The 273,736-nt window shown below is 40.4% G+C and overlaps 2 protein-coding genes across 4 annotated transcripts; one reads left to right on the forward strand and one right to left on the reverse strand.

Annotated features, from left to right (window-relative positions):
* Nucleotides 1-20,280: 20,280 nt before the first annotated feature.
* LOC127367824 (MAM domain-containing glycosylphosphatidylinositol anchor protein 2-like) lies at nt 20,281-185,506 on the reverse strand. 3 transcript variants are annotated; one of them, XM_051407964.1, is made up of 18 exons: nt 184,380-185,506; nt 131,586-131,725; nt 123,160-123,334; nt 106,625-106,821; nt 103,032-103,167; nt 102,549-102,818; nt 90,246-90,337; nt 89,921-90,158; nt 78,724-79,044; nt 68,657-68,929; nt 58,467-58,615; nt 51,594-51,771; nt 43,657-43,677; nt 41,163-41,318; nt 38,026-38,187; nt 29,356-29,486; nt 28,682-28,778; nt 20,281-27,513 (listed from the first exon to the last, which is right to left on the reverse strand). In XM_051407964.1, exons 1-18 carry the CDS (start codon nt 184,450-184,452, stop codon nt 27,428-27,430), a joined length of 2,895 nt encoding a protein of 964 aa, XP_051263924.1. In that variant the 5' UTR covers nt 184,453-185,506; the 3' UTR covers nt 20,281-27,427. The 3 variants fall into 3 exon arrangements, with proteins under 3 accessions (XP_051263924.1, XP_051263926.1, XP_051263925.1); XM_051407966.1 differs by having other exon boundaries at nt 78,724-79,017; nt 103,032-103,164; nt 184,380-185,505; XM_051407965.1 differs by having other exon boundaries at nt 78,724-79,017; nt 184,380-185,505.
* Nucleotides 147,761-150,905, forward strand: LOC127367846 (low choriolytic enzyme). Its single transcript, XM_051408022.1, has 8 exons — nt 147,761-147,891; nt 148,048-148,069; nt 148,187-148,249; nt 148,435-148,581; nt 148,690-148,807; nt 150,243-150,421; nt 150,500-150,581; nt 150,680-150,905. The coding sequence occupies exons 1-8, from the start codon at nt 147,823-147,825 to the stop codon at nt 150,819-150,821; spliced, it is 822 nt and encodes a 273-aa protein (XP_051263982.1). The 5' UTR covers nt 147,761-147,822; the 3' UTR covers nt 150,822-150,905.
* Nucleotides 185,507-273,736: the final 88,230 nt, after the last annotated feature.

A 273,736-nucleotide genomic window follows, 5' to 3' on the forward strand; every position in this document is an offset into this window, starting at 1 on the left:
CAATAGTCTATTTCTATACCACTTATTCTTCCTTAAAATGTATCTGCATGCCACCATAAAAAGAGAATCATTATAAATAATTTATAATTTTTTTTCTTTTAAATATAAAATTCTCGAACAGCAACACACTGATGCACACATGCGACTTCTAAGGGCAAGTGCCTTTAAAAGATTATTTTCATAACATTCCATCTTTAATTAATAGTCCACGATGCAAAATTGTTTTTAAGAAATCATTTCTTTCTGCATCTTTCATCTTTCAGTCTTTTAGTGTATCAGTAGAGAGGTATTTTTAAATCAGAAAAATTGCATTCACATGCAGGACTTAAACTAACTGAGCAAATAAACAAACAAAAAAATCATGTGATATTATGTTCTATGACAACTACTGGAAATGACAGATATAAATAAAATCTGAAATAAAAATGGATGGCAGGATATGACTCTTATGAGAAGGTTTGCTACAACTCATGAGGCACTTCTGCTTTAATTTCAACATTACAGGCCACGGCTGCACTCTGTCTTCAAATAACAGACGCACTCGACCGAATAGACTCAAAGCTACAGACAAGAAAAGCCTTCACCACTTAACAGCATGCATGCACACTTACCCTCTCTCTCTCTCTCTTTCCCTCTCTCTCTCTCTCTCTCACACACACACACACACACACACACACACACACACACACACACATACACACGTACACACACTCACGTACACACACACACACACACACACACACACACACTCACGTACACACACACACACACACACACACACACACACACCACGTACACACACACACACACACACACACACACACACACACACATACATACACACACATCCCAGCAGCCAGTTGTTCCCTGCTTTGCATAAACCAATAATGTAATGGAGAGAAAGCCATTCTCTGATGAACACTGTTATGAATAATTTAAAATAATGCAGCTGAAAACCATCTCAAACTTCTAAACTCGCTCCAATCACACATTCAAAAAGTCCATAAAGAAATGTAATGGCAGTCAATAGATGTAATGTTGCAGAATCATTGTACAAATAAGATGAGTTGCTTGCATTTACATCCAACTGAATTCAATAAGAGCTAAGTATGAGCTGGTTTGATTTTTGCTGTGATGGATTGTAGTCGAGCCCGCTAAGCAGCAGCAGTAGGCTCATGGCTCTGCTCTGCATTATGGGTAGTAACAGGAGAGCTAGCTTTGTTTGGCTGTATAACTTCCCTCCACGCCTCAGGTATGAGGTGACCGCTTCAACCAGACAGAGGGAAGGAGATAAAAGAAACGCATTTCTGTACAGTGGACATATATGTGCTGCAAGCACATGTAGATAAAGATGTAGATAAATAACTCAGTGTGGTGCTGCCAACCAGAGCTAAAAACAGCTCCTAAGGTTGGCTCCACGGATGCCTCAGGGAGCTCACAGTCAGCACTAGCAAGTCGTGGGTATGGTCTATTTGTGACACACTGGCACTTTTAAATGATGATGGTCTCACAAGGGGTATTATTTAAAGAGAAACTACAAACAGAGACACAGTGATGTACAGACGGTGTTTAACACATCAAGCCTGTTTTAATGTAGTTTAAATTTCAGAACATATTTACAAATTTCATTATGCTCTGAAATGTGAAGTATTTTCATCATCCAGTTTTTGTGAGTGCTACCTCTTCTATTGCTGATAAAGACAAACCTAATTACACTATGTATATTATTAAAGTGACTTCCAGTTACCTTTTAATGAACCAGGGTCTGCCAGAATTAGCTGGATGCTGCTGTTTTGTTCCTTTATCTCAGAGCTTTTTAAAAATAAATGACACGACAACACAACCTGTCACACCTTCTGCCTATAGGGAGGAATGGGGGGCGACCTGAAGAAGTGGCCTTGGAGGGCAGTAAAAAACTATTTGCTAAAATGTTACAAAGTTCAGGGACAAGTGGCCCGGTTCATGGTTGAACCAACAGTCGAGCTAAACTACATTTGTGGCTTAAACAAGAATGTGTTGAAACCGAAAACAAAAAGGGTTGTTCTTGTCAGCAGCGGCACAGATTCAATCGCCTACCAAGCTGAGAGACCTAAACTTAAAAACACCACCCAAAAAGCTTTAAGTTTGCTCCTCACTTTCTTTTCAAGACATCAACAGAGGAAAACTCTCATCCGCCACCAGAGAGGACACATCCTCAGGAGGGCTGAAAACACCACCAACAGGACTTCAGGTATGCTTCCAGGTATAGGGAGAAGATCACAGCGTCTTAATATTTATCTGTTATGATAGAGTTGGCAAGTTTTACAGTTTCCTGCACAGTTAATAAAGTAGAGGTAAATAATAAGGGGTAACACTTAATTATAAAGCTACAAAACACATGCTTAAGTAACACTTAACTAATGCACGACTCATGGTGATTTAATACCACATGCATTAATTCAGGAAGTATTATGAATGCCTGTTGTGTACCATTAATAAATAATTGAGTCACTATCAGTTTATGTGCTTGGGCAATGCTTAATGGATCATCAATTCATGAATGTTAGCTCAGAGTTAGTTCATACATGAATTTAAATACCACCAAATGAGCAGGAACCCAGTTAAATTGTCATGCATTTGATCTGACTGAAAGCAGAACAGTACCTTGTCTCAAAGAAATGTGAAGCTGTTTTTATCAGGCAGCCACATGTAGATGACTGCACCTATAATCTTCATCTGATATTAATAAAAACAGCTTCATTTTGATCAAATGCATGAGTCTGACACGTACTTTTCCTTGTAACTGAATTTAAGCTCATTTGGTGGCATAGAAGTTATTGTGCCAGTTACCATTCATTCATTGATCATGCCAGCATTCACACACAAGGGATGCCAGCTGACCAGTGAGGAGGTCACTAACACGGTCATATCTCAAGCTCCCACATTTATGTTGAGCAGTAAGACGCCTGAAAGTGTACAAGATTATTGCACTTTAAAACACATTTCTCTCACAGTTCTTACCGTTCAGCACATTAATATAGTCAAAACCTGGAATGAGATACAGCTAATAACATTCAACAAGTAAAGAGATGTGAAAAAGCCTCTGAAGTAATAATCAAGATCAAGATCCCAGATATTTGGGACAGAGCCGTATCCTTGCGACAAAACATCCACTAATTTAGGAAGTATGTGTGAAAAATGTAATTGGAGATGTTCCATGTGTGAAGCTATAGTCAAATGAAGCGTCCAATTATTTAGTTGCAGTGTTGCCAGTGAAGGTGGGGTGCAAATGTTCATACAGGAATTTTTATGGGTTAGTAGTGCTCCAGTCGGGGATCCTCTTTGGTGTGCTGGCAGTTAGTCAGAGTTTCAGAGCATCGTGCCACAGCTGCACCTCAGCAGTCAACCTCTCCACCTGGACAGGGCTTAGTTTAATATAGGTCTCATACACTTGAACACACTGAAATAGTTGTGCCATTCCAGAGGACATTACTTTTAAATTCTGCATGACCCATGAAAAGTTTTGGGGAGCTTATGGGACATTACAATTGTGGTCTGGTTTATGAGGTTTGAAATTTATGTACTTCATCTTTTTTAAGCTCTACATTCTTCCTTGTGCCTGCATTCCACTTCCCTTCCACTTCAGTACATAACAGTCATGTAATTTCACCGCCTGATTGCATTCTCAACCTACATTTAATACAGTTATTACAACTACACTTAGCAATTGCATGTAATATGCAATAAGGACCACTGGAATCTGAAATAAACAAGTTATCAGAGGAGACACCGTTTTTACCTTCCACAGTATTACAGCTGCATATTGCTGCTCCTGCAATACACAAGCTCCTGCTGTTTTTGTTCTGTCTGTTCTGCCCTAAAAGGTGCAACAAAGCTAACAGAGTGTGAGGGAAATACCAATCAAGCACAGTGTACACGCCCCGACAGTCCAGAGAAGAGGTCTAATCAGGCACAATAAGTGAAAACACCTGTGTGGGTACGTGCACCATGACTGTTAAGGGACATCACATTTTCAGGTGATGATGATTCAATTCTTCTTGTAAGAGTAGCTGTCTGTAGTTTGATATTAAAGCGTCACTATGTAAGATTTGGTATTTGTGCAATTTAGCACCCCCCCAGTTGCAAAACCACTGTCGTAAATATGGACAGATGTACACATGCATTTGTTATGATTACATTCCTTATGATCAACAACGTTGCTAACACAGCCAAACATCAAGCAAGTGGAACAACGTAAGACATAGCAAGCCAGCTAATATTACTTATTGGTCCAACAGCAGAAAGGCAAGCTCGCCAGTGTCTGTCTGCAGCCTTTTATTTCACAAAGCTCTCGCCAACGAGTAAAAGCCAGAGTGATAGAGACTAACTTACGACTTCTATCAGAGAGAGAACCGGAAAACATTTTCTCTGTAAAATATGGTCTAGTTTAATCAAAATTGTGACATAGTTGGTGGTGTGTACTACTATCGTAAAGTGTTAAGTATTATGCACTTGTTGCAAACTGGAGCACAAAGTTACATTGTGGAAGAACAGGAGTACGGGGCGCAGAGTGAGAATGACAGAGGCACCATCCAACCTATTTCAACATTACAGCATCCAAATGACTTTGAAGATGTAATTTTAGGGTAAAAAAGTGATATAACGTTGCTTTAATTAATAGTGGATTCCAAATAAAACTTAGGAACTGCTTAGGCTATATGTTGATTTTACTCGAGGAGATGCAAAAAGGTAAATAATAGTAAGGAAATCACAAAGGATTACAAGTAAATACTTTGATGTACCACTTTACACTACTTGAAGGGGCACAAAACAGTAACATGTAATGTTACCGTTGAATGAAATTTAATTAGAAATTTAATTAGAAATGTAGCAGTTGTTAGTTTTGTTCCACTCAGCAGCTGACTCGGTTCATTAAGAATGTGGGCAATATGTAGATTCACTGATATTTGAAAACTAATCATTGGATAAACTTTAATTAACATAGTCTCAAAATCTATTATTGAACTTATTTAATTATCTGTTATTTCATTATTTCTTATGTACTCTTGGTAACTATTCCAAGTTTCTCTGTACTGTATTGTTTCTACTGTACTGTATTAAATCAGAAAGAAAACAAACCGCATTGGCTTTTGTATCCAGGGAAAAGATTGGTGGTCAATAATTTATATTTATGTTTGTATTTCTGAGCCAGTGAAACATTGTTATCATCATTAAAAGATCTCTGCACAGAAAAATCTCTCCTTCACAATGTGTCTTTGAAAGAGAGCTTATATTTGATTCTTTCTTCAAAGTGAGGGCGATCTGGTTGTTGAAGGTTTAAAATCATGTGCCATCAGTACAGTCTGCTCCACAACCATCTGTCATCCGCCTCTTTCCAAACCATCATCCAGCCTCACTTTGACTGGCTGCCCTGCTGTACGGTGGGCTGGTCCAGTGGGACACAATGGAGGTCGTATCTGGAAGGGACAGTACATCAGCTGGACGCTAATCGGCTGACTCACCTTCACAATGCTCCCCTCTGGGATGGGCCAGAGGACTAGCGAAGGGGAAAGGCGGAGGAAAATCAGGCTGTGAGCGATTAGGTTAATGAAAGAGGGAAATGGAGTGAAAGGACAGAAAAAGGTGGCCCTAAGGCAAATAAGTTTAGAGGAGAGCCGAACCAATTGCTCTGACAGCTTCAGAGCACAGCATTGAGACACTGATTGGCAGAGAAGAAATAAGAGCCAAGATACACTGTCACCAGGTGAAAGAATTACTTTAAATGTCCTATTTTAGAACCTCCCATTTCTATCAAGTGCTGGAAGGTCAATAAAAGGAGTACTATCACACAGAAGTCCCCTTTTTGCAGCTGTCTGGTTTTACTGACTAACTGTAAGTTAACTGAAAATCCTCAATAAAGTCTCCTTTTAAAGTGCCGCTTGGCAGATTTTAATGTAGAAAGACAACTGTCTTAGCCAAAACCCTGATGTGGGGCTGCAGTACAGATGTGCATCCAACCAAATGACAGTGAGAGAAAACAGGAGATGATGATTTATTTTTATCATTATGTTTTTTAATATGCTTATTCCGATATTGTCTGTGACCACCAGGTGTAAACGTTGGACATGCTCAGTACTTTCATAACCAGTCCTTGTATTTTATTTAAGTAAAGTACTTACTAAATATACCCTGACCACAGTATGCAGAGGAAGTAGTCAAAAGCTATATGAAAATATAATAATATGAATATATATTCTTATATTGTGCAGTTTACTAATGATCTCACGATCATCGGGTGCTTTGGATATGTGTCAGTTAATAGCATGTAAAATATCATGCACTGTAGATTGCATGATGCTGAATTTTAAGTAAATAAAGCTTTGCATTTGTTTTCAACAGCTTTTAAATCAAATCTTTCAGTAATGAGAAGTGACAGTGATGATTATTGAGATTTGCACTTTGCATGAATGTGTGAGTTTGGCCCCGGGACATGCTCCTGGTTGTATCTCTGAAATGTGCTTTACATGTTAACAAGTTTGTTTCCAGGAAATGCCTCTCTCAGGCAGTAAAGAACAAAGTGCAGGAATTGGAATTAGAGATTCTGAGTGCTGGGGTGTTTTGTCAAAAGCTAAATAATGCTGAAATCAACAGCAGTCTGGTGCACTGAATTTGAAGTATTCCTAATAGAAACCCTCCTGTTGTTCTACTACCAAAGAAGAAGACAGTGGAGAAGAAGGAGAATGGGAAATGATGACAGTAATAACTTCAACAGCTTCTTCACAAGCTTTTTAGGCTTTGCAGCTCCAGTTGTTCGCAAAGCCCTTCCTCCATTATTTACTGTTGCTACATCTGTCAAGCTTTCTGTTCTCACAGGGCTCATAAACAGTTTACAGTGACAATGGTGGCAGATTTACTGCTCGAAATTCTTAGTCATATTTTTAACAATGGATCCTTGGTTTCAGACAGCGGCCGACCAAAGCATGCTTGTCATTTCTACCCAGCAACTGTCGATTCTCCCGTCTGAAATGAAAACTTTGCACATTTTATCGCATGTAACTAGCTAGCTAATTCAAGTAAACGTTACCCTCATGAGTTGGTTGAAAACATAATGTCCAGGTGACTTTTAAATGTTCCCAGCCGACGGGAAAATGAAAAAAATTTGAAAAAGGGATCTTATGGCTACAAACATGTTACTGTGCTAAAAAGACTGCAGCAGCTACATTTCTAAGGCAAAAAGTCTGTATCCTCACCAGTTGATCATGATCGATGTAGAAGATATGAAAATTAAGAAACATTGTTTTTGCAGTGTAAAAATAGGAAATATGTAAGATTAAACTGTTATTTTATTCTTACATAACCCTGTTTGGCTGCTTAGCTCACATAGCCTACTTTTTCAATTTGCAAACCCTAACAATAGATTCAACATTACGAGAGAAAATGCTTTGAGGATGAGGACTAACCAGTGTGTCTGGCAAATGTAACACTCTCTCAGATAATGTTTGCTGAGGGTGCAAATACAATAATGAGTAGGATAAAGCTGCTGATGTCCCCCTAAACTATGATACCATCAAGGACCAGCTAAACCATTTGCTAAGCCAGGGGTCAACTAGGACAGAACAACTGCATTTCTCTATTAAAGGTGGGGTAGGCTTTTCTCGAGAAATCAAATATGACAAATACAGGGATATAGATTAAACGACAACACAGCAAGTAATTTAAATAATGTTACTGTCACTACATGTTACACTAACATACAGAGAGGATGAGATGGTGGTTGCCCAGAGCAGCACACCAGTTCCAGACAGGGATACTCACACATCTCATGGTACTATAGCTAACATCACAACAACAGCATATCTTGGCAAACTATGTGGCTTTTTTTCTGCTCCAAATAATATAAAAATCCCCTGTTTCTTGCACAGCTTGTTTTTTGTTTTTTTTTCATGCTGGATAAAGGCTTCACTCTAGGCATCCAGAAAAGGACAATCTTGTTTGAATTCAGTGTGATGGGGTCTATTTGATTGCCAGTCCTGTCACCTTTGCTGAAGCCTTAGAGCATTGTTGGGATTGAGCTTGTCACTGTGCTGGAAAAGCATTTATTTTGGTGATATAGTCCTAGCAACGCTCCATATGTATCTATCTCACAAGGACTGGCCCCCTTTAGATTATACTGGGCTCCTCGGGACATCCCAGAATTCAGCTGTGAGAACAAACAAAACAAAACTAAGTCTTCATTTTCCTCTCTGTGCTAATGTGTTCTGCAGAGAAACAAACAAAAACATATCTCAGAAACCAGAGGAGCCATACTCTAGAAGATGTGCGTATTGATTTTAAGAAAACTCTTCCTCCAGAATGTGGAGCACATTTAAGCACCTACAGGAACAAAACCCCTGAAATCCTCTCTCCACCTACCAGTATCTTCCTTCTTAGCAAGACAAAAAAAAAGACAAGCACTACTGAAATAAAAGCCAAAAAATCCCAAACTATATGGACTGGAAAACGTGTACAACATGTAAACAAATAGCTAAGGAACAAACTTCTGAGTCTCTGCAAGCTCTCATCAAATGCTAAAAAATTCACCTCACACTGCAAAGTTGACCTGGCCCTCACCCGATATTCCCAGCCCCTCATAACCCAACACTGCAGCACTCACAAATACTTCCTGTGTTGTCCAGGAGACAGCAAAGTGTCTCAGCAATGGCCTCTTGATCTGTAAGAAAAGCTCAGGTGTTCACAATCCAAACAAAGTGTGTCGAGGTTGGCCTGAGAGGTTAAAGGTTCTGGCTGATGGAGAGGAGCTGGCTGCTTAATGTCAGATATGTTGAGTTTATAGCTGTGGGTCCTGTGGCATTTGTGCAAGAAGGTGAAGAAGAAATAATCTTTTTCTTTGACTGAGGGACATAGTGAAACTGAAACTGAAACTGAAACAGTAAGATGAAATGAAGCCATGATACAATTTGCCTTTCCTGACTATTTCTTATTTTTCTTCCCCAGCTCCACTGAGGGGCAGTAGGTAGTAAGTAAGCTAGGGCCACTCTACCCCCAGCAGCCTCTCAGTGCACCTTCACAAGAGTGTGAAATATAATTGGACACCTGCACCCAAGGAGCACCAAAAATAGCACTCCATGTTTACACCAGAGCTCGGAGGAGGGAGAGCAGTGCAGCGAGAGTATCACAGTTACCCTTTGTTAGACTCAGGCTTTTTCATTGCTGCCGTCTGATTGCCCAGCCCTCCGTAGCACTGAAATACAAATCCATCCTAAGTTCCTGAAAGGAAAATGGAATTTCAAGTGCTTTTTGGTGTCTTTGTAAATTCTCGAGCGTGCGCTAATGTCGACACAAATCTCTCAGACCAGACTACTTGCCCTGAATTTGGTTTAGTGCAGCTCATTCAGTAGGAATTTCCAGTACAATACAAGGATTAATTCCTTTAGAGGAAGACTAGTTTGCTCTTAAGTGAGAGAGCCAGCTATGGTACACTGCTTTCCGCCCACTCGTTTTTTTTTTTTCACCCCTTGTCCTCCTTCCTCCATTCTTGGTTTTAAATGATCCCTGGTTTCCCCCTTAGTGAACCGTGATTTTCAATAATCTAACTTTATCTGAGCACTGTCAGTGGAAGAAGAAAAAGAAAAAGACTTTATCTCTTAAGAACTGAGGCAGTGTGTGGTGAAAGCAGCAGAGTAAGGCCACGTCTGTCCACATGACCCTCTATTTACTGTTGTCTACTGATCAATAGGCGCTCCAGGCAGTGAAAACCTCACTGAACCAGATCTACATCACCACCTCTTACCCCAGAGACATGGAGAAGGATCTTAGCACACAATTAAAATTTCACACTTGATTGCATTCCACAGACTGCCAATATTAGGAAAATGAATAACAGCAAAGTTTGCAGTAAACATAAAGTTAAAGGGGACTAATAACTTGCAAAAGGAACTGACATGGGAACAAGAATAACATAGAGAGGTGATTAGTCAAGACTAAAAGGCCGTCCACACCGAGAACAATAACTATAACAATAACTTGGCAGCCTGTCTCAAGTAAAATAAAACATTTTTTATGTGTAATTTGTAGCCTGATATTATGTTATATAAGCATTTAATAAGTTGTATGCCACAATATTACTCATCAAATAGCTTTGAAAGTGATCACAACGATATTTATCTGCCACTGTTGTTGTATTCGTGATAGATGAACTATTCATAGTTATCATTATCATTATCGTTCATGGTTTGGAGAGTGAACAGCCATGCTAGTGGTTCTGTGAGGCTGTACTAAGTAAGCTAAATGCCAATGTCATGCTAACATGCTCACAATGCTGACATGCTGATGTTTTGCAGGTATGTTTACCATTTTAGAGTTTACCACAATACACAGTAAATATTTTGTAACAAATGTAGTAATATGAAAATATGTGATATGTATGATAACATTTGTCAACTGGCACTGAACAAAAAGTACAACATAAACTTTAAATGCCATTAGTTTTGTAGGTATTTAATCATAAATCAATCTATCCAGAAGTGATGGGAATTACGGTTCTTTAAAGGTTGGGAATGATCTGCAGGATAATCACTAGGATAATGATAGGGTAAGATCTGGATCTGATTGAAACTTAAATATCCCACCAATATAATTGTATATCATTTCATATTATCATTCTGCATGTGTGGACAAGGTTTAATAGCACTTAATTACTTGCATTGCCAGACCTAATGTCAATGATGTGAATTGTAAACAATAAACAAGGTCACACCATATCCCTCTGCTTTCTGAGTGAATTTACTCCTCATATCCTCTGTATGAAATGAGTTATGAAAATAAAGGTGCCTTTATTTATAACACTTAAAGGACCAGTCTGAAGGATTTAGTGGCATCTAGCAGTTAAGTTTCAGATTGTAACTGCACTCTGCTTGGGTCTGTGTCTGATGACCTGGGAATGAGAAAAGGAGAAACTCACAAAAAACACAAAAGGCCCTATCTAGAGCAAGTGTTTAGTTTGTTCATTCTAGGGTACCATAGAAACATGCCAGTTCAATGTGGTGGACTCCGTGGACCACCTGCGGCATTTGTAGATAAAAGCTAACTTATTAATGAATAATATGTTCCATTTCTGCCATCAGATCCTCCTCAAAGTTCACACTGGACCTTTAACTGAAGCCATTTCTTGATGGAAAAGATGTTTTTGCTCTTCTCCTAACTGGCTTCGGCAAAAGTTTGATTTACCAACTGGCTCTGCTCTCGTACTACATTATATGGTTAGTTGATCTGATTGGTCTATATTAACACGTGATAGTCAATGATATACAGATGGTTCATCCAAACACCAACCCGGTACTTTTTGAAAGTGCCTGCCCTTTTCCAAGTATGACTTCTCAGATGATGTCTTACAGGAAAAAACTGTCTGGCGCGTCAGGTTAGTGAAATTCAAGCACGACAAGCACAACACTAAGTGTCTACTACAGTACTGATATTGTAAAAACACATCTATTGTCAAGTTCTGTGCATTGACTGGTCTACAGCTTTGAATTCTGGGTTACTTTATTCCTAGTTGTTTTTCTTCACACAGCAGAGGGTTCAGTCCACTGGGAGAAAAGCTGGCACAGGATGGTTGCTTTGTTCTCCACAAGACATGACAAAATGAAACCGCTGCAGCTGCACTGAACTAAGTCGTGCCTTTATGGCCAAAACAAAACAAACTCCATGTCATGCGGCATGACACAATCCCTGTTTTGAAGGCATGTTTCAAATCTATTTGACCAGCTTGATAAATATCATTTCACATAAAACACACGCCACAGAGTTAGCGTTCCAGCACACTTTCACAGCAACCATGACAGAAACCAACAAAATAAAACCAATTGAATTTCCTGAGTTGTCAGCCTTTTGTTGGAGTAAAAACTAGTTCACAATGCTGTGGGGTGGATTTTGTCGAGGAATCGAAGAACCACAACCTGTTAAGCGGAACCAGGGATCAGCAGAACTTGTCAAAGACTTGGCAACGGTACATTTTTCAAATGATTTCCAGTCAGCTCACATAGAGACGAAGGCTCAGCCACCCAGTAAAATATGTGAATACTAGAAAGGTATCTTGTTCCTGATAGATGGAGGATTTCCCATCTATCTATCTGTCTGTCTGTCTGTCTGTCTGTCTGTCTGTCTATCTATCTATCTATCTATCTATCTATCTATCTATCTATCTATCTATCTATCTATCTATCTATCTATCTATCTATCTATCTATCTGTCTGTTTTGGCAGATGCAAAAACAGAAGGAGATAATTGCTTGGTCTAACTTGTCTTCTTCATGCTGAGAGGTACTCTATGTCTGTGTCCTGTCCTTCAAAGGACACTTGTGTGGCATCAAAACCACAAGTGCTGAGAGCAGATGAAAAGAGGAGATGGAAATTATGGATTGGAGTTTCAGATACTTGCCCAATTTAAGCACTTATATATATTTAGACATCTTAACAGCCATTTTTTTTGACAGGAGTGGAATTACTTCAAAAACAAAATCCTTTGGGTATACTTCTCTTGAACTTTTTCGCTCTCAGTTGAAATTAGAATACATTTTAGGTCCTTGTTGTTTTCTTTTTAGATGGTAAAATTGCTTTTTGAAAGCTGCTCTAATCAATAGTTTTATATTAACAATGAATCAAATCCCTATGTGCAATGTGAAAGGACTTGCTTGTAGTGATGAACATCTTTCAGCCCATTGTTTGGTTGTCTGGCCTGCAACTTCCCCGTTTTGGTTCAGTCTCGCTATGCTCATCCATATTGTTTCCAGATGCCACAGGCAGCTGCTCAAGCGAAAAAGATAATTCCACTGTGCACCCTGCTAAGCACCAAACGGAGACAGACAGAGATAGCAACTAGCTAGTGAACATAGTGGAGCATTTTGCAGCTATTTCCATCAGGGGTTGGTGGACCAAAACTGAGCTACAAGAAGGTGAAAGTTTTACTTACATTCATCAGGTAGACCCATGCACACCTCTACATGAAAACATATGCTTTGTGTTTTCTAACAAAGTTGCTAACTCTATAAGGTGATAATATGTTGTATTTACAGCTTGTTGCACTGCCCCCAAGTGGCCTTTAAAAATCAATCTTTACAGGTTTAAAGGACCAGTATGTAAGACCTTCCTCGCTTCACTCTCCCCTTCCAAGCATGAAGGAGAAACTATGGTGGCTGCAAAACATGAGAAAAACGCAGCGGTTCAACATGGTGGACTGTAGATATAAAAGGCTTATTCTAAGTAACAAAGGCATAATGATTTTGATTTTCAAGTGATTATACACTAATGAAAACATAGTTATGAATATTATATTCAATTTCTGCCTAAATGTTACACACTGGACCTTTGAATATAATGTTTTGTAAGAGGAAACCTAACATAGACACATTAGTGATTATACTTAACGACTAGCACTGTTGCATTCATTAATTTATAATTACACAATATACTGTATAAAAACAACAACAGATAGGTATGTCCATTGTTTCATTCTTTCTTGAGATACAGAAAAGAAACTCTAATCCATTCAGAGAATATGATGATGATTATTATTAGTAGTAGCAGTAGTATTTCACAAAGTTTTAATTGAACTTACAGTACAAATAATGTCGGGATTTAGTTGTCTTTAGGTCACCAGTCAATTGAAGTAACATTCCAGGAGCCAAAACTGAAACGTTTTACACAGTCTGGGTGATCTGATGTACAGAATATTATCACTTCCATTTCCAGTGCAGTTGGCATAGTTTTCATGCTGACTCAAGGAGTGTAAATGAAAAATTATTTCCAGGCTCTGTTTCATGTAATTTGACCTACTTTGGTTTAAAGGGCATGTGACTTCATTGTACTGCCAAATGAGTCATCCCTTCAGTGTACAATCAGTCTCTATCAAAGACAGAGTTAATCTAAAGGAAAAGAATCCCCCTTTTTTTGCCATATCAAATTTGAGACCACTTGATGCAGTGCTCCAAAACAGGGCATTTGAAGCTGCTCTAAATTACAATTCTTGGGCTCATATTTAGTGGTGTGACCGCTCATAAGAGCAGTGAGATAAGGGAGCAGTGGGGGTGGATCCTTGTGGCATTGTGCAATCAGGACGTGGTGATGAGAAAAGGTCATTTGTGCTAATGCAACATTTTTTATTCTATGAGGAAGACGTCAGCGCTGATAGATGATCCAAAGGTCACCCGTGTCATCACGCCCATTCTGTCCTGCAGGGTGATGCAAAACAGATCTGATGACTGCCCTCCACACTCCATCAGAGAACAAGCGAGCGAACAGCTCATCTGGTGGGCGGATAAGGGTCTGGGTGGGGCTCGCTTACTCACATGATGAACAACCTTGCTCGCAACCTTACTCATAATGTTAACTCACTGACTAGAGGGAATCCGGCGAGTTTCAGGCTCAGTTATTTCCTTGCTGACATGGAAGACATACGGGAGCAGATTTATGCTCTTTTGATCTGTATCAGCAACTTTAACTGTAATGAAAAGCCTGTGTCCTCACACCCCGACACGCTGCTTGGATAAACACAATTCATACTGAGCAAATGAATCACCTATTTGATATGCGCAGGAGCAGTAATCATTATCTTGCTGGCTCATAAGCATTATACTCATAGCCTACCAGTAAACAAAGCTTATGAAATCACTTTTTGTCAATTAGCTCTTTGAGAAATGATCCAGAAAAAAATATTGCGAACGTGATAGACGTGATGTGTGAAAATAAAAGTGTAGCATTGTCTTTACCCTTATGCCTTACCCATACAGTGCTAAATCACTTAGCAAGGAATCTATACATTGAGAGCATGAGACATGACAAAGGGAACGCTCTGCTAACAAATGCTGAAGGGAATATTTACTCTTAGAATTAGACGTCTCATTTAAATTGACTCGCTAGAATCAACAACATTGAAATGAATATGAGATAGCAGAAAGAAAGGAAAGTGCTCACCAACTTTGAAAAACTTTCTGTTCTGCATAAGCGGGTCATGTTGTACCCATGAGGGAACTACACGTTAAACTACACCAGGAGGTAATCCATCTTATATATGAGACAGTATTACAATACAGAAATATAATATAAGTTGTGATGCAAGGTGACACTCATTGTAACATTAATTGAATTAGGCAGAAAATCCGCTTCGACTCACCAGAAGTTCAGAATGTCTTCATCTATTGTTTAATTACCTGGAAGGATGAAACTGAAACAATGAGGCAGTACGCTTTGTGACAGTGCTCTGGATCTATCCTACATTAGCAATGCAGAACTCAATACTGCAGTACAGCAGAAGTAATCCCCTTAGAGATGAAGCAAAAGTTCAGCAACAGCACAGTGCATGTGTGGAAAAGGTGACCACCATACTGTTAAGGCAGTGTTTGGCTCCCCTTTGTACATCTATCTAGTGGCCACAATTCAAACAAGATCTGATGTCTTCCTCCCATGATGTGCGCTCTTATCACACGACACAGATGTCTGAGTGAATGCCAGCGGGCTCAGGTCTGTGATGAGAACTCCTAGTTATGCGTGGTGGCACCCGGTGTGAGCGCTGGCTTCCGAAGGGCAGACAGATAAATTATTCAGGCTGAAGTTTTGCATCAACACGGCTCAGATGGCAGCACATGAGAGGGATTAATTTATGCAACATCCATGAGAGGACAAGGAGTGAGAGGTGCTCACATGTAGGTGGAGAGGCAAATTACTGCTCATAATGGAAGAACTAGCTAATTGCTAAGTTACTGTATACTGTGACATCTTTGTATTGGAGATGCAGGTGATGAAGAAAACAATAAAGCAATGCGTCCCGGAATGTTTGCTCTGCTTCGACTATTGTTGACTTGATTTATTCTTTTCAGATTATTTTGTGAAAACGTTTGAGTCTTATTTAAAAACAATAACTTGGGCTTATTAAGTTGGAAAAAGATGCACTGAGGGAACAAAGAGTGTCCCAGATGATAAATTAGATAAAATCTCAGCGGTGTGACTTTTTTAGTTCTGTTATTGAAAACATTTTTTTTCAAGTGCTTCAAAAGCAGTCATCTTTAATCATCTCAGCTGGACACTAATTAGTTTAAATGCAACACGTGTTAATGGTGAATAAATTTGTGTTCCTTATTGATAATGTGTCAACGCTGCACCGGCCACGGTCCTGGCCATCTCATGTTTGCCTAAACGACTTTGACAAAGCTGGTGTAAGTGAATAGATATTGTTTGACTGACATGGGGAGGCCTGTCAGAGGAGCATTAGCAGACCATTAGCATTCCATGACATTTTCCCATCCGTCCAGAAAGCAGAGGTGGCCCTGTAAACAAAGTGCTGTTGCGGTGCATGGCAAGGAGAAAAGGGAATAGAATGTAATGTAAAATGGCATTGTTCGGTGGTTGAGATACCAGGTACGCATTCTAATGCAGATCTACAGGCCAACCTCAGGCTGGCTGAAACAGAGGAGAGAGACGATAAGGGAGTGGACGAATGGGACATGCAGCAGGGTAATTGAAAGTGCTGGGGATTTTAAAGGCCAAATGCTACCAGAGGTTATCAGCTGCAGTAACAATCTGAATTTTATATGGGAGTAACTTATTATCCGGACAAAAAGGAGGTTTGTCACACTTCACAGAGGGCACGCAGGATACAACAAGATCATAAAGGCCACAAGCAAACTTTAGAGAGCCTTTAAAGCACTGTAAAATTACTTTTAGCACCTTGTGTGCAGAAACAATGTTTGGATTGTGTACGTAACAGCCTTTTGAATAAATGTGCTCCAGTTACCACCAGCCGTTCCCTTTACAGTAATTGTCTCAGTAATGGAACAAACTCCATAATGTGGCATTGATGTTATAATTTTTTTTCCATGAATCTGCACACACTGAAAGAGATCACCGCTTGGACTGGCATCAGTAAAGTGGCTTACATCATTGTTTATGTTACCATGCAGGGCAAAACAAACCTGAAAATAATAAGTGAGAGCAGCAGAATCATGTGTTTATGATTGCCCTTTACTGAGCTACAAATTCCCCCAACAGCACCATGGGGGAAAGACACAACAATACAAAGAATAGGGTTGAGACAATGACAGTGTTTTGTCATGTGAGGATGCTGCACACACGCACATGTGTGTGCCCACACAATCTACACAAACACATAGCCATAGCATTCTCTAAATCAGTGGGCAGCCTTAGGAAAGCCCCAAGGCTAAAGGGAGACTGATGACAAAATCTGCATCTCATAAAACACCAACACTCTCCCACTGTTTCCTTAGGGTACAGGGCCAATTCCTCCGCTCCTGGTAAGAAAGAACAAAATACCTAACAGTATGGACACAGCTTGGCCTTGGGGAAAGCTGACTATATGGTGGAGATTGCCTATTAGCACCCACAGCAAGTCGTCGTTTTGTGTAAGAAGCCATAAAGGTGTAAAAACATCATCCTGACATGAATTTCTATATTTGTCAGCATGGTGTGAACATCAAATTACAGCCTGTTCTTTCAATAACCTTTTAAAATGAGTTCAGTATCTTTACAGTTAAAGGTCCAATGTGTAATACTTAGGAGGAGCTATGGGCAGAAATGGAATATATTGTTTCTATTGGTATATAATCACCTCAGTATAGGAATTGTTTTTATTACCTTCGAACGAGCCGTTTTTTATCTATAGACGCAGCAGGTCGCCTTCGATGGAGGCCGCCATGTTGAACCGCCATGTTTCTACAGTAGCCTAGAATGGACCAACCAAACACTGGCTCTAGATAGGGCCTTTTGTGTTTTTTGTGAGTTTCATGGCCACCATAGTTTCTCCTACACACTACACAGCCCGTTCTCATTCCCAGGTTGTCAGATACAGATGCAAGCGGCGTTCAGTTAGTTTCAACCTGACACTTCAGAGCTAGATGCCATTAAATCCTACACACTGGCCCTTTAAAGCTTAACTTCTCAACATGGACTTTTGTTTCCCATGTTTTTGTGTCAAAGTGAACTCAATAAAACAGCTGTGAAACGGGCTATGAAAAAATCCAGATGGGCAATTACACACAGTCAAAATACGTCTAGTAAACGGTGCTGCAGGGCTGAAAAGCTTGGGAGACTGGTGGTGTTCCTGTGGGTGCTGTGACCCTATGCCCACAGAGAAGATTTAACAGACCAGTTTAAGTGAAAGGTAACAAGAACGTTTTATGTTTCTGTAAGGTCCTCTCTATAATGTTGACAGACACACGCTAACAGTCTGAGCCAGTCAGTAGCAAGAACAAGCACTTTTAATGGACGTATTTTGAAGGTGCCCATAAGGATTACGTACAGGCTGCAGCACTCTCCCTCAGTGCTGGAAAATTTGTTGTTCCCCTTGGTCACTTTGACCCAAAAACATGGGAAACAAAGGCCCATGTTAAAAAATACCCTTTAAGTAACAGTTCAAAATCTTGGGAAATATTATTTGCTTTCTTATCCTACATCATAAAATTGGTATCAGTCTCATGAGCCAGAAGATGATTAGCTTAAGTAAGCATTAAGACCATTGACAGTATATATAATGGACAGAGCTTCCGGTCTGAAAAGTGAAGCCAATGCAGAAGTGTCTTAAAACCTGCATTCTATGTAAATTCCAGCAGGGGGAGCTCCATTGGCTGCAATCACCCAGCAATCCCATTCACTTTAATAGAAAATGAGCCTGAACTTGTCACTTCAATTATGAGCTCAGTTAAGAGTTTCCTGGTGAGTTTAGGGTCTCAGTCGCTAGTTTCACATCTTCTTCAATACATTATGATGTTCATTTAATAAATTATGATCCAATTTAGAGCAAAATAGACAATAAAGTGCTGTATGCTTTTGGGTGGCGCTACCATTTGTTTGACAGGTTGTTCTCAGTGAGTCCAGCCAGCGCAGTGCACAAAACTCAGATCAAACTGTCAAACTAGGCAGTGCTGATCAAATGAAAAGCAAGATTCTGTTACTGTGTTGCCTATTTCTTGCTTAAAATTGTTTCACAAACAAAAGTTTAGGTGTTATATGAGATCATGTGTGACCAGGCGAGCCGCCATTGTTTCCTGCTATGGAAAAACTGTGCAGCCAATGAACGCAAATCAGCTCGTACATCACGTCCACTGGCTCCGTCTAACTGTCATGGTGACGGCCAAAACTGTGAACTTGAGGCTTCAAACTGGTACTCCACAAACCAATGAGTGACGTCATGATAGATTCACACTTGATTAAGATTGGATGCAGGGGAAACAGCTAGCCTGGCTCTCGAAGTTGAGAAACCAGCATTATTTACATCCATGATAACTTGTTTACAATCTACTTCACTGACTTTGTCTTGACGCATTATCACCACCTGTTGATTAGTGGAATAGTGTGAAACTATTGACGAATGGTATAGCTTGCCACCCACATGCACATGCATATGCACCTCATAACAAGGATCTGACAACTAAAAATACACCATAAAGTTACCTGATCAGTTAAACTACGCTTATATCAGTGTCAAACATTATTTCCCAAGTCGCTTGCCAGCTAGCTGTTGCTGGATGACATTTACCTTCCCTTCACATGTACTTCCTCGTGCGTGTGCATGAAAGCAACAAAAATTGGGAATTCACAGCTAAAACCATTGCTTCATAGCATTATTAGTGGTAAAAAAAAAAAAGGAACCTTTAAATTCCACTGTTTTGTCAATTTAAGTCCACATCATACCATTTTTCTGACCTTGTGGTTATTTAGAAAAGAAAAAAAGTTCCTGTATGTTTAGCATATCAAAGAGGTGGACTGCTCAGGAAAAAAGAACAAAAGTCATTTCAGGCTGTGTACAGTAGCCTCTGCTCAGGTTGCCACTCTATAAGCTTTCCTCAGTCAGCAGCCCCTGCTGGCTAACCTTTGGATGACTTTCAAGTCCCTCCGCACACCATTGTTATTCCTCTGTCTTTCCCTCAGATGTCCTTTTCTCGAGCACAATCACTCAAATGCTCTCAACTCTGAGAGGAAAGCAAGCATGCTAGCTCCTCAGAAGAACCACAAACTGGGGAGTACTGTCAAAAGAACAATTTGCACAACACAAAAGCTTTTGTTTCCAGCCCTTTGAGTGGGAGACAGGTGGTCACTGTGGGAATAACTTGGCTTTCCCTTTGAAAAACTATGGGGACAAAGGTGTCAAGTACAGGCAAGCTACAGAAACAAGAGGATTTGTGTTTAAGCACTAAGCATATAATATGGAACGTATTCTATTCTATCCTGTTTTGTTCTACTTTATTATGTTTTAGTCTCATACATACTGCATAATTGAAAATGTATTTCACACAGCGCGTAAAATATTCCTTTTCTTTATTTTTTCATTAGTTGCAGGTATGGCACAAAAAATGGGTGATAAATCCAAAGAAATACAGTGAAAAAGAAGCCTGATCATATATAAATATAGAGCACATAACAGAGAAGAGTGACAGGTCATCATTACAGGGTGTCGGCACGGAACAAGATAAATAACATCACTGAAACACAGCTTTCTCAACAACCTTGATATTACAGCATCACATCTCATTATTTCCAGGGGTCTTTTCTTGTCATTCTGCACGCTGTCAGCCACACTGATGGTAAATAACTGGTAAAAATGGAGTCTGTGTGGGAATTTGTGTTGCTCCTGCGGGCCTGCGATTCATGATCAGAAAGAGAGGACAGAGAAAAGAGGAAAGCTATCGAGACGTAGAGTAGCGAGATTCACTCCAACACCAGAGACAGTAAGGTACCAAGAGGTGGCAGTTTTCCCACCGGTAAAGTTGTCACACTGAGCAGCCATGCCATCAAATAACGACATCCTGCTTCTTCCCTGACAGAGTAAAATGAGATCTCTGAAATGTGTCTACCTCTTCCAGTTATTTAGTGAGACTGCAGTCAGCCTCCTGTCGAGAAGTCACTCAGTACTGCCTAGCCACTGTGTGAAAGTAAAAGAAACTTACCGCATTAAGATGGCAATTTTACTCTTGAAAAACATTCAACACACAGGTAATGTTTCAGCTTCAATTTGACAGACATTTTGTTCCTGCTTGACTGCTTCATACGAACATTTTTCTGAGTGCCAAATTCACAGTGAATGCCAATTCTGTCGGTGCTGGTCGTACCTAACCACAATGCCTCCCCCACTTTTGGCACCAATTCTCTTTGCTGAATCAATACCAAGAAAGCAGGGTGTGTATAGTGATAATAGGGCAACCAGCTGCATTTATATCATGCTAGTGGAAATGAATGGTTATTCGGGGAGCTAAAATAGCGCAATGAATGGCACAATGTGACAAAGCCCTTCTTAGGTTGAACAGAAAATGAGAACATTTCCACTCAGAAAGAATTGTTGTGACTGTTCCTTTTAGAGACCCTCGAAGCACTAGGTATTAAGCATTTAAATACATAGCGAGAATACTAAATTATAGCTGTAACTAAGTTGGTAAAAATGTGAAAATTACAGCTGAATTTCTTTAAAAACACCTCCAAGAAACATTACAGTTGGGAATTGTTAAGCAGGATCTCTTCTACCTGTTTATAATATTATGAGGTATGCACTTTCTAGAAATTAAGGCTATACTTTGTTTTAAATTACATTTTCCACATAGCAACTGGTCATGGTTCTGCTCACATGGATAGGTTTAATCAAATTTAGCAAAGAACTTGGGAAATTGTTTCAACATAATGCACTGTACAGCAATTATGTTCAATCTGCAGCCTGCACAAACTCTGACAGACCACGTCCTTTAATGCTACAGTACCTCCATTTTAATGGTATTAATCTGAGCACTGGGTACATTCATGCACAACTGCATTATGTATTTGTGTATTCATCAATGCACAAAAAAAATAACAGATTTTAATAAATAATACAGGATGAAACAGCACTGAAAACAAGTCCTTGTTTGTTTCCATGGTACTCCAACCTTACCATATTTGACAATAGGTTATTTCCTTTGCGGTTCAATTAAGACCAACACGTAGCATTTATGGTACACAAAGGCAGCAAGTCAAATGTGTAATTTTATCAGTAAAGGAGGTGAAACTGCATTCTAAAAGGAAAACACTATCACTGCAGCCTGCTTTCCTCCTCCCACCTACCAAATGGCTATTGCCTTTTCTATGCAATAAAGATCGACTAGTGTTGTTTGTTTTCTGCAGTGTAACAAAGGAAAAAGGTAATTTCTAGGGTGTCCAGTACGATGTAATGCAATGCAATACAACTGGCCCAAACACCTTAAATATAATATTTGTTGAAACTGCAAGCTTTATTTCTTTAACTTTTTTTTGTTGTAGTTGTATGGACTGAATTCTATGGTGCATTTTCAGGCTGTACTTTATAGTCATTTTATTTGACTGCATCGCATTGAAAGGTGCCCTAAAACCTTTTCCATCTAATTTACATTTACTGCATGGAGAGGCAATAACAACATAACACAACCCAGTACAACACCATCACAAAGTACAGCTTCAAAAATGACTACCATCAACTTCAAATAATCGCGTGTGTCAACAACAAATAACTGCATGTCAGTCAGAGACACTTTAGTCAAGGAACTGAAGATATATAGCAAATGGTTATACAGATATTTTTGGTGGAAAAGGCTCTACTGTTTGAAGAACTCTCAAACAATACGAGCAGCAACATACATGAATGTTAAGACTGTTATATAAAAGAAAATATGGCACATAAGGAGGAGCTTTAGGTGGTGGAGGGAGCTGTTGTAGCAAACAATGGCAAATGAGTAATAGTGAGAAGTATCAGGCTATACAGTAACGGCCAAGCTGTAGGACACCTGCATGAATATAATTGGACGTTGCTAGTCAGCTGACAGCCACACGGCCGTAGATTCAGCTAGTGATTGTGAATTATGAACGAAAACAGCTGATGCCCATCAAGTGATGCAAGTGTGACTTCAGTGCTCTCCCTAGCGCTTTGCTCTATATGAGAGTGTAGTATTCATTACTGGACAGTTGCAGTAGATTGCAGTACAATTCTTGCAGACAAAATAATAAATAAAATAGAGACCTTTAAATTTTATGTTATCATGACAGTCTTTTCAAGGACTGAACTTAATAGATTCCAAGAAAGGTCTACCACAAAGAAAAGAGAAGAAAAAAAAAAGCTACTGTCATTTTATTTTTGTAACCCTCTATTAAAATTGATGGCACTATCACCACACACACGGCAAAGTCTTGCATGAGTGTCAAAATAAAGTGGCTGCTGTGAGAAACATCTGACACTGTGTGTGCTGGTGGGAAAAAAACAACACACACAAAATGTCTTGGGCCCAGGCACACATGGACACATTCAGCTCCAGCACCACAAACTAATCAGCAGAGACAAATACCTCAAACCCATTTCCCCTTGTTAGTTTATGAACACTTCACACCCTCCACGACTACAGAAGCCTCTCATCATCAAAATAAAGCCAGTAAACACCGTAAGAAAGAAAACTGTCACACAACACTGTTTACATATTCAAAAACTGTTAATCCCCTCCAATTGTACTTTGAAGTAGCTTAGAGTACTTTTATCAATAAATAGAGCAGAGCTGAGTGTGTAAGATAGTCACCAGGCTCACATCCCCTGCGTACACAAAGGGCAGAGGCTGACACAGGGTGTGTGAATTGCACAGAAATTGAAATCAAGGATATGGTGAGAGCTGTCATACCATGGAAACAAACAATGATTCATTTTTATGTCCAATTTCAGCCGTGACTATTGGAAAATCAGACAATATTTGCTTCACATGGATAAAAAATGTGCAGATATGTATGAATGTACCCAGAATTATTAAAATACACCACAAAAGCAGGTCTGCATAGTTTTTGAAAGGCTGATACCGATATAATTTCAGCATGCACAAAACACATTTCACAGTATGGCGACTTTAGAGGAGAGTTAGATGAGAAGATTGATACCATTAATGTCTGTATGGTAAATATAAGCCGACAGCTGGGAGCCAGTTAGCTTAGCTTAGCTAACAAAATCGTATTAGAACCTCTAAACCTCACCAATGAACACATTATGTGTTGTTTGTTTAATCCGCACGTAAAACGAAGAGCGAAAATGACTAATTGCGGTTTTATTATGTGCCAGAATATTTCTTGGCTGAAAGCAGTGACCTCCTTAAGTCTCTGCTAGGTGCCTGGCAAGCTCATGGAGACAACCCCCCATTAAACCATAACAAGTTGTTTTTTATACTTCGAGTTTTGCATGAATTAAACAAGCAAAACACAAGATGTTAAGTAGTGAGCTTTAGAGGTGCTGCTAGATGGATTTTGTTACCTTCAGCTCGAGCCAAGCTAGCTGTTTCTCCCTCTTTTCAGTCTTTATGCTAAGCTAAGCTAAGGAGCGTCGAGAAATAAAGCAAATAAACTTTAAATGTATTGACCTCAACACCAAAGTGATACCAAAGGCATTCTTTCCTTTAAATCCAGCTGTAACTTTTAATCATTCATGTACTTCCAGGTCTCTATTACATAAGGATTTTGTATTCTTGTTATGAACTGACCAGGTGCTCAGGGTGTAAAAGGAACAATTACCAAAATATCTTAAGGAACTCATATCCATACTTAGTAACAGTGACGACTGCACGGGCACTTTGGCACTTTTCATTACCTACTATACCACAGGAGGATATAGCAACTAGCTAATGGATATTTTATCTGAGCTTATTTTTTTGGAAATTGTGTCAAAGTCTGTGTCAAAGTCAGGCGAACGTCGTGTTCTTGATGTGTCCAAAACAACCTATGAAAGTCTGAAAAGTTCTCATCATCAAAAGCACACAAAAAACACATGTTTTAGTAAAACATTACATCTAGTAAGACTGTAAGAAAAGAACTCCTCCCAGAACTCCATTTACATTCATTGTGATCTGGGCCTTATGGAAATAAAAACACAAATGAAAGGAGAGAAAACAAAATCAACAGAAATGGATAGCAGATAATAGCTGTGATCTCTATAACATCATACAGACCATAATGATATTGTAAGGATGCCCTGAAATGCTCATCATTCTGCTCTGTTTTGTTTAGCATATTTATCATCTTTAAATGTATCAGTTTTTTATCACACCTATTGTACACAGCTTCATGTTCACACATGTACATAACCCACTCAGACCACCCAGGCTTCCACTGAAGAGGCTACATATGCTGAACAACCACAACACCAAACTGAACCTTTACCCAGTCTGCATTCATTAAGGTTTTATTTATACTCCTGAATGGGTTTCCTTTGCTTTCTCTCGTGTTCTGGTTGCACTATAAATATGAATGTCACAAGTAAAAAATGATCAATTTGCTGTTAAACGTGGACTTGTTTCAGAGTGTTGAAAAGCCTGTGGGAGTAGGTCACGTATGTGCAGAGAAATATAAAATGGATTTTATATGTTGAGACCTTAAACTGTATGTTGTGCTTCCTGTACTCCAACATAAAACATTTATCATAAACCTTTGAATAGAGCTTCTTTAACATTTACAAGTTATACAGTTACCAAATTGGTTTACTTCTTATGCTTCCATCAGCTTTGATACTTAAGCAATGCAAAGGGAGACAACAAGAAGAGAAAGGAAGTTAAGTCATCTTCAACAGAAAATATAAGAAACAAGACACAAGTCCTCAAAACATTTGTCATAACCAACAATGAACGGAATTTTTCATTTTCTTATTTTCTCTTTTTTACAATACATTTTTTAAAAACCCCGCTGGTTAAGGTTATGGTCTCAGGTAGATCTTCCACAGTCAATCTTCACAGTTTGTGTAAAAGCAGAGAAACATTCTCGCTAGAGTAATAAAATATCATGACTATTATTATGGTCATTATTATCTTTTATTCTCATTGTTCCATATAAATGTTGGAGGACAGGGGCGAGGCGTATCACCCTAATGAAGAGCCTGCAGTCCCAAAGTTCCTGCTCTCCTCCCTGTACAACGCAATGTTTTATTCAGCAGTTGTTCTTTTCTTTTGTTAAAAAATGCTCACCCGCAGGGAAGGAGAATCATGGGAAGAGAGAGTGGGGTATTCATTAGACGAAATGTCTTTATCCTTCCGTATGATCTTAAACTGTCTTTCTGCACACACAAAAAAAAAAGATCCAGAGCCTCACTTTCACGGTTGCCGCTGTTTTTATCCAAATTGTTTGCCAACCTGGTCTGCCAGCACTGCCTGGTCTGCTGCCCTCACATTGAACTACGCGTAGGCATAGGCTTAGGCGCATGCACACACACAAACACGCACTTGCACACACACACACATAACACACACACACACACACACACACACACACACACACACACACACACACACACACACACACACAGACAGACAACTGTCCCATCAGGAGTTGAATCCGGGCACAATCCCATACTCCCTCTGAACACACATGCCCTCCCATCAGCACTTGTGGGGCAAAAGAAACATGTAGAAAATAGCCCATCAGAGGAAACATGAACAGAGATGTGTCCGATGTTGATTAACACCCAGGCTCACGATTCGGTTTGTAATCTGAAGGCACTTTGTTTCATGGCAGAAAGTAAAGTGGCTTCTGTTCCACAGGTGGACCGCTGACTGAATATTCGAGTCAGGCCTCACTTATCGGACCTTTCTCTACTCTCTGCCTGTTCCTCCTCTCCCTCCACTCTTCCTCTCCTCAACATACCTCCTCTCTGTTCTCTTTCCACCCGTCCCTCTCATTTCAGCTCCCAAGCTCCAACTTCTTTCTGCCCTCCAGTCCAGCTGTCTACACCTCCGCTGATTCTTCTGCATTTTTTTTTCTGCCACCATACCGTCGGTTGGCCACTTGGACTCGTGAGCACAGTGTTAAAAAGATACATAGGCAGCTACAGGGGAGTAAGCAGACAGAACTAAATGTTGCCAAAGTCCTTGTTTTTCTACAGTACAGCACCAAGCAGATAAAGAAATGCCAAGATGTGACGTGAAGCTGGGCTATCTGGTGCAAGAAGATGAAGATAAAGATACACAGAGAAAGGTCTGGTTCCATGTATTTGTAAGCAGGGAAATGTTATTTCTTCTTCAAAAAGTCAGCAGTGTCTATATTCTGCCACCTTCCAAAGATATTTTCATAACTTCATAAAATTGTTCTTGTGCTTTACAAACTGTCCTCCCTCGACGCTTGTGAACTCTTTCGCCAAAGTCCAGGCTTATTCATCGCCCACCTGTCTTTGTGCTCGTAAAGATGTCCCAAGTCCTGCACCGAGGGGTGTTTTCTGTAAAAGAGGTCTCTTTAAAAAATTAGCGCATCTTCTTTATTACTTTTTGTGTAACTTTTTTATCACTATTTTTTCTCTCTTTCATGAATTTCAGTCCCTCCGTGGTCTGTCAGGGGTCCCCTGCTGCTTTCAGGATGCATGAATCTTTGGTGATTGGATGCCGAGGGTATAGTTCACAGACGGTGGGTCTGAATATTCGCCTCTGAGATGACAGCGAGAAGGGTCACCTCTGACCTTCCAGGAGGGTCATCACCAAGGTGACGCATAGCAGCCATATATGGGAGGAGGTGGAAGGAGCCTTGCTGAGATCTACATAGGAAGAAGTAAAATAAACAGAAAATAATGGTAGCTATGAATTTTATATACTCCAATGAGCAAAACACAGATCCCCAGACAGAAGAAATAGCCATTTTAGGAAACATACTTTCCTGAGAAGATCGATAACACTCTCATGTATGTATCTAGCCTGGCTCTGTCTTCAGAAACAAAAACTCAAGTGTTTTGTTTAAGTTGTGAACTGTTGTTTAAGTTGTGATTTTACACCTCGGTTTTGTGTTGGATTATTTCCTTGCTGGACAAAGTGACTTCCTGGACTCCAGAAAGTCACTGCTCCAAGCCAAGACATAGCAAATAACCCCTGTAAAACCACAAATAGCCTTTTTTTTACGCTAGCTGTTTCCCTGTACTTTCAGTCTTTAAGCTAAGCTAAGCTAAGTATGTCTTGGCTCCAGTTTCATACTTTACAGAGACACAAGAGTGGTATTGATCTTCTCATCTAACTCTCGGCAAGAAAGTGAATAAATATATTCCCAAAAATGTATTTCCAGAAACTATTTGATGATTAATTTTCTCTTACATGAACATAAAGTCATGTAAGATTTATCATGTTGGATTGAATTGCATAATTCTTAACATCACTCTGGGCGACCACTCCTATAACATAAAAATGCATTAATGATGTTGCTTTGAATCATGATTAATCTAAATGAATACAAATATTGCAGCAATAAATACCACACATTTTAGATGACATGGAAATGAAAATGATTCATCTGATTTATCTATGGAATCTTAAATGGAGGTCTAAGATTGAGAAGCTGGTGGAAACAATATTCCTCCAACCATAAATAGCAGGATTTAAATCAAAGGAACAGCGTTTGTCTGCCTACCAATGTCACCTTGTCAATTGGAGGCCATTTTCTGTGTCCTGGTTTCTGCTTTTACCTTCTGTTTGTTCCTGCAGCGCAATTACAGTGTTCCACTCAGCCAGTGTGGCTATCATTCATGTGATTACAACACTGTTGCTACGGCAACCGTGTTCTCCCCATGAGATGGTAGCTCAATGCTGGCAAGTGTCTCAGATTAGATCCCCTCTCGTAAATCTCAACCCTGTCCGGCGAGGTAGAGCGAGACCCCAGAACTCAGATAAGAGGGAAACGAGAGGGGATGGAGGAGGTGGAAATGTGTCGCTACTCACTGGGTGGTGGGTCTCGACACTCCCCTTCCTCTAGCATGACATCATCAATGGCGATGTCTCCCTCAATGCCTGGTCCCCGGATACCTTCGAGCACCACCTACAGAGAAATAAACAACTTTGTCTTATTAAATGTTCAGCCTTGATAGAGCACAAAAACAAGAAAATTAGCAAAAATGTAAGATAAAATATAAAAGGGTGCACACAGTGTAATTTTACCACATTGCCCCTAAAAAAAAACCCAGCAGGTGGCAAGCATTTGTTTCAGTTTTTAATGTCACAAAATTTAAAGAACGGAGAATGCTTGTGGTGTTAGAACTGTTAGAAGTGAGAGTGGGAACAAAAAAAAGCCCACAGAAGTGCAGCTGAAACTATAATTACTTTCCGCAACTGCTGCAGTAAAAATGATGGAGAATATTGCAGTTCTATATTCGCTACTCACAAAGATTAGGCTTCCTGATGGCAAAGCGTGAGTGATATTGCTTTCTCAACAACAAACACTGTCTATGGATCCCGTCCACTTCTCTGCTTAATATCGAGGCTTGTGAAGTGCTACATCAATATGCAGCCCCCAAGGAAACTAATACTTCGCCATACAAACACAGTCGGAGAAGAAAATAGAGGGCAACAAGGGGAATGCTGCTGTGTATTGGATTGATTAAGTTTTTTGGTCTCACCTGGAAGGACGCCGTTGGATGGATGCTTACTTTGGCCTGCTTCCAGCGGTCACCTTGGTTACCACTTAGCGACCACACGGGGCCCTCAGAGGTTGTTTGGCCCTTCTGCTTGAGGAAGGCGTTTAGTGTTCCTGTATGAGGGACAGTGAGACAGTAACACATAGAGGTCAGCATGCACACACACAAACATGATTACAATAAATGTATGGCCGTGTGAAAACAATATAAAATGGCAAAATAGCTTACTTGGTTTGTCTGACAGTATTTAACTTAAAGTAGGTCATCAGTACACATGGTAACCAGTTTGTCATCACAACCTTTTAGCATTCAGCAGTGCACTGGTCTATCTTCATTATAATCATTTAGTATGTTACCACAATGAAATACAGACAGAATAAGGTTTCTGTTTACTTTCAATGCACGCCCACGGCCTCTTCTTTTCTCTCTGTCATTATCTAACTCATATCAAGTTTCATAACAATATGGGGCCTCAATGAAGACTTTCAGGAGGTAGAGAGTGGGTCGATCCCCTGCTGCAGGTTAAAGTGACCTTGAGCAAGGGGGAATGTGGCATGTAGTGTTAAAGTGCTTAGAGTGGCTGGAACTACACAGGCGTTACACAAGTACAGATTATTTTATATCCATTAAAGATCTTATATCTAGAGTGCTACTGTAAAAGCTTGAAACTGCAACAATGAATCTTTTTTGTAGAAAATCCACTCCTATATTTGATATACTACAACCATACTAGGGGACTCCATTGTGAATTCCAGTGTAAAACTGCAAGTGAAACTGGATGTAGACTTTTAAGCTTATTATTCATCTCTGTCTCCTGCATTTCAAATTTATGTATTCCTCTGCATTCGAAGTAGAGCCAAGCAGTAGCAAAGGTTAAGCTCGGGTCATATGAATTGATACATTTATTAAGCTGGGGTTCTGCAAGCAATGATAAATTATTCTCTAGCCCATATTAATCCAAATTAATTATCACTAATGGGCAATGTGTGATGAGAATTTTTGGTGAGTGTAAATACTTTTCCTGTGGAGAACAGTTCCTCCTAATTTATCATTAATTTCAAACTATTTCTGCTCAGTCCGGCTTCCTTTTTCTCTTCTTTTTCTTTGGGCTTTTTGCCTTTATTTGACAGGGCAGGTTAAGATAGACAGGAAAGGGAGGATAGTGAGGGAAGACACACAGGAAAGGGCAACAGGTCAGACTCAAATCCATGGCCGCTGCAGCAAGGACTCAGCCTTGGTACACAGGGTGCCAGCGCAACCAGGTGAGCTACCAGGGTGCCACAGTCTGGCTTCTTTCTTGATCTGGATTTCTGCACACGAGAAACTACTAGATGTGACCGCTGAAACCAGCTCTACATTTGAAAATGCCAATTCATATATAACCCTTACAATAACATAGAAATACTAGCTGTTATTGAGACAGAATAGACTATATACCAGGTCTGAATTGAAGACTCCCCTCAGAGGGACCTCTTGTCTGTCCCTGGGCTTTGATATAAAACTGTCAGATGATGACACCGAGTGCAACCACTTTACCCTCCTCTCCAAACACACCGATTGTGTTAGTTTCTTTCTTTGCCATGCAGTAAGACAGAGAGAGAGAGAGAGCGAGAGAGAGACAGAGAGAGAGCTGTATCCTTCAGCAGTGGGCCAGCATCCAAAGACCCAAATCAGGTTAGTACTGACACCGTAGTGAAGCCCAGCAGGACCACTGTTCTGAAGTCAAGTGAATTTCACACGTATGGAAAGCAGCACCTTTCCGTTGACACAACAGGCAAGCAACAACAGCAGCGACTACGACTGCAAACTTGTTTTTGGAAGCGTCTTTGCCTCAGCGAGGTGCCTCATTACAGTACAGCTCCCTTCAAAAAAGAGAAGATAAAAAAATAAACATGTCTGTGAGGAAACGAGAGAGAAGCTATACTGTACGTCCCAGTTCATATTCTCTCATCAGCGCGGTATACACTTTCCCCAACGACAGCACAATCTCCAGTGAGAGATGAGCTCTTGTACGGAACATGACCTGCAGGTTTCATCTCCCGTTGAAGTGTTTAGGATGTAGGAGGATTCTTGCTGAGCTGGCTGGCTTACATTTTCTTTGAACTCATTGTGATGTAGGTGGTTATGTCAGTGTCATCACATCCTGAGCAAAGGAATATGCTGTATATTCTTTGGAGTACCATTTTTTTTTTTAAGAAATACCTGTGGCAGACACTTGTGAAATTTAAAAAGATCTGAGAAGAGAAGGATGTGAGTCTGGTGAAAAGTGAGAAATAGCTCCCGGAAATATTTCAATTATGTAGTGAGGACAAGAGAGAGCGGGATTGAGGTGCAGTACCACCCTTCTTGCTAATGAAAGGATGACTCCATTGCTTCTCAGAAGGTCAGGCTTAAAACAGACTCGCTTGGTGTGCTTTGCTAGAGACTTAATCCTATAAACAAATGCGACACGGGCTCCAAAGGCAAACTTTGATGTGCGCTTCAGTAATTAAGTGTGACCTTGTCTCAGGTATCCCCCCGCTAGCTAACTACGGAGGAGTTTCTTTGAGCCTGTGCCACTGTTCTCATCAGTGTGTAGGCGAAACTCCTTATCGACTGATTCTGGCCTTCAGCGCTGCCACAACTCAACTGTGACTCACCTCAGCAGCACAGTCTCAAAGAGCATCAAACTCCCAGGATTTTAAGATGGTGCTATGCCATGTCTGATGGCTTTGTGACTCACAGCTCTAAACATGAAAAAGCCTTCAACTATTTAAAACAACAAAGTTATCTGCAATAAGGGAAAATATACAGTATACATGAACATACATTATTTGGACCATTTCTCATAAGCGGACACAAACCAACATTCCTGGGCTCAGGGGCGAATTTCTCTCACGGCCAGAGAGGCAGAATACTAAATGGAGCGTGGCTATGGAGGATCTGAGCTGGGTTTCAAGTCCTTGACATTTAGCCCATTCATCATAACACGCCACAGTCTGGGCACTGGCTTCACCACAGACGGGGAGGGCAGGGAAGAGAGGGTCTGGCTGGCGATCAATTTGAGCAAATTGGAAATGTCACGGCCTACTCAACCTCGGCAGGGAGCCGGAGGAGCTCTCATCTCCCTGCTGAGTTGCCCTCCAACACCTCTATCCCTATATTCTCTCCACCTCCCTCGCCTCCACCTCTCCAGATGTTTGGTCCAGCCCCCCCACCTGGACACTACCACTTGGCCTTTCCACTGAGGACAGCTGAAAAGTAGCCTGGCTATATTCTGGACTCTATGGAGCCCTGTGGTCAACTCAGTGTTAAGCTTGAAGGATCAGTAAAATACAATACTTAAAGCAGTGAAAATTTACATTTTACAGTTCTCTGCTGAGTTTCAGTGACATTTGTGGATTACACTGAATAACCAGGAGAGCTCACTAGGTGGAGTTCAATGGTCAGATTTGTACAAAAACAAATGTGATGCTGCATAAATTCCAAAACATAGCAGCAGTTTACCTCCAACTGAGAAAAACTGCCTTTTACTCAGTAGAACAATCTGTAAGCCTAAATACAAAATTCAAAAAATTTATTGAGCAATCTTCAAAGGAAATTAAAAATGAGTGGCAGTGACATAAGAGAATTTAGCTCATAAAAATATATAGCGCAGTCCAAAAATATGAAAGGAAGAAGAAGAGAGCGAGGTTGGTAAGCGTGTTGGAGCAGCAGGTCCAGCAGAAGCTCAGAGCGGAGCAGGTGGAGGGTGGAGATGGCGCCGATACCGCCGATGTCTCACTAGAATACTGAGGTAAATGCAGCCAAATGCTCGCTGTAAACATGTAATCAAAACAGAGACGAGTGGAGTTGCCAGCCTGTAGTGATTTCACAGTTTATTGAACGTCAAGTTCAAGTTTAATGAGCACAAAACTGCAACTTCCCGTCCACTCTTTGAGCTTATTCACTATCATTACTCTTCTTCTTTCTTTCTCTTCTTTTATTTATTTATTGTTGACTAAAATATATTTTTATTGAAGTAGTATTTTTAGGTAACTGGATATTTTTGTGTTGCATTCTCTTTTTGTCATATGTCATTGTGATTTCTCTTTTTAAAGGCCCTGAAAACATATTTTTGCAATCAGATTTTTACTAAGATAAAGTCCCACATGGACACAAAGAATCAAGAACAGCATGAGTTATTTCACAAGAGAGACTTCAGTTTTGTCTTTGTTTATCGATGATGGATTTTTTTTTTTGTATTATCTGTGCTTTTCTCACAAGTTTGAGGTGAGTGGGCCATGGTTGGGAGAAGATCATGTACGTCCATGCACCAATATTGTGAACAGAACCGTATGACAGCACAGGGCCGGCCCAAGGCATAAGCGAACTAAGCAGCTGCTTAGGGCCCCGTGACCATGTGTGAGTGATGATGATTCATATATTATCAAATGTACATTCTTGTACAAAAAAACCAAAAAAAACCCATCAACAATATGATGTTAACAGAGTGTAGTTTCCTACTGACTCTCTGCTCGAACTGTCAGAGCTCTGTTAGTAACGTGTGCAGAGCTCCCAACCGTGCCGTGTACACTGAGCATCCAGGAGCTAGGAGCAGGTGAATGATGTCACAATAAAGGACCTAACGTTACCTTCAGGGGCAGAAAAAAGAAAAAGGAAGAAAGAGGAAGAGAAGAAAAAAAGACAAGATAAAGGTATGTCTTGGTAATGTTACATTTGGTGTCAAGGAGATTTTGAAAAGTTCCCTGAAATTAGGAAAGTCCTTAATTATTGTTGATACTTTGTTCCAAATACATTAGCCTATAATAGCAAATTTGCTAGCTAACTTTAGTTCAAAACGTCTTACTACTTATGGGTCGGTTAGATAGCTTACTATTCAAGCCAACGTTTTTGTGTTTGTATAATACTTTGAATAAGTTGATTCTCAGTGTATATATATTATTCTGGGTCGCTTTTTGGCATCAAAACAATGTTTTTGATAAGAACGTTTGATAGCAAATGTTTAATAACTAACGTTAATAACAAACGCGGTGACGTTTGCTGGTAATATGGTTTTGCATAAATGAATTAATTTAGTTAACTTATAGTTTGAGGTATGTTGTTTGCAATTGTTTGCTGCAGAGCACAGTAATTTATGTGAGTAAATAAACATATTTTTTACATCAACTCCCTATTATGCTCATACGTTATATGAAACTTCCCCAGGAGCCCTGTTAAAATATTTTGGAGGAGGCACTGACTCAGCCCAGGGGCAATCCACCACCTCAGGAGCAGCCAAGGTTGATGAATCAGGTGATCAAAAACTGTCACCATATATATTTAATTTCTAGTCAAATTATCTCATTAAGATATAATCATATGACAAGGGACATGTTTTTCATCTCAGGTCCATCTCTATCCTCTGCTCCATCCACTCTGCCAACTGTCCTCTCTGCAACCTCAGCTGTACCTGGTAAGTTAACAACAAAACAGCCTTTAATTGCTCAGTGCACTGCAGTACATACTGAGATGAATATTTTTTCAATATAAGATATAAGATATAATCATATGACAAGGGACATGATTTTAGATAAATCCATATTATTAAAAAACTTCTCAAGCAATTTGCAGTTGTTCCACTGGCAGTTTGTTTTCTTATTACAAGCTATAGCTGTACTTTTTATTTAGAAAATAAGCTGCATCATTTTCAAGTGTAATATGACTATAACATGGCTAGCTTTTGTTTTTGTTGTTTTTCATCTTAGGTCCATCTCTATCCTCTGCTCCATCCACTGTGCCCACTGTCCCTACTGTGTCTTCTGCAACCTCAGCTGTACCTGGTAAGTTAACAACAAAACAGCCTTTATAATTGCTCAGTGTACTGCAGAATATTCTGAGATTAATAATTTTGTCCAAAAATATTATTTTAATTTCCCTATAGGTCCTTCATCTTTGGTCATCGAGATTGATGTGTCTTCTTCAGCATCCAGTTTGGAGCAGGGATCAGCAGCTCCGCCAGTTGAGAAAGGGACTGAACAGGTATTAAGAGGGCCACTGCCTATAAAGGACACATTCACATTCCCAAAAAGACACATGGCAGTAATAGAGGGCCCCAAAATCAAATTTTGCTTAGGGCCCCATGGAGTCTTGGGCCGGCCCTGTGACAGCATGTTGTTTGTTTATAAACTCTGATCAAACCACACCAACCAAGCAGATTAGCTTTTTAGTTAGTTTTTGAGTGTTAAAGGCACACTATGCAAGATTTTTACCTTAATATAACAGTTTCAAAGTCATTTCGATGGTAAACGAACTCGAAGTATAGGGAATCATCCCAATAGCAAAGCAGGAGAGGGATGCAGTTGGCAGAACCAGCAATGCAAGTCTGAAAGGTGGCGTCCCGCCAAATCTCGCGAGAATCTCGAATTGCTTTTACGGCGCGACGTCACATACATCAGCGACATAAGAAGCAGCCTCAATGGAAGACACTAGCAGGCATTCACTCAGACGTTACCTGGTCAGTAGACATCTTCAGAGTCTATCTTTGCCTGTTCAATGTCCGACGCTTCCATCCTACTGAACATGTATACAGGGGGGAGGGGATCAGCCCGTGAGTGCAGAGACACAGAGCTGTATAGAGACGGCTCTGGTGAGTGGTATTTACGACAGTTAACATTAAATACAAGTACTCTGCAGCGACTCTAGGGGTAGCTGTTTGACAAAACCGGAAAACTGCATAGTATGCCTTTAATCACATAATCATATTTTGTTATAGATTTCAAGAGCTTTGTAGATGCTTTTGTGTAAGATTTGAAAATTTCAGCCTAGTCCTAGCGGTAAGACGAAAAAAACCAACACTGGCAGGGAGCAATGTATGTTCGTCACTGTGCGTGTCAGCCTCAAATGCCACACTAAGTACTTTCAAGGCTGCTGTGCTTATAATCTATGTCCACACTCACTTTGCATATGAATGGATGACTGAGAATGGGCTTCAAGTGTGATCTAACAGACTTTGAACAAGTCATGATCATGGCTGCCAGACGACCACTGCCAAAACTGTGAAGTCACTGGGCTTTTTAAAAGCGCAAATGTCAAAGCTGATGGTCCATAACACAGGCCACCTATGTTTGGTAAGAGAGCAGCCCATGGTAGATATAAATGGCAGACATTTGGTGGCTTGGGGCTTAACAAGTTATAACCAGTCCAGAATATGATTCAGCAACACACAAGGGTGCAGTGACCGAACACACATTGGTGGACAGTTGACGACTGGTCAGCTGGTTCCAAATGCACCAACACAGGAACCATCTTACATGATTACAACTTAAGAGGCCAGCGTCGGAGCTGCATACAAGTAGCTTATTTTAGGTCCATTAATATCTGGAGATCGAAGATACGGAGTTCCTAAACCTTTGAATTGCCTGAAATGCTGACATGGTTGTGCAAGATTTATGAGACATATTGACATATTTTAACAAGAAACTGATTAAACAGGTTTGAATTATTGCAGAATTCATATATTCTCAATTTGGTGGTACATGGTACAAATTTGAGAAACCTTGTTATAGATATTTTAATAAAATATAGAATGACTTTTTTGCCATTATTGTAAATGCTTTCTACAGTGCTTTGAATGCACAACATCAGCTAACCGTCTAACAAACTGCTCTCATGCTTGAACAGCATCCAGCCCCCATGATACCTAGCTGAGGCTGCAACCCCACCCAGCAGCACCCCTCACCTGCCTTATGTGCAGTAGCTAATGATACGGGGTGAAGCTAGGACAGAGAAGTCGCCACTAGAGGCCTTCAGCAATGTATAAGTCTGTTTTTGTGCTAGAGATCCAATCTTGCTCAACACTCCCAAATGCACAAACACACAAACAGCATGCACTCAGAGAAGGAGTGCTTGTGGTTGGCTGATTGGGTCCCTGGTGAAGAAAACCTAAGAGTCAGACGTCAGCCACAGAGTGCTCCTTCAGTCGCTCTCCCATCTTCAAATGGGCCATACAAGGTTGTTTTCTACATTCAGACAGGAATGTAAGAGCTAATGCCCAGGATTTGTGTACACACCTTTGAAGGGGTTTGTTGCAAAAATGAGATTTCTTTTGCTTGAAACATCTGACAGCTGCACTTACAAAATTTTAGCATGAAAGCACAAAACTCCCTGTTGCACCCACCATGGGGGCAAACTCTCTGGAAATGACTGAAATTTAGTTGCTTACAGAAAAAAGTGCTGCCATTCTTGCTCTTTTGTCTCAGCATGACTACTGTGTTTCCTGTCTCACATGTAGGTGGCGGACTGCAATTTCCAGAATCTCATCTCGCAGTTTATGTTTTAAAGACTGTGTGCTGTCCTTCAGATGCTTGATGATGGACTTTTTTTGGTGAATGAAATTTGTCATGGTGTTTCCTCATTGACTGTTATTTAGTTCCGCACAGATAAAAATGCATCCCCTTCATTTAGAAGTGAATTGCCAAATCAATTTAAGTTGCTTTTGCTGCTTAAACAACCAAAACCACAGAACAGTGACAGATTATCTAATGAATGAGTGTAATTATTCTATTTTATTTCCATGAAATATTGAGCAATGAATATAAATAAAGATGATCTTGGATAAGTGGATTAAATCCAAGAACGACACGTTTGTTATATATACTAAGGACAGTGAAGCATATGAGGAATGTATCTTACCTATGTGTTTTCCATACATGTGGTAGAAGAAGCCGAAGCAGTAGGCAGGTGGGTTGGTGATACCGTAAGGGTTTTTAGGCGCTACGTTGAAAAACGGACTTACAAGCCGTGCTTGGTCTCCTTCCTTTCGTGGTCTTGATGTCTCAATGTACATGTAGAAACCTTAAAACACAGGGACACAGAAAAACACACATAAAACATATGTATACAGTACATACAGGAGGCTACTACTAGCAGGCAAAATCATCCTAATATACAAAATCTAAAAAATAACAAACAATTCAGATTCTGGAAGTTACAACTTTTTTATATCAGTTTTGTTAACACTGTACTCACCAAGTCAAGGAAAACAAACTGTCAGATCATTATACATGTTGCAAACGAGCTAACACTTTTGCCAGATTATCTTAAACATTTGGAGGCGATCCTAAATTGGAAATAATCCATCACTGCATGTTAGTGTGGATACACTTTAAAGGTAGGTTAAAAAGATAGTTTGTAATGTAGTTGTTTTTACATTTTTTTCTCTTCCAAGTAAGTCTGGCTAAAATGGTGGTTTGTTTAAAACGGTCTGACTGCTCATGTTTCTTGCCCCATTACCACATTCCCAGATCTCTACATTAACCTGGCGAGTACAATGTTATTACTTATGGGACAAACAGTGATGAGACCCACGTTGCAATAAACAAGAATCGTTTTTCATGCAAATGACCCAACAATGTCTACTGTTATACTTGTATGTATGTAGTGGAGTCCAGTATCTTATCTGAATATGCCCTGTGGATATCCTCAGGACACAAGACAAAGTCATTGTGCCTCCCTGGGAAACTGCACAAACAGTGAATGTACCCTTTGATAAATATGAGTGCTTTAGTCGGGCAGTGTCCACAATCCCACGACTACTTTCTGACTGCCTACTGAAACACCAACAAATCTTTTGTCACTGTAAACACTGGGAAAAGCTTGGCTTCTTTGGTCATGCTGAGTTGCTTTTTCAGCAGTCTATGATAGCGTGGTGGAAATGAAACCGTCCATATCAGAGATAAGAAGCAGGCCTTTCTACGAAGGACAGTTCTCCTTTTACTAATAGCTATGACCAGGGGCAAATGGGTACGATAACAATGGGGTTACATTCATGCTCCCTCAGTCATGGACAGCAGCGGTGATGGCAGTGAGTCAAACAGCCCTCTGATTGTGTCTGAGCTGCATAATCTGAAGCCAATCTCTGCCCTGCCACAGGCACAGGGAAGGTACAGTAGCTGGTGAGCAGCTCCACGCCCCTGCAGCCAAAATCAAATGGAATATCTCCCTCAGTTGAATCTCATATCAGATAATTATACGTAAAAAGGAATGGGGCTGGTAATGAAATGCTGGACGTTTTGAAACCATTAGGTGATTAAAGCCAATGCATTATTTACTGCTTCAGCTGCTGCTGGAGCCATAGTACCATAATGGGCACTTTTATTCCACCACAGATACCTTCCTCTGATGGATCCTACAATCTAATTTAGGTAATTCTTTATTTATTAAGTTCTTCAATATGGAATACCTACACATGAAACTAACATACTGAATACTAAACATTATGCAAATGTCTCTGGCTTAGGTACCCTTGGAAACAGCAACAGAGAGTCAGTTACAAGATTATCTTGAAAATAAATGATGAAGGCTGCTCATCGTTAGATTGTGCTGCATCAAGCTATTGGTGACACAATGAGTACAGCTGAAATCATCTATTATGCTGTTGGGAACACTTTCCAACGTATTTCAACATGTCAAAGAAAGGGAACTTTCAGTGTTGCAGTATTGGAAAAAAGGTACAACACATTCATGTTGCAGTGTTTTATAACATGATGATCACACTGTTTGCCTGTGCACTGGGGGGGATTCATGTATTCATGCATGGATTACATATGAAATAACAGAGTGGTGTCCATTTAAATGTGTGCAATCAACCGACTTTTTCTAATCCAATGAGCAGGTGCAGTGTTTTCAGAGCCACACTGACAGCTGGCAAAAATAATCACTTGCACCAACTGTGTTTTTTTTCCCCCTATTGGTGCATAGTTTTGCAATATGATTGCTCAGCTATATAGATAAATCCCCAACTGAGAAATTCAACTGAATAACTTGTCCACCGGTTAGTGAATGTTGAGGTTGTACTGTTACATTACATGTATCTGTCTATATATCTACTCTCTATACGTACATGTTCTTTCTCAGTATCATGAGAGCTGAAGCCATTTCAACATGTGTCATTCAAAAGCACACAGAAACACTGTGAACAGGTCTAACACATAGACACACACTTGCGGTCACTCTCTCTAATGCTGTTGGTGGATCTGACACGTTCATCGTGACAGCTGTAACAAAGCAATCATCTTACTTTTGTAAGAAGATTTGAATGAATGGACATACTGAAGGAGAAACGTTTCTCTGTGCTCACCTTAAATCTCTGCAGTTAACAGTGTATTGTAGAAACTTGAAACATGCAGTGCACATACATACAGTATGTGTACAGTATATTCCTAGATTCCTTTATTTTTGAATGAGGGAAAACAATGTGGAAAACTCATCTCAGACAGGAAATATTATTCAGAGCAGATTATTTTTATGTTTTACTACAACTACTACTACAGTATAATACAGTATAACAAAGAAAATGTAAGATTGGATTATTTCTTTCTAACATAAGACTGACTGGATGCTTACAATAAAAAAAAAAACTTCGATAAACAATAAAAAGGTTCAATTTATGCTTCATTTTTTGTATTTTTAAAAAATGTACAAGGGAAAAGGCTTTGAGGATAAGGACTAACCATGAGTTAGTTTGATAAACCAAATTGAGTTTAACAAAATTAATGTTATCTCGGATAACAAGTGTGGCTGAGTTTGCTGGAGTGTAAACTTCCTCGAACCGCTAACGTTACCCTAAACTCTTGATACAGCAGCATCCAGGAGTGCATTCCACACAGTGTGAAAATACTACACAGTGGATGAACCAATCCTGAATGTAACCTGTTACCCTATAAATAATTACAGTAGTAAGCTTCAAATAAGCTGCTTGGCCTTGGAGGTGATGCTAGGTTACTGCTGTAGGTAGAAATGGGTTAGGGTTAGTTTCTCAAACTACTTACCCTGCTTGGATCCACTGCGGTCACCACTGGGCCCAGTGTTGGGTGTATACTTTGTATCGCGGGTAGCAGCACTGTGCCGTGTCCAATCGAAATCATCATTCTTATCCTGGGTGAACATGCAAATAGGCTCCTCCTCAAAGCTGCAGTGGAACTCTCCTGGTGAGCGACAGAGCAGAACCAGGCTTTTACATTCACTTCATTATAAAAGAGTGAGAAGTTATACACTGCCTGGAAGAGAGAAGAGAGTATGTGTGCGGTGTGACACCTACTGTATATTTATGAGATTTCCTGGAGTGTGTGTATGTGTGTGTGTCTCAGGAGGATATACAACAGCAAAGTCCTAATTACACCGTACGATCCGGTGAAGAGAATTTCTAAATTAAGATGTGACCTCTCACTGACTGTTGTGTAGACGTCACTGAGTGTGTTTGGTTTTTCCCTGACAACGACACACAGTTTAGTTCAGTTCCGTAAGGAAGTCTCTGAAGAGAGAGTACTGCACCCCAAAAACACCCAATGGCAGTGTGTCTGTGTGTATCTGAGAGTGTGTGTCTGTGTGTGTCGGAACTGGTTATTAGAAGCTATACCATGAAAGCCCAGTACTGTGGCATGGTGGATTGCATTTAATAAACACACACCCACACACACTGCCTTAGCAAATGATATTAAAATATAAATCTCCTGTGAAAGAGGATGGAAACACTAAATTGTGATTTTTCTTTAAAGGTATTAATGGTTTTCTAGGAGCTGTTTGACACTGTGGAAGTAGTTTTACATGCATAAAAATCTGTTGAACTGCTAATGATTTTGAAAAACTCTCTTTTTTTCATGATTGAAAGTTAAAATGAGTTGATTGTCCTTGGATGTTTTGTAGTTGAACTCTTTGTAATCAGTTTTTCAAATCAAATGGACACCGCCTCCCTCCTTCTCTATCGCTCTCCATCTTCTCTGGAGTGGGTGTGCAGGTAGAGACATTACCCCCCATCGCCCCTTCTCCTCCATTCCTCTCCACGCCCCTTTGGCTGCAATTTTTAAACTAGTGGAGTGTGTAGGGAGGGAATGAAACTGTAGGTTTCGTCACGCTTCAAGAAAAACATACAAGTAATTGTAAGTCAAGCGTGGGGTTTTGATGGGTCACATGTAGGGGAATGTCTAACACTGAATATACTAATGAATAGTCGGAAATCATATGTGTGGGGAACGAACCCACTCTGTTTAATGAAGGGGTAGCGGCTGGATCAGCAGTGTCAAAACCTCCATTTAATCCATGTAACAAACAAAGCAAAACACCTAACCAGAGGACATAGTGCTGCTGAAAGTGTCCTCAAAGAGATAGTAAAAAGGAGCATTTAGATTCAGGGATGCAGGCATGTGTTCTGATAAATATTCATTGATTTATTAAAACGTAGCTGGGAGCAGTTTGGAGTGGTGACCTTGAGAGGAGCCGAATCCGCAGCTTTAACTCAGGTAATGGAGGTAACATAGACTGAGGTGGAGTGTGGGTGGATGGACTGAGGGAAGGAAGAGGGCAGTGATGCTGCGAGGGAGAGAAAGAGATAGAAAGTGAGAGCAGGAGAGAAAGAAGTGGTGGAGCGGGAGAGCGGAGGAAAGGGCCAGGTTGCAGGCACTCTTGACTGTTCTCCTCATAGGCATGCAGATTTAAATGGAGGTCTAGCTCCCGGCGCTAGACACTAACGCCCCCATCCACTGTGAGCTAAACTAAATGTTTTCGCCTTCTGCGCCCGCGAGAGATAGGAGGATTTGGAGGAGAGGCAGAGGAAGGAGGGAGGAAGAGGAGGCGTGCAGGTAAGACAGTTTCCTTCAGGGATTTGGATAATGATGTTGGTGATTAGGATGTTTGTTATTATGTTGGCAATGTTTGTGTGAACACCCACCAAAATATATATCTATATAAATAAATAAACCTCAATACACAACAGCACACTGCAGCACAGCAAACAATGATTAAGTGTGGATTCTCAAGGCGTGAATAATGTGAATTTGTAAAGTTTCAACAATGAAATGCGTCATAAATGGGACTAAACATTAAAGAATATAAACACATACTGCACAAATACATGCATAAGTAATGCTCACAAAGCACAGAGCGTGCAAATGTACTCATGCACACACACACACACACACACACACACACACACACACACACACACACACACACACACACACACACAGAAAACACATTTCTCATGCAACCACACTCCATCCCTCAAGTCCTCAGAAATTTAAAGCATGTCAAATATCCAGATGCAGGTTTACTCAGAATTCCTAAAGGAAAGTTTTATTTATCATACTTCATTGATTACTACTTAAGAACACTTAGAGAACTCTTCCAGTGCAGTGTGACATGTTGAGAGCCAGATCTCTACGGGATGTACGGTTACTTTGAGTCTCCCCACTGTTCTCACAGACTGTGTTACAACAGAAGGAGCTCGCTCTCTGACAAGACATGCTAAGTGAGGTGCACATTACTTACTCAGGTGAGGGTTGATGGGAGCTGTGAAAGAGAAAAGCCAGGGACAGTCATTAGTACAGAATATCTTGGATGTCTGTCAATATATGAAACACATATTAAACGGAAATGCGCGCAAAGGCACACACAGCTGTACAAGCACTCAAACTATAGCACTTTAAAACAAAAGATTTGGCTGATATGTTTTGTGTGCTCCACTACAGCATACAACACAAGCATGCACACAGTAGCTGTTGCTATTAACCTTTTGTCCTGCTGTCATCTACTGTTTAGGCACAGAGCTAATAAAAGTCTACATGTATAAAACTTGCACACTTTGCTCAGTGTCCTACTGTCATAAAATAAAATGAAAGAGGCCCATGGGAAGGCTGGAAATATTGTCCTGTGATATTAAAACACTGGAAGCATATTAGAGTGTGCACACTCCATCTTTGTCAAGCTGTACCGCTCGCACAGTGTGCAAACAAAAAGAAAAACATGTAACTAAAGAGGAGGCAATCCACCGGCACACACAATGCAATGATTATTGAGCAGACAGAAAAAAGAGATGTCTGGGATTTAAAGTGGAAAAGGTGACAGCAGTCGTTCCCTGCCTGTTATCAAATGTAAAAGACAGAGGGATTAGGAAGACCGGCCTGACCACATTAATAAGCTTATAGCGAAACTGCTTATCATTATTGCCATTTACCGCCATTGCTGATGTTCTTGTTCAAGGTGACTTCCATTTAGAGCACTAAGCCTATTTTATACTTCCATTTAGAAGCCAATAAATCAGAAAAATGAGTAATAATCACAAGCAGTTGTCTGGTAATCACTTTTCTGTAACATCCTTGATTCTTTCTTTGTTTTCAGCACCACCATTATGGGAACTTTTAGATCAAACACTGATGACTTGAGTCCAGTCAAACACATGCAAGACTTCTTTTGCATTCTGTCCACCTAACTGCGGTTCAATGCTTCCCTCATTGATAATTTAAGAGGCTACAGCCGCAGCAAACACAGAAAGGTCAAGGGTATCACACGGAGTTGCAACGAGCCAGTTAGTCGGCACTTCACTTTTTGCAGAGTAAATACCATTTAACCTGTCAAGAAGATTCATGAGCATTTTCATGATCGATTGCTGACCAGCTGAATAGATGCGATACATCAGCTTTACCACAAAACTATGTTGCTGCGTGATTCATGAAACCTTGCTGTTCATGGGGGAAATTGATTTTAATCCAACCAATTAAAGTGAGTAATAACAAATCATTCCTACAAAGGAAAACATGTACTGAAGAGTAGGGAAGTACAACTGGGCCAGAATTGGTCTTTTTAAAAACAGAAACACAAGTAGTGATTTCTGTTTATTGCTGTGTGGTTTGTGGAAATGTATGTCCACTTGTTTACTTGCAGTTTGGAAAAAAGAGGAATAAGCACAGACACACAAACACACACAGAGACCAAACCATTGGATTTCCAATTAAATCATATAAAACATTCAGTGAACTGCAACGCTGCAGCTGAAGCCCCACCATGAGGGGAGCACGAGAGTGGAAAGAAAAGGCATCATACCCTCATTGTATAAAAGCTTTAATTATATTTATGCTGCTCGTTTGTGAAGATACCTCCATTCCAACTGTCGATTTTTTCGGCTGAACCTACTCTGGACTGCACAGAGCGACACTGCTGCAATGAAAGACTCTGCAGAGAGGAAGGAAATCATCCGGGCTGTTGCAGAAAAACATTTTTTAAATGACAACTTACAGTCTCAGGACTGTGAAACGGATGCTGAGTTTTCTGACAAAACTCTGTTCTTTCAGCCCCCCTCCCGCTTGCCAGCCCTTTCCCTCTCAACCTGCTATTTCCTGCACCTCTCCTTACCCCCTCCCAATCCTTCCTGCCGCCCACCTCCTCCCCTCCTTCTTTCTTCCAAGACTGTGTTTATGAAAATATGTTTCGTTGTCAGTTTTTTTTTATTTTTTATTTTTTTTTACCTGCAACCTCCCCAGGCTAGCTCACGGTGCCTTAGTCCAGATGAATGTGTCTGCTCAAGCAATGTCTCTACCCCCGCTGTGGAAATCAAGCTGAGCACAGAGCAGGCCCACAGGCTACTTTACTACTGCTGTGCGTTCACACACTTTCTCTACAACACACACACTGAACAGATAATTTAACTTTCAATTTAGATGACTGTACTGGATATGGGTAAACAATCAAAAAGACATAAAATAAACAAAGTCTGAGATCTATTGTTCACTCAACCATTTAAAATAAACCATTCTTTTCAGAAAGTTTGAATATTTTTGTTGCTCATGAAAACATGAGTGGACCTCAGTCTTCTCAAAATGCACGTTGTTAACGCATAGGTGTGAAAAGCCCTGAAGCAAGCCACAAAGGCTTTCAAAAACATCTTATTTCTTTCTTAATACTGCAGCACTCTGCTTTCCCCTCCAGCTAAAAAAGCCTTTAATAATGATCGAGGATGAAATGTAATTTTGATAGTTCTCAAGATAAACAGTCTCAGTGATCACAGTGTGAAGTAAAGCTCTTTGAAAACTTCTGTTATGACAGGTCATGTCCTCAACATACGCATTAGGTGCATGTCTGACTTTTTTTACTTTTCCAACTGAGAGGACAAAACAAACTGCTGGTTGATGCATGAGTGCCTTCCATCCAAATTGCCTAATTTTGATTGAAACACATAGTGAGCTCACTGACCGCCAAAGGACAGCAGTCCGTAGAGGCCATTCCAGATACAAACACTGACTTCATCTTGGCAGGATTCCCTGCTCACTGGCTTGCGGCTGTATTACAAAGCAGCAGACGATTCGATGGCTGCAGCCAAGTGTCCTCACAGACAACAGCAGCCCAGCTTCTTTTTTTTTTACTGACCTCATATAATCCACGCTCTCCAAGATTCCCATCCATCATGTTTAGGGGGTCTGGGTGGGTGCCATAACGTTCTGAGAAAGTCTTGTCAGAGCTTCACAGCTCCAACCATCAGTTGGAATAATAACAGTGTGGACAAATGTAATTCGGCAATCTTCCCCTCATGTCCTCCTGACAAAGATAACACGAATGACATCACGCTATTGTGTGCTTCAATCAGAGGATGGAACTGCTCTGTACTGGTCCTGCAATAACACATACAGACCCATGGACACAGCCAACCCATGTCAAGTAATTTCCTATGAGTTATCCTGCTCTTGCATCAGTGTGCGTGTGACACATTGATGCAAGTGATTCCTTAATGGACTTCCACATGGATTAGCTTTGCTGTCGTTTAAATAGTAAGTAGTGGATTGTTTGGGGGTAAAAAAAGTGCTTTCTTTCTTAATGAGAGTTAGATGACAAGTTTGATACCACTGTCATGTCTATTCATTAAACATGAAGCTGGAGCCAACAGCTGGTTAGCTCAGCTTAGCACAAAGACTTGTATAAAGAGGAAACAGCTAGTCTGACTCTGTCCTCAGGAACCCTACGCTGCAAGCTTAAGGCCCAAGTATGAAAAATAAAATAAAATACTTTTAAAAACTGTGTTTCTCTGAGTTCTCAGGTAAATAAAAAGTTGAGACCAAGACTAAAAAAGAGCTCAGACAAGGATTACACTGAACCACCACTGGCGGCAGGCGATAGAAATCACCAGAAGCAGAAGACTGTATTTAATGTAAGATTTAGTGGGTTTTGACTTTAGGACAGGCATCTTACTGTTTATGTCACTATAAGCTGCATAAAAATGGGAAATTAAGAAATAGCAGCAGTGTTTTACCGTGCCACTGTGAGGGCTGACAGGAGGTTTAAACATTAAATCCTTCGTCTTGGAGGAAACCAGAGAGAGAGAGAAGTGTTACGAGGAACATCAAACAGATGCCGAGTTTGTCACTGCAGCAAAATTCAAAAGTGTGTCTTTGGAGCTTGGTGACACAACCATCCTTCATCCTACAGCTGGGGACACTATAACCGCTATTGTGTTTTCTTGCCAACTCACAGAAAAGCTGCTACCATCGGCTTTATGTACATCAGAATGATCACTTGGCCAATGATGAGCAAACTCGCTCATACTTAGATTTCAGAAGCCTTATGTTAAAATGTCAAAGTAGGACAGTAATGTTTATATTACCAGCTGACAAACAGGCTAATAGTCATATTTCTTTGGTTAGTTGTTTGTTTCTGCACCACACACACATTTTCAGGGTCACGAGGAGCTCTAGTAAAAGGCAGGAAGCACAGTGTTCGGCATTGCACGGTAAGCATACAGACGTAAATACAAGGGCAAACACAGAGACAGATACTCCTGTTCACTGAGGGTTATTTGGAGACTCCTAACCTGTATGTGTTTTTGATTGTTGGCGGAAACCAAAGCAAGTAGGGGGTAAATGTGCAAACTCCACACTATAAGAAGCAGGGCTAAAGGTGAATTCAAGCTCACAAGATCTTGCTGTGAGCACCAGCTCTAACCACTGTAGAAAACCATCACAAACTGTCACAAACTTTCTTTCATACTCAAAACAAACTTGTTTTTTGAGTATGAAAGAAAGTAAAGATAAAAAAAGACAAACAACATATATATATATATACCTATTGCAAAAGTACAGTATATACTGGACTGGTGGGGTGGGTTGTGTACTTTTTCAGCATATAAAAAAAACAAAACTACACAATATTTGAGTGCCAGCCTTTTTTTTTTTTTTTTGAGCACAGAATCATACAAAACCTCAAACAAGACCATGTCCTTGTGTGGAAATCTTAAAAACGCCAGCTGGGTTACTGTGGCATGTTAACAGCTTGTCCAGGTTTCTGACCACTGTCTGCTATCTGTACAAGTGTGCCTTCGGCTCAAGTGACAACGAATCAAGTCAAAAAGACTCAAAGAAGCAGCAGAAGGTTTTGGCTTTTGGAGAAACAAGCAGTGTGTCCCAATTCCAAACTACATATTAATTGTATATTTAGAATATACTAAATATGAATAGTTTTAGTATACTGTTTCTACTGTTAGTATGCAACAAACACTTTAATTCTAAAAGGAAATGATACAATTGCATTGCAGTTACAATCTTGATTCATATTTGATCAGCACTGCCTAGTTTGACAGTTTGATCTCAGTTTTGTGCATTGAGCTTTATTTATTGTGCTTTATTATCTATTTTACTCTACATGGGACCATAATTTACTAAATAAAAATCCTGCCGTATTGAAGAAGACTTGAAACTAGAGATTGTGACCATGAGCTTAGTAGGAAACTGTTTTGTAAGATAATAACTTAGGGTCATTTCTCCATAAGACTCGATACTATCAGAAGACTTTTTTTTGTTACCAATGGAGCTGCCACCTGCTGGCCATTAGAAAAAAATACAGGTTTAAGACACTTCCCTACTGGCTTCCCTTTTACAGACCCAAAAGCTCTGTCCAGTAATATAGTGTCAATGGTAAACATGCTACATACTCAAAACCTGCTGAGTAGTATGTATCTGGGACACAAGTAAAGAAACTGAGTTTGCATTAATTCAGAGAGCACATTTAAGAAGGGTTTGCATTAGCTGCATCAGCTGCTTTAGTTATACTTCACATTCACTGCCTCATTCAGCAGATGCATGCCTACCAGCTGACTAGTAACATCCAGTCATATCCATTCAGGTGTACAGCGCAGTCATTATAACATGTCGCTTCTCACTATTACTCTTTTTAATCCTTGGCACTCATTCCAACATTGTTTTACTGCTGCAGGTCCTCTACCTCAACCTTCTAATAATGTTCACGTATTTGTTTATAAAGGGTGGTTTCGTTCTCCCAGCAGTCCTTGTTGCCGCTCAGATTGTTTGAGAGCTCCCTCAAACAGCAGTACTTCCTGCCAAATTCAGCTGCAAAACCATTTGCAATAAATTGTCAGTTCTTTGACGCAAGTGTCTCTGACTCAAACAGAAGTTTGCCTGTTAGCAATGAAAGTGCTAAATATAGGTGTCTCAGTAAATAATCAAAACAAGATAAGTGTCTCAGCTCCACAGCCAAAGACAAGAATAACTGGATTACTCTTTCTGCCAAGAAATATTACATTATATTTATATAACCAGAGATAATATAGGAGCGCATATAACACACACATTAATTTCAGTTAACCATAAACTGGTAAAACTATAAAATCCTTGTGCTACAACTTGTATATACACACACACCCAACTGGTACTTGTTCCCCAGTGAGAGTGAAAGAGAAGCGATAACGGAGATGATCACGAACTGTATTCCACATGTCAGTCAGGACGTCTTACGGGACACGTTCTCTGAGCAGAGTGGATTCTGCTCAGACCTACATTAGGCTGCTACAGTGACGCTATGCTGTGCGTGGGAGAACAGAGCAGCCCTAGAGTGATAATTAGTCCAGTCTCTTGTTGGGCAGCCGATTCACACATCAGCATTGGCTCTCTTCTTTCCTTTTTCTTTTCTTTTTTTTTTTGTTTAACTTTGTTCCTCTGTATCTTCTTTTTTTTCCTCAGCCCCAACTTGGCTGCCTCCATCTCTCCTTCTGTGCATCTCTCTCTGTCTTAATTAGCCTCAATTCTCTTCACTTCACTTTGATTGGATTCAATTTGATTCAATTCAGTAGAATTCAACTCAAGGTTTAGCAGAACCAAACAATATCGCATACTACAAAACTTACAGCAGAGAAAGTTGATCTGTTTCTTTTTCTTGCTCCCTTTCCCAATTCGCTTTTTTACCAGCTATGATGAGCTGCAGTGAAACTGAATAATTCACAACTGCAGCAGCAACATTCAAGAAGACCTCAGCAGTCAGTGATAGACAGAAAACAGTCAGCCAGTTTGTTTCTGAAAATGCTCATCTCAAGTACCTGTGCATCTGTTCACTGACACTGCTGGGCCTACTGTGGATACTAATGTAGCTTTTGTATATCAGCCAGTACGTCGTCCCACAGGCTGAAGAATGTACCTACCTTTGCAAGCTGCTATTTCATATTGCAGAGAAATACACTGTGTTTTGATGTATTCTTACTTCATGATGTCCTTCTGGCTGCTATTCTATTACTATAGTCTTGTTTCAAAGCCTACAACCAAATTTAACAACATGACAGCAGTAAACAGTGTCTGGTTCTGGGTAAATCACAGTATGCTTATATTTTGTAAGAGGAGCCATCTGGGGCTTGGCAAGACCTTTCAAAAGATTTGTAATATAAAATCAAAACATTTGTTATATTAAAAAAATCCCAGGAGACAGATCACATCTTCTGGCACAAAGATGAGAAGAAATCCCACACAAAAAATACATTGTTTTGGGGGAAACTGAGTAAAGCAAAGCATGACTCATCCATGACCAGCTCTGTTTGGCCTTGTGACCCAAACTAAATGTTTGAGTCATCTGATGCATCGTGTCATGGTGATCTCTCATGCACAGAAACAACAACCTGACAGACTCGACTCAAGCAATAAAAGTCACGAGGAAGTGATGATTAGTCAGTTGATCAGCATTCATTCAAACTGGCAAAGAAGCCAAGCAAGCTGATTTCAAGCTGTCTCCTAATGACTGAATGTGTTAGATGCAATTCAAATTATTTTAATGACTTCACTTTTTCCTCATACATATCATAAATAATACATCATCATCATCATCACCGTGATTGTAACGACTGGTGATACCAGAATGAACCTTTGATATCCATCAGTGCTGATGAACATGTATCATGATACAGCAGCATTTACTCTAGCTGGAGTTAATTTAAGAGTTTTTCTGAGTTAGCTGAAGGATAACATTACCAGCTGTAACTGAAATTCTTCCACCTGTGTAACCACATCTGTAAGCAGAAGATTAAAGTGAATCTGGCTCTCCTGTGTCTCTCCTACTCGGTTTTTCTACATATTTTCCAAACATGGAAACATTAAAATACTGCAGGATGAGTAGATTTATCTCTGTTCTCCAAAAAGACATCCCTAGAGTTAATATTTAGCACTCACCGCTGTATGTGACAATCCGGATGGTGGAGTCACCCTCTCCAAAACGTGTGATTGGGGTAAGGCGCACCTCATAGGATTCAGGCTTTATGAGCTGTGTTAGGTTGTGTGTCATGAGCTCTCCTTTGTTGATTGTTCCATCCACAGGGATCTCCTGCTCCCACCAGCGCTCTAACCCCATCTGGATGGAAAAAGGACCCACAAAAGGTTCAGATTATTAGAAACAAATTCAGTTTCTTCCCCTACATACAGAAACACACATTTCTGACATTTTATTCATAATCTAAAGCAATTGGCCCAGCTTCCTGCTTAAGAAGCTGTCAGCACTAGGTTTTCATCCATCAGAATTTAAATATGAATTCATACTCATTACCATAGTTTTCACAAATTTTAGGTTCAAGGTTATCCTATAAGCCATAAGTCAACCTATGGCATGTGGAGCCCCACAGGGAGCTGTTTTGGCCCCCCTACTGTTTTTATTATATGTGAATGTTTTTTTTGGTTTCACACAAGAATGAAAACACACTAAAGACAATCTTAATTGAGGTATTCAGTAGGATCGAGAAATAAAATGTGTCATTTATGTGGATTTAATCCTAGCTAAGCAAGTTTGACCACTATTGTCCCAGAGATGGTTTCCTGCCAAACCCTCTGTTGAGACAACCTAACTAGGTTTTTGGCTAGAACAGCTAAATGATAAAAGAAGTGTAACACTGTTGGCTTATTCTCTTGTTTTGAGTTGCTTTGATCAATCACTCTGTTCAGGAAATAAAAAAGAAAAACACCTCAAGTTAAGTACAGATCTTTCAGTACAGGTTAGTCAGGGCACATGGTGGCAAACAGCACTACCAACAGCTTGGGTGGTCACCCTTGAAGGAGAAAGTCGTACACCTGAGGTGACATGAGGTACATAATGACAACAGAGCCTGTGAGCATCTTAAAGTCCACCTTTGTAGAGTTGGAAGAACTTAAGCCCACCAGACTAGAGCTTGCAGAGGTTTAATACCAACATGGTATTAAAGCTCCTTTAGGTTCTGTGTTGGTAGGAATTTGAATTAAGTCTGCACACAAGTAATTTTTATAAAGCAGCTATTGTATATTGTTTATCAACTGTATCACCTGACTACTTGTATGTGAAAGGGATCATTTATATCACCCAGTTTCCTCAGCTCTACAAAGATTTATAGCAACTTTCAACTTAGTGTTTTGGTTTTACAGCCCACAACTTTACTGTTTTGGTTCAGGCTCAGCGCTTTATTCAGTGGCATTTTTGGCTGTACCAGGCAGCTTTTTCAACACGAAAGCTCTAAAAAACAATGGCACACTACCAGCCCAGCACCAAAAGGCAGACAGGCGCATTTATCATCAAGCCGGTGAACACAGTGAAGCATTTAGCTGCTACAGAGCCAGATATTTCACTCAGGAATTGGTTGAGACCAAAAACAGAGCTAAAAGTAGAGTGACTATAGGACTTACGTTTGCCAGGTGGCCCGAAACCTGAAGGATGTCCAAGAACTAGAACTACTGTGTCTTTGCTATCATTATATCAAGAACTATACTGAGAATAAGTCTTGGTCTTAATAATAATTAACAGAACAGCATTCATGGAAAGTATTAAGTGAGAACATGGAGAACACTGATTGTTGCAAGTATATGAAAACTACGGAGCCCCCCTGAAGCACATGCACAGTACTAATTTTTTTTCTACATTACAGTAGTAATGGACATTCTTAGAGGGGTTTGCTCCAAGGAAAATATTGTGTACATGACCACAACAAATATGTTTTCCCTTCACCATCAGTGTAAGATGTTCCATCTCATCTGCCAATTAACCCTGCCTATAGGCATTTGTATGATCTACCAACATAAAATGTTACACAACAAAAGCATTTTTTTCTTTGTAAGCTTTTGACAGCTAGCTGCTCATTAGCCACATTTACTTTCAAAGTAGCTTCCAGCCTCTGAATTCAAAGACTGCCATTAGCAAGCAGCAGAGATATTCTTATATCTGCTGAGGGAAAAAAACCCTGATTCATTTTCCCATTAAGGATATGCTTCAGTCTGCATTACTCTACTTGGAATACAGGCATTTTGCGAGTACAGTTAAACACATTTGTGCTCTAATCATGCTCTACAATGTTTTGCTATACCTTTCCATGGAGACCTTGAACTGACAGGAATCTAATATCTCGTCCTTGCGCAATGTTGAGCAGACAAGTGTACCTGTCTTTAGGTTTCTAAGCTTGGGTATCACACAAAAATTAGCTCATGCTTTTCATGTCTTCTGATACAATACAGCCCCTCGGAAATTCAAAGAAACAAAACGAGGGCTTGTTGCTGCATTTGCTGGGGGCAAAGAGAAGAGAAGTAGGGTACATTTTATCCTTGAGAATCAGTTTAAGGGGAAGAGCTGCACAAAGACAAGTTACAGCTTCTGCATCACAATTAGTGACTTTACATGCCCTTCTCACTCAAAGGAAAAGAGGAAGTGTGTTACCAGCAGGAGAGACAGAGAGAGTGAATGAAGGTGTGATAGCAGTGAAGCAGAGTCAGTGTGTGTATGTCTGTGAGAACAATACCAATTAAGTAATTACTTAGAGCCTGGATGATCCACAATTATGGGGTGCAAGTTTTCATCACCATTAGTTTGCAGGTAAATAGAGTGTTGTGTCTGCCACTGGTAATTGTAGATGGAGCACTTGTCCCTACCTATCCTTTGAAAATTTAAGCTATCCTCTAAGTACAAAAGGCATGGCAGTTAATTGCCATAAATTACACAGTGCTGGCCTGTAAGTATATGTGTGTTTGTGTGTGTGTGTGTGTGTGTGTGTGTGTGTGTGTGTGTGTGTGTGTGGACAATCTAAAAAAAAGGATGTAGCATTTGAGAACATTCAAAGAGTGAAAACAACCTTTCTATGAAAATGGTGACAAAAAAGTACATGCGTCATTTCCAGCTGGAGATAAACAGATGTATTAAAAAAATGACACATCCTGTTCATAATTGGCAGTCTGGGTAATGTCTGTAGATTGGCGGTGAGGGCTTTGCAGATGCAGCAATAGGCAGTTGCAAGGGTCAGAAGTTACACACATGACAAACTACAGTGGAGCTAATGTACATGTGCATTAAAACAACTAATACTGATCTATCAATCTGTGTCGACCATTTAATCCACCTGTCCAAATTAATATGTTTTAAGGAGTGGTATTGTCAAGGACAAAAGTCTTGGCAGTGTATGTGGGTCATACCTACATTATTTCTGACCATGGTAATCTGCTTTAAAAATCCGCCACAAAACAGATGAAATCTCAACCTATTTTAATTTCTTCCTATAATTTAACCCATTTGACATCATAACATCTGGTTAGGTCCTCATTATGTGCTGTATTTTTGGCACTGTTGATTTGACTGAGATTTATGTTTATGTATTTGTTCAGTAAGAAGGAATCTCTCAACAGATTGCAGCAGATTCTCCCTCAAACAGCAGCAGCCTCTTGTCCACCAAATCGAACTGTATAACCCTTTGTGTAAAAAAGGTCAATGCTTTGGCGCATCTGTAACTGAAATTTGGCTAGGTTAGTTTATACTAAAAAAATTGCAGATGTTTGAATGAAGCTAAAATATGAATGCAATACCTGTATGAAATGTGGATTGAATATTTGTCAGTGGCAAAGTTAAGCTCTGATGAGAAAACCACTCTGTGAAATTGTATATGTAAAATTCATAAAATATTTTATTACTTTAGTGTCATAGAAAGCCCTGTATAGGTCTCAGAGAAAAGGAAAATCATTTTGAATGTATTTGATGCCAGATCGTCAAAGACCCTGTTGAGTTACATTGAGGATAAGAATGTCGTGGGGTTTGTATCTTACCTCATTACTATTCCCAAGTTCCCAAACCATATTGCTTTCTTTACTGTATGTTTAGGTGGTTGTATAATGCCATGAGCATAAATAAAAGTAATAATACGTGTGTGTGTGTGTGTGTGTGTGTGTGTGTGTGTGTGTGTGTGTGCCCAAAGCTCGAGGCAGATGGAGGTCTTGGCAAATGCTGCCTCAATCTCCAAACAACAATCGGAAGCAAATAGTTAAATTTTTTCCATATCAAAAAGGAATTGTGCTTAAATGTGCAAATCAAATCAAACTTGAGACTGTGATTGAGAAAAACATTTAACTTTTCAAACGCTGAATCATACACATACTTATTGGCTTATGGATTTTGCACCTTTGTTTTGATTCCCATTAATGTTCACTGAATCACCGCATCCGTGCTCAATTAAGATTTCTGTTTACATCCCATTGCCTTTCATTCTCCACATTTTCCCCACAGAGGCAAAGTGCCATATCGATTTAATTTAATTTGATTGCAGCAGTAGTTCATGCAGTTTTTATGGCAACTTAAAAAAAAAAAAACTGCGGGATTGATCAAAGCAATAGCAGGAGCCAAAAGAAACATGGGAATAATCAAAGTGACGGTGTAATGTTAGACTAGTGCTGATCTACTGTAGATTGCCTGCGTGTAATTAGTATGGCTCCTATTGATCTGCTCGCACACTCTGACTTGACAGATCAATTGAAAAAGACGAAAGAGGAGGAGGGGAAGAAGGAAGAGATGGAAGAAGCAGTTCCAAGATGACAAGATGTAGATTGAAAAAGTTATCTTACAGGGGTTGGAGATGGGCAATCAAGCTTGTGGACAGCAGAGAAGGTTCTGAAGTAGCCGGCTACAGTATCAAAACAAGGGCAGATGTCACACCTTCCCATTGCATCCTTGACAGGTGCAGTGATTTGTGTTTTGTGATTCTCGTCCATGCATGCCTTTCAACTAGAGCTTCATTCCCATTGCCCCATAAGCCAGACTGTCTCTCACGAGCGTACTGGACAATAAAAAAATGAAATCCATTATAGAGGCATAAGGTCTACTAGCTCCAAGTATTAATTCAAACGTACGGAGAGAAAATGATAATAATTCCGAGGGAATGGCAGGGGAGCTGCTGCTGGATCTATAAATAGATCGAAGTGGTTTAGTGCACGTGCCGAAGCTGCACCACTCTTTCACAGTCAGTCCGTGGATAACTCTGCATTTATTTATTTACTGAAAGGAGCCTCTCCTCCTACTCATTTCTCTCTTCTTCTCTCTCATTTCTTTCTCATTGCCTTCACTTTTTTTTTTTTTTTTTTAACTCTTTCTGGTTCTCTTCCCCACCAAAAGATGTTTGCATTATCAGTCTAAATAAACCTGAAACTCAATCAATCAGAGGGTGTACTGTATTGTTAATCCTAAGAAAAAGTCTGTGAATTTCCCCTACAGCAAATAATCTCTTTCATCTGCGACAATGGAAGATTGGTTGCTATGCCTCGCAGGAAGGAAATAATGGTCACAAAATGTACCCTCTTGAGATATCAAGGCAAGAAGGTGGAAATAAATTAATTTGCTCAAACAGTGATTGTCTGCTAAAATAGACTGGGATAGTGATGTTCCTTTTAATAAACAAATGCAGAAAAGGTTGGAAATGCTAATGTGATTTCTGAATTACTGTGGCTTCGTTCTAGCACAGATGCTGACATTATAATCTTTTAAAAAACTGTGCGCGGGACCAGCTGAAAATAGGAAAAGCAAATGTATATTCCTGGCAAGTTTTCTGACAAACGCCTGGCAAGCGCAAACATGGGCGCTGTAAGCACAACATTATTTATTACCAAACAGACCAACTGAGATAGTTGACAGAAAAATCATTGCGCTACACAAACATAACTGGTTTAGAATGTGTTTTCAAGCTTCAATTCCTTGAGGGTGTAGTGTGAAACAAACATGAAATTATATTATTTATTGCAAACACAACTGTCAGGGTATGCTCGCTAATTCTGAGCAGAGCTGAGATGGATTTAGCATTGCAGCATGTGCTATTTTTTTTTATATATATATGCTGTTTTTTTTCTCCTCCCGAATGGCGGCTCCGTGCTGCAACGCAAAGGCAATGTTAATCTCACAATCTGTGGTGTTAATGGAGCTAGTTCGCTATTTCTGACACTTCATGTGAACTGAAGGTGGTGCCAAACCTGCTGATGTAAATGAAAAAGTATAAAGACCAAATGTGCTTCACACTGCCATGACAGGGGGGAGAGAGAGAGAGAGAGAGAGAGAGAGAGAGAGAGAGAGAGAGAGAGAGAGAGAGGAAGGTGCACATTGATTGCCAGAGAAAGAAAATGTAACCATGCCATCCATCAATGCTGCAAGCCTGTCATCTGTGGAGTTTACTTGAGAAGCAGGGAAAAGGGGAGCTATGCTTGCTCTTTCTCTCTGTGGGGTTCCCCTCCTCTCCTCTGACTGAGCTTCTGATGGAGAGCGAAAACAGAAGCAATTCGTGGAAACCACAGAACTCATTGAAGCGACTGCCCCTGACAGGTTCTTAGTCATCCTGCCCGGCCCACAGAGGCTCATTCACTTCCTCAAAAACTGCAGAATAAGACAGACAATGAATCGAAGGCGTAAGATTTGGCGCTGTCAAATGGAATACAACAAGCAAGAGCAAGCTGTGCAAACACTTCCATCACATTCTTCAATTGGCAACAAAAAAAGGTTTTTACTGCCCTGTGGCACAAAACGACTCTAATTCATTTAGGAAAGGCCGACAAGAGGCTGACCAATACCAATGACTTAACTATAATTGTACCAGAAGCCAACATTTCTGGTTTTAAAACCTCATGTTCTGGCTGTAACAAAAGCTTCCTGAGAACAGAGTTCTATGGGACTGAATAACACTTTTCATTACAACAAGCATTTAAATGACGCACACATAGGTTACACAGAGAAAAAGAGAAAATCAGCAGGCAGGGGAGTGAGTGCTCAGATAGACAACTCTTAGGAAGTCATTCTACCTGTCTGATGCCTAGTCTGTAGGCGACAATGCGGTCCACAGCGTTAGGGTTCATCTGGGTCCATTGGAGCTTGAAGCTGTAGAGTCTGGGCCTGTTCTGCCACAGAGGGCTGTAGGTATCATAGTAGAACTCTGGTGGGTAGGCCTTGCCTGGAGAGAAAGCAGATCATAATGCTTAATGCTTTAATGATTACTTAAATTGAAAAAAACAAAAGTCTACAAACCAAGGGTGTCTGTAACTCACGCTATCCTACAAAATTCCCAGAACTGTATTAAAGGGCCATTACAGCAATTTAGTATTGCTCCTGTGACAGAAATAATAAAAAACGACATCATCAGGGTTACTTTTCCAAACTTTCCAAAGCTTCCTGCAGAGCCACAGCTCCAGGCTATATAGGCAGTAACAGAGTCCTGCAGATGTGCCTTCAGACATAACATTATCCAGTTTGTTCATTCAGTGTCTGCTCATAATAACTGTTTATTGATTCACTCTTATTTTAAACACAGAGTGCATGGATGGAATATTTTGTTTAAAGGTGAATGGAGCATTATGTGATGCTTTTTCATATAATGAATGAATGATATTCAGGACCACTTGTGCACAGTGATTACACCTGTAAAGTTGCTGTTACTGTACAGAAACACTTTATAACCTGAGACTTGACTTTTCCTCGTTATTTTGTCAGCATGCGACAGCAAGTGCTACATTACCACTTTTACTTTAGAGCTAGATTATCTTGAACACATTCAGATAAACGCCAAACTGTCAGGCATACCATGACATGATGGAGAGATGCTAAACGTGGAAAGGCCTGCCAATGACTGGAATAATTTTTTATTGGTGGCCTTAAAACAAAAACAAATATATAATAGATAGAAAGATATTGTGCTGCTGTGAAGACTTACAGTCCCATGACAGCAGTGCCAGTGTCTCACAGTACCTATAGAACTCATTCGTGTATGTTTTTGCCTAATGAACACACTGACACATTTAGAGAGTGAATCTTATGGCACTTTTGGAAAAAATGCTGAAAGTATTTGCATGAAAAAAGTACTTGCTTTTAGTTTGAAGAGTCAGTGTAATAAGGGCTGTGTTATTATTAAATGAAATAGATGCATCATTTTTGAAACTTGTTATTATTCTGAGGCACTGTGCAGGCATTCTTTTACACTATACTCGAGTGTAAATGTAAACTTGTAAATGTTTCATTTGTTAACATAGAGACTTCTTTAAGGCAAAAAAGAGTGCTGAATTAGCATGACAAAGATGTGCACTGTCTTTTATCTTCACTGTGTTCCATTTGTTCTATTTTTATCCACCCTATATGATATTCCTTGTTGTCGCCATGACCGCATTTTTCCTGAAGGATCATTAAAGTTTCATCATATGTTTCGTGACATATAGCACTTTCATGGCAATTAATCAAAGCTTGTACCAGATTGTAGTATGTCTCATGACTGTAGCTACATGCTGAAGTATAGATCCTATGTGCTAGATGACTGCACACTTCCCTCCACAGTGACCTTTTTTTCATACAACTGGATCCAGACTACCACAGAGATCCTCTCAAACCTTTTCTTTCAATAACACAGTTGGTTGGAACCTCTGAGGATTTATTTTTCTACAGCAATTGTGGCATTAACTGAATGAATCTTTTAAGTTTTCAGCTTCCCAGTCACAGTCTGTGAGCTGATTTCTGACAGCTGTAGTAGGAGCTGGCAGAACACTATTTTAATTAAGATCTAGAAACACGCTTACAGGATGACCTTCCAGGCAAAGAATAGTAATTCACCCCCTGTCCCTGTGCTATTTGGGCTTGTTTATTGAAGGATGACAATACCCAAGGCAGATAATTTTTAATAACCCTGGAAAAGACAGTAGAGCAGCCATTGTTAGCTCAAACAAAAGCAGCACTGGGATTTGATGCACCCGTGTGGAGATGCAGTGAGTAGTTGATGTATGTCAGGCAATTGGATAAACCTGTCAAGTTAGTTTATGTTATTGATTAATTATAATGGCGTTATTTTCCTAAGTAATTTTAGTGGTCTCCTGGGTCTCTCCCTGTGGGCTCCTTTGTGTGAGCGGATCCTTGAACCATTTTGTTTCCCTTGATTTGATTTTACTCTGGAGGAAATAAACTGTGACTTGGGAGTTTGTGAAGGCCATAAGTTCAAAAGGTTACAGGTGTAGCTTCAATGCCCTTCTTACAGTAACACAGTAGGGTAGTGGTTCTTAAAGCTTGATCTGAATATTGTAAAAACATATGTTGTCTTGAGACATTATGCAAATGACAAGAAACAAGGATAGGACTTGTTAAACCAGCATTTAAAATGTTAAAATTCTGAAGGGGAATCAATTTATTCGGAAAATGGAATTGCACCAATTAGTAGACCTGCCTTGCATGGGACTGTTTCCTTATAGCATGGACACAGCACAGCATGCCTGCGTGTGTGATGGATGCCTCGCTAAACTGCTGCAGCTCGCACACCTGTGGTTTCTGTGCACAGAAACACTGGAAAGCTTAATCTAAAATAGATAAACGAAGTGTTGATTTAAAAAAATATTTTAAATATTTTTTTTCATGTCTATGACATATTCTACAGACAGACATGGAAACTGTAGTGAAATGTGTTGCTGGTATAATGTCAATACGATTATGAACATATCATTTTCACTGTCAGTTTTTGCTGGGAACCATGTGTGGCTCTTGGAGAAAATAGGCGAGATCTCTACTATCTAGTGTGGCTAAGTGTGGCTGCAGATGTGTCTGAGACTTGCGTTATTTTACTGTGTCATTTCCCCAAATTTCAGACCTGTCTTTCTTTGCTTCTGTTTTGTAAAAACCCACTTTAATCTTCTACTCAACCTGATTTCTCCATCTTCATCTTTCTGTTTGGCGCTAGCTAAATCCTGGGACCTGCAGTTTATTTTTTGATCATCTGCTCCCGCCCAGAGCAAAGTCAAAACTGCCCTCTCCTGTGAGACTTGCATTGGGTCAAATCCAATTTGTGCTAATTTGTGCCGTTGACCAATAGCAAACCATCTTGCCAGCACTGGTATTTGAGGGAACTGAGAGCTCGAGGGTAAAAAATGGATGAAGAAAATCTTATCATGGCCTATTAGCTGTGCTGCAACATCCACTTTTATTCAACCTCCTCTATCAGAGGATAAACTGCTCCACAAAAAAAGCATGGCTTGCAGACAGTTATGAGACAGGAATCAATGGTACAAATGTGTCTTTTGAATAAATAAAATAAAGACCAAGACCAACAGTAAATTCTACTTTCATGCTTTGGCTGCTTAGCCAAAGTGAGACACTGCTTCTGTAGTTTGTTTTGAGCTGATCCCACACACCAAAAAGTGTTTTAATCCTCAGCTGAATATATTTCCCAAAAAACACACAATTTATTCCCGTTTGAGTAACATTTGCAAGATGCTGCAGTGTCCAGCTGTTTTAGAAATATACCAATCCGTATCTTTCGTTCTCTGACTGGTTTGATCAAGCCTCATAATCATCCGTGAAAATATCTCAAAATCAACAGTGAGGGCATTTTGTTCTTCATTTTAGAAAATAAATCAGGTTAATGATGCTTTGGCCAGCCTACTGCAGATCACTTGGCCTTTACATGGATAAAGCTATTTAAAATACAATATTATAATCTGAGGCAAAGGAAAACTCATTCATCAGCCAGATAAAATCATTTAGAGAGAGAAAAACAAGCAAAAGCTAGAGAAATACTGTTAATAATTAAACAATGTAATTTATTTTTTTATGTTTTGCCTTTTCGTGTAGGAACTACATCTCACAAGGTTAAGATATTTAAGGCATCGTCAGTCTACTGCAAGTTTTTCTTTCTGTTTTATAACTCAAGATGCAATCACGCAACCTCTATGGCTCACCAAGATGCTAATGCAACAAAAAAAAATGCAGAGACAAAAACTTTATGCACTTCACTTGGCAGTGTTTCTCTGTATAGAGCCAGCTGTGTTTACAGCATACTGTAGAGTAAATGTTACATAAGGCAGCCTGGCAGATACTGTCAGTTTTGTTCATGCAGTTTATATTTTACAGTAAGAATGGTGGAATGGATAATGAAACTGGCTCATATCAGTTTATGTTTTTCTAAGTTGTTTTTTTAAAGATTCCCACACAGTCTCTTTTTTAAGAACACATGACTCAAAGGACTGTATTCATACAAGTGCACATTGTGCCTTTAGAATTCATAAGAACACTACATTCATTTAGCTGAAGTCTAATCTATTACATCGTCTGTCTCATTTTGAGAAAATCTTTTAAAAGTAAATTTCTGAGAGGACAGAAACTCACCAGTGAATTGTTGTCTTTTATTCAACTATACAATGTAATGTAATGAAGTGAAATGGCCCTCACTCTTAATAATACGTTATGTGTGGTGAAGCACATTACCTAACCCACTTACACTGCTTGAAACAGATAACCCTGGGTGGGAGACATCAAACATAAAGTACAGAAGGCTTAATTGATTTTTTAAAATCCTGTTTATAACAGCAGAACCAATGCAATGAGTCATAACAGCTCAGTGAAACCCTTCAGGCAAGAAGTTGACCTTGTTTGCAGACTTCCTTTCATTTTTTAAGGGTTTATGAACATGTTTTCTTCTTCAGGAAAACACTTTGTCCCGCCATATGGTAAGCGGTTCTATATGGTGCTGGGCGAATGTGTGATGTAGGCTTTTGTGGCAGAAGTGACGCTTACATATGGATGCACAGCTGGCCGAGACAAACCCAACATCACCGCAAGAATAGCTAACTAACTGTAGGGAAAAGACATTAGAGACATTAGAAGACCCTGTGGTAATTGCCTAGTTGTGTCCTTCTGGAATAGAGAATGAAATATCTCTGTGGCTTTATTCCTTTAAGGGAAATGGCATTGAACTTGTAATGAGTCACTTCCACCCGAACTATTCAGTTAATTCTTCCTCAACGGCCTCCCTTATTGCCTAATCGACACAAAAAACAAACAAAAAACCCCAGAAAGATTTCTAATAATTGATCATATTAACTGGGATTGAATTTTGTTTGTCTTGACCTACTGTGACGTCCAATTTTATCATTCTTGGCCAGTGTAAATTGGAGGCTGCTCCTGAGTGACTAATCTTGTGACATCGTATTGGTATAAAAGAAGCAGAACCACAAACAATCAAAAAGAAAAAAGAAATACAGCAGAATAGATTGCGTCTGTCCTTCAAACCTGACAGAATTTCATTCTGATCACAGATAACATTATTCATATGCTGCCTTTATACTTTGACCACGTAGTGTCAGTCATTACTACCTACAGGATGCATCACTGTCAGTATGTCTCTATGAGCTGTGGAAAGTATTCAACATCAATCACCACATACTGCGGAGGTGAAGTTCAAACCAGGTGAACTGGGCACAGGCTATAAAGGCAGATAGTTGAGTTACTAAAAACCATGTCTGGAACTCAAAGCTAAGGCACAAATGTTCACTGGAGACCAACACTGATTTATAAACCCCTGAGATTGAGGAATGTGCAGGTTTGAAGGTAAAATCAATGTAGGTTTTCTTTTCCTTTCACTTGAAGATATGAAAAATGATAAAGACAAAAATAATACACACACACACACACACACACACACACACACACACACACACACACACACACACACAAAATAAAACATCATAATGTACTAGTGTAGTTCAAAAAAGACCCAAGAGGCCTATTTGAAACACACCTCAAAAGAGCCAAACAAACGTAGAAAAAAATAAATCAAGACGTCAAAAACATTGCTCAAAACAGATGATGGATTAAATAATAATATATTAAAATAGAGTGCAGATAAGGTACAACAGGAATAAGGTAGTGGCGGTGTGTGTGTCACACTAAAATAAATATATTTTCCTCCTGAAACATATGCAGATATCTCATTGCAGCCAGCTTTGGCTGGGCACCACGTTCCACAGTGACATTTTTGCATCATTATGAACAATGACTACAATAAAAGGGACACTGGGACCATACAAACACATCATTATGGAGAATCTGAATTAACTGTGTGAGCAAACCCCCCAAAATGCAGAGAATGAATATCTCAACATTGTTCCTGAGAATTCAGTTGTTCTTCTATTCTAATTCATGACAGACTGCCAAAAAGAGGACTTAAACGTGGGAAAAATGAGAAACAATGAGAACATTGCCCTTTCTGAGCAGATTGCGGAATTCCAGCAAACTGCAGTATTGCACTGATTGGGAGACTTGTCACTGAAGAGAAAGAGTGAGAAGCATGGACTAACTGAAGAATTAGTTATTTTATTATAAATTTCGGTTTTTGCAGTGATTAGACAAATGCAGTGCCTTACAGGCTTTATGCAGCTTTGCGGGGGGGCGGTTCTCAGCTTGGGGTTGAAAGTTTAAATAGAAAGCCTGCACTACAAATGGGAAGTTAGAAAGAAATGGGCATTTAGGCAATTGAGCGCGTCTAGTGAAAGATGCTATTGAGTTGCAATATGGGATATGAAATATGACAACTTTATGAAGTGCAATACTAAATTGATGGAATACATGGTTAAATGTCACGTCTATTCTGTGACTTGCGTTTCACTGCTTCATCAACACACATTTGCAGCCTAAGGAGACGATGCACAGGACATGTAGACTTGTGCATAAATGACTGACTGCATCAGACCGGATCAGAGGGGGAAAAAGCAGCATGACTCAATACTCAGACAGTGAATTTTTTTTACTCCCAACCTTCAGAGGAGCATGATTTCAGCATTTGCTAAAAACTCAAGGTTCCCATGACAGAGAGCCTGAGCCAAAGCTCAGTGGTACACATTACATCCCTCTGAGGGGTCTCTCCCTTGGCACAATTTAATGGCCAACTTGGCCATTACAGTCAACTCACTGTTTCCACAGATGTCCCAATGGCTTGGCACATGGGCATCCATGCACATGCACACACACTCTCCCCTGGCACAATACACTTTTTGAGGCGACAGCATTTATATAAGCCAAAGAATGGCCTGATGCCAGACTTTGGTGGATTTGCATGTGTCTGCCAGCATGGTAACATGTATGTTTTGCATGGTATGTTGACTTGATCTGTGAGTTTAATTGAACCACTGTAGCTTCAGGCCAAAACTGAAATGATATCTTTATTACACATCAACACAGCCAAAGAGGAAGTCAAGGAGAGAGCGGTGAGTGAATATCAAGTGTCTACCTGTCTTTATTCTGTAAAGTGAGCAAACCAAGATATTACCTTACTGCAGGAGCTATAACACATATTTCATGAGCTTCATCTTGAAGTGGGCTCACAAGTCATAGAGAGAAGCTGATATCCACTTTCTCTCCAGTAGATATGTATTTCAACCACCCTACAGAAAAGTGTTGATCTCATATTGTAGCATAGTATTGTAGTATTGAATTTCAGGATAAAAAAGAGTAAGAGATGCAGTTAAGGGAATGGGGCACACCAGATTTCATGGATGATGGGAGGAACCAAAGTGGATTTTCTGCACCATGCTCCTGCACTCAGGGGGGTTACTAAAAGAGCCTCCATACCTTTGGCAACCACTGAGTCCAGATGGTGGGAATCTGGAGCATTGGGCGGGAGGAATGGAGCGATGGCAGGAGAGAGAGAAGGAGGATGAAAGGGAAGGAAGGGGAGTGGAGGTGGGAAGAGGGAGCAATAGCAGACAAACCCCAGCCCTGTTGAGAAAAACAAATGGCTGGAGGGGGCTATCTGCTCCTGCCTCTCTGCTCTACCTGCTTCACCAGGGAGGACCGATTTATGGCACACAGAGGGGGGTGTCCATCTCTCTCTCCAGTCTGCTTGGAGGACGATAGAGACACGTTTAAAATGAGAAAGATGAAGAACGAGGGAAAGAAAATATGGACAAAGAGAAAAAGGAAGCGCAAAAGAGGAGATAGAAAAATCGAGTGAAGAAAGGTACGATTAGAAGAAGCAATAGATGGAGAGAAATAGACAGTATCAAAGAGGAGAGCAACCTAAGTGGCAGAGGATCACAGTGACAAATACTCCTCCTGTGACCCTGCAGCTCCTGTCTCTAATGGGAGGTCTGGGAGATTGAAACCTTGGCCAGAGTTCCTGCGGTCACTCAGCCCGGCCAAACTAATTTGGTCCTGTCATAACAACCAACTAGGAGATGGACACTTGCAGCTCTTGATATATAAAAAAAGAGGCAATCTAAAAAAAATAGCAAGAAGAGGGTAAGTGTGTATTATCTGAAAGAACAGGTTTACTACGTGAGACAGAGAAAAAGCTAAAATGATTGACATGTCCCATTCAGATTTACAATGTACGGATTTTTTCTTTCACTCTTCTTTTAAATGAATGTCGATCAAAAAGAGACATCAATGTGTCTCAAATGCAGTGTGACAAGGACTGTTATATATTTGAGGAGCCAATTTCAGCTGTCCAAAAATTTCTCAGTGAAGACTCTAATTACAAACTGGAGTGCATATTGAAGTTGTTGTAGATATCCAGATGTATGGCAGCAAAATGTCATCGCGTCCAGCTTCAAGGTGAATGAAGCACACCTACGGTCCATTTTATACCACTAAATGTGTGTATGAGAGTGAGAGTGAAATATGGTATGGTATGTAACTTTAAATAATTAACTGCCCAGCAACAATTTTGCTCTTATTATTAAGAGCAAAAGTGTGAGTAATGGATTACACTGTGTTGGTCTGATCCACTTAGTGTTTGCATATCCGGCTAACTACTCTAGTTTAATACCTACAATATAATGACTTCCAAGGCCAAGAAGTACTTACTAGGCTATTTTGTGGGGTAACAGATAAAGTGTGAATGTATTGTGATGTCAACCATTGGTTTGTAAAATAAAGTCTCAAGTTTGGCATAATGGCCATCACCATGTTGGTTTTTTCCTGCTAACAGTGGTGAAGTACATGAGTTGAGCTGCTCTGCAGCAGGAAGCAATGCTTTCACTAGTATAGACAATGCAGTAACAGAATCTTGATTCATATTTGAATAGCACTGCCTAGTTTAACAGATTGATCTGAGATGGAATCACTGAGAATGTCTTGCCAGCCACGCCCTATGTGACCATAATTTACAAAATGAACAGCATGCTGTATGGAAGAAGACTTGAAACTAGCGATTGAAACCATAAACTCAAATGAATAAATTAAGAGAGAAGTATGGTCATTTTTAACACAGCTGAATACAGCGCAGGTCTTTTTGCTAACACTGGAGCTAACCCCTGCTGGCCATAAGAAAGAATGGAGTTTTAAGTACTTCCATGGTGGCCTCATTTCTCAGACCCAGACCCTAATTATTTACTGCCAACATTACAGGTTTAAACAAGCATAGTTAGCGATGGCACAGCTACTGTGTGGAAGCTACTATGAGAGTTTAGGCTGACGTTAACAGCTCTGTCCCTCTCTTTATTAGATTTGAGGAAGTTTACACTCCAGCAACTTCTTCCAGGCAGCGTTAGTTTCATCAAACACATCAGTTAGTTCTCATCCTAAAAGCTTTTTCTTTGTAACATTAAAAATGAAACAGACTTTGAAAATCCAAACAATAAAGCATCAACCTAACCTCTGTCGTGTATGTGCTAAGAAGCCAAACAGGGTTATGTTAGAATAAGATATGAATTTATAGTTTTTCTTGTCATCCTGTTGTACAGTCATACACTGCAATACAACAGTAATGTTGCTTCTTTATTTCCATGTCTTCCACTTTGATCATCATCTGGTGAGGACTTCTTGCTTGGGATATGTAGCATTAGCATTAGCTTTTAATACGATACCTTTTCAACAGGGTTATTGTTTGTTTAAAAGTAGTTTAAAATATTAAACAGTCAGCCAGAGACAGCGTTTTAAACTGACTTCATGAGGCTAATATTAGCCAAATTAGCTTGCTACAGCTGATAAACAGTTATCATTTCAGCTGGCATAATCATTATTTGCACAATTTTGTCTAATTTTGTCTGGAATCAAGGAAATATTGTTTGAAAAAATTATCAAGAATTTCAAGTAACAAAGGTGCCCCCATTATTAACAGCATGTGTCACATGAGGAAAAAGAAGCCTAACAGGCATAGCAACCGTAACTAAGCTAGGGCTCAGTGAACAGTCAGTTCCTAACAGTATAAAAACATAAAAAATACTTTTTTTTAATGACAGGCACTACTTACCTGTGACCTGGAAGGTGCATTTGCCTGCTCCAGCCTCATTGATGACATTACAAGTGTACTCCCCCCATCCGTCTCGATTCAAGCTGCGGATGGTGTACTCCGTCTCATCTCTTTGTGCGTCAAAGGCTCCGGCGTGGAGCAGCCGGTTTGATAGAAGCCACTCGAATCGCAGAACACGGGAGGGGTGGGCTCGCAGCACCCTGCAGGTCATCACCACAGGCCTTCCCAGGCCCTGACGCATCTCCATGTAAACCGGCTCCACTGTTGGAGGATCTGAGGGAGGAGACAGATGGGCTCAGATGAGTTCAGATGACATTTGTTAGGGACAGGAAAGTGTGTCAAGGATGTTAGCGCGGTGGGAATATGAAAAAAAGTCATAAAGAGGGCAAAGAAGAGAAAAAGAGGATGAGTGGGAGGATGGTGCATCGACATCTATACAAGACAGACGCTATTCAGGTGAGGGCCGTCGCGGTCAGACGATGTTGTCTCTGACCTCCAGAGATATTTACAGAGAAAAAATATCTGGAAGACAGAAAAGACAGTCAGAATACTAAGTCTAGAAGAGTATGAGATAAATAAATAAATGTACAGACAAAGACATGTTATGAAAGTGTCAAAATAGAAGGAAAATGGTTCTGAGCAATGTATAACCAAAGCTCACTGAAAACCTAAGAAAGACATAACTGAAAAGAAACAGCTTTTTGAATGACAACCATATTTATTTAAATCATATTTAAATCATGCACAGACACAGAGAGGAAGAAAAACATTTTAGATGACAATCTTATATTGTAACAGGAATGGAAACGGCGAGCAGGGAGAAACAGGTGAAATTTAGGCATATTGTAAGTAAACTTTGAACAATCAACACTGCAAAGTCAATACACCTCAGCAATAAAAGAAAAATGACGAGTGAAAACAATTGTGGGGAGAGTGGCAATGGATGTAGGGAGATCAATTTTGCAGAAAAACTAGAACAATGTTCTGAACGAAATCAGTCACGCTTCACGGAAAATAGGTAACAGGATGATGAAGCGCACCTCAAGCTTTCAAAATGGAAAATTAATAACTTATTTGAGCATCTGACAGGCTTCACCTCTTACCACACAGACAACCTGGTAGTGAATTATTTAGCCAAGACGTCTCAGAGCGAAGCGAGGGGCTGAACATGACCTTGGTGCAACACAGACCCCTCCCTCTGCAACGTATGTGTAACTTTATATTTCAGCCTATGTTAAATGTGTGATAGATTATGTGCATGGTGACAAAATGTCTGTGTAGGTTTAAGCGAGGACAGAATATGTGTAAGTGCTTGTGAGAACAAGCACTGAAATGGATATGAATAATTTCCCCATCTTAAGCATCTTTGCTCTTGACATTCTCATACAGATGCTTGACAAAAGTCACTGGCGAGGCTTTAAAAACAACAGTGAATGTTGAGGAGAAGAGACAGAATGACACAGAGCCCCTTAATTGCTTGAAATTTGCATAATTCCTGACAGAGTAAAGGAGAGGCGGGTAGCTATAGCTAGGGCTGGGGATGTTACTTTTAAAAATGTAATATGTTACAGATCACTGATTACCTGATTGAAACTGTAATCTGCAACATAATCTTCTACATTATTCACACACGGTAATATAATCTAATTACTGAGCCTTCCAAACTTGATAGGATATGCAATTAAATGAACAGTTTATTAAAATTTACAGCATATAATTTGATAACACTATTAATGACATTATCTACAACCTTAATCAGCCATTTTTTTAAAAAGATGTGGAAGATGCTAAAATCTCAAGCTAAATCTCTTCAAGGAATCTCATAAATGCTTGCCCGTTTCCGAAATATTTTTGCTGTGTTTTTAAAGGAGCTCATTTTTGTTTTTCTGTTGCACATAATTGATTTAACCTCAGCGCAGCCTGTTAGAGCTGGGCAGGTCCTCCAGGCCACAGAGGCACACTGGGAAATGTGGACTGTAAGCATCATACTGTATGCAAAATAATACACAGACATATAACAACCCAAAGTGGGATTTTACTTTCTAGCCCTCGACACTAATTATCACACAACACACACAAAAACCTGGGATTCACACGGCAGCTACTATGATTAATGGCACACCATTAGACTGGATAATGACTGGCTGAAATGTGAAAAATAATAAATCATAACACATGGGATAACAGAAAGAGGAAACACAAATCTTCCCAGAAGTTTGGACTGAAAGTAAAAATAAAACTTTGCCTCCTTTACCTGATGCTGTTCACAAGGTGGAGAGTAAAGTGGCTTTCATCTACGCTAAATGAAACAGCAATCAGTTCCTCCTTTAAATGAGCCTTGTCTGAGCTTTTACCCAAACGCAATGGCTTATCTCTGACTCCAAAAGAAGGGTCTGAATCTCTACTTATCACATTAGAATTGTAGGTTTGTGTGCGGCACTGAATCACAACCCAGCTCCACAGCCTCTCTGAGTGGCACTAGACCAAATTGCAGTAAGTGCATTTCCATTGACACAGAAAGACAAATGAAGACAGGGTTTGGGTCTGCAGAAAATGAAAAAAAAGAAAAAGAAAAAAGATCTCTTATATAACCAAAACATCCTTTAAACAAGGGCACATGCCTCATCTCCCCTCTGTGCATGTCCTGTGAAACAGCTGCCCAGAGAACATGAAGAGAAAGGAGCGAAAAGGTCTTGTGTGATATTCCCTGAGCAGTGCTCTTCATGGTTAGTGTAGCAACGAGGGCGGCGAGGGCTTGGCGTTGCTGTTAAGTCACAGGCTAAGGGAAAACCCTGAGCACGGGCTGAGATGTAATCCATCATCAGTCACCGGTGGATACCTTGACAGTAATGTGGTGAAAAACAACTTTTAGGAGCACGGCGGCCTTTTCCCAACAGTCCATATAGGCCGCCATCTACAGGGAGGTGGACAGAACAAAGACGCGCGCATACATGGGGGAAATATGCATGTGTGTTTTGGAGTGTGTGGGGGAAGCTGAAGGGAATTGAGTGCATTCGTGCACCTGCATTTCTGAAATTCCGCTTGAATGGTTTATAATAAACTCCAGCTTCATTCAAAATGGGTTTCATTTTTCTGCCATGTGCTTCGGGTGACTGCATCAAGAGAAGGACATGCAAGTGCTGTGGGCAAGCCTGCAAGCGTAGACTGTTCTGTACAGGCTGTGCATGTGAAGTGTGTATATGTGACTGCATAACTTCTATATGGTTGGATGTTTATTCGTTGTTTTTTCAGTTTTGTCTTTCATCCATTTTCTCCCTTAAGCCACAGAATGTTTTTACTCATGGCTCTCTGTAAGCGGTGGAAGAAGTGCTCTGATCTTTAATGTAAGTGCAATTACCAATGCACCAATATAAAAATAATCCTACTTAAGTACAACTGGAACTTTTATCAGCAAATTGCACTTAAGTGTCGAAAGTAAAACTAGTCAGAGCAGAGCAGAGTAATGGCCCTGGACATATTGCTGTCTATATTACTGTAAATTGTCATATAAAAGAATTCAAATAAATGGCCCTGATAAAAAACAAAAGACTGACCACTAATACAGGCCAAGTAAAAAGCAATGAGTTGGTGAAATTCCCTGTAGACCACTACAGCTCACATGGTCAGTCAGTATAATGTATTGTGTTTCCACAACACTAATTCCATAGTGTAGCATTAGAACAACAGATACACATATAATAAATTCCTTTTTCTTCTTCGTACTCCTGTTTGATATTAAGCTACCATCGGCAAACCTCAGTACTTTCTGAGGAACAGGGAAAATTAGAGGGCCTCTGTTCATGGTAGATATGAAAATGTCACATCAATAATGTAGCTGGTTACGGTGGAGGTATTTTTAACTACCGTATATTCTGTTGTGTAGTTTAATTCAGTGGTTCCTAACTTAGGGGTAGTTACCATACTTACCACATACCAAAATTCTAATATAAAAATAAAATGTATTCAGTTTTTTTTAGTTTGGATTAAATCTTTTCTTTATGTGACATATGAGATAATTTAATGTTTGTGGGCCTCATAGTTGAATAAAATCATCTGAAAAGCTTAGAGGGAAAATCACTCTGGAACCTATAGACATCTAAAATATGAAAACTGGCCTCAACTTAGCGCTGTTTCTTGTAAGAACTGACATGCCTAAAGCGTTAAAAACTTATATTATATGTTTGTGGAGTATAAAGTACAATAATTCCCTCTGAAATGTAGTGGAGTATAAGAATAAAGACATAAAATACAAATACTCAAAATTATACTTGAGTACAGTGCTTAAGTAAATGTATTTAGTTACTTTCCACCACTGCTGGATGAGCTGGATAAACATGAGACATACCAGTGCTCCATTCAGGAATACAGTATGTCACGTTTTTCACACAACAGGGTTCAGCAACTGCACGTGGGAGTATGAAAGAAACAAAGGCCTTGTTTTGGGACGGGAGCAAAAGCATTCTTGTGGGGGAATAACCTTTGTAGCATGACATGCTTCAATAGCAAGTCTTGATAGAGGAAATAACATTTATTAGGAAGTCAAACAGATATATACGGAATATGCAATGACAACCCTGATTCGACTGATTTATAATGAGTCCCTGTGTTGAATAATGTAGGGAAACACTGCTCCACATCAACGCGCCCTCCTTCCCTCACACTACAGCCGCTGCAATCAAACAATGAACTTAAGCACCATCCGCATTACCATATTGTTATTAAAACCTAGAGATAATTTATGAACTTAAATATACAAGTAATGATAATCAATGGAGACTCTTCAGTGCGAGGAGTGGCCTGGTGATCCGCTAATAGGTTTAGCTCAGTCATTGACCAAGTTATGAATTATTCTGTCAAAGCCGTGCGCAGGCTTCTGTTTACAACCTACATATTCTCTGACCTTTTCGGGTGTGGATTTGATACGGCTGATCAATTCAATATTGTTCCACAAAAAAAGGTTATTAAAATTTCATCCCCAAATGCGGTGTGTGAGCCCTGCTGTAATGCAAAAGATTAATTTGCTGGCGTTAGGCTAATGTGAATCGCTCTAATATGATTCACATTAGAGTGGGCCTCAGGGGCCAGCATTGCAGGCCTTCTTGATGCAGAAAGGAAAATTAATTAAAAACAATAATCGTGTAATTCTGCTCATTATTTTTGCCCAGACAGTAGCTCTTTATCCTGTTGTGTCTTTTTGATGTATGTCAGATAGCGAGTTGCTTGCTCAGGGGGACAATTGCAGGGTTGCATCAGGCAGGTGTCATGGACGATGTGAGGAGGAACAGAAGGGAAGCCCGGATAAAAGATTCCTCTGCATCTGGGCTGAAGTAGAGCTTGATAACTCTCACTCTGACAGACAGTGGTATCTAGGACAGGAGACCACTCTATACCTCCTTCTTCCCTCTATTTCTCTCTGTTTCTTCACTCCCTCTCTCAAGCCTCTGGATCAAGCCAAGTCAGTTTGACTAAGAACATTAGGGTGTCACAGCTTGGGATTTGGCGTTTGCAATTCTATTAGAGCGACGACTCTAAAGGCAGACGTCTTCCATTCCCTCTACCTCTCCTCCTGGCGTTGCCTCTGCCAGCCAACAGATGCAGGTTTTTACATATCAAAGCTGTTGACTTGCCAGAGTCGTTCCTTCACGCCTCTAATGCTCTTTGCTTCAGAGGACTGTACCTCGGTCCCTTGATCAAGTTACTAAACGCGGCTTTGCACATGGCTCACCACCAAAGGCGGGTGGCTCACGCTGGGACCTGGAAATGCAGGCGAGAAAAGCATCTCAGAGGGATTGGCTGGTGCTTACACACCATGAGACAGGCCAAGAGAAAGAAGGGAGGGGGCATACCGACAGTCCTACTGAGCAAACAACAAAAGCAGGGTCGGATCGCATTAATAAAGTAAATTCTCAGGCTGAGAAAGACGAGCAAAGGTCTTTGTATTTGGCAAGTGCAACCGAGTCAACAGTGTGCGTTGACGTGTACACATGGTGGACACATTTCCCCCAATATACTCAAATTGTGTCTAAGCAATCTAAGAACTCAAGTACGGATTATTTGTGCTTTTTAAACTTGGGCTTTGATGCCAACTATTAATAAGTAACAAGAGTCTGATGAGGAGCAGAACTAGCTCTGAAGTGAGAACATAGCAGAATGATTGATTTATCAACACCAAAGCCCTAATAACTCTCTTCATTATGTGTTCTGCTTTGAAGATGGCGAACAGATGAAAGTGCTGTATGACATCAAGAAGTGTAGCGCAAGAGAGGTGCTTTATTAAAATGATACTACATAATGAGAAATAATTGCATTCTCAGAATACTTGTGTTGAAAGGAAGGGAATTATCAGGAGTGAACTGACGTGACTCCCCACATGCCACGTATTGTGTGTGTCATCCTATGATGCAACCGCATGCCAAGGCAGATCTATCTGAGAAAATGAATAGACTTAATGGCATGTGTCTTTCACCTGAGGCATCAGAGTCTCTTCGCCTCCTGAGGCATGTCATCTCCATCTGAGTGGCACTAACAAAAGTCACTCCCTGTAAGTGACCCTTGTCCACTGTCACTGAGACGGGGGGGGCAGCAGCAGCGGAGTGTGATAGGAGATGACCTTTCCTGGTTGTTAGGAGCCAGAGGAGAAAAATCTTGCCCGAAAGCATCAGTGATATTGACCTCAACTCTGAGACGGGGTCATTCAAAGGTTGTGGACCTTCATGGGAGTTACAGTTCTTGAAATACTTTCAAATGCGTATTGCAACTACGGTAGCTGTTATGTACCAAGAAGCCTACCTGTCAAGGAGAAAGCAGGCAACTTCAGCGTCCCTTTGAAAGTCTTTCTCCTTCATTAGCTCTTTCCACCTGGGAAAAGCTACCCCAATGTTTACCCTCGTTTTTTGAATTCGCCGGTCACGTTGCCTTTTTAATTCCCTTTTTCGTTTTTTTGGCGACGAGGATTCCTTCTCCTGTGGCTCGGCATAAGTATGATCCTCCATTATTAACTAAAGTGCAGTGCAGACTTTCAAATGTGCTGGGGCAGTGACAAGCGCCTCTCACTGATCTCCTTCTCCGTTATAGCTGGTTTCAGTCACGTGACGCTGGCTCTGAACGAAAACGCGTTGTGGATTAGCTAGACAGGTAGGCTGGTGCTTTATGTCCCTCTCGGCGATTATAGTTTTTCAAAATGGCGGAACGACATGGAAGCCTCCATGGACTTGCCCGTCCAATGTATATACAGATAAGAAATTCTGAACTTACGAGGATAAGTCAGATCATTGGCAGAGGTAATTTTACACCAATGAGGACACATTTATGAATGAAGACATTGATTTTGGCTAATAAAATACTTAAAACACTACACAATGTCCCTTTAAGGGTTTGTTTTTCAGCATTTACTGTATCATTTTGAATTTAACTAGGCCATGAAAGTACGTAATTAATAAAAAAAAAATGTATTCATTGGACATTCATTGTGGTTAAGGCCACCTGAATTTATAGTCTGAAGGTGCTTTTCCTGCTCTACTCATTTGCGATCATCTGTTATACCAGACAGTGGCGCAGTTTCTAATTCTATACACTGAACAATTTAACTTATTACTTATTATTGCTTTTATTAATTTCTTTTACCTGTTCTTGTTATTCCTTTTTGTAACAATTTATCTGACATTAGGGCTTAATTTACTCTCTTTTACTGTGATGTCTTAAAACAACCTACTCTGTATATTTGGATATTATTTTCATCTATCATAGAGTAATAACATATTATAAATTACATATAAATATGTTTTACTTTTTGAATAGTTTTATGTACTTTAATGTTTTATGTATGTGAAATATCCAGAGCTGTTATTGTCTGAAAAATACTTTTCTTTTTCACTGCGGCTTGAGGACATTTTATGCTCTTAATCTTCTATAAGAATAACAACTCTCAACTAAATCCAAAAAAAGGTTTTATTTTGGGCAGACCCTGTTTAAACGTGTCATCTTTTTTATTCACCACTGATTTGCAGATGAAGCCGTAGCATGTAATGCTGCAGCAAATGCAGGGGGAGAAAATCTTTTTCAAAAATTGCTGCAATTTTGTCTGTTGACCAAAAACCAGTTAGTGCTTATTTGCTTTTTTGCCTCCTTTGTGCTGCCCTGATAAAGATGGAAAACAGAATACAGTATGTGTCCCTGCTGCTTTTCAAATGGTAGGCAAGATCACAGTGACCTATTGCTGCTTGTGGCAGTAAACTGCTCTTTGCTGAGAGGGAGCTGAGGGGGGAGCAGCATCATCCATTCTTCAACTCCTTTCAAACAACTGAGGCAGGTGTTTATGTAGATGTGTGTTCATGTGGACTGCTGTACATGTGGTAGATTTTTTAATGTAACTGTTGTTAAAATAAGGACATTGGCTAATGTTCAACAAAAGGGTTCTGTGTGAACATAAAAAAAGCCATTAACACCAGTTGTGTTTTAATTTTAAATACAACAGTTTGTCTCTATCAAACCAGACCCTCTTTGTAAGAAGCAGCAGATCCACCAAGTGTTGCTAATTAATGAAGAGCATCTTAGAGTCCAAATCCTTTGTTTACTTTTTAGTGTCAGCATTGGTGCGTAGCAAAGCCACTAACCTTTGATATGGGGCTGTCATCACTGGATAATCATAATCAATTCAGCCAAAAAATTTAACACAGTCTTCTTCAAAGCACATCAAAACTTCATTAATTCTCTTAACACAGCACAGTGGGTAACAGCTAAGCTGAAACGTGAATGCCATAGCAAAGAGTACAATAAAAGTCTTGAAAAAAAAAAAAAATGAGGGCAGCATTATGCGCTAATCCTTGTCTGCAAGAACAGAACGGGGGCTGCTCTAGTTCCTCTTCAATCAAAATATTGGTAGTGGGTGTGTCAAGTTTATGTTGTATCAAAACCCTGGTTGAGCTGTGGCCATAATTCTTGTTTTGTTGTTCGCACTTTAAAAAGTTGTTGGATATTTTTCTGCAGTCTTACGTTTGGCAAATATGGGCGGATGCTTCAGACATGGCAGTCAGCACGGAGCGTGTTAATTGCCATTCATGTCAGAGTAGTTTAAGGGTGACATACTGCTGCACAGGTTCTTTCTAGATTAGGGTAAATTGAAATGGAAGAATGTATGGATTAACTAAGTAGGCCATGAGGAAAACAATGGTTGACTGTGGCTATGAGACTATTTTTCTCTATTTCCTATAATCACTTGCCAGAGAACGGTTGCACGCTACATGGATCACTTTGTTTCTTTCCTAGCCATCTTCCGTTCTTTTTTGGGGGGAGAGAAACATCCCTAGCCCTTGAATAAGCGACAACGCTTTGAATCCTGACGTTCATTCGAGATGTTCCATTCAAATCTCCATAAATTAATACAAAATGAATACTACTGGGAATAAATTAGCCGCTCGCTAATTAGTCGTTAAACCATCTTTAAATGTCACATCTTAAGGAATGGAAGGTGTTTCTCAATGAGTGGCAGTGGCGGGGGGGTTAAGGCCCAGGGATATGGCACACAGTCTTTGGGTCTTCTCCACACACACACACACACACACACACACACACACACACACACACACACACACACACACACACACACACACACACACACACACACACACACACACCAACAAACACACACACAGACAGACCCTAATAAGTGTGGACATCAGTATCTAGAGCTTGGTGCCTCTGTTAATATTAGTTCTGCTCAGTTCACACTCCAAAGATAAAGTCCTTCCTTTAGTGTAAGAGGTGGAGTCAGAGCTGTTTCCTTTCAGACCTGACTGAGGGTACCAGGGGATTGGACTAATTTTACAGCCTTCAGAAGGAAATTGGATGGGCGTGGAAGGAAAGAAATGGGAGAATGTTCAATTTTGGTCACACTGGACTAGAACACACTAAGATTAATCACCCTGCATACATAGAAAGTACACCAGACAAAGACGCACCACACATAGATACACACACACTATTTCAGTGCTGCAAATTACACCACAACACTGCAACATGCATAGATACACACATATAAAGACAAAAATACACACACTGTGTCTACTCACATTGTACGATCAGCTCCACCACAGCCTCGCGGGGTTTTACGTTGAAGCCATTAAACTGGCTGGTCTGGCAGCGGTATGAGCCCGTCATCTCCCTGGACACATTAACAATACGCAGCACACCATCGTAGCTCTCCATCTGCATGCTGCCGTCTGGCATGGGCGCCTCTTTATCTGCTCGTGACCACAGGATGATGGGCTTGGGCTTCCCTGAAACAAGGCACTCCAGCTCCACTGTGTCACCCTCGCGGGCCACCAGAGGGGACTTGCCCCGGGGGACTGTCAGGTTGGGGGGAACTAAGAAAGAGAAAAACAGAGGAGGGACTGATATGGGGCTCTAGAAAGTCAGCAGACGGGGTAAGAGGCAATGGTCGTCTGGGGGGAGAAGTGGCATGGAAAGTATGGGGGGAAGCGAATGAGCATCCAAGTTGCGATGGCAATGAAGCGGAGTCTCAGCCACATACACACCTTATATGGGAGGACCATGCGGATATTAGCAGCAGCAAACAGCTGGGACTGAACAATCTGAGCATGTACTTAAAGTGAAACCATCATGGAGGACAGCGGTGAGGAAGTTAAATGCAATCAAGCAAGGGCAAACAATGAACAATGCAATGAAGAGCTGACAAATGTACTTTGTGACCATAACAGTAGAAGAAAATGATAATCAACAATAGCTCGTTTGGGACCAGAAATTTCCACGTACTAAGGCACAGGAGCTAAAAGCTCCCCTTTTCTTTACCTGTAGCTGTTCCCCCTGCTACCAGTCTATATGCTAAGCTAAGCTAACTGTCTGTCCTGGCTGGAGCGTCACATTTATCTCAAATTCCTCGATGGACTTGCTATGTTCACTTGATCATCCCTCATCTGTCTACCTCTACTGTTCACTCGTGCTCTCAGCCTGTACACACTCTCTCTTCTTATCTTGCTTCTTTTAGACAAGCTGGAAACCTGGCAACCTAACCCCAATCATCGACGTTAAGTACCGTGAACTCTGCCTCAATAGTTACTGGGGTATCAAAAAGTATTACCCGAAGAGCAGGGGCTGTTTTGCCACCATGAGCTATGGCAGAGGAACTCAATTTAGTCCATGGTTCTTCTGGTAGAAATGGAGGTATGGTTCCAAAAATAGCTCCTGGGCCCCTGGAAAGGTTCTTGCGGTAGAAATAGGCTATAAGTCTCCAAATGCGGAGGTAATAAAATGCACCTAATAATCTTGCTATAAACAAATTCTACTCAATGTCTTCCTTAGCAACAACTGTATATTGCGTTACCCTTCTAAGACACCATCATCATTGTCAGCATTGCCATTACAATCATCAGCATTACAGCATTATCATCATCATTGTGACATTTTCATCCCAGTGTTCATCATCACATCACATTCTCATCACTTCCCCGTCCCAATACTATCTTTCAGGATGACTTTCACCACCACCATTACAGCATTCATAATTCTTATCACCATCACCATCACTTGCATCATTACATCATTCTCCACAGCTTTTTACTTCTCTGCACTCCTCCCCCACGCAGCTACTCAATCTCAGCACAGCGTCATATAATTCAGAGCATTTACAAGAGAACCCTCCCAAAGGTGATATAGCATTATTGCTAGCTGTGTAACAAAATATGACCCAATAAATATTTTGCCTTTGTTTAACAGACATTTTAAAGCCTGGCTGAAAGTGAACAATGAATAATAAAAGAAGTGCCAAGTGCCAAACTGCTGGACACATTTGCACGTTTCCTTGAGTGTGCCGGTGTGTGCATGTGTTCTATGTTTGGAAAACAGGAAAACTAGCAGGTTGGATCAGGCAGTCTGGTTTCTCATCAAGCATGCTGGCCAAGTAAATTTGTTTAATTAGTAAACCTGGCAAATTGCACCAGCTCCTAGAGTGCTGTGTGTGTGTGTGTGTATTTGTGTATTCATGTAGTCCAAGCAATCAGGAGACTCCAAGACTATTTTGTAGCACTGCTCCCAAAAATAGTTTACAGCCAGCGAGTGAAAATCTCAGCAATGATGAAACAGTGTCATGCTTCCCTGATGATTTTCGAATCACTGTCATTCTGACCAAACAATGCTGCAGCTGGAATGAAGTCAAGCCACATTGAAGTTTCATAGTGATGAAATCACTAGCAATCTCCAGAAAATGAAACAGAGTCCAGCTATATTTCTTTTGACCCCATTTCTGTTTGGGTGAGAGGTAACAATCCCACTGTCATCTCAATTCTGCAACTGTCGGCTATTCCTTTTGTCCTTAAAGTGAGTTGAAAGGTACAAACTTACTCAAAATGCAGACAAATTTTACAGTCCCTAAAAACTGGATGTGAACTATAAATAATAATAATAATAATAATAATAATAATAGATAATTCAAACAACATGCAGGTTGTCTCACTGAACTGTATTCATGGAAACATCTTTCCAGGTTCAAAAAATCCTAAAAGCCTGCAATACCTGGGTTTTTTGGTGTTTCAGGGGCAGCAGAAACAAGCTCTAAACACAACACTGACCAACACATTATAAGCTGATATTGCAAATCTGTTAACAAACTATGGCCCATTTACACATCCAGCAGCAACATTGGCATTCATTTGGAGTCGTGTCTCTGGCTACCTGATGAAGTCCAATATTCATTCTCGTATTATATTTTGGTCCTCACCAACTCCTGAAGGAAATATCTGGCTCTTCAGTGGCTAAATACTCCACTTTGGTCAACAGCTAGTTGCCAACTTTGTCTGTCTGCCATTTAGTGCTGGGCAGGTAGTGCAGAGTAGGTTTATCAAAACCTTTCACTAAAACAGTCTGCTGCAAATGTGGCTGTAAAACCTAAACAGTGAGCTGAAAGGAAGGCTGAGAGGAACTGTAATCGGGCAATCATTACTTGTGATGACTCTCTACCAAGGACACCATTTCACACACGTAGTCATTTGATCGACTGCTAATATCAAAAATATGTACAGTAGCTTTAAAGCATTTGAGTGTATAGGAAATACTTGACTGATTAATCATTGTATTATAATTTTCAGCCATTATAACCCACATCTGCTCATCAGCTAATTCATTTATCTATAACTTTTCAGGTAAGTAATGCATAAACATGTTTGTATCATTAGCATTGGATAATGAGGACTGGTCATTCACAGATCAGTCTTGGCAATGCTGTTTGGCTCCAAAGGAGCAGCAAAAAGATCTCCGTGGAGACAATGACAGCGGACACTCATTTCACTCTCATACATTTGCCGATTAGTATTCACACAATGTCTCGACAGCCAGGTGTCAAGAGCTGACATATTTCTTTTTACAGAGTATTTTCTCCACTTTTCCGAACATTTCGTTGGGTCCAAACAGTGAAATGGTGAATTGACAGCAACGGTATAGGAGGGGAGCAGCAAGCATCCATTAACGAGCGGAGGAGAGGTGTATTCACTGAGTTGCTATCATTACACCTGGCCACTCCACAGCCCAGATTAGGCAGGCAATTACAGTTGTCTGCCTATTGGGTTTGGCAGCACAAATGCTGGCTATCAGCTGCCATTGTCTCCCTCCGCACCATCATGGAAACGCATACATGCACACAGACAGTCGCTCCTCACTGTCTCTTGCTGACTCTGTATCTCAGAGACAGCAGGAGAGAGTATCTCTTTCCAAGCGAACGCCCTGCCTCTGTGTGTGAGACTGACCACTGAGATGCTCAGCATGGCAGAAATCCCGCTACTGGTCTTCACTGTGCTCTCATTGTGCCAGAGCCATCCAAATGCCAGTGATGCCTGCAGGGCATGCCCGCTGAGTGCGTATGCTTGTATAGTGCGCGCTTACGTGGTTTTATGTGCATGTGTATAGCTGAGTGTTTCTCTTCTCGCCCACGGGTGACACCATGCTGTGATCCTTCCTCAGTTACTCAATAGGATGTTTCTTGTTGTTGTTGACTGAAAACACTATGTGTGTGCGTGTGTGGTTGTGTACTTTGTGGGCCTAAATTAGGGACTGGACCTCCTTGTTTGGCCTCAGTAGCGCTGCACATCTCTAGGGTCTCAGCTGGAATGATCCTCCAAGAGGCTGATTGTTGGAGCCTTTCAGTAAAATGTGAGCCGACTGAAAAACGTGGAAATATCTGGCACTTTGCATTTTCTTACAGCGACAGGAGCCAGAGTGGTGCACACAGACGTTTTTGAGAATAAACAACATTCTCGCTGCCCCCTTTTCGGGTAAGTGCTGTGACATCATTCCCCATCACCATGGCAACATGGCATTCTCTACTACTGCAACTCCTGCACAGTGTCTGTCTGTATGTGTGAGAGTGTGTGTTTAGACAGCTTGAGGCCAATGAGTTGGTCACAATGTGACAGGACTCTCTGCTCCTCTGAGTCCTGGACCTCTAGGGACAGAGAAAGGCATCCCGCAGGTCCACTGTGGACATGTTTTTGAATCTGTGTGTGTTGGTGTGTGTATAAGAGAGAGCTGCATCTGTACCCCAAGTTGTTGAAGTGTAATAAATATCCACAGATGTGTTAAAATTGGCTTAGTGCATTGATAGACTGCAGCGACATATTACTGACCACATTGACATACTACTGTGAGTGTGTTTTTAAGCTCTATGCCGTTCCTCTGAGATTTTATAACTTATCTTGTCATCAATCACACAAACCCCTCATGAATTCATGTGGCTGAGATTGTATAGCAGCAGGCTTTCAATACCAAAGCTCTCATGGGTTGCAGTTGGATATGTGGCCACACTGCTTGCTGTAATATTTCCCATCTGTTTTTTAACATTTACCCAACCAGACAGAGGGAAAAGAAAGTCCACCCCCGAGTTTAGAAATGCCCTAATACACACCTCAGATCTTACCACTTTTTTCTGCTGCTAAGTACAGAGCAACTCCCCTGAACGGACCAGAGTTTATGTACATCGCTAAAGGGCCTCTGCAGTAGTTAATGAGGGAGGGAAGAGTGTTTTGTATTCATGTTTCCCTCCCAGATTCTCCCAGCTGGACAGGGAGGTGATTTCCCAGATGGCCACCTCCATAAAGCATGACTTCAGGTGATGCAGTTGAGGCCATATGCAGGTACACTGGGCATAATGTGCTGTTATCTAGTCTTATTAACATATTTTATGGACTTCGCTTGAAGTGAAAACTGGTCACAATATACCTACAACTGCAACTACCCCTAAGCTTCTGTTTGTCACCCTTTGATTTCCCAGACCTCCATAAATGTACACGTGTTTACAGACTACAGTGTTGTTGTACTCAGTTTCAGCATCTACAGTCTTCCCCAGAAACAGGTGTTGTGCTGACATATGCTGCCAGGTGGTTATATGCCTATCGTTCTAGAAGTGGCATGACTGTGGCATCTACTGTTGTCATATGGCAGATTTCCCAAGACAGCATCCAAGCTTTGGGACAGCTGTTAGACCCCGTCCTCCCAGTTTACAGCTCACTGGACCTGTTTCCGGACCCCTAACGGCTCGTTAATCCAATGATGGGAATGGACTGGACTTTTTTCAATGAATAGGGATTTTATAAGTTGTGTAGTATTTCCTCTGTGTTTCAGTTTTATTATTAGAGACACATATGTTACTTCACTGACTGTTTGATTGTCCAACCATATCAAACCTCGCATAAATATGCAATGTTGAAGTGGCACGCGTGGGGCTGGTGCAATACTCTGCACTTCACAAGTTTGGAAGATAGTATCTTCTTTTTAGCAACAGACATAGACTAACTGTAAGAACAAAAGTGTAAGGAATGGATTGAACACTGTGTTTGCCTGGTCTAATGTAAGATGCATCCAGTTAGCATGTTAGCATGTCTGGCAAACCAGCTTATTACCTACAGTACAGTACTAACCGTGTTTTAGTCTGCAAGGAACACATCCTTATCATGCCTAGCACATCCCACAGTGCAGGTAGCTGGTAATAAATGCTATCAGAGTTTAGGCTAATGCTAGCAGCTATTAATTCGATTTGGGGAAGTTTACACTTTGGCAACTATAGCTAAACTTGTTACCAGAGAAATCAACAATTAAGATAAATTCTTCTTCTTGTTTATCTCCATGTTTCTGATCCACAGCTGATGAGGGCACTGACTTCTGACTGGGACATGCAGCTTTAGCCTCAATTATTAAGCATGAGCTCATGTATGTAGCCATCAAGCGCATATCTAAGACACCTTTTACAGGATTCTGGTTTTAAAACAAATCAACTTGAAACATGGAAAAATGAACTGGAGATAGTGTTTTCAACCAATTAAGGGAGTTAATGTTGGATTTATTAGCTAGGAAGCTATAGTTGACAAAATCTGCCAGCAACAGTTGTCATTTCAGCTGGCAAAATCAACGGTTAATGGCTTTAAATGAAAACCCTGCTTTTGACTGCAGCAGTCTATCAAGGACTGATGAGAATTGAGAAGTATTTTAAGTGGTAAATCTGTTAATGTAAACTCCATACCATGCGGAAATGGAAAGCTTGAAAAGCATACTAGCAACAATAACTAAGGAGGATGGGACTTAACCAATGGTCAATTGAAAAAGATTCTCTCTTTTCACTTCATTAATTTGAAATTGAATTGATACTTGGTATAAAGTAGACACATTGCAAAGGTAAGACACACTGCTTACAGGATATTTGGTTTTCATAATTCCCAGTGTGTATTCAGCCAGTTGTTGGACCAGCTTGATTTCCTGCTGTACAAATACAATACAAAAAAAATCAATGAATGAAAATGGACATGTGACCAACATCAACAAAGAACCACATTCTATCCGAACATGAAGGAAAGAAAGCAGCAAACAATTTGTTTCCACCCACAGTGACCAAACAGCAGTTGAACCTTTGCACCCTGTAGGTGAGTCAGGATGCAGACCAGGTTTCCATTTAATAGGGTCAGTGAATTTGCTGCTGAAACAAGCACATCAGTCTGGTCAACAGCCAGCAGTCATGCCGTCCCTATTAGAGTCATATGTGGCACGGTCACTCGGATGATGGCAGCTCATGATGAATCACGGTCAAACAGACAACGGGACGGTTGAAAGGACGATAGACAGCATTGAGCAGGCCTGCCGCGAGCTTCAGATGACTCAAATTCATTTAGGAATTTAAAAAAAAAGTACATTGTGTTTATTAAACCAGCTCATTTTTAATCAACTGAGCACTTAATTGATTTGCTTAATTCATTAACTGCAGTGATTCTTGAGATTGACAGAAACACTGGGTGGTGCCAGAGTTTCAGGTGTGAGTGGGATGCTAATTGAGCAACTCATCCCGGAAGGCTTAATCTCCCTCACAAGAGAGAGGTGACTTTCAACCTTAATACTTACTTTGGGATCATCAATCACACCGAGAATGAGCTACTGACGTGTGCTGATGCTAAGATGTATCAACAGAGACAAATCGCCACAACTGTTTAGAGGACAGGAATGTTGTTTTCTCGAACCACAATAGTAGAAACTATTGTTTATGGTGAGTTCAATAAGCGGGCATCAGCTTTGTGAATCAGTGTTGAAACTAGCTCTAAATGTCAAGAATCCATCCGTAATGACTCTACATGCTATTACAATTTTATCTCTAAGATGGACTCGGCGGTAGTTTCAGTCTGAAGCCAAATAACATTTCAGAGTCACAGCCGCAGAATGTCAATAATTACATCATCTAACGATAATCCAGCAAGACACACCCACTAAACACACATTTAACACACAGACTAATGAGAGGATTAATCAGATCCAGTTCCTGTTAGAAGTTTATGGGATGCTTTATGTTTACACTAATGCCTGTAACTCTTTTCAGCTGTTCCTGTGTCTCATGATTCTTAATTCTGACAGAATCCAAACGGGAGGTCTGTGTCCTTGTTTTCGGACCACGCTCATAAATAAACATTAGCCCTGCGATCTCTGGGAGCCCCGACGAGAAAAGAAGCTGCTTATTTAATGAGCGTGTCATGATAGTAAATATTAGTGGTGTTTTGCAAAAAGGGAGAAATGATGAAGGCTGTTGAAATCAGCGTTCATCAAAAGTTAAAAGAATGGAAGATAATAAAAATTCTCTTTTATAAAGAAGGGCTGGGGGTAAGACCGGGTTTGGAATCTGGAACTGGAGCCAAAGCTGGAACAGCCAGCAAGCTCCAAAGTGTTCAGACTAGAGACACTTTAGGCTCAATCGCTTTCCAACCACTTCCCCAGCACGAAACCCTGGCAGACCTGCAGCGTAATCTCCTCTAAACGCTTTTATTAAGACTTCTAATTGCAGCTCGGGCTTTCTCCCTTCAGGAGAACAGGCAGAGTAACAAAAACAGGGCTTATTCACCCCAAAACAGGCTGCAGGCGCATGGCAAGGTAGAGGCACAAGGCGCTTTAGTACACAGCAGCTATACAGTGCCGCTCAGATACTTTTCTGATTCATGGCATTTATCTGACTGAAAAAAGCGCCACACATAACAGGCATTCTCCAGGAAAACAGCCCAGTCACATCCAGGTAATGCAGCGGGAATCGTAACTGGCAGAAGCAAAATTCAATATATTATTTCCTGTGACAGGAACAGCTCTACCACAATGCAACACTTTCATAATATTTCATAGCCACACATCTGACTGGAACAATGAAAGCTTAAGAGGCAATCACATCTAAGCCTTAAGGAAACCTTTCATTTCATATGATCACAATAGAGTCAGTCATTTCCTCAGTCAGCAAGCAGTGTTTTTTTTTAACACATTAAAGGGTCTGTGTTATTGCATTGGCATCACCCAGGCACTCCAAAAGAAGAGACTGCACTACTTAAAAGATAATGAGGAAACAATCTTGGCAGGTACGATTGATCCCACTGTTTTATAGCGCAGGGATTATCAAAGGATTATCTAACAATAATTATGCGCCCAAGGTCGACATACTGCTTTAATGTTCACGCTGTGAGTGGCAGTGAGGTGTGTGTGCCATAGAAAAAAACAAGACGGCGGGAGAAGGTAAAGGGTGCGTGAGTGTGTAAAATGTGTCAGTCACTGTGAGTGCGTGTGTGTGTGTAGGTGTGTGTGTGGGGAAATATGCACCCAACAAGTCGCAAAATATCACACAACCCAAAAATAACTTATCAGTACTGAACACACGCCAGTAAATTCAAAGCAAAAAAAGCAGATATCTCCTGTGCCAGTGGCATCACCAACCCATGGGAGTCCCCCACATGGAAGATCTGGAAATCTGGGATGGGCAAGCAGGAGACTCCCGAATGTGGCGTCTCTGCAGGCGTGGAGTCGATTGGGTCACACCCCTCTGTAAAGTTGATGGGCGATGAAGGAATGCGTGCTGACACAGGAACATTACCACACATTTCCTGCTCATTGACTGACCTCATGCTGGAGATTACAGATAAAGACGACAAGTGTTATTGCTTTGTTATTGCTATTGCTTTGGAACCTGCAGTGAGTAAGTACAAAACATATTGTTAACTGTGCTAAATGTGCTATCTAGCAATCTTCTAAAAGTCAGAGTCTCTTTTGTTGCCTGTGAAGCTGTTCCAGGCTTCTTTCTTAAAAAATCTGACAGGCAGAGGGGCTGATTGATGATAAAATCTAAAACAATAGACAGAAAAATACATGTTTGACGGTAGATTTTGTCTTTTAAAGACTGATTTTATTATGCAAGCACCTACATCTCGCCTTCTTTTGAAAGAAGAATACCTAAAAGACACAAGGAACGGCTGCTGTAACGCTGCTCTGTTTCTAGGAGACTACTTAACATGCCATGATTGAAACTACAATGATGCAGCTCAGTAGACAAGGTGGGCTGGTATGTTGTGTTATTAACATGCTGTACAAACGTATGCAAAAGTTAGTTGGAACAGTGGTGGAAGCAGCCAATTAAATGGGAGGACGATGGATGTTTTTGTCTCTGATTAGTCGGACTGATGGAGTCAGCTTTGGTTCACAGGAATCCCATTGAACAGTCATTGTAATGGTGTTGGTGCTGTAATACAGTTTGCAGTAACCAGAAATTACAGTAGAAGACAGTGGTCCTTGAACATATTTCAGCCTGGGACATATTATTGGTATTTAGTCAGGCAGTGAACAACTCAAAGTCTAAAGAAGACATACAAGCTTTTTTATCCTGTGGAGACAGTCTAGGAAGAGGGCTTAAGAGGTCAATTCACCCAAATCACATACCTACAAAAAAATCTGGCATGAAGTTTTACTTTTATCAGTTTAAGTTTGGATATTTAGAGTTTTTAAGGCTCACACTGCCCCCCAAGCATGTGAATTGATTTTTGTTTGTGCTAGTAAAGCGTTTAAAAATATATGTCCCGGTTAGTCTGGATAATCCACAGACCCCACTGTCAACTGTCATTTCAAGTAGAACTATTTTCTGAAATAGGTAAAAAGCATTTTAAAAAGCAATAAAAAAACAATTTAATATAATCACCACAGACAAAACTCAATTCACCTGCTGTATTGGGGTGCAAAATTCTCAGGGGCAGATATATGAAAACCTTGGGCAGATATAAACAACAGTATCTGCATTGCTTTATCCCACAAGAGAGAAGTGGGGAAAGGTGTTTCTAAGATCTGGGTGAAATGACTATTTAAAGGAAATTTTGCTTTTCTTAAACCTGGTCTTAGTTTATATAACTGTTACCATTTCTGTCTGTTACATACCAACTAAATGGCTGAAACCTCAGGAAATGGCAACACTACTCAGATTTCCCAAGGTTAATAATACTATATAAACATCTTACCTACAGACAAATACCAAGCTGAACATTATTATTATATTTTTACACCTGTCAGTTGTAAACACTCATTTTCTTGTTCTAACTTTGACCTTCTGTATAGTTTTACAATGCAGTGGGTGGTTATATTACATTTACAGTTTGCAGTGTGTTATCTTTAGTTCTCACGTCTAAAGAAATGGTTTAGGTAACCTCCCTGCAAACATTTAGAGTAAAATGATATCAAAACTGCTTATGAGATTGACAGCAAAAACTACAAAAATAAGACTAATTGTTAAAATACAAGAATTTTCCTTTAAAAAGTCCCAGGCCCCACAGTCCGAGAAAGTGCCACAGTGATCTCATGATCTTCTAAAGCATGTGTCCATGAATAATGTGCCTGTGTGTGTGTGTGTGTGTGTGTGTGTGTGTGTGTGTGGGGGGGTTTAAGGTGTTCGGGAAGGTGTTTAAATGCGTCACTGACACAAAGGGGTGTGATGCTCACCAGTTGTGGAAGAGATGTTGACGTCAATGCTGATCTCAGGGATGCCTCCTCCCTTTAGCGCGGCCACGCAGGTGTATGTGCCGAAGTCGGTGAACTTGAGGTCTATGATGTCCAGGTTGGTGGTCCCTGGGGAGATGTCCGGGTCCGTTTGGGTGATGACCATACGCTCTGAGCTCCGCAGGGCACGGCCATTCTTCAGCCAGCTAAAGGTCAGCTCCTCTGGTGGGGTCGCCTCCACCTGGGAGATTCAGCACGTTGTTATTTGTGTTGCATTGATCAGTAGCTGTAACCAGTTATGTTATGCATGCGTGTGTGTTTACTCTACCTGGCAAGATATCTTGACTTCACGTCCAATCTGGATGTTGTCGTCATTGTGGTAGGGGTCAGGGGTGATCCAGAATCGGCCCTTTTTCAAAGCTGTGAAGAGATAATCTATTTGATTAGAACTAGAATTCACGTTTGTGCATTGCATTTACACGTGCTGCTGGAACAAACATTCATTGTAGGTTATGGCTCTGCTTGTCATATTGATGGGCTTTCTGAGATGTGATCCTAAAGAAGGGATTTTAAGGATTTTTGAGATAGATTTTTTTCAGTGTTTTTACTTTTCTCAACGTCCACACTGTTGTTGTTGTAAATCACTGTTATGTTCCTCATACCTGCTGAGCCTTTGCACATGTTGCACATTGTTCAAATACATAGAAAGACCGGATTGTGCCACCGGCATCTGATATAACGGATCTGAGCATAGCATTGTGAGGAAAATATATTTCCTGCTCATCTAGATGATTGTCACTTTAGTACCGGTGTCATGAAATCATAAAAGGGGTATTCAACCAGTAGACAAGGGTATGACAAATGTAACTGTTCTTCTAAAACAACAGAAAGTTTAGCTTTTGATGCTGCAGAAGAGTCAAACTGAGAACTTAACAGATAAAGCAGAATTATATGTTTGTTTTGAAGAATAAAGCTTTGAACCAACATTAATATTGATAGCTACGGACTGAAGGATCCTACAGCATTCAAGCAGGTTCGTACACACGCACACACACACACACACACACACACACACACACACACACACACACACACACACACACACACACACACACACACACACTCACTGTGAAATTGGAGAGATACCTAACAAAATATCCACCATTTCTAATCCAATTTGGTTTGCAAACTCCATTTTCAAAGCATAGCTTCTCTGAACGGAAAAAAGAAGATGATTTCATTATAATGCATGCTGTATTGGTTCCAAACCCTGCGCCTACTGTTCAATTCATCTCCTCAGCAAAAAAAGCTGACGGCACCATGGAAATCTTTTCATCTAGCAATTCCCAAGTGACATTATCATATTCAGTTTGGTAAAGGGAAAACGAAAACAAAACCTGCGTGTCAGATTTAAACACAGGAAATTGAATGTGCAAAACACTGTGATGCCTGCCGAGCTGCACATTGAGGGGAGAGACGAGTGACACACGCCTCCTTGACATGATCTTCCTCCTCGCGTATGAAATCAGTGTCGGCAGGCAGAGAATCCTATTTCTGACGTGTGTCAGATAGCAATATTACAATCATGTCAACACTCTCACAAATTCTCACAAACACCGCTGAGCATTTGCATTCGTTCTTGTGTCCCATATATTCTTATTCTGCGAGGCACTGCCCATCAGTCATATATATAATTCAATAGTACTGGCATGGAAAGTGTGACAATTAGCATAATATTGTGTGCAGCATATATCTGTGACCTTTATGGATATGAAGATAATACAACGCATTACCAGCAACCCACGATCATTTCCCATTTGGGCTCAGCTCTACTACATACACGTCAACATTCAATTTCCTTAAAGGCAACATACACAGTATAAGGTTAACGAGACAATACAAAGTCCATGGTGGAAGCCATTACATGAGCATATCTGTAAGGAAACAGATTTCCTTCAATCATACATGTCAGACAGTAAAAAACACCCTGATACAGAGTTGTAGTTATATCTTGACAGTCTGAAAAAGGCTTTTGTGTCTGAGCGACATCCTCAGCAGAGTTGGTAGCTGCTTCTTAAGAAAGTATTATCCCTCTCATACACACACACACACACACACACACACACACACACACACACACACACACACACACACACACAAATATTTCCACACATCTGTGTGAGTCATTGTGCTGTCACAGGTGACAGCGGATAAACATTTGGATTAACTGCCTCTTCCTCTTTTTACATTCCTCCAGCTCAAGTATATTCTTCTCTCAATTTAAGAAATCCAAACACAACTAGACACTTAACAATCCCTGACCCAGCTCTGCTCTACTGTAAGGCCAGGTTTAATCTTGTTCATGAAGTTGTCTGTCAGACAAACAAACACAAGTCATTCTCATCAGCTGCTTACAGTTATTTCTTTTGGCGGTAAAGTTTGTGAATGAACACAAAGGGAGTGTAAATGTAAAATTGCCAATACAGTGGTAAATAAAATGTTGGTTGTGTAGGGTTAAATAAATTGTTTTCCACAGCACTTATTGTTCCTTCTTGACAACAGCTACTGTATATGTCTATAAATGGTGTACATGATTGCTCTATTATAGTCCCCTACTGTAGAAGTCAAAGCAGATATTGTATGTATGTACTGTATATGTGAATGAATGGTTGGTCTACTTTGAGAAGAAACCGGTCAGCAGCCCCAAACAACCACCACTCATGCACGATGAATGGCGACTAGAGACAAGGCTGAACCACCGTGTTTCTAAAGTCAGCAGATAATGTTAAGTTCTTTGGAATACATTTTAATCGCCTAAATGGAATTTAAAATCAATTCATGCATTTGAAATGGAAATTCTATAATCTCGAGTCAATTTTCCACATCCCCATCTTCCTTTACTCGTTTACTGCCTAACAAGTTATCTCTGTGACCCGCTTTATCAGCTATCTATTCACCACCATGACTGATAAATCTTAACTGCCTTCGAAGCCACCCTGTTTATGCCAGAGATAAATATAGCATACATTTGCTCATTAGGGAGGTCGTCGCTCCAGGTAGGCATACATTTTAAAATTGCTTCAGAGGTAAATATTAACCTGCAATCTGTGTAACAACATGCAAACCTTATCACCAGCAGTCTGCCGCTGAACCAAATTGGACCTTCTTGGCCAAATGAAATTCTGGTGCTCTGTAGATACACTTCACTGACCACAGGATGTGATGAATCGAACTCTAAAGTGCCCCATGGCCCCTATGATCCTATCACAATACAATGTGGACCCGTGCACTTGGGATTGGATGGCTGGGCTCTGAGAAGAAACTGGACTCTTTCTTTATCCCTTCCTTGCTATTTGGTATTCACTTAATTTCCCTTTTAACTGAAGACTGACTGGTCAGGTTAAAAGGGGTGAAAACAGGACACCATCATGTTATGTTGTGTTTTTTTCTCAGGCAGCATTAACCGTATCAAGGTAAGTTGTCCCTTAAAATGCCAGCTGGTGCAAATTAACTTCAGAATAGTGAACCTTTTATAACTGCTGAAATTGAAAGAATATCAATGAATACATGGACCTTCATATTATAAACACTGCTAAACAGATGTCCAGCTCACAAGGCTGCAAGCACAAAGTGATACAAAGGATCTTCCTGCTGGCTTTTGTGTTACTGGTTTACATATAAAATGCTCAAAAACTAAAACATAAAAACTGAACAGAGTTGGACCACATCATTACTCGGATATTTATGATTAGGACTGATCACTGAACTGATTACTAACATAAGTGAAGAAGAGATTTTAATCCATACGGACCTGGCTGCTCATGCTCTAGTTTTTAATATCTATGATAATACCAGCACACCAGATTTGGATTTAGATTCGACAACCACAGATCTTAAGTAGTTAAAGTTAAACCAGAAGCAGAAATGTCTGATTAAATCTTGATGGTCACTTTTCCTTTCCCTTCTTTTCCCAGACTTCTCCTTGCGGTGACTCAGCCTTCCCTCATTTCCGCATGGAGCTGCAGTGCGCACGTCAAAACAGCCAGTGCTGCCTATGTGCACTCATGCATATTTCAGATTTGGTTCCCTCCCGCTTCTTCCACATTCAAACCTCCTTTCCTGCAATTTTATCTGACCATAAATATTGAATAGCAAGTAGGCTTTCCTGTAAATCGACTACATTTGTGTACAAGAGAGATAAGTGGGCATTACTTCCCCTGGTTGTAGTAAATTTTGCTGGACAGCTGCAGTAACTAAAATGGTGCCTGTTTCCTTATGCATGGGAGAGAAAGTAAAATTGGAGGTATTCTAAAAGGGACTCTAGTGAGCGTGTGAGGTGAAAAGTGCAGTGTTGGGAGACTTTATTTCAGGTGACGGCACACTGTCACTCCTCCTTCCCCATTTCTGATAACCAATTCATGGCAAAAGTCACATGAATCTTTAAGAAGGGCTTTGCTTGGGAACAGAACTTTCCCATTTACTCTGGAGGTAAACTGTGTCTCCAACTATTGTTACACAATTTCCACAACATCATTAATATCTTACAAGAATATGTATACAAGGAGTAAGTTGGTCTGTTTGCAGGGTAGACAGAATATCATGAACACCTGTGCGAGGCACAAACTGCCCTGTCATAAACATTAATGTGCATTTATGGAATTTTACAAAAAAAACAAAAAATCCCAACTTAAGGTTTTCTGGAACTTTCAGTCATATCATACGGTCTTCATTAGTATTACTGAATTTGCTCAGTTAGTGTGTTTTGATAGATCTGTTGACATGGAAGCCTTAGATCCATATCCACGTCATCATCATCAGTCACTATTATTAGTGTAGTTGTAGCTACTGTTGTTGCTGTGCTACTGTCTGTCTGTCTGTCTGTCTGTCTGGCTGTCTCTCTCTCTCTCACCTCAACTGGTCGAGGCAGACGACCACCCACCTAGAGCCGAAGGGTCTGTCCTAGGTTTCTCCCTTTTAACAGGCAGTTTTTCCTTGCCCCTGTCACCAAGTGCTTGCTCATGGTGGTACTGTTGGGTCTCTGTAAATGTTATAAGGAGTTCGGTCTAGACCTGCTCTATTTGAAAAGTGTCCTGAGATAACTTCTGTTATGAATTGGCGCTATACAAATAAAATTTAATTGAATTGAATTGAACTGAACTGCCTAGGGGTGCATGTCTCTCCCTCTCAGACAGTTTGATACATATCAAGGATTGTAATAAATTAACATTTTACATTTTAACTTACACTAAGTGAAAAAAAATATTTTCTCAGTTTTTATTTCAAACGTTGAATACTACCATGTCTTCTGCCATGCCAACAGTAGGAAACATGGGCAGTGACTGCTATTTATGGCTGCCACAAGACCTTTTAGTGTCTTGATCATCATCTGTGGTGCGAAAACATCAGATTCCCACACAGTCATAGTTGGACGGCAGTAGAGAAAGTGCAGCTGATTTTATGGTAAAATTGCTGTACCAAACATACAATGTTTTAAAGTGTGTGTTGTAAAGACTTCAGTCAGTGTTGTACATGATGTACTTTTGACATTTCTTTCAGTGTGGGAAAGTTGTGGATAGCTTGAAGCAGGTACGTCACTGGGTAACCACACACAGAAGTGTGTGTGATAATGCTATGTGTGTGAGGCACACGAGTGCACTAGTAGTTTCCAAATTTAATGCAGAATTTTGGTCGAATCTAAAACTAGGAAGAATTTAGGCATCCCTTTCACAGTCAACATTATAAGCGTCATAAAGATCATCTTTAGGGTTTGTATTGTTGTTATAAGCAAATTTTAAACACACATCTCCAGTGTAGAAAATCCAGTGTTATTATGAAAAACATTGCCAGTATCACAGGCAGTGGTGCATAAAACACAAGTCAACATGCACACAAACAAATTCTGCATTAATTATTAAATTTGGAAGCTGGTTTCCTTTTATTACCCTCTGAGCTTCCTGTCATTGAACCTTGACTGTGGCAACACGCATGAGAAGTAAAACATCCACCATAGGGACACTTACAGGAGCTACTTTCTTCATGGTAACAATCAAGAGAAGAACTGCTTCTGCTCGTGCTCACATTTGCATTACATGTCTCCTTTATCCTATTTTGCCCGAGATTGCGTGCAGTTAAATGGTGATCCAGTGTATATTCAAGGCATTCTTTTGTATCATTACCATACATACAACAACATTCCCATGCTCCTTTTTTACCACAGACTGAGGTGCTCTTGCCTGAAGCGGGCCTGTATGATTCTCCATAGCTTTAATAGCCTGTGGGAATAATGGGTGGCCTGTACATGAAAAGCGCAGATAATCACACAAAGAGAAAAGCCCTGGTTGAGGACTTCTTCTACAGAGAGCTCATGTCACACAGCAGGATTACAATACCACCTCTGGGGAGCTTCTTAGCAGGGCAAAAGTACACACAGCCTTGACATACTGATTATGACATGCACGTACGTAGGCTCATAATGACAAAGACACAATGGCACCACTTATGCACACACACAAATGCAGCCACACTGCAAGAACAAATATGTTTGAATGCATTTTCTCCCTCTACTCTCTCCAGTGCATTCTCCCTGCCTTTGTCTGGTGAAGAAGAAAGACGTGTCTCCCTCCACTCTCCACTCTGAGTCATTATCCTCCTGTCTACCCATCAGTCCATCTAATTTTTCAGTCGGACCTGTCTGTCTGTCTCTCAGCAGGCATCATACTGTGCTCTCCATTCTTTCTTGCAGAGAATATCAGCATGTGAAGCTGAACTCATCTCTCGGAGCCAGATGGATGTCTCTCTAACTGCCACTCTCCTCTGCCTCATCCATTCCGCTCAAGGTTAAACACAAAAAAGGACAGCGGGAATTAGCGTGGTTCAAAACACAAGGCACTCACACGCGCTGGTGTGCACACCTTTGTACTGCCATCCAAACACCTTTCATTTTCCTATTATCGCTCCATGCATCTTCGCATTAGCACCAACACACACACACACACACACACACACACACACACACACACACACACCAACCCCCCATGCATCAGCACCTTTACAATATCCACTCACACATATCCATTCTTTGGTGGAAAAGGAGTCCTAAATGCTGCTCTCAACCTTCAGGCTGACCTCCGGCTTTAATTTATGTTGAAAAGCATTCACATGCACACACAGGCCATGAATGCACAAACAAAATTGGAGTGTGCCCGTTTACAGGCACACACGTACGCATACAAACACACACACAGATAGTCCTTAGGGCCGCAGCCCAAGAGACTGGCCTGTCTGTGCCAGTTCTGGCCATCCAGCCATTAAATCTGGCATTCATGAATGGAAATATATTCAGCTTTCGACCAGAATTTATTCCAAAGCAAATTTGATAAGGGTCATTCACATGTTGATTCACATGCTGACAGCCAGGTTTTTACAAGGCACGTCATGATTGTTTTCTCCCCGCCAAACAGTCTAAATATAAACAGCGGGGAGCTCACACTGAAAAAGATTGCATTTTTGCTTCTCTATAAATAACAGCAAGCTTCCAATCAGAGTTACACAGTGTGGGTGGTATGTAGTATGTTTGTAACTTTGTGTTTACGTTTGAATGTGTGTGTGGAATTAGTTGCGTCTACGTTAGCAGGTCGGAGTGATGGATGTCTTGGGTGTTAAAGCTGCATACCTGTATTTGTCAGGAACCCCTGGAGGAATTGTCGAGCAAATCCGACGACAACGCAGCAGTGTTTGATTTTGAATCTTTGATAGCTACTGCAATGCTCATTTCTCCACATCACACAGAGGGAAAACACATTGCTTAGTGGAAAAGACAGGAAGCACATGCACAGAGTCTGCTCGTCTGTATGCGGGGAAACATGAAAAAAACAAAAAGCCAGGCCAGCTGCCCATTTCAACACCATCTACAGACAGTTCTGTCTCAATTCACCAACCCTCCCATCTGAGATCTGCCGACTCATATTTGATACCCAACAGAAGAAAGGAAGAAACAACTAGCACACAGTATCTTTGCATTGTCGCAGCAGATATGTCACAAACTGGTGGGTTTGTGGAGGACAGAGTGGACTGAAGTGGTCAGGGGAAAGCAGGGTATTGACCTGCATTTGAAGACGTGTTGCGGACCCTTAATCCATAAAAAGGATCTTGTCAGCAGGGTGATGTGATGCCAGTAGCCTGCTGGGCTGGCTGTGGAGATGGCCAAGCCCTGGAAGGCAGTCTGGCTGGTGGGATACTATGGCCAGAGAAACTACCATCTGCTGGGGAGAGATGTGTGTTTTCACACACACAGCCCCCTTTGGCAACAGCAGTTTGAGAGGGCTTCTCAAGGACTGTAGAGGAGGGTGAACAAGCTGAGACAGGCAACGATGAGGCCACAGGGTGACCCTGCAAAACATGCAAAATGGACTCAGTGTTGCAGAACTAAATCAACTGGTATTTCATGTACAAGTGAAGTATTATGCACATGAATATCAACATATATGCACACGTGCACGGGCAGATGATCAGCATTTCTTCCCAAGTGCAGTAATTCGAAAAATTTCAGCCATAACTATTCATGGCCCACAAACACACGTGCTTGATTTTGAACTATCAAAGTTTTATAGTCTACAGTTGAGATATTCTGAAAATTAAATCTGCAGGAATTATGTGAACATTTATTAGCGTGCACACAGACATGGCATTCTCTTTCTGTTGCCTCTCTTTCTTGCACACACGGACACTCAAACTAAGAGCAACTTAATTTCTGCCTGTGCTCTAGCCTTGAGCCTAGGTTATCCTTTTTCATTTTTTGTCACGTACTCTTGTTTATAGTGGAGCAACTGTTTTATCAAAAGAAATACAAAGTTTCTGTGGATGAATATAGCAGTAATTTTCATTATGAATCTAAAACCAGCCAAACCTTTCCCAGGTTTCACCCATATTGCAAGGCAATCATCCAGCACCCTGTTGTTTTGTTGTTTCTGCCTTCAAACTTTCTTTTGAATAACTGTCATACACAGTGTTGGCCTGATGTCACCCAAGTTGCCATATTGTCTATGAAATACAATCTACACACAGTCCACACACTACACAGGCCTACAATCTGTGACAACAGCCCGGCACCCCACAGCCTGTTTAAAGGGGCGTGTGCGCAGCTGCTCTCTGCTCTAAAACCTGCTAAAACCTGCCGTATTTTGAAACCTCAATGTTGGCAGGTATGAAAACTGGCCAACTAGAGAAGCAGCAGTAGGTGAGATGTACAGGAGAACAAAGCATAAAGTCTTATCTTAAATCCTACATGGTTACAGATTATAATTTATTAACAATGGAACAGTGTTGGGAAGGAGATTCAATTCAAGTGTTATAACTGTGTATCTTGCCTGGTTGTTCTCCAGCAGAATTTGAAGAGCACCATTCTGGGCACTACAACCTCACCCTCTCCACTCCGCTTCCATTTGTGTTTTCACAAGGGTTTGTCCTTTTTAAGGGCCTTCTCAAACCAGTTAATGGGGAGTGGACTATAAAACACTCGGTAAACTCTGACAGCGAGTTTGCCTTGATTGACACAACAAGTCCTCTACTATACTATACACACCTGGACAGATATATCGGTCAATATGGGCTTATCACATCTAAATTCAAACATCTAACAGTATACATGTTGATGGAAATTTCTTGCAAACGGTGGAAATGTATTTGTTCTAAAAAGCGGTGTACCTTGGACATAGCCGGTTGCCGAGCAGAATACAAATAATATGTGGACTATTTGTGTTGACATGTAAACAAGTCCATAATTATGAGTATGTTGAGTGTGTCTCCATTATTTCACTCTACTTTTTGGGGCTGCTGCACTACTTAATATGCAGCAAGTTATTAAGGAACAAATGAAACCCATGATATATTTCTAAACAATGTAGTCTACTATACCTCGTCACCTGGTGCATGCTGACCTCAGAATTGTATTTGCGTCAGTGACAGCTCATCAGACTCAGGAGAGTGATCCTGATGCCACGCTGAGATGTGTGAAAACGTTCTGAAGTCTGTCCCAGAATTAAATAAAAAAAAAACCTGTAATGGTTTTGGTATATATATATCGGTCCTAATTCATTTTGACAACAGTGATGTTTTGTTGGTTTTCCCATCAAATAGTGTTGTCAAGCTTCTTTCTTTGTAATTGGCTTTACTTTGATAATCAATATCTTTCAATGTCCAAACTAAATTAATATGTCATATAAGTATGTTCATCAAAAAAAGTTTCTCGTGTCATTATACCCCTCACACTGTTTGTAAGTGACTACGAACTAATAACTATATATCTGACAACTGCAGTGACTCTTCATAAATGTGATTGTTCCCAATTAATTTTCTGTTTTTATTGATCATCAATTTACTTTGTCACAGATTGATTAATAATGTAATTTCAGCATCTCCCCATTTAGTTTTAGTTCTAGATTTCTTCGGTTTAGATTGTTTTCATCCCCAAATTCACAAAAAAAAAAAAAAAAATGTTGCACAGACATCAGCGATGGCTTTATATGCAGAAACTAAACCAACAGATCCTTACACATATGACTTTTAAAGAGTTAACAGTTAAATGATTAAGGCAGCTTTAAGGAACCAATATGTTGTATAGGCCTTTGTTTTCCAGATTGATGGAGTCAGATGGTAGCAGCCTGCAACTGAAGTTAATTCTTGTTTTTTCATACAGCCCAGCACTGCCTAACAAATCAATGGCTATGGATCCTGCATGACATTTAGTCAAGCAGACTAATACATATCTGTCCTGTTTAACTTTTAACAAGTACAGACAATGCACTGCAGCCTTGAATGTGACACATCAGTGTGTGTGTGTGTGTGTGTGTGTGTGTGTGTGTGTGTGTGTGTGTGTGTGTGTGTGTGTGTATTCATACATATCTAAAGAAGGTGGTGAATTGTTTTGATGATATTTTACCATCTTATATAAGAACCATTGTCAGCTCCAGATGTATGACACATCAATGAGAGCGTGATATTTATTGCAGTGATTGCCTGCATTGAGAGTGCCCTGACTTATTTTTCTGCCATGTGACACCTGACACCTTCTCTTTGATGTAAGCCTCTCGATTCTGAAGTCCTCAACTATATGGGCACTTTCACAATACAGAGAGGGGGTTTATCTGTCAGGGGGGCCATCAGAAATGATTTGTTGATGATTTGATTTTCATCCCAGGGAGCATATGGCTGCATAAATAAATGCTTCCTAACAGGCTGAGCACAGAGGCGACCTGATGATGGAGCTGTGGCATAATCTCTGAGATGACAGGAGAAAACTCTGAGAAACTTTCTGAGCCAATCTGCAAAACTTGCATTCAAATGTATCCCATTTGTGCGTGTGTGATGTTTTCTGGAAAGTTAAAATTGACATTTGGATCATCCCATGAATGCTGTTTTGTTTGTGAGGCTTCCACTAATTAATGCATCTTCTTATTCACCTGCAAGAAGCTCCTGCAGTTTCATCCTGAGGGCGTCGGGATCCTGCTATGTCACAGATGAAAGCCTAGTCACACACCACACTTAATCCTCGAGCTTAGTAACAGCAGTCCATTTAAGTGTATGAAAATGCATCATGTCGCATCTGTGCAGGTCTTATATCAAAACGGCTTTTCTTTGCAGATGGTAAAATTGCCTGTCTGAGTATTAACCTTCAAAGCACTTTTTTTTGTGACATTTTATTGTACGTACAGTATCACATGCACAATGATATGCGTACTTCTTCTTCTGTGCATCCACTTGTCAATATGACAAGCATATGCAAAAACAGGTACTTTGATAATGGTTGTTTCTGTAATGAGCTACTGCAAGATCAGATGCTCTTCTGCCTCCTGTGCCACTCAGATGAATAGCAGCTTGGAAAAAATAATTTCCCTGATAATTGGCCAAACAAGTAGCAATGGCCCTTGCCCTGCTGTTCTTGATAAACTGGTGTAAACCACTCATTGAATCAGTGTATTTTAATTACTGCTTCCACTCTTTTTGCCTAAATATGAATGTATATAAACAAGTGCATTGCAATTTGGATGCAATGTTTAATCAAAAGAAATAAAGTAATCTAGAAATAAAGTTACTTTAGTGTTCTCGGACAAGACAAGGCATGAAATAAATAATCATCAGAAACTAGCTACTGCTTTTACGGCTGCACATGCTACCTAACTAGCAGCTAAGGTTGGAACTTTCATTATTACTCAGCATCAAAGTGAGTCAAAGAGTCAATGTTAGCAGCCGCTTGGTGGTTAATACAGATTTATCTCTGCAGCATTGTGAAGTGCAAAAGAAGCGAAGAGTCTTCCTCTTTGGCTGCTGCAGCTAACAGGAGCTAGCTAGTTAGCTGACAGCTGCTGAGCTTGTTAAAGTGATGGAGCAGGCCTTGGTGACATTACCACTGTCATGAAATGACATTATATATTATATAATAATATACTATTGTATACAATAAAGTGTCATTTTGAATAAAAATGAACTCAGAATAATGTGTTATTAGTTATAATAATGTTATATTATTTCACACTTATTCGTTTTATTCATATGATTATTTATTTTATAATGTATCTTTCATTTATGTAATACTATAGGGTACCATACATTGGGTCATGCAGTCATGGCTTCTCACCTCGCACCACAATGGTGGTGGACTTCTTGGCCGGGTTTCCCACGTTGTTGCTGGCCACGCAGCTGTATACCCCCGCCTCATCTGAGCTGATGGCTGGAAGTGTGAGCGTGCCCCCCTTCACCACGCTCCTTTGCGGCAGGCTTTCATTGCTGCTGACCCAGGTGAGAGTGGGGGTTGGCTCGCCTCCTGTGGTGATGCACACCAAGGATACCGTCTGGCCCGGATTCACCACGATTGGATCCTCCACCAGCAGCTTGATGGACGGGGAGGCTGTGGACGAAGAGCGTGGAGAGAAGGATTAGCAGAAGATGGACAACTTTGGCAGTTTTGACAGTTACAGTATATGTCAGTTGAGAGACTGCACACACTATTTTTCTCCATGTCTATCCTGCATTTATTAAGACACCTTTATGGATTGCTGCAAAAAAAAGTATACTGTTCTTATAAAGCAATCTTACAGAAAAGTCAATAGTCTTATATTACCTGTCTTATTTGTAAGTCTGAAGATAACACTGCGGTCAGGGATCCCACACACATTTCTGACGGAGGCGATGCAGCTATAGTTGGCGTAGTCTTGAGGGCGCAGGTTCTTCAGCTTCAAAATCTTCGTTTCCCCCTGCAGCTCAGACCAAACCAACACTGGTATGCAAATGTGTGCAAAAGTATCAACATAATCAAGTAAAAGAAATGCAGAAAAACTAGGTACTGGGCAGGAGATGACAAAGGCCAAACAGCTCCAAAGAAAGGTCAAAGAGATGAATATGTATACAGTTTCAACAAAGCCAAAAATGAAAAGTAAAGGTAGTGGTTCAAGAAAAGTGTAAAATCACTACAGAAAATGATGCAGTTATTTTTCAAGGAAATTAATGTGTCAGCTTGCTCAATACCAAGTGGATTACTTTCCAGTCAATGGGCTGGAACTATTTCCACCATTCAGCTACAGAAATATGGATGGACTCAGTAGGGGATCCCTCCACAGAAACGGCTATCTCATTGAGAATATGCGTTTGATTCTAGCCTGGCCTGTCAACCGTGAGCCCCGCCCAGAAGGCTTTGATGAGGATATGAACCTTTGATCTGGCTGACTCCAGTGTGTGGGTGTTGGGTTGGAGGGGGAGACGGCAGATTAAAGCATGAGTCAGCCACACGCTGCGGCAGTCCACACAACATGACAATCACTCACGTCTTTCAAACCCTTTCATACCCCTTATCCAATGAGGCTCATGGATAACCTAATTGTATTAGATTAGCCATGGAGCCCACACTCAACTTCCTGTCTTTCTCTGTCACCTCCTCTGCTTCTTTGCAGATATCAGGAGATGAGGTCCGTGGTATTCAGAGTGCAAGCTTTACTCACAGCGGGGGGGGGCAGATTGGAAGGAAAATCTATTTAGAAAATGCAAGGGGCAGAGAAAGGAATGGAAAGGACAAACGCATTAAACCGAATTGGACTGGGGGATTGATGGCCATATTGATGGAAAGATTGAACGCTAAAGTACACAAGAGCATCAGGAATGGGACTTATGGGCGTCAGTAAAGGGCACAGAAATTTTGGAGGAGGGTATTGTCCCTGTCAGGTAAAACATATATTTTTTCAGTTTTGTTTTGATGTCTTATTTGTCTTTGGTAACACAGAAAGCAAAACCAGCTTGATAAACTTAAAATGCATGGTGATAAAGATGAAAATGAGGGCAGCAGGAAAGATGTTGACTACACAAGAGCCAATAAAATAAGTCTAGCAAAAAAAAAAACAACTACCATAATTGACAAAAACGTGATGTGTGTCTCAGCTGGGTGATGAGCAATATGTTACTAACTGGGTATTTAAATGGTTATCTTCTCAACATCTAGACAATATGCTCAAACAGAACGTCACACCGCAAGGAAACATCATAAACATCAAAACATATTGACTACTATAAAGAGGTGAGAATCTGACGAGAGTTGAGCAATGGCTCCATTATACCTTCGATAATTGTGCCATTCTCTGGAAATTATGGAGCGAGAGGTGGAGAAAGTAACAGACAGCGGAAAGGACAGGGTTTTCTACAATAAAAGCACAGCTCTGGGCCTCACTTAATTATGAACCTGTTCTCCGTACAGAGTTTGAAATGCCACCACTGCATTTCTACAGTATCAGTGGGGATATAAAAAAAACATTTGGTAGGCTGAAAAGGTGTAAGGGAATGGAGTTGGAATGGAGAAAAATGGAGGGAGGAAGGTAAAGAGACGAACTTAATTCACAAATCTGCCTAGCCAAAATGGAGGCCTGGCTGCACTCTAATGGACTCAACTCGAGCCTCTAGGCTCGATTTCGGTCAGTTACGAATTTGTAACTCAATTGTCTGAGTATGTTTCAGGCAAGTTCAGACATATTGTTGAAAAATAATGTTATTAGCCATTTATATGAGCAAATTACTAGGAGTTTAGTAAGGATTTATTTGGGGTTGAACTCACACAAAGCTAATCTCTGGCTTTGGGTTGCGCTCAAATTCCCAGACCCAATTAAAGCTTTAATAGAGGGCAGGATGAAGGAGTGAGGGAAGGAGAAAAGAGGTATGAAGAGCAGGATGGAGAAGGGAAGAGTGTCTGATGAGGCCCAGTTGTGCAGCTTCTTCAGCCTCCTTCACCCACTCCATTAGTTCCCAGCCATCTTTTTTCATTTGGCCAAACATCAATTTCACTTCCTTTTTCCTCCCTCTCTGTTTCTTAAGCCTCTTTTTCTTCTCTCGGATGTCTTTTCTCTTTCTCGTAGATTTCCATTCCCTCGGTCGCTCAATTCAACATATAAATCGCATTCAGCTCAATCAATTCAAAAAAACTACAATTCCCTTACTAGTGACAGAACAATCTCAGTCAAGTCTTTGTCAACTGCACAAGATCCTCTTTAGAACAAAAGATTCTCAATTTTCAAATTGTAAAGAAAATCCAACTGATTCTGAAGAGAATCCAATCTTTCTGTGTCTGCAATTTCTCAATATGTATGTAACTATGTGAAACTGGGTTAGTGAAACTGATATTGCTATTCATGGGGTTAATGAGTACAACTTTTACTATCCCATAGCACAGAAATGGGTGGTGTTAGGGGTTTGGGGTGGAGATGTGAAACCAAAGGAAAACAAGACACATTCGAAATGGTACTAACTCTCCCAGTACATAAAGGCAAATAAAATAGCAACACTATTAGTATAGTATTTCGTGTTGCAATATGTCACCTTTGTAACAAGATGTTGTGTTGATTCATTAATTAGCTACTCTGGCTTACTCATCTCTGCTGTAAAAATGCAGGAATAGTGTGTTGTGACGGCGTGTTGTTGCACTTCTTACTCATTGTCAGAAGAGGTTGATGAAGGTCATCATTTACATACCTGTACTAGTGTCTATTTAAGGCCCTACAGTATGTAGAACATGATCTTCAATGTACTGCGCTATAAATGCATTAGAATTTTGATTACTAGTAATAACAATATGGCCATCACTGTCAAAGACAGAGATCTTTTGTTTCAAGATTACAACTGAAACATTAATTAACAAAAACAGTTTTTACACACATAAATTAGCAATCATAGTTGCAAGCAAACATTGTAATACACACAGCGTCTCATGGTGAGAGAGCACTGTGTAGTAAGAATTTGATCATGTTAATGAATTCCAAACCTGCTCTGCTCTGCCGCTTCAATCTAGTTGCAACAACGTTAGCTTTTCCTCCTTCTTTTGGTTACACACAGAAGGGTGCCACAGATGCAACTGGTCACAAGAGCATCTCTTAATATGAGAGGGCACCTGGTCTGAAAGAGCAAATGTAGCTTTGCCTTCAAAAGCTTATTATGGTCGTTGCATCTCTATCCTCTATCAGCCTTTTTATCCTTCCTTTGTAGTGCGCAGAGGGAGGGCAAAGGGTGCGTGTCTTCATGACAGCCAGCACAGAGCACCATTAAAACACTCCAAAAACTATTCATATTCAACTGGCAACAGCTATAAGCCTTTTACACTGAATAAAACAATACACCTTTCTTTGTATGTACTATTCTCTCTGATTTGACGCTTTCATCCATTTCAGGTTGCCTCTGTCTTACCTGAGTGAAAAACGGCTCATAGATCTCCACTCCCTTGTCGGAGCCCTGCGTCAGGACCTCTCTGCCACGATGCCAGCTGTAGCGGACGGGTGGGTTGGAATTGGCCACACAGCGCAGAAACACAGTCCTCTCATAGTAGAACTGTTCCTTAGCCTCTCCTATACTCTGATGCACGGTTACCACTGGGTCATCAAGGTCTGCAAGAGGGAGCACAAACAGAGAGGAGAAAATTATCAATAAACACTTTTCCATGAGTTGTTCAATTGATTGGATCAATCAATCACAATAGGCCACATTTCAAGCATAAATATATATATTTGCCTAGCTGTGGTAGCAGAACACAAAGCAGGAGTAAAATCTTTATATCATCAGTAAACACAAACACAATCTCCCACGATCCGTGTGTCTTCACTGTGGTTAAAGATCTGACCGAAAGGGTCAGAATTCTCATTGCATTAGGAGAGCCAGTTATCAGCATTACACACAGGGGTCGATCTGTGAAAGGAGGTGAGAAGCCCTCTACTTGAACTACTTAAGTCAATAGGATGCAGCCCAAGGGCACATTGACTTCCCAGTCAATGAGCGAGCTGCTATGTGTTCCAAGTCGCACTCCATTGAGAGCTTCAAACATGAGCAGGGATGACAAATACTGTGCACAAAATGATGTTTGATGTCCGTCACTTCAAAGAATAATGTTTGGCTGGCCTCCGCTCCGATTCAGGCACTCTGTGATTTGACACATCTGTTACTCTACCCCATTTTCCCAGCAGATCTGAGGAAAGTTTTACCCCAACGCTAGACAGTTGGTTGTTTGAGAAAGCGCTTGTGGTTGATTAAATGGATTCAAAGTTAATCATCTTACCCGGCTATCGCATTAAGCCTTGGCAAATGGTGTTCATCATAGCTGTGGTGTCTTTTAGCATGCTAATACTCGCCTTTTAGATTATGTCCATTTGCACGCTCAAAGAACGTGGGGAGCTAGCTGTTTCCCTTTCATCTCCATCCGAGATGCAATCAGTTTTTAACATGAGCAAAAAGGCAATTTTAAGTGAGAGGATGAGAGAAGCTAATGCAAGTTATCCCTCATGCTAAAATTCTAACTGATAGAGGCTGACCTTTTGCATACAAAGTGGGAAGTGATTGAGTGTATTAATGAGTGAATTAGCTTATCAGTGAGTGAGCAACAAGGTGGATGATTGAGTGATTGAGAGAGCTGGTGTGTGAATATGTGTGTGAGAGAGTGCAAGCAGCTTACAGTAAATGAATACCCAAATCTTTAACGATTATAAGCCTCCGGAGAAAAACTACACACGCCTTAGGTATTATTAATGGATGAATTCATCGCTTTTAATTCAGTAACGGTGGCCCACCCCTGGATTTGCTGAGGATCAGGTCCTAATCAAGGCGCCTGTGGGCCACAGTGCACAGCATCCAGCCTCGATGCACCAGCCAGAGAATGCTGATTCCTCAGTTTCATTAAAGACATGTTCTGCCCTACAGCCCCTTAATCAAAATCTAGCAGCGGTCAATACTTCATCCAGGATCCATTACAGTGTCTCAGGTAAGAGCAATTACCTTTGGGGAGTTGGGGAAAAACAGGGGAGGGGGGTGACAACGCTCCGGAGAAGACAGAGCGATTGCGGTGCCATTTTAGAGGAGCAGATTGCTCTAAGTAAATACACTGATTCATTACAGAGAGGAGGGGGAGAGTATGAATCCTACATCTTATCTGTGACTCTACCCGGCTTCCCTCTCATCTGTTTCCCTGCTTCAAACAGTCAATTTACCAACTGTGGCAGAAATGGAGTGATTCATTGACAGCCCTATCTACCTTGGGATACACGTGTCTTTGAACGTCAGACCTGATAGGAGGTTGTCTTTTTTTTTTTTTCCTTGTGGTGACAAGAGTGCGAGGGTGTGTTTCTGTATGTTTGTGTATTAGGAGCGGTTTGAGCTATTAATAGGGCCGAAATGATATGCAGAGAAGAAGTGTATGCTAGGAGCGCAAAGAGATAAATATGGAAATATGGAAATGTACGCACTGGATTAAAATTTGATGAATTTCAAACAAAATTCCACCTCCACCATCAGTCTTTCTCCCGTAAGGATGTGTGTGTGTGTGTGTGTGTGTGTGTGTGTGTGTGTGTGAGTGCGTGTCACTCTTGTGCAATTAGCTTCTGAAGTCACGCTTGACTGATTGTGAAGCTTAAATCCCCGAGCCCAGAGGAAAACTGTGGTGTACAGACCGCCTGCGCCAGAGTTGTTAGGGTTTGTAATTGCAGGTTTATGGGTTCACAGGCCGGTAAATCTGCCCATGTACAGCTAAACGCTCCAGCGAGCTAACCTTAGCATCACTCCCGCTCACTCCCACGGACCATGACCAGTCTCAAAGCTCTGGGTTTGTCTGATATTAAGACACGGGGGGGTGGGGGGTGGGGCAGCGTGAAACAAATGTGCGAACACCAGACGCATTGTGCGTGCGAGTCGGTGGAGGTCTCACAAGACAAACAGAAACAAAAAGGGTATAAGATTCATTACCAATCTTTTTATGCTCTCAAGTGAAAAAAACCTGAAGATGTTGAATAGCAGAAAGCAGATTTCTACCTTATAGGCCTACCAAAACATTTGTTGGACAAATAGGCACAAGTGAGTGGTGTGGATAAAAGAGAAGATGAAGATTAAAGAAGGTGCTTCATTATCACATCAAACCTTAGCTCCTTCCTTTCATGTCCCCCAACCCCCGCCCCACCAAAAAAGCAGACACCTGCACGAAAACTCACACACATTACCTCACTCCACCTACCCACACCCAGCCACCCACACACACACACACACACACACACACACACACACACACACACACACACACACACCAACATCCTTGTACAGACCTACACACCCCTTTTTTGGGGCTGTCTCTCGGGTGTTAATCTAATGCGAGTTTTTTTCAGTTTTTTCTCAGCTTTGATGTCTTTCACTCTCTCCGCCTGATGTGCTGAAGTCACCTGGGAGGAGAACACCTATCAGGCTCCCAGGCTGTCAGCCATGAGCGACAGAGGCCTGCGATTAATTTCACCTAATCACTGTCCCAGCTTGATTACCAGCGGGAGCCGCTGACCTGGATGACATTTGTGCGATGTCTTTCATGAGGAAAAACAGTCCTGTTATGTCAAAGATAAGCAATTTACTTTTATTTTGTGCCAAGGGACAGGGAGAGACAGCCGGAGAGAGAGACGGGGTCGTGGTCAGAGGGAAACAGAGACAAAAGGAGGAAAAGTAGGGTTGAGAGCGTGTAAAAACTTCTAATTTCCTGCTATCCAGATGCAGGGTTAATGAGGTGATGATACTGTATAGCAGCTGTCTCCTGCACTTATTCCAAATAAGGGTGACTTGCTCTCTTTGTAGTGGATTTTTTTGTAGAAATATGGGCATGAGGCATAAGCGATTAGAGAAGTTATTACTTGGCAGCCTGCCCTGTGAAGGACCTCACCTTCACAGGGCCTCTTTTTTTAGAAGCTGGAGTTTAAAAGCAAATCCTTAAAAAAAAGATCGAGCCACCTCCACATAAATAGGAAGCAATAAGAGGTGAATTTATTTTCCGGCTCTTTAGACATTCTCTGACCAGACTAAATGTCCATCAAATGCATGTGTGAGTGAGAATAATCGAGTTGTGATTTTTCAACATTACTCATAGCCATTTTTAAATAAAATCCTAAGACTGATGAATAAAAACATTAAGATAATGGGCAGTGAGGATTAAAAATTATATTCAATGTCTGAGATACTTGCACGCTGATGCATAATGCGTGGGATCAATGCACTGTAAGAAGACGTAAAATTGCAAATAATGTGCAACATCAGTATACTATGTGTAAACACACTACATCAAATAAGACAGCACAAATAAAACATGATATAGATGGTTCATGCTGAATGGTGCGCTTTGATGCATTTCATTTATGTAGGTCAAAGGGTTAATAAGCCATATTGGTGATATATGACATCCGTCTCATGTGGAGGCCTCTGATGGAATATGTGAATCCGGCATGTAATTTACTGTCAGAACATTTCTTTTCCCTCCATATCTCAACCCTGTGGCAACAGTGACCTCTATCTCACAGCTCCACTCCACAATAACTAGCTGCTGCTAGCTGCATCTATTTGGTGTCAGCTGTTGCTTCATACTAAAGTGTGATTGTGGTGCCGGATGGATGTGTTTGGAGGGTGGGCGAGGGCAGGATGCATCTATTTCTGCAATAAGTCCACTCTGACGATGGCGGCTGTGTAACAGAGATATCTCAGTAAACTGAATATCATTCTCTGAGACATGAGATAGGAGCGTGAGCAGCTTCATGTGCTGCACTGCTCTGAGCGCTGTCGGGGGATAAAAGGAGGGAAAGGAAAGAATCCAGGGAGAGGCTCATTCAGTCGGTGTGTGATATTTGAATGTGGCAGTGTAACACACATCTCTGTGTTGAGAAACACATAAACAGTGAGTGGACACATCATACGAATAGGAAAGCTAAGTGCATCTCAACACGTAATTAAAATGCTTTTTGCCTGTGGAAATTCATGGAAATAACACTCTAGGAAGTTGTTGCTCCCGGCCAAGAAATAGTCCCATGCAACTTGTTGTTTTTACTGTTTACTATAACGTCATTTATTGAGCTTTAGAGGTGCTTGTGGGGGGATTTTCTTTACTTTCCCCCGATTTCAGTCTTTGTGCTAAGCCAAGCTAACCACCTGTTGGCCTAATATTTACCGTACAGAAATGAGAGTGGCATCCATCTTCTTATCTAACTCAGCGAGAAATGCAATAATAATTGTTCTTTATGATAAATCATTACCATAGTCAGTTTTATTAACAGTGTATCCTGTGTTTTATTGTTCATGGTACTAAGAGTACTGTATATATTACATTATATATGTCACACTTATATTGGGATTATTCAAAATGTCACATTGTTTGCTATTGTGATTTGGATTTAGGATGTTTATCAAATAATGACAGCAATCCGGCGGAGATGATGAGTCATCTTTGGAAATCTGGACGATAATCTTCATTCAATTCAATTCAATTCAATTCAATTCAATTCAATTCAATTCAATTTGTTTAGCGCCAATTCATAACAGAAGTTATCTTAGGACACTTTTCAAATAGAGCAGGTCTAGACTGAACGCCTTATAACATTATTTACAGAGACCCAACAGTACCACCATGAGCAAACACTTGGCGACAAGGGCAAGGAAAAACTGCCTGTTAAAAGGCAGAAACCTAGGACAGATCCTTCGGCTCTAGGTGGGTGGTCGTCTGTCTCGACCAGTTGGGGTGAGAGAGAGAGAGAGAGAGAGAGAGACAGAGACAGACAGACAGACAGACAGACAGACAGACAGACAGACAGACAGATGCACAGTAACAACAGTATTGTCAATGGCAATTCACTTTTTAATGTGTCAAATGCATTGGTGAATACATACTTTTGCATTTAGCGGTTATCGCTGCAGAGGTTATGCACGCACAGTGTGACTACTATTACGACATGCATTTAAGGCACTCACTCCATGTTTTTTTAATAACAATAATTAAAAATGTAGCGCTCAAAGTGAAAGCAATGAAAGAGAGATAGCAATGTGCAAACACTATTCACATGCTTTTGAAAACACACCTAATTAGCTTCTTCTGTAATACACTCAATGTCATTGGCATTTACCATTTCTAAATAAATAAAAAAGCAAACAGTAACAAATGAATCAGTGTTTTTGTTCTGGTTGCATCACTACAACAATAATGAATATCCAAAGGCTTGTGTCACATTAATAAAACATTGCCGGTTTATTAGGTTAGGTGGCTTTGTGTTTATAAATTTGTGAGTGTGTCTTGGGTACAATTTATTACAACTCATAACTCCCCATCCAGGCTTTAATCTTTAAAATTTGGAACAGAAATTTAATCAGTGGGTCAGCTGCTAGGGGTGGTAACAACTGTTTTAATACACTGTAAAGGGGCAGACCTTTCAGACCAGGGTTTTATAAAGGCTATTCTTCTGTCTCTGCCAGGAACACAGCAAGGGGGAGTTTGGACAAGTTGGGTTAAGGTTTGTAAAGGGCAACGCACCACCCCTGCCATGGCTGCTGTTTGGCATGCCTCTTTGGTACTGTGTAACAAGTCCTGAATTATTCATTAAGCATTTCCACATTCCTGCTTTAACTTGAACTTAAATTTCTTCTGGGGGAGGGGGGATTTCTTTATAAAACCTTCTTTACTTGACTTCCCCTCCCCCTTGCACTCTATCTCTCTCTTTCTCTCTATCTCTCCCTTCTTTCTCCCTCGATCATAGGATATGCACTGGGCATTAAGGTAATGGTAACTAACTCCCTCTCTGAGGCCACAGTCATCATGCCTGGTTAAGCGTAATTACTGCCAATTAAAGTAGCAATGCAAAATGGAGTCAATGGAGCGATGGCGAACGATACAGCATGCTTCGTTGTTGGTAGTAGAGTAGACTAAATGGATGCAGAGGACAATGGCGTCGTTAGTGTTGCAAGAAGATACTCTAATGTGTAGTAAAGTGGGCTTGTCCCCTCCAGTTACTGACTGCTAATGTGTAAAAAAACAAACAAAAATGATTTAGATAATATACAATATGGATCTAAAAAAGCATTTTATTTGTGCTATAAACAAACCTCCAAAACGCAGTAGAGACGTTTGATTGCTCTTATTCCCTTGAAGTCAAAACTATGCAAATATATGAAATTTAAGCTCAAAGAGTGGGTGATGTTTCCCTCTAGCCAGATGAAGTCATCCTGCAATGTGCTGTTTCAACTGTTGCTTTAAGAGCTAGAGCTGTGTTCAGGAAGCTGCAGCCCACTTAGGACTGCTGCACCTCCATCTTCCTCAGTGACAGTGCTTTTTCCAATTATGCTGTCTTTGGAGAAACACTGAGTGTCTGTAGGTGTGTGTACAAGAACAGTGTGTGTGCGTGTGCACATGGTCAATGTGTGTGATAAATGGCGGGGCAGACGTCAGCAGCCTCACAGCAGAGCCTGCAACCCCTCACTTCCTCCCAGTGATGGAGATGAGGAAATAATGAGGCCCAATTCTACTCTGTGTGTGTGTCTCTGTGTTTGTGTTGTGTGTGTTAGAGGGTGAGGAGTAATGAATCTCCTCTTCATCCTCTCCCTTAGACAGTGGCGTCTGCCTCAGCCCATCTCCTCTCTAATTCATCTCCCTAGAAAACAAACAGGCCACAGAGCACTGATCTACACAACAACACCTAGAAAGCCACCATTAAAGTTGGAGGCAAAGCACCAGTGACATGATGGAGTCCTTTTCTGGTTTCAGACTAATGACCTTCTCTTTTGTTTGGTTCGGACAAAGAGCAGTCAAGGTTGGGACATCTTACCTTAATGATGATTTGAAAGCATTTTCTAATGTCACAGGCTATTTTCTTCAAATTTGATACCTATAATAACACTATTAGCAACAGTGTATCCTAATGGCTTAAGAGGTACGGAGTATAGGAGTTCAACCTGTTGTGTTGTTGTATCTGAGAAAATAACAAGATATTACATTAATTCGACAGCAGGCCGGCTTCCAGGTGGCTGGTGCTCGTTGACCGCTGACGTAATGTCTAATCTATGAGCGCACACTGCAGTTCTTTTAATACGCCATAAAACTGGCAATTAAACATCCTGGCAAACAATGAATCTACATCAGTCACCTCATACTGTACTGTACGAGCGAGTGTGCACATCTAACCCACAAGGAGACATCATATATTTGTTAACAGTCCTGCCCTTCTAGACATTATTAAGTGTGAACCTATCATGATGCACCCATTGGTTTGTGGTGTACCATTTAGATGCCTCGAGTTTGGCATTATGGCCATCACCGTGTTGGTTTTTTGGTTGATTTCAACTTGTTCATAGCAGGAAACAATGCTGGCTTCACTTGTCTTTCTCGTATTATAGTACACTAAATGTTTCTGGAAACATGTGAGCTGTGAAATAGGCAATGCAATAACAGAATTTTGAATCATATTTGATCAGCACTGCCTAGTGTCACAGTTGGATCAGAGTTTTGTAAGTTGCAGTGGAGAGATTCACTGAGAATGACTGAGAATGACACAAGGTAACCACGCCCTAAAGCATACCCTGCTTTATCGTCTATTTCACTCTAAATGGGGCCGTAATTTATTAAATGAACATCATGTTCTTATTTTATGTGTCTTGAGTGCTTTCAGGCAAAATTCCACAACACATGTTTTATGGAACAAGACTTGAAACTAGCGATTGAGACCATAAACTCATTAGGAAACTAAGGTATTAAATCAAGTGAGAAGAAGGGTAATTTTGCACCTTCTTTAAATGGAACCGGTTTATTTTTGCAACCAAGGGAGTTGCCCCCTGCTGGCCATTATACAGTACTTCCACATTGGCCTCACTTCTCAGTCCTGGAAGCTCTGTCCAGCAATTGTATCATGTCAGTGCATTATATCAAATAAAATACTTTCTTTCTTTAACTGATTATTGATTGGTTTACACTTATGATCTCTCATTGCGTTGTGTCCTGCTACAACATCCTGTTTCATCAGGAATTACATCAGTTTAAGGTAGTAATGAGGACGTTTTATAGTTTCTTTAATGCATGCCTCTAGTGTATGATGTTACATTTCATACAATCATTACTATTTTACTATACTTATTTCTCTTCATCTTCCATCGCTTTATATCACCTTCCAAAAATCACAAAACAGCTATTTCTCTGTGGTCTTCTTAGGTAATATCACACAAACCAAATCTCTGAATGATTTTTGTTTAAACAATATTTTTCAACTGATTTTTGCCATTTCAAAACTTCATCCTGATGAGACGTCTTCAAACCACATCATATCATTCACAGGCAGTCACTAAATTTGTTTTTGTTTCCCTCAAAAAATGTCTATTTTATAAACAAGTAGAGCTCAAGATCAATCTCATCATTAGTCTTTGTGATTCATTCTGTATAGTCAGATCGTGTTATTGGGATATTGTTGTCCATATCCAAAAATACTGTTGAAAAGATAAATAATAACTAGCTGTCAGTACATCATCTGTGGCCTTTCTTCACCCAGAGATAAAATATAAAAAGAAAATGCAAAAAGACAGATAAGAGTGAAATTCTACACAAGATAATCACATTAGCATACACAACACAAACACACTGTAGCATGTTTTAAGCTCCTGATGGGGAGAAAAACAGAGGCAGGAGATGAGGTTGACTCCACTATTCTGATTAAGGGCCCCTCCCAAGAGCAAGTCCTTGAAAGAATAATGGGCAGTCGTGAACTGGCTTTACCTCCATTAACCAAACCAGCAAACATTTACATAATGTACACATAATGTGCTGATTCATTCTGTCCTGATTCAAACAAGGCTCAGATAACTCACCGTGGCTGTATCACACCATTCATCACACCAGGTCATTTACATCCAAAAGCACTTAAGAGCCGCTGCACATATATCTTTGTCTACATACATTATGGGATATTTTCAGAAGATTGTATAATACATCATTTTGTATCATAGGATCACATCATTCTGAGATACCAAGATGGCGTTCCTCAGCCTTTCTGCCACATGACTCTGTTTATACTCCCGAAATTAATGATGAAAAGGCAATGTGAGGTATTGTATTGCTTGAATTCAATTTTACAGAGCATGGAATAAGCTGCAAATAGATCTGATAAGATGATGTATTTCACATCTATTTTGTTTTGTTCTCTCCATGTGTTTTACATTCCAAAAACAAGCAGGTTAGATGAATTAACCGATGGCTAAAGCCGTCCCTCAAACTGTGATGGTCCAATCATAGTTTGGTAACTGTAACTATGCAGGGCAGGTTTGTAAAGCTTTGAATTTCTCCACGTGTGTGAATTGGGCTGTAGTAAGAGTAAAACTCAGTATTTGAAGAGCTCGGTGGGTGGTGTATTTCTTTCCACCTCTCTAAAACCAAAAACACACGAGCAGAAGATTGGAATGCATTAAAGAATAACTAGTGCGTATTTATCTGAATTATACATTGTGCTATAAATATGCATAGCAACCTCCCTATACTGGTTGAAACTGGGCTACTGCAATTGAATTTCACTATTGCCTGATATATGGTGTCAACAACTAACACCCCCTCCTCTCCTATAAAACCTCTCCCGACTCTGCAGACTGTGGTACAGATCCTCTGTCTATGTCTGCCAAAGCTAATAGACACAAGCAAACACCTTTTTCAAATATGAGATGTATGACTGTGATTCTCTGTGAGCTCGGGATATATGAATGTTATATTGTGTAAAGTATGATAATACAAAATCTGATTGTAACTTAGAGTCAACGGCTCGAGTAAAGTTCATGATGAAGTATTTATCTGTCATCGGGAGCAGCAGCTCGCAGCATTTAGAGGTTTCGTTTGTATGCTCTAATGTAAGCTAAAAAAAACTTCAGCCTAGCATTACATTTACACACTGGTTAGTCCTCACCCTAAAAACCTTAACTCTTAATACATGTGAAGTGAAAAAGTCTGAAAATACACACAAGAACGTAAGCTAACAATCTGATCTCATATTCTTCCTTATAGTATAATTAATACAAGGAGTAATTAGCTCTATACAGTGATACAAGAACAATACTATTTTTTATTGACATGTCTCATACATGGATCATCAACTGGTGGGGATGCCGACATTTTGCCTGCACATGCTGCTCTTCAGCTGGAAACAGTACAAATTCAACCAGAGATATTTCAACCAAATCATGTAGCTAACGTTAGCTAGCTACAGCTTATAAAATCTGCTAGCAATAGTTAATCAAGGATTATTGGATAGACCATCTTTTCTCTCATCCATGAAACTGTCAAAATGAAAGCTTTATATGAGTAGAAGATGGTCCACCAGTTGACAGTGATGTCTTCTGTCAATCTGACTCACAACTCAACCGATTGAACCTGCCTGCAGCACGCTTCATCCTAATGAACCCACTAATCAATAGGTTCCCCCGAGATCAACATCCAACACACTTCCTCTCTGCATATACCCAAATATATTACCTAGTCACTATAAAACGAGCCTCTTCTGGGTAAAGTGCAAATTCCAGTAATGAAGGGATGTAGGAGTTAATAGGAACTGCATAGGCCTCAGTCAGAACTTGATTTTTATCACCATGTTCCACATTTCTGTGATTCCGTGTTTCCTCCAAAACCCTGTGACTTCTCTGGCTCTGCACACACATTTACCCAGGCACCTTGCAGCATGGCGGCACGAACCGGACACCTGATGAGATAGGAAGCGCCAGTTATACTGACCGACTGGATAAAGCAAAGCCAGCATGGCCGCTAAACAAACACCATCAGCGGCTGTTTGGTCTCCGAGCTCCTTCATGAACTCCATCGATGGAAGGCAAACATAAAGCAGACACACTTCCCCAAGTCAGCCTCACACCACATGCTGCTGCACAGCGTTGCACAGCTGAGGAGGCGTATGCCAAGACAAGTTAAGCCTTTGACATGTGTGTGTGAGTCAGGACCTCACCGGTGGAGAGTGTGTTCATGCATAAGCATGTGCTTGAACCCAATGGGCAGCTTCTATTTTTGTTTCCTCTGGCACGCATGAGCACGCAAAGAAATGGACACACACATTCACACGTCTTCAATCTAGATGAATGCTGCTGTTGCCAAAAACATGATTCAAGCTCAGACTCTTGCCCATGTGCCCACAATCACACACAAACACACAGTATACTCATTAAAATTCTCTGGCTTCTGCAGTGTGGAGTAAGGGCTGTGTAAGTCCTTCCAGAGATAACACAGAGAAAGCAGACTATTGTCTTATTCTAATCCTTCTTTTGAAGGAGCACAGTGAGAAATATCAGGGAGAGTGAAGATGTGTGTGAAAGCTTCAGTAATATGATATCCACAGTCCAGTAGGTTGCGTCTCAAAATATATGCACCACCTGATTCTCAGTATTTCACAGCTACTGACAAACTGGCACTGGCTGACTGGGCAGACAACATTAATATCATCTGCCCAACATTAGCATATGGACAAACAGCACAAAGTGCTTTTTCTTTCTTGTGAACTCTGGGAAACTTGACTGCATTACTTTTTTTTCTTTTCTGCACTCCATCTCTGTGTTCTCAATTTATTCCGTTTAGCCATGCTTGTTCAGACCATTTTAAAGTGAGTTTTAAAGTGGTCCTTTATCACAGCCTGTACAGTAAATGCTGACCTGGACTGAGCAGGTTTAAGGAACAGCAATTTGTTTTCCATTTGTCCATTAGCTGAAATCATTCTGTTTCACTCTCTCTGAGTTAATTTGACAACCTGTATATTTGGGCACCAATAATTGACTTTAAGATTGTATTGTTTATCAGTGGGAAGTGGAGTTAATATTAGAGTTGCAACAGTGACTTTCAGTATTGATGAACTGGTCAATTATTTTTTTCAAAGAAATGATTTGAATAAGTTAAACATTTAGTCTACAAAATGCTGGAAAATTGTGAAAAAGGCCCAACACAGGTTCACAGAGTCCCAGGTGGTGTCTTCAAACTGCTTGTTTTGTCCAAAAACACATGAATTTTCAGTAATATCCAAATGTGAATCCTCACATTGTGCGTCTGAAACCAGCAAATTAGTTGTATATATATATATATATATATATATATATACATACATACATACATATATATAATATTTTGTACTAGTATAATATTTTTGTTACTAGAATAAGCCAGAAGTGAAGTGTGAAGTGAAGTGTAACAACATATTTCATGCCCTTGAACTCCTTCCTAATAGTTTGTTTTTTTGGACGGTGGACAATGTCCCCTGGTCGCCTCTTTGCCAAATCTCTTTTGGATATATTGTGCTGGTGATGGCCAATGAACTCTGAGCCTGCAATAAGCTGCCCCTACAGAACTCTTAAGCCCTCCTCGATTAGTCACTCAATGAAACATTAGATGCTCCAGCAAAATTAATGCAGCTGAAATTAAATGAAAACACTGAAAAGTCTCCCCTGTAGGAAAAAGAAGTGAGCATCTTAAGCTTAAAATCGATCAGTGTAGGAGTTGGGCAAGGTTCTTTATTAACTTTGCAGAGGACCTTCCCCACAGACCTAACTGCCGACAAACACAACTGAAGTGTCAGCAGGTATAAAATGTGCTTAGATGGACTTCTGAGCTTTGTAAATACGTTAGCTTTGAGCTGGCTATATAGCTAATATCAGCTCCTCTGGGTTGCAGAGGTCAGTTATTACCATTAATTATCCCTTCCTGTTTTCATCTGCTGCTCACAGTCAACTCTGCAGAAAACTTTTACTCTCTGTCTGTATGTCTGCCTGTATGTATTTAGCCTTTATTATTCCCTTCATTTAATCTAACTGAAACTGAGGCAAGCAGGTTGTGGCTGCCTTTATGAAGACGGGGGTTTTCTGAATGTACACTTTGATCGAATAAAAGTGCACATATGAATAAGATCTCTAGTGTTTATTCTGAAAATTGAAAACAAGACCCTTGATTCCAGGAAGCAGAAGCAAATAAATGGTCTCAAAAAAAAAAAAAAACACTGCAGAAAGATCATTCAGGCTTTAAGCCTCTTAATGTAAAACATGCTGGTGCCTTGCGTCTGGTTATGTAGAGTATCTTCCCTTTGCAGTAATGGTGCAGTCCATTATAACTGCCAGTGTTATTTCTTCTCCTTTTCTTGTGTGAACAGAGTGATACAAAGAGAGACACAAATGCAAGATACATCTGAAAGAGACAGCAAACATAATTCAAGGTGTTGTTGTTGGGAGGTCCAGCTCCAAAACACCAATTTTAATACTAATTAAAAATTGTAGCTGCAAACCACTAAAAATAGAATGTACGGCAGAGGCCCATCAATTAAATTCACCCCTAGGGGACAGCTGTAACATTGCTCAGGAGGAATGATGCACTTTTGCTGGATGTGCAACATAACACAATGCTAGCTAATGAAGTACACACATACTGTGTTACAAGGCCAGATGCAAGGACATCATCAGGATAACAATTTGAAATGCTACTGTGCAAAATAAAAAAAATGTCACTTCCTTTGATGCATTTGCATAGAGGGAAAAAGATAGAACGCCTATTGATAACAGGCATTATATTACCTATATTCGAAAATAATAATACTGTATTGTTATTATTGTATTCTATATTAAATTACATGCTGTATCAAGGTATTATTTTTCTATTTCTTTTATATAAATATAATATATAATATAATATATATTATATACACACAAACAGACACAAACATATGCATTGTGTCTATTACATGTACTGCACATATATAACACAATGTACTTTATTATTATTATTATTGCTATTATTATTATTATTATGTACTACTTATACAGTACCTATATAAGTATACTTTTCTACCTTTTATTTCTCTTATTTCTTCACCTTCTAATTTTATCTTTTTTTAGTTAATTCAAATAGTTCTTTATCTGTTTTTCTGTTTATCTGTTTCTTGTCTCTTTGCTGCTGTAACATGGGGATCAATTAATATATTTATGTTACTTCAAATATACAAGTCTGTAATTTTTGAGGACTGCACAATTAATCACACTGTACTCTGCCGATAGAACAACTAGAACTTCATCAATCACCAAATACATAATCATTAGTTCGTATCCACATTCCCTGATTATCCTCAGGTCGGTCTCTTTCCAGTGCGTTATCTGGCTTCATTTCCACGTCTGCTCCTTCAGCTCTCTTTAGTGCAGCCAAGGTGAAATGGTGCACAGAGGGAACGAGGCTCTGACTGTCAGCTGCTGGGACGCATTCCGCCTCTGCTCTGCTGCTTCACTAAAGCCTTCCACAAGCTTTCTAAACAAGTTTCAATTCTACAACCTCTGCCCATGTCAGTCCAGATAAATAGATACAAGGCTGTGGCTCACACACACGCACACGCACACGCACACGCACACGCACACACACACACACACACACACACACACACAGGGAGAATAAGACGCAGACTGGAAAGAAAATACGGGCAGAGTGGAGAAGAGAGGAGAAGCCCATAACTGCCAGAGTGTTACACTACCACAGCAAGATGCCAGTGTTACCACTCAAAAATGAATCAAATGAACTAGGTTTTACTGGAAAGGTGTCATGGACTGGATGGCTCAAGAGCAGCTTATTTAGTGCAAAAATGTTCTGCTCCACTGCCTCTTTCTTACCTCTGTGAGTGTAAATTGGATGTTTGGCAACAAATTAAGGGCAGAGAGGTCATCAATTTTCAAAGCTATAGCATGTTTTACTTTGCAGTTTGGCATGAAAAAGTAAGCTGGGATTTAGTGTTACTGAGGGGTGAAGACTGAAGTGAAATATTAAGGAGGTAGCTTAGAGATCTTTTAAACCAAACACGTTATTTTAAATGTATCTCAGCAGAATTTGTTGAAGCTGTAACAGCAGTATTAGAGATTGGCTCTTAATACAGCTGACTGCAAAACATATTAGTCATTGGATATAAAGGTTTGTCTGAGGGTCCGACTGTGATGAAACTCCCCCATCTCCCCGGCCTTTTGAACACTCACGAGGTGAAATAAGACAATCAATGCCCAATCAATAAAAACAATAACTCTAAATCACTGTTTTCTTTGATGAATGCTAATGAGCCTTCACTGTTGCTTGGTTCGCCGCGTTCGTAAATACTTTAAAAATAGAGAGGTTGCACTTACAGTCGATGGCTGTGTCAGGATAATAAGAGCATTTTAGCTTAATTAACATTCTCAGGAGAGCACAGGGGTCTCTTTGGATGCTCTACCTCTGAATAACTTCATTCATTTACACCAGAAATATGGAACGTTGCTATATTGGGCTGTGAGGTTTCATGTTGTTACACACTGATCCGCACTAATCGTCTGTGCTGCAGCTGTCTGTGTTCACAGTTTGATTTTTCTGTATTTAAGAAATTTAAATCATTTTGGGTAAATTTAGAAAATAATATTCCAGCACTTGTTTCATTTCACATAATAATTTCTTTCCTAGGACTTTAAATTGATTTAATACTAAAGGATACATCCTGGTTATAATTTAACTGCTGGCAGCTGCACATTGCCTAGAGACTGACTTTGTTGCATAATCGGAACTGTGAACAGAAACCTTTTCAGGGTCATGGCTCTCTGGAATGTGTCCTTACAGAGAGTCAGGCAGAAGACAAAGCAACACCATGGCCAGATATTCGTACAGTATCACAGATACAGACTCTGATAGTTGCACCTTTGGGCAATTTAACATTTTCGGTCTGTTTCACTTGGATGTCTCTATAAACCAGGAAAAACACATAATAAATGAATGGACATTTTTTTTTAACTCCACATAGAAAGGACCAAATCAAAAAAATATTACTTTTTACTGTGAAGCAACGGTTAGCAATTATGTTTGGTAAATGTTGGGAAAGTAGCCTTGCTATCTAAATGCCAAATGAAAAAAATCCATGATGCATCATGTCCGGCCGTGTACTATATGTCACACTTACAGTAGACGTCCACTCTGATGGACTTGATGGCAGGGGAACCAAGGCCATTCTCAGCCTTGCAGTAGTAGCGACCTCCCTGGGTCCTCTGGATCTTTGCAATGTGCAACGTCTCGTTGAACACGCTGGAGTCCTGGAAGCGGTCCGACACACTGCCGGCTGTCTTGGTCCATCGAATCTGGACAAGAACAAAGAGGAGAAATTACTATACTTCCACATTTGATTTCAAGGGTCTTCTGTCGTAGTGTGCATGCAATAGAGTGAGGGGTCAAACACAGCTCCAGGTAGGAAGTACACATACAGTATAAATAAAGATGATACTGTAAATTCTTAAATAAAAGCTGGTATTCAGAAAGTAGTCATAGACATGGCGGGCATAAACAAATTGAAGGGGCAAAATTACCTTTAGTCAAATAGCTTACATGGTAAATTCAGTATCATAGATATTTCCACTGCACTAATTTAATCAGTAAACCAGTCCGCAGCTCTAAGTTTCTCTATTTAACAGAGGTTTTCTTCCAATCGCTGTAAAGCTAATGTCAGTGAAACTCATCACTTCCTTCACATTTGGCAAACTAAAGGCATACTAGAGAAGGGTGGGTCATGCCTTTAATGTGTCTTTGCAGAAAGTGTTGGCCTCATTGAGAGCAGCCTTAACACTGAAAGACAACAAACTGGAAACCACTGGAAATAACTGGTGAATTAAATCACAAAAAACCTCAGAGCAACTTATTTTATTAAGGGATTGAGTTTGCATAAACAGCAAACAACAACAACCATGGCTGCCAGGCAAAGTGACTTCCTGGATCAGAAAACATGCAAAAATATAATTAAACACAGCTATAAAACAGAGAAAATATAATAAATAAAAATAGAAATAATATAATATAATAATAGAAAATAAGGTCTTTCTAATAAGACCTTGTTTCAATATTAAAATTAAAAGATTAATTTAGCGATTTAAACTAGGGTATTGTGTTTTCTATATTAGATTGTATTCTTGATAAAATTCTGTATTTTATGCAATATGCAGACGACAGATGACAAATCCTATTCTTTTGTGGAATGTCATAGAACAAAGGAGGATTTGAAAGCTAAAAATCTTCCTCTAACTTTCCTCTTTCCTCTGTTCCACACAAGACTGACCTCAGTGTGGCCTTCTCAGCACGAGTACCTTTCACTAACTGATGAGACCCAGTTAGCCCATGGCATTGAGGTGTAATGAAAGGTGAAATAGTGTTACTTTCCAACATGAGGTTGTAATTGACTCTCCATCATCTCCCTCTCCTGTCCTCATTAAAGCATACAGCATGAACAGGTACTGTGACAACTCTGGCCCGGGGGCCACACAGCCAGAACTACGGAGCATCAAGCTTCATTCAATCCCTCATCCTAAGTAAGCCACAGATGGACTGGCTTTGCCTGCAGAGCTTCACATATCTATGTCTCGGCAGGGGAGGCTATGAATTAGAATCCAATATCTGCACACTGTATGGTGTGGCATCATCTTGGATACTGATAACATCCCATTTTGCAGAGATAGCATCAGATGGAACAGGGATATCATCGCATGGAGGGATGGGGATTGGGTGCTATCTTGAGAGATTGCCACTGTGCTGCTCTAGCTGTGGGGTTTTCCCCATGACAACTCCAGCCTGAGGTGACGACAGCTTGAAGTTTGGTCATTTTCCAAACAGACAGGAAAAAGGAAATGAAAGGGTGGGTGGCCCAAAACCTGATAATGGTGCTCTATTCCACTGGCTTTTTTTTAGCTCAGGGCTAGAGGATGACAAGGACAGGAATTCACATGCAGCAAAAGTTTATCAGAGGAGTTTCAGATTCTCTCTCTTGCTTGGGGTGTTACTGTTCAGAGTGGCAGAAATAAATTAGCTACCATGAAACTCAAAGACTGTGTGTGTGCTGTATCTCCCTTTCACCGATCTCTTTCTTTGAAAAAAAGACAAAGTCTGTGGCCAGACTGTTTCTCTCCCCCATCCCTTTATACAGCCTTTAAGTCGATATATTACCATTAAAAATAAATGCCTTTTAATGAATACACTGCACAGCAAGGGCTACACTTGGCCTGTTTCAAATGCATCAAGAGACACTGAGAGAAAGCACTCCATGAAATAGCCCAAACTCAGCAACTGATCGATGCTAAAGCAGCACTGTTAGAAAATCTGGGGCCCTATTATAACAGTTAGGGACATCATGAGTTCAGCAAAACAAGCCCTAAAGTTAAATAAGTTATGATTATAAATTAGATGGGGCAAAGTTTGTGAATTCTGTGTCACTCTGCTACAGTACTCTGGATCCCCTCATGCAAATACAAAGCAAGCTGGCTTATGGCGACCTCAGCAGAATTCAATATTCTCCCAGCTTATACCCCCAGTCATTTCCTTTGCCTTTTGTGTAAAGAGCTTTGAGTTTTAGGAAAGCGCGGTATCAATAAGTGCATTGTTAGAGTGACACTAAGAAGTGGGTATTGAAATAACTCTTGATATTTTCAAAAGAAAAGTGCTCCTGTTTGTTTCACGGGGGCAGCAGACCACATTATTGGTGAGCTTTCAACTCTCCCTGTACCCTGGAGCTATTTTCATTCTTCCACTTCTTTGACTTCTTACATCTGAGCACCTCTACCCACAGGGAGAGTCCTGAAGTATGCCTGGTGCGAACAGTTTGACCCTCTTCACTCTCCGTAGTGCAATGCAAATACTCTTGATCTGAGAGGAGCTGGCGGATTTGAGCAATATGATAATTGCTCCTCCTTGCCCAGTGACATCCATTTTTTGTCTATTTTTGCAGCTCCTTTCTCATTGCTCAGCTGAAACTCAAGGTGCCTTCAAGTATACACTGGGGAATAAGTCAAACTGCCCAAGATGCACCACCCAGCTGCTGTTAGTAGAAATGTATTTATTCCTGTCTGTCCCTTGCAATTGCGTGCATATATTATTAGCATGAAATGTAAATGGGCTCTGGTTTTCATATTTCACCTCACATAGTTTGCAAAAAAGGGGTTGTGCATTAACATTTTGCATATCCTATTTTTTTTTTTTTGAAACGCATCAAAAACATGACAACACTTTGTTCCACAGGGAAAAGCAAAAGCAAAGAGTCAACACAATAATAACACCATTAAAAAAATTTGACATCCCAATAGAAAGATCAACATTTGCTTACAAGGAAAGTAGAAGCTCGTTTAGATTAAAATCCAACTGAAAATCCCAGCAGTTTTTGAGACCACACATGCTGCGATGTCACGGCAAGAGCTAATTAAAATGCGCCCAGTGTCTGTTGTTATGCAGGGATCATATGCTGGAGCACGCGTCTTCGGTGAATCTCCCATAATGCCTGCTGTGACGTTTCGCTCTCCCTAACTACAGACTGATTTCTAATTGCTTGCCATCTTTTCTTTTAGGCACTGATGGTGGTCTGTGCCGCTCAGTGGTGCAGCCAAGTGTGGCTGAGCATGACAATCAAGCGATCAGAAGAAGCAACAGGGGGTCCATATCACAAATTACGAGTGCACAGACTCTACAGGTCTATAATGAAAAATTCTGACCCTCGTAAAAAAAAAAAAAACTGAAAGACAATATGAAACACGCTGTACTGAAGTCTTTGTAATTGGAATATTAGAAAACAGAAATAAGAATTGAATTACACACTGACAAACATACAAAAGAAATGAATCTGCTTTTATTTGCGTTGGTGTTGAACTACATACAGTATTTTTGAGGGCTGCAGTTAAAGTCACTGAGTGCGGGTGCATTGGGCGACGTATAGTTCAAGGAGAAACTCTGAGATGGTGCCCTTACTACAACTGCAGTCTGTATGGCAAACAGTGCAAAAAAAAAATAGAAGGTTAAATCATGTTCAAAAAAGCACCATCTGCCAACGACACCAGCACTGTAGGCTAACTGTCATGGGAGCATCCAAAACAGATCACATACTCCAATTGGTCTGTATAAAGCGAAATGTCCTGGGGTCTGAGGTCAGCTTATTTGTACTCGCTGACCCGTGGCGCTGCAAGTTGAATCTGGCCAGCCAATAATTGAAACAAAAAAAGGTGTTTGCAATGTGGTGTTGCTGGCTATTGGAGCCTGGTACTCAAACAAAGTAGTGTGGACATAATGGATGGAGGCCAGGGCAGGGGAGACAGGGGCAGATGGCTTCATCATCAGGGACTCTTTGATGTCTATTCACAGCATCAAAGACAATGAACGAAGCTGGGGAACAGTGACCATGAAAGCTCAAAGAGATAAAGCTGTACATGTATGTATGTGATGTTCTGATACAGAGACAAAGAGACAGTGAGACAGTGTTTAAGACAAAGGGAAATAACTCTTTATACGTAATGGAGTCAAAGCTCATGTTCATTTTCAATATTTATTACTTTTCAGATGAACTGTTTAATCCTGTAATCTATAAAAATGTCAAGAAAATAGTGAAAAATGTTCATCCCAAGTCGCCAGAATCCCCAAGTGACATCTTCATTGCATTGATATTCAATTTCCATTGACATAAAACAAGAAAAAAACAACCAAGTGATCAAAATTGCAGTAGACTGACTTCATGTTCATTGAGCGTAAAAAGAGGCATTGGCATCATGTGTCTCATGCTTTTTGACACAGAGCCAATTCAGAGATACACGGACAAAAAGATCATAAAGAAACAAGTCATTTTTTTGGTCAATTAATTGATCAAATAATTTTCCACCTAATCAATGAATCCTTTTATCTATAATACGTCCAAAAAATTTAAAAGTTCTCATCACAAGTTCCCAGAGCTGAAGGTGACATTATTTTAATTACTTGATTTGTCTGACTAACAGATTGCCATGAAATTTGGTCGCGACGTTCATGTTCCCCACAGGACCGACTGAAGTAACATCTGGCATCATCGTCAGGTCAAGATTTAAATTTTTCTAATTGTTTGGTTTAAGGCCAAATACCTGCCAAACTAATGACACGTCCAACAGCCTCAGCTGTATTGTATTTTCAGTCCTAATTAGCAAATGTTAGCATGCTAATCCGCTAAACTACAATGGCAAACATGATAAACATTACGTGCTCAACATCAGCATGTTAGCATCGTCACTGTGAGCATGCTGACTTTAGCATTTAGCAGCACACTGGCTATTTGGTACCGCCTCACAGAGCTGCATGGCTGTAGAACTTCTGCCTTGTTGTTTGAGAAATGGCATGAAAGATTTATTGATTGTTATTCTTGTTTTGTTATTCTCTATTTATTGACCAATGTTCGTTCCAGCAATACACAGAAGGAAAAAGACAGAGCAAGAAAATGGACGTGCTTGTGTTTTGCAAAGAGAGAAAGCAGAGAGCGAGGGAAAAGCACTGGCCACAAGTAAGATTTTCTGTCTTATCCTTCTCCTCAGAGAGCCAAGTTCCACAAATCCTTCCAGTGACCTCTGCACTATACATCTATGAGAATTTGACTTCATTGCCCCTCGAGCCTGCCAGATGCCAACAGTCCCAGTCTTCCTCTGCAGCCCACAGTAGCACCTTGAAATGCCAAACCCACGAGGCACAGGGAAAAAGCACATATTATCCGGTGTGCTGGTGACTGACAGGAACATATATTTATTTGACAATTAAATGGGAAGGCAGACAAGTGTTGCCGCTGCCACGTGTGTGTGTGTTTGTGTGTGTGAGGTTGGATGCATGTATGGTTTTATTATTAGAAAGCCTCTGTTTTTCTCCGAGGTGGGTGGGCGGATGTGCACGGGGCTGACAGAGAGGCCCACTGTGAGGAAGCTGCTGCCGCGTTGGACACAATCCAGAGACTCCATCAGTGGGAAGGCCTGAGGGGCGTCTATGTAATTTAAGAAGTGTGCATATTGATAGACATGCAAAGAATTAAACGGTGGCGAAATTGCCAACCGTGGCCCCATTTACTCAGTGGTTGGTCCTTTGTGGTGCTGATGTTGTACTTGGCACAACACCCCTCGGTCTATGTATTATCATGGGAGCCAGTAGTATCTCAAAGTCAGGGAAAGAGACTGAAATCTGGACAGTAATGGTGAAAAAAGCAATTTTGTGATTTGCTAATGCAGAACTAATTGAAGCCATTTACAGTGATCGAGTAGTGTGACTTGGCCCCCTGTGATATTGTGGTGCAGATGGAGAGTGTGGTTTAAGTTACTGTTGATATGGAGGTTGTTCAAGGAAACAAAATTCAGAATGAATCCACAGATAGGAGAACTATGTTCACATTAATCTTAGGGGCTTAAATACCTGATGTTTTAAGCTAGCTGCATAGAAAGCAATGTGTTTTGAACAATGTAGTCTGAGGGAAGCGCTGATGGATCAGTAATCCTTTGTAAATTTGTATTCACGGCTCAAATGTGATTTTAACATCCAAAACATGGAGGATATCAGGTCCTTTTTTTTCAGAGGAGTGTCAGTAACAGCTTAGTTGCTGAGAACGTAATCAAGTTTAATTTACAAACTACCACTCCCATTCTTCGCAAGTGGATCCGGAGTTGAGTTATTAATGTACACAGCATGCCCAATTAATTTTTTTTTGCCATGCATTCATTCATATTATCAGGAGAAGGGTATCCGGAGTGTACATGCAGGTGAAGTGCAAGCTTATGACGTTTAGGTTTGATCGTTACTGTTGTTGCTCCATTTTATCAGCTCAACAGACTGAAAGCGAGGAAACTCTGAAATGAAATACTATATAATAATAGCTCCTGTTTTTTGGAAGTGATACAAGCAAATACATATAGCAAACATGTTGCAGTATCAAGGTCTGTGTGTTATGGGTAAGCACAGTATGTGTGTGCGCATGCGTGTATATGACATAAGAGAAATACGGGCACATACAACACAAATGTCCCTAACAATTAGACATTATCAACATCATGGTTTAATTATATAACATTAATCAAAACAAGCCGCACTGAAAATGCACTACAACCTTTGCAAAGAGTACTGACTACTTTTTTCCCCACATATGCTCTTTAAAGATGAAGAAACTCAATTCATTTAAAATGTGGAACTTTGGGGCGAAGAAAGACTTCCGAACATGTTCTGAGGATTAATATTTAATTCTAATGAAAAGATGAGCTGTTATTCCTGTATTAACTTTGCAAGTCTGTTTCCGATGAGGTCGCATACCCTAGTGTTTTTCCACCAACATCACAAAAACCAGCCTTAGGTCTACTGCCACCCCAGATAACCTCCTCTGCTTCCGAAACCACTCAGAATGAGTGTGCGCTGCCCCGCAGGTCCCATGCTACCAGAGGGGGACAGAGCTGACACATCCCAAAGTCTGGAGAGACACAGCAGAGACCCACTGTGCCAGGGGATCTGCGTGAGTCTCATAATGACTCTGTTTCAAAGGAGATCCTGCCTCTCCTGCCACAGCCATGCAGGGCTTTTGATCTCCCACTCTCTGCTCCTCTCCTCCCCTCGCTCTGCTCTGTTTTTCAGAAATTCTAATTAAGAGGAAAGACAGAGATGATGAGTGTGAAGTTGTCCCACCTGACGACAGAAGGAGATGAACGGTGTGTCTGAACCTCTCGCTAATTTAAGAGGCCTCACCTTTTCAATTGAAATATAAAAATCAATATGCTCCTTTGCTTTGGCATCCAGAGGGGAAGTGTACAAACTAATGGCCCTGTCTATCGATCAAAAGGGGAATAAAATTAATTAATGTAAATGAGCTCAGTCCTGTCCGGAGATGGCGCTGAATTCTGGGCAATCTGTGTTATGAAGCAAATTGGAAACAGCATTCGATAAATGTTCGAAAGGTTAGTGTGTGCAAATCCTGCCCAGATTAATATCAGAACAAAATGTAACGGTCAGGTAGTTTGTGGCAGAGCTGACATTTATACCGGCGTGGATCAAGTGAGTTGGTATTTTGTCTGAACGATTAGATGGGATCTTGTTTCTCACTTTTATCAACTTTTTTTTATAAATAGAGAATAGAAATAAGCAGAAGGCACAACGAAACCAAATTAAAGGCCTGTATCTTCAGGAAAAGGTGGAAAGTTTGTTAATTATTTCAGATCACAACAGAAAATAAAAGAGCCGGGAGAAGAAAAAAAATGTTTTCAGATACCAAGGACCCATGTGTATTCACATGACCCAGAGTCCTTTTTACTGGCCTGCTTCTCACTCGTTACAGTTTTGTTTTGGCAGATGTTTCGGCTGTTCTGTTTCTGCACTCTCATTAGACTCGGAAGCTTTCATTATCAACATGCAGGTGCACAATGCAACCTTAACCATCAATAATTAAAGGATTAAACTTTTAAGCTGGTTTAGTGCAGAGGTACGTGGTGTGCCACTCAATGACGCTAATACAGAATTAAAAGAAAAGCCGCTGAAGAAGAGCGGGGAAAAGAGAAACAGACAGGAGAGATATAGGGTAAAAAATTTGCACTTTGTCCCATGATTCCTTACCTGTGGTCGAGGATGCCCCGTCACCAGACAGGTGAGCTCCAGGGTTTCTCCCTCTCTGATGGTGTAGACTCTCTCCGTGTGTCTCTCCTCTTCAACATTACAGGCATGCCCTGAGTGTATGATGCGGACAGTCGGTGAGGCTGTGGATGAGAAAAAAAAAAAAGAAAAAGCACATGGTGTGTAAGCATTCAGGTCATTTCTGAAGGAATGAGTAGTTTAGCAGAACAGATGGTGTATTGATTAAGAGGCTGTCTTACTGAAAACGAGCACTGTGGTCACATTTATAGCACACACAACAAACCAGAAGTATTTGAACAAGAAAATAAATAATTGATACATATTTCACTTTTATAGCATTCACTTTGGTTTAGCTTTTCAAACACCTCGTATCAAATACAAAGTCAAGGAAAAGGTACTTTGGTAAAGTGATTCACCGCCTAACAATGTTATGTAGATTTTATTAGAACTAACCAGAAATGTGCTATTGGTAGGGATTGTGTTGCCAAGCGTGTTGTCAAGCACTGTTTTAAAAATGGCGTATTTCTCTTTTTCAATACTGAACAAATCTTATTTATGTCAGGTAAGGGTTTTTTGCAGTAAGCAGCATGAGTTATTGTACAAGATGAACAAGTGTTTTATGTTCCTTTTTTAAAATTTGCACTAACAAAGATGAACAATAAAAAGAAATACACCTTTCTCACAACAGCCATTTTGACATAAAATAGTTGTAACAGGCTGTTACCAATGACACCTAAGGGAACCTAAAAAAAGAAAAAGCGCTCAGATCGGCTTAAAGGCACAATTGATAACAGAAAGAGGTCATCCCACCACCGAAAATCAAAACATTACAAACGAATCAACATAAAGTAAACCTACCACACTCAGATCAATTGACAGGTATTTTAATGCAGTGCCAGCACATCTACCAAGTTAATGTTTCGTGATGCTGTTGAGCTGTAATGTTTGTAAAAATAATATTTTTTTATTCGTGTATGTGAATATGCATCAAATATGTGTGAGTTATGTGATCACAAACTACAGATTGAGCCCTAAATTCATCCAAACTGAGACTGAGATTTCAGTGGCATGCAGTATTATTATCATAATTATTATTATCATATATTATCACCTTTTTTTATGTAGTTGTCATTTTGACTCAGTATTTGACCCTCTAAAGTACATGTAGACATTATCTGATGCACCTTGGCCGCAGTCACACTATCCTGAGTTGATTTTAAGAGGAAAATAGATTCAGTAGTTATGGCAGAAGCAGTAAGCAATCACTATCACTCCACTTTGATTCAAAGTGACACTCAATTTTCATCCTACCCAAATTAGCCAGAGTGAGCAGCAATAATTCAAAGGCAGTGGCAAGTAGATGACCAACTGTAAACAAGTGATGGTGGGCCGCAAAACATGTAATTGCTCTCATTCTCACTCTTACTTCCTTGCTATGGGAAGATATTGGAATTAATTTACAATTCAGTATTATTAAATATTTAAATGTTACAAAATCGTATAAACAAATATATATACACTTTGAAAAAGAAAGTTATCTAAAATGAATCAGCAATATTTTGAAAAGCACTGACTCTGACTCAAATACATAATTATTACTTCATAAGTAAATGTCTTATATTTTCACAAAATTTTAATTCCATCCTAAAATATTTCTCGACTGACCATATGGAGAGTGGGTGTCCATATTTAAATTGGTGGAAATCTCATTCCGCAACAGAACTCATCATTTAGCACATTCATTTTAGCATATAATTTCCTAATGCAATGTAATTAGGGATATAAAAACGCCAGAAACTGTGATGTGGGCAAATTAAACTCACTATTCAGCTGCAAAAGCATACTGCAGTACAAGTTCAGGGCAGAAAAACTACCCACAGCTGTCTGTCCACTCTCCACTCTCGAACCTTGTGAGACAATAGGGACACTTCCATCTGTCCACAACCCAACATACAGTGGGACACAAGCGGTGGGGGGTTAAACGGAAGGGAGGAACGAGTCATCTTAGGTAACCCGCCCCAAAAAACGCTCAGTTCCACCGAGCTGTAAAAGCACAGTTGCATGTAACCGACCCCTGACAATACTAGCATCTGTTAAGCATTTATTCCTCTCCAACTTACATGATTAGTGAAGAGGTTTGGGATGAGATGATTTAGAGAGCGGATACGGGATACGATTAGGAGGAGGAGTACAAATTGGTGAAGAAGAAAAAAGAACCAAGCAGGAATCACAAGGAGTTACAGACTGTAGCGTGCCTTTCATATTGGAGGAGCAGCTTCCTGTGTGGGCCTCTCTCGGCAGACTCAGGCCCCGGCAGCAGACTCAGTTCTGCCTCTATCCAGGCTGACATGCTAATGAGTGTGGCGACACTCCTCCCTAATGCTGCATTGGGAGTCTCAGCCAGAGTGTACCCTTAGCCACGCGCTAACCACTTGTCCCTCCCTGTTACCAACCATGCTGTTTGTCTCATTCAGCTTGTTAGGTTAATGCCCTGCTGTGCTTGTCCTGCCTGTCGAAATGCTACGCGGCTTGATGAACGCTGATGCTAACTGGCTACTCATAAAGCCTTGTTGGACTATTCTTGCTCTTACCCTTTGTCGTCTTCCTCTCTCCATTTGCAGATGAATACACTGGTGGCGAATTCCATAGGGGGGGATAAGGGCTTGAGAAATAGGCTCAGTGTAAGGGAGCTTCACGCAAGGCTGCCACTTGAAACAAAAAAAGGCTTAGAAACAAGACCCCAGGGCACTAGCCGAACAAAGTACTAATGCCATTTACTCCAATGAGCCAGTATCTCTGCAGCATACTATCAGTCCTGGAGGAAAGTAGGGAAACACCCGTAATTAATGATCTTCAACTGCTGTAGCTGCTACTGCAACGGCAACACACACACATAAACACACACTTGTTCTTTACGCAGACAACACTAAGCTTACAGGGACAAAAGCAAATAACCCTCTTTTAAGCGCACATAATGAGCACCATAATGTTCTCGCAGTCGCACATATCCTTGTATAGCTGAGACCGGCTCTCTCACATTACTTGGCCCAAGGCATGAACTAAAATCGCTGTCATTACTACATAATTCCCTGTTTGTTTAGTTTTCATGAAAGCCGCTTGATGTTCTGCTGACGGTAACTACTCATAGTATCACAAAAGACTTCTAAGAACGGACAGTGAGACATTAATGCACTGGGACTCGGAGCTGCATGAAGAGAGATGTCACTACGCTGACAGGTTTGAGATAAAAGGTGTCCTGGTAGAAGGGATATGGCTGATGGAAAAAGCTTTGGATACATCATAGCAGGCCAGACACAGGAGGTTATATCCTGTAACATCTTATACAAGTTCATTATGTGGACTAGGGTACTGTCTCATACACTGGAGATGCAGTGAAATTGAAACACTGTTGAATATTTCTGCCAGTGCACCAAACATACCTGTATCATTTAAATTTCACAACACATTGACAGAAGAATCAACATTTATAGATTTGCTACATTTGTGCCAAGAAAATGGCGACCCACTTGTCACAACATCGCTCCATAGCCCCACTAGTGGTCAGAAACTCCCCAGGGTGCTTTTAAGGAACAGCCAGAAGTATTATCAGCTAAACGTACTATCCACAGAAGGGGTACTCATGGTGAGGAATTGCCCCATTCAGAGCATTATGGTAAAACAAAGAGTATATTATATTACTGATGCCTTAAGCAGTATTTCATTTTTAGAATTGGTTCGAATTGAGATAACGTTAACTACTTTACATACATTTTATACTATAAACATATGTTTTGTATGTAAAAAAATTTTTAATGCAATGTAATAGTATAACATTTTTTTAATAAAAAAGAAAACCTATTTGTTCTTACAGGAGCAAATATAATCCTTTGATATTTGTTATGATCAAAGATGATATATTATGTAAATGTACTTGAAGTATTCACAGAAGGAATACTCATGATGTAAAATGGCTGTGCACAGTAAATTAACAGCAGTCCCCATAATCTTCTGTTTTTTTTAAAATTCTATTAAAATTACATTTACATGTTTATAACAACTAATCAATAATCAAAGCAACTTGTTCAACCCCATCCCCAATCCCTCCAGAGTAAAAGTACAAGATGTTAAATGATTGAGTGGTCATGTATGTTGAACAGCAGAGCAGAGGTCATTTGGGAGCAATGAGCTGAAAAAAACAATTCTGCTGGTGGCACATTCGGATGTTAATTAGATACCTTTTCCAATCTTGTTTTTTTTTTCTTCTGCCAGTTCAGAACTGGCATTGGCATAAGAAGCACATCTGCCAGTCGTACCCAAGCAGGGAAATCAATGCTAAATATTGAGTAGATCTTTGCAGTTAAACTAATGCAGAATTATTCTGAAATCACCTGTTTATTTGCTCTACAAGCACCGATTAAACAGCGTTATTGCAAATGTTCAGCAAATGTTGTCGTGTGAACCTGTGGGTTAAGATTTGAAATTTGCATAAATGTGCATCTCAGGCTGTAGTGTCACTCCCCCGCACTTCCCCATCCACCCAACCATCTGCAGGCACACACACACACACACACACACACACACACACACACACACACACACACACACACACACACACACACACACACAGTTTCCTGATAGCTTTAAGTTTAAAGAAAGAAAAAAAAGGAAGCGGAGGAGCTGCAGGCTAGGAGCAGGAATCTCAGATGTGCCTCTCTTTTTTTTATTCATTATCTTACTTCCATAATAGTGACATCATTTCCCTCTCCGCAGAAACACACAGCGGGGAGAGGAAAAAGGTAGAGAGCGGAGGGGAAGAAAAGACTACCTCTGCACATACAATTGTGCATGTTAGAATTTTTTTGTGCTCACTCTTCCTCTATAGTCTGTATGTGTGTGTGTGTGTGTGTGTGTGTGTGTGTGTGTGTGTGTGTGTGTGTGTGCGTGTGTGCGTGTGTGTGTGTGTGTCAAGTTGGGTTTGAGTGTGCATTATGTCATTATGTGTGCTGAATGAGCGGCTCCCAGTGGAGTGCCTAGCCTTCCTTGGCCTCAGTTGGAGGAGATGGAGACAGCTTTATCCACTACCGCCAATGGAGATTAAATTGGATTTGGCTAAAAGCAGCCTTGTCACCACGGTTCTGGAGTGCCTGAGTGGCAGAGGGGGTTCTTGGCAATGGTAGAGACTCTAAATTTGACAAACAAATGAATGTGAAAAAAAACTCCAACAGCTGGGGCTCGTTGTCGCTGTGGGCTTAATGTCCTCAGACCAACCCCTCAGGACCACTAACCATATCCTGCTAGTTTTCTGGCTCCGTAATCACCTCCTCAGAATGGGAGAGCCAGATAGTGAGGAACAGGAGAGAGTGAGAAACAGAAGGTGAAAAAAAACAACATATGCAATATGCATAACAATTTTAAGAAATAATAGTTTTTTGTTATCACACCAAACTCATTATGAATTCTGTGCCAATATTATCGAAAATAAACTTGCAGTTGGTTATAAAGGGACTGTGGGGAAAAAAGTAAATTTCAGCTGTACGATAAAACTGTACAATGCCAACATAAAAAAAGCTGAGTAATAACAAATAATAAGTTAAAAATAAGTTCAGCATTTTTAAAGGGACATTGTGTAGTGTTTTAAGTATTTTATTAGGTAAAATCAATGTCTTCATTCATAAATGTGTCCTCATTGGTGTAAAATTACCTCTGCCAATGATCTGACGGAATTTTCTTATCTGTATATACATACAATTTCACCGCTAGATGGGAGAAATTCCAACACAATGTCCCTTTAAGTTCTTCAAACAAGGCCAACACAGTCATATTAGATGTTGCCCACATCCCCTCAAAACTTATGGGCTTTGTAAAAACATTGGTCAAACTGGTCACCCCCCAGCTATTGTTAGTTGATACCACTTTAACATATGAACGCACATTTAACACACATTTAACCTGTGCTTGACCTATTCAAAACAGACTTCTGTCCCAGGTAGATGCTGTGAACACAAGCCAAAAAACTACCTTAGCAGCAGCGAGTGGGGATCCAAATAAAGAATAAAGTATAACCTAAATACACAACACTGTTTAAACAAAGGATTATAACAGATATAGTACAGATAAAAGCTCTCAGTGTCTGAATGGTTACTGCATGAATCACCGTGGTCTAACTCACAAATATTGTCTTTTCTTTGTGAAATTGCATACTTACACTGTGTAAATGTGTTACATGCTAAAATTGAGTGTTGAGTAATGGAGGACTCATGAAGCCACCATAAGCTACCGGTCATACCAGACCCAGTAAAGCTGTAGTGGCAAAATCCTTGAGTGTATAAAATGAGCGAAGACATGTTGCGTTGCTTATGAATTTAACCTTTTATTTGTAAGAGGAATATCGAAAATAAAATATAAATAAATAATATTTCTTTATTTCTTTAAAACTAAGACCACAGATTATTGCTTTAATGCAGCAGCATGCACGGCTATTGAACTAAAGTATCATGTTTAAATATCTTTAATTCAACAATATGATCTTTATTTTTATTTTTTGCTACTTGGGGGCCATGGAACAGGCTTTAAACACAACACTGACATATGAACTTAAGAGGTTATTATGGCAAATGTGTTAAACTTTCCTTTAAGCTCTGTTTTGGTCTCCACCAACTCTTGATGGCTTCTTAGCAATTAAATGCTCCATTTCACCAGCTAGTTGCTAACTTTGACTGTCTGTTGTTTGGTGCTGGGAAGACAGCATATAGTTAGAGCTTTTTCAATTAAATTAGCAGCCTGCTGCTGCTGGAAACAAGGTTGATGAGAGTGGATGTACTCAACCAAAACAGTAAAGTTGCGGGTCATGAAGTCAAAATAATGAGCTGTAAGACTAAAACTCTCCATAAAGCTGACCATGTTTGATACTATAAGTGACTCCTTTTACATTACACATAGTAATTGGATCCATTTTTAATATAAAGATAGTGTAGTTTTAAGATTGATAGTAGCATAATGTATGACCCAACCAAAATCTACTATAAGGTTATAGTAATTCTATCATAAATCTAGTGACCATATAGTAGGTATTATAGAACTAGATTGATATTATGTTCTTTATCTTTCGTATCACAGCCGAGCTGACCCTCCCATATTAAATTTGAACATGAGTTATGGTTAAAGGCGGCATTGGCTGTGTCCTCTCAGGTGAGGCAGAACACTTGCATTGGTTATATCAGTGGGGATTGTATCTTTGAGAATAGATAAACATGGTCCATTGCCAAAGGCGTCACACAATGAATTCTATTATTTTCTATGCCTTCCCCCCAAGCCTTACACTTTAAAAAGTGTAAGATTACACTACACCCGGCCATCCCTACTGTATAATTGAGAAGCAACTCATCCATGGGGTCACCCATGTGTGTAAGGCATTGAAATGGTTTGCCAGCAGCACATGCATATTATTACATCATGAGTTGTCAGAGCGTATTGATTACACACTGTAATGCACTCGCATGCACTCCTTGGCCTACACTGTTATTGTAAATGAGACTCCGTATAGATCCGGCTTCGCACTTATCAGCACAGATCATTTATCACACGGTGTGTACTCTGGGCTGAAAAACACAGACATGCAAGTGCAGTGCAGAGGCTGCAGCTTTACAGCAAACACAACATGTTTGTCCACTTCAGCAGAAAAAGACAGTCATTACAATCAAGAGAGACATGTCAGGTGGTCTTATTGCGGCACACACTGAAGCTTACCGTCATAAATTGGGTACTCGAGATGAGATATCTCATTAACAAAGCAGAGGGGTTCGTTTGTCCGATCATTCAACGGACATGGAAACGCCATAAGAGCACAAAACAAGCAGCTTTGTGAACAGCTGTGACTCTCAGAGGTGCTATTTATAGAAAACAGACACGTACACACATAACCATACAAACACATACCCATGCACGCACACGTCCACACACACATGCACCTTGTTACTCTAAAATTAGGTTAGTGTGAACCTGCCAAAGCCCTGCTGAGATGGAAGGAGGGAAGAGAGAGATCACTGTGGAGGGTGAAGGTGGGAAGATTTAGAGGACAGATTCATCTTTGCTCACACATTTCGGTGCCGCACAGCGGGGGTTATGGAGCTTGACTGCATACAGCTGCATCCATTATGTTCATGCAAGCTTTATGTCATGCAAACCATCTTGAGGAAATGACACAAACGAGCCTGATTTCATCTGATGTATTACTTAAAAGTCGGTTAGTAGATACTTGTTTCTTTACTCCACACCAAAGGTGTGAAGTTAACAGAACAGGATATCAGGGAAAATGCAGTGTGATGCACTTCTGTATTTGGCTTTATGTGGTGCTGTGATGGTGCTGTCTCTGTCCATGGTGCTGAAGAATACAGCAGTTGTTACTCCTTGTTGCCATCCAGAGAGCCCACTGTGAAAACACAGCTCTGACTGCTGCCTACACACAATGTAAGCATCAAACCAACCAAACCAAACAGGCAGCAGTGCCTAATATAACACTGTAGGTTTATTTCACCTCAGCACCTGCATACATGTAACTTAATGCATTACACCCAGCCTTCTTGGTTTCAGTGTCTCTAGGCTCCTTCAACGGTTTGCACTTTTATATATAACCCTTATAAGATTTAATTTGCACATTTTTTGGGTGATTTTCTTTGTCTTCCTTGAACCGGTGGTCGGACAAAATAAGCAGTTTGAAGATATCAACTTAGACATACGATGTGCATTTTTCAATGTATTTATTGTTAGTGAAAATTATTACAGTAAATTAATTGATAGAGCAATGAAAACAATAGGGCTGCTAAAGATATTCATTATTAGTTAATATGTCAGTCATTTTCTCGATTAATCAGTGTGTTGTGCAAACAAGGAAGACGGGCGCTATCCATATCTACACGATTACAGGATCTCTGACAGATATTATTTATATATTTTTGTATGATATGATATGATATGATATGATATGATATGATATGATATGATATGACCTGGATACATTTCAATAAACTTGGATATGATTGGGATCTTTCTGGATACAGGACCTTTTTGTCCAGAGGAGGGATTGTAAAGTCTGTTTAACTAACAATTGCTTTTTTTTTCTTCCTGTAATTTCTGTAATTTGAGGTGCTGTTAGCACTTTTTGCTACTGCAAGTGCTGAGCAGTGCAATGTTGAACACGGGTTAAATAAATTGTTTAAAAAACATAAAACACGCAAAATCAGGCACAAACAATTGCTCAGACACATTACCAACAACATTTTATAGTACAAACAGAAAGCATAAGTACACCTAAAACCTTGGTACTATCATTTGATCTAATGCCTATGTCAACTTAAGGCGCAGGCATGTGTTATAGCCCCATTAAACTGAACATGACCAGAGAATGTTGAACGCGTCCTTGGTTCCTGTAAGACAGTACAGGTTTATGAGGAATAAAGTTAAAGGCCTTTACGAGTACATGCTGGTAAATTTAGAATCTCATTAAAAAAGAGACCTCGACAGTTAAGCAGCGCCTGCTAGGCTCATGGTCTTATTAAGATAGGTCATCAAGCTGAGGTGTGAAACTATAATTTGCCTACCAACAACACAGTCGAAAAATCACTGACAGAGCACCACAGTATGACAGCCAGAGTATCACAGTGTTACAGTTAAGTAAGCCTTTCTGGGTTTTTCCTATCCCATTCTACCAGTCTCTCCATTCACTGTGCCACATTGGCATAGTGGGCCTGTTGTGGCAGTTTGATTTCCCTAAACAACACTAATCGGACATCTGTAGGGAAGGATAAAGCCCAGATTGGCTGTACCCATGCAGCAGTTCTCTGTCGATAGGCCTAACTCTGGCCAACACTCACACGATTGGCTAACGGAAGGCAGCAGCTTTCTTTATGGTTGGCTAGTAGTGAGCCAGCAACAGCTCACTGAGGATAGAGTATCTGGCAAGCCTCTGAAGATTGGGTGCTTCCCGCCAACAAACTGTCTGATGATTGGCTGTGGTGACTCCAGAGTGAACCGATTGTCCTATCAATGCCCACAGCGCAGGCTGGCTGACAGTGCTGCCTGCTGGCTGGCTTTGCAATATGCAGCTATCCATAACACCTCCAGAGGGCATATGTCCATGTCTTTGAGTGTGTGTGAAAGTGTGTGCATGACTGTGTGTGACTGTATACCATCCATAACTTTTCCATCAGGGAGGTGTGCAGCTAAGCCCTGCCAGCAGGCTCTAACACCTCATTATTCTAAGCCAGGCAGGAAATGGGTTTTAGAGATCTCTCACTGAGCTATGCTCTTGGAAATGAGGGCTAGAGGTCTCCCAATATCAGCAGCACAGACCTGGGAAATGCCTATTTAGTTCAAGTTAGCCACACTGCAGCACTTCACCAAAAATCAAAACCAATTCAAGAGGCACGTGCTGTAATATCACAAAACACGAACTGTTACAGTCTTGTGCAAATTAATTTGGGTCTGAGGGTTTTTGAGGTTTAATGAATTTGAATTTTTCTGCTGAGTCTTGTTAACTGAAGGGTGCTTATACCATGTGATGTTAAATACAGCTCAGCGAAATGATGAAGATGAAAAATAGCAGCGCCTAAAGCCTCATTAGGGGATTTTCTACATTTGGATGAAAACTTAAGCAAGTTAGCTCATATACACTGACCGAGGAATTTAAAGAAGGAGGCTAAAGAGGAGGCTAAGGAGAAGGAGCTTAGGAGACAGAAGAGCAATAAAAGCTAAAAAAACTGCTTACAGTGTATTTCACCACTACAGACATGTATGCACTGTGAATTGAAAGGAGTGTTTACGTGGTGTTTTGTCACCACATTGTCACATACAGTAACTTAGACATTCAAATCAAAATAAAACACCATTAGTCAAAATTACTTACGTTTTTTTTTTTTTATTCTTGAAAAATCGGTTAAACAAGGCAATAACACGCTGATTTTGTATGACTTTAGGTGCAATACATGTTTAATTCCACTTTATAATAATAACCCATGACTGGAAGGGCCACTAAATTAACACCTCTAGAACTTTGCTCACAACATAACATAACAAATGTCCGAAAAGCAAACCAGAACGTGGTTAAAAACATCCTTATAAACCTGGCTCAACAGATAAGGCCTCTGCACTGAGTAATTCGATACAATAAGCTGTGCCAACAGTGCTCAACTGTTTTTGCACCACCCATTACCCTGGGTGTGACTGAAGCCGCGTGAGCCATGCAAACAGCAAAAAACTATAATCACAGTTAAGGCTTAGAGTTTTGCACCTAAAACCAGAGGACTAATATATGGTATTGTCATTATTATTTATTTTATTATTTGATATTTACAATCCCAAAGGCATTTTACTCTAAAAGAAAAATCACTGGAGTCTACAGCCATGATAGAGGCTCTGTGGGGCTGTACTTGGGCACAGCTGAATGATAACAGTAGAATGTTAACATGCTAAAATTTTGTTTGTATTGTTGTTTTGCTATAGTGGTTTTGCTATATTGAAGTTTCAGTGCCAATGTCTATAACACAAACAGGGAAAAATGACAAATATGTAAATGATCTGTCTATGGAACAATATGCTTCTTTAAACTAGGTTTGAGAGGAATATAGCTTTTTTTTTACTTTTTTTTTTTTTTAGAAGTTCTATAAGTTTAAATAATTGCATTTACAGACAGTGTGGGTTTATATTAGGGACTGCAGCCTGGAAGTAGTGAAACGGGCAACAACTTCTCTAATATCATCAGATCTAGACGGGTTGGGGAAACGTGGGTGGGCAAAATGGATGAGTCACACACTTCCATCCTTTAACTTTCCGAGGTACCCTTGAGCAAGGCATATATTAGGTTAGTGGTAACCAATAAAAACAGTGGACTAGGTGGGATGATAAAGTATGATGAAGTGGGGTTTTATGAACTGCAAGTGAGCGTTTACCTCTAAAAATCCTAATAATCCTAATAATATCCCTCAACATCCCAATATCTGACCCTGACAGGAAAAAAAAAGAACAAGTTTTGAAGTTAAGAAGTTCTCTCGTTCACTACATCTTTTACTACCCTCGCTGCTATTTCTCTCAGCACAAAGACCTTTTATAGTCCAATTTTCAAATCCACCTCATAAAGCTCTTGACACCTCATCCATCAAACACAATTATTCCCTGAATGGACTGTGCAACTGGATTGTAGCTTAATCAATTGCATTACTACAATAATACACCTGATTTAATTTACTATTCGCATGGCACTTACAAGTCTGGTAATTCACACCAATTAAGACGGTGTTCATATTGAATATATTTGTTCCTGTTTGACTGAATGTCAATTAGTATGAACAAGATGTTTACATTGCAGATTGACTCCTGTACGGAGAACAAAGAGACAGAGAGCTACTTACGTCTTCAAAGATTTCGTCAGAGAAAAAACAAATAAATCCAATATTGTGAGTTATTAACGCCTTAAAAAAAAAAAACTTCCCACAGACGTTCGAATACATAAGATATTAGTCAGCTAGTGTGGAAATAACAGCAGAAAATGTCTGGCTTATTTGAAGACTATTATGCTTGTAAAAACACATAATGAGTTGGATCACAGGGGATGCTCGAAATGAATGCAGTGTACAAAACTGTTAATTGTTATTTTGACATGCAATCAGACGCGGAGCAAAAGGCGAGTGAAGGGAGAGTAAGCAGGGCATCTGTGTCGGGTAGGACCAACTGTAGGAGGAGAAGGAGCTAGAGGGTGAGTAAGAGGCAGCAGAGCAGACTAATGTGTTTCATTTCACAGGGTGGTTATCATGGCAGCGGACTTCCTGGCACACACTCCCACTGAACACCAGTGCAGTGATTCCAAATGTTAAGCACATTGTTTAATAGTCCATTACGTAAATTGATATTGCTCATTGACTGTTGTCCTTGGCTGCCCACGTAGTGTCAGAGAAAAAAGACAGAGATGTACTTTAGCGCAGTGGAGGGCTAATAGGGTACGCCATCAATGTTGTTTGGTGTTCAAGAACATTGTGCCAAAACTTCCTGCTCCACTTCCTCCTACCACTCAAATCCCGAGTCACAATGAAATTAGGAATGGTTTTAACGTCTAGTGTAGATTATTGTCGTTATTGATTAATCTGCAGAGTAGAAAATGGTAAAGAAAATGCCTTTTCCAGAGCCCAATGTGATGTCTCCAAGTATCTTTTGTTGCTATGCCCCCCCACACCACAACCAAAAAAACGTTTTTGTGTAAAATTCAGAGCCCTCAACCCCTGCCATTCCCATTATATAAACCTGCAAATTCTGCCTCTCAAAGTGTCACATGTGTCAGCATGGTGCAGCAGCACATTTTTGGCTGTTCACCCATAAAAAAAAAACCTTTTTATTCAGTTGACATGGTTGCAGTCTGGTGGCAGGATTTTTTCTTATTTTAAAAATGTTAAAAAAGTCCAGACTTAAGATGATTGATCGCTGTAGTGCATATCAGGGGCATGGTACAGACTTCTGGACTTTGTACACAGGCTTTCTCTATGGGCCGCTCTTGATATCCATGGCTTCATTCTAATATCTTTATATACTCTATACACTATAGTATATAGTCCCCTATTTCCTAAAGTCCAATGCATCTGCTGTATATAAACAAACTTATCCTATATGTCTGTTGTAGCTAAAATACATGTGAACAGTGCTACAATCAGTAATGTGTTGAATTACAGACATTAAGCACAATTTAAATACTTTTCCCTTATGATTTTTACATGTGGTTAAAAGGAGCAAGTTCATAGTTGAAGTTTAAGCCCTTACACTATACTATACACTGTATACTATACTTTTACTCAATCGCTTTCCGAAGCTTCTCCTCGGCTTAACAAAGTGCAGATGTTTGGAGAGAAATAAAATATCAGTTTTTTGGGGGGTAGCACTAGCACTGCCATCCAATTGAATAAGATCTACTTCCCCCTGCAGTTGGAGAGGCATTAGGAATAAAGCTCAAGCGAATGGATGGGTCATACATCATTGAGCATTACTTGTGCTGTGCTGTGCCTCTAAAACACAAATTGGATTACCTGTGCACCCACGCGGATCACCCGAATTGGACAGGCGTAGACATACAGGCAACACACACACACACACACACACACACACACACACACACACACACACACACACACACACACACACACACAGTATAGGCATGCATGTGCAAATAGCATGATGCAAACATTGTAAAATTTACAAATCCATAGGGTTTTATTGGCCTTGCAGTAAAGGGAGTTCACAAATACAGCACCTGCAGTTCATCTCTCTTTAAGACTCTCTCTCTCTCTCTCACACACACACACACACACACACACACACACACACACACACACACACACACACACACACACACACACACACACACAGAGTGCAATTTTTGTTCCCCGATAATAAATGCCACATTATTGTGATGTACAGCGGAGAACCACATCATATAAAGGTTGCCGTGATGGAATCTCTGTTCGAAGCTGCTGGCCTTGACATGCGAAATCAGATCCTAAAACTGTTTATGGTGCTATGAAGCCAGACTGCATCCCTCTTCTCTTGTAAACAATCCACTGGAAGCTGATGATTTATTAGCAAGGCATCAAGTAAATCTAAATACTCATTTCTCTAAACAACCCATTTCTGGATTCTGAGTTTTTAGAAGGCAGTTTCTTCTTGGTTTTTTTTTTTGTTCATCACAGTCTGGTGGCCAAGGCCCGGTCTTTCCAGCTGATATCATCACTGATGCAGCAGCAGAGCTTCAATAATGAATCCAGGACTTTACAGCCAGTCACTAATTGAGCCATAATTATTATTTGAAACAACACATTTCAAATGGAGCCGCACAAACAATACTGCAGGTCACACCCAGTGTAAACTAAAAAGCCCTTTGTGGAAGCGAAAGGGTTTTAAAGGCCACACTGGCTGTTTAGTTTAATGGGAAACGAGGTTTTTGTAAAGAGATGCACTGATAGTATCTGTTGCGCCATTAAGAGGTGTTAGTGCTCATGCTTGGATCAAAAAGCAAGTTTGTTCTGATACCAGCGGTGAAATAAGTTTCTCTTGGCATAATAAAATGAAATGTTTCTGGCTTGAACAAAAACACAGCAGTGTGGGGACTCATAGCACGGCAGCTCCTAACCAATGAGATGTTCAGAGTGCTGCAGCAGCTCCCTCAGCAAACAGAAACCAAAATAATAATCTTGTTTTTCACTTCAAAATGATTATTTTTTCACTTTTTTAAAGACATGTTGATATGGTATTATAAAATATAGTATGAACAAGATTTGGGGGAAAAAAAAGAAACTACAGAAAACCAAATATCATGTATACAGTATTAAAACAACTGTGGAGGCTGTATCAGTATGGGGTCTATGTAATTTCTGTATTCTCTTTTCTTTTTCTCTGTCCAAACAACAGTATTTTCAACAGTCTCTCATTCTCATTGTTATAATAATATTATTTTTTAAATTGTATAAGGATATTCACACAATTCTCAGTGCGTGTTTCGGTCAAATTAAGAATGTGTTTATGTAACTGTTTTCTGAAAGCTGTTTATTTTAAGTAGGACTGCAGCTGTCAACTATTTTTCATTATCAAATAATCTGCTAACTATTTCAAATAAAATGTAAGAAAATAGTTTAAAATGTCCATCACATTTTCTCACAGTCCAAGCAGACTTAAGATTTCTTGTTTTGTTCAACCATTGACAAAGAAAAGCAAATATTTGGCTTCTTTTCTTGAAAAATGATCTAGATCAACTTATTGCCACATTACCTCAATGCCTGCTAACAGGAACGTTTAATAAGGCATTGTTTGTTTCAAATGCTGTATCTGTTCTTTCTGGAATAAAACTTAGGGACAGGCCCAGATCTCATAAGCGAAACCCCCTGCTGCCTAAAAAGGCCATCTGAAATCTGACGCCAAGTGAGCCGACAGCAGCCTGTGGTCACTGTAATCCCCCCCAGAATAAGATTATCCCTGTGTGGCAACAATGGGCCAGAGTGGGCAGGGCATTCACATTAGCTGTGTGTCTAAGACAGAGCCTATTTAACACCTACTGCTAATCTCTGTACAAACACACACACACCCTGACAGCCTGCATATAAACTCAACCCCGGCTGGACTTCAGCATCAGTCCTCGGTGAGACAAGCGGAGTCTTCAAAGCAACATCTTAAGCATCAGCACCTTCAGGCAAAAATGGACCTCAGAACAACGGTTTCTCTTCTGCTGCTGCTTCTAGGCCTCTGTAATGCTCACCATGGCAATGTATGAAATAGTTAATTCAATGTATAACAGCTTATATGCACTGTATGCAATGAATGAAACCTTCCCCTTACCATCGATGTCTTAAGTCCAGATCACTGCATTAGACTGAGTTTAAATGCTGTAAAATGAAGTAAAGTGGTTTGTTTCTTTTCACAGGATCAGGATGGTGCTAATAATGGTAAAGTGACAAAACCTGTGCATCTATTCGCAGCCCTGTCTAACAGACCAAATCTATCAGATATGACAGTGTGTGAAAACAGAGTTGAATGACTTGTGCTTTGCTTCCATTGATTAGAGATGTTAGAGGATAAGTCTAACGTGGAGGACATTACGGCAACCATTCTGAGGATGAACAATAGTGAGTACTGAATCATAATATTACAAAGACATAGAAGGATAATTACTTTCTCTTATATTGGCAGATTGCCAATATTCAATAACAGAAACCATAGTTTGCAGATATAATAACACATTGTCAAGAAAAACAGAGGTTTCTTGCTTTGTTCTGAAACTTGGATTCAAATATTTCCTTTCCTTTAATAGGATCTAGTGATTTTCTGCTGGAAGGTGACGTGTTCATTCCCAAAACCAGGACTGCTATGAAGTGCTTAAACAAGGCATATTCTTGTCTGTGGCCAAAATCTGCTAACGGGAAGGTGGAAATCCCTTTCCTTATAAGCCAAAAATATGGTAGGTATAACTTTTTAAGGTAAAACATTAATGGCACTGGATTCTGCACATCTTTCCCACACTGAAGCAATGATGTTACAGACGAAGTACTTTTATTCACAATTGCAGATGACACTGAGAGGAGTATGATTTTACATGCCATGAAGGACTTTGAATCCAAGACCTGCATCCACTTCATTCCACGTGCAACTCAGAGGGGGTACTTAAGCATTGAACCAAGATTTGGGTGAGTCAATAACTGAAGCACTCATTCACTGCACTAATTCATCTGTTAAAAAAAAAAAGAACAGTGAAAATATTTAACTGCACTTCTTTAATGCATTGCGTATAATGTGCATTCCTTGACTCCACTTTAACCTATTCATCAACATGATGTGCCTGGTGGATCAGGTTTTGTGCAGCATACTGAGTTCTAGTTAAGGCAAATTAATGTACTGAAAAGTTAAGATATACTTCACAGACATAAAGGTTTCTGAATTAGCTTGATGCTACACATTGGCATTGATGGATTACTGAACGGGCCTATCAGGCACAGGCGTGGGAGCCCAAGGCGTCAGGTGGCCCCGGATCTCGATCAGTGCTTTTTGATATAGCAGATCTGCAAACCAAATACAATCCAGTATTTGTTTTGATGGGTTTTTTTCCCTTCGTATCACAACTTCACAGCATACTGAGGCAACGGTAGCATTTGTTCAAATATATTACCCTTATTAAAGCTATTTAAATACATTTGACAGCAGAACGGCTCGGCATCTCGCGCTTTCCTTTCTTACATTTTGTGTAGTGTGCTTTAGTATTTTGTACATCTGTGCAGAAGAGTGTCAGTACAAAGAAACACAAAATAACTTCAAAGAGAAGCAAAACGACCACAAAGAGATGCCAAAAAACCACAAAGCCATGCAAAACTGCTACAAATATATACAAAACAACCACAAAGAGACACAAAACAGCTCCAAAAAAGATGCAAATGACTACAGATACAAAACAACAACAAAGAGAAGTAAAACAACTACATAAAAACACAAAATGACCACAAAGAAATGCATAATGACTACATAGAGAGGCAAAATATGCAACTGAAAAATTAGTTGCCGGAGCCGTGTTGTTTGTAATTATTCTGCATATCTTTCAGGGTTGGGGGGCCTTTTACATGTTTGTCGCCCTTGGCCCTTTGTCTCGAAATCCATCACAGGCTGAAGCTGAACGTGCATCTGGCAGCATCATTCTCGCTTTTAACTACTGCAGAAAGTGCTTTTCTAATCCAGTCCTCTTTCCCTTAGTTGGTTGAAATGCTACCCAAACAGGTCCTCTCTGTGATCAGAAAAAAGGAAACAATCACAAACGACCATCAGCTCGCAGGAAGAGCTTTAGAAGCAATAACAAAAGAACAGCAAACTGCAAGTTTAGCTTCACAGCAGCAGTTTTTTTTTCTCCTGTTGTTCGAATGATGCATCTGTAGTTGAGTCAGCTCTCAGCTATGCTAACAGCAAAAAAAAAAAACCTCCCTAAACATAATCAGAAAGCTAATTATTTAAGCATGTACACACAGGGTGTGTTTTTGTAAATTAAAAATGTAAATTACATTAGTCTATTAATCAATTGTTATGTTGCATGTTGCATATTAATGATCTCTGTATCTCTTTCATTATCTACACTATTAGCTGTTCCTCTTTACTGGGCCGTACTGGAGACAAGCAGGTGGTGTCGCTGCAGAGGTTTGGCTGCATACAACAGGGCATCATCCAGCACGAACTGCTGCACGCGCTGGGTTTCTACCACGAACACACCCGCAGCGACCGCGACCAGCACATCAGAATCAACTGGGAAAACGTCAATGAATGTAAGAATCTCACAGCGTCGTTTAGAACAGATTGATTCTTTTATTGCTATTTATTGATTGATCTTTTCTTGCCACCAGATTTTATCTACAACTTCAAAAAGATGGACACCGATAATCTCAACACTCCGTACGACTACTCCTCTATCATGCACTACGGAAGGTAAAGTAGAACAACATGGTATTTTAAATAAAATGAGACTAATCTAATTGTATTCTAGAAACATTTTTTTAATTATTCTTTTTCATTACCATCTGTAGAACTGCCTTCGGAAAGTTTCGATCAGAAACCATAATTCCCATCCCTGACCCCTCTGCCCCCATCGGGCAGAGAGACAGTCTGTCTGACATCGATATAGTCAGGATCAACAGGCTCTACAAGTGCTGGCGTTATGTTGGATAGAGGATTACTGCAGCGTGTTCTGACTTCCACATAATATTTGACATTCATGTGACATATGATATGATAATAAAATGGTTAATTCTATTCAGCGTTTGTCTTTTTTGTCATTTTCTTGACAGAACAGTAAAAATTCTGTGTTCTGTGGAAATAAATGGGCAGGGAGGGTCTAACGACTTTAGAGTTGCATTCTGGGAAGTGTGGACCCATAATAGGGGCTACAAGTCAAGATACCTTTATGGAAGTGCAAAACATTCATTCAGTCTGGAGTTAGACTTCATAGTATGTACATCTGCCAATAAAAAAGTCCTGAGGCGGTGCTTGTCTTTCTGTCTTTCAAAAATCCTAAATAATCTGACCATAACAAAACAATCAGTTTATCTTAATTAATCTTAAAGGAACAACCTTGTGTGTGTGCAGTACAACCCTGCTGCAAACAGACTAAAAAACTGTTTCATATTTGTTATTGCTACATTTTTTGCTGTTACTTCACATTACTTTCAGTATTAAAACAAAGTTTGGAAATGTTGGCAAAAGACAAAGAGATGAATTTGATTAGATACAAGAAAGCCTGAAGGGCAAATATGTGGCAATATCTTTATAATTGAGTTCATTTCCATTTTGGTTCATTGTAATTAAGTTTGGGATTTGTACACTAGTGAAGAGTACAGTGTTTTATCAGAGTGAATCAGTACTGCAGTATATTCAGCAAGCCAAACTTTGGAGGGCTGCGTCTCTGCAGAAAGGCAAAGATGTGGTAGAACAGGAGATAAACTCCTCTCCTACTCCTCCCAAACCCTGCAGAGACATTAGTTTTTTACTTGGCCACATCCCACACTCTTGAATGTGTGTTGTTTCTTTTATTTTTTTTCCCTCCACCCTTTGAAATCCTACGCAGTGTTATTCTTCTGTATTCACCCCAGTGAGAGAGAGAGAGAGAGAGAGAGAGAGAGAGAGAGAGAGAGAGAGCAGTGTTGGGTGAGAAAGGAGTGACGGGGGAGTGTCAGGGTGAGATAAGGGAGGAGAATGCCTGGGAGAGAGAACAGATTCCTATTAAGCAAATTTCCCTCCTCCCATGATGTATGAGTGCACTAACAATCATGACAGCATTGCATGTATTTCTCCAGTGTTCTGGCTTAAATGCAGCTAAAGAGGCCATGGCTACAGCAGTGCTCTGAGAAAGCCAGTGAATCCATATAGTTCAGATGGACACAGGGCTTTTAATGTTTCATAAAGTAGTTTCAGTTCGTATCAATCGTTCTACCCATGAAATATTTAAAATCTACTTGTTTATTGAAATATTTAACGCTGTGGGCTCTGTTCATGCTCCAAGAGGCTCAAAAAGTCTTTTTGCGCCAGCTTTAAATTAAAGTATTTCTGCAAATCCTGATTAAAATAAGATTACCAATGAGAGCCAAAGATCCTATGACTGAAAGTACAAACAGCCCACCACCGAAACACACTGTGGCAAAAAAAAAACGTTCAATGAGTCCAACGGGAGACATCTCTCTCTCTGACGTAAACATGGAATGGAATATTTTATCTTTCCTTTGATTGTTCACACGTGTGCCTCCTTTGGTTTTGGTGTTACTGAAGGCTTATAAAACATGAAAATATGAAGTGGAAGCTTGATCGCTGGTATATTACTATTTAATACTGTTTAGTATTACAGACTGTTGATAATAGCTTTAAAGCATCGTCTGTGAGGCTCTTACAGATGCTCTTTGACCGTACTTTAAAGGGCAGTGTGTATATGACCAGCAGGGTCTCCTGAAGGATGTCTGTTCTAATGAGAGCAGGCCGAGCGGAGCCAAATGCAGTCTGATCTGTGATGTCACTGGTAATATGCTGGCAGGCCGTAACCGCTGGCTGGCTGAGCGGCTCTTACCACCACGTTATTAACACAGATCAGTGTACCTGCCTCTCTTCAAACACGATAAGCTTCAACACACAGTTCTCCTCAGTTCACTGCGTGAGCTGCCTAATACCCACCAATAGGAAATTAAAATGTTCTCTCTGAGTGGTGCTACTATCTTAGCCAGTCCAACCTTGGAGACTGTCTCAGAGTTTTCTGCGAGCAAGGTAGGCTTTTGACCTTCCTGGAAAAAAAATTCCTTTAGAACAAGACAAAAAAAGTATTTTAAATGTCTACCTGCAAGTTGGTATCAGTGCTTTTAAAGGACATTTTCTCAAGTCTGTTTTAAAATGGTGTTCACCCTATAAACAGTCCTCCTTTACATACCGGCCATGAAAATATCCTCTGTCTGGACAAAAATACATTCTAAAGTAAATATGATGCTAATATGAGGTCCACGTTAGTCAAATTAACCCCATGCACCCCAATTGCTGCAGTCTGCGTCAAAAATCACTCATGACTCAGTCAAATTTGAACACTTCAGAATCATCATGCTTTCAAGTTTTCTTCAGTTTCAAAGTACTCTAGTGATAGTTGTCTGTACATCCATAGGTACATTATAAATAGGGGACCCAAGGAAAAGTAGCTACTCTGACAACAGTAGCTAATGGAGATCTAAATGAACAAACAAACAGGAACTGCTATTAGCTAATTCAACATGCTTTTAATGGTGCCAAATTATGTCAAATATATGGATCATATATATAGGCAGATAAAAAAAATACATTTCAAATGTCAACATTTTTTTAATGCAAAAAACCTGTGTGTATGCATTTCTGAAAATAATATAGTGTATGCCTGGATAAGACATGCAGTAAGTGCTAAAATCTTTAAACAAGGAGAGGGGAAAAAATTAGCAAAGTTAGTGTTTAGTCAAAAGTCTTATGGTACAAAATACCCTACCTATTATACCCTATATCACTTTTGCAGCAGCTCAGCAAAGAAACACTGTCTGGAGAAACATAAAAAGAGAATTTTGTACTAAAAAGTACAAAAACTTTGCAAGATACTCACTTCATTTGTCTACCTCAGACTCCTGAAGACTCATTGAAGTCACTTTTCGCCCAGAGTAACGACTATGGATTTTATCCACGCTTGCATTAAAATTGCATTAGAAAGGATCTCATCACGGCCAGTATGGAGAGGAGGAAAGATAACACCATACGGCGACTCTTTACATGTACATATGGGCATGAGAGCATTGTTTAAGACGTCCTTTAATGTGGAGTGTGTATCAAGTTGAAAAAATAACATACGGTAGCGTCTTCCTGAATATGATTAAAAAGCCTAATAACCAACCACAATTAAAAAAAAAATCTAACACAAACAGTTGCTCGTGTAGATCATTTGGTTTTGCAATCTGTGGTGTGCTTCTGCTATCAAAGCCTGTCCCGGGTCACCAACAAGTCAGCTGTTTAATGCCCTTTTTGAGAGAGATGAAAGCAGCGCTCACAAAAACAAGTAAATTTAGTTAAGGACACAATCAAAAGAAATAACAGATTGGCATACAAATTCAAGGAGTCTTTGTTGTTGCCCTGCAGGACCCAGTGGAAACGATTAGCGGGCTGAGAGATCGAAGGAAGGCAAACTCTAACATGTGCTATTGTTGAAGCTTTCATGAAGTTTCACTTAGCTTCTCTTCTGCAGATCTGAGGAGCCCAAGGAGACATATATGAACTTCTAAAATGTCTGAACCTAGAATAGCACACTGACAAGATACTGTCTGTTGTCACTGCATTCTCAAATCTTATAAATATTTCATGGGTTGTGTTCCCTGACACCGAGATTGTGGCTGACATTACTTTAAATACAAAAAAGGGACATTTCAGAAGACAGTGAGATGAGGCGATATGAAGAAATTCAGACCAGGAATCTAAAGGAAAATAAGGGCTGGTGAGTTCTATAAACCTATGTTGTCTTTACAGGCCATGTGGTGTTTTTATACAACGCTAGCCTGTGTGTGTCAAAGAGAAATGATGTTTTAAAAAGGGCCTTTGTAAATGTGTAAATCAGACTGAGGCATTAGTCTACAATCCCTCTGAGCTGTGTTCGCAGAGCTGCACCACATCTCTGTTTGTCAGCGCTGAGGAATTGCAGCTGTCGAAAATGATGCGGTCCCATTAGTGACGGAATCCAAGCTGAGACGGAGCCAGACAGAAAGCCGCTGTGGGGACAAGATGATAACAAGGTACTCATTGGAGATGTGAGGGATGGTGTTTGTGCATCACTCTGTGTGTGTCTGATGAGAACCGGGCAGGAGGAGATGGAGGGGTTAAGATAAAGTGAGAGAGAGAGAGGAGAGGAGTGAAGGCGTGGAGAATGAGAAAAAGACAGGGAAACGGTTAGGGGAGAAAAAAGGATGGGGGGAGATAAGACGAGACAAATAGAGAGGGGAACAATGAGACTGGGGCGCAAGAGGGAGTGACTGGGACAGTAATCAGAAACAGACGACTCAAAGCAGCGACTGAAAGCAGGGAAGACGAGAGACGGAGAGAGGGAGAGCGAGTCACAGAAGTCCAATAGCCAGTTCCCTGAAAGATTGGCAGGTTTATTCACGGGGAGTTACTGATCTCTCGTCCTGCAAATTGTTTCACCTCTGAGGTAAGCTGTGTGCATCGTAGCCGGATAAAGACGCAGTCATATAACAAGTACCGCAAAGAAAATCACCTCACCGCAAGCAGCTATGATGTTAAGCTATAGGACAGTACATTAAGCTACAGTTACAAGCAGGCTGATTGATTTTCCTGTTTAAAAAGCAGTTTAACACAGAAGCAAAGTAAACTATCTGACTGACTTACAGTTTAAAAGGTTTGTTAGCTTTTAGCCTCTCACCAAAGAAACCACTGTACTGACAGCAGGAAGCTAAAAGCTAGGCCAGAACACAAGAATAATAATTAAATAGCAATGTGCTAATAGGATCTGCTACCATCTAACCTTTTTTTAAAGTTAATTGGACAAAACACCAGGCAAGACTGCCACTCTGCCATGTTGGTTTTGACATTAGTTTGAAATGATTAATCAAATAGCTTGCCAAGTTTTAACTCGCAAGGCGAGCTCTGGTGCCCTATTGAGCAAGAAGTTCTCAACACTATGCTTTTCTGATGATATTAAATAATAGACCGGATTCAAATTAATGGCTGAACCCACATTGTGTGTCATTCAAGTTAGCTGAGAAAATGTAGCAAACTTCCACAAGCACACTTTGAAGAACTATACACATGCTCAATCTAGCTGCCAACTCAATGCAATTTACCACACAGTATTCTAGCATGCAGCTCAATGAAGTTCAACCTGAAGACCTAATACGCTGGGAATATATAATATCCCTTCAGCACCAAGGATAGCGCTCACTGCTATAAACAGTGGGTGATTTGAGGGGTGATGCCGTCCCGGCCTAACTGAGCTGCGTATTGATAAATCCTTGGCGCTGTCCTTGGTGCTGGAGTAGCAGACAGATTTGTAATTGCACCTTTTTCTCCCAGTCCCACCTTTTTATCAGTTTCGTTTGGATCTATAATATTAGCTGTGGAAGAGCGAGAGGATCATAGAGAGGCACTGCTGCCTGTAGTATTCCTATATAATATTCCTATAATATTTCTTTGATCATTCAGAGGTGTTGCTGAAAATACACCCCGAGACCCATGGAGACTAACCCTAACTGTCCAATTAACAAATCACAGACCAGCTATAGAATATCCCAGATTTCTAAATAATCTAATCAGAGAACAGTTTAAACCCTGCATTGGAGTTAGTTTTAATTGTCTTTTATGATAGACAAAAAAAAGATCAATTAGGCTTTAAATACACCAAATTCAATTTCTCAAATTTCTCTCACACAGAGACAACACAACCAAAGTTAACCTAAAATGTTTTATTCAGCTATCAGGCAGTTTTTTGCTTCGGTTAACTGTATTAAAATCCCAGTTGATGCCTACATTAGGGCATCCACACAGGAGCTAACACAGCAGAGGAGAAAAAAGTGGTCTACGTGGTCTACAGCAGCTTTCAGGTGAACTTACAGCAACAAAACACACAATAAAATGGAGTTAACATCACATTTATACAAAAGTTTGAACATGCTTTAATTCAACAGAGATGATGCTGTCTGTCATGCACAGGTGCTAAGCAGCGCATGTTCTGTGTTGAATGCTAAAAGCAAGTTAATGCTTGTGTAGCGTATACCATATGTGAGCAGTGTATTGGTGCATTTGAAGATGCATACTAAAGGTGGCATTGTATAATTACTGCAATAGAAATATAATTGAGACCTTAAAATGTGGCAATTATATGTGGCAATTACACAGGTTGTATGAGTCTGACTTCTATGAGCAGCGAAGTGGATGACAGCTTCCGATCCCCATGAAGGCCATTTATTCCATGTTATATTAATAGCACCACTCTTGCTTTCATAGGCAGGACGCCTCGTCTTACTGTTTCAGCTAATTATCGTGACATTAGGCTGTACTTCACTCTCTTTGTCCTTGGTGGACTCGCCAATAAACCCAGGTGGATTGTGATCGTCCGACAGCTGTTTCTGATTTTCGGTTGATTATACATCTACAGTTTTTTTGTGAGCACGCTTAATTAAGTTTTTGGTGATGGCTCCCAGATCACTTTTTTTGCCAATAAATTGGACCGTCATCCGCAATCAAACTGTGGTTTAATCATAGCGCAGTTGTATCATGAGTGTAGATGAAAAATCGAATAGAATGGGCAAAGACAATGATGAGATGACAAAATGATGAAGCAATTCCCGACAGCATTAGTGACTGATCCCCAAAGGTAGGACATTTAGTAGCTGTAAGTGTTGCACAACAACAAATATGTTTTTAGAATTCTAGCGCTCCAAGATATAACCAATAAGGGGAAATTATGCTCTATGTTTTATCTAAATGTTTCTTTTTTCTTTGTTTACAACATAATGTTCCTAGGAGGGCACATTATCCCTGAAGAGATGTGTTGCACATTTAAGATATTTTTAACTTAGTATACTTGTATATCCTCCAATTAAAGCCATAATTAATGCAGCAGCGTTGTGCTTCCAGGAAAATGTGAAACTTATATGCGCATATGACAAACAAACAATCGGGATAGAGCTCCTCACAAAAGTGGCTAAACAAAGCACAAAGGTCAGAAGTCTCTGATTGTGCTTTAAAAATTTAATTTCTATGAAATCCACTTTGATGGCATGTTTGTGGGCTCAATTCTGTGCTGATTGTGTTTTCCCCACACACCCTTTTGCCCCCCATGAACTCCCATCATCTTGCCGCAGACGATTGGAAAATGTAATTTCTTCTCGTTGAATGAATGGGTTGGAGAGAGCATGAACGTCCGCTCGGGCGATGTATGTTTTTGTCTTGGAGCAAAACGCACTGTCCACAAGGACATGCTGATTCAGCAGAAAGGTCAAACATTGTGCAGTGGAGAGGGAGGCCTTTATAAGGAATGTTTTGTCAGTTTCTCTGTGGGTGTCCAGACAATGCTTCTGGGTATTATAGACCATTGAAGCAATAACATTTTCACAGACAGGAGGAATAAGGTTTTTTCCTTTTATGTGAACATTGTTCAAAACCTGTTTTAGTTCGTATTGCACACATGGCTCCAGCCATTCAAGCAGACCGGAGTTACATTCTCCTTCCACTTGAAAATATAGGTTTCCATTCAGGAGAAAACCTTAGTAGGCTTCCTATGTCTGGAATCTTCGTCTGGCTTCATTGTGCTTTCATAGCAACTAGAGAAACTTTCTACTTCTGAAAAGAAAAAAAATAATTTGCGCTACATCTGAAGCTCCAAAGCGGTTGGCAGTAATGTGCCCCAGAGTTAACCGATAAATTCAAAATAAAAAACCCCTCCACTCCAGCAAAAGAAATGACAACAGCGTGCAGTGTTGTGGTTACACCCTAATGCTCTCGGTTCATCGCATCCGACACAAACTGGAACAAAGAACTCCATAGTTCTTTCAGCACTCCCTGACATCAGTAAAGGGCAGTAGCAGTAAATGGAAGCAGCTGAGCATGTTAGCCTGTAGTCACAAAACACGGGGATACAGTTGCTAATTTTTCAAGGCTGCTGTTCCTGCAGCAAGGTGTGCTGAAAAATGGTGACGGCGGTGCTGGTGCATTACAACAGTGCACAGGCTCATTAGCCTCTTCTTCAGTTCACCAGTTCGGATTATGAATCCTTTCATCATTTCTCAGTGTGTGTGTGTGTGTGTTTGTGTGTGTGTGTGTGTGTGTGTGTGTGTGTGTGTGTGTGTGTCTGAAAATGACACCATATGAGCTTTCAAGAGCGAGGATGTTTGTTGAAACCAGGTGGATGCTCCTTTAGTCATTTTATGTATTCTGTTTAAGTGTCTTCAAGTGGCAGTCAAGTGGGTTTACAGTTTTAACATCTGACAATCATTAACATATTATCAGTTGAAGTTTGGGTTCAGTTTCCCGGGTTTGCGGCAGAAAAAGCATCTACATCAAAGAGTAGCTTTAGCGTCTCATTTTCTCTGGTAGCTGTTTTGAGTGGGCAGTCTTCCACACCAGTTAGTACAAGAAACTAATTGAAATAAAGTTAGTTTTTTTCCCCCCTTTCCCATAACTAAGTTGACATGTTGTGAGCCAGTATGATACCTCATGCGATGAGAGGCTCATTAGACCATGAAATTGAGCAATGTTACCTTGCCTTGTATAAAACATTTTGAGGGAGAGAAAGCAGGAAAATAAAGAGATAGAGCGAGAACAAAAAGATTGATTGTGTGTTTTTTTCTTGGGAGGACGGTCTCACATTTCTGTGTCATTTAGATCAACTGTCAGGACCATCACCTAATATAGCCTCTTATAAAACAGAATAGGACTCTTTCAGCACCCCTCCCCCATCACTCCTCACAATGCTGCCGTTCTTCTGCACTGCTCTTTATCTTTAACTGTGCTTATTCACATCCTTCTACAAGATTATGCTATATATTGTGTGCATAGAAGACATTATTTCACTCTAGTTAGTAAAATATGTAGGAGTTCATCCCATTTGGAACAAACTATTCAAACCCACACAATGCCTAAAGAAGCAGTTTGTCATTTGGGGAAAAATACTCACTTTCTCGCCAAGAGTTAAATGAGAGGATTGATACTACTCGTGCCTGTATGCTAAGAAGAGCTTGGTGTCAATCAGCCAAGCTTAGAATACAGACTGCAAAGGAAAGCAGCTAGCATGACTCACTAATTAACATGTTATGTGCTGGACTATTTATTGGCCATGAGCGGTGACTTCTTGGAGTGTTTTTGACACCTTGAGGTTGCCAGGCAAAAAGCTCCAGGAAGTCTCTGCAGCCCTGGCCAAGAATAGTCTGGAACATAACCTTCTGCGTCATTTTTACACTTTGGTTTTTGTACAGATTAAACAAACTAGAGATAACACGTTAGTTTTTAAACTTTAGAGATGCTGGAAGGTGGATTTTGTTACAGCTAGACAGACCGAGGTTAGCTGTGTTGTTTCATGTCTTGACACTAAGATAAGCTAAAATAACCTAATCGATTTGTAAGTTGTTGGAAACCCAAAAGGCAACCAATAAGTAAGAAGGGTTATTGTGTCAAGGTTCATTTCAGTTTGGCAGTTTCTGAAATTTCAGATGTCCTTGAACACACAAACACGAACATTGTTCAAAGCAGTCCCTGCTCACACAGCCACGTGACAATAATGCAACTTTGCCAACAAAAGTAGAAATGTTTACTTGCAGGCAAGCAAGATTAGTCTCTTCATCCTATAAAAATAAATGTAAACAAGTAAGGAAGCCAGGAAGTCAACAGCTTCTGTTGAAAGGCACAGTGTGTTATATGTTCAAAGTGGCAGTAATGTATTAAGTATGTGTGATTAAATGTGATAAATGAGCAAAAACCATTAGTGTGGTCCTTCAATCACACTCATCAGCAGCCTTCCAAGAGAGAGCTTCGTAACCTCTACTTTACTGGGCTGAAAGCTACATGCACAAGCATAGCAACAGTATCCAAGGCTTGAATGAGGCCTGTGTCACAAACACCGACAGCCCTTTCAATCTGAACATGAAGGAAAATGTTCGGTATACACCAACATTCTGGTGTGGGAGTTGTACTTATATATACATTTTTATTTATTTATAGAGCACTTTTCAAAACCTGACCTGAGTAATAAACTTCTGCCCGGATGTATTGCTCTTCCAGGTCTAACATACTCCAGGCCAAAAACTGCATTTGCAACATTTTGGAAGTGGTTGTGTGAGGGGTGTAGTAAGGTAATAAAAAACAGTGTTGCTCCATGGAGTATAAAATGGGAGGGTTTGGCAGGGTGCAGAAAGGGAGGACAGCAGGGGAGAGGAGAAGGAGCGCAGGTCGCTGGGGTAATTTAGCTCTGATCGCAGTGCGTTGTCGTGAAGCCCGGAGAGGGAAGCCCATGCATCACACTGTGTCTGGAGTTCACTCTTATGATTGATCGCCTCACAACCCCGCTTTAATTTAAAGTCAATGGCATCTATAGATACCTGTCAGAGTGGAGCAACCTGTAATGTCTCCTCACAGGCCAGGGCCCTCAGTTCTCCGACTGAGGAGCCGCCAAACACCAAGCAGAGCTTTAGCAGCTCAGGAACAAAAGGAAGAGAAAGGGAACAAGCCTGGTAATCACTCATCCAGCTGTTTCATTTCTGGCAGCTGTGACAGAAAGTGTTAAGGTGTTCACCGGTGATTTGAGTCAAAGATGGATTGCAGCAGGTGAAACCCGATGCAAACATAATGGAAGGAAAATCTGATTTGTCATCCTAGATCCACAATTTATGATTACATTATGTAATTTAGGATTTTGTTTTAACCTTTAGAGAAGGGTAACCATGCCGGCTAGAGTTTTCTTTGGCATTACAGAGCTAAAAAACCTCTCTGAATATATTTCCTCGACTCTTGTGTGTACTTCTGGTGCTCTACGCTCTGATTTAAATTGCTCTTTGTGTTCTTTATTTTTCACCTTAATCTTAATATCTGGAGAGGCACAGAGACATATAAGGGTATTACAGATGAAAAATTAGATAAGTGCGAAATAGTCCCATCTATGTACCTGGCAAGTCCGCAACTTTCTGTATTGCAAATGACAGGAGGTCTCACAGGGACATAAGATCACACCCATTAAATGATTCATATCCTTCAGCAATTACATTTTATTTTTGGCAACGAACCTATAGGCCATCTAAATCATTGAAATAAGAACAAGGAGGAGATGCTGACTTACTTGACTGCCAAATTACATCCTTTGATTTATGATCATAAAATCAAATGTGTTATTCAGTTTTTTTCTAAGTAAATGTGGTAAAATAAAAAAATAATGTGTTTTTCTCTCTTATCCGAATCATTCATAAAACAACTGAAAACACCATCACAATACTGGTCCTAATTGTCTTAACATCATAAAGACTTGACCAGATGTTGCACCAGAAATTGTCTTTTCTATCACCCACTAATCTCTGCAACCTCCTGGACCATCCCCTCATCCTATAAACCTGTATTTGTCTTGTGGCCTCCAACTATCACTACCATTAAAGCAGACCCTCAGGGTCCCTGCTGGCGAAACCATATTCCGATTCGCTGTCCCTGACCTCCACTCGTGAATTTATAATGCTGGACCTCGCCCCGGAGGGCATGACAGGCACCTACAGGGCTTCGGGAAGCAAGTAGCCTCGAGCAGGAAAGATATGAATACTTGACATCTCTTCAGGTTTAAGGTCATGTACTGCAGGCACTACATATGCACTCACACTTCTTACACTTGGGACATCTACAGTATATAGACCAGATGTGTAGGATCTGTGGATTTTTACTGTGATTGTGGTTAGCCCCTACCAAAAGAGGAGAAATGTGACCCCAGATAATTCTAGAGTTGTCTTACTCATGGTGTGTTTTTTTGCTATAAAAAGCCAACACTCAGGGGTCACTTGGTTTTGTTTGGAGTTGGTGGGTGAGTGAATTGCACGACTGAGGTCGAGACATCTGCAGAGCTGAGTGCAGTCATCGAGGATAAACTATACACTGCTACAGGGTGAGTAAATTCCTCAAAAGAGTCGTTTTCTATTTCTCTATGCGTTAACTACAAAAGACGTGGTGTGTGGGTGTAGAGGGTTTAGATGTTGTTTAAAAAGAAGCTTTGATGATTTACTTTTCTTTAAACATCACTTTTATATTACTGTTGAGTGATTATAATAGTATTTTTTTCATCATTATTTCTAACAGCAGACTATATTGTTACAGTTCTATGAATTAGAAAATTACGAACAAAAGGAATAGTAAAACCCTACTTAGTAACTAACCCTATCACAATGACCCCCTTTTTGGCTTGTGCCCCCTTAAAACAAATCTATGTCAACTTGCAACTCCTCATCTACAGCTTGTGATTGGCTGTGATTCGTGCAACTAAAGAGTCACCCCTCCTTCACAGATAGTTTTATTTGAATTTAAGTGTCCAGAAAAATCCAGTAATTCACAAGAAAGAACCTAGGAACATTTGACAAAATAAACCTAATTTTGTGTAGAGAAAAGTTTGTTTTCTCTGCTTTTCAACCATTTAGCAACCCCTCAGGTGGATCTAGCGACCCCATGAGTAGGTCCTGGCCCCAAAGTTGGGAAACCACCCATCTAATTTGCGATCATTTTAAAATACATTTTTCAAACTAAGTTAAAGCAATTTTGTTCGGCTACATCATTTTGTAATAATGACATGTTTATCCAGACAAAGTGTGGTCTTATAGTGAGGAACAAAATCCCTTTTGTTTGCTGAATACAGAGGGCCATCACATGTTAGGCTTGAGGAGACTAAAACAAACTACACCCACTGCAGGAGAGGAGCATGTGTCAGTTTTGTTCATTTCACGCACAGTAAACTGCGTCTGATTGTGCCATGTCACCCTGTTGCACTGAATCGGTGTCTGCACGTGCATACCTGTGCATGTGTGCGGGCACTATGTGCAGGCGTGACTGTATCTGCTGTAGAGAATCACATTTTTGGATTCACTCCATTTCACACTGTAATTGAGATAAGTGCCTTTGTCCTGATCATCCATCCAGAAAACACAGAGGGAGTAAATCAATGTCCAGTCATAAAGCCTAAAGGGTCAAAGGGGAGGTCTGGTGTTGGACAGTGTTAGTCAAAGTATATCATTTCCAGGCAAGGCCCGAGCACCTGAAGTTAAAGTTTACTGTTTTTGGACGGGTGGAGCACACGAGGAAGGGACAATGTATAATAACATGGCTTTCACTCAACTGGATTAGCAAGACTTGAATGATCAGATGTCCACTGAAGAGCTTGACTATCACCCAACCATCTTTAAATCATGTGAAAGAGACCAAGGCAAGTTTTTGAATTGGTCTACTGAGAGAAAATACCCAAGAATTAAGTAATTTATCAATAAATAGACATATAATTCTTGATTAGCTCTAACCATCTTGCCGTTAAATTGACTCATTTGGGATTGGCGCTAGGGGGGATATGGGCAAAAATAATATCTCAATATTTTTGGGATTTTGGCGATAACGATAATCAGTCGATATCCTTTAAAATGTGATTAGAATTGTCGAGCTGGACTGGTCCACCAAACGCGTTTACAGCGCTGAGAGACTCAAAACTCATTTCCGAGCGCCCAGCGGTGTTAAAAGTTGAACAGATTTCAACTTGAAGCGCTGAGCTCGCGCTAAAAACCGTCTCCGCGACATCTTTTACCGCTAAGGCGCAGCGCTCTGAACGCGAAGCCCAGGACCCACGTCTCGGCACTAAATCATCTGAAGTACCGGTAGCTTCAGGGCGGAGGTCTTGCATTTTCTCTCTCATCATCAACGCGCTCAAACTGTTGCAAGGAGGATGCTAGCAGAGGTCACGTGATCACGCCATGTGATCACGTAGGCCACAGTTGTGTGACGAATCCTGCCATGCTGTAGAGAGCCTGCTGCACGTTATTAATGAATGTGAGGAGTTTCCGCGGGCGTTTCATTGTTTTTGTCGAAGTAATTTAAATACTGATAATGGAAATTTGCACATCGTCAAAACAACAATGACGATATTATCCAAACGATATATATCGCCCACCTCAATGGCGCCCAGGATCTCTGGCACACAGCAGAGGATATATGATGAAAAGCAGACCCGGAAAAAAACATGCACCAACCAGCTTCTTGTGACAGGCAATAATCATTATGCACAAGTGACAAGCGTTTGATAGTTCACAGGATCCACCAGAGAAAGTCCTACTACCCCAGAAGGCAAGTCCCCCCCCCCCCGCAAGCAAAACCTCTGCTTCACCAAATAGGCATGTGCCCCACAATGCATACATAATAAAGTTTTTGGAACTGATGGACCCACTAAGTAACCAACAGAATGACTCATAATGGCTCATGATTCAGCTAAAATCACTGTGAAACTGAAGTGAAACTAAACCAGATTAATGAGACTTTCAGATGGCATTTAAAGTACCGTTTGTGCATATTTCATGTGCACTAAAGCAAACCAACTCCAACACTAAACCTAAGAAATGACAACTTTGCCTCACAATGAGAGGCTTCTAATTATGCTGTCAGCAAATTGCACATTGTTTCTTACACTGCAGTGGGCCATGACATACAGAAGCATGCTGTGACATACAGAGACATAAAAGGCAACCATGTAAAGATATCTTAGTCTCAAGCCTTGCCACTGTGAACCATTCAAAGCTGCCATGTTGACATGAACTCTTCCGGCGGGAGAATTTTACAGTCAGCTTAGTTCGCAGATCATAAAGGCTTTTATTTCCTCGTGCGTTACAGTTCATAGCAATGCACAGAGCTAAATGTGTGCCTATTTGCATGTACATTACATGTCAAGCTTGAGAGCACCCAAGCCAAACTGTTTCCTGCTCTGTACTTAACAGCCCACTCCATGCCACGGGCATGACAGAGCTTCTCTAATAGTCAGTGCTTAGTCAAAGTAGGCATTCCTGAAATGTGAAAATCAATCATGGATGACAGCTCATTTGGGTTTCTACCAGGGGAAGGCAGAGTAAGGGAATAAAAGGGTAGAAATTCCAATTACACAGTTGATGACCATTTGCTCCATGGATATGTGTAACCTCTGGCTGACGTTGTTGACGCCTCCATCCACTTGTATAATGAGCATGCTGTGTGGGCGCAACTTATTCAACAGAGTTTAAAAATCAGAAGAATAAAGTGAGTGCTGCATTGTAAAGAAGATCCAGGTGCTTCTGTGGAGCAGTCAGGAGGGTAAGAGATGAGATCACAGATGGGTATTATCTCGCTGTCACACTGTGACAGGCAAATTATCCCATATAGCTGCTTGAACCTGGCCACCTTTAGCTGATTAGAATAATTAGGGAACAGCATGCTATACTGTCAAATACCTGTCTAAAGCAATATACTGTATACAGTCCATTTTAGTACACAGTGTTTGAGACAAAAGTTCAACTTTAAATGCCAGCAACAAATCAAAAGATGAAATCACCATGCCCCAGACTGACAGCAGCTTACATGACCCATTTAACCTTCTTGCAAGCCATGCAAACCCCACAATCTGTTCATTGGCCCTCCTGTCACCCGTGGACGGAGCGCCACAGCGGCCTGCCATGGAGTCAAACCGCTCAAAACTAATATAATTTTGTCTGGGCAATCTAATAAAACATAAGAGCCATTTCCCCTTTTTTCTGTCCCTCCTGCCCTCTTTCCATATATCCTGGCGGAACCACTATGATTCATAAGAGATGTGGCGGCGGCTTTCAGTATGCGATGAGCGAAAGGCACCTTGGGGAATTTTATGATCCATGACGAAGCGTCCAGGATCATTTTGGATGTATGCATGTGTCACTGCATATTAATAATGGCCTATGTCTCATGAAAGCGCCAGCACACCTTCAAAAGAGATAATTTAATCTTCTCCCTGCTGAGCCTCCTCTCCTCTCCACGCTTGCTAATACTTCCCCTCAGAATCCCAGTCAAAGGAGCCATCGCTTACATTGTGCACCTTGGCTTTAGGATAATAAAAAGAAGAAACAGGAAATGATAGAGGAAGTCAAGCCAACCAGGAGGAGGAAATAAGCCCCAGATTCACAACACCACTGAGGAAGATAAACACAGAGCTGGTGGAGAATCTCTTTTCTTCTCTTTACATATGTAAATTGAGTGGTCATATAACATTATTAAGGAGCTAGTTGTTGAGGAAATTGACTTTTCTACCTTTCTGGGTTATCTATCAGCTGCTGAGAATCATGTGCAGCCACTAAAAATTCCCTCATTAAAAATTACCATCCTGCGGTGCTCTTTCTTTCATCTGTCCCCATTTTGGCAATGTAAGCCGGCAAACAAGCAAAAGAACAAGACAGGGTGCTCTTAAGTGAGCTCCATGTGCCCTTTATATCTCAGAAAGAATTCATTCTCTTTAAAGAGCTGGCGCCCCGCGGTGAAGCCAACAAATGAGGAGAGCATTGTTGGATCCTGGACTTGTTTTGTGGGACAGCAAGCGTTGTCACAGCCAGAGCTGATACTCATTATTCAGTGTCTGCACAGCGTACCGAAAGCTACCGAGGTCGGTAAAACTCAACCACAAAGCTTCACTTTTTATATGTAACGCTACATGATCTAATAACTGCATGTAAAATCAAAGTCGATACGTAATAACCTCAAATGTCCTCCTGTTTTATTGTCGTACATGATGCGTTGGAACCAGTTAACCTCCGTCCAATGGAAGTCGTCTCCAATGAAACCAGTCGTAAAATAGCTTCCATTACATAAACAGATTGTCCAGCATATTCCCTACATACCAATAAAACTTTCGCAGCACGCCGTGGCCACATATTAGCACGCATGATGACATACCGCTGTTAACAATAGGGTAATGTCAGCTGATGATGTAAGTGCATTAAGAACAGTCGTAAACCTATGAAAAGAGCCATTAATAGTCCATCTAGAGAGCATCCATCCAGAGAAAAAAGCTAAATCAACGTCAACTATCAAATACAACATGGCACAGAATTGCAAATGAATGCAAATCTGGGCTAAATCCTTTCAAATGCTGCAAAGAACACTTAGCATATTAACACAAGTGCTTGATCTCTTGATCTTGATGGGTGTTGACTTAAAAAAGTTTTAAAAGCTTTCCAGTGCAGCATGTGTAACCATTGCCTTTGTGTACTCCTGAATGCCAGTGATTACTGGCTGCTTATTTTTTTCCCAAATTGAGAATATGGTCCATTAATTTTCCTCTTTATCTTTTTTACGGCATTTGGAGTTCAGCTTTTATTGAGAGTGCCAATATATCTGGGGGGTACCACATATCTGAGGGGAGCAGCACTTAAAACAAATGCTTGGAACAAAACAGAGAGTGTTATATGTTAAGGATTTCTGGCAAAGGCATCCGCATTGCATTGTCGCAGCCGGGATTACAAGGCTAAAAACAAGCTGAGAAAATATGAAGAAAGCTTTGCAAATATTAGACAAAGACTTACACGCCTCCCACAAAACTATGCTATTATCACGAACAGAGGCAATCATCTAAATGTATTCAACGAGGCCTGGGAAAAAGAATATACTCTAGTAAATCTGATTTATCGTAACCCTCCATGTGAGGGAAATGCCTAATGGAGTGTGTGGTGGATTCAGCATCTCGTGCCCTTCATCAGCCAGAGGTGTCACTACAGTGCAGGAAAGGATCAGGCAAAGCAGACTGTTACAGGAATTCAGTGATGGATCTTTTTTGACATACTACCTATTTTATTTTTTTATTTTTTTGGGGGCAACTTTGGAGACTGCTGTGAGTCTGTTTTAGGCACAGTCAGAGCTACAGTTAAGGCCAGTGTGTAGGGACACCATCAGGGCTGGGGATGCATAACCAATGAGCCTCTTTGGTTCCCCGCTCTTCATATGAGTGAACACATTAATCATGTACTGTAAGCCAATATAATCCTATTGACTAATACCTATCCGTGCTTCAGTTGCTTCAGACTATCAACAAGACTCCTTAAAGATCTTAGTGAACAAGCGAATATAACCCTAATTTGTATATTCTTGTATATTTCCTTTTATTTCACTACCATCATCCATGTATCCAGTTTTATCTTTTTTGAAAGGCAATTTGTAACTTGTTTTTGAAGTGCTATATAATGTAAGTTATTAGTAACAGTCTATATACTGAATGTATAATGGTTTCAATTCCTTTTTAATTGAAAAGACAGTGAAAACCTGAATAGAGTTCTGATTAAGCATACAGCATTTGCAAACGAGAATATAGAAATGTCTTCATATTTAAATGAACATTTACATATGAATCACGTTCCTATCTGATGTCAAATAAGAAGCAAGGACTTCTTGGCTTTCCAAAAACTAAATAAATAATAGACATGGTACACATGGAGACTATTTGATGTATCTAAAACTTTTATACTTTACATACAAAGCAGAGCTGAAAAGCTGAAGACTACCACTGAGTCAGCCCAGTTCAGACGAAAGACGAAACTATTACAGAATGTTGCAGGGAAAAGTTGCAGCAGTGTGAACTGGCCCATTTCAGCTCAACTCAAGCCGGCTGAGGACGTAGCCTGTGACTCAGCTTGTTAAGTCGCCAGTGGCACGTCACCTGTTCCAACAGCCAACAGCTGGTTGGCTACTGAAAGAGCCTAAAGATCCTCTGTCTCAAGACTTAAATTTGCATAAGCCTGCTGGGTATGGATATCTCCAAATTTGCAACTTTAACAAGTAGCTCACTATCACTATCCTCATTTATATTTTAGGAAGCTACAAATTATATCCAGCTACAAAAAAAAGCCTGAAAAACTCCAGCAGTTAGAATGGAAGTACAGAGAGTCGTTGCTATGGAGATTATACCCCATCTTGTCTATTCGCACTGGGGTTAACTGGCAGGTTTCAGGACACTGCAGACCGGCACATTGTAAGTAGTTGCAAGTCTCAACTTGTGTCGTCATAAATCTTTGATCTGAACACCTCGCTGAAACAGGCTTGACTATAACTGAACAAAACAAGTTTTCTATTACAGGTGTTTCTGTTATTTAGTTCACTCTCTGGAGGGGAAAATGCCAACATTGCACTCAGGGGTGGGTGATATGACAATATGTACATTGAAAGATGATAAAAATGTATATCATATAGGCTTTACAGTAGTACTGGAGTCATCTCTAACATACCTGAGTGAATTAGTCTATTGAGGGCAATGTTGCCAATCAGTGACCATATTGCTTTATGACAATTTTGAATTTCATTTTGGCATCAATGCAGTGAAGTTTCTTGATATGTTTCTTGATGGGTATTTCACTCACTGGCTATAATGACTAAAACATATATAGTACATTTTATGGAAAATCTATTTACATCTTCATGGAAAAAATTATATCTATGTACACACGCATATATATTCCTTTTTCAATCTGTATACCAAACACTTTTTGAGAAAAGCTCAAACGTCTACAACAGTGCTCACTGTTGCAGCAGAACTATGTGTGACCATGCAGTTCTACGCCATAAGTTAATGAGTTTTAGCATATTATTATGTCATCAGCGAGGGCAGTGAGCAATTCCCACAGCTGTTCCCCTTTTGGCTTTTCAATGACGTTATCATCATGGCTGACTCCCACTTCCGTTGCAGCACATAACCTCATAACATGTACAACATGTAACCACTTAATGGTGAAATAAATGAGTCAGAGGCCCCATCTCCCTCCTGTCTTCCCTGCATGTGTGTGCCCGTGAGTGTGTGCGAGAAAGAGTGAGGAGAGAGCAGGGGAGTAAAACACAAACAGGAACAAAAAGCACACCCATGCAAGTGTGATCCTTTCTATGTATGTGTGAATGAACTGCACGGTTCAGAGAGTGCTCTTTTATTCACCCACATCCCTCTCAGTAAACCGTGTTTGTGGCAATGACGAAATTCCCTGCTGTCTTTAAGGTTTCTTTCTGTCGCCACACTCTCACCTCCCCTCCAGAGAGTGGAGGAGGTGAGAGGGAGAAAGCCTAAGCTGTCATCACAGTTTAGATCACTGTCCTGCCTCCACCCCCACTGCCTCCCTTTTGCCCTCCACCCAAACCTCCAGCAGCGTATTATGCAACTTAAAAAACAAGGTCGCGGAAAATATCCAGAAAGGAATCAAAGGAGATAAACAGGAAAGAAACGAAAGGAGAGGAAGACCCTCTTCCTTCTCCCTTTTCCCTTCTCCCTCTCTTTCTGCTTGCGCCCATTGCACTGTGTGATGCAGCGGGAGGTCAGACCACTGGAATGAGAGAGCCTGCAGCGTCTAACGCATACAAATGCCGGCAGACACACATTTGGACACATGGACAAATACAACACTCACACATACACGTGTCAGACACTGGCAGCTCATGATAGTTTCAACATGACATAGTGTATGTGTGTGTGTATATTCAGGTTGCATGCATCACTGTGAAGACTAATACTCACCCGCAGTTAAGATAAAATTTCCCAAACAAGGCATCCTTTTAAATAAGAAACCTTATTTTGAACCCCTCTTTGTCATGCATTATTAATAAGCCTTCTAGTTAAAAAAGTAGCCCTGGTGAGCTACAGAGACGTCACATATTACTTCTGCATTGCACTTGGCATGATCAATACCAACTACTGCAAAGAAGAAAAAAGACAAGTGTGACTAACAAGCAGCAATTTAAAACATATTATTATGAAGTCCACACTGCTATGTAAGGGAATAAATGATGAATGGAGCAGAAGTTGAATATGGTAATGCTCAATTGGTCAAGGAAATTTAAAAGTTTACACTCGACAGTCAAGCTAGCAGTTCTCTGAGGCTGTACTTAGTCACAGCGATGCTTTGAGAGCTATAGCATTTTGATGCAAAGACGATGCTGATATGTGAATGTACAGGATGTCTACAAGTAAGTACAGCTGAGGCTGATGGGAATGTCGTTAGCTTTGCAGGTAGTAAGTCACAAACCTATGTATTGAACAGATAGTTAAAGAATTGCCAACGTTATTACTATTCATCCTGTGGGGGCTGTGAATGCCTGTACCAAGTATCAACGCAATCCATCCAGTTTTCAGGATTTGCTGATTTTTTCAATTTCATATGACTATTAAGTTATCAGTGCTAAAATGAATAATAGACCAGAATATATCATTTGAAAAATAAATCAGTCATTTATCAAGCAGAACATGTCACAGTTACTGCTTGCAGCTTCTAAAATAAGAGAATTTGCTACATTTATCTATTTGACATTACTGTATACTGTATATTGTTGTTAATTTACCTTTTTTTGATTTTGGGCAGGCAAAATATCTCTGGGGTGTTGGGTTGTTGGTCGGACCAATCATGCGATTTCAGAATATCATCCTGGACTTTTTCACACACATTATTCCAGACTAAAGGATTAGGGGTGATAAAAAGAAATTGTTGGTTGCCGCCCAAAAAATTTATACTTTGGTGTCTTAGACTGTTGATCAAAGAAAACAAGCCATTTGAAGACATCTAACATGGCTCTGGGAACTTGTACTGGCATTTTTCACAATTTCCTGACATTTTATATAAAGTCATTAATCAATACAATCAACAGATTACTGGATAATGAAAATAAACACCATAAAATAAACTAACTATAAGAACTTCACATGCTCTGTCATCACTATCCATCCATCATTACCAACACAGCAGCTCATCTCTAAATGAATATTTAGTACGATAATGTGACACTATACAAATCAGTTAATTACTGATTCTCCTGGTTATTTACATGCTAATGTTGTTGTGTCGGCTTGCAGCCATGTTTTTCTTTTTTTTTTGTTAACATTTGCTGTTTGTCATTCGCAAACAGCCAAGCCATCGTTAATTAAATTCAGACTGTGTAAAACTCAATACTATGCCAAGGTTTAGGTACATCTCCACACATCAGGGATAATTTAACACTCTTAATACTTTTGAGCACCTGCCCCAGAGCTGTATCAGGTCTATGAGAGTACAATCAGTTCCCCAAATCCTCTCGAAATAATTGTTAGTGAAAAATCAACAGTTATTAACTGGGAAAACTGTGGTGAGTAGGGTGTGTGTATCCCCAGCTGAATGTCTCCCTATGACTGCCACGCATGTACGGTCATGTCATTACATGTTAATGGGCTTTCCTCTGATGCTACAGCGGAGCAGAGAAACGGAGGCTGTGATGGAGAGAACAGGGAACCATTTGATGTTGCCAGTTGAAAGAATAAGCCTTACTTTGGGTTGTGCTTTCCACAGAGGCATGCTGGGATTGAAAGAGCGCTTGCCCAGGGCTAAAGGGGATTTTTGGTGGGCGTCACACATCCAATTACCTTGGTAGCATCACAGAAATCCACAGGGAATGCGCACACAAACAGACAGATACACACACACACACACACACACACACACACACTCACACTCACACATGTGCAATGCGGGCACCCACGCACACACCAACATGTAAGACACCCACTGCAGGAGGCTCTCACCGCAGAGGGGGCGCAGCCAAATTTCACTACTCTGCTGCTGCTGGATCGGTTGCTACGGAATTCATGAATATTATCAGCATGTGTTGATATGTGGCTTATGATATAAATATGGATAGCAATATGGAAACATCACCTAGGTTCCACCTCTTTGGAGAGCATTATTAATGCATTCAGAGAAGCCATTACTGGATTTGCATGGGCTCTTCTGATGAGCCAAGAGGACCTGCGGATCCACTAATATTTTGAGGTTTATTGGTGCATTTCAAAGCTGTTTTGAAGTCCTCTGTTCTGTTGCAAAAGCTGGGATTTCTAGCTGTTTAATATCCCTACCAACAAACTTTAATAACTGCATGGTCCCACATCTGCACAGCAAACACGTAGACCCATCAAACCAAACTCATTTAAAACACAACATCCTGGAATTAATGCATTCAAACTTTTTCTTTTTTTTCCACTTCTACCTACACAGGTTAATAACTTTAATATTTCCTCTTTCCTTAAACCAGGGACCCGTAGGCCAATGGGAAATCATACTTCACCAGACATTACTATGAAATCGATTTTGTGGTACATTTTTAATTATACAAGATTCGTCATTTCTTTTAATAACGTGATGGAATGGCCTTGAGCACCACTTCTCCCTTATTGAAGCTGATAAATCTCCGATATCTGTGTAGTGTTAAATCACCTATGCCACTAGAGGGGAAATGGCTCCACATTTGGTTAATACACCTACAATATAACCAATTCAAACTTAAAGGTGGGTATCTAAATTAATTTTGGTCAGCGTTTTTATATGTTTTATGGTATATTTTCTTTCTTGTTTGAGTCCCGAATCCAGCCTTAAATTATATAAGCAACATATGAATTCAGTGAGTGAATACTGGTGCTCTGTAGATCCCAAGGACTGGCACAGCAGTCTCCAAGCAATCAACTATAGATTGACTATTGACCAGCAATTTCACACAATCAACCTTACCCCCAACTGAGCTTGGAGGATAAAATCCATGGCTAGTTAGCTCAAGAAAAACTTACTGTTCAGGAAAGCTTTTCTGCTTAGCTCAGAGACCTTTGCTTAAAATTCAAGAGCAGATGAATATAAACTCTGCTTCAAGATGTATTTTAGCAACCTTCTCAAGGTAATCACGCCAATGAAGGGCCACTGGAGAGGTCAAACCAGCCCATTCCTTATTATTAAGATGTCTTAACTGCTAAGAGATGACGCCACTCTTTGAGGCATTTGGTGCACACCCCGAACCAAAGGAGTAATAATATTGCGTGCAAAGGAAAAAGCCAATGTAAGGGCACAGGGAAATAAAATGGAGGGAAATGGGGGGAAGTAGAAATAATGAAAAGGGGCAGGAGGTCAGCTCGAGCTGTGAATGTGGCATTTGAGGAGGCCTCCTTCAGGGTTCAATCATCTTCAGATGAAACACATCTAAATGACATGAAAGGCGAGTAAAAAGGATTCAAAGTGTGTGTCTCTTTTGAGCACATTGCAAAAGACTGTGCATCTTATCCATATCATGATCACAGTTTTTCTTGCTCTGGTAAAAATTGCCTTAACTTGCATTAACTAACAGCATCACACACAGAATGACAAGATATGATCAACTGAAAATTCATTAGGGAAAAGCATCAGATTTCCAACCAGAACTCATGCTGCATATAATACAATTTCACCATGCAACAGCAATTTTGAAATAACCCACTATTTGACTTGTGTTTAATATGCAAAGTTTTAATTTGGTGAAGCTCGTGTTACTGTCAGTATGTAACTATAATGATTTGATTTGCCTATTACAATAAAAAACATCAGCTCAAAGAAAAAGACCTATGCCATGAACGGTTGATGTGCACCTTTGTTGAGGCCAGGGGAGAGCAAACCAAATCAACTGAGAATTTCACTGAAGCCACAAAAGCGTGGGCAGATTCTTCCGCCGTTTGTGGCAAGGGAGAAGCTCTCCAGAAGGAAGCACACCTCATGCTGTGCAGATACGTATAGACTGGGTCATGAGCCAGATTAGATTGCTAATAACTGAAGAGTTAAATCGCTTTTCACAGATTCTGGACTTATTTAACTGTTATCAGTGTATTGCTCTCAGTAGCTGTATAGGAAGTAATTCCTATACAGTAATATTGTACAAATATAACTCCAGGTAAAAGGACTATGAAGTGCAAAGCTTCTGCTGCAACAGCCTGAATAAAGACAAGAAGGCAGACAATCAGAACTGGGCGAGAACTCCAACATCTGCATTAAATCTCGCTCTTAGATTTTTTTCTCCACTTAGTGAAATCTCAGTAGAGAAGTGCTTTGCCTACTCCAGATAACTCTGCTTGCTTTGCCATAGGAAGCCATTAACTGACAGTACACGGCTTGAGGTTATCCCCATGGGTATAACAGCCTCTGGGATATACTGTGTCTGGCAGAGAGATGAAGGGAGCATGACGCTAAAGAGATTAGCTATTACATTGTGAATTTCTGTTAGAAGAATAAGGTTTTTAGAGACTATTGAGGGATACACATAAAGCCAAATAATACAAAAAAAGGTTCAACAGACAGTTAGATATCCCTTTAAAAGAGGTAGGAGGTTTAGTAAGTGTAAAAGCGCACATAATGACTGCATCGCATGTTCGCAGGCACTTCAAGGCACGTTCAGCATCCATGATGAGACTCGCTCAGACGGGCTGATGTGTGAACGTGGTGATAAATCACATTGCTAAATTAATATCTCAGCAAAGTATTGCCCTAGATAGATGAAAAAGCACACACGCACACAGAAAAAGAGCACACATGCTCCAGCCCCCCCCCAACCCCCTACACACAAACACACACACACACACAAACTGCATGTTCATCTGTGTTGAAATTTCACAGTGCCTCTGCAGAACCACGGCACAACTCCACAGTCTCCTTTTGCCAGTAGGGGAATGACTAGATTTGAAAGAAGAGGGAAAAATGGATATCTGTGGGGGGTTCTTTTGTGCCATTTGCGTGGGTGGGCGGAGTGGGGAGGTATGGTTATGATGGCAGTCTTATGCAGGGGCATCGCTGTGTACGGCTTCCATGCTGTCTGGCTGTTTGGTGTTGGTTTTGAAGCCAGAGACTACTGAAGGCGTCATTGTCAACACTTTTAATGTAATAAGGTTTACTTCGCCACTGTTCCTGCTTGTCAGAGAAGCTTAAGCATCAGTAAGTAGGCCCCTTCCTATAGTTGCCTCGCAGCAATGAAATGGTGGTTATTTTTGAAGACACAAATTCAGCCCCCCCACACACAGAACCTACAACACCCTACACAATCCAACCCCCCCCCCAACAGCAATCTCATCTGCTCTTGTGCACAATTGTAAGGCTGCTGCGAGGAGCTCGCGTTTCTGCAATCACTTCACATTTGTTTCAGCGATTGATTTCCTGGCATGTGAGGGGAAGGAGAGAATGAGCGAGTGGGTAGGCAGCGAGAAAGGCAGGGGAGGAGTGAGGAGAGGGAGGCAACAGGGAAGTCAGAGGATGTGCAATGCCAGGCTCACATACTGTCACCATGACAACAGACATCACTTCACAGGAGCAGCACTTAGGATGCCTGTGTGGGCTGAAGTGACATAGTTGAAGGTTGGCATTAGCCTCTTGTGGGTGCCACAACGCACCAATCCTCTCCTGGCTTGCTTTTTTTTGCTTTATTTCCTCCACGGTGCTGCTAAAAGGCGCCCTGTTGCTCTTGCCAGATACCTATTGGGATTGCAGAGTGATTTGTACTTTATGTGTGTAAATGCGGGTCCTGCCAGTTTGGCTTAACAAAGACAATTCAATTGACTGAAGTGTGTAAGGGAAGACGGGAGGAGACATTCATATTCAATGAGCCCTTTTCATCATTTGCGTCACTTTGAAGCTGGCTAGCATGTATAATTCTCTGTGATTTGAAGTGATGCCAATCATGGAAATGATAACTTGAGGTACAGAAACTACAGACTCTAAAAAGGATCCATTTTAGCTGCTAATCCCGCTTTTCATTAAAAAAAAAAATCTGTAACAGTTTATGTGGGTATGCAATTGATATGTTTTAATGCAAATGTGATGTATGACTCATCAAGATCTAATGCAATGTATTCATGGATTAGTTAATAAAACCTAATGTTAATAACTGATAAAAATGTATGTCAATTTACAAAATGAATACATTAATTAACATTTCATTACATTTTCTATAAACCAGCTAAAGGGACATAAGCCTCTCCACAAGCATAAATGTACCTGTTTCTTCTCTTTGTGCACAAATTATATACAGGGTTGAAAGGATTTTGGTTTGCTCTTATCAGCATTCAGCATGTATGGCTGCATGCCTTGCGCTCTACATCTTGTTTATCCATTCACATACAGTAGATACAGTACAGTATTTATGAGCTGCAAAACTGTAACTCCTGTAAGAGGCATGACTGCATTATGGAAGCATGGATGTGTGTAACATCCAGCAAGTGGCATTTCAGCAAAAAGAAAAAAAAAAATATATATATATTAATGAATATTTAACTTAATGGAGAGTAAATGGGTTTAAACTGAACAGAAAATGTAAAACTCTAAAACTGCAACACAAAGCTGAGCTCTGGCACATATGGGGGGGATCATGCTTAAGCCTATGAGGTTTATACTCTATTGTTTTCATTACAATTCTAATTTACCTCAGAAACTGTCTTGGAGCAACCGCTAAAGTGGGTAGGTTTCTAATCCCCCCAGACATTCGTTCTAGAAAATTTGCACTGATCGGACACGTGGTGGCGCTATAAGGGTAAGGTAAAAGTTTAACCCTTTTTCTTCCAGCTCCAGTCAGGTCTTTCTCCCGGGCAATTTATGTTTGTGGTCAACCACATGAAGGTGCATTCATTTAGTGACAGAATATAATCGAGTACCTTAAATCAAGTTTTGAGGTACTTGGAGTCAAATATTTTCATTTTATGCTGCTCTATTCTTCTTTTTACTCCACTACATTTATCTGTGCTGTAGCTTCTAGTTACTTTGCAAATAAAAGGCTGTGCACAGCCAAGCAGCTGTTTTCAATTACTCTGGCTAATAAGACCTCAGCAGGTGCACTGGGTGGAGCTGGGAGTTACATAAAATCACCAAACTTTATGCACTAATAAGAAGCATAACAGGGTAAGTTGCCCCCATCCCAAGGGTACAACACAATCAACTAAAGAGTGAGGAAGATGTCAATCAAACTCAGCTCGCCTGTCCTGGGAAAAGGTCTAATTATGGAACATAAGTGGAACCACCTGTGATGGTGGACTACGGGTGTGCGAGGGACTTAATATTACACATACACATTTAATTTGACCACTTTATAAAATATGATGAATTATTATTCGTTTTATCACCTCCAAAGTGGAAACTGAAACTAATTTGAAAAATAAGATTCAGTGTTTTCATTAAATCAGATTCAGTCAGATTAAACTCTCAGTGGATGTAAATCATCACCTGTTGACTATGGGGAACGTGCTGTTATGCTAATGTTGTGGCTGTGAATTACAGTGAGCAGCTGATTTTTTTGAACATATTTTCAAGGCTTTTTTTAAAAATAATTAGGATTACTATGAAGCATAGCGCAACCAGGAAATGACAGAAGGGCAGAGATATGGGGGATGATGAATGCTACACAGGTTCGTGGCTGGACTTGAACCAGTGACACTGCCTAAACCCCTTGGCTAATTGGACGCTATTCTTACTAACATTTTATCTTTCAAGCATAATGAGCAATAAATTATTAATTCTGGTCAAACTTAGTCTTAACCATCTTCAGGAAAAACATTAGGCATTCTGTATTTTAAAAAATGGCAAGAGATATCGGAAGGAAGCACAATGCAATGCCAATGGGAGTCTTATCCCAAGAATCTACATCTGCCACGAGTCAAAACTGACCACTTTGGCTTCTTAAAGCAAGATATTGTAGCTTTAATTTATTGGAGTCGGTCCATGTGTCAGTCAACATGAGGAAATGAACAATATTACATGGCATGAAAAAACACTACAGATAAAAGCCTTGATGCTGTATAAGGTAATATTAGGAGGACCAAGGACATTTAAGATTTAAATCTTGTTTTTAATGATCCAGATGACAAACAGCCACTTCATCAGAATGTCAGGAGACAAATGGAAAAAAAATATCAGTTCTGGTTAAGTACGAGCCTTTTTTCTGCAGGTTAGAGGCCACACCAGACTTCATTATAAGTGCAGAATTACTTCTGATTCTAAATAAACCGCGGCACAAGGCTGGTCTACTCATGCACCAGAACAGGACTTAATGAATGAATGACTACAAGATCATTAGCAGCAGCTTTCTGTCCTCTGCACAGGACAGAGCAGGACAAGTAGCTCAGGGTTTGGGGATGTGGGCTTAACAGCTGAAGCAGCAAGCCAGGTTACAATAAGCTTCTTTGGTCCGCGGTGGGGATTTGGCCTTGAATGATCCAGAGGTAAATTGTGTTCCTGAACTCATCCAAATCCTCACAGTAGAAGGAAGAAAGTATTACAGCTGCTCATGATGTGTGCAAAGTAGCCAAAGCTACATTACACTTTTTTAGTTTTGAACACAAATCATCAAGAAAAATATTACAGTCTGTGAACATCCACACCGACAAATATGTTCCATTCATCTTTGCTTTGAACTATGCATAAGAAAAAAGGAACGGAACTGCTTATTTTCTGTGCTGAGGACATTGCAGTAGTTGACAATGCTGTTAAAATCCTCACTACAACCATGAAGTTCACAGCTCCATTTTCCATTTTGCCTATACTGCCAAACTACACAGAGCTACATCTTTCAAAATAGCTAAAGGGGGGCAGAGAAAGGGCAAAACTGAGAGTGGCATCCTTCCAGTGGAGAGTGTCACCCCGCAACACACACACAGACCGCATTAAACACAGGCAACGTGACCTCTCGGATTCACAGCTAAACAGGAAGTCACGCAGATACAATTAAAGGGGCACTTCACTGATTTTGCATATATGAGTAAAAGTATGACTCAGCGTGTGAAAAAAGTTTCTGTAATTACTTCTGCGGAGGAGCTTCCTAAAGTGTGAGAAAATAACCCTGATGGTGTCACAGTGATGTCATCGGGATAATCTTGGCTTTGACTTTGAGATTACAAATTTATAACAGAGAGCCTCCAATTAAAACTGGGAGCATTACATTTGAAAGACATGGGCTTTCAACAGACAGGGAGGGTCAAATGAAATGATGCTCTTGGTTAAACTGTGGGAAATGTAGGACCCAGTGGTTTTTGAATCTAGAGCCAATCTAGGGACTAAAAGTCAGGATATCCAGGCCTCTGTTGCTTCAAGTTTTGCAATTTTTCTTAAATATGTCTCTCACAAGTCCCCATAACTTATGGATGGGCCATACTAAATAGGTGGAGTACCCCTTCAATTTGAACTTGGAGAGAATCGGACGTGTGGTTTTCAAAATTCACCACACTCTGAACAGCTGTTTCACCTTAATCACACTGTATTGGAGTATTAATATAACACTGTAAAAGATTATCTGTTGAACAGTGAGCACAGCAGGAGTGCTTCAGTTTAAGTTCAAACATTGTCTCTGCAGTGTATATTCACTGCCAGTCTCAGAGGACTCGGCCCAAAGAGAACTGACATTCAGTATGATTAAGTTGGTGCTATCTGAAGCCCCACCCAGGGGTACATAGTAATCCCCAACGCGCACCTCACGCTGTTCTACTGCAACGAATTACTTCCTCTGTGCTGTACCCAGCTGTATATCCTCATTTGCCTCTGATTGAAGCACATATACTGTAGACGTCCATCCGCTGTTCTGTTCCCCCGAGGGTAATGGAGGGAGAGACAGGTGGAGGAGAGAGACAGGCATGGGTATAGGGACTGTGAGTGGGAGGGCAGCCGAAGAGATAGAGTTATCCGTGGTCTCATTACGGTGGGAAATGTGAGGGTCCCGATCCAAGGGAATGATGAAGGACTCTGTGGAGGAGGCCTCTGAGAACCAACAAAGACGGCTTTAGTTTCACTGGCAGAATGCATTTGCATAGCTTAGAAGCCAAAGCGTCTGAACCGGGGCTCATGAAAAGAAACTCCAGCAATTGGTTGGACTTCAATGCAAACGAGAGGGAGCGAGAGACAGAAAGAGAGAGAGAGAGGGAGAAGTGGGATGGGAGAAAAAGCAGTAGGGAACTTTTTCTCTTCAGTAGCACAACACAAAACGAGATCAGGAACATCTGCACATCCCATGGAGGTTGTCGCTGAGTGACTTTGATGCAAAGAGAACATACTGAAGGCGGTACATCTCCAGATAAAGTAACATGCAGAAAAACACTTCCATGCCATTGTAAGAGTCATGTTCTATTAGTGCAGTTTAGTTTTTAGCAATGTAAATGCCAATGAGAATATTTAGCAGGTTTGTAGCTTCTAGGTCCATTTGCCGGTATGGAAGAGCAGCTGCTGGCCTATTGGAGCTGTGGAGAGCAACACGGAGATGAGCAGAGGTCGAGATAATAGAGCAATCTCCTGGAGAAGGGTGTGTGTGTGGGGTAAAACCAACGAGAAAAGAGAGACACACTCCAAGGGAAGGGGAAGAGGGGGGAAAAAAGAAGAGGAAAAGATAAGGAGAGCAGGACAGAGAAAGAGTGGAGCAGATGTCGTACTTTAGTGGTGTCTCCTTTTTTCCCTCTGTGGCCTGGAGTCATGGAGGGATGACTAGCCTTCATCAATCCTCTTTAATGACTCTGGCAGCACCACTTAACGCACTAGTATGTGATTTCTTCATTACTACATCATGATTCTACCATTTAGTCGGCGCCGATGACGTACACCGATGCTCGGGGATGAAAATAATCGTCGAAAGTCTCATTTTCGCAAACCGTCCCATTAATCTGCTCTTTGGTCAATTTGGAAATCTGGGAAGGAAAGTGCTAGCCGATGCTTCGGACGCAACACAAAAGATGATGGAATCCAGCGATAAAAAAAAAAAATACGATACATGATAGATAAGACCAGAGCAAAGAATTCAGGCCTTGTCCTCTATAAAACCCACACACACTCCTTCACGTGTCAAAACCTTTGGTGCATACAACGGGAGGAAACACAAAGTGCATGCTAATGTTTTGACACTATCAATGATAAATGTTGACTTTTGAATCTCGCCAGTACATCTTCATTCAGACCAACTCCCTTGAGATGTGCAGTATGCTTTAAACATGAGGCGTATGCAGGCCAGTGGCTCCTCACGACTTAAAGTTATGTGATATACAAGTTTGAGTGCATAAACGTCTACCTCTATTATTCTCTATTATATCTATCTATTTATATAAGCCTTTTCTCCTGTTCTGGAGCAAGAAAGCAGGACATATTACACACTTATTGTAGAACAGGTAAAACACCGTAGTGGTGTGTGTGTGGGGGGGGGATGTGCTCAAGGGAATTTTCAGACTGCACAACATACAAGCACAAACACAAGACAGATAAATCCACAAACAATTCCATCTGCTACATCGCCCTGTCTCTTCTGCCGCCGCCGCCACTGCTATAAGCCTTCTAGTCCACACACACCACAATGGAAACACCACGTCGAGCATTATGGGATATGATTCCTTCTAATGAGCTTGCATCTTCATCTGCACACACAGGCTGTAGCAGGGACAGCTTGCTCACACCAAGAATCCGTAGCTTTGATCTGACATTCATATGATCGGTTCTGATGGTTAGCGTCATGCCCGTCTCCTCTGAATATGTGAGCATCTTGGAGAGACCAATTTACTAGATAAGGATATTGACAGTGATTTCTTTATACATCAATGTTTGATGAGAGGTGATGCCCTCAGGCTTCACGCATAACTGTAGGAACTCCAAACAACAACGCCTAGTACTAATCTTACGCTGCCTGGAGAGTGCTTAGAGGTTGGAAGATTTGGTAAAAAATTGGTAAGTGTATGTAACACAGCGATATCTCTGCAACAGGTGCTTGAGGGAGAATGTGGTAATATGAGCTCAACTGTGCACATATATGAGCAGTCATGCTACAGCTGCCTTGACGTGCTGTGATTTATTATCTTATTCACCCTCCTCCCTCTAGAGCAAAAGAATAGATAAAATCTTGGCGCATCATTGGTCAGGTGCAGCACCATGGCTGTTCCTGTCATGCTCACAGTAACCTTTCATTGCTACATCATCTCTGCACACACACACACACACACACACGCACACGCACACACCCTGGCGACAAAAGATCTTTTTTAGTGCTTGGCAACGGCCTCTGAAACACACCATCCCACATCTCTACTTGACCTCACATTCACACCGCACAACCGCTTTGGTCAGAGCCGCTGTCCCTGCCGACAGGTCAGGGCTGTGCACCTCAAGGTTTCCTCTGTGTCCCAATGTTAGTGCACATGAATCATTATTTCCCCACAGTGCTGCTGTCGCTGCAGCCGCTGCTGCCGCCGCTGCTGCGAGGATGACGATTCATATGAGACATCATCTGTGCCACTGGTTGCACAAGCAGACAGGGTAAGAGACAGAAATGTGTGCTCATTGTTAAGTGTATGAGTGTGTGCATGGGAGGGAGAGACAGAGAGAGATCCAGACAGACAGAAGGGAGAGGTAGGAAGATAGATCCACCACACATGATAATAATTCATGACTGTGCGTATATTAAATGCCACTGCTCAGACACACACATTACAGTCCTTATGGTGACATTCAAAAATACATTTGGCCTAATGTAAGACATTTGCCACGTCGACCTTTTGAATCATAATGAACAAATTACATGTATGTAGGTGACCAGTCTGAGAGGCGACAGGCTCCAAGATCAACTCTAGCAGGTTCCACTGTAATAATCTATGACTGCACAATACTAAATTTAGCCTGCTCACCGACCATCATGAGTGATGGATTGGATGAGAAATGGGGGGCTGTGCATGATTGGCTACACATGCGATTTGCTGTATAACCTCAGGGTTGGTGATAACATTTGGAGCCTCTCACTCAAACATGACATTCAGACCTGGTTTGTCACCCATACACGCTTTCTTTTTCTTTTCTTTTTTTTTTCTCCACGGTACCCTGTACGTCTAAAAGGGAATAAGTGGCGATTTGTGTGCGACCACTGTTTTACAAGGTCATGATCACATTTGGTTTCAACAGGAAGCAAATTGCATACACTCACCGTACACTCCTTGGCAACGGATGCCCTCCACGATCAGCGCCAGAAGCCCCAAAACACAGATAATTAGATCCATCCTTTCACGTTAATCTCTGCATATCCAGCTCTCAATGGCAAGAAGTCCTTTCCGGGGCGGTGTAACTGAGGTGCATAGACACAGCACCGCTCCGATCCACAAGTCGATTCAATTTTAGTCTCAGTATTCGCTGTAAAGGTATGTATGGACCCGCAGCAGGCAAACAGGCGGTCAGGTAGTGACGGTTTTGATGTCCGTTGCCATGTAGCGAAAAAACGCTCGCGGCACGGAGACGCCGCGCGGAGGATGCAGGGGGAGCGGGCGGGCGAGCGGGCGGGCGCGAGGAGTGGGCTGCAGAGAGCCCCGGCCTTATAACAAACAACCTCTCCTCGACTCCAGGTGGGTGCGCTCCACTGGTACCGCGTGTCCCTGGACTTTAGCAAAGACCCCCGAGGCACCGCACCGACGGGGGACACTGGAGCTGTCGACTACAGGCAGACGGAGGCTTGGTACCCGCGGACATAGCTCCTCAAAATCCAGCTGTGGTCAGGGCTGGCTCCGCGGATGCTGCTGCTGCCGCTGCGTTGACTGCATGCTGTCAAACGGAGCCATCACCTCTGCTTCAGACACAAACACAAACACAAAAAATAAACCCCACTCACACTGTGAAATTCTCACTGTTTTTTTTAACCTTCTCGGGGGGAGAGGGGGGGGGGCTGTAAAGTCGTCAAACTGCCGCCGCGGAGGCTCGTGCGCTCACACAGTCACATCACGACTGCACACCGACGCCGCGCGCTCGACTCATCTCTCCCGGTGGCAATGACAAGGGGAGGGTGCAGTTGGGTGAGGAGCTGGCGGATGGCTTCTCCAGAACTCCTCGGCGATCGCCTGCTGTTGTCTCAAGCGTTATGAGACCACTTTTTCTAATGAATTCACGCGACGGTAGGAGCCGGATGTGCCCGCCGTGGAGCCAGTTGAGCATCAGTCACGTTGCGCAATACGTGCTACGGAGACCGAGTGGCACCGCAACCGGTCTGTGGCTACGTCAAGAGGTGCGTGGCTTCCAGCGCTCATCTGTATGGGAGGCTTCGCTCAGCGTCAGGAAAGGCATGAGAGGCGCAGCTGCTGGATGCTGGGAGAGAGAGAGAGAGAGAGAGGGAGAGAGGGGGGAGAGAGAGGCGGGGAGATGGGACCATTGGAATTCAGGAGATCCAGCTTTGACAGACCTTTGCAATCAACACCACGACGCCACAGTCTATACTCCTGTCTGCTCATGTTCCACCATGCTCCCTTTATCAGACAGGCAGGATGAGATGCTGTCTGTCATGTAGCATTCATCTGCTACATCAGATTTCTTTGGCCTGAAACAGTGAGATGTCTATGTTATCCACCCAAAGCACACCCACACACCCACACATACACACACATTGCTGCTGCTGCTGCTGCCACAGGCCTACATGTTTTTGGCAACTTTTTAGCAATACATAACTTTTTAAGTTTTTTAAAAGTACGGCTAAGTGGTTCCCAAATGGGGTCCCAGTGTGCCCTCAGGGGTCCTGCTGGCAGTTTCCAGGGGGCTCCTGCGAAATGAGAGAATTCCATTTCAATATATTTAATTTTGTCATATTTAATTACTAGAAATACCCCAATTAAAAACGTGTATTCTAACCGTTCTGACCACAGCTTTCACCTCACCATTGTCCTCAAAGTGCAGTGCTGACTAATGCTCAGACAGACCATTTCAAAGCAATATAAACACTATATTATATAAATGGCTCCACTTTATTGTATTTCCTGTTGAAGTGTTTGGTAATATCAATGCTGGCACACTTCTAAAAGTTGGACTATAGCTGTTTCCTAGCAACACCATTTAAATTAAATGGTTTTAATTAGCATATTTACCTCAGTGCAGAAGCAAATGTTATACTTTTGGGACAAATGGGGAGGAATGTCAAGAGCCACAGTTTGAGTCTGGATCAAGCACACGGTTTTGATTCATCTCCAAATTAGGTGTCCTTGTGATGTCAAATAATGTAGTTGTGATTTATATCCACCATACACTAAAAAAAGTGACATATCTATATTGTTTTCTGGTATTTTGTATCTCAAGTTTAAGTAGACTGCTCGACTGAGTCCAGAATCCGATCAGTTTCTCCTCAAAACTGTAACCTTGTCTTGACAAGTAATTTATCTTCTACCAAGTGCTGAATTTTCCTTTGAATCAAGTTTTAAAATCCGTATGTCAAGTTGTAATAGAAAAGAAATACTATCAGAAGCAGAGACACTGTCCTTAGAGGGCCCCATCTTTATAGGCAGCTGGGGATCAGTGGGGGAAGTGACTATTGGAGCACCAGTGGGTGGTTTGGCGCCATCTACAGGACTCCATTAAACAAATCCATAATCATGCAGTCATTGGGGGTTATGCCCAGTTTGTGACCAGGCTATAACTTTGATTGCACATGCTAACTGTTTAAAATGGAAATAAAGATGACATCATGAGTATTTCATTGCCTCATGAGGTTTCCATCATTGTTACTCAGCTGAGCTGTCAATATCTGATCCTTAGACGAGGACCCGGGAACAGAAGAGCAAAATGAATTTAGTGGAGTTAATATTTGATATAGGCTATTCTAAATTTAATTTCAGAATCTAAATGATTCATTCTGTCCATTCCTTTTACACTGTCATTAGTGGCGGCCTTGAACGCCCGAGTGGTGGAGCAGGGAAGATAGCAACAGTCCTTTTTTTAAATGTTTCAGATCTTATTTTCCGCCAATGACTGGCTTTGTTTTATCCCAAGGTGTGTGAAGCGGAGAGCTCTATAATTTTATCGTCTCTTTAATTCAGGACGTTTAACTGTCTCTTGCTCTTCGTCTTTTCACTCCGTCAGTGTGAGAGTATACAGCGTGTCCGTGTGCCTGCATTTTTTTGCAAGTGGACGCAAAGTGGTCGTCATTGCCAGACAAATAAATAAAAACCTCAGTTCAACAGGCCATTTAATATTGAGTGTTCACTTAAGGTTGAATTGAAAAAAAAAATTGCTGGTTGAAGGATATTTGGCAACAGTTTGGACATGAATTTAAGTCATGTCCCAACAAGTATAGAAATGTGTGTATTTTGTCATATAGCATTGAGTGTGTGTTGTCGTTCATCCTCCCACCGGTTTGTTGCTCATCATTATGTTCATTACTGCACCTTTGCGTCAACCATCCAATATGGACCGGAGCAGGAGACCACCGTGGAAGCTTAGATTCTAACTCCCCATCTGCCTATTGTGGATAAATCTGCTCTCAGCTTACCCCCCCCCCATCTTCTCCTTCCCTGCTGGAATATAATGCATCCCTTCTTTATCCAAGATGTCTGATGCTACTACACTGCACTGACATTGGAGGGAATGCGATTATGGAGCTCATTGTGTGTACAGCATCTTCATCTAGTATCATGACGGGGTTTATAAATGTAATATGCCCTTAGTACTATTGTAGTTGGAGCTGTATGACATTTCACTAAATGTATTCAGTCCTACGGTGCACGAGCTGTTGGATATGATATGAAACGAGACAATTTGGCATTTGGGGGAAGCCTCTGTGGGCTTCGTGTCCGTCGTCAAACACAGCACATCTAGATGATGTCATACAGAAAGGTATAATACAAGGCCCGGGTCAGAGAGAGGAGTGTGTATCTGGGAGTGTCTGAGAAAGAACATAGGAGAGTTATGGCTTTGGTACAATATTCTGCTCTGGTTGGCATCACACATGAGCAAATCTCAAACGGAACAACATGTATTTTTCCATCTCGCTGCCTTAAAAGCCATGTAACAGCCAGTGGCCACCTGTGGAAGCTATTCCACCGACTCCTGCTATGTCCGGTTACTGTTGCTTCATTAAAATTGCCAGCGTCATTTTTTGAATGTGTATTTGAATTGAATGATTACTTTATACTTCTATCTGGCAAGCAGGAGAGATGTCATTTGGCAACACCCTGAGGGAATTGTGTGATAGAAATTACACACACCCAAGCGTTTGGATACAAAAGACTGCAATTACCTTTTCCATTTGAACAACCAGTAGAGTCATTAAGCATGCTGTGGAAATCTGCTAAATCCAGGGTACAAGCACCCATTGGGCGGATATATACAGATATACATTTTTGGTCGTCACTCAAAAAATTGCACATGCCTGACTTCCCGCCAACCCCACATGCATATTAGCTACAGTACGCATACTCCCAGGACACAGGCAAAGCATCCCCCAGTGTGCCACTGTTGACGAATGTTTCACTTAGAAAATAGGTCACCTCCGAGCTGGCAGAAAGATTTTAGAAGGGCCGAAATTCAAAAAGTGGGCAGATGATTTGGTTTCCCCGTGTCGTGATTTGTTTACAGTGCGGTAATGCCTTGCATGTGGCTTATCCAAGACCAGCTTGAAGGAAAGAGACAGTGGGTAAAAATGCTTCCAACAAGAAAATCGTGACTTTCCATGCTGCAGTTTAAAAAGATGCAAAAGCTAAGTGCAATCCTTCTTCCAATGAAAAGTGTGGCACTGATGAGTTAATGCACACTTTCTCTGTTGATTCTTTTCTTTCTTTTATGTTAATAGCATCTAGACCGCATCTGTTCTTAATGCTCTCGCATGCCCTTCCACATGAAAAGAGCTGAATCTATTTAGATTCCACGTTTTTAGTTCCCTGCCTGTAGAAGAAATTACCATCTTCAGCACACTCTTTTAACATGGACTAGTGTAAGATCTCATGCAGAGAGGCAGGCCTTAGCCTGACTATAAAAACAAAAGGCAGTTCTGACAGGCATGACGCGAGTTTTTATTCTACAAATGTTCCCTCAGACAACCCCGTTTTCCCTGGGTAGCGGCACTTTGACATACTCAGTATTCAAGGCAACAGGAAGCCTGTCGGCAGTATTTACACACATAACTGGGGTGAAAAGAGGTAGATTTCACAATGAGGTGCAGCGGTTCATGGCAGCTGGTATCAAGATGCCGTCAGAATCCAGAAACCGCAGGCCTTTGTGATGGTCCCTGGTGAGATATCAGGGTTGGTCTCCTCAGAGGTTGAATTGTCAATGAATTCAGTGAAGTGGTGTGAAGTTACCTGCACGTTTGAAGCTTTGTGAAAACCTGCCACCACTGTACGAAATGTGTCGGGCTCACAAGCGTGGCCTCAACACTTTAATTTGCTTTAAGAGGAGTTTTTATGACGCCCGACTACACTCTGATTAAACTCTCCACAAATCAATTTATTCATCTGTCTATAGTATGATTAAAAATATATGTTTTTTCTCTTTTAAGTCTTAATTTAACTATACTGCAGCTGTCTACTTTCAACACAGGACAACTTCCTATTGGCCTATTGATCAGCTGCACTCCCAAGTGATTCGCCCCAACTCAGATTGATTCTGTCACAGCTGTTTTGGTGAGACAGCAGCAGAGTTAACACGGCATGCTAATTAAGCTGCATGATCCTACTTTACCAATTAAATGGCCCGACACTCGACACCATACACAGGCAATTGAGATTTGTTTCATTCAAAGGTTATGAAGCAATGCATCAAATAAATGGACAGTGTGAAGATGATCTATGGATGAAATTGTAAAGGAAAACATGCTGCTGCAGATTTTCTTCACATTGTCAACCATCGGCGCAGTTCTTGATAACATTATGTAATTTACTTCTGATTATGTGAATATATTTTAGTAACCCCCCCTGTTTAGCAGTTATAATCAATAGATACATTGTTTATTAACACTATAATGTGGTTGTATCCAATATAAGGCCCTTTTAAAGAGTTTATAATATATTTGTTAACCACAGTTAATAATTGAAAACATAACAGTGCTGTAATCATATTTGCCAATATATGATTCCATATAAAACAAACTGATAGTGTTTTAAAACATAAACTATTTATATACATGTGCAAATCACTCGCAGGTTTAAATATGTGTTCAAAATTCATGCCACGTGGAGCTTAAAGGTCAGGTTTTGTTTGCTTTTGTTTGGTTCACTAGACTTCATTTGGGAGCTGTAAGCAGCATCTCATGGCCTTCATCAGCAGATGTAATGTAATGTATATACATAAGTAGCAATATAATTAAATACATATAGATATTTTAAATGATTACAACTGTCAATCATTCAACTTTACACACCTTTAGTGTTATAAGTGTTAACAAATGCATTCAGAACATGCATAAAACACTTATGTCTTCATATTTGCAGACAACTACATAATAGTATGTTATAAACCATTGTGTTCGCTGCTTTTTTTTATAAATTAATATTGAAATCATAAAAATATGTTTCATTTTTCCTTCTATTACAACATGCCCATCAAGATAAGATGGTTATACCAAGAAATTTCCATATGTTGTTTAAACAAGAAAAAGATTAACCCACCCACACGACAGTAAGTCGTGGATGGAATACATCAGCTGTTCACAATGCATAAAATTCCCCAATATAGCAGAAGAGGTCGCAGTCCAGAGAAGATTCTGTTATATTTACTGGTGTACCCAACACCATCGATGCAATTGGCTGCACACCACTCCATAAATCTACAACTCATCTGCAAACCCCCAGAACCACCTTCTGAATGTGGTCCCCCGCTTCCCAGGAGGTGCACACGACTCCTACATTTTACAGATCAGTTCTGTGGGTATGCACCCTGAACAAGGAGCTGCTGGAGACGCACTGGTACGCATACAGGCTTTTTACACCTTTATTATGACAGGACTGGTAAAGATAGACAGGAAAGGGGGAAGAGAGAGAGAGCGGAGACAACATGCAGGTTGGAATCAAACCCGAGCCGCTGTGGTAAGGCCTACATGTGGCGTGTGCTCTACCAGGTGAGCTACTGTGCACCCCATTAGTACGCATCTTTGAGTAGTTCCAGAAACAGTGAGCCTATATTCCTATAATGACTTTTTTTGGATTTTAGATCAAGGATATTCACTGGCCCTCTGGTTAAGGCCACCACTCACAAACCCTCAGACTCACCAGGTGGTGTCCTTCAATCAGCAGCACGCACGTACTCGTTCCACCATCAAGCTCACCATTGGCATCTTAAAAGGAGGCTGGATGTGTTTGCACACAGCGGGTGGCAAGCTGCTTTACAAACTGGAGAAGGTGTGTTCAAAGAAAACAGCTGAGGAACTCTTGCATATAGACTGCCTCTGACAAATTCTATCATCGTTTTTTGCATTTTATAATCTCTGGGCATGTTTTCATCCTGTTATTTTTGTAGGATAATCATGGCCCGCAGTGTCTTGCATCGGCATGAAACGTGATATACCACTTTCTCCCCTAGCCGCCACGACAACAAGAGGGTATGTGTTCTGACCAACCACTGGGACCGGACAACAAACTCGCTGTCCAAGTTCGACAGCAATTAATTGCTCGTTTGTAAATAAATGTATTGAAAATGAATTTGACTTGTGCGATTATAGCTTACAATTAATCTCAAAAAAGAGTTTCAGTGCATAACTTTATTTTTTTTTCATTTGTATTAATTTCTTTAGAGTTTGTTGCCACTGTTGAGGCAATTTTCTCATGGTTCTCCAGGACCGCATCTGAGATCAGACATGGGGCAGTTGAATGGGACATGGGTGCAAGCATGGAGGTACTGCTGCAGGAAGGTACTGCCTACAAGATGCCAGGTTCCACTTCAGAGGGCGGTTGCCCTTCATCTGTAAATAATTCATAAAAGAATACAACCACTGTAGTGACCACCTGTTACAGCTTTTAGATAAAATGTACTGTCAAATTGTATTAATTCTGAAAAAAAACAGCTTACCTTCTGCTTCTGAGATAGGAGATGGCCTAGAAGACGATAGCGCTGACACAGGGCCCATGTCTGTGTCCAAATGCTCAACTGATGGTACACCCGAGAGTGCTGTCTCCCCAATAATGAGCCTGATGCACTGGTCCAGCTCAGGATCCAATGCATCTTCTTTTTGTTGTTGTTAATTTATATCCACTACTGACACTGTAAAATAGGACAGCTTGTTTTCTGTTCACTTCCTGCAGCAGTACCTCCATTGTTTTTTGTTTGTACGTTTTTCTTACGTTGGGAGTCTGGTGTCTATTTTATTCAGACTGGCAGGGCATTTACCTTTTGCTAATTAAGAACACGCTTCCAATTTATGAGGACAATGGGATTCATCATTATAAGAACAAAGGTGTGAGGTTTCGGAATCGTGGTTTAATAACACGTCATGACTCGAATGTAGACTTTTCTAAAGACCTTTCCCAAAAACAAATTTAAGAAAAAACTAAAAATATTGGTAAAAGAAAGATATATAGACACATATTTTATAGTATCTGTTTATAAGTATGGTTTTGTAATGAGAAAAACACCTTGAAAGAGAAACAAATTCTCATTATAAAGAGAAACTGAGCCGATTTGTTTTTCTCATGGCGGTAGTAATACACTGCAGTGTATTTCCACTGCTGTGCTAATCACAAATACTATGATCTAAGCAAGTACAATCAGGTTCCCAATTTAACCTTCCCTTCGACTGCATAGAAAATGTGATTCCCAGTTTAGTATGCAGCACTACTTGGCTCAGTGTCTGAGAATGTAATTATCTCTCTGTAAAGAAGGTAAAGTGAAGCTCATGTTAGCCTCCGTGTCCTTGGTTGCACTGGGGCAGGAAAATAAATCTTCAGAACAGATCTCATTCTGGGTACATTCATTACACAGTACACATTGCACTCGGCAGACAGTAAATTGCATTACTAACTCCACTTAAAATTGCAGGTAAAGAGTGACAGAGAGGAAATCCTTATTCAAAAGTAAACTTAAACTATTGGTTTGTATCTCGGCAGGCCTTGGATCGGTGCTAAATTACACACTAGTTCAACCTCTACCATTGGAAAGGCCATCAGTAATCACTGTTTGTACCTGTGTGAGCGTACAAACAGATGCAGATAATTGGGTGTTTCGTAAGAAAGATACCATTACAGTGTAATTATTTTCTTTATCTGCGGCAGATCCTGTGCCTGTCTCTGCGAGAAAGCCTCATTGTGAATCAGAGCTCTTTCTGGAACGATAGTAGGGCCGGGGGCAATAGCAGAGAGCAATGAAGTATGGGTAAAGTGGTGTGTGTGAATGAAATACAAATGCCACTCCATTCAGGAGGACAGAGTTTGCCATAGATATACACCCAAATGAAAAAGGGCCACAATCACTTTGGGCTGAGTTGTGAGCAAACAAATTAATTATTTATGAACAATGAATATTGCATATTGCTCTCAAAATTGTTGTTGCTTCTCCTTCATAAGCCAGCAGATTTGATTTACAGGGCTGGATATTCACTTCCATAGAAGCTGAATTCTAATCACTTTTTCAACTTCAGCACATGGAGAAGGGAGAAACAACCAACATACAGTTGATATTTGTGACACAGGACAATAAAAAATGTATAATGTATGTATTTTTTTAAAAAGATATAAATGATTTGCATCTCAATTTGTTGACATGCAGCATAAACACGGTCTCTCCATAGGACACTGAAAATGAGTTTTTATACCTGGTACCCAGCCATGTTTATGTTTCTATCATCCGTGGCCGATAAACAATGTTTCTCTGGCTGCATCACATCATGTTGTGTCCCTTATTTTCACCCAACATTGCCTTCTGATGTGCCCACTTTAAAAAGTAATCGAGTGGTCAAACAAAGCTTGAAACAGCCGCTGCGTAACCATTGGCTTTTCTATTTTGCACTGTGGTTCAGATGTAGGGTAATAATGGCTCTGCCATCTGCTCACCCAGTTGTCCTTTAAATTGTCTTCTTTTGCTATTGGCTTAAAACGAAAAACTGAGCGCGCACTGCTGTTTATGCCTGGCATGCATTCACTCTGGATTTAAAAGTATCACCACCACCAAAGGGTAATTCTGAAAATATGAGCAAACACTGAGATTTTAGAGCTTTCGCCTGTTTTTATAAACCTTAAGAGAAGTCTGTTACACAGGTTTAATGCATTTGTCTTTTTAAAATGAAAAATAACTATATTTATATATATATATAATAAATATGCAGGATCAATATGGAATATTTTTTGCCTTTATTCTTTATGTACTGTACTTCTATTCTCACATTGCTGTAACAAACAAAGGTTCATCTTTCCTTCCAGTCCTCCATCACCTATAACAGCAGCCTATTCCAGTATGCATTTGACAAAGGGAATGGTCCACCCTGAACAGGTCACCAGTCTATCACAGTGCTAACACACACAGACAGACAACCACATTACCACCTACAAACTATTTATTGTTTCCACTTCACCTAACCTGAATGTGTCTGGACTGTGGGAGGAAAACTGAGCACACAGAGGCCCGTACAGACACATGGAGGACATGTGTTCTCCACACACACAGACTCCAGCTGGCCAGGGCAGCTTCAAACCCAAGGCCACTGATTATTCCAGCTATCATTTTACACTCATTTTAATGAAAAAGAAATCACAAAGCTATACTTCTAATTGGCTCCAAATCGTTTCACCTGGTAGGTCTAGCTCTGAGAGGTAACCAATTGTTCAGAAAATACTAATTTCTGAATTTTTAAAGCTACATTATTTTGTTTATTTGGTGTTGTTGTTTTTGATGAATGTGAGTCCTGTATCCCAGCCATTTTAGCTCTGTTTTGGTCTCCGCAAACACCCCCAAAAATGTAAAAATATCTGACTCTGGCTCCAAAATGCATGGCTATGTTCACCAGCTAGTCGCTAACTAAACAGCTTCTGAAATTAAGCAGTGAGAGTGGCTAAAATCATTATAACTGCAAGCCAGAAAATATATATATCATATATGCACAGATGTATAAATAGATGTATAGACAGACAGAATGCATTCATAATAAATAACAATTACATGGATATTCTCATTGCTTTTTTCTCTTAATGCCGGGCAGTTTGTTGGTTTTTCAAGATCTATCTTATTCAACCTTCAGTTAAGTGGGCTTTGGGGGAGTGATATGAGCCTACTTTAACGTGCTCTGCCAACATTTCAAATATTCATGATGTTGTAAGCTCCACAGTAACACAGAAAAGATTTACCAAGGTTGCTAAAACCTCATCACACAGCATCCTCTCTTAGACCTTGTCTGAAAATTTAAATCTTCACCCAAAGCAACACCTGGGATGTGATCGGCTTTTGGTGCATAGCATATTTTTTTTTAAAGTAATGTTCAATTCAGCAACTAACTCTGTTCATTCAGCTTGTATTCCCTGTATTGTGTGTCTACTGTGGCTCTCGTTACTGTGTCCAAGCAACTGAGACGTAATTTTCATGATAATAGATGTTGTGTGAGCAGTAGGTGAATTCTCACTTCCCCGCAGATTTTCTGAGCTCTCAAAGTGTAAATCTTCCCGCAGAGCTCATTATGAAATTAGATTTAATCCTTTCTGAGATGCTAATGCAAATTGCATCTTAGATAAAAGCAAGCACTGTTTTCCCCATCACTTCATTTGGATGCGAGTTGTTAACATGCAAATGCTCCACACAACATGGATGTTGTAAGTAAACTAAAATTAACTAAAATTGTGGGCGGATCAGGGGGGATAGAAGATTTCAATCATCTCTGTCGTTCCTCTATAAGTATGTACTTATTTCCTATCATCATTCATCACATTTTCCGGTTGTCATTTAATTGCTGGGCAGGCATCCAACATTGTAGACTTATATGTTGCTAATGGATGTAAAAGACACCAGTGGCTGCATAAAGAGGATATAAATGCATAAGTTGTTACAGTATAGGATTTGGCAGTTTGACAGGATCATAATCAAGTGTGATCAAGTGTGTTCAAAAACTGATTACTTTGATTCTTTGATCCCTTTTAACGTGAGAACGGCTAATAGGACGACGTGTACCTTTACTCCAACTGAAACAAGACAGAAATATCTGAGCAGAAGCCATGAAAATTAATCAACAGTAGCAGCGAATCATGGCCTTTTAGTGCATGTGTGTAACATGTAATCCCATCTTTTTTCATACAGTGTGTACAGATTATACCGTATGCCTTCATGCGTGCACAGACACAAGCTCGTTTGTGAGAGTGTACTTTTTCTGTGTGTGTGTCAGAGGGGTCGAGGGAGGGGTTTGGGTGTCTAGGGTATGTGTGTCGACACAATAGTGCGTCTCTGGAGAGCACAGCCAAGCAGAACTGTGATATGTGGTGGAGGGCCTAATTATGGTGTGACGCAGGTTCAATCTGCTGCCCTCAGCACTGCTGACCGAACACTTCTAATGGGACATGCAGGTGCCAAAGAACATGGGAAAACGCAATGAGAGCTGCTTAATAAATAGATAATCACATCAGTTCCTCCCTCCTCCTCCTCCTCCTCTCTAAAGCCTGCTCAGGCTGGGCTTCATTAAAGAGCAGGAGCAGCATTACTCTCGCTATAGGAAGCTGACCGCATTGACACCTGAATGTGTTTTACTCCTGCAAGGTTTCACTGATTTTTCTGTTGTTAACATAAATGATTCTCAAAACAGTGTGGTGCTGGAGATGCTCAGGGATGTGAGTGCGCCCCTGGATGAGAGAATGGGTAAAGGAGGCAGTCCGCAGTGAATTACACTCACCGTCTGCATACAAATCGGCAAGAACAGCGACGAGAGACAGAAAGGCCGACAACAGATTTAACATCTCAGTGAGCGGGTGAGGATGGTGCAAGCTGGCAGCTCCCATCTTCTCTCTCTCTCTCTCTCTCTCTCTCTCTCTCTCTCTCCCTTCTACACCCTGTCTTCACTCAGCCAGCCTCCCCGGTGATGATGGTGGTGGCTGCGGAGGAGTGGCGGCGGCGGCAGCAGCGGGCCAGCTGGCGTCCCGTTGGAAGGGCAGGTTGGGAGGGCAGCCAGCACGAACTGTCAGAGGCCTGCCAGGGCTGCAGAGGAGCCGGGCACTCTCCATTCTGCTCAGCATGATGCAGTAACAGGGAACACACACACACACACGCACACATACAGCAGATTTGTATCACTACACAGTACATACGAGAGTCTTCAGCGGCTAAATTACATTCCCTATAACATTCAGTTTAAGCCTCTTCACTACATGCTCACTCTCAAGCCTGAGGGCTGAGTCACACCAGGATTTAGGAAAAACTCTGACCAAAATCAAATTAAAGTTGTGTAGTGCTTTAACATAGTTTTACACTTTCAACTTAGAATTCTGACTTGCGAATCCGTGTCGCTGACTAACTGCAAGTTGTTTTGACACACTCAATAAATTTTGAGAGAATGAGGGCCCAAAACAAAGAAAGTTTGTCATATTTGTTGTGTCTCATCATCCAGATTCAAATGACCCTGCTCTATCAAATAAAAAGCAAAAAGAAAAAACTCACTACCAAATCACCCAGAACTTATGAGAACTATTTTGCAAGATCAAATTACACTGTACCATTTTTTGGTGAAATTCATCTCAATTCATAACTAATTCTAACTTTTAAAGTCCTGTGCAAAATGTACCCTGCGGTTTTGATTCAGCAATCTGTGAGTATTCAGTGACTGATTTCGGTTCTGAACCTCCAAGAAGAACCCATAGTTCACAGGAGGGATTTCTCGGCAAAGAGGCAAATGTTCCAAGTCTCAATCATCTTTCAAAATCTATTTATTGCAACACAGATTGACACAGACATCCTTCTGTCTGTCTGTCATGTATGCTCTTTCTCAATCTGCTCCTGTCTGTCTGCCTCCCCTGATGTCTGTCTGTCAGTCTGTCTCTCTCTCCGCTCATTAACAGGGTTGTGTGTAGTGAGGCTCAGCGGACATTACATGCGCCATCTATTTGCCAGATGTTATTGCTTACACGGTGGCGATTTCATAAGGTGCTGTGACAATTTCATTAACTTGGGGGAAATCAGACTCTTTCCAAGAGAAGGGGAAAAAGGAGAGGCGGGGGGTGGGTTCGGGATCTGAAACGCTGTTACATTAGCTAGATGGGGGAGGAATACATCACCAAGGAATTACTGAGCACAATAGACACGGCAGAACCATTCTCCTCTATTTTAATGAGATATGCTCAGCTCATGCTACCTGCAGTCCTGTAGGTAAATGAAAACGCACCAGGATGGCACGCTGAATTGTTACTGACAAGAACCTTGATCTGTTAGCAATGCGGCTGATTTTCCTATCTGCCCCACTACGGATTAAAATTTTCAAATTGAGAGACGTCGGATGATATCAGACATATCCCATTTCAGGAACATATTGTGCTCCCAGAGTTGGCAGCTTGCTATTGGGCTTGGAGAGGAGAAAAATTGTGCTGGAGCTCCACGGTCACATGGTTAATGGGGTTTCATTGAAAGCACAAGACGAGGGGTGATAGCCTTCCCTGATCACATTAGTCACATATCGATCAAGCCCCTCTGTCTGCTTGGTAAAGGTGAACACGCAAGACATAATCCTGTTAGCAGCTCTTTCCCCAACCACTCGCCCAGATGGAGAGGTATCTGTGATAAGGCTTTTCTTATCCGCTTACATCTAAGGTTTCCCTGGAAGAGCTGTTTACAAGCTTTCTTTGTTCATCCTCTTTCAAAATGTGCAATATGCTGCCTTTTTTCCCCCTGAAGATCAGAAATGCAAAAATAAGTTGTTGTCTGTGTCTTTATCACTTTTAGAGGCTATATCTTATCTGTACACACCTACTGTACACACGCGCAGCAGTAGAGTTATTATACGCTGCATATGCACACACGCGTATATAAAATGTACATAAAGACAGAGTTCCCGACAGCAGGGTGTGATTGCTAAAGCAGATGAAGAGATAAAGGGAATTCATCAAAAAAGTGCGACGCTTAAACTCAGTGGCCAGTGATGCATAATTCATCGCCGATCAAATTTGACAAGTTCTTATCTTCCTGTTTGCGGGTTTGTTGTGGAACAATGCTGCGACTTCTCCTTCTTTTTAAATTTTTTTTTTTACAGCTGCATTGTCTCTGGCTGCGGCGAGAGCGCGAGGAGACTAATTTCCATTTTTGCGGTCGGGCCACATTAGCATACATTTCTCCATGCGGTGGTGAGGGAGGGAGGGTGTGGGAGCAACTGGGGTCCTCATCAGATAGGATTAAAGAAGAGAGTCTACTGGAGCAGAACAGATTTAAGGGAGAGACGGGCGGAGATAGCAAGGAAGAGAGAGGGATGGAAGAGGTGTACAGAGGGATGGAGAGGAGGGGACAGAGAAATAGCTGGACCATGAAAGTCTTCGACCTAGCACATGGTTCCTCTGCAGTACATCTGAACTAGTTATTAGATGGTATTTGAGTCTCTTAGTAAAAGTCCTCTCTGTTCAGGCTTTGTTTTTTCTGTACTGTTAACATCAGTACCTCCATTCTTCCACCCAGAGTCACCCTATCATATTGGTTCATATCAGACCTTGAAGCTGAAAGGGTCCAGGAGGTGATATTCTGCTTGCGTAATTTAACTTTATAGTTGTTCTTAGTACAATGTAGTTTTGCCCTTGTAAAGGTACATTAGTGAAACTGATATTTCTGCTGCAACTGAAAAACCTGGATAGACAATTTAAGTTGCACTCGCACAATGAGAATGTTTTGTCAGACAGATATTTCAAAGCGTTCAAAGGCAATGTACTGTGCAGTGGCAGACAGATGAGTTTTCACACTCAGGATGAGTGACTTGGGTGCTCGCAGTCACACAAGCTTGAACCAGGGGCCTCATGATGAATAGCTACCCATTTAAAAGGATAATTCAGAGTTTTTTATTTCCCCAGTTTCTGACATTGTGGGAGTTCGGTCAAATTCTGTCAGTTACTAAAGTTCTGCCCTTTTCTCTTATCCACTGGGTCCGAGCGCAAGTCAGTCAAAATCAACAGTGATTAAAAGGAAAACTGTTTTTCGTTTGACATTCATCTAAGGCCTGTAACTCCACGCAGGATTAAAAGTTACCTACACTGTGTAAACCTCAGGAAAACTAAAAAAAAACAACTTTTAAAATAGTTAAAGCTAACTCAGGGATCCTGATTCATAAAACGGGTGTCCATGGTCCTACGCTTTGCATTTGGTCCTAAAATTAGTAATTTGCCAACAAAACTGTGCATTAAAGATTTCCCTTAAATCCATTGTATTGTATGAATGTTTTATGTATGCACACGTTTATTTACTGTATTTATCATTAATTTCTAACAACATTCCCTGCCACACTGATCACTATTTTAAAACAGGTTACTTATCCCATCGTAAAGTAAGCTGTACCGATAAATAATATAACTGTACTTCTCTAATTTTGTAGTATATTTTAAGGAACTGTCAGCCACAGCCTACAGCCTTGACCAGCATGTGCAGCAGAGCTGTGTGGTGCAAGTATGTATTGTATGCATGTGTATTCAGATAATTTCGCAGTCAGCTCTTGGACTGAGTCTGACCTCCAGACGCAATCTGCAAGTGAAGGAGAGCTCGTAGACGCAGTTCAGTGGTGGGATTTCTATGAGATCACCAAGCACGTACAGGAATGATAATGTCGTGATCTGACATGTAAATCGTTAGGCGCAGTTATATTAGGAGAGTCAAATGTACTTTAACACTATTACCACTGCACCTGTTAGAGAGAGAGAAAGAGAGTTGGAGCATTGACAGTATATGTAATGTATGATGGATAGAGCTTCAGGGTCTGTGAAGTGAAGCCAACGAGTCTTAAACCTGCATTCTATGTAATGGCCTGCCCTCTAATGGAGAAATGACCCGACTTCTCACTTGATTTATTGGCTCAGTAAACGGTTTACTAATGAGTTTATGGTCTCAATGTCTAGTTTCAAGTCTTCTTCCATACAGCATGGTGTTCATTTAGTAAGTTATGGTCCAATTTAGAGTAAAAGAGATGATAAAGGCGAGTATGCTTTTGGGTGTGGCTACCTTGTGATTGACAAGTCATCTCCAGACAGTGCTGATCAAATATGAAGCAAGATTCTGTTTTTGCATTGCCTATTTCTCACCTAAAATTGTTTCAGAAACATATTTTAGTCTGTCAGGTTGTCTCTTTATGTCTCACTAGCTACCTCACATGGCTATAGTGCTGTAAGCATCACACTACCCTGATCTGAGTTCAGTAGCAGATCTGCCATACCCACACATTGGTATTCAATGTAATTAGGCTATTAGTGCATTTTTTGCAGTAAAAAATTAGTAAGCTGAATTAGTTTATGCTGCTTTGAAAAGTCAATCGTGAGTTTAAATATATTTTCAATAATCGGGTCAATCTGGAAACTGTGCTGACTTTGTCGTCTATTGGTGGTCTTGGCTTTCTCAGGCTCTCTCTCTCTCTCGCTCTCTCTGGTCTTTAATAGCATATTTTTTCTGCTGCTGGTGTGTTGTGGCTCTTAAGCTTTTTGTCTGCACAACTCCTGAGATTGTGCAGTGTTTTCAAGGTGTTCTGTGTGTCAAGTTTACCTTGGCCACCCTGGTCATTGCCTACTGTAACTAACATTATATGAGCCACTTGTGTATCACATACTGTTTGCTAGATATTTGTTGTGGTGTTAAAAGCTGTGAATATTTTTATTTTCAACTCACAGCCTATAGACGCAAACACTTGAGATGTATAACTGTGATGTTATATGGCTTTTTTGTATACTAACATGATTGTGGAAAGCATGATAACCAGTTTAATCATAATTTGTTATTTACTTGTTGATATAAATATATATAAATTAAGAAAATTATATTTATATTACCTGAATATACCGTGTATCTTATACTACTTCCATTAGCCTTCCAAAGTTTCTCATTAGCTTCATATATGGATATATTGCACATTTTCTTTTTCAGAGTAAGGGCTATTTGACAAAAAAAAAGTAGTTGATGTGAAGTTATATTCGAATTTATGACGGATTATATACAATATACTATATAAGTATGTATCAAATACATCACTGATATATGTGAGGTTTTTGGTGGAGCATCATAACCTAAAAAGATAAAAAAGAAAACATACAAAAGCACATACGCATGAACAAAAAGCACATAAACACAGACGAAAGCACAAAAGGACAAACAATAGAAACACAATGGCCATATTAATGTCTCCCATATGTCATAGTCATTTGACACATCATAAAGGACATCACAGGAAAACATACAAAAGCAAATCAGCACAGACAATTAGTAAAACAATAACAGAAACCCAAAGGTCCATTTTCTAGATGGTATTTTACAGTCACCTCTGGTAGTAGCTCTGGTAGATGAGTTTTGATTTAGTTTAATAAATGCATTCAGTGGAGGGGAGGGGGGCAAACGATGCAACATTTGATACACATGTAAAACATCTGTAAATTTGATCATGGTTTCCCAGTTTAGAAAAACATACTTTGTTAAAATTTTACAATGATGATATGAATTTGACTTTTTATCCAATGTTTTCAAAGCTTATAAAGTGTCTGTGTCCTGTCGGTGAAACAGTAGTTCGTGTGTGAGAGGATCGCGGCGTTGATCTATAACTTTGAGGCCTCCGTAGTTTAATAGTTTCTAATGTGTCTAAAATTTACCAGATTGAATTTGATTCTGTTTACAACTTTTTTAACTTGTGCTTTGAATGTGAGTTGTGTATCTATTATGACACCTAAATATTTAATCTCACGCTCTACTGGCAATCTTCTTCCTGCTACAATAACATATCATATGATCATATCATTATATTATTATATTTACAAAAGCATCATAACCAATAAAGAAGAGCTGCAACTTTTCAGTGAACTCTGCACAGCCTCTCACCCTTAGAATGGGACACATAACACTTTGATGCTAATATGTCAGTTGGATTGCCATGACAACACATGAGCAGGGGTTACAAGCAGGCGTGAGAAGCTCATTATGCTTATGAAGACCAGGGTTATTCAGTTTGTGTGCAAGCCTGACTCTTACAAGGTTAATGTCTCAATTGACATGAGAAGGTTGGAATGTGAAAAGAAATGTTATTTCTGCTGCTCTTTCAATGTACCTTCTTGCCGCAGCAGCATAAACAAGGAGTGAAAAGAGGAAACATACAAATGGATGACTGATCGCCAAAGCCTTCGAGTTTGTTGTAATCAAACTTAAAAAAAACAGCAATAGTTGAGGGGGCAGGTGGGGAACTGCAAACTGAACATCGTGCAAAGCATGGATGAAACTCAGTATTTCTTTTCACCTTCAAAGTGTACAAAGTGTTCCAATGAATTGCCCTCCATGTTACCCAGCCTTTCAGAGATTGTTGTATTTCCAGAAACATGCTGTCCATTTAATCTTCAACCATCTATCTTAAGAAACAAACAAAAAAAAACTGTTTAAACTTGAGAAATACAGAAGCTCAGCCTAATTCTCTCCATCTGGCTATATGATGCAAACAGCCATATTTTGTTTACTTCAAATGGAGAAAAGACCATAATTCTGCAGTGACTGAATGCAGCGGGCTTATTTTGAGTGATGAATATTGTATTCATGTCAAGTAGTTTTCCAGCAGTGATTCATTGCCATATTTATGAGGTCAGCTATTACAACACGTGGGCTGCACGGTGTCATGTGGCTATACATGATGTTGTGCTCGGCCTGACCCCGTTCAACACATTCATGGCTCCGGTCCTGCCAGTCCCCAACCTTCATCATCACTCATCAGTGCAGATCCATGCTCTCTCTCTCTCGCTCTCTCCCTCTTCGCTGTCTCTCTCTCCTAAGAGCTAACACACATGCTTCCATGATTAATTCACCATCCCATTCCTCTGCTCCAACCGGATAAGTTGAGCACATAAATTATGGACCTGTGCATGTGTGTGTGATGTTTTGGTTTGACATACCTGGATCAGACAGCGCTATCAGAAAAATGTTCAATTGTGCGTGTGTTTGTGTGCATGAGAGAGATGTGAAGATTTTTCATTGAAAAATTGTTGTTGCACCCATAATATCTGTTCTGAAGTATTCCTCAGAGCAGCTTCATCATTTTCTGTAGGAGGAGTAAAATTATAGTTTACTTAATGTACAAAATACTTGTTAGATTGTGTTAAATGCAAACTGAAACAGACTAGACTGACTCCAAGTGCTTGCTCATGGTGGTACTGTTGGGTCTCTGTAAATGTTATAAAGAGTTCAGTCTAGACCTGCTCTATTTGAAAAGTGTCCTGAGATAACTTCTGCTATGAATTGGCGCTATACAAATAAATTTGAATTGAATTGACTTTCTCACAATGTTGATGTTCTTTGTAATATTTATAGATCATTTTGTGGGCAAACACGGCTATTATATACTTATTCCGAGAACTAACAAGCCAATTAAACAGACCGGGCTTCATCAGAAGGAATTCATTGTATTTGACTTAAAACGGTTGATTGTTCCACAGAAAAACTATGTTTGTTAATTTTCAACATCTTTCTACAACTTTTTCGACTTTGATGTCAAAATGTTTGTTGCAGTATATTGCAGCTGTTTGAGGAGATATGAGATCTGGTGTTGCAGCAGTTCAAGCTCCACGTAACCCACCAGAGACCGACCACACAGAGCTAAAACTAAACTCAAAGTTGATTAAAAAGCTTATTTGCCAGTAAGTCAGAATGCTGAGACGTATACCAGCATAGCTCCGCTTGTTTTAAATCCGTTGGAGGCCTAATATGAGATTAAGATCGGCCATCATGAGGAAAATCTGATTTCCTTAAAAATTTTAAAACATAAGATATGCAAACAAACTGTTTTGCTTCAAGCAAGCAGGCTTATTCTTTTACTGAAAGTTCTATTAAGAGAAAAACAAATGTCGAAGTTTCACTTTCTCAGTTGTATGAAGTTGTGGAAGTGAGTAATTACACACTGTTGACTAGGGAGGTCATGACAACCGATATGTCGATACATGAGAAGTTGATACCAAAATTTTGATAACCTGACAGTACTCGTTTTTCTGTAGTACTGAAGATGCAATTCTTCTGGACCTGACCGTGCAGCAATTTTTTTAAAGCAATGCAGAGCTAATCATCTTTATTATTCAATAAAGTATTGGTCAGGACTCGGTATCAATAGATACTCAATATTAAATGGGGATCGGGGGCAATAAACTTGATTGGGACATTTGTATCGTGGTATGGAATTGGTATCGAGAAACGTGGAATTTAGATAGTATTGGTATCGACTACTAGATTTCTGGTATCATGACATCCCTACTGTCGACGCTTGCTTATAACATATCCCTCTGCCATCCTCCTCGCTGGTGTATACTCCGTTGCTATGGTTGCTACCCCCCCCTTCAGCTCCAGGAAACCAATCATTGGCTGGTTAATGTAATACGCCATGACAGGAATATCGGCACAGACACCAGATTTAAAAACTTCGGAGAGATTTACCTGCTGGTGATGAGGCTAATCAGCATTGTGTGAACTCGTTTGGCAAGGGCTGGAAGGTAATGGATGTTCATTTATATGTAAAAACTCCCACACTCAAGCTTTAAGTTTAAATTGACTCAAAATATGTGGAAAATATTACTACACTATATTGAATTCAGTGTCAGTCAATATACACCGATCACCCATAACATTCTGACCACCTGGGCACCCTATTGGTAAGAATGGTATGCAGCCCCATACACAACACTGTGTGCTCTGACACCTTTCTAACAGAACCAGCATTAACTTATGCAGCAGTTTGATCTACAGTAGTTTGTCTGTTGGATCGGACCACACAAGCCAGTGTTCACTCCTCACGTGCATCAGTGAGCCATGACCCTGTTGCAGTACATATGTATTTCAGTCTGTAACAGCACTGGATATGGTTGGCTTTTGCAGTGGTGGTGGACAGTTTGAAAGAGACTTCGACCTTGCTGAAGTTAATCTACACTTTCTGGTACAAAAAAAAAATACATGGACATTTGGAGTTGGTATAATACACATACTGCAGCTATAATATAGTGTCATAGCCACAAGCAAAGATGTGCCCTGTAGCCAAGGACTCTCCATCTTTGCCAGGTGAGATAATCCCATGGAGGATATTCATCAGATTGAAAGAGACAAGACTTCACTCTGTCTTTCCATCACAGTATCTCTAACTGGGAGCTTCACGTCTGCCTTCAGCCAGGGGCAAGAAAGTCCGTTGAACTTTTAAGTCAACTCCACTCTTGCAAAGGGCTCTAAATTAGCATTGCTTCATGAGGTGCGAGGTACATGGATTGGAGCTGGGATTTATGATGAGAACAGCAAGCTGTGAAGTTATCAGCACAGAAGCTTTGTACTGCACAGGGCAGTTTGCATTTCAGCCGTTACAGTCAGTAGAAAACTTATTTCTCGTGGCATCAGCTCTTGGATGGAACACTGGAGAAATCCCAGTCATATGAAGCTCTACAATGAGCGAGGCTTCATCTTGGCAGGGAGTTTAGGTTTAGTGACCAGTACTTTAAATGCAGTGACAGCAGCAATATAATGAGTCCTGAAGATTGCTGATTCCTCTTTATGCACCCCACACAGGAAATCACCAAAACTCCAGCTGCTCATTATCCACGTGGATGGATATAAAATTCTCAACGTTGATATGAGTTGTAGGTGCGTTCGAACATACACAGATATGCAAATGCACACACACACTCTCGCACACAAATAGACCTCAGTCCTCTACCCACTCTTTTCCATCTTATATATTTCCAGCATGACTGAGCTTACCGCATTCCCCTACAGAGCCCTTCTCCAAACTTGCAGAGTGCTTGAGCAAACACTGTGTACTGGGCCAATTAAAACTCCTGCGGCGTGGGCGAGGGGGTATGGCAGCATGGGATGGATAGATGGGGCATAATGACCCATTTGGGTAATGACCATCTTTTTCCCCTCTCCCTCCCTCTCCTTATATACACCTCTCCTTCATCTCTTCCCCTCTTTTGTATTTCAGTCTCTCCTCCTCCTCCTCCACACTCCTTTCTTTCTGTCTCTCCCCATGTTGATTGTCTGTCACTCCCTAGGTGCTCTTGGGAGCAGCTAATTGCACCTCTTGCACTCCCCCGCTTCCCCCTTGTGTCATAGGATGCCGATTGTGGCGGGTACTCACTTTAAGCGATCAATGACGCGAGTTGCTAAACAGCCCCGCGCAGAGCTGACTGCCGGGATGGCGGCTGTGGTCGATGTGAGGCACTTTTTGCGGCCCGTTGTTTATGCATTTCAAAGGTTTTCTTTTTTCTGCACATGCATCACACGCACATCATCTTCAGCTGGAGTGTGCTGTTAGGCAAAGAGCACATGTGGCAGCAGACTTTCAAAGCAATACCCTCCCCCCATAATGAATATAACTAAAATGAAAAAAAAAAAAAGCTGAAATAAGTTGATAGTAGGAATCGAAGCCACATGGACCCGAGGGGATAAACAAACATGTATTTCTTTTCCCAGTGTGCAAGAGCCTTAAATTGAAAGTTTAAACCCATTCACTCGTATAAAAAGGATGATGTCTTCTCTTATGTATTGCTGTCAGGTGTCATCACGGTTCCTGTTCACAGTGTTGCTGTGTGCTTCAGAATAAACAGTGAGTTGGCATAAAGGAGTAATGACAGAAAGTGACAAATTATCACTCACAACTTGTCAATCATCCGCACCCCGGGGTTGTTTGTTGTGACACAAATAGCAGCAGTAAACTTAGTCACAGCGAATATGACATTTGCAAAGGTTTGGGTTACGTCCTCAGTATGCAAGGAGCTGTTTTCATTCCGACAGCCAGCGACACCAGCTCTCCTATGTGTATTAAAAATGGTGGAATACTCTCTCACAGGATCGGGGCCACATTTCACACAAAAGGGAGCGGATTGGTGATAATGATGTCTCGTTATCATTTATTCACTCTCACATTTGTGCAGACACATTCGGCTGCATGCAAACAAACACTGCCGATGATTACATTCACAATTACAAAAGTGCATTCTACTTGTATCCTCCAAGTCTTTATTTTGGCAAAATGTCTCCTTCAAGACTCCTCCTGGCACATCGCTGAAACAGAAAGGATCCTTTTCGCAGTAAAACACATTGCATGTTGTGAAAGAGCTGTCACAAATGATCTGCTAATGTGATTACAGAGTAATACCCCCGAGCGCTGAAAGTAAATGGTAAAGAAGGAAGCGAAGGAGGAAGAGCTTTTTTTAAAGTGGGATGATGTTTGGCAAAAAGCTTTGACACAGGCAAAAAAAAAAACGAAAACAAATGAGAGCAGGCGGAGAGCAAACGAATTTCAGTACTGAGCGATTTGCGAACATCATTACTTGCTTTAAAACCCCAACAAAATGAAAATGATCACAGCAGAGACATGCTCCTCTACCTCTCCCTCTGTTCACTCTTTCCCACTACAATCCTACTGTAAAGGCTGACATTATCAATGCCTAATTATGCTTTAGGTTTCTCATCAGTTTCAAATCTAATCAAGTAGAAAATTAATATTTCAAAATCATATTTTCTGGGCAATATTTAACTCTATTCATATCTGCTAATGAGAGAGGCGTTGATACACTAGACAGGCTGATGTACTCTTTAATTATCCCCTTATTGCCTTCTCTCTACATTACACAGGATCACTACGCTGGCCACTTCTTTTTGACCAAAGCATGAAGCTCTGTTCGTTTGTATTTTTAACTCAAATGCCAAATGAGGTTATAATACATCTTTTTGCCATCTGCTTTTGGTCACATCCTTTGAATAATCAGAGCAATGATCATATTATGTGCTGTTCAAAATGGAATCAGACACTGGAATCTGTTTGGTTAAACTGAATGAGAAATATGTGAAGGACAGATGAAATGTCAGCATCTAATCCTTGGACAGAGGTGAGTATGTGTATCAAAGCAACCTGTAGTATTATAGGCATATTCATGTATTTTGAGGTTTTTGTATCATGTCATGTGGAGTTGGTTGCCTCTACTCTCAGCAGACTGAGAAATGTTAATATTTAATACCTCTGTAGAGTTAAAAGGCAGAAGGACAAGCATCTAGCACCACTAGGAAGTTGGATAGAATCAAGATGTGTCTGCATGATCCATGTGTATCAATTGCAGGTTGTCGATGTAACCAGAAGTAGAACCCAGACCCTGAGTTTGCAAACATCCACCCAGTCGAAGTGTAAAGTTTTACAATTTAGTTGGAGTTGTAATTTGGTAAATTTGGAAAATAAAAGAAAGTAGACCTTTTTCACAGCAGTCATTTTTTTTTTTTTTTTTTTGGGGGGTTATTGCCTTTATTATAGTGACAGCTGAAGACAGACAGGAAAGGTGGGCAGAGAGAGGGGATGACACGCAGCAAAGGGCCGCAGGTTGGATTCGAACCTTAGGCCGCTGCAGCAAGGACTCAGCCTCGGTACATGGGTAGCCAGCTCTACCCACTGAGCTATCCGGGCGCCCCACAGCAGCCATTTTGACATGAAATGACATGCACAATAAAAGTTTCTTTTATGGTTTAATGACATGTGGGTGTCCTTTTCATAGTTTGAGCTATCATTTCTATGACGTACAATAACAATTGTACTTACCAAAGTAAGTACAATTGTGCAAAAGCAGGTACCCAATCTGAGGGATCAGGATTGGGGACAGTACTGATCAGGTATCGCCCAGACACAAACAATCCATGAAATAGTTTCATCATAAAATTGCATAAAACTGTGTCTACTATCAGTTACATTTTGAAGACATGGTAGCACCACTGTTTTAGCACACAGCTATTCCAGGTATACCGAACCTGCAATAGCCAGATATTTTAAGGTGAGGTATCGAATTGGGAGAGAAAAAGCTGGATCAGTACACCTCCATAAAGTAATTACAAAGATCTTAGAACAAGGTGAAATTACTGAATTTTAAGCCAGACAGGGCAACAAGTGCTCAGATGATCAGAGTTTCGGCAGATAATCTAAACCACTTTATTTAGAGGTAAAGGGATTGCACCCAAAATGTTAGCAATACTCCCTCATTGCACAGGAAAGTGCAAAATTGAACCAGAAACTTGGTCTTTAAATTGAATGTTTTGCAATAGGCAGTTTGGGGTGTAATTTCACCATTTGCCTTTGTTTTTTTCCAGAATAGTTTTGGTTATAACCTGGGGGTTCGTTTAAACCTGTATGATCATCTGTCTGCTCGTATTTCTTGCCCGAACTTCATTTTAGTGAAGCGTACCCAGATCTCAGCAATTAACTTGACGAGCACAGCGTTATTATTACCGACAGGAATGAAAGTTACAAGAATAGAACTGGAATGTGCCTTTAAAGGCAGCCCAGCAAAAACAGTGCCTTATCTGATTATTGCTATTGTAGTAATTACATTTGTACCTACTTTTATATAATTCACTTTGTTCCAAATGACATGAACACCGACTTAATTTGCTTCAACCTTTATGACCATGTAATTTTGTAGCTTCCTACTGATAATTTCTAGTATGAAATATTGGAAATTTCACTCAAACAAGAAATGAATCAACTCAGATGCTCAAAAGGTCCCCTTCTATTAATGTGCAGAACAACAAAATGCAACTGCTTTTTGTGCCCTTTCAACAGTACAAAGGAGCTAAATGGGCAAATACTAGGCGGTCACCTTGTAAGGTTTTGCTGACGTGGAAGTTTCTATCCTTTCTAATAGATACGAGTCTTGAATATGCATTGGTTTCTTGCGGACAATGAAAATTGTTTTTCTTTCCTTGCCAGATCCAGACTATTTTCAAATTGTGTTGACACAAGACATAATAGATGTTTGCAAATAGAAACATAAATCACGTACAGCAGCAATTCAAAAACAATGAATGAATTTGATGACATTTCTTTAACAGGTAATCAGTGTAGATTATATTTCAGAATCATAAATACCCAACATCGTCTACATGTCACCACAGTTTTAGTGTGAAGGCAGGTGATTCAGGCCACGTGTAATTCCAAGCTCTGTCCTCTCCTGTTAATTAGATAATGCTTCACTTCTGCTGGCATCACACACTTGATGAACGCAGTCCTGGGAGATTACTTCTCCAGAGCAGCAGACAGGCTGGATTACCTAGACAAATTAATGGCTCTATAATTTGATTTTCCTTGGATTGCAATGCCTAAGCAACTCCAGCAGAGAGGAACGGTCTGAATCAGCCCTGCTGTGTGGTGACATTAGCTAATCACATCTGCATGCTAAAGAGACCGCTGGGCCACGGGGAAACAAAAGGCTCCACAGAGGTAGGAAATGGGAACGATTTTCTTCAGGAAGTGATCTGCAGGGAGAACCAGCAGGATCCTTGGCTCAGCGGTACGGCTCGGGGTTCAACTGAACAAGGTCTACACTGAAGGATGCGAGAGGTAAGAGGTAAATCTGTTACAAATGGAAGAAGCAGAGTGCACTCTGGGTGGCCGCTTGTCCCTGTCAGAGTGCCTGTTGTGTCTGAGATCAGCTTGCAAACATTTGTCAAGTGTTTCTAGCATTAACCACTGACTCCATTAGAAGGCCATGTATGTGCGAACAAGGCGGAATACACACAAGCAAGCAAATTCTCTGCTAAACTGACACCTATTCTCTGCCCTGTAGCACTGAATTCAAGCTGTTCAACTTACTTTACAGATACATGGTTCACAGCACTAGTGTATCGATTTCACAAAATAAAAGCGTTAGTGTACCGTGTATGACCCACACTGTTGTACAGACTGTTGCAAGCCCGTAGAAACAATGACATTCTAAAGAACTTGTGTTGTGTTTTGCCGGTTCACAGTGCTAATAAAAGTTGTAATGGCAGCTCTACCACTTGCAAGTCCCAATGGCATGTAATTAAACTGTCTCATCAGGGAACTCTAGGCCTAATGAGCGTCTCACATTTCAACAAGTAAACTGCTGCCGCGGAACAGTTGTGGGCTCAGGCAACCGTTCCCAATCCATTCTCGGGGGTAATTCTCTCTGAATGAAAGTTTTGCAATTTACTTGCAAATAATTTGGCTTCTCCAAAAGACCAATTCATTTCTTTGTATGTGTGCGTTCTGTATGACTGATAGTCGGGCTCTGAGTGACTGACACTGAGTGACAACCAATCAGGGAGGCACCTCTGCCTGTCCAGGAAGTCCCATCTGTGCTGACAGTGCAGATTCGATTAGCTCCTGCACAGGGTTGGTTTTGCACACCGCCCACATACCGATGCACTCTGAGACGATGGCATATCAACACCTTAAACGAGCTAACCTTGTGTTTCTTATGTAACAATAACAGTATCTGAAGTAAGCATTTAGTTTGGCCATTTTTAAGTGAGCAGAAAGCTTTAATTCCCATGGTAACAGGAATGATTTGGAAGCATGGTGCTCTATCCAACTCTGTGAACATGGTGCTGTAAGTGTTATCATGCAAGCATAAAAAAATCAGCTTCATACAGGCACCGACCCATCAGGGGCTGGATTCCAAAATTCATGAGGCTGTTCTTTGTTCTTCTTTGGTTCATGCCTATTCACAGCAATGTATGCACACAACGCATCAAAAGATGACTCATCATTAGCGGCATTATCTTTTTTCTAATTCATAAGAGTCATATATACTTCCAAACCAACCAGACATTATTTCAAAAATCATCGGCAAGGTAATTTAAGGTCTTGTACTCCACATCCCTGCAACAATTTCATACTGATAAACCTCTTTTACAGAGAGTTGAAAGGGATGGGGAAATCACAACAGCACGTTACCACCAAAGTCTATCTTATCCGTCAGTGGGACAGCCAATATCAATGAGAAAAGCACAGGTGTTATCCTTCAGACCTCTATCAGTCAGTGATCAGCAAGCCTCCTCATCCTGGCACACAGTGTGCTCTGGGGAGACCTCTGGTGACATTCTCCCTCTTCTGTGGTTCACAACACTGAATTGTGGCCATTTGATCTCTGCATACTCCCTAAGGCACAAAACGGCTCTGGCATTTGCAGACAAGGCAACAAGAAACGCTGCGCCACACTTTAGTAAGGAGGGTCAGGATGTCTGGACAGAGCGGCGACGCCACTGCAAACCTCGTAAATACTCCAGATACGACAGAGAGGAAGAAAAGAAGTGAAGAGAGTGCAGATGAAGCTGCCTCCAGAGCTCCAGCAGACATGAAAGGAAAGAGCGTCACTCAGGGGCTTTGGCTGGAAAATGTTCATAGATAAGAGCAAGTAGAAAGTGCATGCAGTAGTTGGTGGGCTTCACGCATGGCTGCCTGTCCATATGAATATTATTTGTTTTCTGGAATTAATTCACATGGAGGACTATAACTGAAACAAAATTTGGTTAGGTGCAAAAAAGTACATTAATTGATTTTAAAGCCACATGAGGGCAGCACAACAAAATGTAAAACCAAAACAATGAGCTGAAAGACGTTACAAAGGTTAGAGTTCGGGGGAACAGCAGAGTTAGGTGATAATTATCTGTGGATCACTACAATCAATCCTTTCACATACACAGACTTATCTGATACATTGTAAATATGAAAAATGTTGAAACTTTAAGGTTAGAAGATGTGATATTGATCGGAAAAAAACATCTTACGGTTAGGGTTGGGGAAGAATCACAGAGAAGGTCAAAAGAATAACATTGATCAACCTCCTGCCTAGCAGCACAGCTACTTCTGGCTTTGCTTCTGACAGACAACAAAAATAATTCACGCCACAAGAGGATCTTTTCAGGTAAACATAAATACATTTTCACAGTCTTATATTGCTTTTATTTGAGAAAAAGATCTTAGTACTTCAACACAACTGATACTAACACATATAATGTTATTAGTATTAAGCAATAAAAAAATATTTTCTCTGTTTTTTGAAGTAATCCTCATGTGAACAATAAAACTGAAGACTGTCTAAAATATTCAATCAATAAGAGTACTTCATTGTCAATCATTGTTCCCTATAAGAAGCTAAAGCTAATCTTTCAATTAATGTAATTTTCCCACTTCCCTCTATTATCTTGTCACATTAAACTTAATAGGCAACTCCCTCCTGGTTCACACCATTCTTATCAAGTAAACATACCACTCACCACTCTTACCCACACGGGACTCAATTACCAATCAGCATGGTCTTTATGAACCCAATTAGCTGCACCTGTAGCACGCTGCCTCCAGATCTCACTCTGATACAACCACTATCTTCCCCACCTCCCAGCAGCAGCATTTGGACTTCATCCAGTGTGATGGCTGAAGGGTTATGTTGCTTTCTAAGGGGCTTGCTCCCATAATCAAGAATAAAATGCAGACGGATACAAAAATCACATTTTGTTTCATAAACTCCTCATATCTGTAAACTGGTCTCTCCTGATTACACTCAGAACCTTTTCAATATGAACATGGTGTGCTGGTACAATAAAACTAGCAGCCCAACTGTACCATTACATTAAATGGAACCACTGGAGTCTTCATTGAGAGCATCTTATAAGCTCTCAAAGGAAAAATATCACAATGACTCAGATCTTGGATGGTTTCAAAAGCAATAAAAGGCTTCTTAAGACATATCCTGATAAAGTATAGTCTCACAGTTCCAAATCAGTCTACCAGTATGTCTGACACTTTGGTAGACACATCATCTTGAGGTGAAACTACCACTGGGACTGATATTAAAGCTCAGCTTTCACACTTGGCAAGTATGTCTACAATTAGAAAGCTCAGTGAGTCCTTGACATTTGTAGCATTGGCATAGAACATCATTAGCATTGCTATTGGTTTTAATTTTGACCCCAAGAGACAAGGAGTAATAGTGTACGCAGCGGACACTCCGAACACCGTATATTAAAAAAATGGGGTAAAAAAATACCAAAAGAACATATTATTCTTGCTAAGCTTCCAGGAGAATTGGTCCGTCCAAAATGCATTACTGCATCACCTCTCTGAAAGCAGCCTGATGAATATCGTTCCAATATGTGAGGGAAGGGAGAATTTCTATTAGCAAGCTGTTCAGATAACATAGTAGGAAAAGAAAAACCTCGTCCAGCTGGATGAGTAGAGCTCCAGTCTCTTCTGTGTCTCATGCTCTCTCTCTCCTCTCTCTCTCTCTTTCTTCTCTGAGGTGTATTGTTCAATCAGCCTCCATTAGTAAATTAGATGTTATCTTTCCTGACTGGATCGATAAATTATCACATAACAAGATGTTGGACCTTGTTTTGCATTACTGGTCTTGACAGCATGTAACAAACTAATTATTTCTGAAGGACCCCTCGCTCCATGTGTGACAATGTGGGAAATGGAGAGGAGACATTTCTATGACTTGCGAATGCCCACAGAGCTAATACACCGAAATCAAAAGCACTGACACAGTCACATTATAAGCAAGCTACAAATAGGCATAGTGCTCACACAGGAGAGCCAAGGGCGCCAAAACTAAAATAAAGGCATCTTCATTAGAACACATCATCCTAGATTCTCTGCTCCCTTGAACTGTTTTATTGGCTTAATGAAAATACTATATAAAAATGTGCATTTTGCACTTGTATTTCCTTTCATGTTTTTATTACATAGGCCTATTGATTTTTAAAAAGTGTTTTTAATTCTAATATGCTTCAGTGAGTATGCAGTTTCATTTGACTGTATATTCAGGGTGTTTTTTTTTTTATAAAGTTTAATACATAAAATTACAATTGCTGAAATATCATTTAGGGTAATGATTTGAAAGAGCAAATGTGTGGGCCGGTGAGATTGAAAGGAAGATACCATGGCAACGGTTAACATGTTGTTCCCTATGAATGAGGACATGCCTGTCTGAGGCAATCAATCACAGATACGTCACCTTTACATGTGTTAGCTCATTCAATATGAATTGTGTCAGGGATTTTTTTTATAGCATGTCACAGCGAGCTGGAACTTACTTGTGAAAGTTGAATTATCACATGACAGTAATTTACTGCCTTCATTTTATTGTCAAAATTATAGTATTGTTGTGCACTCATGCAGCCGCAAGCACAATTTTGTAGTTATTATAAGTATGTGCTCGTATCCAAGACCAGATAGTTAGGTCCTGAAAAGCACTGCAATGATGAGCTACTGTATGTTGGAGGAAAATCTTATTCAAAAAACAAACAAGCATTCACAGATGCATGGTCTACATTAAAAAAGAGCATGCAAATTTGGTAGTTTGTATAAAAGTTAAACAGGTAAAAATGTTACTTCTGCTTCTTTTGTTTCTTTATCAGGCAAACAACCAGAATTAAACATCTTGAAATGGGTTCTAGTTATTAAAGTAGAACAAAATCTGTTTACAGGTCTTGGGGAATACAACTACAGATGTAAGAAAAAAAGGAAGGAAGCATTTTGTGGCTCCAGAGTGAGCTGTGTGAAGTCTGATGAATTGCCTAAAGCTGGAGAATACAAGTTTGAAAATGAAGAAATTCTGGGATGTGAAAGAAGTGAGTTTACTGGCTAGAGGCTCAAGGCTACTTCAGCTGCTACTAGCCCAACACACCCAAATATCCAACCAAACCTCTGGGTAATGCCGGTACCAGGTTTTGACAAGGATGAAATTAGAAATTAGGGCTGAAACAATTAGTTGGTCAAAAGAAAAAATAATCAACAATTTTTATCATCTATATTTCAAGTTGGTCAGACAAAACAAAAAATGGAGGATGTTACCTTGATCTCTAAGCAGTTGGACATTCTTTTCCAGTATTTCAACAATTAATTGAAAAAATAATTGGCAGATTAATAATCAAAATCATTGTTAGTTGCAGCTCTAAAACGATATTATCTCTGGTTCTGCTGCGTCAGTTTTTGTCCCCTTTTTAAAAAAACGGGCCATGGTGAGTTTGAAAGGGTTATAAGGATTGCAATGCTAGTGCTGAAACTATTAGTCTAACAAAAAATGTATATGCAACAATTCTGATAATCCATGATTTGTCACTTTTAAAGCCAAAATGTTACAATTTACAACATTTACTTTCGCTATTACCAGCTTCTTAAATGTCAGTATTAGTCTGCTTAGACTGTCGCACACAACCTATATGAATATGTATTTTTATCGATTAATCAAGCAAATAATCAGGAGATCATGTGAGACGTCAGTCAATAATGAAAATAATCATTAGTTGCAGCCTCACTGAACTCATACAATATATTAATGATATGGTAAAACTGAGCATTATTTAAAAGCTCTGTGCTGACTCATGTTGCTCGCCCTGACAGACTTTGTATTAAAGAGGTGTCCAGCATATCCTTGCCGATGTGTAAAATGTTACCATTACTAATATGAATGATCACCAAAAGAATATAAATATGTTTCCTTTAAAAAGGGTTCACTGCCAGCCAGGTACTATCACCTACTGACTGTAAAGTTTGTGCAGGTCTGCTATGAATTTCTCTGAGGAGTAAACTCCAGTTTGGACACTGTTATAACTGGGACATTAGGACAAAGTCCAGCATCCAACAATTGATAGTCAGCTACAGAACAGCATTTCAATGAGAGTCCTTTCAAGTTCCTGGGGATCTTGAAACTTTCCAACCCTCAAGTTTTTAACATCTGGACACATACAAAACAGCATTCAAAGACAGCAAAACAACAACAAAGCAATAACCTTTTTTTTTATTTTTCAAGGTTGCCGTGTCAGAGGCAGGCATGAGCCTCTCAGATCCCAGAAAAATAGGGCATTGATCTGGTTCAGTGGCAATAATGACAAACGTCCTTGGATCAGGTTATCATCCAGGCATTGCAGTGCAGGGGCTGGATGTGCATCTAAGTCACATTACTGTACATAGGTGGTAGGTCAGCATCCTCTTAGGTTGGAGAGTGACTGCTTAGGCAGAAGTAAGAAGACTGACATACAGGCAGGGTGAGTGTGATGAAAAGATTAAGGAGGAAAGAGGGATTCATAGATTTTAGGAAGTAGGGGTTTTGTTTGACTGCCAGAGGCTGTAGGGCAAGAAAAAGGGGGGAGCTATATTAGAGGGGGGAAAGAAAACCAAACCTGAAAAGCAAAAGGTATAAAGTGTCTGTCCTTATAAAGTCAGAGAAGGAGAAGGACACAGAAGATGGAGACAGAGAGAGAGAAGGGATAGAGGAAGGGATTGAACAATGGAACAGAGAGGTAAAGGGGGAGTGTGGGGGGGGGGGGGTGGAGAGAGTCTGAGGCAGAGAGTAAAGAATGTGGGATTGGCTGGTCGGGTAAAGGGAGCTTTGGTCCCTATAAAGTCACATTACTGCAGGCTCATAACGGAGGGAAGCTGCTGCCTCCACAGATATGAGCAGTGGCTTTGGTACATGAATAATTCAGCCAGCAAGAAGGACACAGGGATCCACGGATACAGTGGCATACGGATGGGCCTTTGCAAAGGCCCCGTGAGACATAGCGCAGCAGGGAGAGAGCACAAGTTAATCTACATCACCATAAGATCTGACCTTACACACCCATGAAGTCAGAACCAGTAGAAGTGGCTGCATTGCTGGAAAAGACCATCTATCCAGGTTTTTTTTGTTGCACTCTGTATTGTATGTAGGCCTCATTAGGTAGTGCGAAATGTGCATCATGTTTTACAAGAGGTTTGTTAGCATGGAAATGCATGCAAAGCCCCACTGTGGGGCAGAAGCTTTTTTTAATCCGGTGAGGGGAGAGTTAATGTGAGAGTTCCTCGGCATGCATTAGATAGCGGCTGTACTAATGGGAGGCAGGCTGCTAGGAACCTGGCCGACAGGGATTAGATAGAGAAGTGATCACAGGGAAGACTTCATCAGAAATGCTGAGGCACCAGGCAGCTCATTACTACTGTAGCAGCACAGCCTCAGCCCAGTGGTCCTCCTCTGCTCTCTGCAGCACCACACACAGGAGCAGACTGAAAAACACACACACACACACACACACACACACACACACAGGCTGGAAAATACAGTATCAATGCAAACACACACGTAAGCATCTGTTACAAGCAGCATTTGTGCCATTCATTATGAAAACTGCACATTTCACCCGTATGTACCATGCCCGCTGTTGCTCTATGATTCCTGGAGCACTAAAGCTAGAATCCACGTGTTCAGATACAAACGGGCACAAAGAAAAGATCTAAAGCACACAATGCAGACTTCTACGGAGCCCCTAAAGGGACATGGGGGAAAAAAAATAAAAAGAAACGTTTCTCGTGCTCACGAGATACTTTCTGGTGCTTACGAGATACTATCTCGTGCTCACGAGAAACCTTAGGTTAAGCACAGGCAGTTGTGCTTCCTGTGCGTATGCCTCTAGGCTCATTAACGGCGGTCAAGCCAGCCGTTACTAGGGTGGCCATTCGTCCGGCTTTTAAATGCCCTGTCCAGCTGCAGGCGCAGCCTTAAGCCGGACACTCATTTGTCCTCCTTTTGAGAAAATAACAAAAAAGGTCGCCTTTTGACACATTACCTTGTTAGTTTAATACTTATTGGCTAAAAATGTGTGTCAAAATAAGTAATTTCATTGGTTACATTTTCGTGTCCTGACCTATCAACACATGGCTAATTTTAATATTCAAATGAGCCATGTGTTGATTCCCACAACAAGCCTCATGGCAGTTGCTACCACCAGGCTGTCAATCAAGCTCTCAGACAGAGATCCAAAAGTTAGCTAACGTCGGTTGTTGGTTGTACTAATATGGACTTTTATTGTTGAATTTCTCCAAATTGGTGCAGTAAAAATGCTTTTATATTAAGTATACTTGTAGTCTTATATGTGTCGAAGTCAAATATACCATCCATAGCCAGGAATTATTGAGCAATGTGTCTTTACAGTACCTCAAATATAAGAAAAGATGCCACTTGGAGGTATAAATATGGAACTTTTGTTTTGGCATTTCTCCACATGGTGCAGTAAAAATGCTTGATATTAAGTATGTTTTTTATTCATCATGGTCGCATGAAACACTTGAATGTAACACATTTTATTTTAAATGTAGGTTTTCGAATTATAGCTTACTGTTCTTAATACCTTTATTTTGAAAACTGGAAGTGAATACGCTGTTTCTCCGCAATTACCATAATGCTGAGAATGTAACACTTTTATATATATATATATATATATATATATATATATATATAAAACACTTGAAATTGTGCGGCTGATTTGACCACGGAGATCGGAGTAACGGCTGGCTTTACCGCAGTTAATGAGCCCAGAGGCATATACACAGGAAGCACAGCTGCCTGTGGTTAACCTAAGGTTTCTCGTGAGCACGAGAAACGTTAAATTTTTTTTTTTTTCCCATGTCCCTTTAGGGGTTCCGTAGACTTCAAACACACACACACACAATAAATATTTCATGCTGTTACGCTGTGAATGTGAACAAAAGGAATTACACTGTTTTCAAAAAACATCAAAAAACATTTTCAATGAGATTGAACAGCCCGAGATCCTCCGAGGACAACCAACAGAAAAACACCTTTTTTTTTTGGTGTGATTTTGAAACTCCTTTCAGGAACTATGGCTTCTTGTTTGAAGGGCGTACCGGTGTTATCAAGTTTTCTGCATTGCTCTAGTGGCCAGTGATGAGTACGTCTCGCAGCTCTGGTTCCATCCATTGCCTCAGCAGAAACACTGAATTGAACTGGAGTTACATCATACAGCCTCCCATACAGTGCCACCTATTTACAGCATTCTTTGGGAGACTTTATATTTCTATCTACTTGGAAACTCTTTTTCTTTAAAACAAGAAGTCACCTTCTTTTTTGGTATTTCTTTTTACATTTCTTTGTCTGGATTGTGGTGCTTTAGAGGCGCTTTTAAAAAGGGATGCTGCTCAGTAAACCATCAGCCACATACCACTGTGTATCCGTTTGAAAAGAAACTTGGGTAACTTATGGATCTGGAAGACTGCGAGTGAACACGTTTTTTTTCAATCCAAAGTTTGACTAACACAGACAGAACCAGAGACAGCAGGGTATGATTGCATCTGTTTTACATCAACACCTTTTACATTTGTGAAATGATAATTTGTTTGCTTTCTGTGACCCAAGACAGTGTGAAGACAACAGGATGTTTATCTTCCAAAGCCCACAGCTAGCAAACACTTCTGTCTGCTCCGGATGAAAACAGGTTCATCATGGCAATTGCCCATCTCCTGTTCAAAAGAAGAAATGATTGCCAAAAAGAAGTGATAGCGGGGGTTGTGTGCCGCGCGAGTGGGTTCACAAGAGACAGCTTAGCGCTGATGTGGCAGAGGGGGATTGGCAAATACAACAGAGAAGAGGGATCTTTTTCTGGTATTGTGTTGACAGACTTTCATAGTCAGCCATGCTTCTCCATTAGGGAGGCCAATAAGAACAAATGTGTTAGCATTTATTATATACACAAACACACAGAAAACCACACCAAACAGACAGTAGACATTACCCATCATGTTTGTCACAACTTGGCCTGACAGATTGCGGGCATGAAATGATCACAGTCTGTAAGATGCCAGATCCAGACTGAGAAGTCAGTCGCAATTTGTGTGATAAATAAAGACAGATGGTTCCAACAAGTGAGAAAAATGTTAACTTTGGAAAAACAGCAGCAAAAAATAACCAACCGTGCTCTATTGGAACAAAAGGTCCAGGCCAGCTTCTCCTTGGATGTTTGAGGAAATTCAGATTTGCAAGCGCAAATGTACAGCTTCCCAAATGTACATGTGTCAGCACAATATTCTAACAAGAGCATTTTTAGCCATGCTAGTGGCGTCGCTCCAGGGATAGTGACTAGGGCTGCACAATTAATCGGAATATTCTTGAAATCACATTATGACGAAGTGCAAATTGCGGAAACAGCTATTTTTTGATAAAAGGTAAACTGTGTAAATCCTACAAATCCTGTTTTCCAAATTTTAGAAAACACAGTATGTTTGGCACAGACCCCAAACAAATTCACATCATCATGTTTTTTCCAGTGAAAATGACATTTGTGATGTGAAAATGATCATTCCCACTCTAAATGTGAATCATACCACAAAATAGTCACAATATGATGTTCTTTCCATATGGTGTAGGACTAATGGCAATGCCTGTCTGTCTGTCTGTCCACCACTTTGGTACAGATAATAACATCTCAAAATTAGATCATCAAATTTTGTACAGATTTGATTCCCTGACTTTTCCTGAAGTTGACATTTTTATTGCTGGATTGCTGTGAAATGTCAGTCACCAGAGTATTGATTGTAATAACTTTGATCCCAAGACCTTTCATCTTCCGCCAGCTCCAGGTCAAAATTACAATTTGTCAGATATTTTAGTTTTCGGGCCTTCCTGCAAAACTAATGACATTCCCATCAACCTCAGCTGTACTTCGTGTTTGTTGCTAATAAGAAAATGTCAGCAATGCTAAAATGCTAAAATAAAACAGTGAACATGGTAAATATTGTACCTGCTAAACAACATGCTAACATTTAGCTTAAAGTACTGCTGTACCAAGGTACTGCCTCACAGAGCCGTTATCATGGCTGTAGACTCTCTGTCTTGTTTAAAGTTGAATTCACATTTTTGGACATCTGAATGTCAGCAATTTCAAATGTAGTATTAATCTAATATTACTCTACACATGTGCAGTTCTTAATATTATTAAGGATGCCTTCCGTTGAATGTAGCTGTGTCTAACTTATTCTTTTTTGTAGTTGTTTTCATATCAAGTACATATTTTATATTAAATAAAGACATTATTCCATTTTTAAAAATGTGTGCGAACTAATGACAACAGTCAAAGGTGCCTGCAAATGCTTTACTAAGGGTTGATAAGAAGAGAGACAGTTTCAGGCCTTCATTTGTTGTTTGGCTGACAGATGGTATAATAATGTTTATGGTAGTAATGACATTGACATGCACTTTCTTGTAGTACTTAAATGTTGAAGTGGCCCTTCTACAAGATGACAATAGCAGTAGTAGCCCCAAGCCAATTTGAGTTTGAGACCCCTTCCTTATAGACAGTATCATTCTTATTATAAACCCATGCACTATTTCAGCATGTGGAGACACCCAAAGCTTAAAAGGATCTTCATGGTTGCTAAGCTATGACTAGACAAATGCTGTATGCTGTGTGTAATGCTGAATTTAGCGAACCGTCAGTTGTTTTGTTTTCATAAAACAGTGTCCAGAGTTTGGCTCTGAAACACCTGTTGATTTTCCTTACATAAACTGGCAGGCTGTGTAAATATAAAGCACCAGTTTGATGTTCATAAGAGCACAGATGTTAGTGTTGTCTTTGTTCTGCAGCAGCCTGGTGTGGCTGTGTATGATTTAATCAAGTTAACCACAGTCAATCTGGCATGCATAACTAGACTCTGACAATGTGTGTCACTCAAATTAAAGACTGCTGGAAAACATACCTGTCACCTTCAGAGGGCTGTAAAGGGAGTTGATCAGCTGAACACTCAAGTGGATGAAAGATGCTGATAAGAATAGACATGAATATTTACCCTGCCTTCCTAGCATTATTGCCATAATTGCTATAAAATTGTATTTTTGCTGTACATTTAGATGTGTCTACCAGTTGATGAATGTATCGTGAAAATGAAACTGACAAGTTAAATGTACATAGAGAAGGCTTTGCGTTGTTTTCGAGGGTTTTGTGTGAGTACGTTTCCACCAATTAAAGTGAAGAAAAACAGCAAAGAACACAAGTTCTGCATACGCCTTGACCTGGATCAGGCAGGCTGGCGGCACATGCTGCAATATTCTGTGAATATTGACACCAAAATTGTAGTGAACTGCCAACGACGCACCCCCTGCTGCGCCGCTCTTCATGGTGACTCACCAAAATGTCTAATAGATGCAGGCGGGGAGAAACCTCAGTGCTCCAGAAAAATACCACTTCAACAGTGCAAAGATGTGCCTTGTGCAATATACCAGATTAAAATAGGACCCGCAGCCACAGAGTGTGTCAATAAAAGATTAAATGAAACTAACAAAAAACTTAGTAGCTGTTGATGAGTCATGCTCCTTAAGATGCACTTGATGTAGCTTCCTGCGAGTTGTTCCAGGCATTAAAGCATCATATCCATCTTTGGTTAAGATGCTTTTTTAATCACTCCTTAAATCTAAACAGCAGCAGAAGATTGGTAAAATGCATCCCAGGCCTGTTTAAGTTCCGTTTCCTCAGGTTGCATCGAAAATTCCTACCAGCCAAAACATACTGTAAGGAACTAATTACCTTCTTCAATTAATTAACTCTTGCTAAATTATTTTGGCTGTGAGGTTGTGATCATCTTTAAACTATATTAGGAAATAATTTAATGAGGAAGAAAATTTGTTCCAGAGTCTGATTATGAGGGTAATTGTACTCGGAGATCCTGCTGATATAAGGCAGAAATGAGAGGAGGGTATTACTAAAAAAGAGCAGAGGTGAGTATTAAGGTTACACATCTCATTTCCACCTCTAAAAACAAGTCACATATTTCTATTTTCTTGTTTTTTGCCATTGTTTGTTACACTCTGCGTCGGCGCTGTAAATCCGAAGGGATGTCCTCATAGCGTGACCGTGTTAAATAAAAACCTGAGCGCTGCGCCCAGAGAGGTGGGCTGCTGTCAGCGTCTTCTGTTTGACATGCAGAAGGCGAAGGAAGGGAAGAAACTGGGGAAATTTAGCCAAAGTAATCCTCGATCACAAATTCAGTGAATCATTAATGTATCATATTGCAGTCGAGACTGCTTTCCGTTTCAATTCATTCTTATTTAGACACCTCGTTTCATGTGAAAATAATCACAAAAATAACCAAAACAGAAATAATCATATTCATAACTACAGGAGTGAGGTACTGTAGATTGAGGAAGGACCTATGTTACTTTATTGGCAGAGCTGATGTGAACAGTCTGCTTTCACCTTGTGTTGCTTTACATTTCATCACTTCTTTGCTTCTTTACTCTTGTGCAGCCTTATTTAAAATCTATATCTGCATCGGTGTACCGTGTACATTTTTGAAGAGTATATCATGTGTAAACAAAAGTCAAAAGTCATTTCATACAGTTTTTGTTAGACTACGTTAAAAAAAAGTAGATTTTCGAGGCATCTTGCCCCTAATTTAATAAAACTTCTGTGATGGGAGGTACTCATACACAATCATCACTATCACAGATACACACACAATTTTTCTACACTGGCATCTGCGATGGCTGAAAGTCTTGCCAGACGTCACCTGTGCGTTAAATGTTGGCCAGAACACAAATAAAAGTAGATTTGTGTGCACACTAGGGATGATACACAGTAAAGTGACAGGGGGACAGTGTCACTGTTTGCAGCTGTTCAAACATGTCATCTACTCTCTTGTTGGGGGCTTTCCTATGTAATTACACAGCTGTCACACTGTAATCACTCTAATCTCTGGTGAATCGCAAGGAAATAGCATGGGCCACTCACTCATTAAGAGCCATGCCTCCTCTTCATCTGCCATGTGTTTGTTTTATAAACCTGGAGAGATAATCTCCTTGTCTGTGATGGGATGAAAAAAATCATCACTAGCATTCTGGAAAGAAGTAAATGTAAACACAACCACTGCCAGTGACAGCTTGTGCAAGATCACACACACGAAAAAGTGAATGTTAGCATTGGGATCAGCAGTTCTATGCGAGAGACTTGCCGAGGATTTAAAATCTTGTGAATTAACCTGTGGTCAGGTTGAGTTAGTGCAGTGTCCACTTTTTGATGCTTGAGAGACTTTTCACAGTTGGAGCATGAGAGAAGCGAGCTGCCAAGTTGTATTGATCAAATGCTAGCTGATGGGACAAGTTCAAAGGGAGGGCATTAAAATGGAAATGATTGCGGTCATATGCTTTAGTATAAAGTGGCAACTCAGTCTGATACACATATGTGCAAAAATAAAAATAAATTGTAAATATATATCAAAGTTGCAAGCAGCAATGATCGGAAACCTTGCAGTCTGCATACGTCAGGATGGTGCTATGAGAATGACTGAAAATTTGCATGTAGATGTGTTCATGACAAGTTTGATGCAGATTGGATAATGTCAAGTGTGATCACATCGTGACGTCACACCCAGTTTGTGGAGTACCGTTCTGAAGCCTCGAGCTTGGCGGTTTGGCCGTCGCCATGACAGTAAGACGGAGCCAGCGGAGGCGTAGCAGGAAACAATGTCGGCTCGCCTGGTCACAGTTCACTAAAATATGTTTCTGAAATGATTTTGGGTGCAAAATGTTGCCACAGCGTTTGATGAAGCCTCAAGATTTTGATCACTTTTCATTCCTCAAATCTGAAGTCGATCTAATCAATTCTGTAAGATGAGTGCGTTCAAATATAAGGCCTGGAAATTGCAGAAATGGTGACATTAAATTCAAAATGGCCGACATCCTGTTGCGCTTGGTTACGGGTCTAGGAGACTTTTTTATATGTTTAGTGATGGTACATGAGCCAACGGATTTTTGTATATCTGAGTGAAACGGGCCTGCCGGGGCTTCTTAATTGAACTTTTCTAAAGAGGCATTTTGTTACACCCATGCGCAAGACCCATATCAGATGTAACATTTTAACATTTCACCATTTCACCAGCACTCTCACACTTATCTATATCCATGTACTGTAAATCTGCATAGCGCCACCTAATTCCAACCTGAAGAGAACACTTCGCTCATCTATTTAATGAGACATGTGGGTAGCAAATGGATGAGTGTATCGAAAGTGCAAACTAAACTCGATCGATATTAAATTTATTTGCTGGACCTTCACATGAAACTTTAAAAGAACGGCACAGAAATAGCCCCCATCATTGTTCCCACACCTACCTCTTTCAAAGTCAAAATAGTGAGCATTTGAACTCTATGGAGTCATCAATTGTCCCAAAGCCTCAAGAACATCCTCAATTATAATTATTGCCATTCTCACCATCTGCATGTCAGAATGTGACTGACACACCACTGCTGACTGTCAAACCGCTACAACCTAGAGGCACAAGTAACAGCAATAGCAGTTTATAACTGCAGATGTAGCTGTGCCAATGTATTAGGGATTCACAGTAATTATCGTGACGGATAAATTATCGGCTGATAATGTGAAATTTACATTGTCATAAACTATTGGGACAATTAAATTACAGCCCATAACTTATCGGTTGATAATAATAATAATTTATTTAGAATTCTGATGCAAAGCGAATGATAGGCTTTACGTTCTACGAAAAGCCAAAGTATGTTTTTTAATGAACTTTACTAGCAAAAATACATTTGAAGAACTATTGTTGTGTTAATAATAGTGATGTCAGTTAGATTTTGTTACATCTATGGAATATTAAATTATCCATCTTTGCTCACTACATCTCTACCTTGGAATGTAAAAACTACAGTATGTACAACTTTTTAAAATACAAAAATATGAAATTATCGGTTATCTTATTGGTAACGGTCATGAGAAGCAGGTAATTATCGGTTATCATATCGGCTGGGAAAAAAACACATATTGTGAAACCCCAAATTAACATTACTATAATTATAAGTCTTGCTCCACCTGCAGGTAATGCAGTTATTATAGGTGCAGTTCTTGTTGAAAGAATGCTCTTTTTTGTGTGCACAGTATGTTTTTAAAGTTTTATGAGGAGAATAAATGTTTTGCTGAACACTGAAGAGTAAAGAGAACTCCTCTAGGTGTCCAGTCATTTGGTAACATTGGAGAGGAAGGTGCTAAAGAGATTCTGTCTGCCCAAAGGAAAAATATGGGATGTTGGACAAAAAGCAGTAAAAGAAACAAAAGTTCTGAATATCTATCTAAGGTCTAAGTTCTCTTTGATTCTACAAATCTGAAATAGAAACACAATGTTTGTATTTGATATAGAGCTGAGTGAGTGAGTGAGTGAGTGAGTGAGTTTTTTGGGTAAAATAACTCTAATGTTGATGCTTAAAACACACCTGGTGGTAAAGCTTCAATAAACTGCATTTATCTGAATATTATTAGGGCAACATTTTTCTATACACGATGTGGTATATTTCTACGGTCTATGAATAGCATGTTCAAAATACAAAAATAGAGAGTTTGCTGATGGACTGCCAGTGGCAATGCATAGAATGGAGATATTTTTGATGGTCGTACTCCAGGAATTTTCTGCAGAAGAGAGGATTAAACGATGGTGAGGTTTTAAGGCCACACACCTCCAGGGCCTCAACGAAGTTAATCAAATGTGTTTTTTATGTGCCAGTGCGATGTATGCATTCGGAACGGCAATGTCGTCAATCTAAACAACCCATGGCCTTATGAGTGCAACTTACTTTTTACAGCTGGTATTCCCCATACATTTGCATAATTTCACAAAAAAAAAGAAGCATACTCTTCAAAGGAGGTTGTATAAATTGATTGGGTAAGAGCTCTTTCTATTCCCCCACCACAGCAATGTGAACACCAGTGCTATGCATCAGAAATAGACCTTCTTTTCAGAAGTATGGAGGGAGGAAGTGGGGGGTAGAGGAGAAGGGGAAAAAAACGCATGTATTCAAACTGGAGGCTTCGCTGAATTGATGGGCACCAGGCGTGGAGCTTTTCTGCGGGGAAATCATTTGCATAATGGGAAAGTGGTTGGAGTTGGAGCTGAGAGCTCTCCTCTTGTGGGGACAGTCAGTGAAGTGGAAGGAGAGAGCTCCTATCAGACAGAAGACCAATACCAAGGTGCTCTGAGAGGGAGATGTGTGCTTGTGATATGGCTCTTTTGCTTCCTGTCACCTGCCCATTTCATCTGCAAAACAATTTACCAACAATCTCTCAGACGTGACGTCCACAGCCAATATGTACTCATGAATTTGCTTTTGAAAAGACTGCAGCAGAATTGCTCCGTCTTCATTCCGCTAATGAATCTTGCACAATAGTTTCCAGTCAACTTGCTATGATAAAAAAAGAAGGCTGATTGATTCGGAAAATGGAAATTCTGCCAAATTTAATTTTCCAACACTACATCTGTGGAAACTGAAAGCTTAAGCTCCAATCAAACATGCGGGCTTACTCTATTATGCCGTAAAACTCTGCTCACACTTCATGCTCATTCAACCGTAGCTCCAAATAGTGATCCATAGCCAGCCGTGCTTTAATAAATACATGAGACCCCAAATTTAGAAACCGTAGCTGTATTGTAAGGCTAATATTTGTTGCACAGACATTAGAGTGGTGCTTATGAAAAATAGCTTGAAAGATATGGTGGATACAGAGGACAAAAGCATATAGACTGCAGCCCTGAAAATATGTCTCACTGCATGATTTATAGCTCTTTGGCTGTTTTATGCAGTCTTATGATGTATGTGTGCACTTACCAGAAAGGAGGTATGTAGTGTAGGCTAGGAATTGAAGATCGAAGTGAATGATGCTTCAGTCATACATTTTTCAAAAGGTTTTGGAGGTGCTTGGTGGTTTGCTGTTGCCTGGAAAGAATATCAACAACAGCTTTGCAGATTCAGAAAGGATTTGGGCATAAGAGTATACTCTTCCTGGAATTCTACAAAGTAAAAAAAAAACAGAACAAAACTGCTGCTCACAGTATTTATTGCAGTGACACACAAGTATTTCTGGACTTGAATCTAAAACATGATGTCACTATTAGACTAATATTTGACCTATAAAATTATTGTGTTTGATTACTGAATATGAATGATGCAAAGCTGTCTGCCAGCTAGTCCAGGCAGAAAACGTGAGCATCCTGAATCCGCTGGTGCTTTGAGCTTATAGGCTGTCAATACCTACTGGACTGGTCTGTTTCAGATGTTTAGATGAATCTACTGTTCATAATGTGCAGCTGTTATTTCTTCTGCTGCCACAATATCGGTGCAAGTCCCATTAAATTACTATCACCATAATGTCGCTTAATCTGCGTCCTGATTACTGAAATATAATGTTTTATTTTTAGAGTTATGTGTTCAGCTAATGTTTTTGCAGCTAAATTCAGTTTATTGATATGTTAACAGTTTGACAGGCATAGTCTGAAACTAGAAGTATATTTTGAAATATGGATGAGAGTCTGACATGCTGTTTGTTGTCACCTTGATGACAAGCACTTTCATTCAGCATGCACATACTGTTGTGACAGTGGCTGGGTACATTTAATGGCACTGAATAGTTGTGCATTCTCTCAAGGCCACCACGGCAGCTTTTTTTCCTGTCCAGCTGCTTTCTGGTGTTAGCAAATGATTTGCTGTCGATTAAAAAAAAAAAGAGAGCTAAGTTAATTTGACATAAGCGCTGCAGTTTGTTTCCTAATGCCTGTTTTAATCAGCGGGTGGCTGATTCTCCACCTTTAATCAACACAATTAGTTTCAACCCAAAGTCCTGACTGCTCATAGCAAAATGGTCTATATATGCTGGGCTCAATGGGTGCTGAATATTATGTTGCCTTTAATTTGCTCTTCCTCTGGATATCAGGTGAACTCACGTTAAGGACAGAAGCAAAATATCTGAGTCTTCTGAAATGGCTTTGATGTTCATAGCTCAAGATACATGTTTTGGCCGGCCTTAATGGAAAATGTGACTGTGGTGAAGGTTCAAGATTTGCCCGACCTGCAATAAGCACCTGTAGCTCTTCGTCTAATCACTTTGCTTATAGCTTCATCTTCATTCCCATTCCCGTCTTGCGACATTGAAAACTGATCCGCCAACACAAAAGAGCTGAAAATGTCCAAATAGAAAGTTAGGCATTTGGCCTATTTTTCTTTTAAACAGGACAATAATAGCATGAGGCAGCACAGAGAGCACCCAAGCTAAGTCTACTACTCCAGCAAAGTAGCACTTAGTGAACTAGAGGATGCTACAGTGGCAATGTTTATCTCAATTAAGTAACATGTCATTCACGGCAACAGTGTGGCTCACTTTTTCTAATAGTTTCTGGACAACAATGGAGGTCTATGGCACAGAGGAATAAATTATACAAAATAAACTACTTTCCCATAGGGTTTGTTCGACAGTAAGACAAAAAAACAATCTTTAAATACTACAAAGGAATGTCATAAGACGAGAGTTAAAGTATTCAACATGGCGCATCATGAAAAGCTCCAACTCATTTTGGCTCCACTCTGTATGACTGCAGGGACTGGAGTAGTATTCACATTCAAAACACATGTTGTGAGTCTGTGCAAACTGAGACTAATAATTCAACACTTTTCTCTTTCTTTGCCATTGCCTTCAACAAGATGCTCTGGACATGCTTGGCCACAGGGTGTGTGTGTCCATGAGTGCTACAGTACATATTGATATTCAATTAATATTCATGTCCAGAGCAGAGATGCAATGATTATCCAATTGTATTATTAACCACGCTTTAAAACGTCACGTTTTTGTAGGATCTGCTACAATGAGTGTTTCTGTTCTCACTCTTAAAAAAAGGGCCATTATGATACAATATTTTTCTATAAATAACGGTTCTACAGTGAGGGGAATAAACAACTAGAAACAGTGAGTGTCTTATGCTAAACAAATAAAACAGATGAGAGAAGACCTACTACTGCAGTTAAGCTATACGGAGGAAATGAAAAATGTGCTGAACATATCCAGTGAAGCTTTGCAGAGGATCTGGATGACACAGTCAAGGAATGCAGTGATGAAGCAATGGCGCTTAGAAGAACCTCCAGACACACAACAGCCTCCAACAGAAACCACACAAAGCACCTCCATCACCACTAAGAGGAAATAGAAGAGCCTATCTGGACTGTTACAGCAAATCACCACTCCAAGGATAATACATAGCTTATATTTAATTCCCAAGAGATAGAAACCATAGAAGTTTATTTTTATTTATTTTCATCGTTACTATTTGTTTCAAAGGGCAGCATCAGTTGAAAACAAAAGCCAACTAGATCATTTTTCCACCATGTTTAGCAAGTTCTCTACTTATGCCCAAAAGAAATGTAGCAAAAATACACAAACTGAAAATACAAAAAAAAAGTGTAATATACTGTAGAAGATCATGACGTACATGAAGTATGTGACTTAAACGTCCACTTACGCTTCCGCTGAAGAGAAAAAATTGTAGCAGACGAAAAGATCAGGTGTTTGTGGGCCAATAAGGAGATTGTAACGTTCTTCAAATTCATGCATGAAACAAACAGAAATGTCATATGTACATCAGATTATCCCCATTGTTTTCCACTTTGAGGTTTGACTGGCATTTGAAAACGGATGGGAATTGGGGTGCTTACCTCTCGCACATTGTACAAAGGCTTGCTGTCCTTGCTGCTGCGGCCATGGGTCCAAATCCAACCCAATGCTGGGTGTCATCTCCTCTCTCTACCCTTTCAGCTATCCTATCTAATGAAGGGAAAAAGCTCCCCACCCCCAAAAAATAAAAATAAAATAAAAATGGATGGTAACACTCATTACTGCTTTACCACCCAACAATGTTGGGGATTGATATCTTGCTTTGATGGTGGTGGAGTGGGTCGTCCACTGAAAAAGAGTTGGGGATTTGATCCGCAGCTCTTCCTGGCCACATATTGAAGTGTCCTTGGGCAAGACACTGAACATGTGCATGTGTATGGGTGAATAATGGATATATAAATTCAGCCGTTTGCATTTGTGTTGTCGGTTTGCACCTGTGGCTACCAATGAAAACCGAAAACCGTGGCTTTCCCACAAACTCCAATTAATTCAAAACGCTGCAGCACAAGTACTGACAGGAACTAGGAAAAGAGATCACATCTCTCCTGTACTAGCTTCTCTGCACTGGCTCCCTGTAAAATTTAGAATAGAATTTAAAATCCTCCTCCTCACCTATAAAGCTCTTCATGGTCAGGCACCTTCATATCTTAAAGAGCTCATAGTACCCTATTACCCCACCAGAACACTGCGTTATCTGAATGCAGGGCTACTTGTGGTTCCTATAGTCTCTAAAAGTAGAAGCCAGAGCCTTCAGTTACCAAGCTCCTCTCCTGTGGAACCAGCTTCCAGTTGTGGTTCGGGAGGCAGACACCATCTCCACATTCAAGAGTAGGCTTAAGACATTCCTCTTTGATAAAGCTTATAGTTAGGGCTGGATCAGGTGAGTCCTGAACCATCCCTTAGTTATGCTGCTATAGGCCTAGACTATCGGGGGATTTCCCATGGTGCACTGAGCTCCTCTCTACCTCTTTCTGCACTCATTCATGTCCCATTAATGCATGTTACTAACTTCACTTCTTCCCTGGAGTTCTTGTGCTTTCACGTCTTGCAGGTTCTCATGGATCCTGGTGGAGCCTCCTGCCATGGTCCTGCTTGTTTGCTATTGCCAATATCACTGATATTAGTGTTATTATTATTATTATTATTATTAATAAGTATTATTATTGCTACGGTTACTGTTGTTGCTGTTGTCACTGCTCATTGTCCCCCATCGTTGCTGTTGTCATGTTCATCATCATCAGTCACTACTATTGGTGTAGTTGTTGCTACTGTTGTTGCTATGCAACTGTCTCTCTCTCTCTCTCTCTCTCACCCCAACTGGTCAAGGCAGATGACCACCCACCTAGAGCCGAAGGGTCTGTCCTAGGTTTCTGCCTTTTAACAGGCAGTTTTTCCTTGCCCCCGTTGCCAAGTGCTTGCTCATGGTGGTACTGTTGGGTCTCTGTAATTAATGTTATAAGAAGTTCGGTCTAGACCTGCTCTATTTGAAAAGTGTCCTGAGATAACTTCTGTTATGAATTGGCGCTATACAAATAAAATTGAATTGAAGTGAATTGAAATTGAAACTGAAATCAACAGTAGAAATTATGCTCCCTACAGGAGAGGACAACATTGTGGGGAAAAGTTTAAGCATATGCTCTTACATTTGTTTTTTTCAATTTCGTATTTCCCAGCCTACATGAAGGCCTATCAGGTAAAGATTTTGTGTCTTAGGATCAGCAGAAAAACAAATGGATTTCTAACAAAAAAACCAAACAAGTAATCTGAAGAGCACTTTAGACTTGAGTGGCAAATATTTTTTTTTTAAAAAAGCATTAGCTTTCATGTTGTGTAAGCTAATTCTTGTGGACCACTCATTCTTGTGGACCATCCCTTTCATTTACGCTCTTTCGCTGACTCCCATACTGCAGATACAGAGGGAGAGAGGGAGATGGGGGCGGGGGGCACTGTATATATTCTGAGCAAGACATGACCACAGCAGTACAGTGGCTAAGTATTAATTCACCACTTACTTTCTTCAACAGCCACATCAGAGATTTGGGGTCTAATGATTTCTGCTGCAGCAGAATAATAGGATCTTTCTTCACGCCACCCTTTGAAGTCAAAGAGCCAGATCGTCAGGGTAAAGACTGCCACTTATGATGTGCCTTAGGTACAAATGAGAGGCATTAGTTTGCTGGACCCTCACATGAATATCAATAGCTTGCTCCATGGCATGGCCTTAGCTGTGCCAGGCACTTCCTATTTCCTCTTATGGACATAGAGCTTTCATTTCAAATATCCTAGTTGTGTGGCTCCGTATTCTTTTGGTAACAAGGACAGTTACCAATAGCATGTGTGGGACTCGTGAGAAATGGCAAAAAATAAATTGAATTGATCACACAACATATAAATGCTTACCAGCCTTTTAAACTGGTTCTCTCTACTGAACAGTCTTTGGTTGACTGTGTTATTTAAGTTAAACAATAATAGTTTAAGTTAAACAATTTAACCATTGTTAAACAGCTCTGGATAGACTCCATCCTTGATTTGTCAAAAGCTTTTGATGCTGCAGAACTTTTTCTATACAGTGAACATGTACAGCGAGTAAGAGCACTGATTGGTTTCAGTGTTACCCATAAAGCACCTGGTTTAGCAGAAGTGACAGTATATTTCTGTTTTGTGCACTCTTTAAAGAAATACTCATCTCAATTCCACACGTTTGCTATTGTTTGCCGTTACTTTTGTTAACTTTGTGCATTGTAACTATTCTAAACCCACCTACACCAGTGCACTCTCCCTTTCACAATAAATGAGAATTCAAAATGAGAAGCAACATAGAAGTTGACTGATTTTTGATTCAGTATTTCTAAAGCTGGTCTGACTCACAGGGAGGTTTATGTGCCTCAAAGCACATTTTATAGCCCAACTGTTGGAAGATCTTTGTATTATGTTCATTAATAAAGTGAAGCTATGTAACTGCCAACATTTCTGTGAAAAATGTCTGAATGTGCTATAATTGCATCATGAGTTATTATATTAATAAGTGATTCTTATCAACACAATACGATGCAGTTTTTGTTTCATGTACATTATTTATTGGCCGACTGAGTGCTTAATTTGTTCATTCTTAACGTGGTAAAGACAACACATCACTAATCACATGCATTCTCAATTCAAATCAGTCTAGAAATATTCAAATTATTACTCATCTGTAAGCCTCGGTCTGGGAACCTTTACAGCATTTTGTCTGTGCAGAGCAAGCACACAAACATAATACTACTACTTATAATAAAAGTATATTTGTATTAGAATTTTGGCTATAGCCTCTATCTCCACATTGTTGACAGTCAAGCTGAAGTGACTCTCACAGTGTGTTGCGATTTCTTTGGTCTGTCACCTTGACAGGGTGCCGTGTGTCTGCAAACATCACAAAAGGACAAAAAAATGTAGAAATTCAAAAGCCGTTTTGTTTTTTACACAGTGTTATGATTATAAATGCTACAAGTAAAAAGTATGTATCAGAACATAAAAACAATGCAGCAACTCAGTATAAAGCCTCATACATCATATTTCTACATGACAGTATGCACTGGAGCGTTTGACCCTGCTACCAGACACAAGAACATAGTGTATCTAAAACTATTGTTCCCCCTTTCCTGTCAAAAGATATGACTACCTTCAAAAAATTATATTCATGAAAACAAAAATATCTGAACTGATGAATACCTTATTGCACTGCCCATGAAAACACAACGACGGTAATGAATACGTTCATTTTGGTGTGAAGGTAAAACTACACAGCTCCTCATAATAAGCTACTGTGCACCAGTAACAGTACAAAACTAATCAGCACATATTTTCACTGTTAAAACCTTTATAGGACTGTGTGCTGCACACAGCATCAAATAGACAAATGTTTATTGACTTATTTCACCATATGCACATTTTTGTTATGCTCGCCCACTCCACAGTGAGGTCAAAGAGCACAGTCAGGTAGAGAGGAGCACCCACAGAGCTCACATGGGCTTCAACCCAATTCTCCCCACCCGCTGCAAAACTCCAGACTACATCTTTTTCACAAAACTTGTTTTTCCCCGTCACTAATTTTGGTCTCATTACATGCTGTTAAGCTGAGAGAGACAGCAGAAGACAGATGGGATAAGATGTAATGGTCATGAGGTGGATTTGAACAGATGAGGCTGGGGGCTCGAGCCTGCTAGTGCACCTGGATAACTTACAGAACGATCACAACCAACCACTGCTTTGAATGTAACGAAAAGCTAAAAGATTGGGCCGATCACACGGTTGCTGTTTATTATGTTTAGTCTGTTCTAAAGCAGAGAAACGTGTGTCGTGGAAAGACACATTTGTATTCTTGAGTCCAGTCTGGCCTTACACATAGAGTAACAGATAGTCTTGCATAAAAACAATCGCAAGCTGGCAGGAACCTTTTTTTCTGATAATATAATTCCACATTCATATTATTTCTTGTGGTCTGGTAATGGAGATTGAATATGAGAAAGGCAAAGCCTCCCTGCACTCCCTCCCTCCCTCCCTCCCTCCCTCCCTCCTTCAACATTTCAGTCCACTAGCATTAATTTAATGCTTCGTCTATCTAATATTGTAATCCTATAAAATTTTCTGCTATTGTAATTTTGCCCAACACCACCTCTGAGTCACGAAGTGCAGACCTACGAGTTTATATTCCCACAGACTCAAACTCCATCAGACTCCACTTTCTCTTTTTCGTTTATACAACTACAAACTTTGTGTCAGTGTGTGTGTGTGTGTGTGTGTGTGGGTGTGTGGGTGAAAAGAGCAGGCGGGTTGAGGTTCAGTGTGTTGTGAGTGATGCCTGATTCAATCCCCCGAGACGTAAAGGGTGCAGTCTTATGTGTACAACTGCACAAACAGAAAATGCACACGTAAACATACACAACGCTTTCTCTGGCTGTGCTTCCTGTCCCTCGGGAAGTGGCTACATGAGAATAAGTGAGTGTGAGTGTTGGCGTGTGTGGATGTTGGGAGGTTAAGGCAATGAAATGGAGATATTCGACGGAAAAAAACTGAAAACTGAAAACTAGTTCAGGTATAACAGGATACTGTACGGTGGCAAATGACTATATCAGAGAGCTAGACACTCCTGGTTTTCCAGCTGGATGAATTAACTGGGATCTGTCTCTTTTATATGGAAAATAGGCCGCAAATTACCACCTGAGATGAGCTTTGAGCCAGTGAGCCAGGATGCAGCCTTCCGACTTTTAATATGCATTAGATAACCTGATTTTGACATTTTATTAATAGGGAAACTGTCAGCACAGGGATACAGAATTCTTTATTTAATCACTGCTACATTACTATGGTGATTGTGTATCAAATGAAAAAATGACACAATAATCTAATTTTTATGACAACGGCATATTAATGTATGTTAGATAGAAAGGAGCTATTATTGTGGCCTGTGTATATCCTGCCACTGGGTTTGTATGTATCTGCGCCGTCCTTGAGGGAATCGATTGCATGACATTGATATTCTTTTAGCATAAATAGAGTCAGGCAGCAACTAAAAGGCAACAGGCCTCGACAACAGAAACGTATACCTCTCTGCTAATTTAAATCAATAACGTTTGAGTTAATGAACAAGTGCTGAAAACTTCTCAAAAACGACTTAATCCCCCTGAGGATCAAATAACAGGTTTTCTAATAAACCTCTCTACTTGTATCATATCACAACTGACAGTCTGGCTTACTAAACATATAGAAAATGGCTCTCTGAGGTAAGGTAGAACTCCTTATGTTGAGGCAGCACACAAAAAAAAAAAAAAGAAGTAGATTTATATGACTTGATGATAATCAAGTCATTGGAAAATTAGCATTGCACAGGTAACAACCCGAGCACTCATCAACCAAAACAAACCTGCTAGGACAAACATTGAGTGACAGCTACATTATAGGGATATTAGTTTAAGGACAACAAAAGCTCTGCCAACTGTTAAGCTGAGACACTTGACGCTGCAGAAAACATCCTACAGACCCAAACAACAACAAACCTTAGCAAGGACTTAGAAACACTGAGGAGGATGTAATATGCCAGACTAATTATTATAGATCACAAAATTGTACTTGTTACAATTTGCCCCGAAAGTCCCCCTCCACTTAAAAATCTGTTTTTGTCCTTGTTCCTACAGTTGGATGTTTGATCTTCACTGTGCAGAATGATGTATGTGCAGAGTCTGACATTAGAGACTGTTTTCACATTCATCTGCTGAAAAGTGGAAAGTTTCTCTGAGCTCACTGAAAACCAGATTTTAAGGCGCGGGGCCTACCAGCATGATTTGTTACATCATAAATAATTTGGAAGTCAATCCTGGTCAAGTATGCAATAAAATGACTTTACAAGGAGACATTTTGACAGAATAACATACAGAATAATTACTTTACATAAATTGTCTTTAATCATTTGTGTATCTATTGATTAATCTGTGTTAGGATTTAGTGGCATCTAGCGGTGAAGTTGCAGATTGCAACTAACTGAACACTGCTCGCATCTGTATCTGATGACCTGGGAATGAGAAGAGGCTGTGAAGTGTGTAGGAGTCTATAGCCAGTGTGTGGTTTGTCCTTTCTGGGCTACAATAGAAACATGGAAAGCTGTGATTTCTATGGGTTTACTTTTCATTGTAAGACTGCTGTGGAAGGTTAATTGAAGGTTTTCAGGAGGACTGAACATCACTTGGACTTGCTTTTCATTTCATTATGAGGACACATAATGGTGTGAGAACACAGCTGACAAGTTGTTCAAAGTGTGTATCTGAAAACAGATGTACTGTTGTCCTCTGTCGCTATATATACACTATATATGTCATTTTTCTTCTTCCTATGGCATTTAACGGCACGTTTTTAGAACTTTGCAATCAACTTGGTACCAAAGTATTGGTTCTCCTGACATCCCTAGCAGGTGGTGACCAAAGGTAAATCTATAAAATACTTTTTATCAATTCAAAGAGAAGGTTTCAGCTTTCCTCTCTAATTGTGAGCAGAATAGGCTGCATAATAAAGGCTGAGGGATGCTTTCACACCACCTCTGGTACTGCCCACAGCCACAAGGCTAGATGGCACATTGAACCATGTTAATGGTCAGAACTGTTCTATATTGTGGCGCCCTGATAGCTCACCCGGTAGAGCTGGTGCCCCATGTACCAAGACTGAGTCCGACCTGCAACCCTTTGCTGCGTGTCACCTCTTTCTCTCCCCCTTTCCTGTCTATCTTCAGCTGTCCTGTCAAAACAACACCCACATCACGGTGTCCTGACACAACTTTAGTACACTTCTCCATCACTGCAGCAAGGTGAGAAGTTCAAACCACCGGAGATCAGCCAAGATAGAATTTGCAAGATTGTTTCAAGAAATGAAAGCTGGGGTAAGAACATTTTGTCCACACTAACAATTTGCCAAAAAATGGGAAACTGAAAATCTGTGGTCATGCAGGTGGCAGCCCATAAAAGAACAGGTTCCACTATAAACCAGTTGAAAAGGCAGAGAAACAATGCCCCCGAGGACCATCACCACACTATAACTTTTTTTTTACTATTGCTGGATATAATTTAACTCTTGAACAAGGGAAAGGGATGAATGAAAATAAAACAAAAATGCTTAATTTGATCTAGTCAGCCTGAACCACAGTAAAGAGGTTTAATAAAAAACAATTTTCAGTCCAACACAAACTGCATCTGGCTCTATTTCTTCAATGTATTTTCTGTCTGAATTTTGTATACTGAGCGAAACAGGATTATCCTGTGGTGTTACATTGTGAAATTCACAGGTGAGTGTTCCTTGATAATCACGCAAATTAAGAAAATTATGTTGAGGATTGAGAATCACAAAGTGTGAGATGACTAACTAATCTCTTTGGACGTGTACAGACACACACACACACACACACACACACACACACACAGTGCACACTCAAACACACAGGCTTTCTTCATACGAACAGTTTCACAGCTGGCAAAAGTAAATTGACGGCACAAATTCAAGTAGGGTTATTATGTTGAGGCTGAGGAGAGTTCATCCTTCTGATGTTATTTATTCAGTTGTTCTGAGATCACAGAGGAGAAGAGGTAAGAAAAGACGTGGCAAAGTAGTTTTCGCTCCATCTGCAGAAAAGTTATTCTTTACCAGCCAGTTGTTTTGTTGTTAAATATTCTATGAAATCAGCTTGTCTACATTCGATTGTAACAACAAATGTGATTAGGATTCAGGTGCTTCTCTCTCGCTGCTCTTCCCACACACACCCCAACACACACACACAAACTCACTCTACTATGCAGACAGCTCTTCTTTCCAATTCAAATGGGAATTGTGTGGTGAGTCACTACCCGAAGAACAGGCTTCATTAATGCTTTGGGTTGATGACACTCTCTGATATCAATAATCAATCATGAAACCCCGTGGTACGATCTAGTCAGTCAAGCACTGGTACAAATCAATACAATGATGAAGCGACTTGTCCCTCGGGCACACCCTACTGTTTAGTCTACTCTGTGGAGATTGTCCTCGGTTGGACCTTAATCCCACTGCGCTGGACGCTCCTCAGCTGGTCATTTTCTCAAAACTACCTCCACACCTTACTTCAACCATTGTCGGCTCCACGCACACCATGAAGTTTCACCCACATGTTCCCCATGACAAAAAACAGCCTGTTCAAAATAAAACACACTGATAGAGGATGAATATGGAGGCGATAGACAATATACTGTAATGTTTCTGGTCTACAGTTCACATTCAGTTCAGCTGAAGCTTTAGGCTGTCACAACACATTTCATACTTTCCTTCTACCACTGTGCGCTACTTCAAAGTCTGCTCAAGTGTTTATGTACACACAGATGGTTTATGCTCTTGTTGACTCGTTGCATATATTACAAAGCACAAACAGAGGTGCATTTGTCCAACAAATGTGACCTCTATTTGAAGTTTCGGAGGGTGAATAGTGATAGTAGGACCTTCGTTTGTATGTTGATTACTTCTGGCTGTTAAGTCCGGGCCAAAAGTGCCATCCAATCAAAGTACTGAATTAAAGAGATGTTTACATGTCCGTAGCTTTCTGAATAATGCATTTGCTGTGTGTTTGTGTGTGTGTACTGTTACTCACAGTACACACACAGATGTATGGAAGCATGTGAGTAGGGCTGACCAATGAATCATACTTAAAACGTGATGCATAAGAAAAAAGATTTTATTTAGGAATGGTTACAGAAACCTGGTATTAAACAGGCCCTGAGCTAAAGACCGTAGTGTTTATTATCCCGTCTGTACTCGGTCAAGGATGAGCTCCTCCACATTGACACACACACACACACACACACACACTAAAACACACGCAAACAGAGCAAAGTCGGCGGACAGCAGATCATAGAGTTGATAGTGGAGACACTGAAGTGAACAAAGTGAAGTTAACTTGAACATGACTTGGGTTGACAACAGCTACGCTCGTTACTGGAAGTTAGTACAATAAAACTGTCGCCAGTAAAAATGTAACACTTTATCAATAAACCTGTTCGACAAGCACAGACTTGTAAAAAGCTGTACCTGCTCTGTCCCCAGTCTCTCATCCACCTCCGCTCTGCTTTACACAAGCACAGCGCGCTAGCTCGTCCGCAAACAAGCTAAAACGAAAGCCGTCTTTAGCTTAGTCTGCCAGGAATCTTAAAATCTGGCAAATTCTTGTAAACTTAGCTGCTGACTGAGACGTCATCCTCTCTCTCTCTCTCTCTCTCTCTCTCTCTCTCTCTCCCCGTTTCTCTCTCTACTGCGTTACCTGCAGGCAGTGAATCAATTAATACGCACGCTTCAAAATGTGTTCATCTGTTGCAAGTCACATCATCATCGCAATATTGAACAATGTTATCGCACATTGTAGATTTTCCTCATATTGTGCAGGCCTACATGGGAGTGTGTTTTGTGTGTGTGTGTGTGTGTGTGTGTGTGTGTGTGTGTGTGTGTGTGTGTGTGTGGTGTTTTAGGGGAATAGGGAGCTGCACAAGGTCATTCATTAGCTTCACAGTGGTCCAGCTGTGTGATCTGGCTCAGGTACACACAGATCGGGTTTGACCTTGATGTTTAGCAGGCAGCAGGGGTCTGTGTGTGTGTGTTTTTATGTGTTTTACATGTGTGTAAGTGATTCTCTACAGCAGAGAGGAAGAAAAGTGTGTGTGTGTGTGTGTGTGTGTTGGTAGGTGGCAATGTGTTCCATATATCGCCCTGGACATGTTCAGAACATATTACATATTTCTGTATTTCCAAAATGTGACTGTGAGTACCAAGCAAGCAATCAGCAGGAAGGAATATGTTAATACAATTGGACACTCACACACACATATTGTGTACAGAGTGTAAAATGTGTTTCACAAAAGGGAACACTAACCCAGTTGGAGGGTAAAATTAGGCAGCTGACTCTCAACCCCACGCATGAATCTTCATTTAGTCCACCTTAAAATCCGGGGGCTCGTCACTGCCTCTGCTGCCTATCAGAGCTCTGCACTGTTGCCATAGCAGCGACTGAGCTCTTTAGCTCAGTGACAGAGGTAGTGAGCTAATGTAAACACTAGCAACACCAAATGAAACTCATACCAAAAAAATGCTACATATTCACAAAAGCACAAATGTTTCTCTTCATATATGTTTATGATCGTCCCTGATAAACAAGAAAATGACAACATCACAGTACTTATTACTACTATGTAGGACTTTCACTCTTCAAGCTTAATGAGTCCCACTTTTGATAACAATCTCGAAACCTCCTAAATGCATCTTCAACCGTTTGTTAGCATCTTTCTATACATGACATGGAGCTTCTATGTGTTACGTACAACAACAGAGAACAATAGATACAATGTCTCGTCCTTGTCACACACTGTAAATTAATCACTAGTGAGGGTGTACGGGGTGTCATTGTGCGACATAAACCTTATATAAAACCTCTTGCTATGCTTTCTACCTTTCAACAGAGAAATACGATTCGCCCTTGGGTGTTTTTGTATCCTGATTGGAGCCAGCTTTAGCATGCACCAGCGCAATTCTCCCATGTCCTCCACGCAAACAAAACATTGCATTGTACATTCAGATTTTAGCTTAATGAGCAACCAAAGTTAACTCCGCCATCTGTGTCAGTTCCTCACAAGTGTATTCCTTAACCAGGAGATGTAGGGAGTGACTTTCGGAGGGGCCAGGTGCAGCGCTTGCTGAATCTGAAGACAAGGAGTAGCAGAGGATGGGTGAGGGCACAATGTGCTCTTGCAAGTAATCATCTCCTTAAGTGCTAATCGGGACTCCAGTGATTTACAGGGTGGCTCAATGTGCTCCGCTCGCCACTCCATCACGTGAACTCAACACAATACAGTATAGCAGCTGTTAAGACAACCACCCCCGTCCCTCCACTAGTTCAACAAGAGCTATTCATTAATTTATTTATCTGGGCGCTCGCAGGAGCAAGGCCATGGAGATACAGCGGAGGGAGCTTTTTAATCAAGCCCTGGCTCCCAACCGGCTGACTGATGTGCAGCGACGCGTGTTTGTTTATCCAGGGCGCAGCTGCCAGAGGGCAAGGTGATGAGGGAATTTCTCTCTCTCTCTCCCTGTTGCTCCCTCCCTACATATTGAGAACAGTTCTGCGAGAGAGAGAGAGAGAGAGAGAGAGAGAGAGAGAGAGAGAGAGGAAAAAAAAAAAAAAGGCAAGGAGGATCTTGAACTTTTTCTAACAAGATCTAAAGCACTGGGTGTAATTAGAAGCTGTCTGGAATGAGGACAATTAAGTGCGGTTCTGGTGTCCCCCAGGGTTCTCTCAATGGGCCGAATTAGAAAACGGGCGCAAAAAGATTGATGAGTTCAATGTTTTCCAAATGAGCAGCCTTATACACATAATTACACCACGGAAATGAATGGATCATCACGATACAAACTCAGGCGAGGGTATGCTAATTGCTCATCAAATGGGAAGGCTGCGGTGTCAGCTACACAACTGCAGCATTCACAGTAAAAAAAAAAAAAAAAGAGCTGGGGAGGGGGCTCTGCTGCTCAGATTAATGTGATCCATCTTCCTTTTGTCTATGTTCATTATTCTATATTCACACTGTAACCACAGTTATCTAGTCCTGTGCTCCACACCAGTCAGCTGCACAAGGACGTTGCAGTATTTCTTACAGTCCTGTAGCATGTCTGCCATCGAACACTGCTTCAGTGTGATACTGGATTTCTCATACAACCCCTCTCTGACATGGCCGATGTTGAACAATGTGTAAACTATACATCAGTGTAACTGTCTTTCATTCCTTTTTCCTTGTGTGTGGCCATTTTCCCGATGCAACAAAAAAATAAAGTAAAAAGGGAGTAGATCTGGTGATGTCTGCCAATATTTTGATGCTTCTCGCTCTTGCTTGCATGGTTTACATTCAGCTTAACTTTCCCCAGGGCTCGCAGTGACACGGTCAGACAGTGCAGAGTAGGACATTTTGTCACCGACTAGACATCAGTAAGTAATATTTAGTGGAGTGATCTTGGGGATAATGACATGACTAATTTGAATAAATCCCCTCTCTATGGTATGGGGGTTATAATTATCATCAGAGGTTATAGGACTTCAGAAACAGCTGCCAGAGCGCCTGTTAAGTTGATGGAAGGAGTCCAAATGAAACTTGGTTTTAAAATGCAAGACCTTTGATCACACACTTCTGATTTTCATTTTCAGAAACTACATTTTTTTCTTCTTTATTTGACTGTCTAGCTTCACAGTGAAAGATACTCAGCATCATCTTGTCCATGGTCCTCACTTGACCCCATGTAATCTACATGAGGAATGACATTTCATTTTCTTGAATTACATTTTATTTGAAACTTTTGAGTATTTGAATTCAGAACAAATCTTCTAAATGACCCTCCAGTGAATTGGTCATCCTGCTGTAAGTTCAATCTTCAAATCATCAATCCGGACATTATCACCCACTGCAGAGTCAACCCAACTAATTTTCACTGCCCATCGGACCTTTGATATCCTCATACTAAGCCCGAGGTGTCAGTGTTATAGAAGACATGTTGGCAACGGTCTACTTATCAAATCCCCAGGAATGGATGGCAAATCCCTTTTTCCCCTCACCTTATCTGATATCTGTCCCGCAAGCCTTTCAGCACACTCATCCTGCGTCACATTAGACCATATGGCCTTCGGCTTACTGGGCTGGCGTGTACCCTTCCCTCCTTCCTCCCACATCCCCACATGAATAAGTGAGTGTCCTGGAAGGGTTGTCTAGATCTCTTTAGATATCCTCTGGGATTCCCGGTCTTGCCTTGTGGAAAGCAGTCAATTTAGTGATGCTAGCAAAGGCAAGATTCACACTGCAGTGGGTTTGTCTTAAAAAAAAAAAGTTCAGGCAGGTTTGACTACATATTTAATTAGTTTTTCTATGGTTCAAGAGATATGCCAAGACACTGAAACACGTGAACTGGAGTTATAAAGAGCAGTGTTTAAATTTGTGGGTTAGAGCAAAAAGGAAGATGATTTAAAATTTGCTTCTAAAACAAACTAAATGGCTTCTAATGTGTTTACTATGCTGGTTCAATGTGTCAATAAAGAGAAAATGGAGGAGGGGAAAAAAAGGACTCAATAGTTCTCAGAGGGAATGCCTTGACATGTTTTGATGCTGCTAGCACCACAAAGGCAGCCGTTTTCAAAGGGGTCCATGAAAGGCACGAGTAGAAAGGCACATCTGTGAGTGCAGACATTAGGATGCCTCAAAACATTCCCATTCTTTTAAATTAAGGTCACAGCCTGAATCTGTGATGTTATGGATCACTTGATATGAATATTTAGGTAATACTTTGAATTGGAGGCAGCACTGTTGCAAATATATTGACAAACGCATAATGTAGCAGCAATCACGTAAAAAGCCAGGATACATTCAGAGCAGCCATTACTGAGCAGTTGTGAGCACGGTGCTGGAGGGCAGTGAATGGAACATGAGGATAGGATAGGGAAGCACAGGCAAACGTGTCCTCTTGTAGGCATGTGCAGTAGAGCAGAGCTGAAGCAACTAGTCTATTGATTGATAAGTCAATCCAAAGAATTATTATTTTAATCATCAGATCACTTAAAAAAAAGGCAAAACAGTTTAGTTTCAGCTTCCCAGTGGTGAGATTTGAATCAGTTAACAGAGAAAATAATGATCAGATATATTGATAATGATAACACATACTGCTTTATATATATATATAAATTCTGACTAGAACAGAAGCATTATGAAGAACAAAACCACTATACCAAAGCATTGGAATTGGCTTACATCAGGTGGTCTGAATTAATTACTCAAACATACAAGTTTATATCCCATGCTGTTTGATCCTCTGTTTGACTAGCTGTCTGTCTCATTCGGGTGTCTGTGTGTAGGCGATGTAGTTATAAATGCTTCATGTCACTTTGGTGCACACTGCCTTTCCAACACTGAGCTGACGATGACGGACTGATTATGGTGTGTAGAACTTTTGATAAAACAAATTAAAATTATGTTGCCTACATATGCCAGTCGGAAAAAAACAACAAATGATGTGTTTAGCATGCATAGGCACAGAACTACAGGGACAGTGGGAAGGGTTATCAGGTAGTATGTAATATATATACATATATATATATACATACATACATACACATATTACAGCGGCCTCTTAAATGATGAATGAACTATTTACAGAATAGTTTTTTTTTTTATAGAAATTGCTATATATAGTATAGTATAAGTACGGATATTGAGACATCTTGCTCGTTTGGTACTCGTACTAGTAAAAAGTACCGAAAACAATTCAATAATCAATTAATCAATAAAATAATGGGCAGATTAATTAATAAGGAAAATAATGGTTAGAAACAGGCCCTGGTTGCTGGTTTACCACAGACAGAGCTCATTTCTTTAAAGTGAAAGAAGTGACAATTATGAGATAAGAATGAACGCAAAAACTATATTGTTATTGACTGTTTAATTAATTACAAAGTAATTTATTACTTGGTGTGTAGGGGGTTGGGGTACCCTTAAACGTGCTGAATTGAGTGTTTTATTGCTTAGGAATTCCTCTTCTCATGATAATTTAAATTTGTATTCACTTATTTATTCATGCGTTCATTTAATTATTCATTTACTGTTTTTGTTTTATGTGGTAAAGTGATGAGGGAGGTTACCACAGAAGTGCTCTTTGTCACTTGGAGTATTCATCAGTGAAATCAGAGTGTAAGTGCAGCCCAGTACGAGGTCAAGGAGCAGCATGGAGTGAGAGGAGCAGAAAAACACACCGGGGCACAATCGGCCCCAGGGGTCCTCCCTGATTTTTCTCCCAGCTGCCATATTCAGATGGTAGCCTTCGGATTATATTTAGGTAGAACTACAATTTCATGAATTAGTTGGAATGTGTGTGTGGGAGGGACAGAGAAAAATCAAACAGGACAAAAACAGTGGAGAGGAAGAGAAAGAGTGTACTGGAGTTAATGGGTTGTTAGCTCAAGCATTTGCTAGTCAGGACCATGGACAGCACCACAGAGAATTTCCAGCCAAACATGAAGCTAGAGCATAATCCAGACCCTTATGAGGGAAATTGCAACCAAATTAAATGCACACAAGGGCTGGTGAAAGCACACTGGGGTCTTGCAAAGTATCATTTGCAAGTGTATTTATGCGTGTCAGACACGCAGCTTTTGGGAGACCTTCAGCGAACTACACCAAAATCCATTCTATGCAGGATTTCAACAAAGAGGGTTGTGACTAATAGTTTGGACACATGTACTCCAGCTTGTGACAACTGAGCTCCAGTGTTAATTATGTCTGGGTTTAAGGATCAAATGAATAAACATGAGCTTTGTTTAATTGTGGCCTTCAGTGGAGAAAATTCCTTAGATTGGGAGGACGTAAGCTGTCAGAAGGAGGATAATCTCTCACACCTGCAGCGTGACACATACTCTAAGTCCCGTTAACAAATATGTCCGACGTAAATCTCTTCTCTTCACTTTAAGTAGGGCGCAGCCGTACAGTTTCCCTGAGTGGGAATGGAGGAGGAATGAAAGAGGGGGACATATTATATATATGGACAAAGAGATGTATAAACAAGACAAGGCAGAAACAACCTGAGTGCCACTTCCTAACCTCCATGCTTGGAATGTTGTGCGTTGGTCGGGTTAACCTACCGGCTGTCTCAAGGCAGCTCTTCAACTCAACGCCCAAATGCTGGTGTCTGCCTCTGAGCTTATCAGGCTTTCCCAGATGGTGATTTGAGCGCATGGAGGGAGCGAGTGGCGCATTGAAAGGGAAAGGGGAGTGGAGGTGAGTTTTCGAAGATGAAACAGACTCTACACTTGGGGTCAAAAAAATATGACTTTTATTTTCGAGGTGCCTATGGATTAATTTCTGTTGGATCAAGTCTGAAAGCTCAATACACGTGAAAAAGACATCTGTGATGTTCATTAAAGAAAAACAAAAATTAGACTCTACAAGTTTTTGCAAAAACACTTCATGGCGAAGTGAATGGCGAGATATTGTGCATTCACTGAGGTGTTAATCAAATATTTCATCCTGCACTGTCAATGTACTGTTATTTTCAGTCCACTGCTCATTAAGTTTTTGATATAAAAAAAAATAAGGGACAATAGCAAAGCCAGCAGCAATTAGTTTCCATCTTACCGCCATCCAAACATGATTTTTAAACTACGTTTTGCCTAAATGTTTAAAAAATGCTGTTATATAATACACTAGCGTAACTTGTTTACAGAATGTAAAAAATGTTTGGCCTTGCTTGTGACAGCAACACAGCAAGTGTCATCATGATCTGTGGAGGTTCAAGTGTTGCATTACTGAATGCGGTGCTACAGGATGCATCCATGCAAACTCGAGAGCTAATTGACTGTAATGTCATTTTATCTGCTTCAGCAGGTTATTGACAGCAACATCCCAGAAGCCTGTTCATCCTTCTGTCAACTCGTCAGCATGGGAGAAACCATTATCATCTCATTACGGCTCACGCTTTCATATAATCCTGACATTTCCTCCTTAGCTCTCTCCTTCTCTCACTTTCTGAGCTTTGGGAGCTGCGACGCATGGCTGTATTGTAGTGGTAATAGTGCGATGTTGTGTGTGTGTGTGTGTGTGTGTGTGTTCGTGAATGGGGGTGGGTGGTAGAGGATGAGAATGAGAGGTAATAAAGACAGTTTTAATTTCCTGGAGCCACTCAACAGACAGTCCTTATCCGTCTGCTACTTCCCTCTAACAACCCTCACAGCCTTTAAATCTCGACATTCTTGAACTTCAGCAAAAAAAAGCTGCATGCTTAAAAACAACGGATTGCTGAATCCACGCCAACAATTTGGAAACAGTCTTGAGTGTTGGCAGTGTTGTTCGTGGAGAGCGGAGCCTTGAATGATGCCTAGTTATTACTGAAATAACCGTTGTGCAGTCGGAGACGGAAAGGTCACCGACAGACATGAGGAATGGGAGGTATGCAGGGGCCATGGAAAGAACTCTGAGCGGTGTGTCCGGGATTAATCTTGTCTTCCCAGAGTTACCTGGGGAATGAGAACATGCTTCACGCTGAGGAAAAAAAAAAAAAAACTCACAGAATAACAAGAACAATCGAGTGTGTGCAAACTTGTGTGTATCTGGAGGGAGAGAGACAAAAAAATGTATTAATTTATCTGCCCACACTGGGTTTTCTGTTTGCCCATGTGAAGCAGCGATCACATGCTCTTTTAAAAGGTGTGCGGGGTCTACAGACGACCTTCTCTCTGAACCGTGTTTCTTTTCATCTGCCGTTTCCAGCGACCCTCTGCTGTGCCCCTTATTAATCTTCCATGGAAAAAAACACTCGGTTTCAACAGAGTGCCGGGTGCACAGGGATATCAGAGCAATCGATGCGTGGAGCTTCTGTAAAGGAAGCAGCAGCAGGCCCCGGTGATGTGGGCGAAGGTGAGAATCTCAGTATGAATCCTACAATTTATCCTGTGCAGGCTGCAGAGAACAGAGGGAAAGTTCCATATTTCCACTTCAGCAGCCATCAATAGCTCCCAGGCTGTCTCCCACAGCACTGCTTCATGATTGCGGCTGTTATAGGATGGTTAGGTGTTTGTCAGGTGAAACTGAAGCATACCCAGATCAATGGGCACTCGTGCAGACAGTATAAGAAATGTACTGTATTTTCTTTAAACCCATTTGCACAGCGTGAAATGTGATCAGTATTTGAAGAGATCTTTAAAAAAAGAGTTTCAGAAACATTTAAGTTAATTAATGTGTTTTGCAACAGACAAGTAATTGTAATGTGGCAATTCATTGAGCTCCACAGGGAAATAATCAGTGTCTCTGGAGGTGAGATTCAAGCGTCTTGCTCAAAGACACTGCAGCAGAATTCAAGCCTTTTATGAGAAGCAATAAAATAACAACTGCAAGCAGCAATACAGCAACTGGGGTCTGATAATATAGCCATGGGGAGGAAATAAAAAGTTAATTTAGAAGATCAGGCACACTTAGAAAAGCCATTAAGGGCTTTTTCAAAAATGAAGGTTTGGGAGCAAAAAATGACTGTTTAAAGATGCCCCCCCCCCCATCACTTTGTATAGACAGTTCTGCGGGGTTCGGCACATTTTCATTCATGGGAAGGGATTATTTTATTAAAAGAAATAATCACCAAAACATCGTATGTCGTATGTCAAGTGTTAATGCTGAAGATGGAGAGCCACAACAGATCAACATTATTCAAACTGCAGTTTTCAACCAACAGCAACACTTGAGAGGGGAAATCCCTTTTATGATAATTAATAATGGAATAGTAGAATGTAACCTTAGGGAAAAACTAACTAAATCTAAACATAACCCCAACCCTGGATGTATTTTTGTCTGTTCACACCACAGCTCATGCAGATATACAAGGAAATCACACATTTCATGAAACTGTCAAATATTCTTACATTCAAAGCTGCTTGTGGCATTTTTTTCTGAATTCAGAGAAGAGCTTATCATGCTTGCCAACTCAAAAGCAAACAAGTATTTTACTATTAATGCACACATTCACGGCGACATAAATATTCTTTACTTCAGTATTTCAAATAAACAGCCTAGAACAGAACAGATAGATGCACTGATACACATCAACATAACAAGTCTGCAGGAGGAATATATTATTCTTAATGTCTGACAGTTATGAGTACATGGATTTGCGTTTCACTCTTGCTTCCACTGGAGCACATTCCCTTGATCTCTCAAGCTAACACTTCTAAAACCTTGCAGGACAGAAAGGCTTAAGACGCAATCCATATGCAAGAGACAGGATCACAGTACAGTTGGACTCCGGGATACACTGAAATGATATGAGTATGAGTGCATGCACCATGATGGTGATGGCATTTTAAGATTTCTGCTGCAGTCCCAAGAATCACATTTCCATCTTTCAATTTGGGCTTCTCTGCTGGGTTTAATGGCGAGATAAAAAATATTGTGATTACTTTAATTCGTCTGCTTGCACACAAACACAGATTTTTCTATCGGCAACATTAGGAGCATTGAAAACATCACACATGTTAATGCGCTCCCACTTATTTCAACCCTGACACATCAATGACAAATCGAAGATGACAAAAAAAAACAACATTAAGGCCTGTACCAAATGTGCGACAGCTTGCCATAAATCCACACAGCATAAATCGGACCAATTATTCTCCTCCTGTCATGAACACACAGCCCATTCAGTTGACTCAGAGTCTATGCATAGCTGCTGTTATTTTTTTGTACTGCTATTCCAATGTGCCACCACAGAGCTGGGTTCTGCAGATCTGCCAGACTGCCAGGAAAGCTCAGTTAGCCAGCTCTGTCCTATCAGGAATACCAAGTACATGTTCAGACTACTCAGAGGACATGGATACAGATGCCTCTGTGTTCAGCCTCGGCTTGCAGGCTGGAGGCAGAACGCCGCCATATTACAAAAACAAAGCCTAATCGTCTGACTGTGTTGCTCATCAGAGGAAACATGACTCCTCTTGTTCTGCAGAGCCGAGGTTGGCTTTAGCGGCACTGTGACTTCAGACATACGTATGCATGTAAACACAGTCTGTGCGCATACAGTATGCACTCACACATACGGGCACAAGCACATGGGCTATCATAGATAGACACACACACACACACACACGCACACGCAATGTGCAGTCATTATTGTATTCCTAAGGCAGCAGAGAGGGCAGTGTGCCCCGGCTGTCATACATGAGGGAACATGAGTGATATGGCTCTGTGCCTCCAGGCCTGGCTTGTCACTCTGCTAAATTGTTGTAATTTTCTTCTCCCGGACTGGTCTGCAGTTGTGTAACCTTCTCCAGTTCACCTTGCCACTGTCCTTAGGTCAGAGAGCCACTAAAAGCTCTATCCTAATACATCTAATCTGAGAATGGTACAATGTTGCCTTGGAAAGTTTTTATTCTTTTTTTTACTTCTGATCTATAATCATATACATTCTGTAGTGGTAATGTATTACCCAGTAAATGTGTGACTGTACCATACAGGAACCAAGACAAATTGCAGCACATTAGGGCATCATGTCAGACTGTTAGCTATAAATGCCTTCCCTCTACTTCATTTATTCAAAGACTGCATACAGTCTGTGCCCTCCTATGCAGTCATATCTTGTGCAAAGCGTCACACAGAGAAGCATAATGGCCATACAGAAAATCATAAAGATTCATCTCAAACTGCTCTATATGCATTGCTCTCCAGTTCCCTTCTGATCTTACCAGGGGTGATGGAGTTGTCAGTTTCTGTAACCCAAAGGTCCGATAGCATCTCTCCTAGGTTTGCTTATCTGCGTTCACTGCAGAAGACTTAACAGAGTGGGCCTAGGCACAAAGCAGGCGCCTGGTCTGCCCTGGCACATTTTAGCACAGGGCTAGTGTTTAGAAGTCTATAACGAGTTGGAGGAAATGACTGGAAGGAAAAGTGAAGAGTGGTCTGTTTGCCCCTGTTTGGTAGTAGAGTGCTCCAACATGACTCGGTGACAAAGACCCAATAACACCCACGTACTGTCAAATGAAACTTGCGCTGCAAGTTGTTCTTAAGATTTTTTGACAAGGTCTTGCTGGCTTTGGTCAGAAAAGGTTGCAGTCTACATGAGATCATCAAGGTGCCAACTGTTCAACAGAATCAGAAACTAAGCGCATACAAGCACATTCATACACCAATGGTACAGCATCGGGAGCAGTTTGGCTAAAGTATTTTGCTCAAGGACACTCTGACATGCAGCAGGAGGAGCCAGGGACCGAACCACCGGCTACTTTCTTTTTTCCCCACCTGTCGTCTTGGGGGAACTTTTTCCTGCTGTACAGATTGAAAAGCTCCTTCAGGCTAATTTGTGATTTTTGATATTTGGCTATATAAATAAAACTGACAAAAGTAGACGGCTGGGGGGGAGGCAGGACGAGGCGAGGGAGAATAGCAAAGAGTACATGTGCGGCCAGTCCTGTACTCAGCTGCTGAGTGCGGCTCTCAGGTTGCCATTTGTCCATTCCCTGTTCCAGAGAGAGGGGACACGACGCTGAGAGAGACTCCCTGCAGCAGATGGCAGAGTTATGCTCTGCAGAGGTGAGAAATAGCCCATTAGCCTGACCAAAAATTACAGCCTGCCTCCTCTTTAGTGCTCAGCCTTGAGTACACCTGACCAGATTGGAACTGTGCCGGGCACGATCATCACTCTGTAATCAGACTGTTGCTCTTGTTGTTGATCTGCTTTCGACATCCCTATCCTCACTGTATGCACATCAATTAAAAAAAAAAGAGAGATCCAGTCTAAATGAATTATAATATTTATGAAGGATTGAGAGGGCAACACAGAAACATCTGAGCAATTAGAACCCATTAATGCAGAGCATCTTCCCCCTTGGAGTTTAAAAATGCCTTCAGCTAAAATTAGGGACTGGCTACAGTTATGGCTAAGCATTCATACTTTCCATAAACATTCTGTACTCGAGGCAAAAGGATGAGGAAATGTGAGATGTCAGCTAATCTTGAAAAGGTCTACATCTCACATTAAATACAGACTTAAAGGTTTATGTCCATTTGGAAACTTATAAACTTCACTTATTTTGACTTCAACCCCTACAAAAATAACCAGTTCTGTAAAAGCTAACCCATGCCCAAGTGACATTTATGACCCTTAGATGCAATAACAAAATGTAAATAGCACTTTTGTGCCCCATAAAATCCGTCCGCTGTTGCCTAAACTATCTAATCAGACGATAAGAACAGCCAGTGCACACATGAGAATATGTAATGATCTTGTTCTTCAGGATTTCGTCAGGAGCAGGGTGTTTTATGGAGCCTCTTTTTAAATGTGATTCTTGGCAAATTACTGAAATAAGATTTCTATTCATACTTTAGGTATAGTCATTGGAGAGTTGCACACAAAAGAATGAGGGACTTGGGACTTTTAATGCCTTCCCACTCACAGAATAAGGTATGACTGAATTAATGCAGCAGCTTTCCAAGCAAAAGACACAGTATTACAATGTGGGGACTCGACAAGCGTGTAAGGATTAGCTTGTGTTACACTGGAAGAAGACAATTCGAGGAAGTTACTTCAGAGGGAATTAAACAGCCATAGATACTATATGTTCTGACATGGTGGCTTTGGGGCTTTGGGTGTTTATGACACCTCTGACCGTTGGGAAGAAACCAACTCTGCACCACCAACATAAGAGAAAACTGCATAACTGCATAACAGGAGACAGGAGTCAGAATGAGACATTTTTGCAGTTTTTATGAGGAAAAGAGGGTTTATTTTTCATTACCGTACACTTTCACTGAAATTAGAAGATTAAAAATGCTATTTTGGTCAGCTAAAACCTTCATGGTGTAATGAGTTATGCCCTATTCATAAATAAATGTACAATGTCACAAGGTTAAGCTTCATTAATTTAATGGAACATTAGAAATATCAATTAATGTCATAAAGGCAGGTGTTGCAAACTGATAAGATTTGGGTTTGTTTTTTTTTAACTATCAGATGTTTTTTTCCTCAGAATAAAACACCACACTGGATGACTGCACACAGCAACTCTTCATGACTCGTTAACTCCTGACATTTAGTCAAGGGAACATGAACCGCTACCTTATGTGATCAACAGTAATGTGTGCTATACAGAGCAACACTATGGAGCCACACGTCCCTGTGTTGTCAGTAATTACTGGATACAACGGTGTGCTGATGATGTCATTAACCTACACTCAGACACAACAACTGGAAACACCGATAATTGAAGTACAGGCTGCTGGTTTCTTTTTGGATTCCACGCAGGAATTACATCTGTTGGCTCGGCAATATGGCGATATAATCTTTGCCATACTGTTAACGAGGTTTCTGTGCATTTAATGTTTCTGGTTGTTTACAAGCAATGTTGCAGATCAATCAGCAATAATACCAACTTTTATTTTTGCATCAATCCCATTAGTTTATTTTGTCTATAAGTCTTCACAATTGAATTTTCTAAAGAAATTACCATATAATTAAACTATATATCACATCAAAATATAAAACTACATATCCAATCTGATCCATATCACCCCTCCCCTAATATGTAACAATCTGCAACATCTGTAACAAGTGATGACAAAATGAATGACACAAGAAGGTCTGTGTAAATTGTGATTTTAAATGTTAAATAGTGTCATCTAAAGACAGCGCAATCCTGGACCCTTTACACTACATGGGCCAAAGTGGGACCAGGTGTATTTTTTAGGGGCGCCAATTAACCGTGAACCTACTGTGAGTGCTGGTTTTAGCTGTGGTGTGTCTCAGCAAAAGTAAGAGTCAGAGGGGTCATCTAAAAAAAAGGTATAAAGTAGGACACTTTACCAACAAAGTTAACAAAGTTGAATTTGTAGCACCTCTCCACTGTGGTGTATTACAACAAATTACACAACATCCAGTTAGTAAACCACTGAATAACATTCGAACAGCCGATTTAAATTGAATTAAAAAGAAATACACGCCTGTAAAAATACACAGACATGTATCAGAGTATACATCTGCAATACTGTATATTAAAAAGTAACACTCATTCACATAAAGAAGTACCAGTGCATGTAATCAAATCCATGACTTACACTCCTCTTATCTTTATGCTGAACATACAAAGAAATAGTCCACAAAAGGCCAACAGAATTAGAGCTAATCAGCAGTGGCACACAACACAGGCTACATTCACACATTATACACACAGTAAACAGGTAAACAAACAACTAATGAATATAAAATTGGGGAGGGGAAAAAAAGGACTTAGTTATTGTGACTACAGCAAGCAGGCAAGAACACTGCTTCATTATTTGACATATAAACAACCACACACACACACACACACACACACACAGCGGGGGGTTTTAACCTCTTTAACGCCCACCAGCATACAGAAACAGGTAAGTTAGTGTTTAACTCACATTTGAACCGGAAGTCCTCTCCTCTTCCATTCATGGAAACAAAAGTGGTCAATAAATCCACTTCATGTAACTTCTGAACTTGTCGTTGCCATGGTAGTTCTCGTCATAAGTGTTGTGGAGCTGTTGACAGAGCTCCTTGTCAATGGTCCAACCCTCCATCAACAAGCTAGTGAACCCTTCCGGTCAATGATGTAGCTGGACTGAATGTTAGCTACGTTTGTTAACTTTCTAAGTCCAACTCCTTTAAAAAGCTCACTTTACAGTTCTTCTCCAGAGTCCTGTCCATTCACAGTGCCGCAGGGACAAGAAAATGGCCACAGCTGAGACTTGATGCCACTAAAGTATTTCTAAGCACAGTTTATCAACTTTATCGTCGTTCTTTTTCGTGTGCAGTACCCTTTTTCACCACATATACTTCGACGCTGAGGTTACAATCCATGGGGGCGCTGTTTCACCACTTTAAAAAAAAAAGTGGTTCTCAAACTTTTTTCATTAATGTGCCTCCTTTGAAATATTTTTTCAGCCAAGTACACCCTCATCAGTATTTGATTTATTAAGAAAAACAACACACTTAAATGCTTCATTTTAGAATTCACCACTAAATGCATGGCAAGCCAATTGTTTGTCATCATGCAATAACATAAAGACAGCATTGTAGTTGTAGGGCGACTTTGATTAGTTGCACTTGCAGTTTAATGAAAAACATCTTGTTTGGTGGTTTTGTTTGAGTGAATGGGATGACTTTAAATGTAATTATAGCAATTGTCAAAGAAAAATAGCTAAACAATGTCCAGGTTCTGTGCTATTGTTTTAATAAACTGTTAGTGTTGTGAAAATAGCTCACTGCCATTCATCTCCTAATATTACAGGAAAATGCATCACACATAAACGTAGCTTATCTGGCTTGCCGATATCAGTCATGATATCAGTCAGATTCAAACAATGTTCGCTTTCAGAAATGTCACATAATGTCAGCAATTTTTGAAATTAGATCAATGGATAAATACTAACTAGCAACTGTGTTTGGTGATTTACAACAATTTATTCTAGCAGTATGTTCTGAATAGTTTGCAGAATTAGCCGGTATGATATTAAAAAGTAGCTGGTGACAGACAGGTGCAGGGAAGCCTGGCATTAAGTCTCACAAAAACAGTTGCAGAGCATCCACAAAAATCAATTTTCGGTGTAGTACTGAGAGACAACATCAGGTCAATCAATTCTGCCTCAGATACTGAGATGTCTCCTCTATGTCTGTGCATTATCACAGACAGAGGAAATGTACAAAATTGGCAGCCGGATGGTGAGCATTGCAGTATGTAAAATTGAAGTCCATGTTCTATTTCTCAAAACCTTTCATCTTTACTATGAACTCAGCATTTGTCTGAATTTTCAAACTCTTAAAATGTTCTTTTGTCCTTTTCGTGTTAAGAAAAAAACTCATGTTCTCTATCTTTGACTATTCACACTTTGATTAATTCGGATACAATTTGATGTAATGAAACAACAGTACCGTCCCTGGTACATTGCAGCAGCAGGCAGTGGGGTACATCAAAGACTGAATATTAATAATATACCAAATGAAGGTTATAAAAAGTACCCAACCAACAGTCCAGACACAATATATTAAGCAAGAACTATATGATTAAAAGTGTATACTCCAAAGCTATAGACGATGTTGTCAGAATTTGCAAAATAGCTGCAATAGTCTCCATGGCAGCAGAAATGGGAGATGTAGGAGGTATTAACCTAAAAAAACAATGAAAGAAATAACAGAGAAGAAGAAAATGACAATAAAGGCAGATTTCCCTAAGGCTGTGGTTACCTTTGCTGAGCCAAAGGCTTTTACTGTCAAACAGCAGCAGAAAGCGTTGAGATTAACATTGCAAGGGAGTAATGGACTTTCATTAACCAACCAAAGGGGAGCTGAGGCTGCTATCTGTGAGATAAATGAAACAAAAATGCAGGAGTATAACTCAACTCCAAAAACACAGCAGTTCTGATGTGACAGACGACACACAACACGCCGAACGCTCGACAAAGTCAGTCTCCGTCTCTCGCTTCCTGTCCCCTGCATGGCCACACACTCCTGAGCCAGTCAGTTGACCGTGATGTCATTACAGTTCAACCGTGGGCAGGCACCATCGCACCTAGGCTCTGCTCACAAGCAGACCATAAACAGCACTGTATGTGTGGGCTCAGAAATCACCTACTGAGAATGTGAAATGAAAACGCAGCTTGGCACAGACAGCACTTAGCTAAAGTGTTCCCTTCCGTACCATCTAAATAGAAACACGATATATATGGTTAAGTGTAGTATCTATGTACAAAGTGTGTATATGTGTTCACCCAATGATCCCAATGAAATTAATGAAAAAAAAATTAATGATTAAAGAAACTACAATTTTCACCTCACAATTGCAAATATTGTGTAATTGTAAAGATTTCCAGCTGGCAAACAAGTAAAGAGGAAGTCACAATGTGAAAGGCACATGTAAATTGAACTCTCATAATCAGAACATGACATGCATATAAATATGCATGAAAGGGGACTTCTCAACGGCGCGAGCAGTGGCCTGTATTTGTTCTCCAAATCAGAAGAATTTAATTGTATTACTTGAGGATCACAATGCCTGGAATGTGGTTCGCTAAGTGCAAAACTGCAAATGCTCCATGGGACTGTGCAAGATCTGTACCTTTTTTTTTTTTTTTTAATTGTTTTGCAGATGATGGGATATTCAACAGAAGCTCAGAGTTTCCTGTCAAAATTTTGACATCTGTTGGATCCCTAAAGGTTTCTGTCTTTAAATGAAAGGGCCGTTGGCACTGGCAATTTTCCCCATGCTGTAATGAAATTGTACCCAACTACAACTCCAACACTGTTATGTGTTTGTAACTTTCCTAAAATGTTCAACTTCTACTGGGTACTTTTTGTGTAATTTTTCCTTTTGAGAACATTGTTTCTGTTCCTTCTTAAATGATTCAACAGTGGAATGGGTATCCATATAGGCTACAGTGCATTGAGTCCAAAAAAAGCAGTGGGGGGAGGTGAGAAAAGGTGAAAGAAGGCCTTTTTATTTTAAGTGCACATTACTCTGGAAACAAACTCCCCACACAGCTTGCTAAGGGATGTCTATCAAAATGTCACGCCCCCGCGTGCAGGTTGGGTATGTAACCTTTCACAGAGTGTTTAAAGAACAACATCTTCAATTGAAACTCCCTATAGGCAAGGGTTTGGTCAATTTTTGGCCTTTTTTTTTCATTTAAAAAAAAAACTACTGCAAGGTACACTGATTAAATAAAAGTGTCATTTTTGATTTCACGGGGCATGTAAGGTGAATTCGTATTTTACAGTGTCATCGTGATCAGACAGAATGTCCAGCATGTAGGAGGCATGAGCCAGCCGACGACTGAACAGAATCAGTAAGAGAGGCACAACACAAGCTTGGCAGAAGCAGCTGTAATGTGTAACAGCGATCATGTCTATTGAACTGAACGATTTGCATTCTTGCACACATGCATGTGCACTTACATAGACACATATCCATAATTTTAAAGCTTAAGTATGGTTATATCATCTAATAAATTCATGCTGAGTAGCCAGAGGGACCTGTGCTGAGACTATCCTGGTTGCATTGTCAGTATTTACATGCGTTTTCTGTCCTCATTTAGATGCAGAGAGAGTGGACAAACATCAGATTCAATTGTGGGTGCTGCTCTGATTCCAAATCCCCAGGCAGTTTTGCCAGCTTGTACGTGTTAACTTTTAAAAACAAAGACGTTGCCTTAAAATACCCGGTGTGTGTGTGTGCGCATGTGTGTGTACACATACTCACGTCCCTGTCTAGTTGTTGTAAGCTGCACTACTGAAGGAATAATCTAGTTATCATGCAGGATTCATATCTGGATGAAAAATGACAGATTCCCTTTGAGGAGTCTGCAGATCAAATGCTCAAAAGAAAAACTGTTCATTTTGTCCTAATATTAAACCAGAACACTGAGGCCAAGCAGGACAAAGTCTGTCGAGCTAGAACCAGAGACTGTCCATGTATCTCCATTTCCAGGTCCAAATCAGGTACATTCACCCATGTGTTTCATCTAAAGAATTAATACTCTACAGTAGCACTTTCTTCACAGCAGTCACTCCTGCACTACTGTACTTCCCTAGAAGGCAGTAATTAGATGCCCAACCTGAAAGAGACTCCTGATATACCATAAATCCAGTGAAAAATCTGTTTCTTTAATGAGTTGCTTTCATGTCTTCAGGTTCCAACAAGACTTTCAAAAAGGGAGATTGCCTTTAGAAATGACAGGGGAGGTATACGCTGACCTACTTTAATGCCCTCAGGGTAAAGTTAAACACCAATTTGAACTGCTCTTTCAGAATAAAATCTATAAAACACATTTCTTCAAAAGCATCTCTGCTGATAAAATTACCACAGTGTTGTGCACAATGATTCAGTGCCCACTGAGGTCCAGTCTATGAAGAATTCACCTTTTCTTCTGTGCACTTAGTAATGGGGAAGAAGCCTCATTCACCACAATAAATGGCACAAGAATCGAGACTAGATGTCCATTAGCTGATTTTCTTTCATGTTATGCTATTGGTTGCTTTAAAGGTATATACTGCAATCATATAAAATATTTTAAAACTTTAAAATGGTTTCACACAGGTAATCAGTATCTCTTATGTTCAGCATAATTTGTCAAATGTTCATCATAAATCACGTATATATTATGTTACATACTTTGTATCTATTTGTGTATCCACGTTCCAATGTCAGGGGATGTTCTGTGTTGCTTTTCAGCTTATTTTTTATGACTGTGCTATGAACTATGGCTTTCTGTTTTATTACATTCAGGCCACAGCAATTCTCTGCTGGCAGTAATTGCTCATAGCATACGGTGTACTAAAGCACTCTCAATGTACAAAATTACTGTCATACTGGATACATGGTACCTACAAAAGTACAAACACAAGTACAACAAAAAAACAGTTGAAAGAAAGAAAGATCAAAATTTTGTTAACTTGTGACAAATACTATAATTCCAACTCATCATTGCTTGCATCATATATTTCTACATAAAACATTCAAATAACATAGGATTTTCACCAAAAACATTAACATTTAGTTCATTTCCACAATATAAGGGAAGCAACTAAAAAACAAAAATGGCCACTGGGGGGCAGCAGAAACAAACTGTAAACACAACACTGACATATTATCACCTTATAAAGAGGATGTAGCAAATTTGTTAGCCAACAATTTACACATCCAGCCAACACAGGGTATCATTAGCTTTAATTAGCAGTTGTGTTTTGGCCACCTGATCAATGTATCTGGACAGTAGTTGCTCTGTGTATGGTTGTAATCACATGATTTGCACCTTAGATAATGTGTAAGTATAAGATAACATTCCCATTGGAAAACAATTGCAAATTAATAGCACAGATCACATAAATAGACTGCTGGCTGGAGTAACCGAGCACATGTTGTCTGAGCTAACTCTTTTATCTAGTTACAACTGATTTGGAGCAGAGATGAGACAGAACAGTTTATTGGCTTATATGAAATTGGAAATAAATGGGAATATCAGACTTCTCAGTTTAAACTTGCAATACAGGATTCAGGTCATGATTTGCTGATGGGTCACTTCAGGTGCATTTTTAAATATATGTAGTTAATACATCCACTGTTAATATAAAGATATTTATTATAGCAACTTTAAGTAACCTGACAAAATATGATAGTCTGTAGGTAGACTTTCTATCCTTTAGGATTGAAAGGGAGACATTTTAAGAAGGTGTGTCTGTTACACAGGGCTTAAACAAGTGTGAGCTCCAGCTCTAGAATATGAATAAGCTCATAGAGGAGAAAATATTCATTTTCTACATCTTTGAGAAACATTGCCTCTGGACCAAGGACACTAACAGCATAGTCTCACTGTGGCTTTTTCTCATCGTTGCTGAGAGTCTCCTCTATGTATGCTTAATAATTAATCACACACTCAATTGGTCACAATAAGCATGGGGCTATTTACTTCAGAAATGAGTATCTGCTCTGTTCATCTGCTCTGCACTCCATCTATTGATTAGTTGTCAATCCATTCAGCATCTGTCTCTCGTTCACACACACAATGGTTGGCTGCAGTGCTCAAATTGTTTTCTACCTGCTATTAACGCACAGCGCTTCCCTCCCTTTTTAATGAAAATCCAATCTGTCAACATCTCAAACACAAAAGTAATATCCACATGGAAATGTTTTTACCATAATATAATGCAAAGACAAAACAAAAGGACGGTTTTGTGTCATGTTAATTTAGGGTTACATTACTGAACTGATCTCACAACAGAAACGTAGAAATGTATCTTAAGCCAGTGAATTCTGTGATGGTGCTTTACATGACTGAAAATGATAAATATTGTACATTACGTGATATGTGGTGCCTTTTAGAAATTAGTAGTTGCTCCCCATCTGCCCTGCACTCCATGCATGTATAGATGAGTTTTCTGTCCAGTAACTTCTATCTTGTTCACACACACACACACACACACACATGCACACACACGCGCGTGCGCACACACACACACACACACACACACACAATGTTAGAATTGTTTTTCCTTCTTAATACCACCGCCAAAATGTAATTGAAAAAATAATACATTAGTATATTAAGCAATTGAGGTGTCCATTTCTTTTGCTTTATACTCTCTAATTCCACTATGATTTCAAAAATAAATTAAGGAAAGAATAAGTATACATAGCAGAAACCTGTATGTGGGCAATCCATATAATTCACAACCTCGTTTGTAAAAAATAATGTATTAAGTCAATCCCATGGACCCTATTAGAACAGAGTTTAGGTCTGATCAACTGTGCTGCTGAACTGTATCCTAACTTGTCTCTTTCTGTCCACGTCTCCACAGTGCCCTCCTCAGGGCTCCACAACACTGCTGTTAATGCTACATGCTGCCACACTAATTCTGGACATGGAGATGAGTTGTCAATGGTTTAGTGCTCTATAGTGCAGACAATGCTGGCACATTTTTGCTTTGAAATCATTCTGAACTCACCCATTATAATTAAACAGAGAATCCAGCCTGTTTAAATGCAACTTCTCTTGTTTGTTTGGTACTGCCTCAGGATGTTCACCAACGCCACCACTTGTTTTGGTGCTGCTCAATATGTATCCATGGAGAGTCAAGTACTGCTAAGTATATTTTTGTATGCCAACAGTGCTCCATGACTACAGCAAGAAACACAGAGTAAACAGAAAAATTTCAAATCTGTACAGCCATGTCATGCAGACTGAGTTTTATCCTTGGAGTAAACATGGCAAACGCAGCATGAAAAAACCATCTTACAATCTGAAATACATTGACAGGATTTAACTTCAGAGATTCAGTCGTACATTTATGCATTAATAATGCGAATAACAAACTCTTCGCAAATTATTTGCAGAAGCTTTCCATGAATGCAGCAACATATACAAGACTTTGGTTCTTTTTGTTTTAACACAACAACCAAAATTAATAACAAAATGTTGTTGTTTTTCAAAATAGTTAAATCCTTTTAATAATATATCATATTTAATAGGTCCATGCTTCCCAACCCTAACCACCACCCCCCACACTCATCACCGAGCTAGCTGCACATCTAACCCGTTAAGTATCCGTTAGGTCAAGTACTTGCCCTGATATGCACTGTAGAAATCAACACTGAATAATCACATAATACAGAGCCAATTATCAGATCATCATCTATCTCCAAATTTAGTGATTTTAAGTGTGTAAGTGCTCCTTTATCGGTTGAGAATATTTCCTAAACTAAATAAAACATCTAAAACCCCACTGGATTATATGACCAATGCATTGTGACAAAGATTAAAACAGGGCAGTTTTACTTAACTCATAAAATGTTGAATTTGTGGGGAGACAACATTTTTAGCAACAACAGCAACACTGAATGCAATATGGCACTGTCTAACAGGATGTGAAAATGGAACAACTAGATCTGTGTGTGATGATAAATCAGAGATAGGCAACAATTTTATCATAAATAACATTGTGTACAGGCAATAATAATGAGATATAGACCTAAATTCAGCAAATGTGTATTAGTTGCAACAGGCAGAAACTCTTAGGACACAATAACTGTGTAGTGCAAAAGATAAATAACAGGGATCATTTTATTTAGGTGTTATCTTAACCACGTGATAGCCTTTTTGGGGTTAAGATGTGACTTTAGGATGAAGAAGTTCAAAGTAATTAGATTTGCTCAAGACTCACTGGACATTTGCCATTAAATCAACCCCAACATCTAACTGCAAAATCAATACATCATCAATACTGAGACTGGAGACAGTTCATCACAGACAGCTTGTCTCGAGGTTCTCTCACTATCATTATCAGAGCAGGATAATTTAATGCATTTATGCACCGCAGTATGATTGGTATTGTATAACCGGGGTTGGTGAACACCGGAGCTGAACTTATTCCAACTGACATTAATGAAATATCACAAATTCATCTTCACACAAATGCATTACTAGTAATAGTTCAGTGCTTCTGATGGTCAGGGGGCATTGATGAATTTCCCTGCTCAGTTGATAATCAAGTTTTGGGTTCAAGGGTCATGTTCTGTGGTGTCTATGAAGAAGACAGTTATGAGCATGGACTTTTCAATGCCAGAACTTCAGTGAAGGGCAACAAGTAACAGCAGTGAACAGCTGAATGCACAACTACATGTCCATCTTTGCTGTCTCAACCACAAATACACTCGGAACTGATTATTTCCTTCTAAATTTTGGTAAGTTAACTAAAATTATATGGACAGCTAAAATTCTTCATACACAAGATTTAAAATAATAAAAATAAATGTACAAGCGGTTAGCATTTGCATGCGAACAAAAGCTGTGACAAGATTATAGTGCCAGCTAGTTAGCTATAGCTAACAGTATGAAATTACGTGTTGTCTGAGCTATTTGTCCGAGCTAAAATTTGCAGCTTATTGGCTGATGTTAAACCAAACCAATCAAAACTTGCACTGACATGCCAGCACCTTTTAAGTTGATTAGTTGATCTTGAATCTTCAAATTGCAACTCCCTCTCTTCACCCAAGTGCGAAGGAGAAACTATGGTTTGGCTGCAAAACTTTGTCCATCCAGAGCTACTGTAAAACATGGCGGTTCAACATGGCGGCTTCTTTAGGGGGCGACCTGCGGCGTCTGTAGATATAAATGGCTCATTCTAAGGTAAGAAAAACACAACACACACATTCTTATTTTCAGGTGATTATATACTGATGAAAACATTCCCCCTGGACATTGGTCAGTCATGGTGGGACCTGGGGAGCCTAATATGTTCTGAGGTGGTATGCGCCATGCAGTGTAAAAAGTTTGAGAAACACTGATCTATATCATATATTTTATGTGTTGACTGTTATTCTTAGTTTTCTACTTATTTCTTTTACTTTCTCCCTCCTACAGTCTTTGTTTCTTTCTTTCTGTTCCTTTTTCCCTTCCCTATTGCAGCTCTTCCCCCCAGCTCCCTGCTGACAGCTGGATTACCATGTATCAATGCAGTGCCAGAAACTGGCTGCCAGACAAAATCATGTTTTGTCTCATCCTTGGCTACTGCAGTGTGATGAGGGCCAACAGCGTATGACATTGGGAACAAGAGAAAGAAAACCAGGTGTGACCAGAGACAAAGTTGACAGGAAGTTTAGGTTTCCATATGTACGTACGTATACAGCCATATGTATGTGTACATGAACATAATGCATTTATGCTCATCTGCAGGAGAATGTGAAAAATTTGATGACAGAAAGCAATCAGTTATAGATTACTAATGATAGATTTATCATAGTAATCTATGATGTACTTTAAAGGCTATGTGAGTTACACGTGCATCATTGTCTACATTCAGATCTGTGGGGATGTCTGTATGTGCTTGCGTGTGATGTCTGTTCGAAGGTTATAAATGCTTATTGTCCCAGAGACCATAGTGAAATTGCAGTGCGATGAGAAAGATTCTCACTGGCTTGCAGGCTGAATATTGGATTTTCCAAAAAGTCAATAAAGGGCTTGATCATTAAAGTGAATAAATATTCTCTCTCCTCAAAGCTATTTCAAGACTTGCAGTTTCCTATCGCAACTGTGGCTCTTTTATTATTTACAGTATTGTGCTGACACACACACTCTTACTGCATGTAGTGTCTTATATGAAACTGAAAAGGGGTGCATGAAGGGGAAGTTGCCAATAATACAGAGACAGCTCTATTAAAATGGATTACCTTTCCTCCACTCTCACTCTTCCTTTGCACTCCCCAAAAATAATGTATAAGATTTCTGTCAGGGCTTTTGCAATAGATTGGCTTTTTGTATATCTGTTTCCCAGAGGAGTAGGAGAGGTTATTTTGGAGCTGTTGGTAGATGGTAGTTGGAGGAAGCGTTTTGCTGAGGAGGTAAAACAGTATCATGAGGGTATATACAGTATTGCAGTCATTATCTGCTACCCATACAGTAGACTCAATCAGTGATTTTGTACTGTCGCAGCATGCTGACATGAGATACAAAACTAATTATCAGGTAGACTGTATAGTTCACTATGAAGCCAACAAGCAAACGTAACAATTTTAGTGTTGCTGCCTCACTGATGTTTAAGTTCACACAATGATTGGTGTCACTTTGTTCTGAATCCCTCTTTAAACAGGATCAATAACTCAGAACTATAATGTCTTATCATTAATACATTATTTTACATTTTATTAGCCAATAAGAAGAACTGCTTTTCAAATTCCTTTGCCTGCTGTTTATCCTCCTCCACAGTAACATGTGCATTGTTTTGGGGTTTTTATAATCATTGTATGAATAAATAATTTATAAATAAATACCTCCATATGTCATAGGTCATTCCTGATTAATTAAAGAGCTAGAAAGACAAGATGTTCTTGTAACTGGTCAATAAAACATCTGTAAATGATGTATTAACCATTAAAAGCCGACATGTTACAGCTTTTAAACCTTTACAAAGGGTGACTCATTAGAAGGTGATACCTTCCTTTCTAACAAGACTAAGCATCTAAAGCCTCAGTGAGGCTGTGCTATGGCACAGTGGTGCTTTAAGCTGAACGTTAACAGCAGCATGTTAACACACTCACAATGACAATACTAACATGCTGTTTCGAAGGTATAATGTTTACCATGTTCAACATCTTTGCTTTGCATGTTAGTATAGACTACTAACATTTGCTAATTAGCACTGACACCAACACAAAGCTGAGCTGAGCCTTTTTTGCAGGTATGTATTTGAATAAACCAAAATACTGAACATTTTTTGACCTGATGATGGCAGTACATAAAATGAGATTGACCAAAGCTATTACAGTTAATCCTGAGGGAGATAATAATGTATGCACCAAATAGCCACCCAATATTTGTGGAGACATTTCGATTGAAGGAAGGACATCAGGGGATCACCAAAATCATTAGGATTAAACCTCTGGAAACAATGAATTCAACATTTTGCACCAATACATATAGTAGATGTGAAGATAATTCACTAAACAAATGAAAAGGTTGACTAACTGGTGGTGCTAGAGAAATAGCCAGATGATAACCATCACCAGTCTTGAACGGTTCATTCTCTGGGGGTCATGCATGTCTGTATAGTTTCATGACAATCGATTCAACAGTTTGAGGTATTTTCAGTCTGGACCAAAGTGGTGCACTGACAAATTGATAATGGCATCACTATAGCAGTAGTTTATTTCCTTGTTCCATTTAAATGATTACAGTAAGAACCACAAATGTTAGATAGGAATCATCATCCCTGAAATAATAATGCTCTTGTCCCTGTGGTCGAAGTAGGATTTCCAATGCATCTTCATCCCACTAATGACTCATGGTGTCATAAAAGAGCTACCCAACTGTTCATCCCTGTATCTGTTGGTTCTTTGCGATATCTCTTCTTCCATTTGCTTGCTCATTGTTTCTGATTATTTACCGAGCTGCAATCCCCTAAACCCAGACAGACAGGAGAGGACTGATTTGTATTCATCTGGACCTCCACACAACGTGACAGTGAGGAAGGAAAGGAGGAGTGAGCGGGCAAGAATATGTGAGTGTATGTGTGTTCGGGATTTATATCTCAGAGTATACTGTATGTGCATGTCCAGGTGTGTACATCCCTATGAAAATTTGTATGTGGGACAGCTTATTTCTCCTTCACACACCCAGCAGTGCCCAAGTTAATTAGTTTATTTATGAGGTAGGCAAGCAGCAAGAGGAGGCAAATGAAGACTTAGTATTGTTACTTATCCTGACAGAGCAGGATAGTGGAGAGATTAACTATGTGGGTCCAAGGTACAGCTCTAGTGGATTGATGACTCCTGAACAACTGGGAGAAAGACTCAACAATTCTTGATACTAACAACATCCCACGAAAACCTTGTATCTCCCACAAGTGACCTCCTCTCAAACTAACATACATCAGTTGTCACTGTTGGGGGCAAAACACCATTCTCTGCTTAATATGGTGAACCTCTCATACAATGCATGCTTTAATGCCTTAAATTCACTAACTTGATTGACTTTATTATAGACTGTGACTGTGGGTCTGTGTTTTCATTAGTGCTCTCAAATGGTTTGTCTTGTACCACTCTAGTAGCAAGTTTTTGGTCATGATTGGTGATCATTCCTCTTCTGCCCACTTACTGTCGTGTAGAGTGCCCAAGTGTGAACTTATCGCGATGTCACCTGTTGGTTTGTGGAGTACCGTTTTGAAGCCTCAAGTTTGGCATTATGGCTGTCACAGTCTTGGTTTATGCAGCCAGCAGCGGTGACGTACTGTGAGTTAGTTTGCGCTCATTGGCTATGCAGTTTCGACAGGAAATAATGGCAGCTTGCCTGCTCACACTCATTCTTGTATTACAGATAAATATGTTCCAGGGATTTTAGGCAAGAAATGGGCAATACAGTAATAGAATATTGAGCCATATTTGATCAGCACTGGAAATTATTTACTGAGCTAATAAATCAAGTGAGAAGGAGGGTCATTTCTCAATAAGACTTAATACTATCAGACTTGCAGCCAATGGAGCTGGCCCCTGCTGGCAGGTTTAAAACACTTTTGCGTTGGCTTCACTTCACAGACCCAGTAGCTCTGTCCACTAACTATATACTGTACAATAGGAATGCCCCAAGGGTCAATCCTTGAGCCAATATTGTTTTTTGTTTATACTATGTTCTATAAAAGTGTATTGTAATTATTGCACTTAACTTTGTAAATCCCTGCTTTTTAAAAGTACTATATAAAGAAAGTCTAGTATTATTATTACAACGGTAAGGTCCGGATTTATAGCTCATATAATCCTCCACATCAAGCTTCTGCCATAACAATAAATAGAAATTGGACATTTTGACCAAATTATACCTTTTCTGACATTCTTTCACAGACTCAAATTCAAGCTTGGATTTCAAAGTGCTTCTGTTGACATATGCTGTGCTGTATATCATGGGCTTTTTTCATTACCATTCAGCCTCTTCATCCTTCATCTACCCTGTCATGTCCTCCAGTTGCAGGATGCTGTTAGATTGCTGAATCAAGAAAAAAAAAATCTGCTAGCAGCAGAGCATTTTCTTCCCCAGTTGCTCATCTCTGGCACCGAATCTTGTTGCAATTAAAATCTAGTGGAAACCATCAAATCCAAAAATCAAACATCCGTTCTCACTCTACTCATGTGACTGACTGGATGTGTGTATGAAGCAATTAGACTGAGGACCCAAATGCACACTTAGATAGAGCAGGTGAAAGAAAAAAAGACTGTACTAAATCAGTGTTAAAATTAAAAGGGCTTACAGTCAGACACGAGAAGGCAGTCCAAACAAACAAACAAACAAATCCAGAAGGGCAAGGCAGGCAGGCAGGTCATAAACAGGAAACTGGTCAAAACATTGGTAGCAGACATCAGGCTGAAAATCGGGCACAGGATATGGAAAGGTACAGATGGCTGGAACACAAGTGTACAATATTGACAACATGGTGAACTGGCAAAGAAAAGGGGCTGGTGTGCTGATTATATACACTGAAGGACTAATGGGATAATGACAGGCTTGTGTGTCAGCAGGTGGGGATAATTTGGGAATGTAAACAGATGACTAGGTGGATGTGGGAGTCAGGTGACCAGGGTTGGTGAGACAGTCTGAAGGCATCTGGTGGGCAGGTGAAGAATGGCAGGTCTAGGGGCTCTTGTAGCAACCGATAATGTAATAACAGCCAATAACGTAATAATTCTGGCCATTTTAAATGTAATAAAGCCAATAATGTCATGACGTTTTTGAGCCAATAAGGTAATAACATTTTGCCAATAATGTAATAAGTTATTACGTTATTGGCTGGTTATTACATTATTGGCACAGCATTAAAAAAAATCCTTTGAAATGTAATAACTGCAGCCGATAATGTAATAATACATAAATAGGACTGCATTTCTTGGAAATAAAATATTTTTTTGTAGTTTTTGTGCAGTTTGCTCATCAAAAATACATATAGTCGATGGCATAGTCGTCATATTCATTCATCAAGGGTATGTATTATGCAGCACTCTCTCAGTTTGCACTCAGCATAAAAAAAACTTAAATATGGTTGTAAGTGCAACCCTTACAACCATATTTAAGTTTTTTTTAATGCTGTGCCAATAACGTAATAACCAGCCAATAACGTAATAACTTATTACATTATTGGCTCAAAAACGTTATTACGTTATTGGCTTTATTACATTTAAAATGGCCAGAATTATTAAGTTATTGGCAGGTATTACATTATTGGCCATTATTACATTATCGGTTGCTACAGCTCTTCTCATTTCTCTGTTTTGTACCACATGGACTCTTCTCTCCCCTCGTCTCTGCCTCCATTGTTTGGATCTCAGGTGAGAGGGACTAAGATGCAAGGAGCGGAGGCAAGGAAAGGAATCAAGAATGTACACAAAGTTGGAAAGTTCCTCAAAAAAGAAGGGCCTGGGGGAAGTGAGAAGTGGCTGGAGGCAAGGCTGAGCAAAATAATAACAACTGAGGCAGCTATCATAACACTGACCCTAGTGCTGTCTATACTTTAAGTCTTAATTTTGACAGCACTGATACAGAAACCTGCCGTTTGGAACCCAGTGTAGGATTATGGTAGCCTTGTTAGGATTCTGCAATTTGCTGTGCTTACTGTATTGTCGTTTTATATAGTAATTGATTAGGAAATACTGGTAGGGTATTTTTGTTTAAGTCCTTTGAGAAATGCTTGTGACAAAGGGGTATATATTTTTTACCATTATTATCAAAATGAAGGGAAAACTCAGACAAATATCTCTAAAATAAATTGGCTGCCTGCCTCAAACATTTCAGGACTACGGCCATGTGCAAGCGGAGACTCTCTAAAGTATTTGTAACAGTCTATGAGTTTTAAACCAGGGCCTTGAGCTTTTCTGAGTTGATACAAGGTTATATCTATGTATTTTGAAGGCAATATGCTCAGTATGCTCCAACTGAAGAGCTTGCTGCATGGTCAAACAGTGTCTGAAATCCTCCTTGATGTGTAGATTGGTAGAACAAACTGTAATTTTCCAAAACCCAAACAAGCTGACATCAATGGCCACTTCATGCAGAGATTGACAACATGCTGTACAAACCAGTTATTTTTAAAAAATACCGCCGCCTTTACATTACCAGGACTGGATTCACCTGTTATGGGCCCAGTGGCAAATAAATGAGCTGTGTTCCCTACTGAGCCCCAGAAACCAACCTGTGTTTCTATGCTGGAATACTACCCTGCAACAAGCTGGTTATTTTTCACCCATTTTAAAAGCTAGTTTTGTGACATAAGACCCTATATCTATAAGACAGGGCCTCAATATTGGATAAAAATGCAGAAGTGACCTTAGGCCCTTACCATTTCAGTTTATTAATTGTGTTTGGTGGTGCATACTACAAAACAAGATTGGTAATTAATCAAATTAACACAAATTGCCACACAGTCAAGCTGGGGGGCAGTTGCCCACTTTGCCCAGTTTGTTTTCCAGCCTTGAAGAAGAAGATGATATATCAGACGCCTTGCTTTATTTGACTACAGTGCTACTATGTAATAAATAACGTGTGCTGCTGTTGTTTAACCTGAAAGTTTGATGGTGACACCAATAATATAATGCTCCTGGGAAATGAGGGCGTCCCAGTGTCTTAATGTTTTAACGATCCCATAATCTTTGTCCATATTGTTTTAGTCATAAAAGTTGCTAAAAGATATAACAAGATAGATTTCTGCCCCCTTGAATTAATTTTAAAAGCATTTAATGAGCTCAGTGGCATTTTATGAACTTTCAAGGGGCGTTTTCCCCAGCAGGTCTTATGAATTTCCAGACTTGACATGGACTAATATACATTCTGTATTCAGTATATTAGACAGTTCATTTACTCTCCCCCTAGCTGCACTTTCTTATTCCAACAAAAGGCCCACAAATAAGGCTCAACATTAATAACAGCAGGTATGGAGTGATTGAAGTGCTCCCTTTTTGAAGCAGACACCGGCAGTGTATTTAAGTTAATGTTGTTGAATAATTACCACCCTGGTGAACAGGCTCAATAGCAACTGCCACTGTTTGCATTCAAATCATTTGCAAACCAATTACTCATTATGCGTGGACTTTAAGCAGAGGAGCTCTGGATGAAATGATCAATCAATTTTTGTCCATGCAAGGTACTGAGATCCAGCTTGCTAAACTAACAGTGCAGGATACTTTAAAAACTTCTTGGAAAAGCTCTTTTGTTCTCATCCAGGCATCTTAGATCAGTCGATGTAGCAGTAAATGTTCCTCTCTTGGTTGTTGAGCTATGGGAACAGCAAGTGCTGTCGTTCACTGCCTTCTATATCCATAATATACCATCTGTATTCAGGCAGTGCAAGTACACACAGGCACACGCA

This window comes from Dicentrarchus labrax, unplaced genomic scaffold, assembly GCF_905237075.1.
Source record: "Dicentrarchus labrax unplaced genomic scaffold, dlabrax2021, whole genome shotgun sequence".
Taxonomy (NCBI): domain Eukaryota; kingdom Metazoa; phylum Chordata; class Actinopteri; family Moronidae; genus Dicentrarchus; species Dicentrarchus labrax.

Excerpts from the sequence above, each read along its gene's own strand:
- LOC127367846 (XM_051408022.1), top strand. The coding sequence starts at position 147,823 with ATGGACCTCAGAACAACGGTTTCTCTTCTGCTGCTGCTTCTAGGCCTC. Across the intron at positions 148,582-148,689 it reads CCTTATAAGCCAAAAATATG|ATGACACTGAGAGGAGTATG; the intron begins GTAGGTATAACT and ends TCACAATTGCAG. Across the intron at positions 150,582-150,679 it reads TCTATCATGCACTACGGAAG|AACTGCCTTCGGAAAGTTTC; the intron begins GTAAAGTAGAAC and ends TACCATCTGTAG.
- LOC127367824 (XM_051407964.1), bottom strand. The coding sequence starts at position 184,452 with ATGGATCTAATTATCTGTGTTTTGGGGCTTCTGGCGCTGATCGTGGAG. Across the intron at positions 58,616-68,656 it reads ATGCACCTTCCAGGTCACAG|GCAAGGCCTACCCACCAGAG; the intron begins GTAAGTAGTGCC and ends CTTTCTCTCCAG. Across the intron at positions 38,188-41,162 it reads CCGCAGTGGATCCAAGCAGG|GTTTCTACATGTACATTGAG; the intron begins GTAAGTAGTTTG and ends CTGTGTTTTAAG.